At 43.4% G+C, this 288,358-nt stretch overlaps 1 protein-coding gene, 1 long non-coding RNA gene, 1 other non-coding gene and 1 pseudogene across 7 annotated transcripts; 1 reads left to right on the forward strand and 3 right to left on the reverse strand.

Annotated features, from left to right (window-relative positions):
- Positions 1-2,073: 2,073 nt before the first annotated feature.
- Positions 2,074-2,201, reverse strand: LOC131759029 (small nucleolar RNA SNORA3/SNORA45 family). The gene has a single exon (XR_009336363.1). It is a non-coding gene; the product is annotated as a small nucleolar RNA SNORA3/SNORA45 family (small nucleolar RNA).
- A 52,679-nt stretch (positions 2,202-54,880) lies between these two features.
- Positions 54,881-56,273, reverse strand: LOC131758640 (STE20-related kinase adapter protein beta pseudogene; annotated as a pseudogene).
- Positions 56,274-61,104: 4,831 nt separating this feature from the next.
- Positions 61,105-234,814, forward strand: SHROOM3 (shroom family member 3). Of its 5 annotated transcripts, none has more exons than XM_067035863.1 (10): positions 61,105-61,476; positions 172,988-173,119; positions 189,420-189,551; positions 196,870-200,026; positions 206,937-207,010; positions 210,917-211,705; positions 212,755-213,261; positions 215,797-215,947; positions 229,193-229,465; positions 233,527-234,814. In XM_067035863.1, exons 3-10 carry the CDS (start codon positions 189,493-189,495, stop codon positions 233,893-233,895), a joined length of 5,379 nt encoding a protein of 1,792 aa, XP_066891964.1. In that variant the 5' UTR covers positions 61,105-61,476; positions 172,988-173,119; positions 189,420-189,492; the 3' UTR covers positions 233,896-234,814. The 5 variants fall into 5 exon arrangements, with proteins under 5 accessions (XP_066891964.1, XP_066891965.1, XP_066891966.1 ...); XM_067035864.1 differs by lacking the exon at positions 61,105-61,476 and adding an exon at positions 111,886-111,947 and having other exon boundaries at positions 212,752-213,261; XM_067035865.1 differs by lacking the exon at positions 61,105-61,476 and adding an exon at positions 111,886-111,947.
- LOC131758649 (uncharacterized) lies at positions 218,033-226,078 on the reverse strand. Its single transcript, XR_010841026.1, has 4 exons — positions 225,981-226,078; positions 223,341-223,407; positions 220,624-220,784; positions 218,033-220,091 (listed from the first exon to the last, which is right to left on the reverse strand). It is a non-coding gene; the product is annotated as an uncharacterized lncRNA (long non-coding RNA).
- Positions 234,815-288,358: the final 53,544 nt, after the last annotated feature.

Consider the following 288,358-nt stretch of genomic DNA (forward strand, 5'->3'; position numbering starts at 1 on the left):
AGTCTAGGTGTGGTGTGTGAGAGGGAAACCGGGTGAGTGAAATATAATAATCCTGTAGCCACCAGCCCTGATATTCCTGACAGATGGAACAATCAGTGTGCATTGTGTTCTCCTGCTTGCACCACCTGGTCATGAGTTGTTGGTGGAATTTGTGGAATGGATTGTTCTCTTGGAGTCACCCAATACACCCAAACAATGGGCGTACACATTCTTAGTTTTATGTAAGAGCTAATAAGGAATGTTCCATGCACCCGATCAGAAGCAGGAAGCTGGTGCCTGACTGCCTGCTGACCTGCCTTCTTCCTCTCTCTTCCTCCCCCTCCTCCTCCCCTCCTGTCTTTAAGGAAGACGAGGGAGGAAGGGAAAGAAAGATAGAGCCATTGCTCAGAGGTCACTGGGAGAATTATGCCACAGGTTGGAGGGAAGATAAGTATGGAAAATAAGGGATACCCTGGGGTTTTCACTTCATAGAATTTGCTTTTATTCCTTTGTTGTTTTTTCTCACTGAATACTCTTCTAGAAAAAAGGCATTATAGTATGAGGTAACTATTGTGAGGCCCTGCCTTACTCATACGTTCAGATTTAGGAGCTGAGAAAGTCCCCTCTCCAACTGCAGCATTTCAGGGTTTTTCGGTTACACGGAACACAAAGCCCAACTCAAACTGGGTTAAACAATAAAAGAGATAGTTTGACTCAGCGCTAGAAAGGTCAGAAACAGTGGTCTCAGAGTCAATTTGATTTAGAAACTTGTCAGACATCTTTTCTTTACCATCTATGGTGACAATTTCAAACTGAGACCGACTCCATGTTTCAGTGTCCATGCCCAGAGAGAGGAGGTCAGTCCTCAGGGCTGGCTGGTCGCCTATAACCAGCCCCTCTGACCTGGGAAAAGTCGTGTGTCAGCTGGCTGAGGCTTGGCTTTCCTGAACCAGTCCCTGCAGTGTGGAGGTGGGCTCACTCGGAGATGCAATCACCACGGCTGCTTCACAGTGAAGGAAGGATGGCTTGGATCCTGGGGTGACAACTGCAATGTCCACCACTACACCTTCTAAAAAGGTCCCTCTGATTCCTGCCCTGAGGGTGAAAACTCCTTTAAGAGGGCATCAAGGCTCTCATTATGAAATTTGAGATAAAATTGGATCAGTAACTGAATTTACATTAAAATATATTGAGAGAGTAAGTTTTTATTAACACAGATGTCAATGAGCTGAGGAGTGATTTTATTCTCTATAATTGAATTAAATCAACTCAGGAGCCCTAATTTCTACTTGGTAAGAGACAACTAAATTTTTCTAATTCAAGATAAATTCAATTACTTCTGGTTTAAATCCTAGCCTTTAAAAAAAAAATAAATAAACACAGGTTAGCTTTTTTAAAAAAAATTATTTATTTACTTTTGGCTGCATTGGGTCTTCGTTGCTGCGCACAGGCTTTCTCTAGTTGTGGCGAGCAGGGGCTGCTGTTCGTTGAGGCGCGTGGGCTTCTCATTGCGGTGGCTTGTCTTGTTGTGGAGCACGGGCTCTAGAGCGCAAGCTCAGTAGTTGTGGCTCACGGGCTCAGTAGTTGTGGCTCGGGCTCAGTAGTTGTGGCTCATGGGCTCTAGAGTGCAGGCTCAGTAGTTGTGGCTCACAGGCTTACTAGTTGTGGTTCATGGGCTCAGTAGTTGTGGTTCACAGGCTGTAGAGCGCAGGCACAGTAGTTGTGGCTCACGGGCTTAGTTGCTCTGTGGCATGTGGGCTCTTCCCGGACCAGGGCTCGAACCCGTGTCCCCTGCATTGGCAGGAGGACTCCCAACCACTGCGCCACCAGAGAAGTGCCACAGGTTAGCATGTAAACAAACCTCCCTCCACGTGGCTTCAAGCCCCCATACATACCCTTAATCTTCTCAGCTCTTCTGCTGGAGAATTTGCCCCTTGCCATGACAGTCCGCTTTGGGAGTGTTTCCTTCCCCAGAACTTTGTAGTAGCCATAGAAGAAAGAGAATAGGGTCCTTAATACACCATGGCAGGTACCAACCTCCTGAGGGGTTTGAGGAAAGGTGCCTGACAACCCACTCCATCTAGAAGCCAGCAAGGGCGTTTCTGATCTGGGCACTGCCGGGGGCACTGATTGCCCTCGCCAGTGAATCAAGACCAGCAGATGCTCTCCGAGTCTCCAGCACACCATGACGAGAGCCATCAGGATGTGACTCTAGACACAGGAAACCCAGTCCTTGAGTAAATTCTTAGTCAAAATTTTTCTTCTCTTCCCACTTTTTTCTTTTTTTAAAATTTTCTCCCTAAGAATGATCTTGGTTCCTGTCATGCTTATGCATGACCTTAACATTTAGGGGATGAGCAACTGAGAGGTCCTTCTTGGGAAGAGCCTCTTCTGAGCTGGCTTTGGCTTTGGGCATCTGTCCTCACTGCCACCCACTGCTGATGTCTATAGTCTACCCCTCCCTGTGGCTTCCAGGTCTATCCACTATAAGGCTGTTCTCAGTCCATTGCTTTTTCTCAGCCAAACTCTTGCTCCATCTCAGGGAGAAGGGGAGGAGGGAAGCCATGGGAAGACGTTTGCTGCTCTTCTGAGCTGCTCTGATGCTGAAGGAAATGTGGGAGGTGGCCATCCATCTCAGAGGATCCCTCAGGCTGGACTTGCCCTGTGGCCATTGCTATTGTGGGATGGCCCTGCATGTTGCCACATTCTCTGTGAGAATGTTTCCTTGCAGGACTCTCCATTGGTATGGAGGCAGAAGTCTTCCTGCTCCCAGAACCTCAGACCCTTTGGAGGGTTTCTCTCCCTCCTACCCCTGGGGTTGGACTTTCCATCAGCCATCCTGACCAATGATTTACTCTCTTGTTCTTTTTCTTGTTTTTCTTTCAGCCCAGCAAAAGCAAAGTTTCTTTGTTTTATTTTTTTAAAATCACCTCTCTGTCAAGTTTGGAGGGAGGGGCAGATTTACATAATTTTCATTCTTTTAAATCTCTTGGTTATGGAGTAAACCCTACTGTTTAGTAGTTTTGCTCTAGGTCTGGACATTGACTATAGTCGGGTGATTTGGAACCATTTTCTCAGCTTTAACAATGCAATGGAACTTTCTCACAAACTGAACAGAATGGTATACTCAGTTTTATTTCTTACTGATTTTGTTCTTGGAAACACATTCGGCACAATTTCCCCTTTGCTGGGTGGGGCTCCTGGTCCAATTCTCTTGAGGTGAGTAGTGATATATAGAGATCGGATATTCACTTTTTTCTTCAGAGATTCTCTTTGTGTGTGTGTGTGTGTGTGTGTGTGTGTGTGTGTGTGTGTGTGTGGAACGCGGGCCTCTCACTGTTGTGGCCTCTCCCGTTGCAGAGCACAGGCTCCGGACGCGCAGGCTCAGCGGCCATGGCTCACGGGCCCAGCCGCTCCGCGGCACGTGGGATCTTCCCAGACCGCGGCACGAACCCGTGTTCCCTGCATTGGCAGGCGGATTCTCAACCACTGCGCCACCAGGGAAGCCCAGAGATTCTCATTTTTAACATTGAAAAAAATGGCCTTGTCTGAAAAAGCCCCTGCTTTCAAGACAAACCAGAAGGCATTTAGTAGTAAACAAGAACCGTTTCTGCTTCCAGTAATGGGCCGGTTTTCCAAGGCACAGGTTAAGGAGTTGTTGGGTAAACATTGGGTAAAGTCTGGCTAAATACTTTTAGTGTGGGGGTGTTGCAACGTTGTGTCCATGTCCCTTTTTCTGCTGGGGAATCGGCTTCATGAAGAGGCACCTCCAAGTTCTAGGCTCCTTGAACAAGGCCTAGGTCAGCTGCTGTGATGGGCAGCTCACAGCCACAGCTTGACTCTCCATCTTTCATGGTCTTGTTAATAGGTACACACCTCTTGCTTCCTTCAATGCTTAACTGAGAGTAAACACCACTGAAATGGGAGGAGTTTCCTTAGGATTAAAACTTGTGTATAGTCCTGTTATCCTTAACAAATTTATTTGATTTTCCTCTTTTCTCTGTTGACATTGAATCTGACATTCTAGGTGAGTAAGCAGTAAACACTCACAAGATGAAAAATATAACTTGGAGGAAGAAAACCCAGGGAAAGATTTTGTCTCCAGGTAGAGGGACAAAGCACATGAGATCTTTAACTTTCACACCCATACAAGCTTCTAGTCAACTGAACACAGAGCAGGGAGGACCAGACTAACAAGTAACACACAGATGAGAGGCCCTGCTCACACTTTGCATCTGTATCCTGTGGACGGGGATGGTCACACGTGGGAGGCTAGATACTGACTAGCTGGTCTTTGGAGGAATATCCTCCTTATCCTCCTACCAGCTTCTCAGTGGACTCAGATGTATAAAAAGGAAAAATTGCCAGGGAATGTACTTACTTTCCCAGATTACCCTGGGGTACATTAAATTCGCCTAAAGGAGTGATTCCCCATCTTTTTAGTGTAGTAGAGGCTGTGCTGTTTGCTTGGCTTTGCTTCCACCTCCAATACCCTCCCACTCAGAATGACCATACAGTGGAATCTTTCTGCATGGTAGCCAATGAGATTTCCATTAAAACATTAGTCAAATGGTAACCCTAAAAGCACTGAACACTGAAAATATAATCTAATAGGATAACCCAATAAAGTGAGGGTTTGGCCAATGTCCCAACACAGGCATCATAGAGGGACTCAGCTGTGTTCACTCTTAAGATAAAGACAAGTAAAATCCATCCTTTGGGGATGTTTGTGAGAATTTTACAACACCATACATATAATCTGATGGTACCCTCTAGTACAGGGTAGTGATTAGGAGCCCAGTTTTTATAGTCACAGCCTTGGGTTTAAAACTCAGCTCAGGGTGGTGGTGGTGTGATGAATTGGGAGATTGGGATTGACATGTATACACTAATATATAGAAAATAGATAACTAATAAGAATCTGCTGTATTAAGAAAAATAAAATAAGATTAAAAAAATTAAACTCAGCTCAACCTCATTCTTACCTCAGGCAAGATACTTAACCCTGTCCAAACTCGAGCTCCCCCTCCAGTGCACCATGAGAGGTGTACACGTGAGCCAAGAGGCTGGTCCTTTCAGCCCTCAAGGAGGGAAAAAGGATTGGAAACACTGCCATAATCTGAGCTTCCACATCTATCAGTCATAACTGTTTTATCCTCATGGGGTTGGTTTAAGTATTAAATGCAGATCCCCTTGCAATGTGTTCAGTACAGCACTTAGTAAGTGGTTAACAAATGACAGCGTGCCCTATCCACACAGTCCTTGCCCAGCCATCCCATTTAGCCAGCATTCGAAAAATGTCTAAAAGGTAGTTACCTCCCGCTCCATTGCACAAAAAGAACCCTAGGGCTTCCCTGGTGGCGCAGTGGTTGAGAGTCCGCCTGCCGATGCAGGGGATACAGGTTTGTGCCCTGGTCCGGGAAGATCCCACATGCCGCAGAGCGGCTGGGCCCATGAGCTGGCCGCTGAGCCTGCGCATCCGGAGCCTGTGCTCCGCAACGGGAGAGGCCACAACAGTGAGAGGCCCGCGTACCACAAAAAAAAAAAAAAACAACCCTGAAAGCCATGAGCAAGACCATCAAAGAAATAATTCCTTTCCAGGAAGGTCAATGTTGATGGCCAACCCCCACTCTCTCTGTCAACTTGCTCTTGCAGGCTTCCTTCTTTTACAGTAAGTAACTGGAAAGTATAAACACTTCAACCTCCTGTTCCACTGGGAATAAAATAATTTCCTCAAATATGAGAGTCTGCTGCAGTTGATTTTTAATACACTGGAAGAATTAGAGCCAGGCTTTATCTTTCCTCATATAGCAGGTCTTGATGAGCTATCGTTTTGTTTTGTTTTACTTATGGACAACTTATAATAATTTACTTCACTATTCTGTCCTAACTGCAGGGGTATTATTAGGGTCAGAGAGGTGGCAAGTCTATCTATAAAAGGCAGAAGTATAGTTAACTTGAAACGGACACTTTAAAAACCTAAGGGAGGTTTAGTGATTTCCCAGAGAAACCTAAAGCAGATGTCACTGGAGTCAGAAACCCTTGTTCCCGTGACTCTAAAGCCCGTTTTCAGGCTGCTCCCATTGGCTCCAAGAGGCTGGCTTCTCCAGTAGCTCAGCAGATGGGTGACTGTGGGCAAAAAACAGTGGCGAAGAGTCTCTGGGCATCACCTTAAAGAACACTGTTGTGGAAAAACCAAGAGTGAGCTCACAACTGGGGCAGGATGTTTAAAAGTAACACACCCTGCACAGGTTTTGTATGTAAAAAACAAAGTGATAAGCATATAAAACCACCACCTCTCTCCTTGACCCAATTGGCTGCTTGAATGTAAAAAATAATAACCAAATATACGCACTTAATTGTTTTAGAAGCAGTTTGCACACAATCTGGGAAGCTGTCAGTTAAGTGGCAGTTAAGCTAGTCTTACTTTAGCCAAGTTTTATTTTTGCAGCTGCAGACCGCGCTCCTGTGTCTGGGTAGTTAGTGTCTTACAGCAGAGATGGGAATCAGGAGATTGCTTTTCTAATGCCTACTCTGCAACTATTTAGCTCTACGACCCTGGGGAAAATGAAGAAGATCTTGCATCATTAACTACCTGTAAAATTATTATTTATAAGGTTCAAGTGTCCATGGAGTGAAATTCAGAGACCTGGGGATCCAGTAAAGGAGATTAGGCATAGAAAGACCTGGCCCGGTGTGTGGTATGCAGTAGGTGCACCATAATACAGTCTTCTGGTGTGAGCATAGAGCACAGAATCCCAGGATTTCAGAGCTGGGTGGTGCCTTAGAGGTTATTCCATCTCCTTCATTAGTCTTTGCTTGTCTACTCTGACCCATTGTGCATTGATTTTATAGATTGAACGCTCATGAACTAATCTATTTCTTGCATTTCCAAGCTATTGGGGGTAAGGCATGACTCTCATTGGAGCTCCCAAGTTCAAATATGTGTGCTTACTGTGATCACAGCACATAGCACATGGCAGAAGAATTGTCTTTTTAGTTGTCTCTTTCCCCTTGGCTGAGAATTCCTTGCCATATGGGGCGTCTCACTATTGGAGCCTCTATCTCCCTAGCAAAACTTCTGACGCAAAGCAGACGCTCAATAACTGTTTATTGTTGTCATTGTTGGTTGAAACGTAAAGAAAGATGTAGCCCAAGCCAATTGAATTTAGACTTACCTGGAGAGACAGTAAGTTGGTAGAAGAGTGGTTTCTTCATGGAGCCTAGACAATGATGGGACACCCAAGGGCAACTCGTCACTGTTACCTGGCAGGGAACATCCCTGCTGGGATGGTCAGCATTGTTAGGCAGTAGTTTCTCATGATGGTCGCAAGAGAAGTGCAATCTCTGATGGGAGCTCTGCCCATTGTCCTGGGTCTTCGTGCCCTAAAGCCAGTCCTGGTTGACCCCTGCAGGCTTCACTTCTCAGTCTTCCTAGTCAGCTGGCTCCTGGCAGGGTGTAGCCAATGGGAGATGGATACTTGGATTGGATGATGGGAGGAAGGCAGAGTCAGGGTATTTCTCCTGTCTCTTGATCTGAGACAGTGTCTGTGACAATGTTTTGTCTTTTCCATTAGATCCTGCCTGCCTTGGTTCCACTGGGTAGACCCCCTGCCCCCTGGGACTGGGGGTGTGGTGTAGTGGCTTCCTGACGTGCCTGGGGAGCTCATCCTTTACCTACACGACCAATTCCCTGTGTTTCGTTCCCTCTGTTTTAAATACTTAGAGTGATTTCCGTTTTCCTAGATTGACTCTAACTGATACGTGAGCCATTCTAGCTTCCCACAACTGGCAAGAAATCCATAAAATTGAACACTTATTTTATGCCACAAACTGTGCTAGGCACTCAGGACACAAAAATGAATAAGGTGTCATTCCTGCCCTGGAGGAGCTTACAGTCTGATCGAGGAGACGGACATATAAGCTAAGAATCTATGAGGCAGTGAAACAGATTTATTAATGACATTTACGAAGTTCACAGTGGTACATGAGCATGGAGGGAGACATGACTAACTTGTAGAAAGGCAAAGTCAAGAGGAGAGGGTTTTAAAGAGAAAGTAGTTTCATACAGTGTTAAGACCTTATACAGGTTCTGGAAACTGCTAGATTCAAATCCTGCCTCTAACAATTTATTAACTATTGGACTGGAAACAAATGGGGTTTTTTTAAACCTCATTATGTCTCGATGTCTTTATTGGTTAAACGTGAGTAATAATAATAAATACACCATAGTGCTCTGTGAAGATTAAACGTCTTAATAGATATAAAACATTTAGTCCAGTGCCTAACTCATGGCAAGTCCTAAAAAGTATTAGCTATCACCACGATTATTTTTGCTTGAACAGCGAGGGAAGTGTGCGTGTTCAGCTGCCAGTACAGTACCTGGCACACTGTAGGTGCTCAACCAATAGTGACCAACTCAACGAATGAATGGACTAAATAAAAAATGGATGAATGAGTTTACTAAGCAAATGCTGAGGGATGGGAAGAAGGGCATTCCAGGCATTGGGCAAAAGCTTGGTGGCTTGGAACATCACAAGTCTGATTGGTTTGAATATATGTGTCAGTCTTTTATGAATTTGATTCATGTGAGGTTTTTCTCCCCTGAACTCACCTCTGGCTGCAATGACCAAATCAAGGTCCTGGCCTGCAAAGTTGAACCATCTCCTTCCCCTTTCCAAAGGTTCTTCTCTTCAGAGTCAATAAAAACATTCAAGGAAGGCAGTCCTGAACGGGATGTGGTGGTGAGAATAGGGCTGCCAGATTTAGGAAGCAAATATACTGGACATGGAGCTAAATTTGAATTTCAGATAAACAACAAATAATGTCTACACATTAAGACAGTTGTTTTGAAGTCTGTGCCATGCACACACAGTCCATGACCCATCAGCCTGTTTCTAAAAGGAAAAATTGGCCCTTAATATGACACATGCTCCATTGTCCTTGTTTCAATTTCCTCCCTGGGGACCATGGAAAAGATTTACTCTCTGGCCCAAGTTTTATATAATTCAAGAACCCTATAGCAAGTGGCCTTAGGAGGTTTCCAGGTACAGGTCAATATCCTCTCCCCACAAAAGATCATCCTAGTCATGCCTGGCCTCAGTGATTTCTCTCTGGTCTGAACACACACACTGCATTGCCTGTTTCTAATTCATGTTTGTTTGTTTGTTTTAAATTTTATTTATTTATTTATTGGCTGTGTTGGGTCTTCATTGCTGCACGCGGGCTTTCTCTAGTTGTGGCTAGCGGGGGCTGCTCTTTGTTGCGATGCGTGGGCTTCTCATTGCGGTGGCTTCTCTTGTTGCAGAGCACAGGCTCTAGGTGCGCGGGCTTCAGTAGTTGCGGCACACAGGCTCGGTAGTTGTGGCTTGCGGGCTCTAGAGCGCAGGCTCGGTAGTTGTGGCACACGTGCTTAGTTGCTCCGCAGCATGTGGGATCTTCCCAGACCAGGGCTGGAACCCGTGTCCCCTGCATTGGCAGGTGAATTCTTAACCACTGTGCCACCAGGGAAGCCCTCTAATTCATGTTTGACACTTGGATATACTACCCACCTTGCAATGCTAGTTATCTTTCTTTTTATAGGCCTTTCATTTTCAACTAGATCACAGGGGAGTGAAAGTCAAATGTTTTTGTAAGTTCTGAGCACAGGACAGAGCAGTTTCTCTCTCTCTCTCTCTCTCTCTCTCTCTCTCTCTCTCTCTCTCTCTCTCCCTCTCCCTCTCTCCATATATATAGAGAGACCAGTACGTGTAGAAAGAAATTAATATTTTCATTGGATGTTTCCAGCCTGCCAGCCATTGGAAGGTGTGTTGCCTAATGGATTTGGAGTTAAACTGAGTCTGAATCCCCCATATTTAATACTGGACTTTGGGGCAAATTATTTCACATTCCTCCTTTGTAAAATGGGTACAATACTAACTGACCTCTCAAGATTGCTCTTTGCATTAAATTTATTAACTTTAGATTAATTAGTACCTGGGAAACATTTCCAACTGGAAGTTATTGTTATATTGATGGCAATTTTTTTTTTTTTTTTTTTGGCCGCACCTCGTGGCGTGCAGTATCTTAGTTCCCCAAGCAGGGATTGCACCCATGTCCCCTGCCGTGGAAGCACAGAGTCCTAACTACTAGACCACCAGAGAAGTCCCTATTGATGGCAATTAATAAAACTTAGGGGACTGCTCCATAATATCCTGACCACCATTTAATTCCCAAACTTCAACTGTCAGAGATAACCAGAATGGATAAGACATTTTAAATCAGCTATTTTATTGAGCTGATTTACTGGTTATAGAAAACTGGCCTACAGTAGAAACCGGCCTCTCACTAATGGGTCATGGTCATTTAATGAATAACCCATCGTCATTAAATCACCAGGGAGAGGTTGACCAGGAGGCACAGTGCAAACAATTCCGTATAAGTCTCTTGGTTGTCGCTGCTCCCCCGGCATTCACCTCCATCCTCACAGCACAGTTTTTGAGTGATTGAAGTCAGTTTGAGCAAGGATTCCAAACGGGGAAAAGCAAATACGTAAGTCAGAGGTCAGGGGAGAAGAACAGGCCAGGGTGAGGAAGAAATGCCGAGCTGATAACTGCAAGATAATGAATGTGGGGATGGCTTAGGCAGCATAGTAACAGGGGGAGCCGGACACACCCCAAGCTTCCTTAGGCATCTGTGCGAGGCCCAGGCTTACAACTCATCGTTAAAGGTCTATGGAGCTTGGATTTCTAAATATTTGGGCCACCCAGCATGGACTTTTGGAAATGGCACTGTTGAGTAAAGTCATTAACAAATTACTTTCCTTCCATTTCCTTCACTGACAGGACCTTCTGTTTAAGCCTCCTTAGCAACTGGAAGGAGTAAATTTGCTGACAAGCATCTGGGTGCAGTGGGCCACTCGATGGAATTTTTATCATGCAAAAGTGATCCCAGATGATTACTTGAGAGATTGCCAGGAATCTCTGGAATCTAATTAACCCACAGTTGAGTACACAAAAGAGGTTTCATTTTAGGGTAGAGTCAAGGTGAAGAATTTGTAAAATAAGCCATATTGATTTCCTTACTATTGCAAATATTAGAATTTTGTAATGGGCATCCATTCCCAGCTTGTTCTCAACTAAATTGGAAGCTGGATATCTGTGATGTCGTGGGCCAAGGATAGGTTTTGAGGTTCGATTTTTGATTGGATACCAAGCTCTACCATTTACTAGAGATTTCTTAGGGTTATGACTGAATGCCCCTGTACCTCTGTTATCTCATCTGTAAAATGGATATATAATTGTCCTCATCCTGTAGGGTGAGGATTAAGCCAACTAATAAGCAACTAGACCCTGGCCTTTAGGAGAACCTCAAAATTTAAATATCCTTTTTCTTTTCTCTTCTTTCTCTTATTCCAACCTCCCCTAACCCTGCCCCAGCAATTTTTTTGATTTGGAAAATCAGAATCAATTTAGGCTTTGCTAAACTTCTGAAAAATGCAGGAGACCTGAAGGAGGGGAAGGAGCAAACCGTGTGGCTGCCTGGTCTCTGCATCGAGACTTTGAATCAAGTGCAAAGACCATGCAGTAGATGTGTTCTTGGACAGTTCAGGGAATCTCAGCAAAGCCAGGGTGGCTGAACTAGACTAACCCCAAAGGAGAGTGATAAAAGAAAGGTCGAGGAGATACAGAGGGGCAGGTTGTAGGATTGGGAAAGGCCTGGGAGGCCATTAAGAGGACTTGAGCTTTTACTCTAAGTGTGTTGGGAAGCCATTAGATGGTGCTACGCTGAAGAGTGACATGTTTGACTTAATTTAAAAATGATCACTCTGGCTGCTGTGCTGCAGATGCATTATGGGACATACATTAAATCACCGCATTGTACACGTTAAACTTATGTGTATGTTGTATGTCAGTAATATCTCGATAAAGCTGGGAAAAATTAAAAAGAAAGGAAGAAAGAAAATACATTATGGAGTAGGGATGTGGAATGAGTAGATGGGGCACAAGGGCAAAAGCAGGAGCACCAGTTAGGATCCCACTAAATATCCAGGTGAGAGATGGTGGCAGGTCAGAGCAGGTCAGTAGCAGTGTAGGTGGCGAGAAGGGGTCAGATTGTGAACATTTTTTTTTGTTGTTTGTTTGTTTGCGATACGCGGGCCTCTCCCTGTTGTGGCGTCTCCCGTTGCGGAGCACAGGCTCCGGATGCGCAGGCTCAGCGGCCACGACTCATGGGCCCAGCCGCTCCGCGGCATGTGGGATCTTCCCGGACCGGGGCACGAACCCGTGTCCCTTGCATCGGCAGGCGGACTCTCAACCACTGTGCCACCAGGGAAGCCCTGTGAACATATTTTTGAGGTAGTAATTTAGGCTTTGTTGATAGATTCTGTGTCTAATGTGAAAGAGACTTCTTAAGGTGTTTGATCTAATAAATTGGAAGATAGTGATGCTATTTGCCATAAAAGAGGTTCAGGGGGAACACCAGGAGTTTAGTTTTAGCCTTGTGAAATTTGAGATACCAAATAAATATCCAACAGCAGGCAATTAAATATATGAGCCCGCAAAACAGAAATAGAGTCACAGATGTAGAGAACAAACGTATGGCTACCAAGGGGGGAAAGGGGTGCTGGTGGGAGGAATTGGGAGATTGGGACTGACATATGTACACTATTGATACTATGTATAAAATAGGTAACTAATGAGAGCCTACTGTATAGCTCAGGGAACTCTACTCAGTGCTCTGTGGTGACCTAAAGGGAAGGAAATCCAAAAAAAGAGGAGATATATGTATACAGAGAGCTGATTCACTTTGCTGTACAGCAGAAACTAACACAACATTGTAAAGCAACTATTTAATTATTAATTAAAATTAAAATAATTATTAATTATTTAATAATTAATTAATTATTAAAAAATATGAGCCTGAAGTTCAGATGAGATGCAGGCTATAGAGAGAAAAAGGAATATAGTTGGAGGAAGATGTAGGATTGGAAGTTTGCTTTTTTTAACATGGGAGAAATAATAGAATGTTTTTCAGTAATGAGAATAATCCAATAGAGTGGGAAAATGTGTTAACACCTGAGAGGGGACAATGGTTGGAATAGAGCTTATGAGTAGGTGATAAAGGAGGAGATCTTGGGCACAAAAGGGACCATCGCTATAGCTGGTCCAGCCCTAGCAACAGAAAAGATGATAAAGTAAATAGAGAAGTCCATGTGGTGGTATGAGTTTGGGGCATTGTCTTCTCATTGCATCCCTTTTCTTGGCAAAATAGGAAGCAAAGTCAGTGTCAGGTTGGTGGTGAAGGACTGAAGCTGACAAAGCTATGAAATTGACCAGGGGAGTGGAAGAAAGAATGGTTTTGGGGATTGTCCAGTGAATGAATTTAGAATTGCCAGGTAGCATTAAGGGCTGACTTGAGGTTGAAGGTCATGGGTTTAAACTGAGACCAGCTTCTTTCAACTGTGAGGATAAAAGTGTGGCGTAGATGGGGAGCTTGATTCAACCAAGTCTGGGGTTTTGCCAGGTGAGTATGAGGAAGAAAGAGAAGAGCAAAAGAGTTGATGGTTTATGAAAATAACTGATTATAATGATAGTCCATGGACATTAAGATGGATAAGGAAGGAAGTGAGCACTTCCTTGAAATGGGTGAGAAACAGTGAAAGAGCCATAGGAACAATGAATGGAATAAAAAAAAACTGTTGGAGTCAGAGTATTAGAACAAATGAACTGAAAAGAGAGGAGAGGGAATGCAAATCGAAACCACATGAGATATCATTTCATACCCACCAGGATGTCTGTAATAACAGAGACAAACAATAAGTGTTGAGGAGGATGTAGAAAAATTGGAACCCTCATTCACAGATGATGGGATTATAAAATAGTGCAGTGACTTTGGAAAACAGTCTGGCAGTTCCTCAAAATGTTGAATGTAGGTTACCATATGACCCAGCAATTCCACTCCTAGGCACAGACCCAAGAGAAACGAATGCATACATCACATAAAAAGTTTTACACAAATGTTTATTGCAGCATTATTCATAAGAGCCCTAAAGTGGAAATAACCCAAATGTCTATCAACTGGTGAATAGATAAATAAAACAGAGTATTATTTGGCAATAAAAAGGAATGAAGCTCTGATACTTCATTCTGCTACAATTTGGATAAACCCTGAAAACATGCTAAGTGAAAGGAACTAGGCACAAAAGACCATGTATTGTATGATATGAAATATTCAAAATACACAAATAAATAGAGACACGAAGTAGATTAGTGGTGGCCTAGACTGGGAGCAATGGGAGATTGGGAAATTAAGGGTGGTGGTGGTGAAGGCTAATAGGTATGGTGTTTTTGGGAGGAGGTGATTAAAATATTCTAAAGTTGATTGCGGTAATGGTTGTACAACTCTTTGAATACACTACATTGAGTTGATCACTTTAAAAGACTAAATTTTACAGTATAAGAATTACATGTCAATAAAGCTGTTACAAAAAAAAAAAAAAGAGGAGGTGGTCAGAGAGTGGCATGCTTGTAATTGGGATTATGGAGGGTTTGCACATGGGTAATGACACAGCTAGGGTCTGACCGAGTAGCCACGATGGCTTGGAGGAGGGAGTTAAGGAGGACAGAGGATCGTCTGAGGTTATGGGCATCGTGTGTTCTGGTAGGAGTAATGTTGGTCAGAGGCTGACAGTGAGTCAGGGCTAAAGATCTTCAGGGAATGAGGAGGAGGGACCTGAGGGTTTGCAGATGCCGGCAACAAGGAAGCATCATAGCAGGTGGGAATCTGGTGGCGGGCAGTTCAAATCTGGGGTTGGCTGAGGTGGGGTTAGAAAGACTGTACTGGAATTTGGATATTTGTGAAGGACAAAATATCCTTAAGTGTTAAGGGACAATTGTACTTTTCCTTCATTCATTTATTCATTCACGTAACACATATTTATACTTTTTCTGGCACCTTTATCTATTCATTTGGCCATCTCTGTGGATGCAGCCAAGCACGGCAGAGCTAACTCTTAGGAGGGCTGCAGTGTTCCAGCTGCTGTATGATGGGGTCCTTTCAAGGAGTTTCCCCAGAATCTGTTGCTCACTAGTCAAGTGGAGAGCTATAGTGATCAGTATGTAACTTTCCTTGATCACTGATATCACATTGGTCTTCTTTGTTGTTTAGTTACACGAACACAACGACAGCTTTATTTTTTTGAAAGGGTAGGGTGCTACTTGTTTTATAGTTAGGTGGGCGAATGTGTGATGGGTTTTGGTTTTGGACAGATCTGGGTTTGGATTTTGGCTCTGCTATTTATAACTTTGTGACCCTGGGCAGCTTATTTAATCTTCTGGGTCTTGGTTTTGTTGTCAACAAAATACCTACCTCATAAGTGTTGGTGAGAATTAAATGATATTATACATGTCAAGCTCCTAACAGATAGTAGGCAGACCAAAGATGTTCTTTTCCTTCTTTGGCCTTTCTGCTGATGTTGCTTCTCCTGTTTTATTTCCAGCTTTTAGCAGTTCTAGTGTCTGGCTTCTAATCAGAAGCCTTCTTCTAGGGATGGTGGAAATTATCGAGCCAACTTCCAGATTTGTGTAGAAGCACTCTAATAATTTACCTTATGTGTCTCAAAGTGTTTTACAAAACTTTTCTAATCCTAACCTTTAAAATAACCTGTGAGGTATGTGAAAGAGATATCAGTATTCCTAATTTTCAGAAGAGAATATAAAGTACTGAGAGAAACTAACAATTACTGGGTATTTACTGAATGGCATTATTCTAAACACTTTACATGCATTAACTTAATCCTCACAACCATCCTATGAAGGGTATTATTAACCTTATCTCACAGACAGGGAGACAGGCACAGAGAGGTCAAATAACTTGTTGAAGGTCACATAGCTTCCAAGCATGGGGGCAGAATTTGAACCCGAGCAGTATGGTTCCAGAGCTTAATCACTATATGGCTCTGGTAGAAGATAAGTAAATAAATCATTGTTCAGAACTCCTGAGTGAAGAAATCCTTTGGCCAGTTCCTTTTCAGGTATCATTCTGACCTCGGAGTGTCATGCAGCTTGAAAATGTTGGTAGTTCACAACGGTGACTAATAGAATACTATTATTATCTTGTATAGGAGGTGAGCTTGTGTGAGTTTTGTTACCCGGTGTCCTTCTAGCTCAGCCACCCCTGAGAATTCTTTTGCAGAGACAAGATAATAGTAAAAAGAATAGCCACCGTTGTCACCCTACCATTCTGCTTGTTGCAAGCTAAAGCTTTCTTTCTTTTTTATTTTTTTAACTTTGTATTTATTTATTTATTTTTGCTAAAGCTTTCTTAATATCATAAATCTAAAAACCTAGAGGAATCTCTGGGAAACAAAGTTCATGAGGTTAAAATGAATGTCATACTGTTTTCTCTGGCTCAGGTAGACTTTTCCTTAGGAAGCAGAGGGATATCTGGCCTAAGACTGAACCATTAGGCACCCATGAAACTCATCCTAGAACAGCAGAACTAAGGCATCTTTACTAAGTGCCAGAGATCTGACAGCCAAGGCATTTTTTTTTAGGAGTGGATGCTCAAACATTCCAAACATCTAGTCATCTGTCATTTTTCTTCTTGCTGCCCCTGATTTTAGTTTTTGACTACTAAAATTTCTTCCAGACCCAAGAGTAGAAAAAAAAGAGAAGATGAAACTAAAGCCTGATCATTTGAGTATGTCAGAAAGTTCAATATAAATTTGATAAAGGAAGAGTTGGAAATTGTTATCTAAAATGAGATACAGTATGTATTTTTCATATGTGTGTCCATGTATATATGCTTATTGGCTTGTGATTCCCATTCCTATTTTATTGATAACAAGAAGTGAACTTCCTCTGAATACTTATGAAATACATGAAACACACATGTGATTTGTAGATTTTATTTATTTTCCAAAGATCCTAGCTTTCCATTGATGTAGCTAATGAAAAGAAGTTCTCCTTTCATTTTTGAAAAGTGGTTTATATGTATATTCTCTATATGTGCACTTTAATAGATGTTCTATACATATATGTATATTATACATAATATGGTATATTTCCATGAATAAATACAGCAGAATCAGTCTAATGAATGGAAACACTATAACTTGAATGTAAGCAAATGAGACAATTGAAAGGATCTTTCTTAGGAACATGGAATAACCATGCTAACTAAGATGCCTGAAATTATTTGAGGAATGGAATAAAATATAAATGAACGCCTGTAGATTTAAAGAAAGTACTTGCCCAAGTCTTTGATCTGAATGGAGCAGTAACAGGGGATTGAGGCCTAGCTGGGGTCCGGTTAGCCTTGGCCTCTTGTTCTCTCTACAGGCCTGGCCCCTCCACTTTTTGAAACTCGGTGGAGTTCACTGGGATGTGGTACAGAATGGCTGAAGGGGCTCAGGGACTCCACTGAGAGAGAAAACAATAGGAGCATACTTTCTGAGAGGGCAGGAATTTGCACGGTGGGCACACACAGGCACATGACACCCCCACCCCAGGAACGGGAGAGTTTTGCTCATATTACAGCCTAGGGGTTCCCAGCACTCCTCCACGTACTCGGGGGACTCTGCGAAAGTGGTGTGGGACTAGAACAATCTCACATGTCTCTTTCTAAGACATGAGAGCTGACTTAGAGAGTTCAGACACCAGGAGCTCAAGGGCTCAACTTGGAGTGCAGTGGTCCCTTGTCTGTCAATCGTGTTTGCTGGGCTTTCCCCTACTTCAGTGGCCCAACAGGGGTGGGCAAAGGAAGGATGGGGGAAAGGCAGGGGTCCAGGCCTCTATGGCGATGCTCACTCTGCTGAGTGCGATAAGGGGTGGAGGACTGAGTGTGTATAACCTCGTTACCTACTTCCCCCTGTAAATGATGATGATGATGATAAAGGCTGACATTTATTGATCGCTTACTCCGTGTCAGGTATTGTGCTAAGCTTTTCATTCGTTATCATAATTTACTTTCATTCTCTCAGTAATCCCTAGGGGTAGGTGCTACGATCATCACCTTCTCTGTGTTTCCAGAAAGTAAACTGAGGTTTAGAGGAAAGGAATAACTTTGCCTACCGTCATCACACAGCTAGTTAGTAGTTATGATAGGTAGAATAATGCCCCCAACCCAAAGTTGTCTACATCTTAAACCAAGGAATATATTTCATGGCAAAGGGAATTAAGATTGCAAGTGGAATTCAGGTTACTAATTCAGCTGACCCTGAGATTGGGGAGATTCTCCTAGATTATCTGGGTGGGCCCAACGTAATCACAAGGGTCCTCATAAAGGAAAGAGGGAGGTAGGAGAGTCAGTGTCAGAGCAAGGTAGCATGGGACTGGCCATCTCTGGCTTTGGAAGATAGAGGAAAGAGGCCACGAGCCACCAGACAGCCTTTAAAAGCTAGAAAAGGCAAGAGAATGGCTTCGTCCCTTGAGCTCCCGAAAGAACACAGCTACGATAACACCTTGGTGTTAGCCCAGTGAGACATGATTTAGACTTCTGACCTCCACAACTGCAAGATAATGATTTGTTGAGTGGCTGAGGTGAAGCTTGACTTTTATCCCACCTTTGAGATCAGATCCTTCTTCCTAGTGAGCAGTAAATCAAGAATTGTGGGCATGTCTAGGTTTTCAGGGGCTGCAGCTCATTTGGATGGTCCATAAGGTGTCACTGGGTAACTTCCTGCCCTGGGACCACTCTCTGAAATAAAAGCTTCCCTCCAAAGGAAAGACTATCTCGTGTTTCACTTATAAATCAAGTTAACTCCTGTTCTTTGACTTTAAGTAAATCCTGTTTTCCCCCTCCAAGCAAATTTCTTCCCCTCGGTCTCTGCAGTTGCCTCCACATTCTTGTGGTGGAAACAGTCAGAAAAGTATTAAACTTATTAAATAAAACCACAAAACCCCATAATTCAGGAGACACTTTTATGGAGCCCTTGCTATGTGTAAGGAAACATCAATGTGTTAGTTCATGTAATCCTCACACTAACTCTGTGTGGTTAGTCTTCTTGTTCCCATATTGAGGCTAAAGAGATGGATGCTCAGACATGATGCATATTTTGCCCAAGAACGCTCAGTATTGGAAGTGAGATTCTTACCCACGTGGTCTGGCTCTCGAGCCCCCAGTTTTTACACACCACACTGCTTCCACCTCTGTTCTTGGGCTTTCCATCCAGGTTATGAGCCTCGGAAAAGAAATAATAGTCCCTCCTGGGGCTTCCCTGGTGGCGCAGTGGTTAAGAATCCGCCTGCCGATGCAGGGGACACGGGTTCGAGCCCTGGTCCGGGAAGATCCCAAGTGTCGCGGAGCAACTAAGCTCATGCACCACAACTACTGAGCCTGCGCTCTAGGGCCCGCAAGCCACAACTACTGAAGCCCACATGCCTAGAACCCGTGCTCCACAACAAGAGAAGCCACTGCAATGAGAAGCCCGTGCACCACAACGAAGAGTAGCTCCCGCTCGCCACAACTAGAGAAAGCCCACAAGCATCAATGAAGACCCAACATAGCCAAAAATAAATAAATAAAATAAATAAATTTATTTTTTAAAAAGAAGAAATAATACACCTCCTATTTAGAAAATAACAAAAGAAAGTGACTATATAATTTTAAATAGTAACTGTTATATATGTATTCCAATTTAAAATAAAACTGGAATTTTCCTTGCTGGTCATCTTAAGTGGGAATAGATGACCAACAGGTCATGTTATGGATGAGAAACTCATCCGGGACCCTACAGATAAAAAGGGCCAGAGTCTGGATTAGGACACAGGATTCCTGACTCTTAACCCAGTGTTCTTTCTTCCACTACAATACACATCATTTTATGACCTGAAAAAGGAGTCTTCAACAGTATAAACCTAACAATTTGGGGTTAGACAAGAAGCAGGTGATGAGAAAGGGAGGCATCATACCTGTATCCTCATGTCACTCAGTGCAACTCGTAGGGATGTCTCTCTGTTCTGTTTAAAGTCCAGCGACTAGTTCCGGGGTCCAAGAAATGCTTGTTCATTTCATAGGACCCGAGAGCCAGATATAGTTCCTTGGAGGAACTTTTATTAATTTCACTTTACTTCATTGTCCCTACTTGATGTACAGCTTAAAACCAAGAATGCCCACCAGGTTGTAACGATAATTCCAAGTGAATAAAAAGCAGCAGCTCTCCAACAGCTTTGTTTGAAAGATTTTTAATAGATTTCTTTGTTGTTGTTGTTATTTTCAGGCCACATTGCGCAGCATGTGGGATCTTAGTTCCCCAGCCAGGGATTGAACCCATGCTCCCTGCACTGGGAGCATGGAGTCTTAACCACTGGACTGCCAGGGAAGTCCCATAGATTCTTTATCTACTTATTTTTTTATTCCTTCTGTATTTTCTTATTCCTTTAATATAATTTTTGCAGTTATGGAGAGTGTATCTCTCCTCAAACCACCAATCGCACAAAACAGCAAACAAATTGTATGTTTCATTGGACTGACTGTGAGTTATTGAATTACCCTTTCCTCCCCATACTCCTCCCTTGGGATCATCCAGGAATGAAAGTAGTCAGCAAAGGAAAACCAATCACTCAAGAATTCAGACATTAGAATGCAGGTGAAATTCAACTGTGGTAGATGTCTACAGGATGAGTTCGATTTTAATTAAAACTCCAGATAGAATTATAAGTGGAAACCATTCCATGTTCAGTTTTACTCGGCCAGGTCTTCTCCTCGTCCCAGTGGCACTGAAATGCCAACCCTTTCTCATGTGTAAGCTGTGAATTCTGTTGAACCTGTGAGCTCATGTAATAGCTCTGGAGTTCTTAGGATGCCTGAAAGAGGAGGGTCAGAAGGCAGGTGTGTTGGGTGTTAGGTTTCCTGGGCATGTGAAGGATCAGGCCTACAAGTGAAGAAGTGTTCGTGTGAGGACAAAGACCTGGGAGATTCTCAAGGCAGCAGGCTGGCGAGCGTGGCCTTTGACTTGCAGCCTCAGCTCTGCTGTTTTACTGACTTTGCAACCCTCAGCAGGTCATTTGACCCCTCTGAGCCTTACTGTTTAGAAAAAGGAGATTATAATATCTTACAGAGGCTTTGTGACTTTTAAGATGATGCAGTAAAGTTACTGAAACACAGAAGGCACTCAACAACTGATAGCAATGATGATGAGGACTCATTCGCTCATACAATAAATATTGAGCAAGCTCTGTGCCCCATGCTGTCCGCTGTCCTGAGCACTGAGGACACAGCAGTGAACAAAACAGACCCAAGTCCCTGCCCCCATGGGGCTGACATTCCAGCGGGGGGACAGGTGATAAACAAGACACGTAAGTAAAAGGTATAGTGAGTTAGATCATGATTGAAGTGCTAAAGAAAAAAAGGAAAGATGGGAACAAAGAGAAGAAGTTGTAATTCTAGAGGGGTGGTCAGGAAAGGCCTCCTCCAGAAGCTGAGTTTGTGTAAAGACCTGGAGAAGGTGAGGGAGAAGGGCGAGCGATTACCTGAGGGGAAAGCATCCCAGGCTGAGGGAACAGCAGGTGCAAGAGCCTGCTTGAGGCGGGAGGGCGCCTGACAAAACTCTACATGCCGCCAGGAGACCGAGGGCTGGTGTTGATTAAGCGAGGAGGAGAATAGAAGAAAGTGGAAAGGTGAGGGGGCCAAATCCAGCAGGGTCTGTGGTGCACAGGGAGGACTTTGGTTTATGTTCCGAGTGTGGAGATAAGGGTCATGCGGAGGAGCGTGACCTGATCTACTCAAAGTTGCAACACGGTCGCTAGGTTGCTGCCCATGACGTGCTTCTGATTGCGGTGATGCCGCAGATGATGCTGTTGTGCTAACGTAAGATGAAGGACAGGACTGGGGGGCAGAGAGTCGAGGCATTTGGTTTCGGAGGGCACAAGCCTGGAGAAGCAGAACACAGGACCCGTCCCAATGGCAGCTGTGTGCTTCCGCATGTAGATTGGGCTACCAGGGTTAAGAGAGAAGGGAGGAGATGGGCCTGACTTCTTGCCCCTTCCCATGCCTCATCCAGCTGCTGACACGGACAGACAATTCTCCCCTTTACCTATTTTTTGCCTATACCTATATTTTGAATATATTTCTATCATGGCATGTATCACCCAGTACTGTATTTCTTTAAAGTCAGCTTCCCCAGTTTTGCTCAACACGTTTATCAATCACTAATTATGTGCAGGCACTATGTTAGGTGGTAAATGTCCTGCAATGTGAAAGACTATAAAAACCAACCCCTCACATGGTCGTAAGAGCAAAATCAATTTAATCCTACATGTATGGATGCATTTATGATTTGAGAAGAAAAGAAGTGTGCTATTTTCCAGGTGTATAATCGTCTTCTCTCTAGTTTGTTAGCTTAGGGATTTCCCACCCAGCTGTACATGGTGCATTATCTGAAGTCACTTAACCTGTGGACAATCACATTCTTGGAATGAGTAAATTCTCCGCAGGTGAAATTGGACAAACAACGCCAGTGACCTCTTTAGCTGCTCAAGTATTGGTCCAAAGGTTTAAAATAATAAGCTTCATTTTTCACTGAGTCTTGTTGATGGACAGTATCAGCAGAGCTTGAGGTTAGAGGTATAACCCTCTTTGATGACTCGTTCAAGAGAATTATTTTTAAACCTTTTGTAAATATGAGTTGTTTAAAAAGTTATAATAATGATTTTAGATAAACAGTGTGCATAATCGACATAAACTTAAGATTTAAGCAGGGCTTCCCTCGTGGTGCAGTGGTTAAGAATCCACCTGCCAACGCAGGGGACATGGGTTCGAGTCCTGGTCTGGGAAGATCCCACATGCCTCAGAGCAACTAAGCCCGTGTACCACAACTACTGAGCCTGCACTCTAGAGCCCATGAGCCACAACTCTTGAGCCTGTGTGCCACAACTACTGAAGCCTGCATGCCTAGAGCTTACGCTCCACAACAAGAGAAGCCACCACAATGAGAAGCCCACACATTGCAACAAAGAGTAGCCCCTGCATGCTGCAACTAGAGAAAGCCTGCGTGCAGCAACGAAGACCCAATGCAGCCAAAATAATAATAATAATAATAATAAAGAAATTCATGAATCTTGATTGGTTTATAGATTTAAAAAACAAAAGATTTATGCATTTAGTTAGCCTCAATAGATTGAAATCAATTATGTTACCACTGCATCAACAAATGCATCTCAATATCTCAATTTCTCATTTGTGATAATAAATGGAGACAACAAATAGGTTATGGTAATTCACAGCCCTGTTTTAGCCAATAGCTTCAACTTTCTTGGCAACCAGGGGTACTGAGTTACCAACAGGTAGAATACCCACTGACACTGATGCTGCCAAATACGAAGGCAGCAGAAGGGCCAGCGGCAGAGGAGGATGAGGGGAACATCGGGGTCCCAGGTAATCCACAGACTAACATGGCAGCCCTTAATGTGGTTAGCTGAAAGGAGTTCGAAGAGGGGTCTACACTTTGTGCCCAACTGGCTCAATTCAAGGCTCACTTGGGCCTATTGGGTAGAAACCCTGGGTAAATCCTAGCACCAAGCAGACCTCCTAGGACTCCTATGATTCACTAGAAATCACCTGGCCTCCCAGGGAGAGTTGTGTTTATGGATGAATTGAAACACCCAAAGAACAGAAAGAACCCAGCCTTGTTTGGATCACTGTATGTTCTCTGAACTGCCTCTGTGAATGTGCAAGTATTTTAATACAAAGGTATGAAATATACTAAGAACATACTAGAATGTAAACTCCAAGAAAGGAGAACATAAAGTTTCTTCCCTTCCTTGACATTTCACCAGTCCTAGAACAGCACCTGACACATGGTAGATGCTCAAAAGATATTTGGGATGAAAGAGTTTCTGACCTCTAGGAGTTTAAAACCTAGAAGAGGGGATAGAACATGGTCAGAAATACCCATGACAAAGGTAGTGCTGTGGCTTGTCTCCAGACAGGTAGAAATGGTTTAGAGGAGAAAGAGAGAGATTCAATCTGGGTTGATAAAGAGAAGTTTCATGATGGAGGAGGGGTCTTTGGAGGAAAAAGGAGGAAGAGGAAAAAAGAAACTGAAAATATAGGGTAAGGGCTTAGTGTTAGAGGAAAGGTCTAAAAGTCATCTCTGGTAGGAATTAAAACCTGAAGACAGCATGAGTCAATCAGAGAGAGTTTGGAGAGATCTGAGAATCAATTCGTAGAGCAGGTGCCCAACTGATGGTTGGTAAATAAATACCATACAAGAAAATCACCCCAGCCCCCACTTTTTTCAGTTTTATTTATAAATAGTTGTTTTTATTTTTCAGCTGCACTGCGTGGCTTGTGGAATCTTAGTTCCCCGACCAGGGATCAAAGCTGGGGCCCTGTAAGTGAAAGAGCTGGGTCCTAACCACTGGACTGCCAGGGAATTTCCCGACTTGAAAGTAAACACTTTAAGCCTCAAAGTTCTGTACAAAGTGAAGAGATTATGAGAAACCCTGAAAATACAAAGTGTTATGGAAATAGTTTATCAGAACAGTGAACAACGAAACTCTTTATGCTGTTCTTCCTCATCAACATTTGCTTTAGCATTAAATCAGTCATGAGAAGAACATGATATAAACTATACAAACGAGCTTTTCTTGACTTCCTTTTTTATGCAAGACATTGGTCATTTCCTAGGTCTCATTTCGTTCTCATCTTATTGAAAACGTTGGCAGACAACACAGAGGGGATTCAGTTCTACAAACTGGAATTTAAACAGGACTGTTGTATCTGTGGCGTTCGTCATTGTCCCCTCAGCTTTTAGCTCCATACCTGACACACAGTAGACGCTCACTGACTCTTTGTTGCATGAGTGAACCAATACGAGGAGGTCCTGTGCACAAAGCTCTGGGGAGGCATTCTGGGGTAAGTAAAGATGGAGTCTAGGTTCCTATCTTCAGAGCTCACACCCAAGCTGGGGGTGGGGTGGGACTATGGACAGGGAATAGGCACAGACATAAATATCTCCGCTGAAAGACAAAGTGTGATAACCGCAAGCAGTATGTTAAAGTAGCATAAAAATAGTAGGTTATTTAGATGTCACTACAGTTTGTTGTTTTATTTATTTGGTTCTCTGACAATGGGGGGAAAAGGGGATACTTTTTTTTTTAAACATCTTTATTGGAGTATAGTTGCTTTACAATGATGTATAAGGGGATACTTATTCTTTTTTTTTTTTTGTGGTACGCGGGCCTCTCACTGCTGTGGCCTCTCCCGTTGCGGAGCACAGGCTCCGGATGTGCAGGCTCAGCGGCCATGGCTCACGGGCCCAGCCGCTCCGCGGCATGTGGGATCTTCCTGGACCGGGGCACGAACCCGTGTCCCCTGCATCGGCAGGCGGATTCTCAACCACTGCGCCACCAGGGAAGCCCTAACTCCTCAAACTCTTAACCACCTCAGTTTAATGTCTCTCTGTTAAATACCAAAAGATGGTTGAGGATGTGTGTACAGTGTGGTATTTCTGTAAAAAGAAAAAAATATATATACAGGTCTTCTTTGACTTTCAATGGGGTTACATCAAAATAAATTCATTGTAAGTTGACAATATTGTTAAGTCGAAAATGCATTTAATACACCTAACTTGCTGAACTTAGCTTAGCCCACCTTAAACACGCTCAGAACACTTACATTAGCCTACAGTTGGTCAAATCATCTAAAACGAAGTCTGTTTAGTAATAGTGTTGACTATTTCATGTAATTTATCGACTACTATACTGGAGTGGAAACAGGATGGTTGTAAGGTTACAGAATGGTCATCAGTGTGTCAGTCATCCACCTTGGTGATCCCATGGCTGACTGGGAGCTGTGGCTGCTGCCTTGCCCGGCATCATGACGACACGTGGCTAGTCCAGCAGAAGTTCAAAATTCAAAGTACAGTTTCTACTGAATGAGTATCACTTGCACATCACTGTAAAGTAGGAAAATCGTAAATTGAATCATAGTAAGTCAGGGACCATGTGTATATGAAATTCATAAGCTACACTTTAAACAGTGGTTACCTTTAGAGAGTAACATGGAGGGAGCCAGGGTAAGATTCACTTTTCCCTTTCCCTTTACACACTTTCTGAATTATTTTCATCCTTTATAATAAATGAATGAATATATAGTCATTTAATAATAAATTAGTGAACATTATCTTAAAAATAAAGTGTTACTTTTAGCTAAAATAAAAGCTGGTGAGGACCAAACTCACAAAATTATTATAGGTATTTGGTTTATTTTATATATATTGAGACCTACTGAAGGTTTTTGAACATGGGGGCAATTCTGGAGAGTAATTATTGAAAAAAGAAAAAAAATATGGGTCAGGTTTGTTTACTTGTTTTGTGGGGTTTTTTTTTTCCCTTTTTATTCCCTTTCATCATCACTGACACGCCACAGGATCAAGCATTACTTTGCTCTGTTGGTTTCCAAAGCACTTCACCAACTTCTAACATAGCACATCAGTTACTTGATAATTATGTTTAGTGCTTGCTTCCTGCCTCTGCCCTAAGCACCAGAAGAGCAAGGGTTTCTGTCTGTTTTGTCCACTGTTACAGCCTTAGCTCCTGGAACAATTTCTGGCATACAGCGAGTGTTGAATCACTTTGTTGAATGAAGTTCACTTTTCAGTAGACTTTGTTTTTTATAGCAGTTTTAGGTTCACAGCAAAACTGGGCAGAAAGTAGAGAGCATTTCCATATACACCCTGCCCCCCACTGCTTTGCACAGCCTCTCCCGTTATCAATATCCCCATCACAGCAGTGTATTTGTTACAACTGATGAACCTACAATGACACATCATTATCACCCAAAGTCAATAGCTTATGTTAGGGCTCACTCTTGGTGTTGTACGTTCTATGGTGTGATGTCATGTATCCAACCTTATAGTATCACACAGAATAGTTTCACTGTCCTAAACATCCTATGTGCTCTGCCTATTCTTCCTATCTATCTAACCACTTATCTTTCTAGTGTTGTCATAATTTTGCCTTTTCCAGAATGGCATAGAATTGGAATCGTTTCATATGTAGCCTTTTGAGACTGGCTTCTTTCACTTAATAACATGCATTTAAAGTTCTTCCATGCCTTTACATGGACTGGTAGTTCATTTCTTTTTAGTGCTGAATAATATTCCATTGTCCGGAGGTACCACGGTTTATTTACCCCATGAGTTAGCATTTTAGACAATAAAAAATAAATGAGGTAAGAAGAGCGCAACTTCTAAAGGAATATAACAGTTGCTTGGAGGGACTTTGGATGGAGGTCGTGAGTGGTTTCGGATGGAAACCGAGTTCTTTCATCCCTTCAGCCTAGGTTTCCGAGCGCCCTTTGTGGGCAGGCTGGGGGCTGGAAGGTGTGGAGACAGGAGGCCATCCATCCCTGCCTTCTAGAAGCTGGCCATGGGAGTAGGGCGTGGCTGCAGCCGGTGGAGCGGGCTCTGCGGGAGTCCAGGCTAGGGCCCCCGGGCAACTCACCTGTGGATCCTCATCTTTCCGAGCAGATCGAAGAAGGGGGCAAAGCGGACCTGGTGAGCTCCAGACTGCGGGCCGGGGACGAGGTGGTGCGCATCAACGCAGTGGCGCTGAGCAGCTCGCGGAGAGAGGCCGTTTCCCTGGTGAAAGGATCCTACAAGACCCTGCGGCTGCTGGTGCGCAGGTAGGCTGGGCGCGCGCCAGGTCCCTCCTCCGCCTCCCCCACCGGCCCTAAAGAGTTTGTTCTTTAAACCTCGCCACGTGGATCCTTATGGCGCCCCCCGCCCCTAGCCCGCGCGCAATTTTCCTTTTTTCTTGCCCATCTTGTAGCTTGTGAAGACATTTCAGACGCTACTGTCTTGTGAAACCCTGGCTTTCCCAGCAGGGGCTGGCTTGGCAGGGTTCACTGTACTTTATACATTTCCGGGCTTGATGAGACGTGACCCTGATCCCGGATGTGGTCAGACTCTATGAGGTGTCGTCTCCCTGTGGGACAGGAGAAAGCCATGGGCTTGGTGCCTTAAGAGCATTCCATTAGTAGGTCATCAAAACAAGTGAATTCCCGCTTTTGTTTGGTTTGTTTTGTTTTTCTGGTTGTGATAGTGGTGGTTCCTCTGCTGGAAAAGGTTTGGCTTGTGATTGGTTATGATGCTTTAGAGTAAGAAGCTTCTTAGTTCCAGGAAAACAACTCGTGGTGAAGGAATTACGTATGGAAAAGGGAAGGAAGTTAAAAATGTTTTTTCAATCATTATTACAAGCCAAGCATTGCTGGAGATGTTTTATATTAACATAGGTAAATATGTTCATTGAACCTGCGCAGGAACCTGGTGAGATAGCTATCATTATCCTCATTTTGTACGCAAGAGGTTAAGTAAGTTACTGAAGGTGGCAGGGCTGGTAAGTGCAAGAGCGACCAAGGAGTCTAGATGCTCCTGGTTCCTCTTCACCAGGCCACTTGAGTGTTATTACTTTGACCTACTAAGTCCTGGGCTTACATAGTTTGATTGTTTGGATATTTCTTCATTAATCAGGTTTTGGCTGCATCACATGACAACGAAATGTTATAATACTCGAGAATGTTTGAGTTGGTGGAACTTCAGGAGTCATTAACCAAACCATGCCGTTTTTAAGATGTGAACAGTAAGCCGGTCTTCTCATCATGTCTCATATAGTCTCTCAGGGGACCACTTGCTCCTGCATTCATTCACTCCTCAAGGGTGTGAGCCCTTGCTCAGGGGAACAGGAGCTCCTCCCAACCATAAAAACACAGCCGTGGGTGTGGTCCCACCACGTCCCCAGGCTCTAGAGACTGTCTGCAGTGTGCTGGGCTGTGTCTGGCTTCTCTTCGGGGCTTGCTTCTCTGGTGGCCGGTGACGCAGACTGGCTCAAAGCATAGGCACCAGAGTCAGAGCAGGCCTGGGTTCAAATTCTAGGGCTGTCATCTTCCAGCTATGTGATCTTGGGCAAATTACTTAAACTTATTGAAGATTCAGTGTCCTTATTTTTAATTGGTGATTGAAATACCTACTTTACAAGGTGATTAGAATGCTTTAATGAAATACTCTACATGGTAACTCATGGTAACAACAGGTGCTGCTGCTATTATTTTTATTATTATTGTCCAGCTCTAGGCATAGGTCCATTATTTGTGGGTCGAGATTTGAGTAAAGCAAGCAGTCATGCCAAACACGGTGGCCGATTTCTCAAATAGATGGGTTGGAAGGCTCAGAACCATTAGGTCTGTTCCATGTGTCCAGAAGAGTGTTAAAGGTTTTGAACTCACATCGGCACTGGAACCCAAAGTCCAACTTGAGAACACTGGCATTTATCTGTTGAGGATTGACAGCGCAATCCACACTCTCGGTATGTTTTGATGGGACCCTGGTGATAGGTTAACCTCTGGAGAGAGCTGCCCTGTTCCCTACTATGCAAAGGAGTCATGCTGGCTTCCAGTTATGCCTTCTAGTTGATGGCGACATGAGATTTGAATTACTTCTTCCAGCAGAACCGGCAACAGACAATCCTGGGGTTGAAATCTGTCCTTGTCGTTCACAAATTGTGTGACTTTGGGCCTCTTTATAAGCCCCAATTTTCTCACTTATAAAATAATAATAGGAAATAATAATTCCTGCCTCAAAAGGGCATTTTGAAGATTTAATGTATAAAGTATAAGTACACAGTAGATGTGCAATATTTGCTCATTATTATCCTGAATTGGGTTGGAGAGACATGTGGCGATATGGACTATTGCCATATTACCAAATATGCTGGATGCCTGGTTATCAAGAAGCTCCCACCCTCACCCTTTTATTCCCTTCGTGAATTTACCACCATTAAGGGGCTGGTCCCCAGCCTTACAGAACTGGTCATGACAAGTACAGAACTGGTCATGACAGTGCCCAGGATCTCACAGAATTTAGGAATGTTAATTCACATCACCCAAACTCATAGGAAATTGAAGGATATACACCAGAATGTCAACGCATTAACTCATTTTGAAGAAGACAGCTCTGAGTGTTATAAGTATCCCAAGGGGGCCAAGAATCAGTAAACTTTATCCCCACAGGAGAAAGGAAGGACCATAGGAAGTCTGACCATAATTAGGTCAGGAGGTTGCGTGCTGATCTCAGACTCAAGAGTAAAGAGTGGGTCTGAGGCGCCAGAATGTGCTGGCATCCGCGCTGATGGCCGGATGGCCCACCTTTCCATTAGAGACACGTCTGCCAGGCGGGCCAGACGTTCACGCTGCTGAATCAGAGCCCTTTCCTCTCTGGACCGCAGGGAATCCTTCTGCCTAAGTACTCCTCTCCAGTCTCATTTCTTCTCTGCCCTCCACATCAAATCCCCTTTCTGACTGACACATTCTTTCTTTAGATATGCTAATGGGATCGATAAGGTTACTGAAGAGTCCTTGCACTCTCTGCTTCTGCTGTGGGAAACATTTTGTCTCTAAGATGCCTTTTGAATATGTCTTATCTCATCTATTATGTGTTGATTTTTATAGTTGAACTCTCCGAGTTTGAGGAGAAGGAGGCAGTCTTTATTTCTCACACATATTTAGTGATGGGGACTTATGAACATGCTTTGGTGAACATGGATAGACATTCCTCCCCTACATTACAGAGAACTGGGTAGAAGCCCCATGCTCTGCTCTGCATTAATCTGGCTCTATACTTAGTAGAGCTGTCACTTTCCTGAGAAGTCTTACCTTTATATCTTGGCCCATGTCATGTCCAGAGATTTCATTTCCTTACACTTGATTCTAACAGGGTGACTTGTTATTTCATTTACGAGCTTTCCTTTTTTTCCTAAGTGATCTCTATACTTTTAAAAAACATTGAGGTGGCTTCCAGGAAACGTGACTGGGGGGTCTGTTTCCTGGAGAAATCATTTGCCTAGTGAAAATGTGTATAGATATCAGCAGTTCCATCTGTACCTGCTTCCTTTTTTCTTATAAGTTAGTTTTGGGTGGGTGAGGGTAGCACCTCAGGTGGGCGGGTTTCCTCATCCATCATAAATATGCCAAGAATGCAGAGCAGGGTAGTGGTGTTTATATAAGTTTTGAGGGTGTCTTACCCAGTGACCAAAAACAATCAAAAGTAAAAACACCTTCTTAAAAGGCTACAGTGACAAGAGAAATGCAAAGTCTCAAGTGAGTTGTGGGTCAGTGACCTTAGAAGATCTGCTGACCCATAAAGAAGGCAGTGTTTAGTCCTCTGGGAGGAGGGAGGGAAGGGGGTGATGTGGATGCTTACGAGGACAGAGAATGTGTCTGCTGCTGAGTACACAGAGGTCTGCAGCTAGTGGTGGATAAATGGAGAAGAAATGATAAAATGAGAAGTGAGCCAAAGAAAAGACCTTCGAAGAGGAAAACAAACATCTCTCAGTTGAAGGGAAACTGAAGAAGGAAAACCTTCATGGAATGCAAGGACCGTACAAAGGATGTAAATTAAGAAAGCAGACATGTACACAAATAAGAGTCAATACTCCAAACCCTCTCTAAAATCAACAGACTTTATTTGGCAGTTAGGTATAAAATGCATGTCTTAGAGCCAGTAACATTTAGAATGAATGGAAACTAAAGACAAAGGAAAAGGTCTTCGGGTTTAATTTAAATCCCTGAGGGTGATTGCAAGGTGCTTTTAGTACAGGGAGTACTCACTGCTGTTTGCAGAAAACCTGAATTTTAAATTTAAAAAATCAAAGGCTACATTTCCCTTTCAGAACAGACTGTTGGGGTTAATTGCTGGATATGCATCTAACCTCATGTTTTTACCCTGAGCTGGGACTCTAATTCCTGTCTTGACTCAGATCACCAGAAAGGCACTGTAACCAATGGGACATTGTAACCCCAATAAGAATGCCCCCAACCACCCATTTTTTCTCGGTAAATCCAACCTCTCAACCTTCTACATCAAGTTGCTACTTTTGCCAAATACTATCCTACTCCTAAGTTTGGTATCAATGGTTGGTTTGGCAAAGAAAAATTGGGGGGTATATTTCATGTTAAATGTTTTGTACTCTTTTTGCAAGGCTCATGTAAAGCACTTGAAAGTCAGATTCTTTCTTTCTAGGAGAAAGGATGCATGAGATGGTGATAAAAGTTCGACGCTGCCTGGAAAACAGTCATTTAATTTGATTCTTGCCTCAAAGGATTGTTGTGAGAATTAAGTGAAAATATGTATGTTCAGTATATAGTGTAGGTGGTTAAAGGATAAACTCTCCTGAAAATAAATTGCATATTTGTGAAATAAATTACCTCTTGAAAGAAGCCCATTTTAATCTCTAAAACACAGCACACGATTGGAGGTCCCAGTGAATGGGAAGGCTGTGTGGGGAAATGGTCTTTCTGGGCATAGGGGGCAGCATGTCTGATTCAGAACAGTACACAGAGGGTGGGGAAACGTGAGCCCCTTTTTAAAATGAAATCTTACTCCTGAACTTTCCCACCATCCCTGCAAATTTGATACTGCTTCTCCCCTTCTCATTCATTTAGTCTATGAGTTGATGTGTTGGAAGGGAACGTTTATTTTTTATTTGACTGAATATATGTGTTCGTGTGTGAGGAGAAGAAGCGGGTAAAAGTAGATCACATTTTACTGGGAAAAGTGAAATTGAGGAGAAAGGAGGGTTGAATTCGTAAAAACAAACAAACAAACAATAAGCATTTGCCTAAAATATGTGTACTCCCAGGCTTCGTGACTTGCCCTGTGTTCAGACTCAGATTTCTGTCCTGAATAGGATCATCAGAATTAGAAGGGGCCAGAGTGAGAATCTAGGTTTTGTCCCTTTCACCCCAGGGCTCTGCCTAGAGGTAGAAATGAGGGAACTGAACCCAAAGTTGTGTAGGGACTCACCCGAGGCCACATGCGAAGAGCCAAAATGAGGATGGAGGTCTCTGAGAAGCAGGTCTTGGAGCGTCTTGGCATCTCGAGCAGTGAGCTAGTGCTTTCCACCCATCAGCCTCCTTCATTTAGAAATATTTGTGTTGCTTAAAAAACAGGCAAAAAGGGCATCCCTGCTGGCTCACTGGTTAAGAATCCACCTGCCAATGCAGGGGACGTGGGTTCGAGCCCTGGTCCGGGAAGATCCCACGTGCCGGGAAGTAACTAAGCCCGTGCACCACAGCTACTGAGCCTGCACTCTAGAGTCTGCGAGCCACAATTACTGAGCCCACGTGCCGCAACTACTGAAGCCTGCGCACCTAGAGCCTGGGCTCCGCAACAATAGAAGCCACCGCTCTCCACAACTAGAGAAAGCCCGTGTGCAGCAACGAAGACCCAACTCAGACAAAAATAAATTAATTAATTAAAAAGAAAAACAGGCAAAAAACAACCAAGAAAAGCCCAAATAAACTGATTTTTAATTCATCTAGGAAAAACTGAAAGGAGAGGCGATTCCCCACTGACCTTGAACGTCCTGGGGAGTTCAGAGGAAATGCGTCTCACTGCTTTGTGCACCCCGCTGACTTGCTGACTCAAGGCCCTCCATCAGCCTCTGGAAATAAAACTACTTGTAGCCTTACAGCTGCTTTCTCCCTCGTAACAAAAATGGTGATGAAATTAAGTTCACCACCGCCCTCAGCCCACCCTGCCCCTGAGGAGACCATCCCACATCTCTGAGGGTTAGCAGGGTGACATGACACTATCAGAATGGAATGAGGTGGGTGGCTCACACACTTGCTACCTCCGCGTTAGGTTTCTGTGACCTTTTTATGTCTAGATTGAGTTGTAGCTCACCCAGGATCTGCAAGTCAGTGATCTTATAAGACGTATCTGGTAATGAACGGAATGCTTTAAAGGCCTTCTTAAAGAATACAGAATGAACTATTCATAAAAAAAGGATTTTGCAAACCAGTTCCTTTTCTAACTCATGGTTACATTTTATAAAACACACACATACACAGACACACACACACACCTGCCTGTTTCCTTAAAAAAGCAGCTGTATTTTTTTTTTTTTTTTTTTTTTTTTTGCGGTATGCGGGCCTCTCACTGTTGTGGCCTCTCCCGTTGCGGAGCACAGGCTCCGGACGTGCAGGCTCAGTGGCCCAGGCTCACAAGCCCAGCTGCTCCACGGCATGTGGGATCTTCCCGGACCAGGGCACGAACCCGTGTCCGCTGCATCGGCAGGCGGGTTCTCAACCACTGCGCCACCAGGGAAGCCCAGCAGCTGTATTCTTAAATCATCTTAATCTTACTCTGCTTAACCACCTAATGTCTCTTTTTAACTGTTTTAAAGCAATTTAAAGAAATAGTTCATTAAGAGCTTTAAAAAGTAAATTGAACAGAACTCCCTATTTTTAAAGCAGCAAAGTTTGAAGGGAGGGTGGAAACTTTTCTAGAGCATAAAAAGCATCTGTTGTGTTTTTTTTTTTTTTCCCTTATAAATTGGCAATCTCTAAACCAGCCTGCGCAGCACCAAGTTGCCAGTTCTCAGATGTGAGATGGCAAACAGCATGGGAAGAGAAGTCCATAGCATGGGGATTCCAGTGGGAGCTCGGCTGTGTGCTGGCCGTGGTACCATGAGGATAGCTCAATCCCTCTGAGACATTAAGTTTCTTCTTAAAGTAGAGAACAGTAATAATATCTTCCCTACTGAGTTGCTGTTAAGGGGAAAATAAGATAGTGTATATGAAAACGGCTCATTGGAATAAAATATTGAGTCATTATTCCATGAGAAGCTTCTGTTGTAGTCTCAGCTCAAGAAAATTTACCCAACTGCATACTCTTATAATTGTTCTATTTAACGCACTAATTTGACTTGTTTGTGCAGATGAGAACATAGGGCTTTAAAGTTTCTGATTATAACCTTTTCGCTAAGAGGAAGTGTAGTTTTAAAGATAGTACAAATGAGGCCCAAGTTCAGAATGAGGATTTAAAGAAAAAGACCATGTTCTCTGGAGAACTTGAGTAGGCAGCGTTCTGATTCTGAAACAAGTCAAAGCTCCTTGGCAGGAGACTGCATACAGAATAGGACCCTCTGACTGCAGAAGGGGGTTCTCAGGCAAGTGTCTTTCATCTCCCGGTACATTGAATTAAATGGTCAGGTTCTATGGGCACATGTGTGTAGCACAGGCTGAGCAATTGGAAAAGGTGGTGTTCTTTAGCACAATAGGTGGTGTTTGGGGAAATTATGATGTCAGAAAACAATTCTCAGGTGGACAGGCAGGAGCCGAGGACAAATAGAAAAGGAACAATAATCTGTGTGTGTGTGTGTTGGGGGGGGGTGGGGGGGGGTACACGGGCCTCTCACTGCTGTGGCCTCTCCTGTTGCGGAGCACGGGCTCCAGACGCTCAGGCTCAGCGGCCATGGCTCACGGGCCCAGCCACTCCGCGGCATGTGGGATCTTCTCGGACCGGGGCTCGAACCCGCGTCCCCTGAGTCGGCAGGCAGACTCTCAACCACTGCGCCACCAGGGAAGCCCAGGAACAATAATCTTTTGATAGACAGTTGCAAAACTGTTCTTGAAGCTCCAAGTACTCACTAGGTGCACAACAAATGTGGCTTCTTCTACCTCGCCTGGACACAGAAGCCACATGAGAAAGATTTTTGTCCCCTGTAAGTTCCAAGAATTGTCTCTCAAGATATAAAAGAGGGCCCCATGCTGTGCTTATGGCTGAGTCCTCTGTGGAGGTGCAGGTAGGGGGTGTGCGAGTCCCAGTGCTCTCTGACGAGATCCCTGAGCTGTGGTGGCCCCCAGTGTGGCAGCAGCATGTCTCTGAGCATCTCGTATGGTACCTCCCACCTCCATGCCTCCCTAACGCTTGTGATGACCCTCTCAGCCCCGCTGCCCACACCGGTACTTCACTTGTCCTTTTGCTCTTCAGCTCTCTTCAGTTTCTCACTGGTGCAAAGGCTGCAAATATCTGGGACGTGAATACAGATCCCAAGCTGCAGTACGGTTTGCATCCCATCTGAAGACCCAGGATTAGACTTCCCCAGAGGGGAAATCAGGATAACTGAGAACTGTGGTAACTTACCCCTTAAACATTTTTTCCGCTTGAGCAAGTGATTGAGAGGAGGGGAAGGAGGCAGCTGCAGTGGCCTTCGACCCCCAGAAACTTTTCCAGGAGGCCTGGCCTCATGGGAATTTGCTCAGTATGCTTTGAGGAGGTATTTCAATCCTGCTGGGACCAGACTCAGAGCAGTTTTTGGCTTCCCTGGAGTCTTAGGTTTGAATGTCACTGTCTAGAAGTATAGTATTCGATTTCTTAACCAGTTGTTCCTTCCCGTGGAAAATTCATGTGACACATTATTAGGTTTCCTAAGAGGTATGCAATAAGACTCCCTTACTGTAATGAGAAAAGGGACATTTTTCCTGTAGCACATAATGATAACTGCTATTTTTATTCATTGGGTTACATATGCTCACTGGCTACGCACTGAACACTAGCCACATACAAAGGAATGCCGTATTGTTCCCCACGAAGGAGGTTTGATGATAAAAGAACTGGTTTCATTCCTGGGATAACATGTAACATGGTTTTACTTCAGACAAATGTATTCCAAGCAGGAGTCACCCCTCCATGCCCAGCCGTTAAGGGCTCTGTTTGAGCCTTCGTAGAGGATATGAAGTCTCAGTCCTGAGATCACACAAAAGTTATGGTGGAATCCTTTTCCTCAGTTCTAAATCAGGGTGCATTAGCTAGAAAAAAATTAGTTTGGATGATTCTGATTTAGAATACGAGCCAACTTATAATTCTGTATCCTTGCATCAAAACAGCTTAAAGCTGGTCTGTCTTGGGCTTCCCTGGTGGCACAGTGGTTGAGAATCCGCCTGCCGATGCAGGGGACACGGGTTCGTGCCCTGGTCCGGGAAGATCCCACATGCCGCGGAGCTGCTGGGCCCGTGAGCCATGGCCGCTGAGCCTACGCGTCCGGAGCCTGTGCTCCGCAACGGGAGAGGCCACGACAGTGAGAGGCCTGCGTACCACAAAAAAAAAAAAAAAAAAAAAAAAAAAAAAAAAAAAAAGCTGGTCTGTCTCAAACTTGGCTACACATTGGAATTACCTGAGGAGTTAAACAAACTGATGCCTGGCTCCCATCCCCAAAGACTCTAATTTAATTGTTATAGGGTGTAGCCTGGCTTTGGACATTTTTATAGCTGCCCTGGTGATTCTAATGGGCAGTGAAGTTTGAGAACCGCTGGTTTAAGCTGTAAGTTGAAGTGGAAAAGAGAAACAATGAGTTGGTTGAAACTGAGAGGGAGAAAAAAGAGTGGAAGGGGTCATAAGGATAGTAGCAGGAGGAGAATCAAGAAGGCAAGTCAAGAGAGGCAGTGAGTAGAGCAGAGCCTTGAGAGTGGGGGCAACTAAGGTGCAAAAACAGAGCCCCTGCTGAGGTCTCTGAACCATTCGGGACCCAGAGAGGCCTGCAGGGAAGGGCTGCTCCAGCAGTGGCTCCTGCTCTTTGAGATCTGTTTCTCTATTACTGCTATATGGAGGTATCGCTTCTTTTCTTTTCTTTTTTTTTTTTTTTTTAGCACTTTATTGGAGTATAATTGCTTTACAGTGGTGTGTTAGTTTCTGCTGTATAACAAAGTGAATCAGCTATATGCATATGTATATCCCCATATCCCCTCCCTTTTGCGTCTCCCTCCCACCCTCCTTATCCCCCCCTCTAGGTGGTCGCAAAGCACCAAGCTATTCTCCCTGTGCTATGCAGTTGGTTCCCACTAGCTAAAGCTCATCAAGTGATGTTACTACTGACAAATGGGCATGGGCAGGGGAGCACTTGTCTGGCCTTCCCTGGGAACACCTGTGACCTGAGCCGTTACCACATGCCGTTGCTCCAGGAGTTCATTTTTACCAGCAGGTGTTGGGGCCGCCATTTAGAGTAGGTAGACCCATACCCATGACACTGCAGTTGCCGTGTTCACTCTACATGCCATCTCTAGATGGTGCCCCCATGAAACAAACCATGAAAGAAAGATGGCTTGATGCCATTGAACTTATTCAATCTAATGGGATGTACTACGTGAAGATGTCAAGAGGTCCCAAGTGAAAGAAGCATATGAGCCTGTTTCAGTTACTTCATCCGTCCCCGCTTTTTAAAAATCACACTTTGGGTAGCCTTAGCACCAGTCCCCCATTTCTTGAGACCCAGGGGTAGAGAAATGGTTTCTGGAAAGGATTGCTAAAAACCACCCACTACATATGTCCTTAATGGTACATCAGAGCTTTGAAGGTCCTGGCAGTTTTGTCCTGTACTGGATAATTCCACTGTTTTGCTGACCCCTTTCCTTTTGGATTATATATTTTTATGTCTTATTTAATTATAACTGCTCCAAGATCACAGGTATCCTAGTGAGGTCCTGGCAAGAGGCTTAAAGTATATTGGGAACTCTAAGAACCTCAGGTGCTTAGCCTTCCAAAGGCTGGGAACCCCCTGGGTCTGTCTGACTGGACATGACCCCTAAGGCTCTTTCTCCTTTGACCGTTGCTAATTAAAGTGGCAACCTCAAATATGTGTTCATTGCTACCTGTCTTCTCACAGTTCTGTTACCTCTGGCATCCTAGCGTGTAGAGCCTAGTGTGTCCTTGGTAAAATTATACCTCTAAGACCAGCCGTATTATACCTCTGCCTCTGTCACTAACATGTGTGTTCCACTGCCCACTGGTCTAGAACCCCACGTCACTGTCTCCACTCGCTGCCAGATCATGTGTACAGTTTGTCCGTGCATTTGAAAAATGCAGCTTCTCCACTCACCCCTCATTCTGTTGTCAAACTCCTGTCTGATGCTGCGTTGGCTTGGTGGGTGGGAGGTGTGAAATCATCCTCCAGTCGGTCGCTTGATTAGAGTGTTTATTGTTTGTGTGGGAGGGTTGCTCTGTCGTTTTCATGAAGACTGTGAGTCTAAGGAACATTTTGAAAGGATTCTTTGGAATCAGCCACTGGTATTGATTGATTGTAAATAAGCGGAGCCTGCGAGCCCTGCACACCTGAAACAGTCTTTCACGGAGTTCTCACGTGAGTGAGATGTGTTTCCTAACCTTCCGGCCTTCACCCTCATAACTTAAAGGAGCAAAAGATGAAAGAGAATCTTTGTTTTTCTCTAGTGGCTGCATATTACTTAAGTTTTTCCAAAAGGTAAGTTAACATTTTTTAAATCAGTTATACCCTTTTGACTTCCTCCCTTGCTTCCTTCAAGTATTTGCTCAAATATTAGCCTTCCTTGTACAGCCAGTTGAAAATTGCCACCCCCTTCCTACTGTGTCCCAAACACTCCTTATATTTTATTTTCACCTGTGAGACATACACTCATAAAGTTTTTCATTCCATTTCCTCTCATTAGATTATAAACTCCTTAATGGCAGAGATTTTGTTCTGTGTGGTGTCCCCAGTGCCTGGAATGGTTCCTAGCACATGATATGTACTCACTGAATATCTGTGAAGGAAAACATAGCCAGTGAAAACAAAAGCATACCCAATAGCAGCTGTGTGGTGCAGTGGACGGGAGCCCAGGCCCGGAGCCTGGTTGCCTGACTTTAAATCCCAACTTTAGCATTTGCTCGTCAACTGCTTTAACCTCTAACATGGTTTCATCATCTGTAAAATGGGTGTAATATCTCCCTCACTGGTGTTGTAAGTTGCTGTATAAACATCAGCTGTTATGAATTATGTCACTGGACGCGGTTAGTCTTTGTGCTTGTGTTAAGAGTTCGTTGGGGGCACTGTCTCTCAGCTGAGGTTTTTTTTTTTTTTTAATGTCTAGCTTTATTTTTAAAATTTTTTAAAACATCTTTATTGGAGTATAATTGCTTTACAATGGTGTGTTAGTTTCTGCTGTATAACAAAGTGAATCAGTTATACATATACATATATCCCCATATCTCTTCCCTCTTGTGTCTCCCTGTCTCGCACCCTCCCTATCCCACCCCTCTAGGTGGTCACAAAGCACCGAGATGATCTCCCTGTGCTATGCAGCTGCTTCCCACTATCAGCTGAGGGTTTTTTGTTTGTTTGTTTGTTTTTGCGGTACGCAGGCCTCTCACTGTCGTGGCCTCTCCCGTTGCGGAGCACAGGCTCCGGACGTGCAGGCTCAGCGGCCATGGCTCACGGGCCCAGCCGCTCCGCGGCATGTGGGATCTTCCCGGACCGGGGCACGAACCCGTGTCCCCCGCATCAGCAGGTGGACTCTCAACCACTGCGCCACCAGGGAAGCCCAAGCTGAGGTTTTAAAGCTGGTCGGATGCAAGCTTGCTGGCCGTGAGCCACCTTTACCATCACATGGTGACCCCTATCTGGGAGTCAAGGCAACCTAGAAGGATGCCAAAACAAGGATGCAGATGGATTCCTGATGACATTGTTTGAGACCCTGGACCCAGTCAGATTCAGTCAGACCCTGGTCTTTTTGGTTGTGTGAGCCAGTAAACCTCCTCTATGCTTTAAAAAAAAAAGAGAGAGAGAGAGTTCGTGCCTTGGGATGGGCGCAGGCTGAGCTCCTCCTAATGCCGTCTCTGTTCCCTTATGGTCAAGAGTCTCATCACCAAACTGACCACGCTTTTCACCAAAGAAGGATCCTGTTTGAAGGCATTCTCCCCTCTGTGAAATGAGATCGACCGGACTCCTCCTCCCTTTGCAGCCCCGAGCCTCGGTGCAGTAGCCATCTCCAGCCCTCCCTTGGGGCTTAGGTCCTGGGAGCCTGGCTTTCGGGATGCTGCCAGTGGCAGGGCCCGCCCTTCACTGAGCCCCCAGCTTCTGCGAGCCTCGCTGGAGCCAGGGCCTCTGCAGTCACCTGTCACGTGGAGGCTGGGATCCTTTTCCAAGCCCTGCTCCAGCGGCAGTGCTGTGCACTGGTTGCGGGCACTGACTTCCAGTAGGGCAGGACTTGGTCTGCAGCCCTGCCCCTTACTGGGAGGGCTGGGCCAACTGCTTTCACCTCCCGCCTTCCTTTCTTTTCCTCTGGGAAGTGAAGACACTCATCCCTACTTTGTATGAAGGTTGTGACAATAAAGATGACACGTGTGAAGAAGAAACCTGGACTCTGGGTTTGCTGCCCCTCCCTTCAGTCAGTGACTAGCTGTCCAGCAAATGCTTGTGATGGAGGTGTTTCCATCTTTCATTAAGAGAAGTGGTTTCTTCCCTACGTCTCGCCCAGTTTTACTGCCCCAAAGCTCAAAAGATGTGGTGAGAGAACACGATTCAAGGAGGATGGGGATTATGTTTCCTGCCAGTGAAAGTCAAATTCAAACTGGACAGAAATCAAATTTGTCAGAAGAAGAAAGCAGTGGGAAAAGGTGACCTGCTGATGACTGTAGATGTAAGAGAACTTTAGTATGGAGGTGGGGGTCAGAGGTCACTGGCAAAGCCCCTCTCTTGACCCCCCCTGAGAGGCAATTCTGGAGAAACTGCTGCCTGCTTTATGGAAGTCAAAGCACCCAGAAATGGAAGGTCTAGCCATAGGTCCCAGGACCAGGAACACAGAATTAGGAAAAGAAGCCAAGTTTGCTAACATGAGTCAGCTGTGTCAGGGCACACAACTCCAAGGCCAGGCTCTTCTTTCCTTTCATCTTACGGCTTTTCCTTTCTTGTTGGTGGCAGGAACTGTAATTTGGTTTGTTTATGTTTTATTTGATGATTCTCCCTTCTCACTCTTCAGCATCTTTCATGTTTCATGTTATCTTCCTATAACAGTTCTTGCTCAACGTATGAAACACGTTGAAACACATTTAAACAACTTGCATCAAAATCAGCTGTCGTGGGCTTCCCTGGTGGCGCAGTGGTTGAGAGTCCACCTGCCGATGCAGGGGACGAGGGTTTGTGCCCCGGTCCTGGAAGATCCCACATGCCGCGGAGCGGCTGGGCCCGTGAGCCATGGCCGCTGAGCCTGCGCGTCCGGAGCCTGCGCTCCACAACGGGAGAGGCCACAGCAGTGAGAGGCCCGCATACCGCAAAAAAAAAAAAAAAAAAAAAAAAAATCAGCTGTCGTCCCTGTTTAACATGCAAATCCCTGTACTCCCCTAAATCAGACTCTCTGCTGCGGGAGCCTGCTCTTTATTTTTAGCAAACTTGCCAAGGGATTCTAATGCCCACTGAGGCACACAGCCTGCAGCACTGGGAGGTGCGCCTCAGCCTTCCTCTGTCTGAGAGGTCATTCCTATGGATCTTTCCTCGTCTCTTTGGCCCACATTGGCTCAAAGGATGGGATCAGTGTCGATCTGAGCAACTCCATGGTTATTCCTTGAAATGAAAGACTAGCTCCACACATCTTCTTGGCCATGATATATGAGTAAAATTCAAAATTCAGATATTCAACTTTAAATAGAGATCGGGTATGGTTCTTGTCTTCTCAGAGCTCCTTCACAAACATTTTAGAAGAAAACCCCAATGCACAGAAGTGTTCAAAAACAGCAGTAGTGTGTGGCCTGCCTTCTTTCCAAGGGCATGATAGCTTGCAGCAGTTTCTAAAAATAGACCTTTGTGATCCAGGTCACTAAGCAGGAATGGCCTCTGTGTCACTCTGTTTACACAGTTTTACATTTGACACCTTCATAACAAGAATACTGACTTGATGAGGCCTGAGGGCCCTCACTGGTCTGTGGGAATTCTTAGTGAGGGCAGCATCCCCACGAGGCCAGTGGTGTTTGGATTCAGGGCCCTTTCAACCTTTGCTTCATGATTCCTCATCCTCTTTCCATCACTGTCTCAAAGTCAGGGGCAGAGGTCAGAAACTCCAAGTCATTCCACGAGATCCTAACGAACAGAAAAACAAGCTCACGTTCAGGAATGTAAGACCCACAGTGTTTTGTTTCGTTTAATCTGTCTTGCATTTTTCCTCTTTGCACACCTGTGAGTTTACAAAGCATCATATAGTTGCAAATGTAACTTCGAGACCTTTCAGTAGAATGTTCAGAAAAAGCTTGTCTTTGATTTTTTTTGGAACAGCTCTGCGGTAGTGAGAGGTCTTCTCTTTTTGTACGATAATTCATGGCACCCCTAACCTGTCCCATAAATGCAGATGACATGACTGGTATTATCAATAGAATGAAAATTTATTGGGATTAACATTCTAAAATTAAGTACATGGGATAAAAGAATGGGGGTACTTGACACTGAATATATGTGATGTGATTGAACTGGCCCACGGGGCCTTCATAAGATTCATAGTATTAGGTTCTGAAGAAGTGGATTAATTTGGATCAAATGCAGAATGTTATCTCTAGGAATCAATTTTTGATTTACGAGTTAGCTTGCCACCTCTAAAGAAATAATTCTTGTAAGCTCTCACCTCTTAGCTTTGGGTGTTCTAAGCATTTCATTATTTCATTTAATTCTTGCAACAACTCCATGAAATAGATATTATTACTACTCTATTTTACAGATGAGGAAACGGACTTTTTAATAGGGTAGCCTGGCCAAGGGGACACATCTATTAAGTGGGGATTTGAACTCCGATCTATCTTAGACAAAAGCCCAGGCTTTTGAGTCAGATGACCTGGTGTGGTTGCTCAAACCCCAAACCAGTGTGGGTTCTTCAGCCCCTGGGCAACCACAGTTGGGTTCCATCAGTGCTTTTATTTGTTTTGCTTTAAAGGTAGTACTCACTGGTGCCTTTTGTTTTTCCAGCAGTGTTGATCCACATTCCCTTAAATAAATTAACCCTCTCATCTTGCCTATCTCATTTGATGGGAGCAAGTCTACATGCCAATAAAAATAGAAGTAGGAGAAACAGCGCAGCAAGAAGGGAGAAGTGACAGAGGGTTTTATGGTTATTAAGATACGAATACAGGCTCATCATTTTCTATTCTCCCCCAAACAAGACAAAAGAGCCCCACAACTTGATTCCAATCACAGTTTGTTCTATAACTTTTAAATGGTTGAAATACGTGATTAATATTGAGATGCTGGAATATCCACTGTTTTATAAGAGAATGTTTGAGATTTTATCACTTCTCTCCCAAATAGTAGATGCTTGATAAATGATGATGAATTTAAGTGCTAGACTTATGAGTACTTACCCAAAGCCCTAGAAGACTCTTTGTCCATGGCAGGATGGACTAATCCAACTTCTGAAGAAGATGCAGTTTGTGGTCTGTTCTGGCCAGCACCCGAATGAAGCCCCCTGGCTTCTCCGCATCTCAGTACCTCTTAGCGCTCTCTGCACACCCTACCCCATCTCTCTCAAATCTCTCCTTTCCTAGGAACTGTTCCTCTACACCTGCCTCTTTCCTGGCTCCTCATTCAAACTCACCTTTCCATTTCCTGTTCCCTCAGAACCTTGCTGGGGGATGACTTGCAAAGCTCCAAAGACATGGGCAACAATAGTTGAAGTCCTTTGAGAACAATACAATCTTACACTAATATAAAATGGCAGTAATAACGCTATTATTCATTTTTTTAAAGTGAGTTTTGTAGGTTATCAGTATCTTACCATTAAGGAATGTGTTCCCAGTGGTGCTATCTCTGTGACAAATTGGTTGGAGCTATCTGTGGATAGGGAGGTCTTGTCATTAGAAGCCTTCAAGTCATGGACAGAAGGTGACCTCAGCCTCAAAAGACTGACTTTGGTCATTCAGCCAGTGTGGCTGGCACAGACGCCCGGAGGACTCCTCCCGGTGCAGTCAGCAGGGAGCCTTAATGGCCAGGGACGGGGGACCCCGGGGATGAGGGTTAGAAGGTACATCAGCTATCTTGACAGTATAATTAAAATGCTCATTTCACAATTTTGGAAATCATCCAAAAGGTGTATTGTGATAATTTGAATGTGAATATCCACTTTTGAATGTAGTGTGAAGAAAGTGATCGGTATGTTTCAGGTATGGATTTGCCCCTTTGTAACATTGTCTGCAAGGCAGGTTTTATCCTGAACTAACTTTTCTCTGCTACTGGATTGTTTCTGAAATATTAACACATGCTTGAAACCCAGCATGTGCAAATTGGGGTTGAGCTCTGTCAGTTGCCCTCAGTTGGCACAGTAATGAGACTGTTAGTGACTGAGATTGGTGGGCTGAAGTAGGCAGTGCAATACAGGGACACTAATAACTTTATCGCCATGTATACCCATGCAATATTAGGTCCCGTGTAGGGTTACCAGATTTAGCACATCAAAAAACAGGATGCTCAGTTATATTTGAATTTGGCAAATAATTTATTAGTGAAAGTATGTCCCAGATTTTATCTAACAACCCTAGTCACATGACAGCTTAGATACAGCAAAAAAAAAAAAAAAAATGCAGGTTCTTTATCTAAACTTTTTTTTTAATTGAAGTATAGTTGATTTACAATATTGTGCTAGTTTCAGGTATACAGTGTAGTGATTCAGTATTTTTGCAGATTATATTCCATTAGAGGTTATTACAAGATGATGGGTATAATTCCCTGTGCTGTACAGTGAATCTTGATTACTTACCTATTTTGTATATAGTAGTTTGTATCTGTTGATCCCATACTCCTAATTTGTCCCTCCTCCCTCCTTCTCCCCTTTGGTAACCACAGATTTGTTTTCTATGTCTTAGAGTCTGTTTCTGTTTTGTATTTGCATTCATTTGTACTATTTTTTAGATTCCACATATAAGTGATATCATATGGTATTTGTCTTTCTCTGACTTACTTCTCTAAGCATGATATTCTCTAGGTCCATCCACATTGCTGCAAATGGCAGAATTTCATTCTTTTTTTGTTGCTGAGTAAATATATATATGTCACATCATCTTAATCCAGTCATCTGTTGATGGGCACTTGGGTTGCTTCCATGTTTCCATGTCTTGGCTATTGTAAATAGTGCTGTTATGAACATTGGGGTACGTGTATCTTTTTGAATTAGTGTTTTCATTTTTTCCGGACATATACCCAGGAGTGGGATTGCTGGATCATATGGTAGTTCTGGTTTTAGTCTTTTAAGGAACCACCATACTGTTTTTCATAGTGACTGCACCAAATTACATTCCCACCAACTGTGTACAAGTGTTCCCTTTTAGTCTGCTAAGACTTAATCTGGTTTTCCTCACAAACTCACACTTGCTGGTTAGCAAGGAAACAAAACCATAAATTTTAGTCCTAGCTAAGTAAAAAGCTAGCCTGGTCTAATCGTTTGAATAGTCAGTCCATTGAGGTAATACTCAGTCTCTAACATAAAATGCACCCTCTCTCAGATGTCATCTTCTGTCTTTACTGTCCAACTGCTTTGCCAAAATACTGTCTGGGGGGTTGGGCAGTGGTGAGTACAGGTCTTTGGACACACTATCCCCTGGTCCCTAGGCTCTGTCTCGGTCTTCCTTGTCACTGCTGGCCTCTACCACTGAATTCTGAAGCCAGTGCATCCATGGCCAGCGTTGGCCTGGGCAGTGCCCCCGGGGATCCCTGGCACCCACCCACTGGCAGACTCCGCCCTTGCTCAGCTCCCATTAGCTTCAGACACCTTAGCGTCTACCAAGTTCTCCATCCCAACAACCCCTGATCCGGGGGGTCCACCCCAGGATCATCTCACCCATCATAGCTGCCTCATTCCACGTGTACTTGTTGGCATCCGATGTCTATCTAAATGGAGCTGAGCCAGGCCCTCCTCACAGCGACCTTCTCCTGGAGTCTCCAGCAGAGCAATGGAGCCAAGATTCTCTGACACCCTGGACATTCCCCTCACTTTCCTTGCATGCTTGCCCTGTTCTCCCTGAGGCCAGAGAGGTGAAACCAGAACTTGGTTCTGACAGTGTGACCTGCCACCCATCTCTCCATCATTCCTACAATACCCTGGAATGGCAAGGACTGGACTTTCTCGCTATTTCTTACTCTGCTCTATGCTTCCCTTCTTCTATAACTGCAAGTCTCCTGTCTTAGGTGGGAAAACACTAATTCTAAAAGAGACACACACCCCAGGGTTTATAATGGTACTGTTTACGATAGCCAAGACGTGGAAGCAACTCTGGTGCCCATCAACAGACGACTGGATTAAGGTGATGTGACATGTATATATATTATTACTCAACTACTTTGTACTATAGGAAATCTGTGGTAATTGGAATCCTCCAGCCTTAACCCTGAGTGGATCACAGTGGTTCTCAAAAGTGTGTGCACTGACCAGGCCCTCCTATGAAATGCAGATTCTGGGGCCTTCCTCTAGACCTACTGTATCAGAAACCCTAGGGTTTTGACTGAGTAATTGACGGTTTATCCAGCTTTCCAGGTGGTTCCGATGCACCCTAAAGAACCACAGCTTTAAAGACTTCAGCAGGGCTTCCCTGGTGGCACAGTGGTTGAGAGCCCGCCTGCCGATGCAGGGGACACAGGTTCGTGCCCCGGTCCGGGAAGATCCCTCATGCCGCGGAGCAGCTGGGCCCGTGAGCCGTGGCCACTGGGCCTGCGCATCTGGAGCCTGTGCTCCGCAACGGGAGAGGCCACAGCAGTAAGAGGCCCACGTACCGCAAAAAAAAAAAAAAAAAAAAAAAAAAAAAAAGATTTCAGCAGGTTATCTCATTCCCTGTCTTATGGTTTCCAAGCCCTAAAGCCTTATTAAACAGACCAAATACTCCCCCTCAATCTAGTTGATTGATTAACGTGCTATATAAACTTGAAACATTTTATGGTTAAGAAAAGGAATTTGCAAAAGGAAGGAAGTTCTGACACATGCTGCAACACTGAGGAGTCTTGAGGATGTTATGCTAGGTGAAATACGCCAGTTACAAAAAGACAGATACTGGGCTTCCCTGGTGGCACAGCGGGTAAGAATCCGCCTGCCAATGCAGGGGATACAGGTTCGAGCCCTGGTCTGGGAGGATCCCACATGCCGCGGGGCAACTAAGCCCGTGCGCCACAACTACTGAGCCTGTGCTCTAGACCCCACGAGCCACAACCACTGAAGCCCGCGCACCTAGACTAGAGCCCGTGCTTCGCAACAGGAGAAGCCCATGCACTGCAACGGAGAGTGGACCCCACTCGCTGCAACTAGAGAAATCCCGCGCACAGCAATGAAGACCCAACACGGCCATTAATTAATTAATTAATTATTTTTTTTAAAAGACAATTACTGTGTGATTCCATTTCGATGAGTTACCTAGAGTAGTCAAACTCAGAGATAAGAAAAGTAGAATGGTGGTTGCCAGGGCCTGGGGGAGGGGGGCGGGGAGTTACTGTTTTACAGGTGCAGAGTTTCAGTTTTGTAAGGTGAAAGGAGTTCTGGACATGGTTGGTGGTGACGGTTGCACAACAACGTGATTTCACTTAAAACCACTGAAGGGTACATTAAAAATGGTTAAGATGGTTAAATTTTATGTTATGTGTATTTTACCACAATTTAAAAAATTTTTAAATAAAATTAGAAAAAAATTTTGGTGACTAAAGCAAAGATTAAAGTTGTGAGTTAAAAATGGCTTAGGTTCTTAAGCAACAGGTGTTGATTTGAGGAAAGATCGCACACCTAACTCGGCTGGTTATCCATGGACCGCGATCCTGGACATTAGAGTTCAGATCTAAATTTTGAAACAGGTGCTTCTCATAAATTTGGGTATTTCACCAGATGTTAGTTGAGTTTCTGAGCTACCTAAAGCAGAAGAAGCTGGTTCAATAGCTCTGACTCTAGAGTTCAAATAGGCTAGGTGGTCTCACTGTGGCCATTGAGGTAAAAGGTAATATATGTACTTGGGATTTTTGCATATATCAGACTAAAAAGCCTTGGGCGCAAATGAACTCCTAGTGGCTTATATCATTCTACATGAGAAGTATTGGTAAGCTTCTCCCTATTTGTTGAAAGGATGAGCCACCGGGAGAGCTCTGTCTCTTGGTTTGAATCGTCGACCATCTAGCTCCCTTTATTGTTATTGTCGTTTGGCATCAGGTGAATGAGCCCATCTTCCCTAGAGGCAGCAACACGGGGGTGGTATTGGCAGACAGTGGCGCTTTTAATTCCTCTCTCCACCTCCCAATAATATGCATTAGTTGCCCACCCAATAAAATAATATTCTTTGCTGTAAGCAATTGATGTTTTCTCAATCTTGTTAAAGAATGAATGAAGGCATCTTTAGAAAATGGCTCTGGTCTAAGTGAAAACAGTGAACTTACTATGCGGAGCACAGCTTCAAGACAAGTGCCCTGTAACTCCTGCACTATCCGCTTGCCACCAGGGAGCCCCTCTGAGAGCAAATTTCGTAGCCACCATTGTTCTAATCCCATTTTCGTGCTACACACATTTCCTGGGAGAGAGAAAAGTCTTTAAATATCCAAATCTACCTCCTATCTCAGAACCATATTCATACAATGTTCTCATAAGCCCCAGGAAATTAGTTTAGGTAAATATAGATAAGACCTATGCTAAATATATATATTTATTTATATATTTATAAATTTATATATTACCATTGTGTTCATTAAGTTATTTTATTTTGACAGAGGAAGATTTGTTTATCAAATTTGTGAGTAATACAACAGCACAGAGGAAGGACCGATTATGAAATTATAATGTCATTTTTTTTTCTTAAATGAGATATTAGCATGACTTGCTCTCAGCAAACCCAAGTTGGCTTCTAGTGAGCACAGATGACTTTCTGGGTGTTCATGAACCATCAAATTAATCTACTGCAGATTTTTTTTTTCTTCTAGAAGTCTATACGAAATCCACCTGTCCACTGTTTCTAGAATCTATTGCCATCTACTCCTCCACTTTAAAAAAAATCATTTTTTTTCAGACTCTCATATTTTCCACTGTTTCTTGACTATTGTTCACCCAGAATGGTTCCAGCGTCATATCTTCAAATTGTTTCAATATCCTGGGAAGTTAATTTGTTGGGCCTCGTAATCAGGTTTGTTTTAAACATCTCATCATCATCATCATGATAACTAACATTTATTGACTTTTTTTATGTGTCAGACAATTGAGTGTCTTTTTTTAAATATAGTTGAATTACAATGTTATGTTAGTTTCAGGTGTACAGCAAAGTGATTCAGATATATTTATATATATATGTGTATAAATTTATATATATATACATATATATATATATTCTCATTAAGTTGTTTAAAAAATAAAAGTACCTAGATAATAAAGGTCAGCTTTCAAACCACCACCAATCCTTATAAAGTGAAGCATGAACTCCTAGTCAGATGCTAAATTCAATAAGGTTCATTATGTTCCTGGTTAAGAACTGAAATTTGTCATATTCTTGTGGAAGAGTTAAGAAAACACACCATTTGGTAATTTTATGGGTAGGCCATGTGGTCCAGTGGAAAAGTACCTGGGCTTTGTAATAGCTCTTTCTTTGAACCTAAACGTTGTACAAGTTGGCTGTGTGGATCCAGCTGCATATCTACCACAGTCAGGTTTTCTTTAGCTGTACGGTTGGGATACATTTTATCTAAATTTGTATCTAAGAGGGGTTTTGTGATGCTTGAATGAGATACTCTATGCAGAGTGACAAGTACATAGTTGGCCTATGTTATTCGCACAGGAAATGATAGTTTTCGGAAAGCAAAGGTGCATGTCAGTCAGAAGCATCAGAACTTGAAAAGCACTGGGCTAAGTGTGTGGCTCCATTGTGGTGTTGGATTTACTGGGACTCTTTTTTGGTTGTACCTTTATATGTTTAAACCCAGTTTTATTTCTTTCAGACCTGAAGCAACTACATCTGGTATCAATTTCTTGTGATTAAGATTTGAACTAGGCAATAACAGGCAAAGCTAATTGATGATGGAGGTCAAAAGTGAGGGCAGGGAGTCTGGAATAGGCTGGAAAAGTCTGGAAGAAGCCTCACGAGGATGCTGGAAATATTCTATATCATTTTTGCTGTTTACATAAGATAAGTGCACCTGATACACTCTGTGTATGTTATGTCAATAAAAAATTTCAAATGATCTAGGGCTTCCCTGATGGCGCAGTGGTTGAGAGTCCGCCTGCCGATGCAGGGGACGCGGGTTCGTGCCCCGGTCCGGGAAGATCCCACATGCCGCGGAGCAGCTGGGCCCGTGAGCCATGGCCGCTGAGCCTGCGCGTCCAGAGCCTGTGCTCCGCAACGGGAGAGGCCACAACAGTGAGAGGCCCGCGTACGGCAAAAAAAAAAAAAAAAAAAAAAAAAAAAAAAAAAAAAAAAGATCTAAACTAGGTGTACGTAAGGATCTGAAGGTCAACATACACCAAATCCACTATTAAAGCTAGTCGACTCAGTGAATTTAATAAAGTTCTTCGACTGAAGTTTAAAACAGATTTTGAAAACTACAACTCACAAGTATTTAGCCTGCAGACATTTGTTTGATCTAGAAGTATTTGGCCTGCAAACATTTGTTTAATCCTCACTAAAAATGTGGGAGTTTGACGCAAGAATCTGGCTTCTGGAAAAATCAGACGATATGACAGCAGCGGTCTGGAGCCGGGTATACCCACATCAGGTGAGGTGTACCCCCTCCAGTTTACTTTGGGGTGCCGGTGCTTCCTATGATCTGACACCTGCCACTCTGCCCATTGACGCTGCCTGCCTGGCCCAGTTGGCATGTGTGTTTCCCAGCCCGGTAGCTCAAACACTGGTTGCCCAGTTCTCTTTCTTCATCTCCAGCCAGTTGTCCACACTGAGTCTTTTCCAGTAGAGGGGTGGTTGGCTATTTCCAACACTAAAATGGGGCGGGGAATCGCTGTCTTACCCCCTTTGATCTCTCCAGTGCCCACCATAGCAAAAGCACTCATGAAATGTTTGCTGACTGGGTGAAAATTCCACATAATAGGCTGACTGACTGCCTGTGTGGGTCTCCCGTCACATTTCTTTTCAAGGAACGTGTGTTTGCTAGCCCCACCACTATGACTCAAACTGCCTTTTTCAACTGTAGACAAGATGGAGGGTTAGGAAAGCGAAAGGAAGAATGTTCTCCACACTGTCCGTTTAAATTATGATTTGAAGCAGGTTTTATTATACCATATTATCATCGGGCTAATTGCTTGACAGCCTCTCTCGTTACTGCTGGCTGGCGCCATTCAACTGATCTACTCAGCTGATATGTGGCTGGGGGCTGTGTGGCATATTCTCCCTAAGGAAAAGCCTGCCAGCTGGAAAAATACCTCAACATTGTACATGCCATACACAACCCATTTCTAAGTCACAGCTCTGATCTGGCATGGACAGTAGTGTTTAAGGGCATGTTCTTTGAGGAACTTCCCTGGTGGTCCAGTGGGCTCCCTGGTCAGGGAACTAAGATCCTACATGCCTCGAGGCAACTAAACCCGCAAACTGCAACTACTGAGCCTGCACACTACTGGAGAGAAGCCCTCACCTGCAACTAAAACCCGACGCAGCCAAAAATAAATAAATTTTTTAAAAAAACAAGAGCGTATTCTTTGAAATCGGACTGCCCAGGTTCAAACCCTGTTACCACCACTTGCTAGTTTTGTGATCTCAGGCAAGTTTTTAATCTCCCAGTGCCTGAGATTCTTCACCTGTGAAGTAGGTGTAATAATAGTACCTCCCTAGCTGAGCTGTTGGGAGAGTTAAAATATGTAAAGTACTTGGTATCCTCCCTGATACAGAGTAAGCACCCTGCTAGGAAACTAAATACAAATATAAGTCTATAAATGTAACTGGTATTTGTTGTTACCGTCACACCTTACTCATTTTTTATATTAACTGTGTAGTTTTCCTAGAGATTGAAATGAGGCATTAAGGATACTGTAATTTGTGTTCCGCAATGCTCCTTCTCCAGAGTTTGGTTTTTTTTTTCATCCCTGAGGGTAAAAGGTGAACCCAAACGTAATTCCTCTGCCTGTTATTCTTAGCACTAAATGGTAACTTGGGGTTCCCCATTGGGGATGTTGGGACTTCGAAGGGATGACTGAACCCCATGCCTTTATTTGCTACCTTCTGGCCACTAACATTCTTCTGAAGAAATTCCTTGGTTTCCCCAAAGAATTAGAGAATGTAAAGAGAGAAAAAGAACAAGACCTGTTGGTCTCTGTGGTCAGAGACAGCATAATACGAGCAGAATTAAACTGAAGAACTGTGACTGTCATCAGCAATGTTAGCAATGAGAAAATATCATGCTTTCTGATGTATCATAAATGCTTTATGTCCTGCAATTATTATACAGGAAAGGTATTGTGTAATAATACTTTGGACTTAACTGACATCTTTTATGACACTCAGAGGACTATAGGCATTACTTATCAACCTTGATGTCAGCGTGTGCTCAGACTGGGATTAAAAAAATGTTCCCTTGAATACAAAGTGAGCATGGCTCAACTGCTCTGTCTCCACTTTCCTTGGAGTGTCCTCAAGGATCTGACTCCTTTAGACACACTTGGAGTTCTCTACCAAATACAATTTCCCATGAAACTGAAGGAAAATGGACTAGAAAAGAGATCCTGAGCTTATTGTTTTTCTCTAGGCTCACTGCCCAGTTTTCTTTCAGCCTGGAACCTCTATGTGGGAATTTGCAGAGTTGAGCTAAACTACTGAACCCACATGTTTGTTTATCATCACCTCGGTCATTATCACTATCCTTGCCGGTGTGATCTTTTGTACAATACCTCTTATTTTTGACGACACAGTATGATTTCTAAAAGTGAGATGTGTAGGGTACGATTCTACCTGAATCGTTTACATGATTTTATAAAGTTTAATTTATTTATTGAGCATCTAATATATGGCCAGTCATCGCTCCAGGTGCTTGGGACTCAGCCATGGTCTGACACATCTCTGTCCTCATGGAGTCGACGTCCTTGTGAGGAGAGGAAATGAATAATGAATGTAATACATATGTAAATTATCCAGTATGTTAGAAGGTGGTAAGTGCTCTATGGAAAGAAAGTAGATCAGAGGCCAAGAGACTGTTTCCATCTCCTCCATTCATAAAATTCTTTTAATTCCCCCTGGGAGTATTGAGGACAAAGTTTTTTGTGGGGGGTATAAGGGAAGTGCCTATATTATTTATTTATTTATTTATTTTTATTGAAGTGTAGTTGATTTACAATATTGTGTTAATTTCTGCTGTACAACAGTGATTCAGTTATATGTATGTATACAGTCTCTTCTTTTTTTAATATAAATTTATTTATCTATTTATTCTTGGCTGCATTGAGTCTTCATTGCTGCGTGCGGGCTTTCTCTAGTTGTGGCGAGCAGGGGCTACTCTTCATTGCAGTGCACAGGCATCTCATTGCGGTGGCTTCTTTTGTTGCAGAGCATGGGCTCCAGGCACGCAGGCTTCAGTAGTTGTTGCACTTGGGCTCAGTAGTTGTGGCTCGTGGGCTCTAGAGCAGAGGCTCAGTAGTTGTGGCGCACAGGCTTAGTTGCTCTGCTGCATGTGGGATCTTCCCGGACCAGGGCTCGAACCCGTGTCCCCTGCATTGCAGGTGGATTCTTAACCACTGTGCCACCAGGGAAGTCCGTATACATTCTTTTTTTTTTTTTTTTTTCAAATGAATCATTTAATGTGAGTGAGGCTCAGTTTGATATTACCATAAGTATTAACACATGAAAATGGGAAAGTATAAACTTTCCCTTCTATCAAAAACAGGTTTGATGCCAGGATAATCTAGTCTGTTGGTTTAACAATAGCTGATTAAAAAGGCTAGAGAATCTGGAAGTAAAAAATGTACTTGGAAGCAATGTCCTCTGAGGGCTCATTCCCCTGAGGGCAGTAAAATGCTGAAAATTTTAACTGGCTCAAATATTATACTAAGAGGGCTTCCCTGGTGGCGCAGTGGTTGAGGGTCCACCTGCCCCTGCAGGGGACACGGGTTCGTGCCCCAGTCTGGGAAGATCCCACATGCCGTGGAGCAGCTGGGCCCGTGAGCCATGGCCGCTGAGCCTGCGCGTCCGGAGCCTGTGCTCCGCAACGGGAGAGGCCACAGTGGTGAGAGGCCCGCTTATCGCAAAAAAAAAAAAAAAAAAAAAAAAACAAACCTTATACTGAGAGATCAAAAAGAAGAGTTAGTCACAGCTTGGGAAAAAATTTTGAGAACAGATGACGCTAAATGTAGTTAGATTAATAATTCCAAAGTTTCCCTGGAGTTATAATAGCACTCTGAGCTAACCAAACAGGCTATAACCTCATGCTCCTTTGAACAGAGTGGTTTTAAATGACAGATTCTCCAGTGCACCAACTGTATTTTCAAGTATAATTCTAGTATTTGTACCTAGCAATACAGAAGAAAAAGCAGCAGGGAGAAAGTGTCAAGTATATAGGACATAAAAGGGTTTGGCAGCCCTAGAATTCCCAGTTTGAATATTTTTCATCAGGAAAATCCCATTCTGGCTCATTCCAAGGTGACACTGGAGGTGGTGCTGTTGATGGCCTGTGACAAGCAGGAGGCAACAGTGAAAGTATTGAACTCTGGCTTTCTTCCTTCGTCTGTCTGAAGAAAACATGGGATAATAAACTGCTTGCTGATGGCCTTTTCCCAGGATCTTGCTGAACAGAGCTGTACCAAGCTAAGGAAGGCAGGAGAGAATGTTTTTGAGGGCGGTGTTTGCAATCTGTCACTGTTTACTGTGCGAGTTCCACTGGAGACATGTACACTTTCTTCAATCCCAGAGTCTACACCTGATCGGGAATTTTTCATTCTGGGTTCTGACTGAGGGAAAATACTGATATCCAATGGGCTATAAGGAGGACCTTTCAGTTTCTGTAACAACATCTGAGTCCTGTGCATGTCCTGGAAAGGTACCTGCCCACTGGCCACTTCACATGCTGTAATCCCAACGCTGTAAATATCTGACTTTACATTATATCTATGTAAATCCTGTCTCAGTAGTTCTGGACTCAGCCACAGCTGCACTGATATGCTGAACTGTGGGAAATCATACCCAGCCCTATGCATCTGTCCGTGCTTAACCAAACTATGCAGATGGGACAGGCCAGAGAGGGTCACTAGGCCATCACCAGGAATGAGGATATGGCTGGCTTTAATACTCCTGTGAATACAGCCATTTTGATGCAGACAGTTCAACCCTCTCACTGCTCCAAAGAGAATGTTTCTTATTAAAGTTTCACTCATTCCTTCAGGAAAGTAAGTCCTCAAGAGTTGACTTGCTGAACCATAGGCCATAAAAGGAGAAATAACCCAAAGTAAGCTGCCAACAGTGAAAACAGTCCAGCAAGTTGTAATATTGGGATGCCGGAAAAATGGGATAGAATCACTGCTTTCTGTAAAGCTTTCAGGCATTCTTCAGTGCAGTTTTCTAGATTTGTAATTTTTACAGTGACCAGTGTTCCTGTAGGAGTATGCCGTGCAAGATGGACAGACATCAAGTTGTCAAATCCTCTTTCTATTTCCACTTGGAGTTCATAGTGAGAAACGTTGGTGGAACAGATCACTTCACTGGCTCTAGTGGATGGAGGCAACAAGGAAAGGGTTGGCTCATCAACCGAGTTTTGATGGGTGCTGGTTTCAGACTGTTTTTCAGGTCGGAGTGATTCAACTTGTGTTCGTGAAGTGCAGAAACAATCCAAGAGAGACATTGAGGGCTTCCCTGGTGGCGCAGTGGTTAAGAATCTGCCTGCCAATGCAAGGGACACGGGTTTGAGCCCTAGCCCGGGAAGATCCCACATGCCGCGGAGCGACTAAGTCCGTGTGCCACAACTACTGAGCCTGCGCTCAAGAGCCCGCAAGCCACAACTACTGAGCCTACATGCCACAACTACTGAAGCCTGCGTGCCTAGAGCCCGTGCTCTGCAACAAGAGAAGCCACAAAGAGAAGCCCACGCACTGCAACGAAGAGTAGCCCCCTCTCGCCACAACTAGAAAAAGCCCGTGCGCAGCAACAAAGACCCAACGCAGCCAAAAATTAAAACAAATAAATAAAATTTTTTTAAAAAAGAGACGTTGAGTCGCTTTAGTTCACAGAAAGTGAGAAAAATCCATCTACTCCAAAGAAGATTTCTGCTTTACCTTCAAGATACAGAAATATCCCAGTATCTCTTTCACCTAAATTGTGGTTCATTATTTCATTTTAATGAAGTGCCCAAGTTTGATCAAGGCATCTGCAAACATCCTGGCGGCGACTGCGGCCAGCGGCTCTCCTCAGGCGGCCAACGGTGCGGGGCCCGGGCGCCAGGCCCGCCCAGCGGCAAAGCGAGCGCGCAAGGCCCGCTCGCGGCACAAGCCGCGGAGCCAGGAGGGCGGCGCGACCCCTCTCCGTATACATTCTTTTTTTAATATTCTTTTCCATTATGGATTATCAGAGGATATTGAGGACAAACTTTTAATTTTTTTTTTTTTTTTTTTTTTGCGGGCCTCTCACTGTTGTGGCCTCTCCCGTTGCGGAGCACAGGCTCCGGACGCGCAGGCCTAGCGGCCATGGCTCACGGGCTTAGTTGCTCCGCGGCATGTGGGATCTTCCCGGGCCAGGGCACGAACCCGTGTTTCCTGCATCGGCAGGCGGATTCTCAACCACTGCGCCACCAGGAAAGCCCCAAACTTTTAATTTAAAAAAAACATACTCTGTGAAAGTACTTCGAGCTTCTGGAGTGTGCCATAAAAATACAGGCAAGTAAGTGCCCTACAGCAGTGGTCCCCAACCTTTTTGGCACCAGGGACCGGTTTTGTGGAAGACAATTTTCCCACGGACCAGGTGGTGGTAGTGGGCAGGATGGTTCAGGCACTAATGCAGGTTATGGGGAGCACCAGACTTCGCTGCTCACCCTCCACTCACCTCCTGCTGTGCGGCCCGATTAGGAACCGGGCTGGGGGTTGGGGACCCCTGCTCCACAGGCATCCAGATCTACCTTACACAGTGGATGTCTAACTTACAACTGCTGGAGAACAGTGTAACTGTTATGCACAGGCACAGACACAAAGACATTGAAAGTAAGTAAGGGAACCACATTTTCTTCATTATTTAGTGAGGCTTTCTCTCCGTAGACCCCCATCTCTAACCACAAACAAGCACCCTACAAGGACATGTGCAAATCATTAAGGACAAATACCGTGGAAGTCTGGTGTTCTGAAATCAAGGCCATCTATCTTGGTCTGCAGTTTATCAACAGAGTAAAATAAATCTCTCCTGCCTGTGGGTGTTTAAAAGGTAATCAGAAGGAAACAGGATGTCCCTGAGTAGATGCGCTACTAGCTTTTAGAGAAAAGGAAAAAGAAAAACTCCATATTTCTTCAAAAGCTCATCTAGTATATTCTTTTTTTTTTTCTCTTCACCACAGATATTAGTACTGGGAAGAAACTTAGTGATGTTCTAGATTAGTGAGGACTTGAGCCCAGAGACTAGAAGTGGCTCGTTCACAGTCACTTAGCAGGTCGGTGGCAGACCCAGGAGGAAGCCTGGCCCACCACCTCCTGGTCCAGTGCTGTGGGTTCCACAGCTCTGCTTCCAGATTAGATCATCAGTGCTTCCTCAAACATGGATTGCCTAACCGTCTACAGCTGATGGGCAAAGAAGCTAGGAGGCAATAAACGAGAAATCTAAGGTGTCGGTGAAAGTGTTCCAGATTCTTAGTAGAATTCTGAAGTAGAGCCAGCAGGAAATAGAAGATGGGGCTGAGGGCAGGGTTTTGGGGGCAGCATGGCGAGGAGAGTCTCTCTTCTACATGAAGGGGTTTCGGGGTGCTGCACATTCCAGCGTGAAGAACTTTCTATGCGCCAAAATAACCATTGCTGACTCTGAAGGGCAGTGCTTCCAGACTTGAGGACCCAGGCGTCACTGTCCTTCCACCCATGCGTGGCCACTGCACTACCTAAGGGTGATGGGGACACGCCGTGGGATGTCACTTCAGGTCCTGGTGAAGGTGGCAGAGTGACTGTGCAGATACCACCGCTATGAGGTAACAACTGAGGTCTTCCCTGGGGCCAGGTACTGTGCTAAGTGCTTTGCTTACATCATCATGCTCTGTCCTCACATCAGATAGGTTCTATTATCAGTCCCATTTCAGAGGAGAGAAAACTGAGGCTTGGAGAAATTTAATTATCAGCTCAGGGTCACAAAGCTAGTGAATGCCAAAGTCAGAATTCAAATTCTCCTTTGTAGAGGGCAGTGGTTCAAAGAATGGGCTCTGGGGTCAGATTGCCAGCGTGGGAATCCCCCCCTCCGAGGCTTGCTAGCTGTGAGGTGTTCAAAACATTCCTCAGCCTCGCCAAGCCTCCCTTTCCTCATCTGTAAAGTTGTAACAATAATTATAGTATTTACCTTTTAGAATTGTGGTGATTAGAGAATGTAACATAGTAACTGCATATTAACTGCGTTAATTAGTGTTTGTGTAGTAGATAACTAGTTCCGCTACACGTTGAATCACATGAAATTGCTATTGTAGTCGACCAAAAATTGTCAAATATTGACAATTTCATGTGGTTCAATCTAATACTACATAGGCATTCACTCTTTGTGAACACAACAATGACTTTCTTATTCATCTCATAATTTGTGAAAGGACAGGTGATTTGATTGCTTCAGTACAATTTTTTTTCTATACTTGCCTGCTCATTTTAGTTTCTCTGAAGACCCACATAAAGATATCTTTTCTTCTAATGTAACATAGCACCCATGAGAACATACACAGTGACATAGTTCCTGGAGCCACTAATCCCTTGAGGATATTGTCATAGGGAGCTCGGACGGGAGTAGATATGAAGCGAGCTTAGATTGCACAGAGCTGGACTAGGAAATGACTGGTGAAATGAAGAGGGGGTAGACGCCTGGCTCCTTTAAACTGCTGGCCATGTCCCGCTGGTTGAAGGAGTGGCATTCCCATACTAGATGGCTGGTTGTGATAACCAGATGTCAAGCAGAACCATTTGTCACTGTGCACTGTGGAAACCAGCTTCTGGTCAGCGGCAGGAGGTTGTTAAATCTGACACATTCAAAATGAATTTTGTGGCCCGGCTGCCCTTGAACTCTGCTTTGGTGGGAGTAGCCTGTGATGGAAGGACACACAGCTCAGTTGTGGGCTGTGGGAAGGTGATAGGGTGGGAGAGGAAAACATAAAACTGGGATAAGAATTTTGCCTTCCTCAAGGAAAGAAGGCTACTTCTGATAGAATGCATCCAGGGTGCAAGATCCAGTGGAGGTTCCTCTTTTGAAAGAGGGTTCTCTGCCCCCCGGACCACCACTGTTCCTATCCCACACTTGCCTCAATCGTGTTTCCTTAGATCTCATATTATAGGGCATAGAGATAGCTCTGGAATTCAAGGGGAGCACTCTGGAGAGACAGCGTTGCTAGTCAACACAGGAACAATCTCTAAATACAATTCGTTTCACCTTTGAAATGTACTAACATCCTCAAGGATGCTTCAGACTTTCTTGGTGTCTGGAGTGGAAATTCCTGCTGTGTTTAGAGTATAATGCCACCTGTGATGTCAGAATTTTGCAGTATGTGTGTGTGTGTGTGTGTGTGTGTGTGTGTGTGTGTGTGTACATGCTCCCTTTTCTTTCCACATCTTAAAAAATTAATCTGGAAGTCTTTTAAAGCTTCTATAGCAGGGAGGTTTACAGATTATGTGTGGATCCCGTGATGTGTTTTTTCCCAGTCTGGCAGCCATAAACTAATGAAAATGCATTCTCATACCCACGAATTGAGACACACTTGGAATTGTTTTCTTTCTGTGTGCCCTATTGCTTTTCTCTGTGTGTGTGTCTGTGGTTACCGTTAAGCTGACCCCTACAGTCTGGGGCAAATACCAAAACTTGAAGAAAGCACTGCTTCTCCATACAGCTGCAAAGGCCTGCCGTTTCAGAGGCTCAGATGATAGCTGTAAGTGAAATTCCTTTAACACAGTTGCAGTTCAGAAAACCTGTCAGGATTCCATGCACAAAGGTGAGCTGCGTGGCGCTCCACTGGGCTGAATTTTCCAATGCAGTGTCTTGTTGTTGTTTTGTTTTTTACAAGCACTACTTTTATAAATTTTTGTGTCTGCGGGGGTGGTTATAATATTGAACGTGATCGCTGGACACAATGACTGTAGAAAGATTGTCCTTTTTGAGTCTCCCTCCCCTCCTCCTAGTTTCTGTGAGAAACTGTTGCTTGCAAAAACCATAGCTAATTAAAAATTGAACTTATTCAGATGCACAGAAGCCCTAGTGGGGGCCAACAAGGGGAGGGAGGAAGAGCAAGCAGGGGAGCCCTATGAGCGAAGCCGCCCGCGCCATTCACGCTGTTGTCCTTCGCTTCGATTTAACCGTCATCACGGTGCATCGAGTTTTTGTGAGTCAAAGGACCCTAGAGCGACCTTTGTCAGGAGAGGGCTTACCCGTTGCCACGGGCTCTGCTTGCAACAGGCTGACAGGCAGCTTCTGCAGAGCGCGGGCCAGAGCGCACGGGGCTGCGTGCCCACGGCCACTGTAGAAACTGGTTCTCGGGTTCTGGCCGCGTGTACTTCCCTTTCCATCAGGGGGCCCGCTGCTGTCAGGCCGGCCGGCCGGCGATTGGTTGGGAGGAGGGCAGTAATCTGAACTGCCTTTTGTACTTGGCTAATCAGGGCAGCCGTCTGACTGCAGGCTCGGAGCGGAGGTGCCTGGGTGGTGTCTGACACCTGTGTCTTAGCTCTCGCCTTCCCGGGGCTGCTTCCCGGGGATTCTTTCCGGGCCGGAATCGTGCCTCTATGCCACCTGCCTCAAGCCACTGAGGCCCCTCGGCGGCCGGCTTGGCCCGGTGTCATGCTGGACAGAGATGTCCAACAGATACTGAGGTCAGTGGAAACGCCGGCTTAGACTTCCTTAAGGTAAGTCCTTTTTAAACCAGGTATTTCTCAGCATGATTTCTATGTATACCTCGACAGAAATGCCAGTATCAGGAAGGTAAACTAAAGAGAGGCAAGGAAGTTATTTTACTTTAAGCCTTCATGATGAAATTCCTAAGTGATTCGGCTGTCAGATGTGCCGGCAAAATGACACCAAGGCAGAAATAAAGATGTAAATGGAGAGAGGGGTACTTGACAAATCACTGTTCACTCCTTCCTAGTTGACGAGAAGCTCGAGTGATGAAAAGAAACTTTTCATCAAGGCCAACAAATATATGTGCTTGTGCCATAGGCGCCTTCCAACCATGGATTTACTGTCTAATTTTAATTACCGCTTATTTTTAAAGCTATCTTTAACTTTTTCCTCTTGTGATGGGAAAGCGGTTTTTCTTTTTAAGGTTTGCTCGGCTAGGGGGAGTCAGCAGCAGGGGTTTGACTGTACTGCTTGGCTCACTTTTCTCCACCCTTTTATGTCCCAGAGAAAGTCAGATTCTAGATGGAAGCACCTGAATATGAACAACAGTGAGACGCTTAGAATATTAAGCCATGATTCCGATTAAGCTTAAGCTGTACTCTCATTTCATTTTATGTACTTTTAAGTTGATTGACAAATAGTTTGGGGACCATTCTGTCTTCCTTTGGGGACCTCCTGTTGGATTGCTGTGAGCATACTTTCATTCTAGGGTTCAGTAATCCAAGGTTGGTAGAAAGACTAGTGGTTGAGACTAATGCTTACACTCTTGCCTGTTTGTGATGACAGGGAGGAAACGATTTTTATTTTTTTAATGAAAACTTTCTCTAAATGGGTTAAGGTCCATTTCTAAATCCAAAGAGGTTCTGAGACTACTTTTCCCACCATATTCCAAAGATAGTAGGAAGGTGTTCCCCAATTCCGAATGATGCTATTTAAGTGGTAAACAGTAATAGAACAGACAGAGATGGTGAAAAACAGGGATAAGCATTCGGAAACCACATGCTCGCCATCTATGTTAAGCATCCTGAAATATGTTTTTTTCTTCCATTATTTATAGCCAGTTGGAAATCTCCATCTTTCTCAGCTGTTAACTAACTCTTGTTTATAAAGACATTTTCCTGTAATAAGATCAACACATTAATAATACTAAATATAGGGCTTCCCTGGTGGCGCAGTGGTTGAGAATCCGCCTGCCAATGCAGGAGACACGGGTTCGTGCCCTGGTCTGGGAAGATCCCACATGCTGCGGAGCAACTAAGCCCGTGAGCCATGGCCGCTGAGCCTGCGCGTCCGGAGCCTGTGCTCCGCAACGGGAGAGGCCACAACAGTGAGAGGCCCGCATACCGCAAAAAAAAAAAAAAAAAAAAAAAAAAAAAAATACTAAATATAAATTGTAAAAATGACCGTCCTGATGAATAGAAGCATCAGAAATGACATTTTGCCCGTGGGGTGAAATGTGATCATCACACAAGTCTACAGGAATCATTTAAAATATAATGTGTGCGCAAATAGTACAGATGGTTGGTGATCATTGAAAAATTAGACCCGTTGGTAGGTAGATACTAAGTGCATTTATAAATGTTGAGGGAGTTAAAGGAGAAATGAATGTTGGAAAGCTAAATAAATATTGACTATGTAGCACTGATTTAAATTTCAGAATTCTACCTTTGCTTATGAATTACAACCTAGAGCGTGTATAAATCAAAGATGATTTCCTGGGTTAAGGATAAGTCATTGTTGTCTATGGAGGGATAAATTCCATCTCAGCCCTAATCACTATCTTAAAAAAAAAAAAATCACAATCCATAAAAACCTCCGTGTCCTAAAAAGGTACAGAAAGGAAGAGAGAGCTAGTTGAAAAACCTCTATCTCTAGTTAAAAAGGAAATAAAATCACGACAACCGCACATTTCATATTGAGTGTAGAAGACCCTGTACCTATCTGCAGAGTACAAGAGGACCCACAAATGTGTAATTTAACACAATTGTTAATAACTAATACACGCGTGCTCACACACACACATTTCCTCCCGAGAACAGTATCATTAGAGTTAGATTGAGACAGGGGGTTAAGTATCTTATATTTATATAAGTGTCTTCTTTCTGGAGCTGTGGAATGCCCGCCAGGCTCCCTCGTCTGCGGCAGGCGTGGTGGCGGTTCCCCTGGTGTCGTGGGTAGCACACAATGGGACACAATAGAGCGCACTCAGCCTTGCCCCCCCCAGACGCACAGTGTGTGCCCCATTGGCTCTGCTTGAAAGGGTCAGCTATGCAAATGAAGCCGTGCACATCAGACACTGCCTTCCCCTTACCTCTCCATCACTTCTTCTCCTCCCTCAAAACAGATTCCAGCCTTTGCCCCAGACTTTTCTGACAGGCGGATGGAGGGTAGAGGTGCTGTGAGCTCAGAAGCTGAACAACTGGGCAAAACTTCCCTTTGCTGGATGTGCTTCCGTAGCCCTAGACAAATGGAAAAAGAACCTCATCTCCACACTATAGATGGCTTCATTAAAATGTCCCCGGTTAACAGGAAAAAGTGGGCACTCCTTGTTAGGTCACACCTCTAAAAGGCATGTTTTGTTTTGGTTTGGTTTTTAATTGCTTCCAGCAACCCTAATGTTCGTATTTTGGAGAAGGGAGGGAAGTTTTACGTCAGAACAAATGGGTGATTTTGGAAGGCAGGAACCTAAGCAGTCTCAAGTCATTTTGCTTCTAGTTGCACAGATTGGATTATAAAACAAACGTCAAATGATGGTGGCAGTGACCTATCATCTGATATCATGGGGAGAAAAGCACAGACGCACGTCTGTGAACTGAAACTGGTAGAATTGCTCTGATGTCCTGTCAAGTGATCCAGTGAGCCCTGGCATCAGACACTTAAGTAGGACTTTGCTTGTGCACTCTGGGCCTGGTTTTGCAGAGACAACTCAGGGGATGGAATTTAAATGAGCCCCACCTTGAAAAGCTATGGCTGTTTAGAATCACTTGTTTTTTTCCAAGTCCCGAAGCGCCTTAGTGACCGATAAAGCTACCGGTAGACCTTTTCCACCAAAACCCCGTGTTCAGCAATCCAGACCAGCCCTCCAGGGGTGGTGGTCCCTGCAGTTAGGCCCCAAGGTGCCCATCTCCAAGCTCCTCCCTTATCTTTTCCCTGGCAGCACTGGAGGCTGGTCCTGTGAACCTGATATTTATGCAGTGATCTCACAGTTTTTTCTTACTCATGGCTCATCAATTCCTCTATCTGTTGCATGTAGGTCAGTCTCATTATCCCAGTCTGGAAGAGGGAGAGAAGTGATGATGTGGAATGATTTGTCCAACAGCATCAATAAGTTAGTGAGAAAGTAGAATCTGACATGCCTTGCTTTTCTCCTTTCCTTTCCGTCTTTCTGTCAAAAGAGAAATCAGGAATTCTTAAACCTCTTCCTCAGCAACTCTGGGCACTAAAAAGGCTTCAGTCCAAAACTCTGCTGCTCGCAACTGGATCACTGTAACAGGAAGGGCTCGGAGGCTTACAGACAATGAAATGAATTGGGTATGGATTGCGTGTGCATGCGTGTGTGTGTGTGTGTGTGTGTGTGTGTGTGTATGTGTGTGCGTGCACGTGTTTGTATGTCTGCACACACACGTGCGCCCCCACCCCACTCCACTCACCATAAGGACTCAAAACCCCAGGGGTGTGTTGGTAAAGTTTGTCCAAAGGCTCATCTGAGGAGGAGGCAACATCTGTGCTATGGCCTTTTCCTAGAGAGGCCTGATCATTCACTTATAACAAATCTCAACCCAGGCCCCATGGCCAGGGAGGCCAGGCCAGGAGCTGCGGGTGAGCTAGTCTGAAGGCGGCTGGCCCGCATTTGCCTCCGAAAGTATTTCAGGAATGTTAATGGTATGCCTGAGTGGAGGGCTTCAGAGCCGAGAGCTGGGGCTGAGAACTGCTCTGTGGCCATCTGTTGAGGCCTAGGAAGTCTCATAGCAACAGCTTCTCAAGAATGGTGCCTTTTTTTTTTTTTTTTTTTTTAATTAAAATTAACTAACACAAAACCAAAAACTGCTCCACTGCTCAGAAAGAATCAGGACAGGGTTCGGATTCTTTCTACAGAGTGATGAGCTTTTAAGGAAGAAAAGCCCCCCACATCCTTAATTCCTGTTCTTTAAATGAGCAATTTGTAACTTGGTTTGAGGTCTTAATTTTTTTCCCCCTGGGGTAGAATTCTCTTTTGGAAAAGGGTAGAGGTGAAAACAAGTTTCCAAAGCTGTGGAGAAATCACTGGCAAAATTCTGGTTAAGAAAAAAGTGGTCAGAGTTTTGAGATTTTCCTGGTATTTGTTGCTCCCAGTGATCCTGTCAGCAGCTGCCTTCTTTTTCCCTCTGTAATAATGTGAGCTTTATAAACCTGGATGTTTAGTTAGTGAAATGAACTTCAGACAAAGACGTTGCTTTCACTGTGATGATGTATGGGCTCCACTGTGGGTCGCTCAAATCTGTGTAAGAGCAGACCTTGGAAAAAGAGAGAGGCCAAGTATTAATAATATTTGTACCTTTTACTTTTTCAGTTGATGGGGCACTAAGTTAGCCATTTATAGTAACTGAGTTCCTTCCTCAGGATAGAAGATCCTGTAAAATGATAAACACCTGAAGCCTGACCAGCAGCTGAGAGTACAGGGGTGGGCACTCTAGACAAAAGAATTATATTCTGTGCTAAATTCTACCCCATACTGAGCTATTTTAGGAAGGCGCACAACCTGTTAAAGCGTAGTTCCTCATGTGCAAATTGGATTTCTGCGTTATTAGGAAGGTTAAATATAATCACATAAAAGGAACTCGGGAAATGACCCTCGAATCTGAGTGACATCTATAAACGAGGAGTATAAACTGTCATCTTTGCTGTTCTTGGGAAACATCTCCCCATCTTCCTGGGGAATGTTTTCATGAGAATATATATGTATATACACACACACACACTGTTATATATTTAAATATTTATATTTTCATTTAAAAAAACTGAAGAGGATAAAAATATATATCCTCAAATCTTATCAAATAAAATTTCCCTGTAGAGTCAAAAAATATTCTGACAAGTGGTTGTTCCAACACGTATATAATTCTTGAACATAGTACACATGTGGAATATATCTTTACATTTTTGATTGCTAGTATTTCTTGGAAATATTATTCAGAATGAATGTATTGCCCCCAATGGTTAAAAATAATGTCACCAACTCTTGGGAAAAGTATGTATACTCCGAGTTTGGTTTCTGGAACGTGGGATCCTAATGAAGTCTTTCTATGAAAAGCATGACCACTTACCCTCTCGGTCCCTATTTCTATGTGTAAAATTTAACCAGTAAGTATTTATGGAGTGCCTACCGCATGCCAGCTGTGTTTCTACGTGCTGGGTTTAGGGTTGTGAACAAAAGTAGACAAAAATCCTTGCATACATTCTGATCAAGGGAGACAGATAACAACCCCCCAAATAAGTCAATTGCGCTGCAGGTTATAAAATGATAACTGCTATGGAAAAACCTAAAGCAGGGGGTATAAGCAGAGGGGATATTGCAGTTTTCTAAAGGGTCGTGAGAGAAGGCCCCACGAGGAAGGTGATGGAGGAAGACTAAGTAAGATTTGAAGGAGGTGGGAGACTGAGCCTTGGGGTAAGCTGGGGAAGAGGCTATAAGCAGAGAGAACAGCAAGTGCAGAGGCCCTGGGGACAGTGTAGGTGGCACGTGTGAGGAAGAGCCAGGTGAGTGCAGCGGGGGCAAAGGTCAGGGCCCTCTGGGCCATTGGAAGGCATTTGACTTTTACTCTGAATGAACCCTATGAGAACTTACTTCACAGAGCTGTTGCAAGGTTTAACTGAAATAATTTGTTTGAAGCCTTTAGCATAGTGCCTTCCACATAAAAAATCTTCTATGACTGTTAGCCATTGTTTATTTCTTTATTATTGCCACTACCTAGGATTTAAAGATGGGACAATGTGAGCATACAGAAGAAGGTTTTGTGGTTTTTTTTTTGCGGTACGCGGGCCTCTCAATGTTCCGGCCTCTCCCGCTGCGGAGCGCAGGCTCAGCGGCCATGGCTCACGGGCCCAGCCGCTCCGCAGCATGTGGGATCCTCCCGGATCGGGCACGAACCCGCGTCCCCTGCATCGGCAGGCGGGCTCTCAACCACTGCGCCACCAGGGAAGCCCCAGAAGAAGGTTTTGTTGTGATTAAAGCTGATTGTTCTTATGAGAATTAAACTCCCAACCTTGGCCCCTTAGCTATTCAATTCTATCACCTAAGAAGGTCCCAATTCTATATCTTCAAACATAAGAGGGAAAAGCTTACTTTTTTAAAAACTGGCCTTGTTTAAGCTACACCATTGTCTCTATTAGGAAAGTATGAAGTCCATACTCTCTAGGGACAGGTGTATTTTGATACTTTTGGTTTAAGTTTCAGCTATAAAAGTCCTGTTGAATTCCACTGAATTCACATGCTATCGCAATGTACTCATGTTTGAGTTTTGATATGGATCCCCTTCTCCAGGCCACAGGATCCCAGGTGGGGAGGAATCTATTGCAGATATAATGAAAACAAGGAATCCATGTCTTTTCCTTCTCTCCTGAGCTCAGAAGCAAGATTGGTTTTCCTGGGTATTTCGAGAGCCCTCTTTCAAAATGATCTTCTTGGACACCCCTCTGAGTCTCCTCCTTTGAACTTGAAGGATTTTGGTAAGAACTCATGTCAAATAGTGACTAGCTCAGAAACTAGAAGAGAGATTAAAGCATCCTTTAATGCTTGCTCTTCTCCAAGCATTTGAAGACATCATTTACAATCAGGATTATCTTATCCCTGCTCCAGAACCAGGAAAAGTGGTCTGGGGACAACAAAAGGAAGTGCTTGATAATAAGTAGAGATGATCAATAAAGGAAAAGGCTAACTAAAAGTGTGCACCCTCATCAATGGAAATCTTCCAGTAGAGGTTGGGTAACCAGCGGGCAGAGGGGTTATCAAACATTTGGATGACAGCTTGGCTTCTAAGATCTCTTCCAAATTTGTGGTTCTACTTTCTTCCAAGATATGCTTATGGAAAACTAAATTCGTGAGGGAAAGCCCGCCTTAAATTTTCTTTAACCGACATCTTAAATTGGGGATTCTGAGAGCAAGAAATAACTGATTGTAGAAGCTCTGTTTCATTTAATGGGGTGGTCAGATGGGTCATCCTCCTGCAATGGTGACCCTGGTCCTGGTGCCTGGAGCCCCAATTCTCCCAACACTGACTGTGCTGTGCTCCGTGTTGGCAGATTCCAAGATCAGCATGTTGTCATTTGCCACTACTTGCTGTGAAGTTGCTTAGTCATGATCAGTGGGTGGAATAGACTGTAGCTTGCTTTTCCTTTTGAACAAATACTTGAATGTATTTATGTTCTAAGTGATTAATAACAATGCTCTCCTAAAAGCCTACTGACAAGGCTACAATTTTAATCCCAATTTATCAGGTTATTAAACAATTGAGATACCAGTTGAGTAACTAATCCAAGGTCATATGGTAAGAGAGCTGGAATTTGAACCCAGGCAGTCGGCCAGCAGGATGTTCCCGTAAACTGCTGTGTCTAGTCCTATGAACCTTTTTCATTTGTGGTAGCTCTCCTGTTGATCTAGAGAGAAAATGATCTGGCATATCATTACACTTTATTGCCCTCTGTGAGGGCAAAGAATGAAAACTGTTGATACCCCGTGCCTAGCATAGTGCCTGGGGCAGGGCAGATACTCAAATATTTGTTGAATAAATGAGGAAGTAAGGGTGTGACATGAATAAACAGTAGTAAAGCCATAGAAATGCCTTCTTAATCTCACAGAGCCACAGAGATACATATGAATGCAGGATGTCACAATGCTAAACCTTTGAAAAGTTAAAAACCAGGTAAAATCACAGGTGAGGATATAATGGGGCAGTGTCAACATCTTCCTCTCTTATTAAGTGGTCATTAATATTCTATATAATTAACAAGTTCTATCACACTAGAAATAGTACCCCTAAAAGATCCCAAACTAACACTGGCCACGTGACAATTGGGGAAGGAGCGAAGCAGGGAACCATGAATCCCACCAAATCAGGATTTTAAAATGGGATTTGGACTCAGTGCATTTAACAAATGGACACTGAGATTCACAGATTTATTAAGGAAGTGAGAAAGGAAGCCTGAGTTTGGCCAATGCCAGGGCCTGAGGGAACATTTGGGTGCAGTAAAAGTAAACCCACTCAGACCAGCTCAAATTAAAAAAAGGGTTCTTTGAAAGAGTAGGAGGGAAGCTTGAGGAATCCAACTGCAGCAAACCAGGAACACTTCCAAGTTTAACCTAATGATTAAGTCAGAAGGAGTCAGAAGTGTGAGTGAATTCCCACCTTGGCATTGCTGTGTTTGTGACCTTGGATAAATTCCTCCATGTTTCTGGACTTGTTTTACCCATCTGAAAAGTAGGGAATAAGGAAAGTATCTACTTTGTTGGGTTGTTGTGTGCATTAAATGAGGTAATACGTATATAAAGCACTTGGAACACTGTCTGACACATCGTAAGAGGTCTGGAACCACCAGCCTTAGCAAGTAGACAGCTATTCACTTTCTCCTTGGACTACATAGTCCCTCATTTCAGTTGACTTTGAGCATTGGTTCCATTACTCTCCCTGTAGACTGGCTTCCTGAAGGATGTGGTTCCAGGGTTAAGTGAATGGCATAGTGATGTCATCAAGGCTCCAGGTTTATCTATTTCCATCCTACCATCCTTTTTTTTTTTTTGGTGGTACGTGGGCCTCTCACTGCCGTGGCCTCTCCCTTTTGCGGAGCACAGGCTCCGGACGCGCAGGCCCAGCGGCCATGGCTCACGGGCTCAGCTGCTCCACAGCATGTGGGATCTTCCCGGACCGGGGCACGAACCCGTGTCCCCTGCATCGGCAGGCGGACTCTCAACCACTGTGCCACCAGGGAAGCCCCATCCTACCATCCTTTGCATGATGATTTTAATCTTCAGATTTGTCCCTCATGATTACAAGATGGCTGCTGCAACTCCAGGCATCATGTCTTCAAACAAGTTTATCCAAAGGCAGGAAGGAGTCCCACTTTGGTGTATTTTAGTAAGAATGAGCAACACTTTCCAAAAACTCTCCTACAAACTTTCCTTTGGGTCAGAGCCCATTAGCTAGAGTTGTCCTGTACCCATGCCTGGACTAGTAAACAGCAGGGGAGTCAGAGTACCATTAGATGAAGGATGATTTATCTCTTGGGTCTGTGCAAGGATCCACCTTCCTGGGTATATAGTCATCTGATGCCATAGAGGGATCAGAATGCTGTTTGTGAGGAAGAAGAGGACAGTAACCATTGAATAAATAATCATAAGCATGTGTCCAAGTCAGGCAAATCAGAGTTCTTCCCTGAGATTTTATACACAATCTAAGAGAAGGCAGAGTTTTCTTTTTTTTGAAGTGGCTAATATGGGATGAAATAAAACTGAAGTTCTCTGCTCCGTGGTTGTTTTCTACATCCCCATCCACCATCCTACCCCCCCAACACACACACATACACACACACACTCATTGAAGAAGAGTCCTGTTTACTGCAGAAAAAAGTATGTATATGAAAAAGAGAGAGAAAGAGAGACATACAAACTGACATAGGCAGACACACACACACACACACACACACACACACATCCAAAGAGATAAGGAAGCGGGAGAACCTGAAAATATTTTCAATCCCTAAGGCTATCTCCATTCTTGGCCTTCCCAAGAAATTCCCATTTTTGCTTAAATTTCTCTGTAGGTTCAGTGTCACTTGTATCATTTGCAATAACAAACACAAAATCGTGTCTGATGCATTTCCCCCAACTTCTGGGTTTCTGTCCTCCCACGTCCACTTGTGTGAGGCACTGGTTCACCACGCAGCCATGGGTCCTACACCACGTGTCCTCCTGGCTCTCAAGTTTTCATCACCTTCTTAACTCAGGTCCTGGCCCCCAGTTCCACGTTCCGTGGGCAACAACCTGAATGACTCTGCTTGTAGCCAAGGAAGAGCTGGTCCAGCCTCACCTCTGCAGCTGGGTCTTGGTCAGGGCCGTGCTCCCTTAGAAGAGTTGTGAGCAGGGAGACAACAACATCTCTGACTAAAACTGTGTGATAGCTGTCCACTCCTTCCTAAGATGGCTCATACCCAATTGAAAAGTACATTTTTCACAAGTAAAATAGCCAGATTTCAGATATACAAGTGCTTTTGACAGGGACTTAAAGTCTGGAGGCTCTGCTTCCTGTGTCCTGACTTGAATAGAGAAGAGAATTCTGTATTTGTATCCAGAGGGAATTAGTGAGGAGTTTGAGGAAGGAGTGAGTAGGACAGCTGAGCAAAGTCGTAAATGAAGTCAGTGTGGACATCAGGGACGGGCTGACTGGGAGAACCATAATGGAAGACCCCAAGAAAGGCAGAAATACAAAAAGTTGAGCCTGTGGTTCAGTAAGTGTGGCTCTTTATTTTTTTTAATATTTATTTTCACTTTGAAAAAAAATTATGGAAACATCCAAACATTAGTGAAAGCAGAGAGTACCACAGATTCTACCCCATGCACCCCGGCACACCCACCCACCATCCAGCTGGATGGCTCTTGTTAAGTTAAAGAAGTCTGGGAGGGGGAGATGAAAAAAGAAGGGAGAGAATCCGGTGTAAGACAAAATAGTCAATGACAGATGTATTAGCAAACTTCACAGGAGGGGACAGGAAGTTGAAATCTAAGATGTTTGTTCTTCTTAATCATAGGTTAATGAAATGATTGCTAAATGAGATCTGGTTTTTTGAGTAGGGATTACGTAATCTGAGGAAGCAGACCCCCCTGTGGCCTAATCTCCAAACTGCTGGGGTCTTACATGGTGACAAGACAAAGAAAGCAAGAGGCATCGTTCATTTGACATTCAGCAACTATTGGTCTGCAATCTTCCAGGCACTGTGCTAGGCTTTATAGGCAGGCAGATCTGAAAGACAGAGTCCTTGCTTTCACGGAATGTAACGTCTAGTGGGGGGAAATGGACAGGCACATTATGACGAAGTTTTTCTGGTAGCATAGGATAGGTGAACGCTTCTTGGAGGAGGAGGATTGTCTTGATTTTCAGAAGGATGAATAGGAGTTGGGTAGAGAGATTAGTAGGTAAAAGTGTTCTAGACAGAGTAAACAAAGAGGTGCTTGAAGAGAACCTTAAGTCAAGGCTGCAGGGCTGATTGTGCACATGTGACCCAGGTAAAGGATGCGCAGAGATGGGGTGGGAGCAGGGCTGAAATCCGACCCAGGCTTTGCTCCCTGGAGCACCTTTACCCACCTGGATTAGGCGGTGCCTTTGTCTAATTTGCACAAGGTACCGAGTGGGCTGGGGGTAGCTCTGTCTGAATATATTTGGTATTTTTTGATTGGAGGACATATGTGAGGATGCTTATAAGTTTGAACAGGACCCGGAAGGTGATGGGGAGCTAATGAAGAATTTAAAAGGCAGATCAGGGGTAGATGAAATAATGTTATTTGCAGCAACATGGATGGACCTAGAGATTATCATACTGAGTGAAGTAAGTAGAAAGATAAATATCATATGATATCACTTATGTGTGGAATCTAAAATGATACAAATGAACTTATTTACAAAATGGAAACAGACTCACAGACATAGAAAACAAACTTATGGTTACCGAAGGGGAAAGGCTGGGGGAGGGTTAAATTGGGAATTGGGGATTAGTGGATACAAACCACTATATATAAAATAGATACACAACAAGGACCTACTATATAGTACAGGGAACTATATTCAATATCTTATAATAACCTATATTGGAAAAGAATCTGAAAAAGAATACACACACACACACACACACACACCTGAATCACTTTGCTATGTACCTGAAGTATTGTAAGTCAACTATACTTCAATTTAAAAAAAAAAAAGGTAGATCAGGGGCAAAATCAGATTTATGTTTGGGAGACACCATTCTGGCTACATTTTGGAGGGTGGTTTTGAAGATGGCAGGTCTAGAGGAGCAGAAACTAGTGAGCAACAACTGGTCCAGGTGAGAAATAGTGAAGGCCTGCACTGAGGCTATGGCAGGTGAAATGGGGGAAGTGGTGGATTGGACATCTAGAAGGTAGAACAGGTAGACTTGATGACAGGCTGGCTCTCTGGGTGAGGGAGGAAGAGGTGTTTCGGATCACTCCCCGGTTTTTAACTTCAGCAGCTCAGCGGAAAGTTCTGGCTTCCCAGCAAAGACTGATAAACCGGAGAACTTTGACACAGTATGTACTAAGGTGTTAACTGTTGAGTAACAGTAAAAAGTTCCTTATATAAGCCTGTAGTTAAAGATTAAAAGGAAGGTTTTAATAGTTGCTTTTGAGATAGAGGGAAAACACCCTGGTCTTGAGCTGTGTCCGTTCAGAGAATGGCCAGCTGATATTAAAGAAAATGGTTACTTCCCCTTTCAAGTACAGCAAAACCTCCTGCTGTGGATAACCAGTCTTTACAAGATAGTAATGCCCAGCTGCAGACAGCTAGTTCTTCACCCTTATTCTTTCAAGAGTAAAATGATATAAACCCTTTCCCCATTCCTTTGGAGAAAGGGGGGTTTTTTTTTGTTCGGTTCCTGACAGTGGACATGCGAGCAGGGTTCTTTCTATCTCCCTGTGCTTATTCTGATGGGATAATAGCTCAGGCTTTGGAGTTGAATGGTCCTGGGTTGGAATGCCAAGTCATTATTTTCCATCACTTTGGGCAGGATACTTACCTTTATGAACCTCATCTGTAAAATGGGAGAAATATGACTCAGCTCACAGAGCTGTTGTGCTTGGCATCGGGCCTGACAGGTAGCATGCTGGTCACAAGTGGTGGTATCAATGGCTGTTGTTGTTGTTCTTGTTATTAATGCCAGTGTTCAGACATTAAGAAGAGATACAATTCACTTTTGCAGACTTTGATTACTCCTTGGGCTGCCATCTGTTAGATGGTGCATATATGTCATGTTGCCTTCTTGATGGATTGGCTCAAGGAGAAAAATGTGCGTGCTACGTGAATCAGAGGGAAGGTTCCATAGACTTCCTGCTCCTTTCTGAGGTGCCTTTGGAGGTTAAGCTGACTATGCTGAGGATAGAGAAGCGTACCATTAGACTATAGAAACCACTGGAAAGAAGGCAGAGAACTATGGTACTCTTGATTTTCCAGTGACTGAGATGTTTTTCTAGGATACAATCAACCACTGAAGCTACACTTGATATATTACATTTAATAATGCAGTGAAGAATATTTCTTGTTAACTGCTAGCATGTGAGTTTCATTAGCCAGTTGCACCCAAAGTGTGCTTAACTTTCCTTATCAAGAAACGGTCTTGATAAGATACTCAGTGACAGTCATTGCTCTGGAATGTCACCAATAGCCATGCCAGTTTTCATTGCCCATAGGTGTGATATTATTGTAAATGCACCCATTTTATGCTTTCACAAATTAAAAATGTTTTATGCTGCCCTGTAACTGAAACCAAACAACTAGTGTGCTTCTATCTCACCTGTAAAAGGGGGTGTGGTGAGAAATCACATTGTTAAAGTGCCTGGGATAAGAAACACACATTTAAGCATGAACTATTATTGTTCTTGATTGTCACTGAATCCTTGTGAAGCAACCATGAGAATTAGAGTCAGAGGCCAGGAAGAGCGTAAAGTCTGTCCTCTATACTATGCTGAACTCTATCATGCCTTTGAGAAAGAAAGAGAAAAGCTTTTAAAATGTTTACAATGAACCATCCATAATTTGTTTGCTATGACAGAGAAGGGAGAAAATTCCGTCACAGTTAAATATCTAAATTAGTGGTTCTCAACTGGAGGTGGTTTGCCCCCAGGGGACCTTTAACGAGGTCTGGAGACGGTTTTGGTTGTCACAGCTGGGGAGGTTTTGCTACTGGCTGGCTCTAGTGGAGAGAGCTCAGGTTCTGCAGTGCCCAGAAAGCCCGCCCAAAAAACAATTATCTGGCCCATGTGGTGCAAGGTTGAGAAATCCCGAGTTAAATAATGGCTGTTGGGAGAATCAGGTGATTATTATCCAATACTGGACTGCCTCTTTCAGTGAGAAATTAACCTTCCAGTTGCCTTCTGAGAACTGAAATTATTTCCTGTCTGTATAGGGAAACAACTACTAATTGCTCTTGCAGGTTTAGTCTGGGTTGGCTTCTTTCTACATAACTCTCAAATTGTCAGACACTTCAGTCCAAAAGAAATCATCAGGCCAGTTGCTTGGGAGATTGTGGGTGGGAAAAAAAACAACCACCAGATTGACTAAGTGTTCACTTTTCAACTAGAGACGTTTAGCCCTCTGTGGACACACAGCTGTTCTGTGGTGATAGAGGAAGGAGCCGAAGGGAGAGCCTGGGTGAGCAAATGCCTCAGGTTTCAACACTCTTCTTCAGGGAGAGGGAAGGTGGGCCTTTCCAATACTTGCCAAGTGTGAAGCCATCCGGGAGTAATCATAGAATTTTCCTTTTGTTCTTTCTTCTCTGTTCTCCTTGATTATCTTTATTTCACAAACTATTGATGGAGTACTTTCCAACACAACCCCCATGATAAGTGCTGCTTGTGATAGAAAAAAACCTCAATGAGACTTAGAATAGCTAAAAGAAAATTACAAAGTCCTATAGGTAGTCGCATCATCTCAAAAAGAAAAAGTTGGACAAAGGGCTTTTCCCCCAGATTTTATGCATTTCTATCCTGCAAGGTATAAAGTTAGTCCACACTTTGCTGTGCATGTATTTGTCTTTATTGAAAGCTGTCAAATTATATAAATTCATGATTAAATGACTGCTGCAGCCCTATGTCAATTTTCCTGCTTTGTCCTCTGTCAAAAGTTTTTGCTTTGTCTTTGAAAGATCACCCACTAGTACCCAGGCTTACTAGTGGAGGTGGATTGGTAAATAGTTGGGAAAAGTAAATTTAATTACAATAATAAACTCAGTCAGTGATAGGAAATGGTTTTTAAGGTGAATCCCTCTTGGTCGGCCTGCAGGAAAACAAACTACTTTTCACTGTGATGAATGTTAGTGCATCTTCAGATTCTTCAGGGGAACTCACTGTGCAAGTGTGACATGAGTTTGGAGAGGAGCCTCTTGAGCCACACTGCTTGGATTCAGATCCTGGATCTGTCACTGACTCTATGACTCTGGAACCTTGGACAGATCACTTCTCTCCCAGTGTCTCAGTTTCCTTATCTTCAAAATGAGGGGCTTCCCTGGTGGCGCAGTGGTTGGGGGTCCTCCTGCCGATGCAGGGGACACGGGTTCGTGCTCCGGTCCAGGAGGATCCCACATGCCGCGGAGCGGTTGGGCCCTTGAGCCATGGCCGCTGAGCCTGCGCGTCCAGGGCCTGTGCTCCTCAGCGGGAGAGGCCACAACAGTGAGAGGCCTGCGTACCACAAAAAAAAAAAAATGAGGATGATAGTATTTTCCTCAGAGAAGGCTTAAATGGGCCAATGCATGTAACTAGCACAAAGTAAGTGCTCAATAAGTGTTAGTTATTTTTGTTGTACTCATTATTGTTGTTGCATTGTATTTTATTACTCTGCATTTGTACTAATTGGGAGACCAATGGATGGAGGCATTGCAGCTTGCCTAAATCTAATGTGGTGTAAATGTACCTAATCTTGATCACCTCGTGGTCCTTGAGACAGTCATTTTTAAAAAAACACATACTTTTGGAACTAACAGGATGGAGATTTATTGGTTTATCACCAAATCCTCTGGCTTTCTATGCATTCTGACCATGTGAAACATTGTAATAAGATCAGAACGTTGGATTCCCAAGCCTCAAATGTATCCTAGTCTTCAGGCAACAGGGGACACATGTTAGAATTTGAGCTTCTGGTTGCCTTCAAAGAGGATGCTATCAACTCTTTTAGCCTGTGTAATACTTGGGGGTTTGGAAGATTGTGCTGTAAGGGATGTTGATATCAAATATATTCTGGCTCTATTTATGCCAAGTTGCTGACATGTTAATTTATTGTCCCTAAAGCAGGATAGGATCAAAATGCTGTGCATAAATAGGTAAAGACAGTGTCATAGCTTTGATTTTTCAATTCATTTCCTAGAAACATATCTTGTTTGCTCTCCTTAGTAAAGACACGTGATTGCTTTTGAGCTTAACTACATCATTTAGGTATGTACCTCCCTTTTAGCGTGTTATCTAAATTGCCTGTGTGTTATTCCAGCAAACAAAGGCACTTAACAAAATGATCTCTTGGAAGTCTAAATTTTCTTTTTAAAATGTTAAACTAAGAACCATCCATCTAAGGAATGCCCTGAAAATATTAGAAATCATTATTTTTCAAGGATTAATGTTAGTAATTGTTGGACAGTGTCTGAAACTTTTGAAGTCATAACCACCTAAAAGCAGTAGTGGGAAGGGAGAAGAGTAAGGATGTAGAAACCCTAAAATTGTAAGTTTTATAAGACAGAAGTGATATTGCCTTCAAAATAAGAGATCTAAGAATTATATTCTATTTATTCTATAGATTGAATTTCAAAGAAATGATGAATTACTTGAATATGTAAAGCTAAGGATTTACTCATCTATAAATTAAAAATATGAACTAGTTGATGTCTCAGGTACATTTTGTCTCTAAAATGTCAAAATCAATGTAATGTGGCTTTTGGGTTGAATTCCTCAAGGGGCAAAGTAGATGCACATTTGATTCAGTGCTAAAAAGGCCTTGCCAGTAACGTTTGTTAAACTGATTTGGATTTAAATACCCTCTTCTACAACGTAAACGTGGGCTGTAAAAGTAATGTCCCCGTGGTGCTAAAAGCATCAGTATGAGGGTATGTGCGGAGAGATCGCTGTACGAAGGTAACTTGGGTCTATTTCATGCTGACTTCCGCAGCGTGGGTGCTGCCGTGGAGGTGATGGCCTGGATGACATCGCCAGAGTAAACCTTAATTACAAACATGAGTGGAGAGATGGAGAGCTGAGATTTACCCAGGAAACAACAATGTGTCAGTGACATTCAGCTCAGAAGAGGTTTTTGAAGCCCCATTTTACTGCCTGTTAGTGGGAGAGAATATTTCTCATTATAGAAATTCTAAGAAGAGTTGGAAAAATAACACCATAAATTAGATTTGAATTTGACCGGCCTTGTAGCCTCAAATTCTGTATCTCATTAGCTATTGTGTATCCCATTAAACTATTAGTATGCTGTCAAGAGAGCAAGTAAGTGTAACCCATCTCTCTAACTTGGGTAAGCAGAAATTATAACAATCTGATTTAAGATATCAATAGCAAAAGGAAGAAATAATAAGGAAATGGTCAAATAGAACTGCCCATGTGGTTGAGGTGCTGTGCAACTCAGCTAAGTGACACCAGTGGGAAAGCCTAATAGAATTGCTGAAGAAGGGAAAATTGTATTTTTAGTGGCACAAGTCCCAGAGCACAGAAAAAAAATAAAGAAAACGTGTAGCCTTTAAATAGATGGAAAATCCTTGTTTTCTTAAATTCATCTTTAAAGACATTTGGTGGAAATTCTGAAAGCTACAGTTAAATTTCTTTCTAATAATAAAAATTTAGATACAGACTCGTTCTTTTTTATTTTTTTGTGCTAGGCGGGCCTCTCACTGTTGTGGCCTCTCCCGTTGCGGAGCACAGGCTCCAGACACGCAGGCTCAGCGGCCATGGCTCACGGGCCCAGCCGCTCCGCGGCACGTGGGATCCTCCCCGGACCAGGGCACGAACTGGTGTCCCCTGCATCGGCAGGCGGATTCTCAACCACTGCACCACCAGGGAAGCCCCAGACTTGTTCTTTATCATTTCACATTTCCAAGAATTTGTCAAAAGCACGACACAATATATTTTAAATAAGCAAATATTTTTAAGTGTCATGCTTTCTACTGAGTTTGCTGCTTACCAGTGTGATGCAAGATAACTGCTCTGAATCTCAGTTTTCATATCTATATCTGTCCTCTATAAAATTGGGGTAAATATCTTTGCCTGCAGCGTTACCACCATCATTAATTACATACATATACATTAAATTAAATACGTAGTATTGGACTGGGTAGCTGGCAAGAGTCCAATAAATGCTGGCGGGGCATGCAGGGAGTGGTTTCGGAATGTTAAACTCTACCCAGACTCTGACACAATGTGCATGTATTTTACCAAATCAGTTTATTGAGTCTCAGTTTCAGAATCTGCAAAAATGGGGGGTGGGTGAGAACTCTGTGTGTGTGTGTGTGCGTGTTTGTATGAAACATTTGAGATTTGAAATCTGCTCATAAATATAAAATGTCTTGGAAAAATAAAGATGCCACTCAGATATAAATGATTACTCATCATTTCCTCCGGTTTTGTTGACTAAAAAACACCAATTGCAACATCTCTTTATAATCTTATCCATTTCTGTCTTACCGAATTAAAACTTGATTCAAGACATGTTTTGTGGTCTTTCTGGGTCTAGAAGATGAACAGGCTGAACTGGAAATAAACAAAGCCGGGAATCTTGAGCAACTGTGTAGAGACCTATTCACTCCTACTGCCTGAGGAATTTATGCCCTGCAAGTTGTCCTCTAATGAGCACAGAATGAGAGCATTGCATCTTCTCTTAATTAGTTTGACAGATATTCATTTAAATTTGAAAAGATTTCCAGGCTTGGGATAGCAAAGGAAGGTTCTGAATTCCTTTTGCATCTTAATTCTGTTTTTGTTGCGGTGGATCTGGGGAATGTCAACATCTGAAGATGAATAAAGCCCCCGTCTCCATCCTGGTTTCCCCACATTTTCTGTTTAGAAGTGCCTACGAACCACCACGCTTTTGCTTTGCAGCTGTGAAGTCCAACACAAAGCACCAGGTTCTGCAAGAATACTGTAGGGCTTGGTGTCCTATGAGGGGGGGATTTACAATTTTTTTTTCCTCATGCTTAAGAAGGGATAGAATTTCAAGGCTGGCCTTAAGTAGCCAGCTTTACATCAGAATAGGGCACTGATTTGGGCGTAAGGACATGAAGTACACACCAAAGTTGACGAATTCACTAAACTATGAATTGTTTTTACTCTCACTACTTAAAACCATCATGGATATTAGGTTACCACCAGCCTTTGGTTATCCATGGAAGTGAGTAATCAGGAGGCCATATATCCCCTCTCTGTCTATCTATGTATCTATATACACCCCCTTTTAACCAATAGTAACACTAACCTTTATCAGGATTGTCTCTCTCCACCTTATCACACTTTACCTCTGGCTGCTCGCTGGGCAGTGTCCAGTTCAACAGGACACAGGGGCCAAAACCCACCACCATGGTGGGCCTGGCCAGGCACTGTGTGTCTGGAGGGGGTGGCTTTTCTCCATGCACACAAAGGAGGGCCCCTCTGGGCTACCTGTGGTCCCGACTGAAGGCTGCTATCACGGAAATGTCTAAACACAGACAGCTTTGGGAGGAAGGCACAACGCTTGCCTAATCTACCAAAGCCAAACATTTGGCTCTTGAGCAAGTTCATTCATCAGGTCAGTCTGGTCTGGCTGTACTTTGGTGGCGTGTCTCATCCCCACCTCGTGCCACCATTTTCCTCCATGCCATAGAGCACGATTCCTTTGGTTTTCTCAATTCATCTTAATGAAGCCAGAATAGAACAACCAAGGAAAGGGGTCCAGAATTTTAGTCCTGACTTAACAAAGAGAGACAGAGCTTGCAAAGCATCACCTGTTCTCTCAAGTCCATTGCCTTGGTCATTAGAGTATATTCTCTATGAACCTTATTTGACTTATCGTGGCAGAGATGGTGCAGTGCGATGTCAGCTTGGGAGGGCTGGGTGACAGTCCCTGCTTTTTACCATTTGTTAGAATAAGCTTGAGCAAGTTTTACTCCTTTGAGTATCCATTTCATCTTCTGTAAAACAAAAATGATAATGTGAGTTTTAGGTGAGGTAAAATATGTGAAGTGCTTAACAATATTGCCTTGGGGCAGTGCCTCTCAAAGTGTGGGCCCCTGGATTAGTGTCACCTAGGAACTTGTTAGAAATGCAGATTCTCAGACCTCAAATAAAAAACTCAGGGAGGAGGGAGACAATAGTTGCAAATCATGTATCTGTTAAGGGGTTAATATCCAGAATATATATATAAAACTCCCAGAACTCAAAAACAAAACAATCTGATTTTTTAAAAAGACAAAGGACTTGAATAGACATTTCTCCAAAGATGAAATCCAAATGGTCAGTAAACACATGGAAAGATGCTCAATATCACTAATCGTTAGGGAAATGCAAATCAAAACCACCATCTCACACCCACTAGGATGGCTGCTATCAAAAAAAACAAAATAAGAGGATGTAGGATTGGAACGCTTGTGCACTGTTGGTGAGATTGTAAAATGGTACAGCTGCTATGGAAAACAGTATGGTAGTTCCTCAAAAAATTGAACGTAGGATTACCATATGATCTAGCAATTCCACTTCTTGGTGTATAGCCAAAAGTAATTGAAAGCAGGGTCTTAAAGAGACGTTTGTACACCTGTGTTCTTAGCAGCATTATTGACAATAGCCGAAAGATAGAAGCAACTGTAATGTTCATCCATGGGTAAGTGGATAAACAAAATGTGGTCTATATATGCAGGGGAATATCAGTCAGCCTTTAAAAGGAAGGAGAGGGCTTCCCTGGTGGCGCAGTGGTTGAGAGTCCGCCTGCCGATGCAGGGGACGAGGGTTCGTGCCCCGGTCCGGGAAGATCCCACGTGCCACGGAGCGGCTGGGCCCGTGAGCCATGGCCGCTGAGCCTGCGCGGCTGGAGCCTGCGCTCCACAACGGGAGAGGCCGCGACAGCGAGAGGCCCGCGTACCGCAAAAAAAAAAATAATAATAAATAAATAAATAAATAAATAAAAGGAAGGAGATTCTGACACGTGCTAGAACACAAATGAACCTTGACGACATTATGTTAAGTGAAATAAGCTAGACACCAAAAGACACATACTATATGATTCCACTTATGTGAGGTACCTAGAGCAGTCTAACTTATAGACAGGAAGTAGTAGGTGGTTGCCAGGGGCTGAAGGGAAAAATGCAGAGCTATTGTTTCATGGGTATAGAGTTTCAGTTTTGCAAGATTTTAACAAGGCCTCCAGGGAGTTCTGATGCTTGCATAAGTCTGAGAAACACTGATGTTGAGCATACATTTAATAAATGGTGGCTGCTCTAATAATACTAATAGTTTTTGTTGTTATCATCATTATAAATTCATCAGTAAAATATAAATGATGTTCAATGGAGTTTGATTTAAAATATACTTCCTGATATTCTAATTTTTGAAAATTAGTTGTGTCTGGAAAATCTTACTCAGTAAATCAGGGTATGCGATTATGGAGAACACTCCTCTTCCCTAACCATTTTACATCTAGGAAAGCTTTATGTGTTGTTAGTTTTCTGAGAGCTGAATGGAGAAGGGCAGTCATTTCATTTCTGGAGGACATGTTCAGCCTTGTGAAGCTACGGAATCATTTGTCCAGGCTCTCAGGACCCCATCGGTCCATATACAACATTTCTAGAATCTGGTTCTGGCCATTATTGTCCTTAGGATCACAGTCCTACCTTTTTTTTTTTTTTTAATATGTGTAAAGCCAAAGAGTGTTGGAAACGCTTCCTTTCCTTTCAAATGGCCCCATCAGGATGGGAATAGATGGTAGGATCAGTGTTAGCAGGCAAGTGAGGCTCTGCACGCATCTGTGACTTTCTAACGTTTAACTAAACAGACTGAGTGTAGAATTATCTTATACCCACATCATTCAAGAGTCTGACTGAAGATAACAACAGAAGAGACAGCATTGCTTTACTTTTTCAGTACATTCCACTGAGCTGTAAGCATCTTACTAGCCTTGAGTTTAGATTCTCAAGCTTGTTTCAGGCAGCTTTTGCCACCTGGTACTCATTTTGCTTTATTTTTATTTATCTTTTGGAGGGCAGAGGGCAAAGGGCTTTGAAGAATCCCCCAGACAAGCAAGGAGAAGCATTTTCTGCAAGGAAAGTTGACGGTGCGTTGTTTTCCTTTACAAAGGGCACAGAGGATATAATCTCAATGCTACACTTGACCGTCATCTGTCAAACCAAAGCAAATAAGCCAGTGCAGTCTTTCGTTATTGTAAAATGAGGACAGAAAACAACCACCATATGGTAGTTGTCTAGTCAAATAAAACCACCCTCATTTGAGAAAATGTTTATTTTTCTGTCCTCATTGAGTGATGTGCCATCAAGGTATGAATTAAGTTACAGCATTCTGTGGAAAGGTTTTATTTGTGTAGCAATCTCACGGGTGTTCACTTTTGGTAATTTTGGCTTCCTGAGGTGGCAGTGAGTTCTGAGGATTTTTCTGCTTTGAAGATGAGGAAATTGAAGCATCAGAAAAAGAGCAGAGTGGTTAGTGTTATATGTATTAATGTGAAATTTGGAGATTAAACATCCTCATTTGCAGAAATAACTGCACCCCCTTGTTTCATGTCATCCACTTTTAGGTGTTTTTCAAATAACCATGTATCTCAATACACTCTTGCGGTGATTCTTGCTTTGTTTGTATGTGTACTTTTTCCGGTGGGATCCACCCGCACTCCAACCCATCCCTAACTTTCCCATGTTATCCTTTGTAATCTGGGGTTTTATTTTTAAATGCTCTTGGTGTCCCTACAGAGGGATCCTGGTGTTACTCCTCTCCGAGCCAAATGGCAAGATTATCTCCCTCTTTGTTGACTGAGATCCAGGTTGTAAGGTGGGTCAGGGATGCTGCGAGCAACTTCTCACTAGTGAATGCATCTCCTCCAGACCCAGAAAAGATGGGGCTAAGATTCTGCTGATCAGTGGTGTGAGGTGTTGCTCCCACCTTAGTTCAGTAGCCCTTGTTCAAATGAAAAACTGTTAAGAGGTTTCACCATCTCAACCAGTTTGTCCAACACTGTGGGTGGGGATGGGAGAAGGACTTTCCTGGCGGTGATTTTTTTCCCCATTAAAAAAAATCATGGTAAAGTATACTGACATATACTGAATATGTGTCCCCCCGACCCCAAATCCGTATTTTGAAATCTAATCCCCAATGCAATGGTATTAAGTGGGGCCTTTGGAGATGATTATGTCATGAGAGAGGAGCCCTCATGAATGGGATTAGTGCCCTTATAAAAGAGACCCCAGAGGGCTCTTTCGTCCCTTCTGCCATGTGACATTATAGGGAGAAGATAGCGATCTGTGATCCAGGACGTGAGCTCTCATCAGACACAGAATCTGCTGGTGCCTTCATCTTGGACTTCCTGGCCTCCAGACTGTGAGAAATAAATTTCTCTTGTTTATGAACCATCTAATGTATAGTATTTTTTTATAGCAGTCCAAATAGGCTAAGATATATGCGTAACATAAAGTCAGCCGTTTTAATCATTTTTAAGTGTACAATGCATTGTTATTAAGCATGCTTACGTTGCTATGCAACCACCACTGCTATCTGTCTCTAAAACTTCGAGATGATCTTTAAAGTCCTTTCTGGCCTCAGGTCCCTAATTCCAATTAACTGCACCACACTCTCTCTCTCAAAGTCTGTGTTCCTGTCCTGATTATTTTACTTGGAGAGTGGGAAGGATTTCTTTTTTAACACTACACGATGAATTGGTTTCAGCAGAATTCAAACGATCTTGTTGTTTGGGTTATGTCTCATCGGGAATGCTGAATTTGTTCCTGAGAATGATGGCCGAGGTGAAGGGACAAAAGGGAGACACATCTTCTGTGAGTCAATTTAACAAAAAAGAGGAAATGGTGAGGTGATATTAAGTCATTCCTGGAAATATCAATATATTCTGAGTCCTCAAGGGGCATGTTGGCATTCTCAAAGAACTGAGACTCCCAGCTTTTACCTAAGAAGCTTTCTGGCTGTTCCTTAGGGCAACCTCCTTAGTGTTTTTCTATTTGCTCTCCATTGATAAGCACTGCTTAAGGTCATGTTGCCCTTGGGTTCCCATTAAACTGGGTGGAGGGAAGTTCTTTAGTATTTACTTAGCGTGCACAGCATACCAGGAACTCTACAGCAGATACACGAACGTGCCCGGCCTCTAGCTCCACCTGACGAGGGAAGGTTTCCTTATAGGTGCCCCTCTGCTGCTTCCAACTTCTGGAGTTTCAAGGGGATACCTGAAGGAATGATTATCTTCTTCACCCAGTGTCTAAATTATCGGCCATGGAAGTGTGTTTGTACAATACAGGGTGAATCAGTCACACGTTGAATAAGATACACTTTGCTTCCTGGAATATTCTTGGAACAATTTAATTGCATTTTGCCCAAGAGAAACTTGCTCAGACACATTTCTTTTTGATCCAAACATCTTTGGATCAAAGGTGATTTTGCCTCCCCCTTCATTATTGTTCACCTCACACGTTTCTATTCCTCTGCTCTAAACCCTCTCTGGGGGAATTCTGCATTTTGTTTTGCAAGTATTTTTTCTTCCAGGCGTGGCTGTGTCTAGGAATATTACATCAGAAGCAAGAAGCAGGATTCTAATCTCTGTGTGGCTGCTCACACAGCTTGTGTCCCAAGGCAGGATTTTCAAGTTAAATCTCTGGCTAATTAAGACAATAATCTTAGGTATGGAACTAGTTTGTTTAGTTCCATATGAAAAATGGAAAATATGAGTGGAAAATGAAAAATATGAGTGGAAACAGTACTCACGTTATAGGAACACTTCAAGCTTTGTGGAGACAAACTGAAAACCTAATGGTGTGTTAGCCAGTGAGTTTTTTTTTTTTTTTTTAACATCTTTATTGGAGTATAACTGTTTTACAATAGTGTGTTAGTTTCTCCTTTACAACAAAATGAATCAGTTATACATACACATATGTTCCCATATCTCTTCCCTCTTGTGTCACCCTCCCTCCCACCCTCCCTATCCCACCCCTCTAGGTGGTCACAAAGCACAGAGGTGATCTCCCTGTGCTAGTAGTGTATATATGTCCCTGTTACTCTCTCACAGTGAGTTTTAATTTTCTTTATAATTGCTGATCAGTCCCAGTGCTCAACTTGTGAGATGTTAAGTAGCCTCTAAAGGGGTTATAGTCAGGCTTTAAAATGTTTTCTTTTTGCTAGAGCTTTAGTGGGCTTCATGTTTTATACCAGTTGCTGTTATTATTAAATTTTCTACACTGAAAAATAATTCAGTGTAGTAATGCCATTTATTTCAGGCAAGATTTAGTCACATGTCACATACTCTGAAAAGTACAAAGTTACAAATTTCAGTTCTTCTTAAAGGAAACACTCTTGGGCTTCCCTGGTGGCGCAGTGGTTGAGAGTCCGCCTGCCGATGCAGGGGACACGGGTTCGTGCCCCGGTCTGGGAAGATCCCACATGCTGCGGAGCGGCTGGGCCCGTGAGCCATGGCCGCTGAGCCTGCGCGTCCGGAGCCTGTTCTCCGCAACGGGAGAGGCCACAACAGTGAGAGGCCCACGTACTGCAAAAAAAAAAAAAAAAAAAGCAAACACTCTTGGATAACCAACTAAGTTCGAACCTAATCCATGTAATATCGGTCATCCTAGCATCTTGTGAGGTGGGTAAACACTAAAATCAGTGGGCTTCTAAGTTATAGAAAAGAAAAAAGCAAAAACACACCCACCCACAGGGAGAATTCCCAGCATATGTAGTCAGAGGAGACTCCCCACACTTCGCCAGCCTCCTCCACACCACTGTGTCCAATGTAGGAAACTCCTATAGTATCTAGGACAGAGCTCATCCAGCCTCTCCTTGCATAGTTTCAGGGTCAGGGAAGTCAGTACCTGACAAGTCAGCTCATTCCTCCTTGCGTGGCTCTCACTGTTAGCAAGTTGAATCTACGAGTTCTCGACTCTCTACCTTAAGTAACCACTGACTATCCTCCTTGCCAAGGTAGGTGTTATTTAATGCTGTTTTATGTTTTATGAACACATGTGCATAACTCACATAAAACATTTACCACAGACTGTTATTTCAGCACGTTGTGACCTTAAAGGACTCATTCAGCAGCATTGCATGAGAAATGTCTTATCCATTTCACTAATGTCTCCTTCCTTGGCTTTGCTAAAACACCCTCCGGTGGTCCTGGGAACATACTACAGATGGGTGAGTTGGCATGGAAGTCTGAAAAATCAGATACGACTTTTTTTTTTAATTTATTTTTGGCTGCATTGGGTCTTCGTTGCTGCACGTGGGCTCTCTCTAGTTGTGGTGAGCGGGGGCTACTCTTCGTTGCAGTGTGTGGGCTTCTCATTGCGGTGGCTTCTCTTGTTGCGGAGCACAGGCTCTAGGCACGCAGTCTTCAGTAGCTGTGGCACGCGGGCTCAGTAGTTGTGGCTCGCGGACTCAGTAGTTGTGGCACACGGGCTTAGTTGCTCCGTGGCATGTGGGATCTTCCCGGACCAGGGCTCAAACCCGTGTCCCCTGCATTGGCAGGCAGATTCTTAACCACTGTGCCACCAGGGAAGCCCCCAGGTACGACTTTGATAGAAGTCACCATTCAAACCTGAACTTCATCTTCAGCTTCCATTTGGTTCTTCTTGTTATGATGTTGACGGTCAGGAAGAGAGGGCCATACCTGAGAGGAGGGCTGGGGGAGTACATGCTCACTCGGTCACAGCTGTCATTGGTCATGCTGTGTCCTCCTCCTTACTACTGAGGAAATGGGATCAAGAACAACATGATATCACTTTTGCTCAGCAAGCCACTGAATTATATAACCTTGGAGGTGGAAGGCCAACCCCAGTATTTTACAGACAGGAAGACAGATTTAATAGTCTTTGACAGAATATCTACCAGGTTTGCAAACTTAAATGGCTATAGAACCAAGGAAGAAACACAAATGAATCAAGTGGGCAAGGTACAAAATGTAAAGAGCCCTTTCTCTCAGAACACAATGGAGAATGGTGAGGAATGGGACAAAATGGTGAGCACTGGGGTAAATATGCCCTATCGAAAGGGAGCAGTGGATTCTCAAGTCTAATGGGTTATTATTATGAAGGAATGCAGACCCAGTGTTGCCAGAAATCTGGATTTTTATGTGAAAGATCTCAAATGATTAAATGTTCAAACTGAAAGCACTGTGTGCACTAGCACAGGGCAGGCCAACCAAAACAAGCCATGAGCTAAATTCTCTTTGCAGATACAGGTCTAGGGTTTGGGAAGCTCATGGATGGCTTGTGTCCTGAGTTGGGGCCATTAAGGACTGGGGCTGTGAATGGATCCAGATGGTTTTCTGCAGTTGACCTTTGCCAGTGCCTCCCCTTCTCCATCAAAGATTGAGTTAATCTCTGTGTCACCCCTGGAGAAATGCCTAGTTGCCCTCTGGGATCAGTTGACCTTATCAGGGTGCAAAGGAGGAAACTGGCTGAGAAGGGAAACAGCGTGGGCAGTGAATACTCAATAAGGGAGAAAACAGCAGGAGCATATGAGAGACCACAGAAGGGTCAAGCACATTTGAAGACACGTCTAAACTTTTCTCTTTCCTAAAAAAAGTCCCTTTATTTAGTGCATATTGCAAGTACCACTTTCAACCGAAAGCATAGTTAATGGATTTGAAATCTGTGCTGTCTAGTCTTCTGGGACACAGTGACTGGCCAGTTGCCTGTAATTTCGACTGACATGTGCTCTTCAGGGGCTCAGATGAGAAAGGCGCCTGACAGGTACGCTGGCAGAGTTCAGCCCTGATTTGAAATGAATGATTTATGCCAACTAATGCTGAAGTGCAGTGTGTTTCCATTTAAGAGGACCTGCTAGAGGAATGCAGCTTTGGGGCCTCTCCTCATTTATCACAGTGTTTACAAATCCCGTTTGAAGTTGAAAATAAATCATCATCCTGCTCCTCTGCGGCTGTTTTACAGCTAAGAATTTTAGAGGTGATTGAGCACCAACCCATTGGTGGTGCATGTGAAGGGGCAGAGGGAGGGGGCCAAGGGGAGGCACTCTGGCATGTAGGATCCTTAACCAAGGATAGGTGCCCATAGCCAAGTCCTGAAAGAGGGGAAGCCTTCTTCCAATAATTATGGAGCCAACTGAAAGGCATTGGGTATATAAAATGAATTGAGTTGAATCTATAAAATGCAGGATTAGCTGAGATTTGGAGTTTTGATCAGGCGACAGAATCAAAGAACAATCTGGTCTCTCAGTCTCAAATACGTATATAAAATGTGAGTGGTGCGAATTCCCTGGTGGTCCAGGGACTCAGCGCCTGTGGTTAGGACTCAGCGCCTTCACTGCTGGGGCCCGTGTTCCATCCTTGGTTGGGGAACTAAAATCCCACAAGGCATGTGGCATGGCCAAAAATAAAATAAAATGTGAGTGGTGCATCAAGTGAGGAAGATAAAGCTTTCACTTGGTGAACCTCACACTAATCTAAGTCTCCAGCTTCATGGTCGTCACAGCTGGTCATATTTATCTTAGCGTAGAGAAGACTCACAGGGGTTGTGTCTCCCTTTCAGTACATCAAGGATTATTATGCAAAAGCAGGATTAGACTCCAGAGGGCCGCTAAAGGGAGGCAGATATCAAGTTTGACATTAAGAAGACTTTTCTAACAATTAGAATTGTTGGAAAATAGAAGGGCCTTGAGTCAGGGTCAAACTATAGAGATTCAGGCATCCTATGGGGCCGTGAGAGTCTGTGATTCTAATAATCTGGTTTGGAATCCTGAAAGGATCAACCCTCTTGCATTTCCTGCTTCCTGGATCCTAAATCATGTTTTAAAAAACAATAATCCAGTTTCTTTGCCTACCAGTTGGGTTTCCCTAATGCAGAAATTAACATACAACTGATAGCAAAGTTAAATAGGTAATATAAGCAATATGAACTGGGAGGAAATCTCAGGAAGTAAAAGCTAGGTGAATGCGTATTTAAAAATCGCCTTCACAGTTGAAAGCTGAATCCGAGCAGCTTGTGTTTCATCTAAATAAATACAACTAGTGGTTAAGAGCACAGACTCTGGAGCCAGATTGCTGGTGTTCAAGACCTAGTTCTGCTTTAGACTAGACCTTGAGCAAATCTCTTAACCTTTCAGTGCCTCAATTTCATCATCTGTGAAATGGAGTTAATGATAGTACTTACCTCGGAGAATTTACGTGAAGAGTAAGAGGGTTGAGGGCATATAAAACATTGAGACTTGAACAGGGCACATAGTGTGAGATCCATAATGCCAGCTGCTGCTGTTGTTATTATACAGCAGAATGATAGGCTGTGTCTACAGAGCTGACCTAATGGACGAAATTTTATTCCTTTCCCAAAGGGTTTATTTGCTTTAAATAATAGCCCATGTTGGTGTTTGAATAGCATTTAAATATTTTAACTGAATGTTTTCCTGTCCAGGATGGTGACATTATGAGGACTCTGTTAGAATAATGATCCGTTGATAAAAGGACTAAAGAAAGATTTTGTTACCTAAGGAAATTTACCTTTGACCACAGTCAGATATTTTTCAGACTTCAACCTTATAGACCTGTACTAATATGTTTGTAATATGTACTAATATGTTTGACTACCTCACTGCATTACAGAAATGGAATTTAACCTATTTGGGGTCTTTTTCTGTTAATTATCAAAGAATTTAGTCCTCTAAGGTGTTCTGAGTTATAGGAATTGGCCCACATTTATTCTATTTGTTTAACCAGCAATTAACACATAGAATCTTAATTTTAAATGGTAGCTTATATATATATATATAAAACTAACTCAGTTTCCTGTATACCTGAAACTAACACAACATTGTAAATTAAGTATAATTCAATTAAAAAATGTTTTAAAAGATTAAAATGATGGCTAAGTTTACAATACTTGGATAGTCCTGTAGAACGCTGATTTTTTAGTGCTAAAATATGAAATGTTAGAATGACAACTTGACATAATAAACACATATGTGTTTGTATACATATATTGTATTTTGCTTATAGTATCTATATATATTTGTATACATATATATTGTATTATGCAATCCACCAATTTGTCTTCACATCAGTGTAATTTGAGCTAAATTTAGGAACAGGATGTTGGAAAGCATGGAAAGGTGAATGTCATGAACATAAATAAAGAAGGTTTTTGTACTGGACATTCATTCCTCAAATATTTTTGATTCTCTGGAATGTGCAGGGCTCCCCTGCTTATGAATAATACATATATTAAGGACTTAATTCTTTAAAATCTTCTAACTTTTTTTTTTGAAAATAATTTCAAAATTATAGAAAATTTGCAAGAATAAGAATAGCTCACAGAACACTCAGGTATCTTTAACCCAGATTCACATATTACCGATCTTTTACCCCACTTGCTGTATCGTATGTGCCATCTATCTCTGATATTTTTTGAACCACTTGAGGGTAAGTTACAGATGGCCCTTTTACTTCTAAATACTTCAGTGTATATTTCCTAAGAATAGGGATATTCTCTGTACTGTAACTACAGTACAATTATCAACTCTAGTCATTGGAACAAGGATACAGTACTTTAATCTACTATTTGTATTTCAGTTTTATCAACTGGCACAATAATGTACTTTACAGCTTATTTTTTCTTCCAGTGCTGGATCTAGTCCTGGTCCAGGGAAGACAGTTAGCGTGTCTTTTTATACAGATCATGTGCAGTGCACAGCCTTTCTTTGTCGTTAATGAAATTGTCATTTTGAAGAATATAATCTTTCTTTCTTTCTTCCTTCCTTCCTTTCTTTATTTTTTTGCGGTACACGGGCCTCTCACCGTTGTGGCCTCTCCCGTTGCGGAGCACAGGCTCCGGATGCGCGGGCTCAGCGGCCATGGCTCACGGGCCCAGCCGCTCCGCGGCATGTGGGATCTTCCCGAACCGGGGCACGAACCCGTGTCCCCTGCATCGGCAGGCGGACTCTCAACCACTGCACCACCAGGGAAGCCCCCTTTCTTTATTTTTAAAAAACATTTATTTATTTACTTTGTTGCACTGAGTCTTGGTTGTGGCAGGTGGGCTCCTTAGTTTTGATATGCATGTGGGATCTAGTTCCCTGACCAGGGATCGAACCCGGGCCCCCTGCATTGGGAGCACAGAGTATTAACAACCACGCCACCAGGGAAATCCAAATCCTCCTTTTTAAAAATAGAATACTGGGGGCCCTTCATTTGAACTTGGGACCTACATTGTATTTGAAGGAAGAATGATTTACTTTGATGAGTTCTCAGGCCAAGCCCTGTGATCACGGGGTGAACCCCTGTGTCGTGGTGCTTGGACCTGGTATATGACTTTTCTGTACATACCAATCCAGTCTTGGGGGAGCAGCTTGCCCTTAAAGAGGTTTAATGAAGCCACTGACCAAATGTCCTCACAGTTTAGTGAAATTTGTAAACATAAAAGCATTCTCCTTTTTTTTGCGGTACACGGGCCTCTCACTGCTGTGGCCTCTCCCGCTGCGGAGCACAGGCTCCGGACGCGCAGGCTCAGCGGCCATGGCTCACGGGCCCAGCTGCTCCGCGGCACGTGGGATCCTCCCGGACCGGGGCACGAACCCGTGTCTCCCGCATCGGCAGGCGGACTCTCAACCACTGTGACACCAGGGAAGCCCCATTCTCCTATTTTAAAATTTTCCAAAATACTAAATAATCCTTTGTTATTGGTCTCTTGCCCACTTACTTTAGCAGAGGTATGAGAGCAAGTGGTGAAAGACCTGAAGTGTGTAGAAAGAAATTTATTGGAAGCTTGGGGATTCACGCCGTTGAAGAATGGCAGTGAGAGGGCAAGCTAGTATTTTTATTGTAAGAGAAAAGACGTGTAGTTTAGGGGAAAAGGGCACAAAGACCTGAATTAGTGTGGTGATACTAAGAATGGAAGGCACAGGATGGTCAGAATGGGCCCTGGATTTGATCCCTAATTGGCAGGGATGTTGGAACCCATTGACTTCTGGAATTGTGAGGTCGTTAGTAGCAATAAGCTATTCAGGATGGGGATCTGGGACTTTTTGGTTTTGAAAAAGGTGATGATTTTGCTCTTGAACTGGTCTTAGGCTCTGCTTGTGAAGGTGTCCAATAGGCAGTTGGAAATGTAGGACAAAGAGGCGGGGGGAAAGCATCTGAAGCGGTGCTATAGATTTGGAAATTATCTACATAAAGGTTATCATTACAGATGAGAATGATGAGATGCTGAGGAAGGGGCCAGAAGCAGTGGAGAGAGGAAGAGAGAGGAGGGCTGTGTACCTTGGTACTTAGAGGAAGAACCAGTACAGCAAAAGCGCCACAGGGAGGTATAATGAGGGCAGGTTGTTCTGGAAGGGCCAGGGAGAAAGTCTGAAGGGGAGGGGGTGGTTAGCAATGCTGACACTGAAGTGGGATGCTGGGGGACACTGAGGAGAGGCAGCGGATTTGGCAATTGAGGCAGAACAGTCTGGACAAGTGTGAGCTCCAAAGCCTGCCTGCAGGGGCTAATAAATGCAAGTGGAGAAAGAGGCAGGGGATGAAAGGGCAGCAGAAAACTCTTTGGGGACATCCAGCGTCAGAGGCAGTGAGAAGGGGGGAGCTCAGGTCACCAGGATGAGGGACCGCACAACTACATAACTCTCAGTCCTTCATCATGGCCTAGAGGCATTTCCCCATCCTTAATGAATCTTTGAAATCATTCAAAAGTGACTTCTATCCCACAAGCAGATGAGAGAATAAAGGGGCCCTCTTCCCTGGGTCAGTCCTCTGGCCTCATAGCTGAGGTTCTGCCAGCAAACAGCACCTTACCTGCACCATTGTGTGATCTGAAGGGATGACCCAAAGGAAAATCCTCAGACATTCAGCCCTCAAAAGGGAATGCAAAACACAAAGCGGCCCCTTATGATGGAAAAAGTCCAGAAAAGTGAAGCTGACTTCAGTGGGATTTTTGTAGTTTTCTCCTTTGTTTTTCCAGCTCCAAGAGCCTCTTACTGCCAAGTTTGAGGTTTATTTAAAAAGCCTCCTATCAATCAAGGGCAGAGTCTTAGCACCATGGAAAGCCTCACACTTGGCCTACACCTGTCACCAGGAAGTTAGGAACCCCCAGCTCATGTGATCTGTTACAGGCAAAGTTACCTGAGGACGTCCGACTGACACTCCCAAAAGCTCACTTCAGAGAAGTTGAACTGACTGACACTGAAAGAGACAAAACACCAACAGTACAAAGGATTTCTAATAAGAGTTATTTTATTCAGTTTCCTAATTCCCAAACCACCACCTTTGCACCAAAGCCAACTTGGGACATCGAGCCTTGGAGGTTGTTTATTTATTTATACAGTGGTTTCAGTGATGCTTTATTTTCTCTCCCCCATTATTTCTTTTTCCTGCCACCTTAGGTGGGATACAGGTCCCAGTTGTCTATAGAATATGGTTCTAGATTTTTGTTTTAGTTTGATATAATTTAGATCTTGTTACATTCTTTGTATCCTATTTAGTTTTGAACATGTGGGTAAGTAGACTGGTGAGTTTTCATGGGCGCACTCCTGTACTTGATGTCAAAATAATCCTTTGCTTTCCCTAGACATTTCGTCTTTGTGAATTTGCCATTTAAAGGGTAGCTATGTCACAATGAACTCATCTAGTATTGTACAGTACCGGTTTGCAGAACTGTAGTTCCTGCTCTCATTGCTACCCTCTTTTCCTGGAGTCAGTTCTTACTTGAATGTCAATAAAATGGCAGGCTCTCAGCAAGGGAACATTCTTGATTCCTGAGGCAGGGAAGGAAGCCAGGCGCTTGTACATTTGTTTTCAAATCAACTGGTTCTTATGTTGTAAATATTTAACTATTCACCATGGTACTCCTACCGAAGTTTCCATTAGGTTTTCAGCTAATTCCATTTCCCACAGGCAGATAAAGATTCTCTAGTTTTCCAGAGCCCTCTTTAAGCAAATAGAGATTATATTCCAGGGAGTTTGGTTTGAGAAGGAACAAAAAAATGGGACCTGGAAGGCATATTTTTCCCGTGGTGGAGGCAAGGAGGCCTTGGAGAACTAAGTCTGCCAGCAAAGCACGGATGTAATGGTGAATCTTATTGATGACTGAGTATTTTTGTCATTCCCTGTGTTGTCTTTGCTTAAATTGTGGGTAGCGATGGCTAAAAGCAGAGGAGTATCTCCTTCTCAGTTTATGGTTTTGAGAATCAGAGTCAGATGGAGGGCCATTAGCTATTAAAGCTACTGAAGAGGGCCAGGTGATCTTATCTCTCTAATGAAAATGACTCGACTCATCTGCCCTAACCTCTGCCCTGTCTGGGTTCCTGAACACCCATTTCTCACTGGCATTTGTGCTCAGGAAGAAACTCCAGGAATGCATTAGGCAGAAGATTTTGATTTACAGTTCACCTTTGTTTACTCTCTTAGTGCTATATTTGTTTATTTTAGGGGAAAGAGCTCCCTATAAGATATATTTTATGCTTTTGACTTCTTTTATGACTCAAGTTTGGGATATTTCGCCTTCAAGAAATGTATTTCGGTTTGTTTCTCTTCTTACCCTTTCCTCTTCTTTCCTTCCTTTTCTACAACATGTATTTCCTGCTTTCCCAAGTCTGAGGACAGCAGGGCAAGAAGTCTGAACCCAAGTCTGAAAGTCTAACCTTATCACTCAGTGCACCACCCTTCAGAATGTCTGTTGGCACTTGGACTGCAAATGACTGCTAAGGTCAAAGACCATAAGCATGAATCAAATTGGAAACATTACCTTGCAGAGCCAGTCTGTCTGTCTGGTCACTTAGCAGTTTATAAAACTTAACTCCTAGCTAGAGAGCTTATTGCTGGCGGGGGCGGGGGTGACGGGGGCGCGGTGGAGTGGGCCCAAGGAAAGCACTGGGCCCCGTCTCCGAACTCCTCACGTATAATGAAGTCCACACGACGACCTGGACCTTTCCAAGGACTTAGCAAGAACATTCTACATTTTCCCATCCAACTGACACAAATATTTCCTTTTCTTTTTTTAATATTTATTTATTTTATTTTTGGCTGCATGGGGTCTTCATTGCAGCCTGCCGGCTCAGTTGCCCTGCAGCATGTGGGATCTTAGTCCCCGGACCAGGGATCAGAACCTGTGTCCCCTGCATTGGAAGGCAGATTCTTAACCACTGGACCACCAGGGAAGTCCCCACAGATATTTCTTTTAAGAAAGATGGTATTTTAAAAATTCTTATTCAGTTGAACATTTCTTAAATAAAGGCCTTTTCTCCTGATAACTGACAATCAGGATACCGAACTATGGTCTTCAAACTTATGCTTCAAAAATCTTTTTCTGCGTCTTTCCTGTTTAGCTTCAGATTTGCACGAAACACAAAGTGCTTTTCAGCAGTGTTAGCTGGGAGTGTGAAACCGAAAGAACACTCTTGGAATTTGAAATAAGAGACCTTGGTGGAGGGGAAGGGAGCAAATAAGTTCCCTGCACCTCAGATGTACCTTAACTGAGGATTCTGCATGTTCTTTCTAAAGTAGAGAGAGTTTAGGTCCAGTTCTGAGAGAAACTCTCGTTTAGTTTTGTTCTGCTTTTAATTCCCAGTTGTTTATATTTGTAATTCATGTACATGGATTTAAAATTTATCTTATGTCCGTTTTCCTAATCAAATATTTTAAAAATATCCATTTATGTAGGAGAGAAATGGACATTCTAAAAGAGTTATTTGGTAGTCTTAACACATAAATAAAATTACTATAAAACCTTCACAGCTCCCTTTTATTTCTCCTGAAAATGCCAGAGTGCTAAACACTTGCAGGAGATGCTCTGCATTCAGACATCTCAGCGGGCTGTACTCCTGCCCTCTCGTCCAGGCCCACCTATCTGTGATCAGTTTTGCACGTCCAGATAGAGGCTTTCTTCTGGCTGCTGCGCCTGCCCTTGGTCTTGTGGCTTTGACACTGAAGCACCGTTGTGTGCCGAAGACAGTATATTACAGCTCCAAGGTTCACTCGGCTGCCCGCTTTGCTGCTGTAACCTCATTCTTGGGAAGTTTCTGGGTTTCCTGGGAGATGAAGCATGAGCCACGTTTGCTTCAGCCTAACTCACTTCAGAAGCCTTGTTATTCCGGTTTGCAAGAGAGGAAGTGGGGCATGAGAATTCCCAGCGAGGGCCATTTTCACTACATGTTAAAATTTGGTGCCCTGTGTCCCTCCTCCGTTACATTTTTACAAAAGGTGGTTACATGGTGTTTCTTAAGTTCGGCTGTGCTTGAAGAAGCCAGACAGAAATGAGAACAAAGTGTCTGACACCGAATCAGTGTATTAAAAGCACATCTGGACTAATATGGAGTAAACATATATGTTACATCTTTCAGACATGCCTCAAATCCTTCCTGGATTTAATAATAATATTGAACATTGGAAAGTTTGTTTGAATTAAAGCCAGGTGAGAGTTGGCATATTTGTAAAAAAGGTTGAGGTAGTCTGTAATGGATTTTAATAGTTTTCTGAGTTAAAAGGAATACTAGTATATGAATTATAATTTTTCCCCTATGACCTCTTGTCCCCTCCCTAACCTCAGTACAATGATACTGCATATTACGTTATTGTCGGGAGTGAAAAGGTCCTCATGTGCAAAGCTGATCTGTAAGCCTTGCTCAGTAATTCAGGCATCCTTGAATTGTATAAGGAGAACAGAAATAGTTTAATGGGGCTTCCCTGGTGGCACAGTGGTTGAGAATCCGCCTGCCAATGCAGGGGACACGGGTTCGTGCCCTGGTCCGGGAGGATCCCACATGCCGTGGAGCGCCTGGGCCCGCGCACCACCACTAGTGAGGCCTGTGCTCCTAGAGCCCATGCTCTGCAACAGGAGAAGCCACCACAATGAGAAGCCCGCTCGCCGCAACTAGAGAAAGCCTGTGTGCAGCAATGAAGACCCAATGCAGCCAAAAATAAAATAAATTAATTTTTTTTAAAAAAGAAATAGTTTAGGGCTTCCCTGGTGGCGCAGTGGTTGAGAATCCGCCTGCCGATGCAGGAGACACAGGTTCGTGCCCTGGTCCGGGAAGATCCCACATGCCGCGGAGCGACTAAGCCCGTGAGCCATGGCCGCTAGGCCTGCGTGTCCGGAGCCTGTGCTCCGCAACGGGAGAGGCCACAACAGTGAGAGGCCCGCATAACGCAAAAAAAAAAAAAAAAAAAAAAAAAAAAAAAAAAAAAATAGTTTAATGTCACACTCCTAGTTTATTCATTGCCTTTGGGATGCAGTTCCTGTATTAAATGAGATGATCAGCCAAATCCTTGCCTCCCCAGGAGACCAAAATATTTCCAAACTACAGTGGCAGTATGGTTACAGTTTCAGCTTCATGCACCCCAAAGGAAGTTCTAATAGGTGCTATCAAACATATGGTTTAAAATTTCCTGATGAAAAACTATAGGCCTTAAATTTTTTGTTTTCAAAAAAACAAAACCCAAATAACCTGAAATAGCTAGCTACTTGTTTATGCAGCTATGCCAAGATGAAATACAAGAGGACATTCTTCTTCGGGGGACCTGAGACAAATCTTTCCATTTTCAACAGTGATGACCTCTCTCTCCCCCTCCTCCCTTTCTTTCTCCCCTCCTCCCTTTCCTTCTGTCTATCCCAGCAGTCTCCAACCTTTTTGGCACAGGGACGGTTCAGGCAATAACAAGCGATGGGGAAGCAGCAGATGAAGCTTCGCTCTCTCACCCGCCACTCACCTCCCCCTGTGCAGCCCGGTTCCTAACCGGTCAGTAGCCCAGGGCGTTGGGGACCCCTGGTCTGTCCTCTCTTGAATAACTTAAAGTCCTAATTGTTCCACATTGCCTTCAGGATAAAAGTCAAGATTTATACACAGTATGCAAGGTTTTCTTCTCCAGCCTCGTACCTGACCAGGGCCCAGGCCCTGCTTACTTTCCTGCTTCACACTCCAGTCCACTTCCAGTGCCTAAGCATACCATGCTTTCTCTCTCCCCCTACCTTGGCGCACGTTACTTTTGTAGAACGCTCGTCCTTCCCTCCCTAAAGCTGCTGAGTATTCTCATAATATCATATCTTTGTCTACCCCATAACCAACTACATGGTATCGTACACTTATTTATCTTTAGACTTTAAGCAACTTGGGAGCAAGGGCTGTGTCCATCTGGTTTACCATTGCACCTCTCGGAGCCTAGCACAGTGCCTGGCATAGGGTAGGTGGTCACTAAATCTTTGTTGAAGGCTCAGTTGAGTCTGGGTGTCACTCAGCTTGCTTTACCGTTGACCTCTCATTTTACTAATGAAGGAAGTGGAACAGAGGGGCAGACTGTACCTGGGAATGTTTCATAACTGTGTAGGAGGGATGGCGTTATATAAACTTCAGACTGGGACTTCCCTGGTGGTCCAGTGGTTAAGACTCTACGCTCCCAATGCAGGGGGCCTGGGTTTGATCCCTGGTCAAGGAACTATATCCCACGTGACACGTGCCGCAACTAAAGACTCTGTATGCCACACTGAAGGTCCCGCATGCCACAACTAAGACCCAGCGCAGCCAAATAAATAAATATTTTTTAAAAAAAACAACTTCAGACTAAAGCATTGGAGAGCTGTAATGAGGAAGCAGGTAGGGCCATTTCATCAGGCTAACCCTCAATCATGTAACCTGCAATGCTAGGAAATCCAAAGAAAGAAAAATCACTCCCTCCAAGTGAACAGTGATTCTAATGATAAAAATGATCATGGGATTTTCCATCTCTAGGTTGAGACTATTTTAAAATTTTCCTCATCTTTAGTGAGAAAGGATCATCCACTACCTTAAAAGTAAACCTACTTGTCTGAACATTAATTGTTGGTATTTAAATAAGTTGAGTTTCACAAATGCTGCTTGTTGCTGCATTTCCACTAAAAAAGGTGACTTAAAACTGTTCTTTCTTAAACTGATCCTTCTTAAATATGCATACCCACTGTCTGTCTCAGATACTGCTTACCATTCATCTCCAAGATGCACTAACAATAAAAATGTCTGGGGCTTCCCTGGTGGCGCAGTGGTTGAGAGCCCACCTGCCGACGCAGGGGACGCGGGTTCGTGCCCCGGTCCGGGAAGATCCCACATGCCGCGGAGCGGCTGGGCCCGTGCGCCATGGCCGCTGAGCCTGCGCGTCCGGAGCCTGTGCTCCGCAACGGGAGAGGCCACAGCGGTGAGAGGCCCGCGTACCGCGCGCGCGCGAACACACACACACACACACACACACACACACACACACACACACACACACACACACACACAATGTCTGATAACAGGGTTTGCAGTTAAGGAATGGCAATTAAGAAATTGTTGGAATTTAGAAATATAATCTTAATTTAACCTGGGTAGAATTACATAAAGTAGCTTCCATTTATGTCAGGCATTTTATCTGCAACAGTCCTTATAGGTAGATGGTACTGTCCCTCTTTACAGATGAAGCAATTAAAGCTCAGAAAGGTGAAATGCCTTGATTTCAAGATCACATGGTACATGACAGATCTGGGATTTGAAATTTGATTGGTCTGCCCCAAATCCCCTGTTCTCATTATATATTTTTGCTTTATAATAAGAGCACCATTGTTTTCCCAGGCATTGGATGTTTGCCCATATCACTGTAAAATACTGTCTTTTGTATGTACCATGATGACACAGTGGCTGACAGTGGCCACCAAGAGCAGCATTGTCTCATCATTCTTGAATTTGTAATCACAGACAGTGTTTGTAGAACTTTGGGGTTTTAATTCAGACTCTTGGGAGTCTGTCCAAAAAGCTCAAATGATTAGTCATTGCCAGGCTGATGAGTCTATGATTGTGTTTCCTAGAACTCTATAGACATGTCACAGTATATAAGCCCTGTTTGTCCATGTTATACTGTTTATTATTATTTGTTAGGTTCACACCACTTTGGGGGATGCTGGCATGGACTTTTTCTCTAACATTTTTCTCAGACTTTCTCCCAACTTCCTGACTAGTCCCAGGAGGTAAATCAAGGAGCTTCTGGAGAGAAGCCTGCAGTGGGGAGAGGCTCAGGTGCATGTAAATCTTAAGAACAGTCTGAAACCTGGGGCCTGAGTCAGACCCTCCAGAATAAGATACAACCCAATAGCCATGTCTTCAGGGACTTGTGGCTGAATTAGTTCTAATGTGTTAAAAAACAAAACAAAACAAAAAAACCTTAAGTTTCAGGTTTTACAGTTATGCCAGTGAGACCTCCACCAGTCAGAGATTCCCTCCAGTGTAGCGTTCTCCCTTGTTTGCATGCTGTACCTGATGATGGCCATACAAGGATTTAGGGAGAATACTTGTTTCAAGCTCTCTGAAGGTCAACTGCCAAGGAAATCAGCAATTCCTAAGATTATCATAGCCTGTGATTATCATAAATTTAAGGGAGTATACATTCCTCTGCTTTGCAAAAGTCTTACTGTTTCTTTTCATTAACAAAGGTAATTCAGAAGATGGGGTATTGATTCCAACCTATAGAAGCTGTAAATATTAGAACCAAGTGAGTTACTATAATTTGACACTGGCAACTCTCCTTTGATAGGAATCTCCTTTCAAATGGTTTCACTTCCTTTCTCTGTATTGGACTACCAGACGGGCCTTTTGGAATTACGAATCCTGCTTTATGATAGTTGGGCAGACAAACAGGTCTATACAAAAAGGCATTGAAAATATAGGTATGATTTACCCAAAGAAATGTATAGATGGCTTTAAAAAATTTTAGAAGGTGAGATATAAAAAAACTGTAGAGTTAAAGTTGATGTGAGGAGGAAAGGAAAGGAGAAAGGAAGCCTAGATCTTACGTTAGCACGATATTTTGCTTCTTTTTCAGTATTAGCAAATTAATTGATTATGGATCACTGTTTTTTTTTTTTTTTTTCCTGTTTCTGAAATCCACAGCTCAATGGAGGAAATAGGCTTAAAATCCAAGAAAGCGAGGATTGTCCTTATGTGCCATTGTGGTTCAGTGAACAGGCTGGATCTTATGAGAGTCTTGATAATAGGATGGGCTCAACCGAGAGGGGATCTGGACCGTGCTAAGTAAACTTTAGACAAGCTTTTCTAGGAAGTGGGTGCAGTGAGGGCACAGACATTGGGATACTCCTAACCCGTGGTGATACTCATTCTTCATTTCACTCAACATGTATTTAACTGAGTGTCTATTTGTGGCAGGCACAAAACATACCAGAAACCTTGCCTTTATTGAGATTATACTTAGGGCGGGAGTATAGGCAATAAAGATTAAACATAATGCTTAACTACATTATAAAGAATATTAAATGATTAGTGCATGGGGAGAAAATGGATCAGAACCTCTAGGGTAGGGAGGAGGGAAGCGGGTTGTAACTTTAAAGGGGGAGATCAGGGTTGGTCTCAATACAGAAGTGACATTTGAAGGCGGAGTGGGAGGTAGTCCTGGGGATGCTGAGCAAAGGGAATTTTCTGTGCAAAGGCCCTTAGAAAGCAGCATGCTTGGTGTGTTTGAGAAATAACAAGGTGGCCACTGTGGCTGGAGCAGAGTTGGGGGTGAGGGAGAGCAGTAATGGATCAGGTGAAGAAGTGATGGGTGGGTGGGGAGGAGGAGAGCACATGAGGACTTGCAGACCATCGTAAGAACTTGAGGGAAATGAGGAAACCTTGCAGGGTTTTGAGCGGAGAATTGACATGACTTGAGTCGTGTTTCAAAAGAATCACTCTGGTTGTGAAAAGACTGGGGAGGAGAGGCAGGGACAGAAGGAATGCCAGTGAGGAGGCCTGGCAATAATCTAGGGACAAGATGATACTGGGGCCTGGATGACGGCAGGGGAAATGGTGAGATGCTCTTGGATTCTGGATTTGTTTTGCAGGTTGACATGACAGGATCTTCTGGAAGATTAGATGTGGAGGGAGAGACAGAAAGGAGTAAAGGTTTCAGGCTTGAGCACCCAATGGATGGTATTGCCGTCAACCGAGATGGAGAAGATGACAAGTTGAACAGGCTTTGGGGAGAGATTGGAAACATTTTAAATTAAATATACCTATTGACATCAGATGAAGATGTTGACTAGGTGGTTGGGTATATGAATGTGGTGTCTAGAATTGGGAGCTGGGCTGAAGATAGAAATTTTGGGGTCTTTGGTGAACGTATGGGTCTTTTTTTTTTTTTAAGGTTTATTTTATTATTTATTTTTTTAATTTATTTCTGGCTGCGTCGGGTCTTAGTTGCGGCACGTGGGATCTTTGTTGAGGCATGCGGGATCTTTCGTTGTGGTGCGCAGGCTTCTCTCTAGTTGTGGCATGCGGGTTTTCTCCCTCTAGTTGTGGCACGCAGGCTCCAGAGCGCGTGGGCTCTGTAGTTTGCGGCACACAGGCTCTCTAGTTGAGGCACACGAGCTCAGTAGTTGTGGTGCATGGACTTAGTTGCTCCATGGCATGTGGGATCTTAGTTCCCTAACCAGGGATCGAGCCCGCATCCCCTGCATTGTGAGGCGGATTCTTTACCACTGGACCACCAGGGAAGTCCCTCATGTATGGGTCTTAAAAACTATAAAATATACAATGGAAAGTCACTAATTCCTGGAAATTCCGTCTGTAGAAGCTGCAGCCATGACATAGGACTCATTCCAATCCTCTGGGCCAAGTTAACCCCACCTTCTGTTGTCTTTTGACTATAGTAGGACAATGTCACTCATAACCAGGTACACCAATTAATTTGTGTTGTACATACTGGAAGCAAAACATTTCCACACCATGGACAGTTAGAGCTATTGGTCATCAACTAAAGTTTCTCATTTTATGAATAACAAAGGTATGCCCAGAGAAAGTAAATGATTTGCCCAAAATTATAGTAAATGGTTCCAAAAGAGTCAGGAGTAAGCTTGCCTCTAGCCCAGTACTCTTCTTTATGATTTCATTAGATGGAACAGGAAAGACGATAACAGTGAGGTAAATAAAGTCAGAGATCATTTCTGTCACCGAGTGTCCCCTTCCGAGTGCAAGCCCGGAGTGGAGCTGTCCTGTGCAGGAGCTCCAGCAGCACCTGCGTCTCTAGGTGTAAAAAGCCACAGAGGGAAGTTCAGCTGACTGCTCTCGAAGGGAGAGCTGGAAAGTGCCTTCTGAGTTGCTCAGGCCAGGTTTCAAATAAAACAGGGCATGATTTTTGGGTTATAGGGAGCTGGGGTGCAGAAGGAATAATTTTTTTTCATCTAATCAGTCACAGTATTCTTTTCCTGTTAGGAACTAGAGGAGGAAGGAGAAGAAAGAGAATGTGGGTAACTGCCATCAGCTTTTGATGCTTCTTGATGGTGAATTGGAGGAAAAGCCTAGAAAGGACCAAAAGAACATAGAATTGAACATAATTTTTATTTGATTGTGGGCTGTAGTCAGACATATACTGCACTTCAATTTACTCCTGGTTCCAGCCCTTTCTTATGTATTGGTGAATTATTTGGATTGGGTGTTGAGTTCTAGCTGGACATTATATATAATTTGCAAACTGCTATTACACTTAAGAGATAATTCATTCATTCAACAGATATTTATAGAGTACCCACCAAACGGCAGGCATTTCCCTCTATATAGGAAATGAAGTGGTAAATAAGATAGGTGAGGTATTTGTTTTCATAGACCTTACTTCTCATGGGGTCACATAGATAATAAACAAGTAAACAAATAAGTAAAGAAGGTAATTCCAGACAGTAATGTGTGCTATGAAGAAAATAGAACAGGGTCATAAGGTAGAGATTGGGGGGGGTGACTTTTAGGTAGGAGTGTCAGAGAAGGTCAGGTGACTTTTGAACTAAAACCTAAATAATAAGAAGGAGCCTGCCACATGGAGGTGTAGGGCATCCGAGGCAGGGGGAGAATTCAAGAGCAAGGTCCTTGAGGTGGGAACAATCTTGGGATGTTGAAGGAAATGAAAGGCCAGTATGGCTGAAGCATAGTGAACAAGGTAGGCTGGAGACACATGCTGTAGGGCCTCATGGGCCATAGTAAGGAACTGAATTGTAGTCTAAATGTAGCATGAGGCCTGTAGAGGATTTTAGCAAGGTAACAGTATTATCAAGTTTACTTCTTCAAAATAACACTGAGATTCCTTTTTAAGGACTAGCGCATATAAGGGCAAGAATAGGAGAAGGGAGACCAGTGAGGAAGCTATTACATTCATCTAAGGATGTGCTAGTAGCTTGTTCTACGATGGTGGCAGTGGAGATGGCTGAAGTGATGAGATTTGAGACAGATTTCTGAGACAGCATCAGCTAACGTACTGATGGATTGAATAAAAGATTAAGGGAAAGAAAAATGACGGTGACGGCTGGGTTTTGGGCTGTACAATTGGGATAATGGGGCCATTAATTAAGGTGGAGAAAACTGGAAAACGGCAGGTTTGGAGGGTAGGGGTAGGGGTGTAGGATGCCAGGGAATAGCAAGAGTTTTATTTCAAACATATCATTGTTGATAAGCCAATCAGATATCTAGGTAGGTAGTTGTATATAAGAGTTTGGAGTCCAGGCGAGGGATGAGAGCTGGGGAGAGTAAATTGAGAGTCATCCACATATAAGCAGTATTTAAAGTTACAGGGCCTGATTTACTCACCGGAGAGAGTGTAACCAGAGAAAAGATGTGAAGACCAATCCCTGGGGTGTAGTGACCTTGAGAGGAGGAAGACCCAGCAAAGGCAACTGAGAAGCAACTGTCAGTGAGTTGGGGGAGGGAGGCAAAACCCAGGAGGGTGTGGTGTCGTGGAAGAAAAGAAAAGAAAGTGTTTGTTGAGGAGGGAACAGTCACCTGTGTTGAATGCTGCTGCTGAGGGATCCCCTGAGATGGTCACAAACCACTGACCTTGGCAAGTACAGAATGATGTGACTTTGACAGGAGCAGTTGCAAAGGAGTGATAGGATGAAAGCTGGAATGCAGCGGGTTGAAGAGAGAACAGGCGATGATAAAATGACGACAAGGGCAGACAGTGTGTTAACATGGAGGGTTTCTATCACCATTTTAGCTAGGGATTTGGTAATGAGGAAGGACCATTACCAAGATTGCTAGAAAGTCTCCTAATCTTAGGTTTTAGAATGGTGAATTGAAACTAATATACGTTCCTAGGAAATTTGATCTACTGTGTCTACTTGGGGGGATTAAGCTTTCACGGAGTCACTCTGATGTTTATCCACGCTGCTCTTGCTAATCATCCATTGACACTAGCTTCTTGGGTCTGTTTCCTGTAACGGGACCCAAGTAGAACATAGGCCATAAGAATTAAAACCCAGCGTATATGGAGCACTTAGTGTGCTGGTTAGAGCTGTAATAACTCGTTTAATCCTGACCTCACGTGGTAGGGACTGTCATAATCCCTTTATATAAGGTCACACTACATTCTACAAAATCTAGGTAATTAACTTATCACTGAAATCTTGCAACACAGTTTGTACTTAGTTGGGAAACGCTTGTATTTCAGCAAAATTTTTAATGTTGTCTCTCTCCTTCTCACCCAAATACCAAAAAGCATGCTTACATGGCAGTTTGGGTTTGGAACTCAGGCAGTCTGGGAGCTCCAGGAAACTCATCTTCAACCAACGTCCTTTATCTCAAGGCATATGGAAAGGAGTTTCCAGAAAGTAAAAGCAGGTGACATTTGATTAAACCAGTGTTGGGGGCTTCCCTGGTGGCGCAGTGGTTGAGAGTCCGCCTGCCGATGCAGGGGACGCGGGTTCGTGCCCCGGTCCGGGAAGATCCCACATGCCGCGGAGCGGCTGGGCCCGTGAGCCATGGCCGCTGAGCCTGTGCTCCGCAACGGGAGAGGCCGCAGCAGTGACAGGCCCGCGCACCGCAAAAAACAAAAAACAACAACAAAAAAAAAACAGTGTTGGTATAAAACCACATAAAAATTATAATGCAAAAAAGTTGGGCTAGAAATGAAAGAGGATGCTATTGCTAGAATTAATGAATAGTGAAGGGTTTGGAATCATCACAAAAAGAGTCTAAAAGGAAACATGGACTGTCAACTCTACTTTTGTTTTAGCATGTGCATGTGTGTGTGTGTGTTAACATAGTTTAATACATCTCTATCAAAGTCACATCAACATTTTTTCCTGCTTATATAATAATACACAGATGTTTCTTTTTTATTTTTTTTCCCGGTATGCGGGCCTCTCACTGTTGTGGCCTCTCCCGTTGCAGAGCACAGGCTCCGGATGCGCAGGCTCAGCGGCCATGGGCCCAGCCACTCCGCGGCATGTGGGATCCTCCCAGACCGGGGCACGAACCCGTGTCCCCTACATCGGCAGGCGGATTCTCAATCACTGTGCCACCAGGGAAGCCCATACACAGATGTTTCTTAGAAACTCAGAAAATGGGACCTCCCTGGTGGTGCAGTGGTTAAGAAACCACCTGCCAATGCAGGGAACAGGGGTTCAAGCCCTGATCCGGGAAGATCCCACATGCTATGGAACAACTAAGCCCATGCACCACAACTACTGAGCCTGTGCTCTAGAGCCCACAAGCCACAACTACTGAGCCCGTGTGCCACAACTACTGAAGACTGTGCGCCTAGAGCCTGTGCTCTGCAACAGGAGAAGCCACCGCAATGAGAATCCCGCACACCGCAACGAAGAGTAGACCCCGCTCACCGCAGCTAGAGAAAGCCTGCGTGCAGCAATAAAGACCCAATGCAGCCAAAAAAATAAAACAATAAAAATAAAGAACATAAAGATTTAAAAAAAAACTCGGAAAATAACAAGTCAGCCTTTGAAGAACAAGTGAACACACACATATGAAATATGGTTGGAGATTGTCTTTAATCATTTTGGAATTTGAGAATGCTTTCTCTTTTTGCCACACTGCAGATGAAGAGCTTAGAATTTGATAAATTATAAACCTAATGAGGCTTCTAACTCCTCTAGCCAGTCCTTAGCTGCCAGGAAATGATCATTGTTACTTAATTATAAGATGAAACTAAACATTGAGAAATGTTGAAAGTGATCTGATTGGCCAATATTCCAAGGACTAATTCCACAGGCATGCCTTATACATACCAATTAAAGCTGCATCACCCATAATAACATGCTGCATGACACTGACTGTATTCTATGTTGTCATTTCCAGATTCGAACAACAAAAACAATTCCAGTCTAGGGCACCTCCAATGACTGCTAGTTTGTTCTAATTTAGAGGATAAGCACTCCTGCTATGGGCTGATTACTCCTCATATTTTCACTTTGACCACAACCAAGAGTCTGTCGTTTTTTTTTTTTTTTTCCTTAAATGAAAGCTTCTTTATTTATTTATTTTTGGCTGTGTTGGGTCTTCGTTTCTGTGTGACGGCTTTCTCCAGTTGCAGCGAGTGGGGTCCACTCTTCACTGCGGTGCGCGGGCCTCTCACCGTCGCGGCCTCTCTTGTTGCGGAGCACAGGCTCCAGACGCGCAGGCTCAGTAGTTGTGGCTCACGGACCTAGTTGCTCTGTGGCATGTGGGATCTTCCTGGACCAGGGCTTGAACCTGTGTCCCCTGCATTGGCAGACAGATTCTCAACCACTGCGCCACCAGGGAAGCCCAAGAGTCTGTCTTAAAGATAATAAAAGCAACCGATCAATCAATCATCCAATTTAGCTGTCAGGTAGAAAAATACCAAAGAGCTTTCCAAAGGAAAGTTTAGATGTGCGACATTTCATTTTGATTTTGAGGGGCAATTCATTACTGTCTACCTGTTTAACAAAGACCCCAACCATTAGGAACCCAAGGGGAAACAATTTGGTAATTATTTAATGGACATCCTGTGTAGCTTTTTTCACAGAAAGTATGTGCAGAGACTCAGAAGCAGGCTTTTACTTCACCCCTGAAATTACTACTAATTTAAAGTCACTTTTCCTAATGTGCCTAGCCATCCCATTTGCCTATAATTTCCCAAGAACTATAGTCTTTGAATTCAGTCCTGGATGGGAGGAAAGATAGTTCTGTATAATATACAATTTTATTTAAGTAACCAGTAGTTTTCAAAAGAAAGAAGATATTATAGTGCTTTTCTGAACGGGCATCCTATGTCATGGAAAGATGGGTCTGGAAGGGTTGAACCCAAACACTTACACATGCACTAGATAGATAAAGTCTCTCTGTCTTGCACTGTTTTTCTAGGTCTAACGAAAACATAAGGATTGAGGGCTTGGCCTCAGCCTGGTAATGTAGTCAGGAATGGAACCTTGGTAGCAAAAAATGAGGACAACAGAAGAAACATTATGTTTAGGGGAAGGAAAGATCTCAAAAAAAAGAGAGACTATTCTGAATAACTCAGGCTCCTTTTCTCTTTTTCTTGTGTGAAATTCAATGTTTCCTTTCTCCTTATAGCCTCTGCAGAGGGTGATGTCATTCTGAGAAGAAGCATATGCTCAGGGGCTTTAGAAGCTGATGCAGCCTTACAGTCACTGGCTCCCCTGACCAATGAGAGACTCGCTAAAGGAGAAACAAACTATGAAGGTAGAAAATTCTGCCCTGAATGACGAATCTATGTATTCTAAGGGTGATTCCGAGCTTTCGAGGTTGTGGGAGTGTCCTTAGTCAGAAGTGAGACAAAACCCTTTCAGTTGTTTGCACTGGGGAAGCACCCTCATCATGAGGCCTAGGGATCATTAGTCAAAGCCAAGGACTGGACCTTGCTAAGTCTGTGTGTTCTGTTGAGCCTTGAAAGGAGTATACAAGGTTCCCGGTTCAGCGCCTCTTCTATAATGCCTTTCCCCTCCCAGGTCTCCAGGTCAGGTCTGGCAGGATTTAATGACTCCGATCTCTGCAATGAGTGGCATCCAGATAGCGCAGGGGAACTAGGCAACACCACCCAACCTGCACTGGGATTGGAGGTTGGGTGGAGTGACTGGGAGCTGGACATCTAAGAGGCTGTCTTCTTGGGAACGTCAGAGAAAGCTTTTGCCAAGCCTGTTAGGTGAGTCAACAAGAGACTTCAAGCTCTATTTTTGTCTAGCCTAATTTTTTTTAAATTTTTATTTAATTTTATTTAGTTTTGGTTGCATTGAGTCTTTGTTGCTGCATGCGGACTTTCTCTAGTTGCATCGTGCGGGGGCTACTCATTCGTTGTGGTGTGCGGGCTTCTCATTGCGGTGGCTTCTGTTGTGGAGCATGGGTTCTAGGCGCACGGGCTCCGTAGTTATGGCTTGCAGACTCTAGGGCGCAGGCTCAGTAGTTGTGGCACATGGGCTTAGTTGCTCTGTGGCATGTGGGATCTTCCTGGACTAGGGCTCGAACCCATGTCCCCTGCATTGGCAGGCTGATTCTTAACCACTGTGCCACCAGGGAAGTCCCTAGCCTAATTTTTTAAAATAGCACTGAATGTGTAGAAACTTCAGAAATGAATTGTCTGATATTGCATGTTTATATTTACCCCTAAAAAGAGAGGTTGGTCGGTTGATGGCTTGCTAGTTATTTTCCGTGCTTGGGTTGCCTTTATACTCTTTGCAAAAGTGTTAAAGAAATCAAAAATACTTTTAGTCAAAATCTTCTTTCAAGGGTCGTAGTGAAAGCTTAGCTGTCTAACATACAATGTGACCAGGCCAAGTGGGTTTGACACTTTAAATACCATGAGTCATCCATGAAGACCCTTCTCATTTTCCTGAGTCATCATCTACAAAACTTTAAAGTGACCTTGAGGAATAAGGTGGCATGGCTGAATCTTGTTTTCAAACAAGTTTAAAAAGATAGACATGAAATGATCCCTTCAAATCTGTGCTTCCCTTGCAGTCTGATCATAGGAATGGGTCCCCACGGGTCAGATCAAGAGAGATGGTATATTTACTACTTCTGAAGACTCTACAGCTTTTGCCCACCCAAAAAGTTACCTAACCTCTTGAGGAAGGGGGGCATTAGGTCATGAGTGACATAGACCCACCCAGAACTCCCATGGACTTAGGAGCCCTTGCCTCTGTAGAAACTGGAATGGGCTCTAGGGGAAGAGGGGGAGGGCAAGAGAATAACCGACCCCCACATATTTATAAGGCAGTACCCTTGCAGCAGCCAGAGCCAGATCTTTGAGGGGGGTTTCAGAAACTACCTTAACTTGGGTCTCGAAGAATTGCTCACACCTTTGACAGAAGGTTCTGGTTATAGGGAGGGAGACATTCTAAACAGAAGCCCATAACCCTGCACTGAGTACCTAATACATCCATGTGTAATTCCATGGTCCCTACTCTTGAGGGGTGTGCATTTTGTTGAAGAGTCCCTGGAATCACCAAGCCCCCGGGGAAATGAATGTTTCTCTGAGGAGTACTTGCGGGTCTCCGGTTTGTTTCCCACCTGCTGGCCATTTCTCCTGGTCCAGCTCGCTTCCTTTTCACGCCCGCGCAGAGCCTATTACTGCAAACTGGTGTTGAGGCAGGGTGGCGGAGAGGTGCTCCTGCACGGGGGAGTGCTGTAGTTTTACAACCAGTGCCAGCTCTGAGTGGATGGTGAGTAAGAGCCTCTTCCTCTTCCCTCTGGTGTGTCCTCCCCTCCCGTACCAGTCTTGCTGCTGGCCTGTTTCGGATATGGTGCTAGGCAAGGACAGCTGCCTGGCTCTGATGTTACCAGGCTTGAGACCCCAAAGTTGAGAAGGCAGCAAAATCCGTAAGTGAGGGCGGCACTGGCCTATGTTTCCTATTAGCCAGTGCTCCTACATGAGGGCTTCTGGGGAGAGGTGGCGGATGCGAAGGCAGTAATACAGCAGAAGTTACTCTTCCTTCCTCCATTAGGTAAATCAAGTGTTGCGTGGCACACAGAGCAACGTGGATGTTGAATGCGTCTTCCAGTGGCCTGGGGGATGATTTTACGTTAGAGGCTCATTTCTCTAAGAGAATCCTATTTCTGGCAAATTTCTTTTTTTAAATAGAAATAACAGCTGCTTGTTTGTTCCTATGTATGAACATTAAAATATAAGAACAATTATGGTTATCCATACTTTACTGGACATTTATTTTGCCATTTTCTATTCAGCTTATGAGAGTAGTATTTGTTTTAGACTTTAGCTGCTCTTTTGTGTACATTGCTAACATATTTGTCAGCTGCCAGATGATTATAATCAGATATAAAGAGGAGTTTTCTTCTAGAGGGACTTCCACAGTTCATGCTCAAAGAATTAGTTTTGTGTACTCTGCAGGGGAAAAAAATGATTCATTGGTGTCTTTGTGTGTATGTGTGGTTTCTTTCTTTCTTTTTCGGTAGCTGTAATCTACAAAGTTTCTGCATCTTTAGGCATAACGACGGATTTCTCATTTTGTAACATGAGTTCTTTTCAAACTTGTAGTTTAATTGAATCCTGCTTTGAGTGACACTTTAGAAAATGCTCTCCCGCATCAGAAGTGCTTCTCCAAACCAGGTGTTCTTCGTGCTCACCTGCTGGCAGTGTTTGATTAGCAGCCAGCTACACCCGGGTGTTCTGATTTGTGCCAAGTCCATTCTATATACGGGAGTCTGTGCCTGAGAAGACAAGTCATGATCATTATCCAGACCTCTTCCTTAGAAGTAATGCTCCAAAATCACAGAAGCAGAAAAGCCAGAAACGGTATGAGGCTTGATATTGATGGACCATAAAATCAGAATTTCACCTCATAATATTGCTTTGTTCTTGGATACATCATCCCTTCCAGCTATGAGCTCACCAACCTTTGTTCTATCCCTGGGCCAGTTGGCATCCCTGCCATTCTACAGACAGAGAATGGGAGATACAGCTGGACAAGCCAAATTGCCCCCAAGCCAGGAGATCTCGCTAGAACAGGGAACCAATCCCCTTGACTCCCCCCCAGCCCCTTGCTCTCTGAGACAGCAGAACTTGGAAGAGAAGGCTAGAGGCGAAGCGGAAACCGCCAGTGTAGCCTGAAAGCAATCAGTATTTGAATTATCATTCAGAAGCCAGGAGAAACCAAACAGTGGGGCAAACAGTGGAATCTTAAAGGGAGATTGGGAGAAGAAAGCAGGGAAGAAGGTTAAAAATAAGGCATTTGGGGATCTAAGTTCAAGAATGTAGGGAATATGTTGGAAGATCCTTTTTATGCAGGCCAAGATGCCTCCGTTAACTGTGGGCTGAAATATGCTAGGTAACATCTGGCATACAGAAGGCAAAGAATGTTCTCCAGTAGGAAATGGTAATCAAGGTAAAGCTAATGCATAAAAGCTTGAGTCATTAATTCCGTAAATATTTCTTGAATGTCACCCTTGAGCCAGGTCCTGTGATATTCATCGTTGTAACCTCACCTTCTATCCCGTGGTAGATAGATAAGATGAATGAACGGATTGATGGATAAATGGACACACATTGTCCAGGGAATTTTATTTTAAGGATTTCCTGTCTTTTCCCTGCTCTTCCTCCCTTGGGACGCCCGTATCATCCAACAGGGATCTCCTGCCTCACCCCTGCTATAACCACCCACTCACAGGAAGGAGAATTTCTTTAATGAAGGCAAGTAAACATGGGCCTGTGTGCTCACAGTGGGGAAGCCCTTATGTACTTTTACCCAGGCTGAATCTGGGAAAATCATGTCAGGAAGAAGTTCACACAGTGACCGACTCATTGGTGTACTATTTGCGTGTGTAGGCTTCACTGCAGCAAGTCCCGCAGGTGTATGATATCTGGGTCAGGCAATCAGAGCAAATGTGCCTTTGTGGTCTCCAGAGCTCTACCACCCTTCACCCACTATCTCTCGGGCTTGCCTCCTAGGATCTCAGCTTCGTCTCAGACCTATGCAGCCAGGATCTAGGAAAGGCACACCGGGCACCATTATTTATTGAGTGCCCTCAATGCATTGGCCTCAAACCAAATGCAGAATTAGATTACTGTACCTGACCAGTTGGTTCACGTTTTAAACAAATAAATAGGCGGATAGAGGTGAACTAAGTAGCAGGGAAGGTGGAACTATACTCCAGGGAGAGGCTGGTGCAAGAGAGGGGAAACCATTCAGAGCCTGTCATTTTGAACCCTTAAGTAGGACGGGGTCTTAGAATATTTAAGATCCAGCTCCATGTTTTTGATCAACCAGAGGAAGGGCAAATTTGGTTGGGAGAAAGAAAGATAAACCCTTCAACAGCACTTCAAGCCCTTAATGTTGATTTATTCTTTTGTGGTTGTCCCTGTCTTTGGGCCACCACTGTACCTTGTGTATGCCTCTGACAAAGCACGTGGGCAGCCATAGCCAAGCTATCATTTGCTTACTTTCTGTCTTCTCTAATAGAACATGCGCTCGATAAGGATAGGGACTTTGTATTCTCCATATCTGAACTCCCAAAGCCTGATCAATAAATGCTTGTTGAATTTACATATGATACCCGACTCAGTGACTGTAATTGAACCTCCAATGAGAGCTTGGGCCAGGATGTCAGATGCTCTAGGATTTCAAAATAGAGGTAACTGGATTTGAGTGGTCAGACAGCTTTTCTTGAGTCTTGTATTACTGACTGGGATCTTGCACTGAGGGAATTAGGAATGGGGGTGTGGGCAGTAGCCTGAGGCAAAGGCTCAGAATCAGGGGTGCTCTGGGGTTCTCGGGGAACAGTGCAGCTGAAGCCACTGTGGTCTGTGTTTGATATACCTTGTCCCATATGATAAAGGTGGCATGGGGAGGTCAAGAGATAAATTAGGAATGTGGGATTAACAGATACACACTACTATATATAAAATAGGTAAACAACAAGGGCCTACTGTATAGCCCAGAGAACTATATTCAATATCTTGTAATAAGGTGTAATGAAAAGAATCTGAAAAAGAATATATATATATATCTATATATAACTGAATCACTTTGCCGTACACTTGAAACTAACACAACATTGTAATTAACTCTACTTCAGTTAAAGAAAAAAAAAATGTAGGATGAAGCCAACGTATGAAGGGACAGGTGAAGGTGTTTGACATTTAACCTTTCAACAGTGGGAAACTACTGAAGCCATTTAAGCCAAACTGTAAGAGATAAAAGGAAAGCTCAAAAGAGCTGAATCCAGCAGTGCCAGGAAAGATAAGTTGGAGCGAGAAGCCTGTGTAGGAAGATATAGCAACCATCTATGAATTAAGTGGTAAAATTCTGGTCTTAGAGAGGTGGCAATGGGAATGAATTTCAAGATTCTGGGGCGTTTGTTGTTTTGAGATAAAGGTATCATTCGGATCCACAGTTTTCTCTAAATGAAAAATAAAATAATGACGGCCAAACTCTTTATTTAGTGCTTACTCTATGTCAGTCAGTGTTCTAAGCATTTTACGTACAGTATCTCAGTTCATACTCACAACAACCCTTTGAGGTACAACTATTAGTCCCATTTGACAGGTCAAGTAACTGAGGCACAGTGATTAAGAAACTTGCACAAGGTCATACAGTTAGTAAGACATAGAGCCAGGATTCAAACCACGACGTAAGGCCACACAGCACAAAGTGTTAACCACAAATACCTACTTCAATAGGCTCATGGGCAGATTTATGAAAGAGGTTCTAAAATGTGATGTGTATTATCATTATGAAAGGAGAATAGAGAAGCATTTCCTGCATCTGCTTATCTCTTGTCATTATTAATTGCCTACTCCAGTTTAAGGTGAGCAGTATTCAGTACAATGTAAACGCTGTGATAGGATAAGGTGTTTTTTTCTTTTTAAACATTGGTTTTCCTAATTTAAAAATGAATAATATTCTTTATAAACATCCAAATATTACAGAAATAACAAATATAGAGTGAATGTCCCATACAATCCTAAATTGCTCCCTAAATCATTATCCATTGGTGGGTGGAAATTCCTTCAGCTCTTCTCTCTTATAGATGCTAACATGTTTCCATCATGTATGTTAATAGTAATCCTTTTTCCCATAGGTGATCACACTGTGGTTGTTGTTGTTTTTTAATATTTATTTATTTATTTAGGCTGTGTCAGGTCTTAGTTGTGGCACACGGGATCGTTAGTCACGGGAGGGCGGCATGGGGTATCTGTTTTTAGTTGCAGCAATGAGAACTCTTAGTTGCGGCATGCATGTGGGCTCTAGTTCCCCAACAAGGGATCAAACCCGGACCCCCTGCATTGGGGGCATGGAATCTTACCCACTGGACCACCAGGGAAGTCCCAATCACACTGTTTTCTTTTTTTTTTTTAATATTTATTTATTGATTTATTTAATTTTTGGCTGCATCAGGTCTTAGGCATTTGAGATCCTCCACTGTGGTGTACAAGCTTCTCTCTAGTTGAGGCGCGTGAGCTCAGTAGTTGAGGCGCGTGGGTTTAGTTGTCCCGTGGCATGTGGGATCTTAGTTCCCCGACCAGGGATCGAACCCGCATCCCCTGCATTGGAAGGCAGATTCTTAACCACTGGACCACCAGGGAAGTCCTGATCACACTGTTTTCTAACATGTGTTTTCTTTTAATAATTTTGGACATGTCTCCATGTCAGAAAATACCCTTTCATTTTATTTTCTTTAAAAGTTGTGTAGGATTCACTTTCACTTTCAGCTGCCCCAGTCTGGGTTCATGTTCTTTTCCAATCAGCAGAGCCACAGGTCTGATGTGACCTAGATTCTTACCTCAATGCAGCTTTTGTTCCTTTTGTGTCTTAGACAGGACTCAAGGAGAAGCAAGCTCAAGAGGGACTCGGTTTTCTGTTTCTGTGAACATAAAAGAAGCTAGCATTTCTCTAGTACTCAGGATGAGCCAGCCACTATTCCTAGCCCCACTTTACAGATGAGGAAACTGAGGCCTAAAGAGGTTAAGTAACCTACTTGCTCAAAGTCATACAGTTAGAAACTAGAAAGTCAGAACTTGAACCCTGGCTCTTTTAACTCAAAGCCTGTGTATTTAGCACCATGCCATCTCTTTATCCCTTTTTCAAGTCTTTTACCTAAATGGATTAATATGAAATGGTCTCCATAGCATCATGTGGAGTTCAACTGTTGAGTAAGAGTTAGTCGGTAAAGATGAGCTCTGCTCCTTCTCTTTATGACACACTTTACAAATACCAGCATGAAAAAGGAGTTGTTGGAAGAAACACTTTCCTTTCGGCTGTTTCTCTCTCCATCCCCTCCCTGTAGGTCACTAGTTAGTCTGGGTTTGACCCACTGCCTCTCAACAGTCCCAGACGATGCCTTCCAGGGCTCAAACCTCATTTAGTCTCTCCCTTGCTGATGGGGGCCATGAGGGGAGAGCTGCTGAAGGTTCCTCGGGGGGAGTGGAGGAACCTTCTCCACATCCCAGCTGGGTGACATGATGGCTGCGGAAAGCCTGCATCCATCCTCCCAGCACAACCCACACAGAAATTTCAGAAGAGTCAATTTAAGTAGATGAGTGTAGATAAACAATCTCGTGGAGCACCCTTAATAGGACTATGTTGTTTTGTTTTGTCTTTTGTCTAAGTGAACTAGACTAGTTTAACATACAGTCTCTTTTAATGGAATAAAATAACTCCTTCCTTCTCTTTGGGCTAGGAAAGCCTACACAAAGACAATACAAGATAAGTCCTACATCGTGGATCCCTGAAACCATTAATATTTGAATTATTTGGTTGTACCTAATTTTGTTGCATCAGTGATTTCTCACCAGGGCAGGCGTTTTCATAGAACTTGAGGGTTAGAAGGGAACTGAAAATCCAAGTGGTTCAGTTTCTTTTCTCATGCATTTTACAACAGTTCCCTAGAGTGGTCTGCCAGTGTCCACTTGAACACCATCGGGGAAAGTGAACTCCTAAGTACCAAAGCAGACTATTTCATTTTCAGAGCACTTCAAATTACAATGATGTTCTCCTTTATACTAATTCTATCATAACTTCAGTGCTTTCATCCTTCTTGGACCAAATAGAAAATACTGAATGGTTTTTTCCACCTTACCACCTTCCAGTCTTTTGAGGACAGTTAACATTTTTCTGCCAAATCTCTTCCAGGTTAGTTAATCTTTAATTCTTTCACCTCTTATTTCCATGTTGGATCTAGAGACCTGGGCTGTTAAGGTCCCTCTTCCTTGATTGTGTTCTAAATTGTCCACATCACTCTCTTTTGTGGATGACATGTAACACAGAACACCATGTTTCAGGGAAAACTAGATGAGGACAATTGCTTACCTTGGTCTTGGTGGTCTACTTCCATTAGGTGCACTAAACTTAGGATTTCACCCAATTCTTCAAGAGAAGGAGAAACCAAAGAACTTTATTCTGGAAATTTTGTTGGAAAAAAAAAAATCCCTTCATCAATTTATTTTTCTTCAAGCAATAATATAGAAAAAAGAAACCTGTGGACCTAGATTTTTAATTTTTTGTGTATTGTAGCATCTTTCTAATATGCCATTTTTTTTCATAATATTTATCCACAGTCCATCCATAAGATAGGAATTGTGTGGAAATAATTGTGTAATAATGCTTAACTTCTCATAAGTGCCTGAGTGATGACTCCTGAGGTACCAAACATTGAGGCTTCTTAAAAGTGTCTTGGTAATTAAAGAGATGAAATATTGTAGAGTATTTCTTTATATCAGTGATTCTTTGAAGTGGAAGGCTGACCCCTTAAAGACTAGAATTTTTTAGCAGCTCTCCCCCTCCCCTCTTTACTGCTGCCCTGATGGAGTCAAGTTTCTGTGAATTCTTTCAGATCCTTGAAAGGTTTACGGCTTCCCTCCTCCACTTCAGGATTTAGGTACCCATTCCAGATCCAGATTAGTGTTTGTAACACTAGAAGAAAGTAAAGTAATAGGGTAGGTTTCCCTCAGAAAGGTTTTTTTGATTGTAAACTGTGTCTATGTATACGTAAGATTTTATTACACTTTAGATTTCTCTGGAGAAACTACCGCTAGAATATACAAGACAATGTGTGGTGGAAGGGTACCTGAAGGTGGGAGAATACATTAGATGCCCTTGTATCATTTTCTAAAACACACATGATTGAGGTGTTTATATAGGAGAGTGTCACCAAAAGTTATTACATATAACACTGTCAAAATTAACACTGCCTCTCAGCCATTGGTTAAATTTTAAAAGGAGGACAAAATCTTAAAGACAAATGAATTTTAAATTTTAAATCAAGGCCAACTAATTATAGCAGGGAATGTGTTGGGTAAGAGTGGGTATATGTAATTACGTGGATCATTATATTGAAAATATTTAGGAGGTAATCACATGCCACCTAAACATTTGCTGGGGGCTGAATCCACCCCCTGCAACCATCCCTTTCTGATCTCAAAGACCCACATTGACCCTGTAAAATGTATGATATGGCTTCCTCTTCTTAAAACGGTGACCTTTTCCAGGCCAATTAAAAGGTGCTGCTTTGAGGACATTGGAACCCAGGCTCAAAGGGATAAAAGGAAATTGAAACTTCTATTAAGAGGAGCTAATGATGCCTGGAGCAGTTGGGATTAAAAAAGAACAAAGTCAATTTTAAAAAGATCCTCAAATCAAAGAGCTGCTTCTCTCATCAAATACCAAGAGAAAGCAAAATGATTTTTAATGAAAACTGGGGCAATGGAATCAGCCCTTTGCCTAGATCCTGGGGCTTCAATCAAAACCAGTGAGTAGTTTTGAGTAAAATCCTTTGAACTTCTTGGGAAAAATGTGCTACATAAATTTAAGATAATGTCATGAATGATAAGCTAGCTTTTCTCCTAAATTAGATAAAATGATCCAGGAAGATATTAAAATGATAACAATAAAAAGTAGTGTACATATAGGATTAATTTATAATTGATTCCTCATCTGACATAAAATAAATCTAGGGTTAAAATTTTACATTTTTAAAAATTTAGATATAATAGACAGATAACATTGTATTAGTTTTAGGTGTACAACATAATGATTTGATATATGTATATTTTGTGAAATGATTACCACAATAAGTTTAGTTGACATTCATCACCACATATTGTTACAATTTTCTTCTTGTGGTGAGAACTTTTAAGATTTATTCTCTTAGCAACTTTCAAATATACAATATTGTTATCTAAGTCACTGTGCTGTGCGTCACATCTCCAGCACTTATTTATCTGATATCTGGACATTTGTACCTTTTAACCACCTTCACCCATTTCACCACCCCTCATCCCCCATTCCCTGTGTCTAGCAGTCACCAATTTGTTCTCTGTATCTATGAGGGTTTTTTGGTTTTGTTTTTGTTCTTTAAAGATTCACACATAAATGAGATTATACAGTATTTGTTTATCTCTGTCTGACTTATTTCACTTGGCATAATTTCCTCAAGGTCCATCCATGTTGTCACAAATGGCAGGTTTTCCTTCTTTTTTCTGGCTGAATAATAATATTCCACTGTATGTATACACCACAACTTCTTTATCCATTCATCCATTGGTGTACACTTAGATTGTTTTCATCCTTTGGCTATTGTAAATAATGCTACAATGAACATGGTAGTGCAGGTAGTTCTATTTAAAAATTTTAAGGGGGGCTTTCCTGGTGGTCCAGTTGTTGGGACTCTGTGCTTCCAATGCAGGGGGCACAGGTTCAATCCCTGGTCAGGGAACTGAGATCCCGCATGCTGTGTGGCATGGACTAGATAGATAGCTAGATTAGTAAATGTTGCTTAAAGTAAATAAATAAATGAATAATAAACATTTTAAGGATCCTCCACACTGTTTTCCGTAGTGGCTGCATCAATTTACATTCACACCAACACTGCTTGAGGGTTCCCTTTTCTCCACATTCTTGCCAGCACTTGTTTTTTCTTGTCTTTTTGAGAATAGCTATTCTAACAGGTGTGAAGTGATATGTCACTGTGGTTCTGATTTGCAGTTCCCTGACGATTAGTGATGTTGAGCACGTTTTCATGTACCTATTGACCATCTGTATGTCTTCTTTAGAAAAATGTCTATTCAGTTCCTTTGCCCATTTGTTAGTTGGATTGTTTGGGATTTTTACTATTGAGTTGTATGAGTTCTTTACATATTTTGGATATTAACGACTCATTGGATATATGATTTGCAAATATTTTCTCGCATTCCATAGGTTGCCATTTAATTTTGTTGATGGCTTCCTCTGCTGTACAGAAGCTTTTAGTTTGATGTAGTTCTATTTATTTATTTCTGCTTTTGGTGTCAAATCCAAAAATCCCTGCCAAGATTGATGTAAAGGAGCTTACCCCCTGTCTTCTTCTTGGAATTTTATGATTTCAGGTCTTATGTTCAAGTCTTTAATCCAGCGGTCCTCAACCTTTTAGGCACCAGGGACAGACAGGTTTTTTTTGTGTGTGTGTGTGGTACGCGGGCCTCTCACTGCTGTGGCCTTTCCCACTGTGGAGCACAGGCTCCGGACGTGCACGCTCAGCGGCCATGGCTCACGGGCCCAGCCAGTCCGCGGCATGTGGGATCTTCCCGGACCGGGGCACGAACCCGTGTCCCCTGCATCGGCAGGCGGACTCTCAACCACTGCGCCAGCAGGGAAGCCCAGGGACAGGTTTTATGAAAGACAATTCTTCCACGGATGGCAGGGGGAGTGGGGGTAGGGTTCAGGCGGTAATGTGAGCCACGGGGAGCGATGGGGAGCGGCAGGTGAAGCTTTGCTCACTTGCCCACCACTCACCTCCTGCTGTGCGGCCTGGTTCCTAACAGGTCATGGACCTGTAGCAGTCCGTGGCCCAGGGGTTGGGGACCCCTGCTTTAATCCATTTTGAGTTGATTTTGTGTACGGTGTAAGATACTGGTCCAGTTTTATTTATTTATTTATTTATTTATTTATTTATTTATTTATTTGCATGTGTCTGTCCAGTTTTCCCAACACCTCTTTTTGTTTGTTTTTTGGCCGTGCCACACGGCATACGGGATCTTAGTTCCCTGACCAGGGATCACGATGCCCATGCCCCCTGCAGTGGAAGTGCAGTCTTAACCACTGGACCGCCAGGGAAGTCCCTCCTAACACCATTTATTAAAGAGATTTTCCTCTCCCGTTGTATATTCATGGCTCTTTTTCATAAATCAATTGACCATATATGTGTGGGTTTATTTTGGGGCTCTCTATTCTGTTCCTTCAATTTATGTGTCTGTTTTTATGCCAATACCATACTGCTTTGATTATAGTATAGTATATGCTATAGTAATAGCCTTGTAATATAGTTTGAAATCAGGTCGTACAATGCCTCCAGCTTTGTTCTTCTCAAGATTGCTTTGTCTATTTGGGGTCTTTTGTGGTTCCATACAAATTTTGTTCTATTTCTATGAAAAATGCTAATTGAATTTTGATAGGGATTGCATTGAATCTGTAGATTGCTTTGGGTAATATGGACATTTTAGCAATATTAATTTTTCCAGTCCATGAGTACAGACTATCTCACCATTTATTTGCAACTTCTACAACTTCTTTCATCAGTGACTATATAGTTTTCAGTGTACAGGTCTTTCACCTCCTTGGTTAAATTTATTGCTAGATAATTTACTCTTTTTGATGCAATTGTAAATGGGATTATTTTCTTAATTTCTAAAATCTAGTATTTTGATGACCTGTGATGTACACAATAAGTCATTAGGTGGTTGCTGTGGATGGTAATTATTATAACCTTGATAGGTTGTTCACTTCTTCATACAGTTTATAATAACCCCATCTGTATTAGTCTGCTCAGTCTGCCATAACAGCATACCACAGCCTGCATGGCTTGAACAATAGAAATTTATTTTCTCACAGTTCTGGAAGCTGGAAAGTCCAAGATCAAGATCAAGTTTCCAGCGCAGCTTGGCTTCTTGTGAGAGCTGTCTTCCTGGCTTGCAGATGGCCACCTTCTGTATCCTCACATGGCCTTTCCTGGGTGCATGCAGAAGTGTAGGAGGAAGAGAAGGGGAAGATGAGCTCTTTGGTGTCTCTTATAAGGACACTAATCTTCTTGAATTAGGGCCTCACCCATATGACCTTGTTTAACCTTACTTTCTTAGTGGTCCCTATCTCTAAATACAGCCATATTGCGGGGTGGAGTTTCAACATATGAATTTGGTGAGGGACACAGGCATTCAGTCTATAGCACCGCGTAGCAATAACTAAGAGGTCAGGGAACTCTGGAGCTTGAAAAGGGGCTAGGCTTCATACTGCACATGCACATCAGTGGGTAATGCCTTTGCCACTTAGAGGATAGTTGGGTGGGTAGCTGGCAAGCCATCAGGAAATGTTAAGAGCAGACTAGTGCTGCATTTGCTGTTTGTTTAAATTCTAAATGAACTAACTGCCCAAGACAAGGAACACCACACCCTTGGCATGACCAGCAGAAGCCTCTTCGTAGCACATTTACTTGAACTCCCTTAAGATTTATTTAATGGTACTGTAGCCAACGGGAAGTTTTCTATCATAACCCATCATTTTGGGATGTTGGTTATCTATCTAGTAAATCAGGGCATTGGCAAAGGAAGCTTCTCAGAGTCCAACTTCACTGCCCCTGAACTTCTACCTGGATGTGGTTTTAATGGTGGATAAAACCATTATTTTAGAATTAAAAAGTTTTCTAGACTAAAGCAGGTCACTCCTACTTATATTAGGACTCACAAAGCTACTTTATTGGGGGTTAGGGTTTCAACATATGAATTTGTGTGTGTGTGTGTGTGTGTGTGTGTGTGTAGGGGGAAACACCTCATCTCAGCTTGGAAATTCTAGGCTGAATTAAGTGTTAGATTTAATTACAAAAAAGAAGGACACTTCGCTGTACACCTGGAACTAAAACAGCATTGTTAATCACCTATACTCCAATATAAAATTAAAAGTTTTAAAAGAAAAAAAAAGAAGAAAAAGGACACAGCCACTTCTGTGCCAGTGTGTATTAAGCAGAGGCAAACATATCCAGTGTTGGCAATCGGTTTAGCAGTTTAATAATTTGAATAGATAAAGAAAAAGGGAGGTGCTGAGACAAGAAAGATGGCTCTTCTCAAAAGCAAAAAGACGTCTGGACTGATAAGAGGGCAACTGAAAGAGGAGCTGAAGATAACCAGGAGAAACTGATCATAAATTTGCCTCAGCGTTCAGACAGGGGGTCATGCAGCTGAAGTATAGGCAGGGGTCACTCTGGTGAATTTAGAACTTACATCCTGGTTTTGATTCCTCTAGGCAGCCTCCTTCACCATGCACCTCATCTCCAAACATTAGGTGGTGGAATATGCATGGTTGAAAAGAACTACCCAGTATGAATAGGTATTCTGTAATTGATGGGGCCACAAGTTCCCTGAGAAGTGGGTCAGCCTGTGTCCCATGTCACAGGCTACTGCCTCAACTGTGCTGTGTCAATGGCTAATAAAAAATCTCACCTGACAGCTTAAAAGTTTTAATCATTACATTTCCCTTATGATCCCAGGGAGGCCAGGCCTTCCTGGAGAGGGTGTTCAAGTTATGAGTTCATGCAAGGTGTGAAATACATTTGAGAAAGAGAGAGAGAGAGAGAGAGAGTGTGTGTGTGTGTGTGTGTGTTTCAACAACACCACAGCTGGTGAACTAACAGATTTACCCATATGATTCAGGCATTCTAGCTGGTTGTTCAGGGACGCAGACCTGGAGCAGGTAGATCGTGTGTGTGTTAGGAGAGAAGTGGGAGGAGAGGGCCACCCGTCATACTCTGTTGGTCCTGGGTAGGACCTTTGCTTTATGTAAAGTATGAGTATAAAAGTAGAACTGAACTCCCTCAGGTCTAATGCCATGAAATGAGTGAATATCATGCAGAACTGCTCAATAAACTGAAAACAGTATACTGTACAATTATGTGATGTTTTATCAAGCATGATTATCATTTCTGTCACTAAGGCCATTTCTGTCACTAAGCTGCCAGCATCAGGAATCCTGCCCGTATTGAGGTGTTCCATGTGCCAGACCCTGTTCTAGATCAGAATTTTTCAACTGTGGCTCTTATTAACCTTTGGGGCTGGATAATTCTCTGTTGTGAGATGCGAGGTGGGGCTGTCCTGGGCACTGTAGGCCGCATCCCTGGCCTCTGCCCACTAGATGCTAGAAGCACACTCCCTCCACCCCCAATGGTGACAACCTGAATGCTTCCAGACATTGCGAAGTGTCCCTTGGGAGCAAAATTGCCCCTGGTTGAGAACCAGTGTTCCAGACACATGACATGTTTGAGATGGGGTGTGGCATATGCAAAGAGCATGAGCTGGGAGAATTCCCTGGCAGTCCAGTGGTTGGGACTCCATGTTCTCATTGCCAAGGGCCTGGGTTCAATCCCTGGTCAGGGAACTAAGATCCCACATCCCACAGGCCATGCAGCACAGCCCCCTACTCCAAAAAAAGAAAAAAAGAGCGTGAGCTGGGCATCACGCTGCTATCTTCATTCCTTCATTCACTATTTCCTGAGCCCTTGCTGTGTGCCAGGGACGGTGCCAGGTGATGGAGATAGAAGCATGAAGATGACATGGTTTTTTCCTTAAGGAAACGAGTCTAGTAAGGGAGAAACACTCATAAATTGCCCATCAATGGGGTAAATGCAGTGAAATACACACGCATAGGAGCTGGAAGCACGTAACGGTGGGGGGACAGAGCTCCTGACTCAGTTTGGGAGGCATCCTAAGAAAGCTGGAGGTATCAAGGAAGGCTCTCCTGAGTTGTCTAGTCTGAGCTGAGTCTTAAAAGATGAGTCAATGGAGGAGGTGAGAACACTGAACAGAGGCATAATTCAGTGTTGCAACCCTGAAGCGTAAGACAAGATGCAGACGTGAAAAGAAGCCCAGAGAGTGTGTGTATTGGTCATGTGCTAAAATCAAGATGCTAAATCCTGGGTAGCTAGGCAGGATGACCTTGTTTGCCAATCTAAGAGCCTGTGCTTTGTTCTAGGAGGTGGGGAGCCATTGACGGGTTTTAAGTGAGGGAGTGGCATGCTTTTGTTTAAACCCATTGCTTTGGCTGCTCTGCAGAGAACGGAGTTAAGGGGCACAGGAGTGAAAGCAGAGAGACCAACTTAGGAGGCCAAGAGATAATGAGGGTCTGAACTAGGGCCATGGAAGGAGGGGAGAGATTTGAGAAATCTTTCAGAGATAAGATGGCACGACTTGACTCTCTGGATATGAGAGATGAGGTAGGGGGAGCAAGCCAGGATGACAGCCTGCCACACTTTTTCTAAGGTGCCACGCTAAGGGTTTAGCGTTTAGGAAATACTCAGCGAGGGTAACCATTGCATTATGCTATCATATCAACAACTTCTTATCCCCATATTGCAGATGAGAAGATTGAAGCTTGGAGGGAAAAAGTGGTTAGCCCAAAGTCACACAGCTAGTAACCTGAGCTCTGCTTGATTGTCTAACTTCTACCCTATCCTACTGTGTGGCTTTAGCCTAAGTGTGGATTACACTGGTGAAAATGACTTCACTCAGAAAGAAGTGGACTTGGCTTTTATGCTTGGGAGGTGCTCAGTGTTTACTGAATATATATATGTATATGTATATATATTTGGCATCACCATTAAGTTCTGGGCCAATGAGAGGACTCTAGTCCTATTGTCATTTCTATCTGCAAATATTAAATGTGACCAAGACCAGACTGTTGGGCAGGAAAGGGGAATGATTGTTACCGGACTACATGTTGAATCTTATGGATGTTGTTAAGATAAACACAAAGAAATTCCTGTGTTACTTCTCTCTAGGATTGCTCCCTTAACCTTGCCTTCTCCAAATCTAGACTTCAAGGCTCCTAGAAGAACCAACACACAGAAGTATAGGATTAGTTGCCCAATTTACTTATATTTTAAGAAAGTGTCCCAAAAGACCAGTTAAGCCTGTCTGACAGCAGTGACAGGTCTCATCGTCAGAAAATCCAAGGATGATTATAACCTGTGACAGCTCTAAAGGCGTTAAGAATTGCCAGGGAATACCACTGCGATTTGACTCTCGGGCCATTGGAAAGCATGGGGGCTTTGCTGGCCAGTGGAAGTGGATTTGCGTCCATGGTGTCCCTTGTCAGCTATAAACTGGAAACGTCACTTACCTTGCTCAGCCCCAATTTCCCCATATGAAAAAATGGAAATAATATTTACCTTAAAGAGTTGTGAAAAGTCTAACACAGTTCCTGGTTAATAAATTTATTGATGCCTTTGATCATTATACAGGTTGGGGATTAGAAGTTCCTTCCAAAACGTTTATGCCAGGCCATTGGTGTGGCAAGAGGTCTCACTCTAAGTATCAGTATATGTATTTTTTAGATAATTTTGCACATTAATCGTGAAAGGCAGTCATCTGGAGTGGAAGAAACACAATATTTGAAGTGGTTTGATTCATTTTGTCAGCTTTTCCCCTGATAGGTGACAGACACATTTATCTATAGCTTCCCACTCTATTCAAAGCTATTTGCCTTAACTTAACCTGAATGTACTGGCTCATGACTAGCTCTAAAAATTAAAAATGGAATATTAATTTCTATCTCTTTTGACATTCTGACCCCAATTCCAATGTTTGGGGGGCGGAGATTCCAACAAGCAATTCTCTGTCACCAGGGTGTCTGAGAATTCAACTCATTTCTGACACTATGTAGAGACGGCATCAGATTCCGTAGGTTAGGGGAAGATTCCATATGTTCATTCCTGCAAGACTGAACACACACTTCAGAACTAGACACAGCCCAGAGAGCTACCTGTGCTTCTCACCTACACGCTACAAACTGGAGGTTCCGATGACCCCTCTCCCACTCTGGATGCCAATCACAAGTCCAGGTTGTTACCTGTACTGCTGACCAACTGGCTAGAAATCAGAGGTTCCCACGACCTCCCCCTTGGGTTCAATTAATTTGCTAGAGTGGCTCACAGCACTTAGAGAAACATTTTACTTATTAGATCACTGGTTTATTGTGAAAGAATATAACTCAGGACAGCCCGATGGAAGAGATGCACACGGCAAAGTACAGGGAAAGGGCATGGTGCTTCCATGCCCTCTCCAGGTGCTCCACCTTCCCCAAGCTCCATGTGTTCACCAGCCCAGAAGCTCTCTGAACCCTGGCCCCCATCCTTTTGGGTTTTTATGGAGGCTTTATTGCATAGGCCAGATTGATTAAATCATTGGCCATTGGTGATTGAAGGTTGCATAGGCCCGAATGATTAAATCATTGGCCTCTGGTGATTGAAGTCAACCTCCAGGCCCCGTGGGTCTGGGGGTGGGACTGAAAGTTCCATCCATCTCATCACAAGGTTGTCTCCACTGGCAACCAGCCCCCACTCTTAGGTGATTTCCAAAAGTCACCTCATCAACCAAAAAAGAGACTACTTTAAGCTCCCATCACTTAGGAAATTTCCAAGAGTTTGGGAGCTGTGAGCCAGGAACTGCGGTCGAAGATCTGAGTGGTAGAATACATATATAAATCACAATATTGTACCATCCACTTAAAATAGTTTCCCTTTGGTTCAAGGTACGCTCTGCTCTGTTAAAGTAACCAAGTAGTGTGTTACTGTTCAAAGTCCCCTTGGGGTTGAGGTTCTGTTTCTGTGGTGCAACAGTGACATCCATTGGCCTGTTGCGCTAATTATAGAGGAAACCTGTTTCTCAGCTCTGTGACTATTGGGTTTCCAGTTACAGACAGACATACGAAGAGAACAGACTGTCTCCGGGCCCAACAGGTAAGTCAAGCACCTGGCCTCCTGGAGACTGGGCTGGTTTCAGGATCCTTTCCAAGGACACGCGTTCTCAGATCACTGCTACCTGGGTCTTCTCTTGTGGTCGTGTGGGGCAGCTCTGGAATCAGTCCTATGTTTGTAGAGTTCAGTACATTCATGGGGCTCTGGGGAAACCATTGGTTTGGGATTCAGATATGCTTCTGAATGCATAAGCCAGGGCAACTCCCTTCAACTCTGAACCTTTTCCACACAGATGAAGTGAAGCTGATAACTCTACCTGTCTGGGAGTTACCAAGGGCTTTTCCACACATTTGATAATAAATCCCCGCAATCACACAACAGTTGCGAAAATTAGGAAAGTACAAATCGCATCTGCTTAACACGCAGCAGACTGTGGGGATGGGAAGCTGGCCACCCAAATGACAGGTTCTCAGACCTCCAGCCTTGGTGACTTGTGTTCCTTGCCCTAGTTAGAATTCACCAGATTGTTCAGAAACTCTTGCCTCATTTCTGAAAGAACCTTGGGGGGGAGGTTCTAAAGCTAGAAAAGCAAAGGAAAGGTTATGTGGCTGGATTTGAGATTGAGCAATGAGCGCATGCCTTCATGTAGAAAAAGAAAAAACAGGGCTGTTTTTCATCTCCACAGAGAACGTAACAGGAAATAGCAAGACTAGAAATCTTTATTTCTACCAACTATGTGTCAGATACTCTGTTAGGCATTAAGAATTAAGGATAAATAAGACAAACCATGGTGTGCCCCCAAAGACTTTGTTTTCAAGTGAGGGACGCAAACTAGGAACAGTGAATTCCAATAACGTGGTAGGAGTTATGTTAAGCATGCCGGCAGGAACCCCTTCTAAGCCACCCACCGCCCTCCCCCGTGTGTGTGTGACTGGTAGGATCCAAGTCATGGCTAACGTAGGCACCTTTGGATGGAAAAATGGGTGAATAGTCTCAGTTCCACTCAAAGCCAAGATATCAAATACTTCTCAGTATCAAAATCAAGCAGGTTGCAAAACTGACACGTCAGATAACGTTATCACTTACATAAAAGAACAAAATCTATGGATTCAGCGGCGCTTTGTATCATTTCCAAGTAAAACTTTTTTTTAGAAGTAATTAGGGGGTTTGTAACTAATTTCTGATATATGTAGCCAAACCTACTACTGCCTCACTGGTAAAGCTTTTTCAAATCATTGTTATGATTAAACAAACCAAAAAAAAACACCTCACCTAAGGAAGAATCTCATTGAGATTCCATTCCTCCCTCTCCAGTTAACTACCTAACAGGAAGGTTCGATTTCAGTGCCCGCTCTTATTAAATCATATCATTTTAACTCTCACTGTAAATACTCCAGGCTCCTTCAGACCACCTCTCCTCCCGATAACCACAGCCTCCCCATGTGACCTTGCTGACTTTTCCCCTCTGGAGAGGGCCAAGTACCTATCACTTCCTGTTTACCAGTGGAACTTTCTAAGGACAGAGGCCAACAGACCCAAGACACCTTGCCAAACAGGTGGCCCCACTACTTCACATGCCCCTGCCTCCCCCCTATACAATTGTCTAGCCATTAGAGCGCCTTAGAAACAGTGCAGCCCATATCTTAAAGCACAGCTTCTCGTGTTCGTCATTTGGGTTTAGACTCACATCAGTCAAACTGAGAAAATTTTAGCCTACAATTGTTGGCTCTGTTTAGAGTCTTTTTCCAAGTACCAAAGTATAAGTCTGCAGAATCCGGTGAAATTTCTATGGGCTTTGAGAAGCCCTTTCCACCAAGTAAGAAAAGATGAGTTTACACGGATATAGAGAACAAACTAGTGATTACCGGTGGGGAGAGGAAAGGGGGAAGGGGCAATATAGGGGGATTAAGAGGTACAAACTATTAGGTATAAAATAAGCTACAAGGATATATTGTACAACACGGGGACTATAGCCCATAGTTTATAATAACTATAAAAGGAATATAACCTTTAATACTTGTGAATCACTATATTGTACACTTGTAACTTATGACATTATACAACTATATTTCAATAAAAAGAAGTGTTTATTTTAACTGTAGCAACCCCTCCCCAGTGTACTATGTATCCCCCAGTGTGTTAATGTGGCTGCATGTGTCACATGGAGGCCACCCCTGTGGGTTGCTGCCCCTTGGCCATCAGATCTGAGAGCTTGAAGCTCCTGCCCCACCTCCCTCACATGGGAGGCTCAGGGCGCTGCCTCTTGCTCCTGAGCACCCAGCTCCCTTCCAGAGCCCTTCTTGCTTGGGTCACTGCAGCCTCATCGCATCTTTGACATTCACCTTTTAGCCTTTTGGACCTGGGCGTAAAATAAACTCGTAGTTTTTTGCGGGACGATTTGAGTAAGTATGTGGAGTGATTTGAGGTCCTCTAGATAGTCTTCACTGTCCAACCATTTTTCATCCAGCTGCTCTGGGGCTCACATGCCCCAGTCTCTGGGTTAATTCTCACCCAGTGTACTTTTAAATGGATACCCCTAAGAGAGAGTCATTAACACCTTAGTGATAACTAGTCTGTAACATACAGGCTTGAATTTTTTAAAATTTGTGTTTCCATATATTTTTATTGAGAGATCATTTACAAACTGAAATATATGCTTAAGTATTACAGTTCCATTATCAGAGTCCTGATAGATGTATACACCTGTGTAATCTACACCTCTAGCAAGATATAGACCATTTTCATCACCTGCAAAAGCTCCATGCCCCTTCCCAGTCCATCCCCCACCCCCAGGCATCCAGTGTTCTGATTTATTTCACCACAGATTCGTTTTGCCTGTTCCAGATCTTCTTATAAATGAAATAACATAGTATGTACTCTTCTGTGTGGTATTTTTTACTCAACATAATGTTTTTAAACTTTATCCATGTTGTTGCTTATATTTATTGTTTATCCATCCTCCCGTTGATGGACATTGGGGCTGTGTCCAGTATGGGGCTATTATGAATAGAGCTACTATGGATATTAGTGTCCAAGACTTTTTGTAGACCTATATGTTTTCATTCTCATGGGTGAATACCTAGGAGTAAGATGCTGGCTCATAGGGCAGATGTATGTTTGCCTAATGAGAAACTTCCATACCATTTTCCAGAGTGGTTGTACCACCTTACAGTCCAGTTCCAGTTGCTTCACAACCTTCTCAATACTTGTTGCTGGCAGCTGTGTCAGTTTTATCTTGCTGTGTAATAAATTATTACACACATAGCATCTTACAAATGTATTAGCTCATACTTCTCCAGGTCAGGAGTCGGTTGTGTGACTCTGTTGAGTTCTGTACTTAAGGTCACAAGGATGAAATGAAGTATCGGCTAGGCTGGGCTCTTCTCTGGAGGCTCTTGGGAAGAATCCACTTTCAAACGTGTTCAGATTGTTGGTTCAATTCACTTCCTGTGGTTTCCTTACTGGCTGTCACTTAGAGCAGCTCTCTGATCCTAGAGGCAGGCAGCCTGAATCTTATTCTCACATGGCCCCCTCTATCTTCAAGCCTGCAAAACACATTGATCCCTCACCGTCCCCACACCCACCTCCATGCCCGTGGCTGAAGTCTCTCTGTCTTCCTTACTGCTTTTAAGAAGACTCACCTGGTTGGGTCAGACTTACCTGGATAATCTCTGTATCTTAAGGTCATTCGACTTGGAACTGTAATTGCATCTGCAGGCTTCCTTCCCAGTAGTACCTAAATTAATGTTTGATTGAGTAACTAGGGGACAGAAATCTTGGGGCCATCTTTAGAATTCTGCCTACAACAGTCTATGGTGAAACTTTAAAACCAGCATCACTTTTCATTATCCAGTTGCTTTCAAAGCTTGAGATTTCAAAAATATTTTCCTCCTAAAGAATCATACTGGGCTTCCCTGGTGGTGCAGTGGTTGAGAGTCCGCCTAACGATGGAGGGGACTCGGGTTCGAGCCCCGGTCCGGGAGGATCCCACATGCCGCGCAGCCGTGGCCGCTGAGCCTGCGCTTCCGGAGCCTGTGCCCCGCAACGGGAGAGGCTGCAACGGTGACAGGCCCGCGTAACGCAAAAAAAATAATAATAATAAAAAAATAAAAATAAAAAAATAAAGAATCATACTTACTGTGGTTTCAATAATTATCCCTTACCACTTGTGTTCTATGCATTTATAAAACTCCCTGCATTTGAAAACATCTAAGCGCTTCCCCAACATTGGGTTTGACACCCATCCAACGTGATCAAATTCACTAGCTGACAATATTAAGACTGAAACACTTGGCCACCGGTTAAAGTGATTTGACCAAGTTGATTTTTGTCATTTCCTGGTGCCTCTTATAACTGGTTGCAAAATTAAGAACTAATATTTTAATTTTGGTAACTAGAATAATTGAACTTAGGGATGAAAAGGCCCAAGAACTTTATAGGCCAACTGAAGATCAGAGAAATTGATTCACAGAGTTGGTTACTCAGAGATGAGCTCAGAGCCATGTCCCTAGATTCCTGGGTGGAGCACTGTTGACTACCTTCCAGTGCCTTCTTGCTTCTTGAGAGGTATCTGATCCTGCAAGGGGACTTTGGGATTTGTTGATTTAAGTCACCATATAAATCTCTGGCAATCTAGAAAACATTTATTGAAAATAATTGCATAGATTACAGTGTTTTCATTAGTTCCAAATAAAAATTTTTAAGCTAGCTAAATCCATCCAAGAAAAGTTATTTTCTCTCAGCTTGAAACTAGCTGAGGGGGCTTCCCTGGTGGCGCAGTGGTTGAGAATCCGCCTGCCGATGCGGGAGACACGGGTTCGTGCCCTGGTCCGGGAAGATCCCACATGCCGCGGAGCAACTGAGCCCGTGAGCCATGGCCGCTAGGCCTGCGCGTCCGGAGCCTGTGCTCCGCAACGGGAGAGGCCACAACAGTGAGGCCCGCATACCGCAAAAAAAAAAAAAAAAAAAGAAAAAAAAAGAAACTAGCTGAGGGAGGGAAGGAGCCAGTGGAATTGACCTGCTCCTGTTTAGATGCTAGGGTCTTAGTCCTTGAGTCTGTGCTTGAAATCTCATTGAACTTGGGGACTCTGCATTTCCTCCAGTAGAGAAGAAAAGAATTGTGTACCTGACTTTCATGAAACTCTCATAAAGCCCCCATATTTTTCAAGGTGAATTCCAGACAAGCTGGTGGCAAAGTCACACAACTTGCCAAGTCAAGACTAGAACCTGGGTCACCCTGTGGCTTTATGCCAGAGGTAATGACTGGCAGCAAACCAACCCAGTCTCTCCTGAAGCTATGTTTTATTTGGCCTACAAAATGGTGGGGGGGGTGTGTTAATTTGAATTAATTTCCAACATGTAAAAACTGGAAATTTTCACATGAAAACCCAGATGTCCAGCGTTTTTCTTAGAAATTGGCAGCACAAGGAACAGTGGATTCACTTTCTACAAGGCCCTTGAGACAGGGCATGCACACTCCAGGTACCCCAATCCCCCTGGTTCACTTCCTGCATTTACCTTCTTGGTTTCTATAGGAATCTAGGTCATGACACCTGTCTCACCCAAGCTGCCATTTTGAGACACCTTGTCTGACTGTTCAAACTAATTCTTATCTGGGCTCTACATACCAAATATGTCTGGCACTTGTTTCTGAGCAGTTGAAGATAATGAGCCAGATTTTCGAAATAGGTGAGCTACTTCCTGGCATTAATTCTGGCCATTTAAAAGAGCATTTTCTCTGTAGGTCCTTAGTCAGTTACCATGTGGGATGCTCAGCCTTCACGTAATTTCAAAATATACTCATTTTCTGGTGGGCTTGCTTAGTCATCAGGAAATTACAACTTTATGTAAATGAGGCAGTTGGTATTTGTGAAGTCAAAGAGTTTATTTAGGAAAGCCACCTTGTCATCTAAAAAACTTATGGACTGAATTGTGACCCACCCCCCAGGCCCCCCAGATTCATATGTTGAAGCCCTAAGCCCCAATATCTCAGAATGTGACCGTATTTGGAGATAGGGCCTTTAAATAAATGCTTACGTTAAAACAAGACCCTTAGGGTGGGCCCCAATCCAATCTGACTCCTGTCCTTATAAGAAGAAATTTGGACACACTAGGAGGCACTAGGGATATACACAGAGGAAAGACAACGTGAGGACGCAATGAAAAGACTGCCATCTGCAAGCTAAGGAGAGAGGCCTCGGGAGGAAACAAACCTGTTGACATCTTGATCTTGAACTTCAGCCTCCAGAACTGTGAGGAAATTCATTTCTGTTGTTTAAGCCAGGTATTTTGTTATGGCCCTAACTAACTAATAGAGCTTCCTAAATTGTATTTCTTTGGAGAAACCTCTGTGTCACCTTATGAAATGTATGCATTAAGTTGTTAATTGATAATTCTTCTCGAGTTTATGCAGCTAGAATCCCGAGTTGACTGACAGCTGTGATTCTTTAGCTGCACATGAAAAACATCTGTGGAGCTTTTAAAGCTAACAATGGGATCGTTCCCCAAAAGTCTGACTCATTGGTTTGGGGTTGGTCCTGGGCCTCTGGTTTTAAAAGCCTCCCAAGTGGTTTGCAGGTGCAGCCTAGAGTGAGAATTACTGACTTAAGGGGAAGGATCTGCCTCCCTAAAGAGGGGCCTAGGCTTCTGCAGTTCTCACCTGGGATTCCACAGCTGCCCATGCTGTCCAGAAATAGGTGGGATAAGTTTACTGCCTATATAACAGGACCTCTTAAGGCCTTGAGTAAAAATGAGCCTCTGCCCTTGGGCCTCAGATTAGAGGGACCCCTCAAGTCTGCAAGTGGTGCAGCTCTGCCTATGAGGCACTTAACTCATGCATGTGGCCTGGCTGGGATCCAGGGGTTTTTATTTTGTTTTGTTTTGTTTTTTAATCCCTTATCTCCCTGCCATTGATATCGTGTTTAATTTCTTGTTCCACCTTCCATACCAGTTGAGGGTGGGGCATCTGGGAAGGTGTTCCAGGAAGCTGTGGCTTTCCCTCTGCAGCCTGGATGTAGAGCTTGGAGTCCCATAGAAGAAACAGCCACTTAGAGGAGCATATTCCCAAGGCCCAGACCCATGTGGCTTTCCTTTTCCAGCAGTGGCAACATTCAGGGCCTTCCCTGGAGTGCTGGACTGTTCTATGGATTTGGCATCTTTCTGCCACATCTCTTACAATTAAAATGGTGTTTTCTGATGTTTATGGCCATTTAAGATTGCTGATTTTATTAACTTAATTCCTGGCAATTCTCAGCAGTCTCTCATGAGCCTGCTAGAATGCAAATATTGCCCTGTTCTGGTATTTTCTGTGAGCTGCGTGCTCTGCTTGTGTTGGAGAGCAGTGGTGTTTTTGAGAGACAGATACGAGTTAATGGAGCTAGGACAATGTTTACCCCTTCCTTCAAAAGCCCTCCCTGCCGTTGGCTGGTGTGTGTCTAATCTTTCTCTCTGCCATCAGGTATGACATCCTGACCCCATGTCATAACTTCATTCCCTGATAAGTGCTGTCTTGGTAAATTCGACTGTAGCTGAGCAGACCTGCCTGACCTGACGAACCACAGAAACCTTTAAGTGCATTACGAAGCTCCCACTGAACACTTTTATCACAAAAGCAAGGAGAACTGGGTCACTTTCAGGACCCCATGGATGAGTGGGAAAAGAAAGAATTTTATAAGGGACTTGGATCTCAAGTTTTGGTTGATTCAAAGTGGTATCACCAAAATCATTAAAAAGGAGGAAAAAGCAATTTGCTGCACTGTAGGTCTAGAGTTTAAGAAAAGTCCAGGGCTTCCCTGGTGGCGCAGTGGTTGAGAGTCCGCCTGCCAATGCAGAGGACACGGGTTCGTGCCCCTGTCCGGGAAGATCCCACATGCTGCGGAGCGGCTGGGCCTGTGAGCCATGGCCGCTGAGCCTGCACGTCCGGAGCCTGTGCTCTGCAACGGGAGAGGCCACAACAGTGAGAGGTCCGCGTACCGCAAAAAAAAAGAAAAGTCCAGTGATACCCAGTGTCTCTTAAAGCTGGAGAAAGTTCTGGTGGCCTCACTCAATGCAGGTGGATATTTGTAATTATGATCTTAAACTGATCATGTGAGCACCTGCTCACATGTGTGTGAGCACAGCTTTCCTGAGTTAAAGTCTAGCAAAGATCTTCCAACTCTTTTTTTTTTTTTTGGCGGTACACGGGCCTCTCACGGTTGTGGCCTCTCCCGTTGCAGAGCACAGGCTCCAGACGTGCAGGCTCAGCAGCTATGGCTCATGGGCCCAGCCGCTCTGCAGCATGTGGGATCTTCCCGGACCAGGGCACGAACCCGTGTCCCCTGCATCGGCAGGCAGACTCTCAACCACTGCATCACCAGGGAAGCCCTTTCCAACTCTTATATCTTGAAATTTCTTGAAAGTAAATGCTGAGCAAGCAAGGACTGGAAAAGATATGTGAACACCCACGTTCATAGGGGTATTATTTATAGTAACCAGAGGTATAAGTGACTCAAGCAAGTGTCCATTGGCAGATGAATAGATAAGCAAAATGTAACAGAATATGGTGCAGCCTTTAAAAGGAAAGAAATCCTGTCACATGCTACAACATGGATGAAACTTGACATTATGCTAAGTGAAGTAAGCCAGGCACAGAAGAACAACTACTGTATGATTCCACTTATATGAGGTACCTAGGGTCGTCAAATTCATATAGAGACAGAGTAGGATGGTGGTTGCCAGGGGCTGCAAGGCAGCGGGATGAGGAGTTAGTGTTTAATGGGTACAGAGTTTCAGTTTGGAAAGATGAAAGAGTTCTGGAGATGGATAGTGGTGATGGCAGCACAATAATGTGAATGTACTTAATGCCACTGAACTATACACTTAAAAATGGTTAAGATAGGACTCCCCTGTGGCGCAGTAGTTGAGAGTCCGCCTGCCTATGCAAGGGACACGGGTTCGTGCCCCGGTGCGGGAAGATCCCACACGCCACAGAGCGGCTGGGCCCGTGAGCCATGGCCACTGAGCCTGCGCGTCCAGAGCCTGTGCTCCTCAACGGGAGAGGCCACAACGGTGAGAGACCCGCATACTGCCAAAAAAAAAAAAAAAAGAAAAAGAAAAAAAATGGTTAAGGTAGTAAATTTTATGTGTATTTTACCACATTTTTAAAAAATGCTGAACAAATAGAAGATATTATTATAATTATTATGCAAAGTGAGTATTTGATGCGATGTTTTCTGAATTTCTTCTTTGGTCAGATTTATATAGAGAAGAGCCAAAGTTACAGAGAATTGCTTTTATTATGCCTGAGACATAAGTCTTAAACATGAAACAGGCTGCTCAAAATTAAAGGGCCTTTGATAGACATTTTGAGGAAGCTAACCTTCCAGACCCATGTGTCTGCCTGCCTACCAGGCATACCCACTTCTCTCTCCCAGGCATTTGCCCAAAACTGAGGTCATCTTTCCCATTAGAGCTGCTCCTCATCTGTTCTTCCCCATTTCAGTGAATTGTGTCATTGTCCATCCAGTTGCCCAAGCCTGAAGTCTGGGCACCTTCCTTGAGTCCTTCATTTTTCTCACCACCTCCTACATGTAATCCAAATTAACAGGGCCTCTGTCTGTCCACTCAAAGATGTGTATACAGATGTTCATAGCAGAACCTCAAAAACGTTACGTTAAGTGAAAGAAGCCAGGCATAAAAGATTAGATATTGTATGAGTCCATTTATTTGAAATATCTAGAAAAGGCAAATCTATAGAGACAAACAGCAGATCATGAGTTGCCTGAGGTTCGGTGTAAGAGCAGGGATTAGGCATAAGGGAACTATCTGAGGTGATGAAAATGTCCTAAAACTGGATTATGGCAATGGTTTTAGTAAATTCACAACTCTGTGAATTTACTAAAAATCACTGACTTACACACTTTAAAAGTTAGCATTTTAGTTGGGAAATAACTTAGATATTTTGTATTGAATCAAATAGATTTACTATGGAAAAGATGCAAAGAAGCATGACTTTATATCAGGAAAGAGATTTTAAAGGTTTCACAAAAGATTAATAACGCCGGGCTTCCCTGGTGGCGCAGCGGTTGAGAGTCCGCCTGCCGATGCAGGGGACGCGGGTTCGTGCCCCGGTCCGGGAAGATCCCACATGCCGTGGAGCGGCTGGGCTTGTGAGCCGTGGCCGCTGAGCCTGTGCGTCCGGAGCCTGTGCTCCGCAACGGGAGAGGCCATAACGGTGAGAGGCCCGCTTACGGCTTAAAAAAAAAAAAAAGATTAATAAGGCCTATTCACTCTGCTTCCTAGTTGTTCTCCCTATCGACCCCTCTCTTGAATCCTCTATGCATGATCCTACTTCAGCCTATTTATTTGTTTGTTCAACAAATATTTGAGCACTTATTACGTGCCACACTCTTCTAGGTGCTTGAGGTATAGTAGGTAAACCAAGCAAAAAGCCCTGCCCTCGTGGAGCTTACATTCTGGGGTGGAAGGACTATCACCTTCAGGCTATACTCCTGTGGCCATGTCCTAACTGGTCACTGGCCTTGCTCCCCTCCCATTGGTGGCCACTGCAGGCAAAGGAATCCTTCTGAAGTGCAAATCTGATCTCATCCCTCTACTTAAAAACTTCCAATGCCTTCCCATTACTGCTTGGATAAACTTCAAACTCCTGCCCAAGCCTTTGTGTCCAGCCCCCTTTGCCACTTCCTTTTTTGTGCTCTACCCCAGCCATACTGATTTCTTTCCATTCCTTGGTCTTGCTGGGTTCTCTTCCCTCCATTCTCTTTGCCCAGCTAACTCCCATTCATTCACTAGACCTCAGTTTAGAATCCTGTCATAATCCCTCAGTTCCAGTTTAGGATGCCTCCCTGTGGTCCTCCAGCCCGCCACAGATTCCATCACACAGTGCCCATGGTATACTAGTTGCTCAATAAAGCATGCATTTTAGATGCATGAACACCTAGAAAGGAACATCAGGGAAAGACAGGTTTAGCTGGTGTTGACTTTTCTTATTTGTGTGATGCTATGCCCTCCACACTTAAGGGAAAGAGTGTTTTCCAGAGTCCTGATCTGGGAAACATAAGCTTTATATACTATTTCCATTAAGGATACCATGAGAATGTCAAGATGATTTGTCCCTCTTAAAAAAATAAAACATAGCAAAATTTTTGGGTCTCATTATATACATGGGACTAATATTAATGAAGTTCTGAGCTCATTTATCTAAAATAAACTAAGGTAATATATTTTCAGAGAGAAATAAAACAAAAAATTCTATCCCTGCTTCTGGCATTTAAGATTATTGCTTTAGCAGGTATACATCTTAAATGTTTTGATCAGACTCTTCTTACTGTAAATTATTCTGTCACTTCAAGTTAGGGACAAAAAAGAAAAAAAGGAAATATCCTGTTTACTCCCTTCCCCAGCCTGTATTGATAGGACCAGTAAGCCCAAACTGTGTGGGAAGTTTCCTACTTTAAAATTTATTTACTCTCTGAAGAAAAGCTACTTTTATTTAAACCCATTATTTTTTTTAAGCATACATGGGTTTTAATTTGGTGAGAAAAATATCCTTGCCATTAGAGGATTCTGCCTCATTACCTCTTATTAAAAAAAACACTCCTCCCCAAATTTGCAGAACTAAAGGAAGCATAAATTAAAACAAGATTGTTTTTTGTGGCTTTGATCAACAAACACCCATCTCCAAAAGAAAAACTACAAGCCAGGCCATATTCAAAAACAGTCCCTTTCCTAAATTAAATCAGTCAATATAAACAGCTTAGCCTCCCAACTGGATAAGAAAGGAAAAAACAGGATGGGCTTGTGGGATAGGAAGAAGAATTAGGAAGGAAATTGAGTTGTGTTCCTTATTTTGCCTGTTGGCTTGAGTGTCCTCAGTTGTTAGCTCTATGAGTATCAGACTTTTGATTTGGAATTGAGTAGTAAGGGCTTAATGTTGTCTGTTCTTTGGACTTTAAAAGCTTCTTTGCCATTACCCATTATACACATGTAATTTTTTTTTTTTTTTTTTTTTTTGCGGGCTTCTCACTGTTGTGGCCTCTCCCGTTTCGGGCCACAGGCTCCAGACGCGCAGGCTCAGCAGCCATGGCTCACGGGCCCAGCCGTTCCGCGGCATGTGGGATCTTCCCGGACCAGGGCACGAACCCGTGTCCCCTGCATCAGCAGGTGGATTCTCAACCACTGCACCACCAGGGAAGACCCACATGTAATTTTTTAAATATCCTATTGGCCAGTGGTTCAAAAAGATATATTCCTGCAAAGAAAGAGGAAGATCCACAGTCTTCCCCTCTGCTTCAGCAAATGCTTACATATTTCTCTTTTTTCCGCTTTTGTCCACATAAAGAGAAAGAATATCTATGTATAACTATGAAGCAGCTTGCTAAGAGAAAAAAAGGGAGAGAGGGCAGCCCAAGGAGCAGTAATATATTTTTCACTTTGGAATATATTTGGTTATTTTCTTTTTTGTTCTTTAATTTTTTTTTAAGTTTTCAAAGTTTTAATTGTGGTTAAAAAAAAGACACATGACATCATATTTACCATCTTAATCATTATAAAGTATACAGTTCAATGTGTTAAGTATAGTCACATTGTTGTGCAACACATCTTTAGAATGTCTTCATCTTACAAAACGGGAACTCTGTACCCATGAAATGACAACTCTTCATTTTCCCCCTTTACTGTTGTTTTTAAATTGGAATCAAAATGATGGAGTCTTCTGATTCTGTATGATGTCCTCATTACCTCACATGTCAGGAAGTCAAAACTTTTAAGTGTTTCTTATGTAATGTAAGAGATACCTGTTTTTCATTAACAGTGATTACTTGTTTACATTTCTCTAGGTTACTCATCTTTTCCTCTCTCCTACACATTCTAAGATAGGTGAAGGAGGAAACAAATCCTATCCTTGAACCCTCAGCAGACTGGTCTCTCTGACTCTCCCCTAACGTGGGGATCAAGGGTGAGTTCGTCTCTAATCACATAGAACCACCCTCCTTGCCAGGAGCATGCGTAAATTTCCAGAAGCCATTTCTTCCCTCCAACCTACATCCTCCCCCTTTCCCCCACTCTCTAGCAACTGGTCTCATGCTTCACACCAGCTGCCAGGGTCCCCACTTGGGTTGGCTCCAGTTTTCTGAAGCCTGGCAGTTAGTTAATAAGAAAACCAGGATGTAAATCTCTGGCTCAGACAGTTTCCTGTGGGGGAACATTTTTTCCCATCAGATCTTTTCATTCCAGCTCATGAAGAGGAGACCAATACTCTCTTCAGACACAAATGCAAATATAGACCAGAGATAAACAAGGTGGGGTGCAGACAGGGAGCATGAGGGAAGCTTGAAGTCAGGACACTTAGAACAGGCTTTCATTCTTTTGCCTAAAACTCATCCATTTAATGAAGAGTTGGGATCTCACGTTGGATTTTTTTTTTTCATAGCAGAATTCTTAATCTGGTAGCTCCAGCACTGATAGGGAAAAATTCTCACTTGATAATTAGTAATATGAAATTTCCACTGGTATTTCTAAAAACAAGTTTTAAAGCACTCTTTGTTTTGTGAAGTCAGTGTAGTTCTAAAACTCTATGGAACATGTATTGGGGATCTATTCTCTACCATGCACTGCAATAGACATGAGTAAGAAAGATGTGGTCCCTGCCTTCTGGAGTCTTACTGTCGGTCTGGTTGTCAAAACCCTGCAGTATATTACAGTAGAGAAGGCTGAGGGCTGATACAGGCTAAGGAGCAAAGTCAGGGGACCCTTTTGAAAGTTCTGTAAGGGATATGAGAAGATATAGGAAGCGCTCAGCAGAGCGCCTGAGACATAGTGTTCATTAAATGAAAATTGTTATTAATATCAATAATAGCATAGATAGACATTAGCCCCAGGAGTACATATAATATAGGGCATACACATAATAAAACAAATAATGCTTCAAAGACATATATAGGCACCAAAAATTTAGTTCATAAATTCATAAAGCTAGACAGGTTGGGGAAAGGTTTTAAAAGACTAGGACTGGGCTTCCCTGGTGGCGCAGTGGTTGAGAATCCGCCTGCCGATGCAGGGGACACGGGTTCGTGCCCCGGTCCGGGAAGATCCCACATGCCGCGGAGCGGCTGGGCCCGTGAACCGTGGCCGCTGAGCCTGCGCGTCCGGAGCCTGTGCTCCGCAACGGGAGAGGCCACAACAGTGAGAGGCCCGCGTATCGCAAAAAATAAATAAATAAATAAATAAATAAAAGACTAGGACTTACATAAACAAAGAGGGACAAAAACAACCTGGAATCATAAAAATGAGATGACAGGCATGGGTATAATGGCCTGGAAACATTAATTCACCAATATCAACATGTGCTGTGCACCCTGGGCATCAGAGATGAAGGAGGCATAATCCCTTTCCTGACACACCTAGTCTAGGAGGGGAGATTTTTGTTTAATGACACCAATAGCTCTATTCAAGGTAAAAGGTGATCAGGGCTATAGAAGATGACTGAATGATGTATTTTTGAACATTCAGAGGGGGGAGAAGTTGCTTTTGGTTAAGGATCAGAGAAGTTTCATTGAGAAAGGAATACATTTTGCAGGTTCTGGGAGGTTGGCTAGAATTTCCTTAGTAGAGATTGGGGTTGAGGAAGGAATCTCCACCCAGACAACAGAAAATGTAAAGTAAAGTGCCAAAGAGGGAAACCAAGGAGTGCTTGCAAAATGGTAATTATTGGACTCATTGACAGCCGAGTAAATGTGGATGGAATCAGGCAAAGTTAAGTGCCCTTCGTTTGGGAAAAAACAATTTTTAAGGGAAAAATAGAGTAACTTTCCATTTACCCAGGAAAGAGAAGCTCATTCTGGAGAGATCTGGGGCTTTGCTCATCCTCCATTAGACATATAGGCAAAAAGCTTTTTTTTTTTTTTTTTTGGTTTTTTTTGTGGTACACGGACCTCTCACTGTTGTGGCCTCTCCCGTTGCGGAGCACAGGCTCAGCACCCATGGCTCACGGGCCCAGCCGCTCCGCGGCATGTGGGATCTTCCCGGACCGGGGCACGAACCCGTGTCCCCTGCATCGGCAGGCGGATTCTCAACCACTGCGCCACCAGGGAAGCCCCCAAAAAGCATTTTTAAGTAGCTTTCTTTTTCTTGGTGCCCTGAATGGCAATAAAGTCTTTGCCTGCAGAGAATAAATGTGCCCACTTTTCTTCATCCTCTAGGAGACAGCAAAACCTCGTCCTCTGATTAAAGGGGTTTAGCCTGCATTCTCTTGGTCATGCAGGATGGTGAGAACAAGGCCTGGGCTTTGGAGTCAGGCAACTGCTTTGATTCTTCATTCTGACCCTTCTACACTGTTGACTTCGGCAAGTTACATAAAACTGAGCTTCGTTTTCTCTTCTATAAAAGAAGACTAGTTAATAGCTACCTTGAGGTATTATTGTAAAAATTAGAAATAAATTATGTGAATCCTGAGGCACGTGTAAAACTAATACTAGGCACAAAATAAATGGTGACTGTTGCTATTACCGATAGGCTACACTCAGCTCTTTCTGGTCTACCACTGAGAAATGGCAGCCAACAGCCTGCGAGAACCTCCCAGGACCCTGCTATCTTATTGCCTTTGGCCAATAAAACCACACTTTGGACACCTCCCAAAGGTGCTGATTACAAGAACTTTAAAAATAAATTTTCTCTCCCATCTTATCTTCTGGTTCCTAGGCAGGAGCACTAACGCCTGCGGAATAGAAATACGCTGACATCTGGCTTGGAGAACAGTTTCATGAATACCTACTGGGAGAAAGTTGTCCTTAAAAGCAAATAAGCTGCAAAGTAGAGAAAAATTTTCCTCTTGCTGGAATCCACATATGAAAGTATAAAATAAAACTGTGTGACTTGAGGCAAATGAAAAAGATCCTAGAAAATGAACTATTATGGTGTTTGGAGGCTGGAATCTTTTCTTAAACACATTGTTGTAGGTTTTTAAAAAAATAAGAGGAGACGAATTGGCTTAAGTCAGTAGTTAAAGTGAGACGGCCAAAAAAGTCAACAGCAGCTACATTTAATTTCTCTGTTTTTATTTTGAGAGCCAGAGATGCTAATACTTCAAGACCAATGAAGCTGCCAATTAGCTAGTGGAAAATTTTACTTTCGAAAGTAAGTTTACAAACTATGGTCTTTGGGTGAATATGATGTGTCAATGTGTGCTCCTCAACTGTAACAAATGTACCACTCTGATGGGAGATCTTTTAACAGGGGTTGGGGGTGCTATACATGTATGGGGCAGGGAGTATATGGGAAATCTCTGTACCTTCTTAATTTTGCTGTGAACCTAAAACTACTCTAAAAATATGAAGTATTTTCTAAAAACACACAAAAAATCATCATTCCTGATCTCAAGGAATTTTTGAGATATACACACAAATATCTGCAGACAAATAAAAATATAGTAATTTAAAGATGGCTAAAATAACACGTAACATTTAGGATGCTTTTGACTTCAGCAAACAGAAGACCTGACTTAAATAGCTTAAACAAAGAGAATCTCATGTAACCAGAAGTCTGGAGATAAGGCACCTCCAGAGCTTGTTGGTTCAGTGGCCCAAGGACATCATCAAGGAAGGACGCGGGCTCCTCCCATCTTTGTGCTCTGCCATCTTCAAGGTATTGACTTTGGTCCTGAGGCTTCTTCCCTCATAGATGTCAGATGGCTATTCCTCCTCCAAGTATCAAACCTCACATAACAGTCTGAAGACTGACAGAGAATGTTCCTGAGTCCTGTTCCAAGGGAAATTTTCCCAGAGACCTACCAGCTGACTTCCCTTCACATTTATTGCCATTTTTTATACCAGTCACTGGCAGGGGAAATGGAATTACCTTTATTGGTTTAGCCTAATCAAGAGTCCCACCTGATTATACTGTATTACAATAATTGAAATTTGCCAGGCAAAATGTTCTTTCTTTTTCCCCTCCCTCCCTCTCCTTCTCTCTCTCTCTCTCTCTCTCTCTCTCTCTCTCTCACACACACACACACACAAGATAAATATATAAGATGACGGATGTGTTAATTAACTAGATGGGAATCCTTTCATAATGTATACATATATCAAATCATCACAATATACACGTTAAGTATCTTACAATTTTATTTGTCAATTACACCTCAATAAAGCTGAAAAAAAGAAAAAGAAAGAAAAGAAATTTACAAATGAGGATAAGGTGATTTTTTTTTAAACCTTAAGCACAAAATAGGATTGAACTCCTTTTGAAAAATATGTAGACATTAAATACCATGTTGTCTACATTTCAGTAGCAGTAAATCATCAAAGCAAGTCATTTACATTTCAAAAATTCCAATTGGTTTTACCTTAGCAACTTTTCTTGTTTTTATCTCTTGAAGTTACACTTCTGTAGCACCTTGGGTTGTTCTTAAAGCAGTGTATGGCAATGTTGATGTCATTTAAATATTTAAAATATTTATGTGTATTCAAGATTCATATAACACAATCTTAGGAAGAAAACCTAGTTAGTAGAATAGATGTCTTGATGCTATGAATAAGATTCATGAGATGTCCTTTTTGAAAGCCCTAAAATTCTGATATAATTGAAAGACCAGAAATGCCAAATCAATGAGCAATTAAAAAAAGAAGTAATTTTGGTTTTGTTGATTTTTGTATTGTTACGAAGACATCACTGTTGGTTTCTTTAATGAATTCTCTTGGTCAGAGAAGCGGCTCTTTACGATAAATAAGTCAGAGGTTTGTAAGCAGTGGAATAACATGATGCTTTTAGACATTAAGACAGATTTCTGTAAACCATTTGTTCAATTTGTATGCCAGTGTATGACAGTATCACCTGTCTCTGTTTCCAGTTCTGCTTTCTCCTTATGTATTACATATGATCAGATTCAGATACCTCAACTCAGCCTTAAAACCCTCCACCTACGGCCCCCTAGGCATGGAGCTGTTTTCATAAGTCTACTCTGCCCGGTCTTCCTTCCTTTTTATCTCTCATCTCCTGCACTATCTCAGTGGCTCTTTCTCCCCACTTGGTCACCGTGCAGGCTCTCAGACGAGGAAGCAGTTCTTCTTAAAATAAAGCTGCAAACCAATGACAGAAATTGCACTGAGTTCCGTCCCTAAATTGGTGATGCTTACCCTTCCTCACACCTCCCCCCACTCCTTATTTATCTTCATCTATATCTTCAGACACTTAGGCATATTATTTCTGGAGAGAAAAAAAAAAAGTTTATAGCTTCCATCAGAACATTTTGGATTATGTCCCAGAAAAGATTACAATCCTCAGTTCTTATGCTTCTTGGCCATTATCAATTCAGACACTCAGTTCCCTTGACGGAAAATAATGTTCACACCTCTGCGCAGGCCCAGGTTAGGCTGAGAATGCTGGCTGGCTCTGCCCTGAACGCCCTTGCCCATGCCATCTCTCCACTTTCCCGGTGACAAGGACATACCGGTATTTGAATGCACTCCAGTTCAACCCATGCTCTCAAGGACCTGTCACTTCTGGAGTTCTACCTTTCAGGGTTCTGGGCCGTCAATCCTCATTGTCACCTAGATCACATGTCTTTTTCCCAGAGTCAAATGCCCTTCACATACCAAGCACACTTCACCTTCTTCCGGAAGGTTGCTGCTGCTGATGGGAGGCAGCAGCTGTTTGCAGTTCACATCATCCCTGTTCAGAGCTTCGGGGTTGAAAAGGGAAAACCCTTTCGCCAGCACAAACAACTACAATCACTTTTAAGCCAGTGAGACTTCATTGTTTGAATTGTGCTTGACCTGTACTTTTTACAAGTGAATTTACAAAGTGGATTTTCTCCCCTGAAATTTTGCTTGGTGACCAAAATTGAAATGAATACCCAGAGTTGAAGATTTCACCATAATTCTCTGACGTAATCATCATTCTCCTCTATACAAAGTTAATCGTGATTATAAGAGCAGCCTAATTAATAGGAGTTAACATTGAATAAGCACTTACTTTATGCCAGGCATTGTCCTAAGTGCGTCCTTGAGCCATAGACACAATTATGGGAGAAAATGTCTTTCATTTTTTAAAGACTGACTATAATTTCTGTTTTGAGACCTCATTCAGCAAGGAGACAGAAACAATATCAGCCAGTCAGTCTCCTCCAGCTCCTAGGGTTGCTGCTGAGTTGTAAGGTGCTTAGGCAGGGTCCAGGTGTGTGTGTGTGTGTGTGTGTGTGTGTGTGTGTGTGTGTGTGTGTCTGTGTGTGTCTGTGTCTGTGTCTGTGTGTTTGTGTCTGTGTGTCTGTGTGTGTCTGTGTGTGTCTGTGCATGCACCCATGCGTGTGTTGCAGGGAAGTCGAGTAAAGTTGCACCTTTGGTCTCCATGTCACCATCTACCCATGCTGGTATCTGACATGTCTGATCACATCCAAGCTGGGATGGTGGTGTCTGCAGCCTCCTCAGATCCATCTAGCATCTATGCCCTCTTGGCTTTACCAGAAACATTCTGCCTCTCCTGGATCACTCTGGATTGGGAGGATTGCTGAAAACGTGAGCCTGTCTCCCACCTAGGTGCACCACATAGATGTTTCTTTGACTCCTACTCTGTGATGAGGTTTTCACTTAATGATCTGGATCTCTCTCCACATCCTTACCTATAGGTCCACCTCTTTTCTTTTAAATGCTGCATGATATGCTTCACAATTAATTTAACCATTTTCTATATGAATATTTAGGCTGCTCCCAATCTCCAGGATGCACTTCTACTCTTTCAACCAAGACCTTCCAAAGAGAATGCTGTCAATCCTTGTCTCCTGGATGACTTGAAGCTGCTGACCTAAGTGACTGTTACTTAATCAGTAACCCCCCTCACCCCATAACACTGAAAATGGCCTTTGTCGCCTATGCTTCCATGAGAACAAATACTTGCTGACTACCTTCACTGTTGAAAGCTATCCCTTCAAGTCTTATTCTGCTAGTTCTGTTGTTCTGTTCTTCCTTTTTGCTTCTGTTTAGACCTATACAGTTTTGACGCTGGATCCCAAATCTGACCCACAAAGCCATGCACGCTGCTGTTGAGTGCTGTACTAACATGCATTTGCAGTGACGCAAATAGTGACTGAACATTTGCCTAACTAGTCCTCCTCTCTCTTTTCCTTGGGTTCTGACCTTTGCAAGATTCTAAGTAACTTTATGGGTAATAACCAGTTGCATAAAGGCCTTTACTTGGGACCCTGGTCCTGGGGCTAAAAGAACAGCAGGAAACACAGAAGTGCCCTTGTCAATATGAATCAGCTGCTAGCAGCAGAAGATGCCTTAAATAAGGAGAGAAAGGAAGGTGTCAGCACAGAGGACTTGCAGGCTCAGTGGGCTATTTACGAGAAAGGTCTGTGATGGAGGGGTAACTAACTCTGAGAAGCTGAAAGAAATTTTAGGGTTTTCCCCTTTCATGTTACAATCATCACTTCACGAAATAAATTATTTCCCAGGTTTGAAGCAGTCTTAAATTCATTTCTTTACTTTCAATGTCCATTTTAACATTTTATTCAGTAGGATGGTTATTCACTTGTTTTTCACATTTTTCTGTGAGCAGTTCAAAAAAATCAAAATATTTATCAAAGTGAATACTACATTAGAAGTTATAAAAACTTCACACTAAACCCAAATACCCACTTGAGAAGGAAGCACACCGTATGTTCTTCCAAATATTTTCTCTCTGAAGCAAATAATCTGTGTTTCAAGTGTATTCTCTCTCTCTCTCTCTCTCTATTTATTTATTTATTTGGCTGTGCCGGGTCTTAGTTGTGGAATGCAGGATCTTCAGTTGCGGCATGGAGGCTCTTAGTTGTGGTGCATGGGATCTAGTTCCCTGACCAGGGATTGAACCCAGGCCCCCTGCATTGGGAGCGCAGAGTCTTAACCGCTGAACCACCAGGGAAGTACTTCAAGTGTATTTTTTCTTGATTATGTTTACATTGGCCATTAAATAGTCCCTAGAACTGACTTTCAATATTCAACAGATGTTGACATTGTTTTTCTAAGGTGTCAACATCCAAAAGAAGAGCACAGATGAACTAGGGAATTTATTGTATAGCTGTGGCAAGAGCTTGTTGTTGTTGCTGTTATTTAGCAGACTCATGTTTCAAATAGTTATATTTTTCACAATAAAACATTATTTATTTGGAATAATAGAAAGAAGGCCAAATGATTGGTAACAAGTAATGGTAGACTATTTCTAAGTGAAATTTAATAAAATACAACATATATTATAAAACTTACTACCGTAATATAGAAAAGAAGCTAAATTTGTGAAAAAAAATTCAAAATCTGAATCATGTATATGATTTCTATATGTAGTTTCTTTAAAGGCATAATTAATTAAATGTGTTAGAGTAATTGAAATTAAATAATTCAAAGAATAACTGCTGAAGCTGGAATTTAGAGAATACAGAAGTCATCCTAAATTTCTTAAGCTTTTTTTTTTTTTTTTTTTTTTTCCGGTACGCGGGCCTCTTACTGTTGTGGCCTCTCCCATTGAGGGGCACAGGCTCCGGACGCGCAGGCTCAGCGGCCATGGCTCACGGGCCCAGCCGCTCCGCGGCATGTGGAATCTTCCCGGCCCGGGGCACGAACCTGTGTCGTCTGCATCGGCAGGCGGACTCGCAACCACTGCGCCACCAGGGAAGCCCTCTTAAGCTTTTTATTTGAAAAAGATACTCATTCTCACAGTTTCCCCTTAGTAATAAGACCTGACAATTATAGTGGAAAAACAAACTTCTAAATGTGTATACAATATGAATCAGATCATTCTGAATTATGCCAGGTCCTCAATTAGAATAGTCTAATATGATTTTAAATATTTTTAGGTTATCATATTTAACTCAAACTTAAATTTGGGTTTGTAGGTTGAAATATTTAAGTGAGATGGGGGGGAAAATGATTGGGCCCATGAGTGCATACAGTGCCTGTGCTGGCTGTCTAAGGGGCCAGTCCTGTCTCCAGCCTTTTTATTTTTTTAGGCTGCACTGGGTCTTCGTTGCTGCGCGCGGGCTTTCTCTAGTTGCGGCGAGCGGGGGCTACTCTTCGTTGTGGCGCGTGGGCTTCTCATTGCGGTGGCTTCTCTTGTGGAGCACGGGCTCTACAGCGCAGGCTCAGCAGTTGTGGCGCACGGGCTTAGTTGCTCCGCGTCATGTGGGATCTTCCCGGACCAGGGCTCGAACCCGTGTCCCCTTCATTGGCAGTCGGATTCTTAACCACTGTGCCACCAGGGAAGCCCTTCAGCCCTTCCTTTCGACTCATGACCCCTCTCGCATCACCACCTGGTTTCACCTTCCACGCACCCGTCTCTGTGTAGGTGAGCGCTGTGGTCCCCACGCTGCCAGGGACTTGTTCCCGTGTCTCTGGTCTTTTCCTCCCACTACCTGCTCCAGCATCAGAAAAGACTTGGGGAGGGGAAGGGCAAAAATGTGCCTCTTTCCAAGTGTAAATCTTATGGTATGTAAATTATATCACAATAAAGATGTTTAAAAACAGAATCATGGGGCTTCCCCAGTGGTGCAGTGGTTAAGAATCCGCCTGCCAATGCAGGGGACACGGGTTCAAGCCCTGGTCCGGGAAGATCCCACATGCTGCAGAGCAACTAAGCCTGTGCACCACAACTACTGAGCCTACGCTCTAGAGCCCACGAGCCACAACTACTGAAGCTCGCGCGCCTAGAGTCCATGCTCTGCAACAAGAGAAGCCACCACAATGAGAAGCCTGCGCACCGCAATGAAGAGTAGCCCCTCTCCGCAACTAGAGGAAGCCCGCGCGTAGCAACGGAGACCCAACGCAGCCAAAAATAAATAAAAACAAATTTTTTTTAAATCATGACTTTAAACAAAAGACAAAGTATGCAAACAGCAGGTTACTGACTAGCCATGCACACCCTTTCTCTAAGATCAGGTTGTGTACTTTTCCTATTTGTTACCTCCTCATAAAATATTTTAGCAATTTTTAAAGCTTTATTTTTTGATCAATAGATCTGTTTTTATTGGAAAAATAAAACATTTTCGATTCTAGTGTGATGCACCATTTCTGAGAGTAGTCTTGATGCAGGAACTAAAGGGCAGCGTGACTTGACAGAAACCATCTTGGCATTCATCCATACATGCACCTGATATGTGTAACTATTTCATGGTCATTTATCATTTATGGTTTGTAAGGAAGGGATGCTGAGGTACCAGCTGAGGGAACTTGCCCCTAGCTCATGCAGAGAAGTTCGTATAATTTTGTATTGCTGTGGAGATTTTTTCATTTCCAGTCTTACCTTTGATCCCACAAGACAGTTTGTTTTCCTTTCATCTACAAGTATCTGATGATGCCTCTAAATTACAGATACAAGTAAAAAGTATTTTTCCAGAATCTGCGGTACAATGGAAGCCCAGGGACTTCCCATGATAGTGATGGATTTCACTGGTATAATACAGGCTATGCAGGAGCTAAAAGTTGGATCCAAAGTACTTTTAAAACATTTTTTAAATTAAAGTATAGTTGATTTACAATGTTGTGTTAGTTTTTGGTGTACAACAAAGTGATTGTTTTGCATAGGTTATACATTACGACAAGATATTGAATGTAGTTCCCTGTGCTATAGTGTAGGACCTTCTTGTTTATTTTATATACAGTAGTTTGTATCTGCTAATCCCAAGCTCCTAATTTATCCCTCCCCACCCTCCCCTTCGGTAACCATAAGTTTATTTTCTATGGCCAAAGTGTGTTTTGAATCACCAGTTTAAAGTGATGTTTCACGCAGGAGTGGAGGGATCTGGTCCACCCTTATGAGATTTCACCTGACCCTGAGCACTTAGAAAACAAGATAAAGCAGCAGCAGGAGAGGAGGTCTTATCTATTCTGCCTACCGAGCTCCTGGTTGTGTCCTCAGCTGATACTTCTTACTTCCTCAACATGGTGGCAGCGGCAATATGCTTGCTAACCTGTAAGGACTGACCATGTTGTTTAAAGCTTAAGTTCTGACCATCACCTGCTTCCACCTAAAACTAGATTCCTACAGGACATTAGGACACAGGACAGGCAACATTAGCCTCCCTGCTTCTTACATCTAGCAACAATGTGTGTGGGTACCTCTCTGGTTGTGTGGCAGGTACATGCCTGTGATACCATGGTGAAAACAAAATACAATTTTAAGGGAGATAATACCTTGGGGAGGGGGAGCCTGTCCATGAAGATATCTGTAAAGAGGCCTATTTAGTTGTTGCTGTAGCCCCTAATGGCCTCTGCATTCTGCCGGGATATTACAAAGAGCACAGCCAAGTAAAGGCAAATAATATTAACTCTATGGGAACTGAGGCTTCTACTTCCTACCTATTTAGGCATTTACTTTTCTGTGTCTATATGTATATCGCCTTAAATATAGAACCTGAAATTTTAACAGGCATTCTGCTTGAGTGAGAAGAAATAAAGCCAATCTCAAACCTTACTGTTATTTTAAATCTCTGGAGATGACATGTGAAAGCAATTAAGAAAGGTACTCTCTAGGAAAACAAAAAATCTTACCTCCCTTGAAAGAGGCTGGAAGAGCCTTTGAAGAAAGATGAAGCTGAAAATAGCACCAGAGCTTCCTTAAGAATATTAAATGGGCACCTGTATCTTATCCGAATGAAAAATAAATGCAAATGTACATATTGCCTAAGACCCCAAAGTTTGCAAAGCTGAATCCAAAATCTCCTGAAAGATCACAGTCATAACCACTGAACAATCACCTGTCTCTCATCTAGAGAAGATGCTCCTGGAAACAAAAGAACTGGGAAGGGAGGTTTCAACAGCATTAGCGTTCAGAAACAACCTGACATTCTCTGGTTGATTTATACTGAAAAAGGACACACTCTCCGTGGATGGTTATTTTCCTTGTAATGTGAGGTGCTTTAAAAAAAAAAAAAAAAAGATGTGAACTTTTTACCTTGCTTCTTCATTCCTGCTTCATTTGCTCAATTACTAACTATATAGCCCCTGAAAAGCGAGCGCGGGCTTCTTGAAGTGGCTCTTTTTCTTTTGGCTCTCCCTCTTCATTTCAAAATGGGCGGGGAGGTGGAGTTAAGACACCTTTCTGACTGTGAACCGATAAAGCAGGGCCTGAGAGTGTGTGCGTCGGTCCCCTTAATACCACGAGGACCCGAGGACGCTGACTGCGGAGGGGCTAGCGGAGCCCGACTCTCGCAGCCCAGAATCCGTTTTCAAACCTTAGGGAGCCAGCGCTGCCATTGAAATGCAAATCCTGCCCTGAGCGTCCGGGCCAATCCGGGAGGCTTCCTGTGGGATTACCTGGTAGCGAGCGCCGAGCGAGCGCGGATCCTCCAGCGCGGCCCCCGCGGCCGGGGAGGCCTAGTGGTCGGGTGCCCCCCGCACCCTCCGGGCCCTTCGCCCGGGTTCACCCCCAGCAGCCGCGCGCCCCGGGCCCGCAGCACCGCAGCCGCTGTAGCCGGGGCGCAGCGCGCTGGGCGCGGCCGAGCCGCCCATTGTTGAGCGCGGCCGAGCCCAGCCGACGATGCCCCGCGCCGCCTCCTCGCAGCGGCGGCGAGGTTTGAACTTGGCGTCGGCCCGGAGCCCCGCGCGGCCCCGGGGGGAGGCGGCGGCGGCCGGGCCAGCGGCGATGGTGAGTGCGGGGCTCGGGTCCAATCCCCCTGGCCCTGGGGGGAGGGAGGGCGGGGGCCCGGCCGTCTGTTTTCTAAAGGGTGTCTATTTCGGTCCCTGCGGCGACTCTGGAAAATCCTGCCTGTGAGGATGGGTCCCCGGGCGGGCTTTCTCTGCCGGCTGCCGGCCTGATGGGGGCGGGGGTAGGTGGCGCGCTCCGAGGGTCTCCTGACACTCGTGGGCCTTGGCCTTTTTTTTCTTTTTTAAAATTTTGTTAGGAAGGCAGAAAATGCCACTCCAAGAGGAAAAGAATTGCAGATTATTGACAGCGTGAAAACTTTTCAGAAGAAATGATCTGTGAAATATTTTAATTTTGATAAATTGCTTCCCACGAGGGCTCCTACTGAGTTTAGAACGACTTGCCTTTCTTAATGTTACTGGATTTGTTTCCGAAGGAAAGATCCCAAGTGTGCTTTTGAGGGGCATGCCTGCCCCTCCCCCCTTCCACTTGTTCCAGATCTTAAGGCGATTTCTTTTTAAAGTTGTGTTCCACTGTCATGCAGCAAAACTTAAATCATGAAAATGAAATTATACCTGACACATGCTTTACCCTGAGTTCCCAGAGAGATTAAACGTGCTTTGCTGAGGAGTGGGAGAGAGGTTATAAAATTTCAATACATCCAGCATCCAGTGAGAGTTAGGGTGGGGTGTGACCATCTCTTTCTCTCCGATTTATTTTGGCGTTACTTATTTATTTATTTGTTTATTTTAATCGAAGTATTGTGGTGCACTTTTGTTCATGGAGGCTTTTGAGAGGAAGGGAATGGGAGCCCACATGCATATAATCTCCATGGAGAGATTGCTGTGAGACATCAGCGTGCAGCAGGAAATCTTAGCACAGGGGCTTCTAAAGATAGTTCTATGCGTCTCCTGTTTCTAACTAGTTAATATTTAAAGGCTAAATTGTCGTTTCTAATTAAAAGCACATTGGTCAGACATATGGCTAAATCTTCCCTCAAATAATCTCACCAGAAGGTGGTTTACATTTTAATTAATTTTGATGGTTAATTTTTGTCTTTTAAAATCTTTTTTTCATTATAAAAGTATTACATGATTGCTGCAGAAAAGGTGGAATATACAGAACTAAGAAGGAAGTAAACTGTTTATAACAATAACATTTACATTCTATTTGCTAAGCCTAGTTTTTCATGGAAGCCTAGTCATTTGAAAACTTTGCATCTGTGAACTTTTTAAAATTGCTAACAAACCTGGTTTAGGAGCTTAAATTAGGAATAGACAAGGAAATAAATTTGTACTTTAGAAAATGTTATAACCAACAATAACTTATTCACATGGTTCATGGTTCAAATAAACAAAATTTATTGTGGCAATTTCTCTTGAATCAACTTCCCACATCTGCTCCAGACAAATGGTTTCTGTTTGTATAGCCTGTTTTGTAAATACATCTCTACCATGAAGGCAAAGTGCCCAGACACATACCCCTTTCCAGTGCTTGTAGCTAGGCTCATAGAGTTAATATTTTTATTGGTTTCTGCATCAGAACTTCCTCACCATACGCTTGATAAAACCCTGGAGAAGGTTACCAAGGGACGTTGTAGAGAATTTACTTCCCTGGAGATTTTAAGAATAGGAAGAATAGGATAAACATCCATCTGCCTAGGATGGTTTCAGTGCAGTTCTGTTTGGATAAAGGAAGACTAGGTCACCTCTCAGAACCCCCAGATTGAGGAATTCTAAGCAAATTTCAGTCCTTGATAACCTGGGACCAATGGAAATAAAGATTGCCTCTAAAACACCTGAGCCCAGGATGTGGTGAAGCCCTGTTTTGATTTATGTAAAACAAAGATTCTCCTTTGGTAAGAAAGATTTTAAATTATCTTCAGGACTTCCCAGTCTTTTTCTGTTGATGGATAGAAAATCAACAATAATTTATTTACTTTCTAAGAAGTTCTAGGTTGAGGATAATGTAAGTTCTGTAACTTAAAGTAAATGAATGAATTGATTCATGGGAATTAAAAGTTCTGCCTCCCAAGGCCGGAAGAGGGGTGTGTATGTGTGTGTGTGTAAGTGTGTGTAAGTGTGTGTAATAATAATAAACCCTGGAGTTAAGGTTGGTGTGCCTGACCAACCTTCTTTTCAGGCTCCCATCTTGTGTGTTAAATCTGGTTACATTTTTACATCAACATTTTTCTTTCTCCTCAAAATTTATTCTTGACTTTCCATTTCCAATGGAGAAACTATGTAGTACTTTCACCAAAACCAAGTATTCTTGTAACTTCTATTGGAGGCTGTCCCCCTGAGCTCCAGCTGTGCTGCTGTTTTGCTGGTGGTTTTCAGAAGGTCAGGATTTCATGGGTTGCTGCTTCCTCCACTCTCCTGTTTGACAGAAGTATACTGTAATTCTAACCACGGTGTGACCTCAATTGCAGTGACACCTTCCTCCCTTTCCATAGTCACTTGATCAGGAGCAGCCCCTTGCCCTCCCTGCAGGATCACTGGGAGGGCTTCACTTTCTAGGAAAGGTCATGTCAGAAAGAAAATGGGAAGTCAAGAGTCTCCTGGCTGGGCAGTTTTTTACTCTACCTCAAACTCTTCAGCTTGTCCTATTTCTCCATGCATGCCAAGCATGTTTTCTTATGCTATGGTAACGCCCAAGAAGGAATAGGAGTAGGGACAGTGGTCTTCATTTGTTCAACAAATGTGGGAAGTAGCCCAGCAACTGGAGATGGGTCCTCTGCCCTCAGGGAACTTGTCGTATTAAAGGAGAAATCAAACAGGTTAATAAGCTAGTGCCATTCGGAGGGACTAGAGTACAGGGGTTAAGAACTTGTGTTTGTTGTAAAGTTAAACATACATCGACCCTGTGACTCAACATATCCACGCCTAGCTGTTTACCCAAGTTGGTGAAAACAAATGTCCACTAAGAGACTTGGACAGAATGGCCATAGCAACCTGATTCATAATTGCCAACAACTGGGAACAGCCCTATGTCCATCAACAAGAAAATGGATAAACTGTGGTATAGCCATACTAATGGAATACTACTTGACAATCAAAAGGAATGAACTTGTGATACATATAACAGCCAAGGACGAATCTCAACCATTATGTTAAACTGAAAGGAGCCAGACACAAAAAGGATACACAAACAGTTCTATTTGTGAAGTACTAGAATAGGCACAACTCATCTGTGACCGCAGAAGTTAGTGGTTGCTTGGGGTAGGTGGCGGGGTGGGGGAGAGTTTGACTAGAAAGAGGTAAGAAGAGACTTTTTGGAGCCATAGAAATGTTCTTTGTCTTGATTTGCATGATGGTTACACAGTATCTAACTCCATGGAACTGAACACTTAAGACATGTATTTTATTGTATGAGAAGCATTAGCTCAATTAGAAGAAGAACTTAAGTCCTAGAGATAGACAAGGGTATACATCCCATCTCTGCTTGTAGGTTTATGTTACCCTGGGCAAGTTATGAAATGCCTCTGAACCCGGAAATGTTGGAAAGGAATAAAACATCTCCTTCATAGGGTGGTTGTAAGGATTGAGTTAGATAATGAAAGTATTTAGCTTAGTTAAGGACTCAATAAATGTCAGCTAAGAATTCCATGTACTGTGACAAATATGTGATTTTGGTGTAATGATAAAGTTATTTGCACTTTTTGCGAAAGCCATCTCATTTATTTAAGATTATGTAACATATTAACCGATATCCTTAGCATTGTGTGTGTCTTCATTTTAATGGTTCCTTTTTCGAGGTTGTAGGGAATTTAAATTTAAAGTTCTTGCCTATCTGATCAAAATACCAGTGGGGCTTTGCTTTGCCAACAGAGGTAAACCTCAAAGAGAGTAAATACCCACTAGGCAACCCCCTCTTTATTTATTTATTTTGGCTGCGTTGGGTCTTCGTTGCTGCGCGTGGGCTTTCTCTAGGTGCGGGCAGCGCGGGCTACTGTTCGTTGCAGTGTGCACGGGCTTCTCTTGTCGCGGAGCACGGGCTCTAGGCACACGGGCTTCAATAGTTGTGGCTCGCTGGCACAGGCTTAGTCGCTCCCCGGCATGTGGGATCTTCCTGGACCAGGGATCGAACCCGTGTCCCCTTCATTGGCAGGTGGATTCTTAACCACTGTGCCACTAGCAAAGTCCCACAAAGCCCTCTTTTTCTGAGGACTGATTTAGTGGTAGTAGTTGAAGCTGAGCTCCCAGATTAGGCTCACAGCATTCACAGAAAACAGGTGAAAGGTTTACATATTATAAACTCTTTCCAAAGATGTAGGGGGAAAAGAAAAAACGATCTCTGTGTAATGTGCTTTTTTTTTTTAAAGGGACACATTATATAACTGGAATTTTCAGTAAAATGCCTTGCACAGAGTGGTAAATATAATAGTAGTTTACTTTATTAAGCTTCAATTATTTAGGTTCAACAGAGTGTTTGGGAAAGATGATATAAACTTTGCCTACTCCAACAGGCATTTTGTTTTTAGTTGTTTTAATTCATTCACTAAGCATTTATCAAACGTTTACTGAGAACGTATTAGCCGCTGGGAATTCAATGATAAATAATAAGTCATTTTATACTCAAGTGTTCATAGCTGCCCTGATTGTGAATGTGTGTCCATTTCTCTTGGACCTTTTTTCAGAGCAGAGGACTCTCTTAGGCTAGTTTTATTGGGTTTTTTTTAAAAAGCCTCTTGCTTAAGGTGGAGGTTTAAAATCCTGTTTTTTTTTCCTCCCGCATTGGTACTATTTTCTTAAACACTAGAATTTTTTTCTTCTTATCCTTACTAAAAATAACAACAAAATGGTCTTCTATAAAGGCAGTGTAGTGTCGTGGAAAGGTCTTAGACTGGCAACAGAACCACCTGGCTTTGAATCTGAGCTCTACTATGTACTAGTGATTTAGGGTAAGTTCTTAAATTCTTTAAGCCTGAGTTTCCTCATCGGCAAAATGGTGATAAAAGAAGTATTAATATAGATCAGATTAGGCTGTTATAAGGATTAAATGACAAAATACATGTAAAAATAACTAGCCTGGCACCTGGTGGGTATTAATACCTAAGATCTATCGAGTACTTGCTGAGAGTCAAGCACTGTCTGAAACTCTTCTTGTATCTTCCTCACACTCCCATGAGGTAGGCACTATTATTGCCCCCTTTAGAGGTGAAGAAACCCCCAAACACAGAAGAGATTAAATAGCTTGCTGAGGGCATGGAGGTGCCAGGGTTGGAACCCCACAAGATCTTGCCTCTCAACTGAGGAGGCTCATAATAGATGTCAGTTACTTTTCCCTTTTAGGTAAAATTATTTTAAGATTTCGTTACTGCAGGGAGAAAGTTACACCAATAAGTGGTGCTAGGGCGACCATTATGGGCTGTATGCAGGTGAACGCTGGTGATGGAGAATCGGTATGTTCTTAAATGGTCGATGGATCTACTTTCAACCTTGTGGAGCGGGGCTTACAGCAGAGGTGCTCATAAACATGTCAGGGTCTTTCCCCAGCCCCTCAGCAGTCTTCCTGAGAATGGCCCTCTCTGGCCTGTGAACAGAAAATGTGGATTTGGCCTAGACTTTGTGGAGCCCGTGTAGGGATTGGCATAGGTGTGATATTATCTTGGTCTCCACTGGAAGGCAGGGTGAGAAGTGTGCTTCAGAGCCCTGAAAGTAAGAGGAACAGTAGGTCCTTGTTGCTTATTTTATTTTATGTATAGTAGTGTGTACCTGTTAGAATATATATGCGCATATATATATATATACACACTCACACACACACACACATATATACACATAACTGAATCACTTTGCTGTACACCTGAAACTAACACAGCACTGTAAATCAATATACTTCAAAAAAATAAGAGGAACAGTAAACTGTTGCCCCGGGATATTTTGTGTTCCCCATTTTCGTGGCTTTTCCTCAACTGCCGGATTCTGGAGAACCCTGAGTTAGAACTTTAAATAAGAAGAAATCCCAAGTGGTAGATGGAGAACCCTACTGATTTAATGCAGACTTACAAAGTCACATTGGCCAATTAGGGGGAAACGTAGTTAAATATCTCTACAGACACGATTCCCTATTTAGATATGAGCCTTTTCACTTAATCCCCACCCCACCCCACCAGAGTACAGATTTTTGTGCAAGATGCTCTGTATTAATGTTCTCAACACCCATGCCTCTCCTCTGCAGTGTAGCTTGACAGCCGGCATCTCAGGACCATTTCCTCAATCACCCAGGTCTGTTTAAGACACGCCAGAAAGCCCCCCAGCAAGCAGACTGTGTGCCACTGGGGGCAGTGGGCTGAGGCCAGGGGACATGAGGAGGAGCCCCTTTGCAAAGTGCTGCTTGTATTAGAAGGAATGTCACCATGTACCAGTTTTGTCCACCCAAGGGAGCCACGTTATCTCAGGGCAAAGTTCCTGGCAGACGAGACTTCTGGGGCTCCGCTCTCTGAAGGGGAGAAAAGAAATCTGGAGGAAGAGCCAGCCTACAGGGATCTTGGCTCTCTGGTTGTCGCTGACCCCTCGAGGCTGCTTGGCTCTGTGCAAGCTCCACCTGTCTCCAGGCTGATCCACAGTAACTGTGCTCGGCTAAAGTTAGGAGAATCGCAGGACTGTCACTTGAAGTCCCACTCTGCCTGTTCACCATTGCCTCCAGCCTCTTTCCCTCAACTTTAAGCCCTTTGTATCAGTTCCCATGGTTACCTCTTCACCACTAGCAGCTGGAATTCCACAGTGAGAGGAGGCCGCCTCCCCACTGAGCCAGGTCTGTCTGGGGCGGAGGCCCCCGATCCGCCGCTGGTTCATGACATGGGGTCACAGTCCAGTACCTTCTCTTTGTCGTGGATTCTGTACCTTTCCCAGGCTTGGCATGCTGGCGTTCTAGTGGGAGGGGAGACCAGGGGTGGTGCACGACTCACAAGGTATTTCCTGCCCTCGGCTGGCCTGGCCTGGCTGCCCCATGACCTGCCAAGCTCCTGCCCGCTGCCGCCTCCTGTGTGTTGGTGCCCAGGGGAGGGGGTAGGACGTGCTCTGCCCAATCAGATAAAGATGACCACTCACTTTCCCACCTGCATTCGCTTCGGCTTTTGTGCCCAGTGCCATCTGTTTATGCGTAGTTGACATTCACAAGACCAGGCTCTGGTCTGGAAGGAATTGGTATCCAAGGCCAGTTTTCCTCCAGCCTGGAGGACCAGGCGGGCACGGGAAACTGGGGGATCATGTGGGGACCTGAGGTTTAAGAGGAAAACATGACTAGCTCAGAGTTTGTCTTGAAGGTGTCACTTTAGATACCGGTTGAGGCCCAAATTCCTTCTCATTTAGGGTTCCATTGGCCCCAGACCTGAAACAGGAATTGTAACTACAAGTGGAAATTAACCAGCCCTGGTGGTGAAGGTGAGGAGAGGTGGCTACCAGTAGAAGCCACCACCGATCATCGCTCCTGAGGAAGCCAATAGTGGAAGAATTGTTGTGCTTTTCCTGGGATCAGGCAGCTCTGTTTTCTAGAATTTGTTCTGTCTACAGATATCTGAGACCCTAGGTGATGTGGCTGTTATAGATCGTGGTTAGGGGCATGCTTTGGAGCCTTACAGTGTGTTGGGTCTGTGTTTTACCACTCTATTTGTGATCTTGAGCAATGTATTTAAATTTCCTGTGCCTCGGTTTTGTTTTCTGTGAAAGAGGGAGAACACTCCATAGGATTATTATGAGGATTGAATTTGTTATGTAAAAATATTTTGTAAATTGTAAAGTCCGACATGGGTGTCAGTTGGTAATATTTTTTAATGATGTTTTGAGAGTGCCATGCTAAGCTGAAGACAGATTTATGTCAGTCCCACTTTTGTGTTATGTATGTCATTGGGTCCAGAATTCCCTGGAGAGGATAGGGTAGTGTTGGGGTGAGTGGGGACACACAGCATTTAAAAAAAGAAAAGAAAAGAAAAAGAACTCTGGACTGTATTACACTAACCCTATAGTAATCAAAGGAAAGGAAAAATGGTGGGGATAAGTAGAAACTTAGCCAGTGGAACCATAGTTACAAACACCTTGAAAAGGTGTATTGTAAACCACAAACAATTACTTTTCCACAAATTGACTGCAATTTGGTACCTTGCCTTCCATTTAAAATGTGATTCCAAAGAATATAAAGCAAGAGCCAGGGGAAAGCTTGGGAGACAGAGTCCCACTTTGGGTAATAGCAAAGGTTGGAAACATTTAGGTTTGAGATTTGGAGGCATTTAAATAGCATGGAATGTCTATTATCTACCCTAAAAAGCAGAAAGAATCTTGGATATTGTGGACACAAATGCAGTTGGCACGAGCTTAAAAAAAGTGCATGTGAGCTTCTTTCTAAGACCCAGTAATCCTCTTGGGCAAAGTAAGGATTAGGCCTCCCTCACAAACAAGGGGGTGAGTTCATTTTTGCTAAGATTCCTCAGCTGTTGCCAAATTTAGCCAGGGACCTATTTTCTCCCAATGAATGACCATGTCCATTTACATTTTTAACGTCTACCCCCTCTTCTCCAGGCAGGTCCAGGACAGGAGCAACTTATTTGCAAGTAGATGGGAGAGAGACCCTGTCTCCCACAGACCACATTGCCATCCCAGGGACCTTCCAGAGCCAGTCCCTCAACCCACTTCTGCCTGCAGGAGGGCAGGGGTCTCTCTCCCCAGAGCCTGAGGTGGGAGGACTCCAGGGGCCAAAAAAAACTGGGCCCAAGCTCATCATGTTTTTAAAACAGCCATGCAGACACTTTCGCTGAGTGCCATCCCTACCCACTGCCTGAGGCTCCCTCTGGTGAGAGGAGGCCTCCAGAAGAATTCCTCAGGCCAATTCTGTCAGCCTTGATGTTCCAGGAACCATTTCTTCCACACTGGTTGCTGGGTCCTCTATGCCAGTCTGTTCCTAAGGGGCCCAGGTAATGCCCCATATTTCCTGTTCCTATGTGCAAAAAACCCCCACTGTGGCGTTAAATATTTATTTCCCTCGCCAAAGGCTTTGGACATTTGCTGTTGCCCTTTTTAAGGAATTAAAGAGCCAATCGTTATACCAGCATCCTGTCACACCCCTTGGGTGACTTCCCATATTCACCTCTCTCATGGAGGTCACTTAGATCAAATGGTAATAGCTCCTGTCTTGTAGTGGTTATCACATGCCAGGCTTACTAGTCCCATAGCAGTGTCACCAGACAGATCATACTCTGTCCCCTTTTTACAGAGGAGGCCCTGAGGCTCAGACAGAATAGTGGCAGAGCTCAGATTGGAACCCAAGTTGATCTGGCTCCAAATTCTTTGTGTGTCTCTCCAGCAAGGCTGGAAGTCAGAAATTGTCTTTTATTCTGCATAGATTCCATCTTGGAATCTGCGTGTAGAAAGTGCTCATTACTTGTGGACGGAGATACTGGAGAAATCGTTTTCTCACTCAGGGTTTGTCATTTATGCCCTTTCCCCCCCTTGGTTTGTAGACTTTTAAAGGTAAAAGGAACCCTAAAGTACATCTGTACCAACCCAGTGCAGGCCTCCTGGCTGCGGCTCCAGTACTATTTCCCTCTATAATAGTACATGCATATATGGCCATTTTTGGTGTCTACTTGGCTATCCAAACTCCTTTGTCCTAATGTTTTGTGGAAATAAGGGAGGAAGTATTACCAGATCTATTTTCCTGTGTTACTTCCACTATGTCGATTCATTTTTTCTTTTCAAAATTGAGATTTTATTGGTTGTTTTGAGGATGAGTACACAGACATTTCAATTTACACACAATTCTTAATGTATGTACCAAAAATCTAAAAAATTGTGTAGCTGTGATTCTGTTCTGAACAGTTATTCCGGTGACTTTCCAACTTAAAATTCAGAGGCAAATTTTCCTTAACAGGATATCAAGTACCAATATGTTTAAATTTTGATATGCTGTTATATCGTAAGTCGCACTAATTCATGATTTAATACCATATACACCACATACTTAAATTTTCAATTGTTCATAGCACATTTGCAAAGTTACTAGGAAAACTGGATGGCCGAAGATGTTAACAGAGTGCACAAAATTCTGACAAGGAGAGCCAAGATCAAGGAGTAGTTTGCTTTAGGAAACAATTCTACCAAAAACAACATGGGAAGAGACGTAATTTAAAGTGTTCAAAACATATTAAATGCACTACTGACTCCAAATTAGTATGCTTTGTATTATAGGATATAAAAATTACCCCCGTCTATGGAATGTTAAGTTGACACCCAAGATAATCAAAGCCTCCCATGTTCAATATTCCCCTATCTTCTGGCTGTACCGAAAAATAAACAGTCAGCAACTGATTTCACCTCTTTAAAAATAGGATGAGGTGGGATTCCCTCCTTCTTAAAAATGTTTCTAGAGCTACTAAAAAACTTGCATTTACAAAATAGTTGATAAAAACATTCCTCTGGAGTATACAGGAAGGGAGACAGGGACCACTGATGAGACTGGGTGTATGATATTAATCAGACTCGGCTTCTTTCTCTGCTGCTTCGTCGGGGAGGCTGGACTCTCCTTGTTTGTAGTTTCTCTGTTTTCTGCAGGTCCATCTTCTTTAGTCTCTTGTTTAGCCACTTTGGCCTGTTTTCTCTTTGCTCCCCTTTCCCCTTTCGTTTACACTTTTTGGTCTGAAGGTTTATCCTTTCCTGCCACCTTTTTTAGCTCGTTTCCACTTTCTCAGGAGCTGGTCTCCTCTTGGGCTCCCCCTTCGCTGACCCCCGGGTGGATCTGACCTTCCTCTGGGTCATCGTGGAGGCAGGGTGGGCGTGTGCCAGGTGCGCCGAGAACCTTCACAAAGCTGGGCTGCCTGGCCACTGGCCAGGCTGCTGGGACCCCCACCATGTTGCTTCTTGTTCTCTTTCTTGCTCTTCTCATCTCTCGTAGATCCTCTCCAACATGCTGTCCTAGAGGTCGTAACTGGTACTACACCGTGCTGTGTGGTCTGGGAGATTTTCTTATCTAAATAGGCTTGCCACCATTGCAAGCCTAATGCCTAATCCATTGTGTGGTCCCTGGTTGACCCTTAGCGATTGTTGATTGAGTGAATGGATGATTGGGCTGGGTGTAGAAGTGTGCTCTGAGTCTCAGCATGAAGCGTGTCCTGTATCAACATCAGCAGTCTGAGGAAGTTCCGGGTCAAGGTGCGGTCTGGGTGGCAAGGGTGAGGGTGAGGAACCCTCCAAAATCTGGTCTCATCATTTCTCTAGATCTAGGGACATTTGGGGTAGGGACAGAGAGGGGACCCATCTGAGCAGTAGCCGTCAGTAACTTTTGACTTTCTTCTGAAGAAGCTTTCCCTTTAAAGAAGCTTTGGTATTGTTTGTCACCTGTGTCAGAGGATTTTTAGGATTATAGTCTCTCTAAAGGCAATATGAAATGGAAGAGAGCATGAAAGTTAGAGTTAGGGGCCCTGACTTCATGTAGCTTACAAGTCCTGAGCTCAAGCAAGTAGCTATCCCTGTCTGAGGCTGTCTCTACATCTGTTAAGTGGGGATAAATAACACCTGCTGTACTTGCCCTTGAGCATTATTATGAGGGCCAAATGGACTAATGCATGAAAGGTACTTTCAAGCTATAATGGATAATATTAAAGTACGGAACTGTTATGTTTCTTTGGACACTAGGGAGGGGAGAGGGTGGGAGGGAAGAAAGAGGCCTCACTTTCTTAAGATGATTTCATCACGTTCTATTGATACTGGTTTCCCAGAAATCTTGCTTCCTCCTCCAGGTATTTTTCCACGGTTGTTAGGGATCCCAAAGTAAACCCTGCCACCAGCATGAAGTCTTTTCACTGCCCAGATTTACTCCCAGAGTAGATAGCTCCCCTGCCATTTCCCGACAAAGATTTTCCTTTCAAAATATGGAGAAATTAGGGCTTCCCTGGTGGCGCAGTGGTTGAAAGTCCACCTGCCGATGCAGGGGACACGGGTTCGTGCCCCGGTCTGGGAAGATCCCACATGCCGCGGAGCGGCTGGGCCCATGAGCCATGGCCGCTGAGCCTACGTGACCGGAGCCTGTGCTCCGCAACAGGAGAGACCACAACAGTGAGAGGCCCGCATACCGCAAAAAAAAAAAAAAAAAATATGGAGAAATTAGACTGAGACCCATTCTAGTAAGAAAAAAAAAAAAAAATAAGGCTAGTTGTACTTTTTCTGATAGTTAAAATAATAAATGTTAATTGTAAGCAATTTGCAAGATATAGAGAAAGAGAAGAAAAATATCACCCATAATCCTATCACCCAGTAGTAACATTTTGGTACTTTTGCTGGTCTTTTGTCTTCATTAGTATCTTTTTGTCTCATATGAATGGAAAAAAGGGTCATGTGGCAGAAATGCCAGGCAAGTGTGGATTGGCATGTGACTGGTGCCTAAGCAAAAAGTAAGCAAAGTCCCGGGACCCTCAGAGGCATTTCATGAGGGGTGGCATGGTCTCTGGCCAAACTTCTTTCTACTTGTTTTCTTTCTTTTTGCTTTCTTTATCTATAAAATGAGGATCATTGCTGTCTCAAATAATAAGATTAATGAATAACCTTTTAAAGCACAGTATCTGATACTTACTCTGTGCCCAAGAAATGTAAGTTTCCTTTCTGTTGGTAAGAAGTGAACACTGCCAGGCACTGTTCTAAGTGCGTTACACATATTAATTCATTCAAGCCTCACGACTGTCCTTTGGTGCAGGTGTTAAGATTATCCTTACTTTATAGAGGAGGAAACTGAGACACAAGAGGTTGAGTGACCTGCCCAAAGTCAAACACCTACTAGGCGACAGAGCCAGAATAGAAACCTAAGCATCTGGGTGCGGAATCTACATTGTTCATTCAAATTATAGCCTGCTACTCACTAGAGTTAATTTAAGATCAGACTCGGTGTTTACGGCTAGGGCCAGATGTTCCAGTGGTAAAGGTATCACCGGTTTAATATAAGCCCTTGCATGAGGGCCCTTGGTTTTCTTATGCACTTGCCCTGGACTAGCTATGTCATAGGGCCCAGTGGGTGGAGGGACTGAAGTCAAAAGTAAATCCAGAGCAGATTAAATATTTAATAGGTAGGTTAAAAGATCTGGCTAATCATTTGGCTTTTTCCCCTACCCACCCTTTTCCAGTCTCCGTACAAGGCTGGCACAGAGGTCACGGGCTTAAGATCTGGAGATAGTTAGGCTTGTGGTTTCAGAAAGTGTCAGAAATATGCTGACTGTCAATGGTATAAATTGTACCCTTGATCCATTTGGGAGGTTTCAGGGGAAATCAAGTGAGAAAAAGCATCAGCAAGAGGAGCAGGAGGTACAAACAGACACAGGGCCGAGACATACAAAGCACATCTATGCATGGCTGAAGGGTTATGTATGGCCCCCTGTAATAACCACGCTGCCAAACCAAGGTGGGTGAGCAGAAAGAAGAGGTTTTTGAAGACAAGTAAAAGGCATGCCTATGATGGAACGCACTGGATAGGATACAGGCCTGAGAGAGTGCAGCGTGAACAGCTTCCTAGATGGTAAATAATGATTTAAAAAACAAGAAAGGAGAGTAATGAAGGGACAGTGACCCGAAAGATTAAGTCTAAATACATAGGTACCAAAAGGCCAGCAATAGAAACAAGGGGCTTTTAAAGAAAGGGCAATTCATTGAGAATGTCTGTGAAACCTTTCATAAATGCCCAGTCACCAGCAAATGAAGAACAGCTACGTTAGGCTAAGAACACAGATCTGAACCTAATGGCATCAGTTCTTAAAATCTTCCTCTGCACACTGAAGAAGCCGAGAATCCAGGCCCTCTCCACCTCCCAGAGACTGAAAGGAGGAGTGCTGGGGAGCCTGCCAACAGGATGCAGAGATGATGGTGGGACCAGTTTCCTGCGTGATGGCCCCAGAGTGGCGCAAAGAGAAAATAGAAACCTAGGAAACCATGAACACGACTTTCCATGCAGCAAATTCTGAAAACGAATACACGCAAGCACCCAGCCTAAATCCGAAGGAATTTCTCCAGAGGGCTCTGGGGACAATTTAGCCCCGTATAAATGCACTCTGTCTGCTTAATCTCAGAAGGCATTCTGGCTGCTTCGAAACATAAGGCAGCAAAACTGTGCTGAGCTGCACCAACCATTTGTCAAAGGGCTTGGTCAGTGGTCCCCCAACACTGCTCTCTACTCCACGAAAGCAGCTGTTGATGACAGGGAAAAAGAGTTAGAGCCGAATTCTACTTTCACAAAGAAATCAACTCACAACCTATGTAGAAAGTGACTACAAGAAAAGAGATCCCTACCTTCCCCAAAACATGTATTGTAAACAATTTAATACCTTTAAGAGTTGAAGGGCATAGAGCTCCACCTTGGATGCATTACACAATTATTTCCTTTATAGTCAACTATGATTCATTCTATAAATCTGTGTTGTGTGCCTCCCATGACCCACCCACTGTCTCAGGCCCTGGGTATGTAGTGGTTTAAAAGCACAAAACTGAAGAAAAGTCAGCCATGGGCCCTGACCTTGTTGCACTTATTGTCCAGTACATACCGTGTGCAAGTGAACATTTCCACACGGCTCCAAGTGCAACCAAGGGAAAGACCAGGTGCCAGGAAGAGACTATTTGAGGTAGATGAAGCCACCTCTGAGGAGGTGATGTTCCACCCGGGACCAGAAGGCTGAGGAGGAGCCAGCCAAGCGGAGAATCGGGAGGAAGACTGTTCCAGGTGGAGGAAACCTCCTGTGTGAAGCTTGGCAGGCTTGGGGAGCACAGGCGAGGCCAGTGAGGACAGAGGGCGAATGAGAGGGGAGATGTTAAAGGGTGGGCAGGGGCCAGGTCCCTCGAGACCTCACAGCCAAGTTAAGGAACTTGGATTTCCTCCAGAGTGCATGGGGAAGCTACACAAGTTTTATTACTAGAGATGACATAATCCACTTACTTATTTTAAAGGTAGTGCCGGCTGCTGGGTAGGTGCTGGGTTGGTGGGGACAGGAATGGATGTGGCTGTCAAGGAAGCTGTTCCTGGATAAAACACAACCAGAAGGACGAAACTGCTGATTCTGAGAACCAAGCCCTTCCTAAGGTTGTAACGGTCCATGCTAAGGAGATAGGAGCCCCATCCCTGCCCATCCCCATTTAAACGCAGGAGCGCAAGGGATCTGGAGAGACCACGATATCGCGCCCGGCCCAGCTCTGTATGTCTTTCTCTCCAGCTTCCCTGGACCCTCCCCAGTGTTCATGGTGCTCAAGAGAGCTACAGGAACAGGACGATCCAGAACTTTTTCTTCAGTATTGGCTGAAACTCAATTCAGAGAGCAGTAAAGCAGTCTGTATATATTCATGAATTATGAATAGTGAGGGCTGGGAATACGAATGTACTCATAGAAAGTAGAAATAACGTAGGTGGTTGGCGTGGATCTTTTGTTTCTTAACTATCTGGCAAAGAAAGATGATACTGGGATAGTGGATCACAGTCTTTATTTTTTAAATTTTATTTATTTATTTATTTCTGGCTGTGTTGGGTCTTCGTTTCTGTGCAAGGGCTTTCTCTAGTTGCGGCGAGCAGGGGCCACTCTTCATCGCGGTGCGCGGGCCTCTCACTGTCGTGTCTTTATTGTTACGGAGCACGGGCTCTAGGTGTGCAGGCTTTAGTAGTTGTGGCTCACGGACTCCAGAGCACAGGCTCAGTAGTTGTGGCGCATGGGCTTAGTTGCTCCGCGGCATGTGGGATCTTAGACCAGGGCTCGAACCCGTGTCCCCTGCACTGGCAGGCAGATTCTCAACCACTGCGCCACCAGGGAAGCCCCACAGTCTTTTTTTTAGCCCCTGTTAAATCTTCTCAAGTCAGCTCGGATTCCTGTTTCCTCACTCATAGTTTGTGATACTGAGACTGGAGAACAGCAAGAAAGAATATTAAAAAGAGCCTTCAAAAACATCTCATTAGTTTTGCCAACAAGATTCACTATGGAATTTCTTTTCATTAGAACATGTGAGTTTAAAAATGTGTATTTGTTGTCCAGGTTATTCCAGAAAGAGGTGATTCCAGAAAAGGAGTGCTCTGGGTGCTGGTGATTTTTCCTGCACTCCTTCCAACCTGTTTCCTCCTTGGTGTTATGCATCCAGACAGCTCACTCAGGAGCCAGCCCATCCAGGGTGGGGGGAGGTGAAGATTAGCAGGGAGGCTGTGCTGTGACTTAGCCTGGGGGCCGCCATCAGCAACAGTCAACCCCAACCCTGGTTTTACAAACCCTCGCACCCAGTTGTTAATGTCAGCTGGTCCCCCGGAGGGCATTGCTGGGGTGCTCATCTCTGCTAGGGTTGAAAAGGATCGTGCACTGAAAATCCTTAAAAAGATAAGACAGTCTCATGTCCTTGCTTCCATCTCCTTCCCATTTGCCTGCTCTTCCTGCCAGCCCTTCACTCCAACAGCTTTCACCCTGGACTTTCCGTCCCTTGGTGCCTCCCAGAGAGGGGGGAGGGAGTAAGGAAAGAGAAAAGGGCTCAGCCATTGTGCAGAAAGCACAGAGCCAGCAATTGTGGTTTAGGCAAAAAATATTTTTTAAATGAGGAAGTTATTAAATGCCACAATGTTTTTTTGAAAGCTCAGGCCTAGTCTTTATTGTTTTTCCCCAGCAGACAACGTCAGGGTCTATCTAGAGGAGAGCTGGAAAGGCAAGCTTGCTGTCGGAATGGATTCTACCAGTGGGTGATCTTGGATGTGCTGTGTATGTTTGTGTCATCTTTATGTTCATGTGATGATGAGATACCTTTGAGTATACTTTCCGCCTCAGCTTAAGCCAGATGGCCATTGGGGTTGGTGCCGCTGAGGGTTGTAGAAATCCTAATTGGAGACCACGTGATGAATTCTGCAAAAGGCTCTGACATGCTAACTCTGGACAAAACTCTTTTTGTTGTTATTTCCAGCATAAATTAGGTCTTTTTAATTGTGTCTATTTTACATGACATCTTAGCTGAAAGGAGCTCTAAAATGAAGGTACTGTTGAAGACAGTAGAAAATGATTCGTTAGATAAGCACATACCCCATGTGTAGGCACTGTGCTAGACTGTTAATAGACATTATCTAGAAACTTTATAGCAACTCTGCAGGATACATATAATAACAGGAGCTGATTTGCTGAGGGCCAAATATGTTCCAGACTCTATCCTAAGCGCTTTATCTGAATTCGTTTATTTAAGTTTCTCAACAACCCTATGAAAGCCATTGGTCCTTTGCACCCATTTCAGAAACGAGAGAACAGGCACAGAGAGGACAAGGTACCGAGCTGGTCAGAGGGTAAGGCCAGGACTCTGACTCAGCAGCAGACTCCAGGGCCAGACTCCTACATTGTGTGCTTGGCCTCTTATTCTCACATTCCCAAAAAGGAGCCTGAGGCTCAGTGTTTACATTCCCAATGTCATTCAGCTCACAAGTGACAGACCCTCACCTCAACCAGGTCTTCAGACTTCAAGTCTAGGGGAATATTGAATATATTCAAAGCCAGGAATCTTAAATTTGGTGAGAATAGTAATGTCACAAAGGAGGTAATGATGCTTAGATAAAACTAAAGATGAAAACTTTAGCTTAGAAGTAGAAACTCCCGGCTGAATGCCTGGTCATCTCCCTCCCTGTCCTGAAATACAAAGAGATCAACACCATTCATAATCCCACCCCGTCTCAGCCAAGGCCTATGCAGAGGAGAAACAGGAGGCATTTGCGCCTTCTCCAGATGCCTGCTTATAGGACGTGGTGCAGGGGCTACCAGTTGGCTCTCAAAGACAGACATGAAAACACACCACTGGTACCCAGTGTGGGAAACCCTCCTCAGAACCTGATGCAGGGGACAGACAGTCTGATGAAGAGGAGGCCTTGAAGGTGCAGTCAGGGCATTTGGAAATTCAGGAGCCAAGACTCTCTTCCGGAGAAGAAATACATCTGTTCCCATGGTGGGACGCCTTGGGCACTCGGGGCTTAACATTTTTCTCTGCCTGCCTGGGAGTATGGAGGGAAAGAGCTATGGGAATGGTGTTAGGGACTGGGCGTGGCTGGGAGGGGGGCGTTAAATGGACACACAGAAGGCTTGCCTGCAGCACAGTGGAATCTAAACAATCTGAAATAGCTCGGCCTCAAGAGTTGGCATGTGCCCCTGAGCTGCCACCCACTGAACAGAGCGAGGGCTGCTGCACTGGAGGGTCGCTCTCCTTCTAGCAAAACCGAGACAGGAGGCCACGGGGACTTGTCTCAGGGAACCACCTTCTTGGACAGTTTGCTTCAGTGAGGCCAATTTTTCACTTACTTACCAATGGCTACTGAGTTATAGGAGGGTTCATCTTCATAACAGTCATATATTTCTTTCCCCCTTGGCTGGAAAAAGCTGGTATTCTAAGATTGGGAAGTGCACGTTATTGCTTCACAGAAACACAGATAGGAGAGGATGAAGACCCCCAGGAGCGCATTTGCCTGCCTTTGGGCAGAGCGCCTAGGTGGGTGCAGGCTTAGACCTCTACGCTCAGCTGTGCTGCTCTCCTCTAACCTCAGGGTTAATCCTCATGCATTTTCCAGGTCGGATTCATTCGTGCCCCCTGCCCATGAACACCATCATGCTCAACTTCCTGTTTTCCTATTTTTGCCAGAGATGCGTGTGCAGACCCGGACCCTGCAGATACAGGCACCCTTGAGTCCTTCGGCCCAGAGCACCTGACCTCTGACCCCCAGCACAGGAAAGCAGCATGGTCAGGAGGGGTTAAACTTCGGCTGAAGCACAGGTAAGAGGCACGGAGGGATGCGCTGAGCGGTTCGGAAGAGAGAACTGGGGGCAAGGCTGGTCGAGAACACAGACGAGTGAGAGAGCTTAGGAGGGCCCGGACGAGGGGGTCAGATGGAATCTCGGGGTTCAGAAGAATAACCACATAATGACAGTTTTCAAACTAGGTTCTGAAGAAGCATCAAGTTCCTGGGAGGTAATCTGGGGGTCCCTCAAATCATTTGATGCAAATATCCTTAAAAATACATTGACAACTGTATTTAAAGCTATAATTAAAACCATTAAAAGAGATACACCAACATCTTACACTTTGGAAATGACTAATGCGTTACATTGTACAACAAGATTGATCCATCTCCGAACTGATGTTCACTGAACACGTGAGGAATGTCCTGAGATTACAAAGTTGGTCTAATAAAAATCTGCAGCTACTTATCTGTGCTTTCTACGTGCTAGGGCTTTGCATACCTCATCGAATTCTCACACCAGTGCTGTGAGGGTTGCACTAGTGTAAAGGCATCTTGTTAGGAGGCCATGGATTCAAATCCAGACAGTTTGAGCTCAGAGCCACTCCACTCTATTGCCTCAGCAATCAGCATAACAGAACCTACTTCCTAGGACAACTGTGGGAATTCAATGAGGTAAGGTATTCAGCACTTAGCACAGAGCCCGCTGGTGGGGAACAAGAAATAAATGTCAGGTGAAGTAAACATTAGGTGGTGGTATAATGATGTCCTGGTATCATTCTCATCATGCCTTTCATCACCGTCACATAAGTCTGTGTGCCAGCATGAAAGGCAGTATAATATAGTGAGTAAGATGGCGGGGGGCGGGGTCTGTGGAATCAGCCTACCCAGAATTCAAATCTTGATTCTGCCACTTAATAGATAACTGCAGGCAAGTTATTTAAACTTTGTTTCCAATCTATAAAATGAGTTTAATAACTAATCTACCCCCAAGGAGCTGCTGAAAGGATTGAAAATGCTAATATACATAAAACACTTAGAGTGGCACCTAGCCCGTCATAAGCGCTCAGTAGATGTTGGCTATCATCGTTGTCAATTATCCTGATTTCAGTTTGGGGGGCGTGGCTCTTTCATGGAGACACGTGGGCTTGGATTAGAAATAAATAAACATTATAAACTTAGATTTATGCGATTACCCATGCTTATGGATATGCAAATATACATTAAAGTATTTGTTATATTTCCTGTAATCCAACAACACTTGTATATGGTGTCTACATTAAGATTCTTTGTAAGGTTTTCTTTGAAAAAAGGATTCAAAAGAAGTTTGAACATACCAGTTGAAGACAGGCTGAGATTTGCAGAAGGCTCCATCTATAAGAGAAGCAGGGAATCCCTGGAGGCGCGGTGGTTAAGAATCCGCCTGCCGATGCAGGGGACGCGGGTTCGTGCCCCGGTCCGGGAAGATCCCACATGCCGCGGAGCAGCTGGGCCCGTGAGCCATGGCCGCTGAGCCTGCGCGTCCGGAGCCTGTGCTCCGCAACGGGAGGGGCCGCAACAGTGAGAGGCCCGCGTACCGCAAAAAAAAAAAAAAAAAGCAGCAGCTGGCAAAAGGTTGCTCCAGGAACAGCCTGAAGAAGAAGGATCCCCAAGGTTACTGCTCTTCCTTTCAACCTCCTAGGATCTTCAAAATGTAGAGGATCAGAGCCTTTTATTTAACAAGACTCCACTGAGGTGTATAGGTTAATGTAGCATCAGTGCCAAAGTACTTTAAGCCAGAAAGTCGTAGTTAGGAAGTTATTGCCCTGGCCTGGGTGGACAATGATCGAGACTTGAACTTAGCAAGTGGTGATGGGACAAGAGATGAGACAGATTTGGTTTGAATTTAGGAGACAGGTCAAGAGCAGGTGAGGGTGGGAGAAGAGAGATTAAAGAGTGTGACTGCTAAGTTTCAGCCATGGGGCACTGGGGTAATTGTGGGACCATTCTCCAGAAGGCAGGGAGAGCTGAGACTAGGTGGGGCTAAGAGCGTGAAGAGTGGAATCACACAGACCTGGGTTTGAGCTTGAAACAACTGAAATATTTCATAAAACAATCCTTAACAGTTGGATGAAACAAATGAACCTCAACCTATGTCCATTTGGCATCCTAACCATGCAGAGATTGTTGTTATAACCAGGACGCGATTATCTTTAAAACAAGTTGGGGTCGCCCTCATCAGTGTGGTCAAAACTGGCTAATGATGCTGTGTCTGTATGAAGGGAGACTGTAAGGGAGCAGATAGGCAAGCAGTTTCCTTTTGAAAAAGTCATGACCTGGATGTTGCATACGTCATGCCTGCTCATGTCCTATTGGCTGGAATTTTTACTCTACTCATACTCTAAGAATTTTACTTGTGTGTGTCTTGTCTCCAAAAGTATATCATAAGCCCCTACAATAGTCCACCTCATAACTCTTCCCTATCCTCTGAGGTCTCTGCAACCCAAGTTTTACTGATGTTGGACTAAACTTGGAAATTGGCGTGGTTCTCATCCAATTGATTCAGTTCCCAAATCCTGCCCGTTTTGTTTTTTACTTTTTATTTTGAAATAATTTTAGACTCACAGGAAAGCTGTGAAAATAGTACAGAGATTTCCCATCCACCCATCACCCACCTTTCTCTAATGTTAACATCTTTGAAAACCATAGTGTAAATATTAAAACTAAGAAATTAACATTGGTGCGATACTATCAACTGCAGACTATAAGGCTTTATAGACTTTATTCAGATTTCACCTCCCCCCCCCGCCGCTAATGTCCTTTTTCCATTCCAGAATCCTACGTTGTATTTAATTGTCATGTTTCCTTAGTCTCGTCTAATCAGTGATACTTCCTCAGTCTTTCCTTGTCTTGTATGACCTTGACACTTTTGAAGAGTATGGGCCAGTTATTCTGTTGAATGCCTTCTATTTCGGTTTGTCTGATACTATATCATGATTGGATTGAGGTTGAGCATTTTTGGCAAGAATACCACAGAAGTGGTGATGTGTCCTCCTTAGTGTGTCGTCTCCCGGGTTACATGGTGTCAATGTTTTACTACTGGTGACGTTAACCTTGATTACCTGTATAAGGTGAAGTTGCCAGGTTTCCTCACTGTAAAGTTATTGTTTGTCTCCTTGTAAATGAATACATATCTTGGGGGGGAGATAGCTTTGAGGCTATACAAATATTCTGGTTTTCCTCAAACTTTCTTCCACTGATTTTAGCATCTATCAATGGATATTGTCTGTGACAATTATTACTGTAATGTTCTAAAGGTGAGTCTGTATTTCCTTCATTCCTTGCACATTTATTAATTGGAAGTCTTCTGTAAGGAAGAGCTGTCTCTTTCCTCCACTTATTTATTTATCCAACTATTTATATCAGTAAGGACTCCTTCCTTTTATTTTATTCTGTGGGTTATAATCCAATACTATTATTTATTTTATTGCTCAAATTGTTCCAGCTTTGGCCACTGAGAATTCTTTCAAGCTGGCTGTGGTCTAAGTCCTGTTTTGAAACATGGGAAGGGGTGAGGTGCTGATGTCTTTAGACAGAGCAGACATGATGTGCTTATCATCTTAGGAGTCTCACAGGTGTTGAGGTGGAAGGTTAGTAGTTGGCACTAAGCAAGTCTAATTCATGACAGGTCACAGAAGCCTACACCGATTTTGAAATTGAAAAGGGCTGAGATCACCTCATGAGCTCATTCCAAGTCTAATGGGTCATGGGTATGTGTAGCTCCTTTTTCATGGAGAAAATAGCCAGAAAGGATTTTCTCACTCATTTATAAGAAAAAGGAAAGAGCAAAAGGAATAAACTCCCCTCCACCCTCACTCCAGGTATATACAGAGACCAGCCAAACCACCAAGGTAAAGAGAGATGCTCTTAGTGGTCCAGGGCTTAATATTTGCACACATCCAATCCCACCTTTCCTTTTTTGCTTGGATCCCTGAGTTCTCTCTTGTCTGACTTGTCAATAGGAGTCCTATGATCTAACTTATCTCAGCAGAACTTCTCCCTAAAATCTGTCAAGCCTCAGGCTAGGGTAGTTCAATGAGTTAGTTCAAGAGACAAAATGTTCCAGCTTAAAACTCAAGATTTTCCAAGCCAGGGCTTTCCTCCATGAACTTCCTGTCCCTTCCTCATCCTCTACCACCAGTCACCACCATCACCATAATGACCATCTCATCTAATCAGTAAGCACTTACCATACATGGTGATATGTGCTCTGTAAAGTAAATTGAGATGAATGGGTCATAGAAGCTCAGGCTTTGACTCTTCATTCATCCTTATTTGGGCAGCAAGGTTAGCAGCTGGCACTTGCACTTCCATTGGCAGTGAGTTCTGTCCCCGTCCTCCTGACTTAGTGAGCTCAGGACAGTGTGTCTCAGGAAGCCACAGTGGATGTTGGTGTAGGACCTCTTTCAGTAGCCTCCCGAGGGTGGGAAGCTTAAAGCAATCAACACGCATTTTTTGCAGACAGCGGCATTTTTGCACATGGAGGAGGGTGCAGGTTTAGCAGAGAAGATCAATTAAAAAGGAAACTTCCTGATTGCAGTTTGATGCATTTTATCAGCAGATGATTTTCCTTCCTTCCCTCCTCCTCCTGCCCACTGGGTAGAATTCTGGCATTCCCAAGCTGTGTGCTATTGTCTAAGATGCTGGTTCTTCTCAGGGCAAGTTACTAAGGGTCACTTTCTCTTCTTCCCTCTTAGAGAGCAGGAATTGAATTTTAATTGGCAATCTACAGAGGTGGCTGGGAATGAGTCCCTCCCACTTGCACGGAGCTTAGTGAGTTCCAGGCAGTTCAGGCTGTCTGATGGGAGTCGCGTGGAATCATTGAGAAGCCTTTGCAGCCCAGGGAGGAGCAGAAAGAACAGTTAACAGGGTGAAATGGCTTTTTATCCCACTCCTGAATATGACATGCAGTTGGCCAGAGGGTTGCTATCTAGGATGCTTCTCTTTGCCGCAAGGTAAGCCCACTATTATGTTAGAATGAGATTTCGAATCTTGCATTGCAGGATTCTCAACTGATAAGCCTTTCACAGGTATCTTTCTGATGTTGTGCTATGTCTATTTATAAAGAAAAATTAATAACCAACCACATATTAAACTTAAGCCCATTTCTCTAAATTGTCATGAAATTTCTCATTATTTGAGAACCTTGGGTAATTCAGTGTACTATTAATATTTCTGTGTGGGAATTTTCAATCATTTTCTCTCCTATATATACGGTCACCATATTTCTTATGATGTACGTATTTAGGGTGGCTTTTTATCTCATTCACATCAGCAGTTGCTTTTTGTTGTGTACTTCATGGTTTTGCTTCCCCATTTCCCCAGGGAATTTCAAATAAACAATTTCTTTTTCTCACAAGGAATGGCTACTTATCTATGTACTCATAGCCAAGTTCTCTATTCTCATTGCCAACGTTTGTATAAAGAAAAGGAACCTGCAAATGTAGTCTCAATATTAAAGAAAAGGTGTGGTCTTCTCATTTAACTTTGAGTTTGCATGAAAAGAAGTGTGTATTGTGATTGCTGGGTGTACAGTATTTACCTCCATCACAATCGAAGGTTTAAATACTTTATTATCTTTTCCCTTACTCACAATAATTTGAATTCAGCTTTTATCCTTATACAATCTTTGATTTGAAATTTTTGTTCAGAGCTATGCTGAACGCCAGTGTTTGCATCCCTAGATGCTTTTACTAAAAGGAAATATGATATGGCAAAGAACAGGTGGCTGCACCAGTAGTGGTAATGTTCTGGATCTCCAGGTGACTTGAATATCTATTTTATTATTACGGGCATTCATTTTGTTATTATATCATGTAAAAGGTAAAAAAGAAAATATGAACTGCTTAGATTATAAAACACATATATAAAGAGAGGCATCCAGGGCTGGTTTTTCAAGTTTAATTTGGCATCCTTTCACCTGAAGGCGAATAAGAGAGAACATTCTTCTGAGTTTTATTATTTTCTCCCCAACAGTGTCAGGTTATGTGTGAATGGTGGTGGTGGTTAAACTCCTCCTTGTTGTGAAATTTATTATGGAAATGCTGGCAGGTAGGAACTGAGGGGCTGGAGCAAGTGTTCATAAAGTTTTCATCCACTTTGCCTTAAAACCTTCACTATTCTTTTCATTCGGGTCTTTTCTGGCATGATTTTAAAATATGGATTCTTCTTTTGACCATTGTTTAAGGTCCCTATCTAAAATTAATGCTTTCTGTCCTTTCTTTTTTTTTTTTTTTTTTGTTGTTGTTGTTGTTGTTGCCTTTAATTTCTCATTTGCAGCCTATTCCTCTAAATGAGGAGAAAGTGAAATAGAGAAGAGAAAAACAGGATACAACAATGCATGACTTACTGCAAAAGAGAATTCAGTGTCTTTAGTGTTAGAAGTTTGGGGAGCATTTATTTGTTTTTGTTGAATGGGATGGTGTTTAGAAAAAAAGCACTACCAAAAGGTAAGGCTTCAGCCTCACACACAAAAACTTTTCATTACTGTTTTGGCAAATGAAATTTAACTTATACTTTAGCATTGCATAAAAGTTAATTAGCTTGATTTTGAAATATCTTGGTTGGTATGTGGTGTAAAGGGTATCCTTTAAACCCTCAAAGGACAATCTTCTGTGGGATTACACACGGAGGAGGAGGGTGTCCAGCTGTAGTGGTGGATACCCTGCCCCTCCTGCCCTCAGCCCTGCAGCCCCCTGGGTGGAGGGGAAGAGCCCTAAGCACCTTCATCGTGTCCTGCTGAGCTGTTCCCCATTTGCCCAACAGGGGTCCTCTGGGAGAGCCTCCAAACAATTCTGGGGCACACACAGTGTTTCTTGTTCTCTGTAACTATCTCATCCTCTCTGAGATCCATGAGCGTATATTTGTGGATGTCTGCATGTATCTCTGTGTGGAAGATAAAAACAAACAGCATGAAAGTGATTTCTCTTTCAGCCCTGGCAACATATTCTATGACACAGAGAAGTAATAGAGGAGAAAAATTTTAAATCATAATACCTGATATCTCAAGAAATCAGTAAAGCCAGTCCCTCCTTCCTTCCTCCAACAAATAAAATGCCCAGTTGCAAACTGAGAGTTGACAAGAAGAAATTGTGGATAATTAGCGTTCATGCTAGTCTATGTATGCTATGCGATTCTATTGTAATTGAATTTGAAAGTCAAAGAAAAACAAACATGCATGCTGTTACAGAGCAAAGGTGTTATAGTGTTCGTGTCAATTTCTGCCATGACATATAGGCAAACTTTGAAGTGTGGGGAGGAGAGCTGACTATTCTGATTACTCTGTAGATGTCAGAGTTGAGGGGAGGAGTAAAGAAAGGGGGGCATATTAAGAAAAAAGACATTTCAACATCATCACCCATTGGTGGCTAAGTGAAACACACCCACCCCCATGGCTATGCCCTCTTTTTTATGGTAATAGTTCTGTGTGGTCATCAATAAAATTTAATCTTTAAAGAATGTTTCAAAATAGAAGGTGGGGAGGAGATAAACTAGTAGTGAAATGATGTTGGAGCAGGTGTGGGGGAATGGGGTAAAGTATCTTACAAGAAAAGGTTTTTTGGGTTGTTTTTTTTTTTTACCTTTTATGCAAATTTTAGATGTTAGAGTCTTACATCATCTGTCTGTTAGCCATCCTCTGTCTGTTAGCCCGACTTCACTCTTAACTTGTGATTCAGTTGCCAAAGCCCAAAGTCCCCAGGGCATATTATCAGGATGTGACCTTTGAAAAGAACTTCTCTTTCCTGGCGGGACTGTGTGTTGCCATGGGGTTATATTACTTAATGCATACCTTTCTACCCACTGAACCACTTTTTAAAAACACAGATGTTAGGCAATTATGAAAGCCTCAGAAATGTTTGCTTGTTAGATTTTTCTGTGAATCCAAAAAGTCCAAGTATAGCCTTGAGTAGCCCAGTAGTCATAGAAACTAGAGGTTAGGGATGCTGAAAAGGGCCAAAGGATATCTCAAAAGCAATGCCTTTGCCAACTGTGTGCTAAGGGACAATTACACCCTTTTTTTACATTTTGGAAGATAACGGGTGTTTTCAACCCTGAAAGTTCTTGAGAGCTTGTCTGTCTCCTGTGAACATGTAGAAAACATATCTCAACATAGGGTGATTTTTTGTTTATTCCAGAGAGGGTTTCATCTGGATCTATGAATGAAACAGTGCTATGAGTACAGCCCAGTGCATCTTAACTTGGTCTTAGTTTTCTGTGGCTGTATATTTTTATCATCAGTGTTTGGGGCACATAATTTTCCTATAAACAGGAAATGCCTAAAAAGGCATTGTTGTTCAAATATGAATCATCTATTCTTCTATACTAAAGAAGGTGTAATTATCCCCCCCTAAGAATCACTTGCACAATGACATTTATTCATGTTAAGTTTGTTTCCCCTTTAAAGCATGAAAGGGGCAACTTAGCACTAACTTAGCAATAACTACCAAAATTGCAAGTGCATTTTAGTTTGAGCCAGCAATTCCACTTCTAGGAATTTCTGCAGATATGTGGGCATAGACAGAAAACAGTGTGTAGACATGGTTATTCATTGAAGTATTATTTGTAATAACAAAAGACTGGAAATCAAAAAGTGTCTACAAAAAAGGGTCTGGTTGAAGAAATATGTTATATGCACATGATGGAATACCAGGCAGTTAAAAGGGGGGGGGGGAAGCTATGAGGAAGCTCTGTAAGTACTGATATAGAATGATCTCCAGTAGATGTTAAGTTCAAAAAAGCAAGGGGTAGAACACCACATAGCTTTCCTTTTGTGAAGCAGTGAAAAGAGATTTGTTCATATTTGCCTATACTTGCATAACAAAGCACTGGAAAACATACATAAGGAATTAACCTCCGAGGTTTGCTGTAGGGGGAAGAGAAATGGGTGGAGAGGGCTGGGAAGGAGAGTAAGACTTCTTAATGGCTTTGATCTTTTTAAAACTATGTGAATTAATTACCTATTCAAAACAACACCTGAAGTAAATATGGGGAAAATATTAAGATTTGATCAATTTTGGTAATGAGTACACATGAGTGTTTTTTATATTCACTTGAGTGCATTTATGTATGTTTGAAGTATTTCAAAAGTTTTTAAAAGATGAGGAAAAATAGGAAAAAAAATAACAGTGATACACAAAAGAACCTTAAGAAACATGTTTTATCCCCTGCTAAGGACAAAGGGTTCAGTAATTATATCATGAAGACTCTCAACCCAAATCCATGATATGTTAATTCTGATAAACCTAATTTACAGAATACATTGATATTAGTGTTTTGTTTTTTCTTTCTTTTTGGGGGGGGAGTGGGTAAGACTAGAATCTTGTTATGCTGGACTTCGTTGTCTATTATAGCATTGCGTACTAAACAAATGATGGCAGGTGGGGGTTAGTAAGTGAATCAAGAAACATGATGTTTTATTTGGTAGTGCTGGTATTGAGTGTATTTGGTATTTTTACATGTTCAACTCATGTCCAGTTGTTAACTAGCATGGTTTATAAAGTTAGTGCACCCAGAAGAGCCCAAGCAAAGTCTCAGTCATAACAGCTCATCAAAGAACAGCATCAACAAAAAAATTAACTCCAACTCTTAGATTTCTTATTATCCAAAGTGTGGTTGTCACCTTCTCCATTTATCCATCCAAAGCATACCAATGCTTCATGGTCATCCAAAGTCCCACTCTACTACCAGGCCTTTTAGCCAACTTCAGACCCCATTCTTGATCACTGGCAGCAAGGGAGCTTTTTGGTGCTTAAACCGAGGTCCTCAGGAGCTAGCATGGCCCAGTATGATCTCATGACCTTCCTACCGTCTGCTCTTCATTCCCAAGGTTCTGGCTACAGTCTGTTCTGCTTCTTGAAATCCGCCAATTTCTTCCTGCCTCAAGGCCTTTGTGTTTCTTTTCGGCTTGTGTGCTAAATACTCTGCCCCCAGCTCTTTGCAAGGTTGATTCCTTCTTATCATTTAGATCTGGTTCGGATGTTACTCTCTCAAAGAGGCTGTCCTTGATCCAAAGCAGGATCCTTGGTCACACTCTCACATTACCCAGTTCTATTTCCTTCAGAGCCCTTATAACTACATGAAAATTCCCTGTTTATTTGCTTACTTGTTAATTGTCTGTCTCTCTACTCTGCCCACCTCACCTCTTTTATATACTGCTCATTGCTCAGAAGTTAAGAACACAGACTCCGGGGACAGATGCCTGAGTTTAAATATCAGCTCTGCTCCTCACAACCCCTGTGACTGTGGATGGGTTGCTTAGTCTCTCTTGATTACCTCATTTTGTCCTATATCATAAAGATACGGTATAAAGGTTAAGTGAGAAACTGTGTGTCAAGTGCCTGGAATGATACTTGGCTCTCAGTAGGCACTCAAATATTTTTCGAGTGAATGAGTAATACTCTGATGCTCTTTAATACTTTTTCTTGCATCTGAGGCTCCCCAACAAGATTATAAACTCCTTGAGGGCATCTGTGACCTCCCAGAGCTCCAGTTGTACTTCAGCAGGGTAGAAGGCACATAGTAGGTGATCAGTGAATACTGCTCGAGAGACGTGAACTGCTTTATTGTAGATTTCTCCAAAATATGCTTTCATTCCTGAATCTCTCTGTGTGTTAGGGCAAAATCATCTAAGAAGGACATGAGTCACTTGCTAGTTCCAGTTTCATCAGCCTACCCATCCCACGCAATTAAGCTTCCTTGTTTGTGGTTAGGAACGCAACAAAAGGGCTTTGTTTGAATTACATGCACACACAAAACTTAGTTGGCTCAATTTTAAAATTAAATCGTCCGTCTTCTGACTCTTATTGATATGCTCATGATGTAATATGCTTTAGGAAAATATTTCCGTATCTTCTTTAAGATCAGAGTGATCCTAAAATATAAAAGCATGCTGTGCTCTTTAGGAATGCTTATTAAATTATTTGCATCATTGAAAAAGTCAGTAAACAGCTGTTTGACTTTTTTGGTTATCTCCAGGTACAGTGAATTATATTTTCAAGATGAGAGGCTATTTTTAAAATACTTGGCTTTTTAATAGGTAACACATGTACATAGTACATAATTCGAAAGTTAGAAAAGGAAATACGGTGAAAAATAAGATTTCCTCTCCAGAGGCAGTCATTGGTTCTAGTTTCTCAAGTATTCTTCCAGAAATACTCTTTACATTAATAAACGTAAGTGATTATGTATGTTTTTCCTCACATACAGTATACTGTACGCACAGCTCTGTATCTTACAATTGTCCTTTAACCATATATTTTGGAGATGTGTCCATATCCATATGTATAGAACTACTCAGTTCTTTTAACGGCCACATACATATTCCATTGTGTGGAGGTACCACACTGACTTAACTGGTCTGCTACTGATAAGTATTTAGGTTGTGTTTCAGTCTTTTTTTTTTTTTTTTTTTTTTTTTTTTGCGGTATGCGGGCCTCTCACTGTTGTGGCCTCTCCCGTTGCGGAGCACAGGCTCCGGACGCACAGGCTCAGCGGCCATGGCTCACGGGCTTAGTTGCTCCGCGGCATGTGGGATCTTCCCGGACCAGGGCACGAACCCGTGTCTCCTGCATCGGCAGGCGGATTCTCAACCACTGCGCCACCAGGGAAGCCCTGTGTTTCAGTCTTTTGATGGATATGTTATTTTTAAATTATTTTTGCTGTGTGTTGCCAAACTGCTCTTTATTCAGGCTGCACTGATTTACACACCCACCCTGCTCCAGCAAGGTCTGAGAGTTGGTGGGCTATATTTTGGTCATCTTTCTCATTGTTATTTTTCCTCATTTCATCACTTAATTGTACATATTGGAAGAATCTTATGAAACAAAGATTCATCTCTGAAACCTCCCAACATATGTTCTGCATCCAAAAGAAAGGGGTATGTTTTTCAGAGCCTACTGATTTGCTTGTTTCACACGCACCCTGTTCTTAATGTGTCGCTATTACACCTGGGATGAAATCTACCCCCTACCCCAGGACAAAGAGTTCACCTCTGCACTCTCCTCCGGAGAAGCGGCTCCCCAAGTTGGGTGTCCTGTCTTGGCATTGCAAGTCTTGGGCACTTACTTTGTCTTTACTGTAAGAATTATTTCTTTATGATTTATTATTTATTAGAGGAATACTTCATTTGGTCTCCCCACCAGAATGTAAGCTCCTTAAGGGCAGAGACCATATCTTAGTTATTAAATCTTTTAAGTATCTCTAATCAGTTTCAGCTCTTCAGTCCTCATCTGTCATGCCCCTTGAGCCCCATGCACCACATCCAGCCCCTCACTTTTCCCTCTTTGGGCTTCCTAATGAAGATAGGGGCCAATAGGTGTGAAGTTCCTCCAGCTGCCCTCCTACCCACTCCCTTTCATATGAGAATCAACATCTTACCTCGTCCTTTCTTCTCATTTACTTCAGTGGACCTGCCTTTACTCCTACATAAGGTCGTGCCCTCCACGTGTGCTCTAGAATGCCATCCTTGCCTACTTCCTCTTGAGTCTTAAGGAGCGTCAGCCTCTCCTCATCCTGTGTCTTGGGCTGTGCGTGTATGCACTCCCTGTCTCATACAGATTTGCTCTTACTTCTCATTATTTAAAAGAAAACAGCAAGAACAAATCCTTTTCACTCCCTGGCCCCCTCTAGCCTCCTAGCTACCACCTTCTTTCCCCCCTTTAGAGCCAAGGTCTTGAAAGAATGATCTGCCCTTGCTGTCTCCATTTTATCTCTCATTCACCTCTTACCTCATCCTAATCAGGCCTCTGCCCCTGTCATTCCATTGCAAAGACTCATCAGTCATCAAATCCAGTGGACGTGCATCTACCCACATCACACTAACCTCTCGGTAGCAGTTGGAATGATTGACAGTTCCTCCTCCTTGTTCTTCCTGCTAGGATGCTGTGAAACTCCCATACTCTCCTAGTTTTCCTCCTACTTCTCTGAAAGCCTCTTGGACTCTCCCCAACCCCATTCCACCCCCAAACTGACAGTTCTCCGAGGCTCATCCTTAAAGTACTTCCTTTCTGTCGCCTATGCAGTCTCCCCGAGCAGCTTATCTTTTCTCAGAGGCCATGTGTTTTGTGACTCCTCAATGTGTATGTGCAGCCCAGACTCCAGTCCTGTGGGCCCCACTGCTTCCTGTCCAGCACTGCAGTCCCAAAGGTCCCTCACATGGCACGTCCCAAGCGAGCCATCCACCTCCCCGCTCTGTTTGCCTCCTCCCTCCCTCCGCTCCCACCCCTCCATCTCATAGCTCTTACCATTCTAGTTCAAGCTACAAACATGAAGACCGCCCTTCCTCCTTGACTATACACTCTTCTACACCAGCCACACCCAAGTGCTCACTAGGCTGGGAATTTCTCCTCCTCAGTGGTTCTTAGACCTGTCACCCCTTTAAGTTCACTGCCCCTGCCTCGGTGCCGGGTCCTTATTATCTCTTACCCTGGCCAATACCATAGCCTCCGATCTTGTCTCTCTCAAATTTATTTGCATTATTGGCAGTATCTTCCTGAAACTCACATTTGAACATGGCCCTCCTTGGCTAAGGTTCTTCGGTGGCCTCCAAACCCATAGGACACTATTCACACCCTTCAGTGAGATATGGACCCTCCTAGCTCTTCACCTTCATCTGCTGCCTTCCTCTCTCACTCGTCATCTCCTCTCCACCTACTTAAATTGCTTGTACCGTGTCCTTCTGCATTTCCATGCATTTGTCATGCTGTTTCTTCTACCTGAATGTCCTTCCCTTCCGTTTCCCGCCCCCTGCCATCTGGAGGAATCTTTCATGGTTCCATGTTTTCGGTTACTGCCTCTTCTGAGTTCACTAAGCACCTTGTACAGGTCTCGATTACGGAACCCATCTCAGTGTCTTATAGCGGTTTACTTGGCTGTCTCTTCTACTGTACTGTGAATTATTTGGGTCTAGTGATACTTTGTTCTTCTTTGGATCCCCAGTGCCAGCATAGTGGCTGCCATGTAGAAAGTCTCTATGGATGCCCTTGAATGAATGGGAAGGAAATTGAAGAAAGGTCTGGATAGCTTACATTTAAAAGGGAGCCTTGCTATTGTTTTTAAAGCACAAAGGGAAATTTTTTTTCACTTAACCTAGATGAAACAGCGTATCTCCATTGTCCCCTGCACAAACCCCTCCCCCCCCCTTTTTTTTTTTTTTGCAATACGCGGGCCTCTCACTGTTGTGGCCTCTCCCGTAGCGGAGCACAGGCTCCGGACGCGCAGGCTCAGCGGCCATGGCTCACGGGCCCAGCCGCTCTGCGGCATGTGGGATCTTCCCGGACGGGGGCACGAACCCGTCTCCCCTGCATCGGCAGGCGGGCTCTCAACCACTGCGCCACCAGGGAAGCCCCCCACAGCACCCTTTTATACTTCAGAGTCTGATTCAGAACTTTCAGCAAGGTGTCTGATCCTTCATGAAGGAGGTGTACCAACTGATATTAAGCCTAGGTAGCTACATTCTGTCAATACTTCAGGGCACCTCCTCTCTTCTCTCCATTGAGATTTCAGTCTAGAAATCCCTGAAGTTGTTGGTAAACATTATCTCACTTTTCTGCCAAAAATAAAGTTCAGCCACTCTCTCTTGACTCTGACCTTCTATAGTAGTGTAATTCTCCTTACCAAATTCATCCATCCTTCAGTATTGCAGTCTGAAGAACACCCACTTTTCCCCTTTGGCTTTGTCTGTTCTTTGTGTTATAAGGGCAGGATGTTTAAAGGTGAAGTCATTGACTTGCAAAATGAGAAACTGTTTTGGAGAGCATCTTGTTTATACTCCGCAGATCAGAGTGTGTTAACACCAAGGTAGCTGGTAGTTTTTATGTAGTTCTTACCAAGATATTAAAATAATAGCATTTATCCAGCATCAGGATATCACAGAGAACTTCAAAATCCCCAGAAAGTCCCTTGGGAGGTGGGCAGGAATTATTGCTCCCATATTTATATATGGAAAAGTAGTGCAAAGAAAGACCAAGGCAACTCCATGTGCCTTAAATTAATAAAGCATAAAATGTTAACATGTAGGAAAGCTAGGTGAAGGTTATGTGGGATTTTTTCCAGCTTTATTGAGATACAATTGATACATAACACTGCAAGTTTAAGGTATAGAACATCTTGATTTGATACATTTATAAATTGCAAAATGATTACCGCCACTGTATTGGATGCCGGATCCATCCAGTCACATAGTTACCATTTCTGTCTTAGTTGGTGAGAACATTTAAAATCTGTTCCTTTAGGGCTTCCCTGGTGGCGCAGTGGTTGAGAATCCGCCTGCCGATGCAGGGGTCACGGGTTCGTGCCCTGGTCCGGGAAGATCCCACATGCCGCGGAGCAACTAAGCCCGTGAGCCATGGCCGCTAGGCCTGCGCGTCCGGAGCCTGTGCTCCGCAACGGGAGAGGCCACAGCAGTGAGAGGCCCGCATACCGCAAAAAAAAAAAAAAAAAAAATCTGTTCCTTTAGCAACATTCAAATATGTATATGATACGGAATTAGCTATAATCACCATGCTGTACAGATCCCCGGAACTTGTTAATCTTTATAACTTGAAGTTTGTACCCTTTGACTAAAATCTCCCCATTTCCTCCACCCCCTCAACCCCTGATAACCACCACTCTACTCTGTTTTTCTGAGTTTGTCCGTTTTAGTGAAATCATTCAGTATTTGTCTTTCTCTGTCTGGCTTATTTCACTTAGCATAATGCATCCAAGTTGTTCCAAATGGCACGCTTTCCTTCTTTCCCATGGTTGAATAATATTCCATTGTATGTATATATGGCATCTTCTTTATCCATTCATCCACTGACACTTAGGTTGTTTCTGTATCTTGGCTATTGTGAGTAATGCTGCAGTGAACATGGGAGTGCAGATATATCTTTAAGATCCTGATTTCAGTTTCTTTGGATATATGCCCAGAAGTAGGATTGCTGGATCATACTGTTAGTTCTATTTTTAATTTTTTTAAGGAAACTCCATACTGTTTTCCATAGTGGCTGTACCAGTTTGCACTCTCACCAACAGTGCACTAGGATTTATGCAGAAATTCTTTAAACTAAGTTTGCAATATTTTTAGTAACTGAAATCATGACAAAAAGAAAAGGAAAATAAACATATTAATAAAGCAGAAAAAAAACCAATGGTTACTAAGAGAAGTGAGCAGTAAGATCCGTTTTCCAGTATTTACTTGATTGTTTTCCATCTCTGAGGATACAGCCATCTCTGCTTCCAAGTACATAAATCTCATTGGTGAAGAGATCAGCTGAGATTGCTCCTAACGCCGGGGGTCCCTCTCCTGTGTCTCCCCAGGCGCAGTGAACCTGCGGGCCGACCTCATTCTTGGCATTCAACCAAATTTGGGGAGAACCAACCCGATGCCAGCATGATGCAGATATCTCAGGGCACAATTGGCACTCCTTGGCCCCAGAGCTACCATTCCAGGTAAGTGGCCACAGCTGAGACCCAGGGGCTTCTTACTTTCAAATGTCCTGTTCCCAGAAAAGATTGTTTTCTTATACTTACCTTGAGTATTAAGTCTCTCTATCCACTATCCTCATCCTCTTAAAACCCCTAACATGTGTACGAGTCACCTTCATATCCTGGGCTAGACTGGCATGAAGGGAGGACAGGATTAGTTTGAACACTGACTGACTGCTCATTTGAGATATTTATGGGGCCTATTGATTCTCAGTCAGACATTTCTCAAGTACATGATATATATAGCACTATACTAGAAGAACTGACAACTCCCTCCCTCAGTGCTTAATGTCCTTTCTTCAAATATGTATCTGTTTTTTTAAATTAATTTGTATTGGAGTATATAGTTGCTTTACAGTGTTGTGTTAGTTTCTACTGTACAGCAAAGTGAATCAGCTCTACGTATATACATATCCCCTTTTTTTTGGATTTCCTTCCCATTTAGGTCACCACAGAGCATTGAGTAGAGTTCCCTGTACTCTTAAGTAGGTTCTCATTAGTAATCTATTTTATACATAGTATCAATAGTGTATATATGTCAATACCCATCTCCCAATTCCTCCCTCCCTACCCCCTTCCTACTTGGTATGCATATGTTTGTTCTCTATGTCTATGTCTATTTCTTTTTTGCAGAATAAGACAAATAAGATCATCTGTACCATTTTTTAAGATTCCACATATATGCATTAGTATACGGTATTTGTTTTTCTCTTTCTGACTTACTTCACTCTGTATGACAGTCTCTAAGTCCATCCACGTCTCTACAAATGACCCAATTTCATTCCTTTTTATGGCTGAGTAATATTCTGCTGTGTATATGTACCACATCTTCTTTATCCATTCCTCTGTATCTGATTTTTATCTGAATGATTTTATTCAGTAGTTGAACTCCCCAATTGGTTTTTCTCCTTCTGTTAAAGCCAGTTATCCAGCTTAGCTCCAATCGAAGCAGTTAACACACCGAGGACTGCTCAGTGTGTACATCATCTCGTGTGGTCCTTCATATACACCCTTGAAACAGATACAGTGTTCTTAACTCCATTTCTCAGGACAGGACATTGAATCTGGAAAGATGGCTTTGTCCAAGGTCAAACATATGATCAGTACCCAAGTCAAGACTCAAATCCAAGTTAGGTTTCAAAGCCGTTGCATGTAATCTCCTATACTTCCTCTACACTAGTTATACTAGTTATTCTTCCTCTGCTTTTCTAGTCACTCTATCAGTCAAGGTCCAGTCAGGGAAAAGCAGAGCTGTCACGGGTGTTACAGGAGAAGGGATTTATTATAGTAATCAGACCTTACACAATTGAAGGGGGCTGGGGAGAAGGGAGCCAAGCCTGACCACCCACTCAGTTCTTTTTTTTTTTTTAATGAAAGCTTCTTTAGCTATTTATTTATTTCTGGCTGTGTTGGGTCTTCGTTTCTGTGCGAGGGCTTTCTCCAGTTGCGGCGAGCGGGGGCCACTCTTCATCGCGGACCCACTTAGTTCTTTATATTAAAGTTCTTTATATTAAAGAACTAAGTCAGGACGCCCCAACATTTACTATAGACTTGGAGCCGTGCAAACTGGAATCCATCTTCTGATCCCAGGGAGGCAGGCTCTGTCACTTACCACCACTTTTTTGGAAGTACTTGGATATAGGTTACGGTAGGAAGATAGGAAAGTCAAGGTAATATGGGGCCCACATACAAATGAGATGCAAGTGCTTGTCTGTATCAGGGAGTGGAGGATGTTTCTGGAAGGATTACTTAACTACCAGGCGGTGGGTACGCATTTGGCGAGGACTCAGAACCCCTAACACTCATGTCTGGTCAAATCAAGGGTCAAATCCTAGAGCTCTGACTGGTGGGCATGGCTCCCAGCACATTAGGATACCTTCCTGGTTACCCTCCTTGTTACAGACACTCCTCTCCCTTGCCCATGTCCCTCCCAATAACCCTGAAAGAATTTGTTCTCACCATCTGAGCCATGGGTGCTCTGGGAACAGAGCTGCTAGCAGTGCCCACGCCCCATGCAGGCACAGTGCTTTCGCTCTGTGGGCACAGCGGTGCTGAAGGCCTTTAGAAGGTTAGATGCAGGGGCCTAACAGTGTGAAGGCAGGACAGCACGATGGTGAGCTACTTGGGCTTTTAAGTGAGACCTCGGTTTAAATCTCCACTTCATCGCCTACTGCATGAGCTTGAGCAAATCACTTCACCTCTTTGATCTTGGTTTCCTTGTCAGTAAAATGAAATTCATAATACAGATCTCACTGGCTCATAGTGAGGATTAAGCAAAATAACACAGGCAAAACATTTAGTGTAGTTCCTGAAACACAGTGAGCACTCGGTAACTGTGAAAACTAATTGTAATAATTAGGCTGAAGACTTGTCAGAGGTACAGTGAAACCTAGTAATGGACTAGGTTAATGGCATAAACCGGCACACACTTATAAAATGCAGGAGTGTATTAACAGGGTAGCCCTAAACAGTGGGGCCCTTCAGAGCCTCCTAACCGCTAGCCTTAGGAGGCCCTAAATCTGAAGTCATACTGTGACCTAAAATATAAGCTTGTCCAAAGGCAGAAATAAGACGACTGCAATCAGCACTTAGAACAACTGCTCACAGTAACTATGGTGAGCTCCAAGAGGCCTCAGGAGAATGATGGCATTGGCATCAGAAGTGAAGTATTCTGAAGGTTCTGCTTCTTTACCTGCTGTTTCCCAACCTCCAGAGGCAGGTGGATCTTGTACTGTACCTACCAGTCTGCCCTCTAATTCAAGCTTCAGAACAGCCTCCCGCTGCGCAAAAGCTCTGTGGAGGAAGAGAGAGGGAGAAAGGGAAGCTCGGGTTACCCACCTCCTACTGCAGCCCAAAGCATCCTGTGGTCTGTTCATTCCACGCCTCAGGCTTGCAGCTCTGAGTTCTGCTCAGAGGGTCAGCCCTTGGCAGCTGCAGACGGAGAAGCTCTCCTGGCACGTTTCTGAGGAACACGGTGGCATCTAGTGGTCTGGTGGTTGGCATACCTCTGACAGCCTTCTGACAGTTCCAGAAACCAGGAATATTACTTAGTCTCAGTCCTAAATGTGTGGATCTGCTTCTCGTTAAGAAGCAGGAGAAGGAGGGAGCTCTAGGGATGGGGAAGGGCAGGAGTGAGGAGACAGGGAGAGAGAAGTTCAGAGAGACTGGAGACATGTAATTTTCACTGCCTGCAAGCTGGCTTGGATCTGATATTCCACTGAAATTGTATTTCAGCCTCTTTCTGTCAGATCCTTGTCACTGCCTTTTTGCTGTCATACAGAAATCTCACAATGGTCCTAAATTATTAGGACTTCTAAAGTCCTACGTACTTTAGAAGAAACCTTGAAAAGTTGTTTAGTCTGGTCCCCTCCTAAGAGGCTGAAATAACAGTATCAAAATACTAAAGAACCGGGGCTTCCCTGGTGGCGCAGTGGTTGAGAGTCTGCCTGCCGATGCAGTGGACGCGAGTTCGTGCCCCGGTTTGGGAGGATCCCGCGTGCCGCGGAGCGGCTGGGCCCGTGAGCCATGGCCGCTGAGCCTGCGCGTCCGGAGCCTGTGCTCCGCAACGGGAGAGACCACAGCAGTGAGAGGCCCGCGTACCGCAAAAAAAAAAAAAAAAAAAAAAAAAAAAAATACTAAAGAACCAGTATGTGTTCATTGATTCACTCCTTCAGCAAATATGTGTGGAATACCCACTACATCTCAGATGATTTCTGATTATTGAGGGTACAAGACTGAACAAGACATAAAAAGCCCCCAACCTGCTGTATTTGTTTCCCCAGGTGTGTTCCATGGAATAATAATCCATTAGATACTCCTTGGGAAAAAGTTTCTAGGGTCACATAAGTTTAGAAAACATTGCTTAGTATATTTTCCTTTAAGAACATCACATGGGCAAGTTTATTAAGGACTCAGGAGTCTTGAATAATTACAATTATTTAAGTCATCTAGCCCAGTATTTTCCAAACATATTTGGTCACCTAAGCAATTAATATTCTGGGAGTATACTTTAGGAAATGTTTGCATACACTGTGCTTTTTGCTGTGGTTTAAGTATTTAGAAAATATTAATACTTTCAAACAGAGGTGATGTGATGTCAAGTAGTGGTAAGTGCCATGAAGAAAGTAAAGCAGAGTAACAGGGAGTAAGGACAGAAGAGGTACTTTTTAGTGAGTAGCAGAAAGTCTTCTCTGATGGGGAGACTTGAATAAGGGGAAGGGACTGCGCCAGGTGAAGAGCATTCCTTTTTTGTGGAAACAGCAAGTACAAAGGCCCTGAGACCCTGACGTGGGAATGTATTCCATGGGTTATTTATTTATTTATCTATCTATCTATCTATTTATTTATTTATTTATGGCTGCGTTGGGTCTTTGTTGCTGCATTCCGGCTTTCCCTAGTTGCGGCGAGCGGGAGCTACTCTTCGTTGCAGTGCGCGGGCTTCTCATTGCAATGGCTTCTCTTATTGCAGAGCATGGGCTCTAGGCACGCGGGCTTCAGTAGTTGTGGCTCGTGGGCTGTAGAGCGCAGGCTCAGTAGTCGTGGCACGTGGGCTTAGTTGCTCCACAGCATGTGGGATCTTCCCGGACCAGGGCTCGACCCCGTGTCCCCTGCATTGGCAGGCAGATTCTCAACCACTGCACCACCAGGGAAGTCCTATTTCATGGGTTTGAGGTGCTGTAAGTTGGCCATTATGCCAGAGTGTGGTGAGCAAGAAGGAGGGCAGTGGAAAATGAGGTAGGAGAAGTTGTCAGACCACAGTAAGAACTCTGACACACTTGATGCACTCATCTTAAGAGTAAGTCTGTCTCTGTGTGGGCTGCAACTCTTGCAGGGCTTGAAGACCTTCATGCCACGTTCTTCTCAACCATCATTAAGAGTACCCCATCTTGGAAGCAGGAGTGGCAAGGGTAGTCAGAATGACTGCTTCCGGAACATGGTAGAAAAACTTGTTCCTAGAGGGTGATGTCAGGGCACTCCATGGCATGGCATGGCATAGGTCACTTGGTCTTAGTTCCCAGTCAGCTTGGGAATGGGAATTCGGCAGGGACACAGCCCTCCCTGAGTAGCAGGGAAGAGCACTCCTGGTCCTCATGTGATGCATTCCATCTGAGGAATGGTGGGTTAAGTTTCCCTTGGCTGCAGGATGGAACCCACTCTACCCTTGCCCTGCCTGGCTAGAGATTTACCAGTGAGTTCATATTTCTAGATACCATCTGTATTTTGAGATATGTTGGTGGTGGCATTTCCTCCCACTCAACAGTGTTTCAGTTAACCCATCAGTTTATTCACTTTGATTTTTTTTTGCATGCTCCTAAATTAGAATTGAATTACCCTTTTAGTGAAAGACTGCTAAAATTCTTAGCAGTTGGGAGGAGGATTAAGTAGTATCTACCACCTGCATGGAATTGATGAGCAAAACAGCCCTGTGGGGTCTACTGCTTCCATGTGCCCTCAAAGTATTAGCTCTGAATCTTCTGTTAGAGGAGATAAAGGGAAGCATAAGCGGGTCACATGGGATTATCCTCAACTGAGCCATGTCATGTGCATTTTCAACACAGCCTCTTCATTTAGAGGGGAGTGGGAGTAAAAATGGGCAGTGACACATGCCATGCCACTGGGTGCCAGGACTGACTTCCCTAATCTGGTTGGCTCAGGAGCTGTTCCCTTCCTTTCTCCCTTGAATTTATACCTGTCCCTCCCAAAGCAGGATGCTCCATTCAGTAAGTTCACTTCCCTTGATAGAGAAAATTATTCTTAGGGTGAGTTGCTGAAAATGTAGTCTTCTTTTCCTTGAATTCCAGCACCAGTTTTGACTCAGCAGGTGATCCTTCTAGTCTCTTCCCATATACTCTGGAGACAGTCCAGCCACAAAGCATTATCACATACTCGGCCATTAAGACACCATATTTACTTACATGAGATCTAGAAATATAATAATAGCTCCACGAATTTTAATAGTGTTTAAATGCCTATTCATTTAAAAATGGAAAACCTCAGGCAAGAACTCTTAGTTCCTCTTTCCTCTTCTTTAGAGAATAGAGAGTCACAAATGTTTGAACTATTGAGACTGCTGTTTGATTTTTGAGCTACTTACTCCTTCCTGTGTCCATGTCCTCTCTCCCCCAACATGCTGGGGTGAAGTATATTTTGATTTTATAATTAAAGCTAATTATAGGGCTTCCCTGGTGGCGCAGTGGTTGAGAGTCCGCCTGCTGATGCAGGGGACACGGGTTCATGCCCCGGTGCGGGAAGATCCCACATGCCGCGGAGCGGCTGGGCCCATGAGCCATGGCTGCCGAGCCTGCGCGTCCAGAGCCTGTGCCCTGCAACGGGAGAGGCCACAGCAGTGAGAGGCCCACGTACCACAAAAAAAAAAAAAAAAAAAAAGCTAATTATAAGTAATTCTGTCTCATGGCAACTTTCTGGGGTGTATGATGCCAGGAGTGAGAGTCACTCCCCTTCCCCCAGGCAGGCTCTGAAAATCACCTGGATGAGCTTGTGAAGTAGGTCTTACCCTCCAGTGTATGAGGCTTTGCCCAGACTCTGGGAAGTTGTCCGTGGGTGGTTGGCTCCCAGCACCCAAGAGCCTCCTATGATTAAGGCTTCTTATTCAGCCTGCCTCTCCTTCTCTCTCATCCGCTTTTTCTAACTCTATAATATTCTCTCAGTATTTGTCTCTTTCAGTTTTGTGTTTGGCTCTCTCCCCACAAACAAACTGTCTCTTGTACAGTTGAGATTCCAGGAAGATTGCCAGGGAATAGCCCTTCAATTCCATAAAAAGGAAAGATATTAATAACTAAAACCATGGACACGTGCAGAGTCTCCCTCACCCATTCACGTGCCTGGTCTCTTACTGAGCTTTCCCCCTCTCCCCACAGATGCCCCAAGAGACATAAAATGTCAGTCTCCATCACCCTTCCTCCTCTTTCCTTGCCCACCTCTCTCATTTCTTGGCATGTGCAGAATGTCACTTCCGGCATGGAGCACATCACATCAGTGTGCCGCCCGTGTCCAAAGGCCGCGTGGCTTCCTCGTTCTCTCTGCTTCTCCCTTGGCAAGCCTGGGTGATTAATTAGCGGCACAAGGGTTGTGACGTTGGGCAGTTACTCCTAGTGACGACACGCAGGGAGGCTGAGCAAGGCCCAAATATGGCCCTTTCCCCCCACCCTTCCAGAAACCAAACATCTTTCCCAAGAGTACGTTTATAGGCTGTGTCCCGTGCCTGTAAGCCTGCTGAATGATACGGACTCCCTGCTGACTGCTCTGCCTCCCTTTCTTCCAGCTCCTCTACCAGGGACCTCTCCGGCTATGACCATGCTTATCTGAGGCGGAGCCCTGACCGGTGCAGCTCCCAGGGGAGCACGGACAGCCTGGAGCCCAGCGGGGGATGCCCGCCCTGCCACCCTCTCTCTCCAGCCAAGTCTACCAGCAGCATTGAGCAGCTTGGCCACCTCCATAACAAGAGAGACTCGGCTTACAGCTCCTTCTCCACCAGTTCTAGCATCCTCGAATATCCGGGCCCCGGCATCTCTGGCCGGGAGCGTTCAGGCTCCGTGGACACCACTTCTGCTCGAGGTGGCCTCCTAGAAGGGATGAGGCAGGCAGACATTCGCTATGTTAAGACAGTCTATGATCCCCGGAGGGGGGTCTCAGCAGAGTATGTGGTGAACTCTTCAGGCCTGCTCCTGCAGGGTAAGGAGGCCCGAGCATTGGCAGATGGTCAGGGCTATGAGAAATGGCATAGTGTTCCTCGGGGCAAAGAAGCGCCACCCCCCTCCTGGAGCCAGCACTGCCCCAGCTCCTTGGAGACCAGCGCGGACAACTTGCCTCCTAAAGTGGGTGCGCCCCTGCCCCCAGCTCGGAGTGACAGTTATGCGGCCTTTCGGCAGCGAGAGCGGCCTGGCTCCTGGTCTAGCCTTGATCAGAAACGGTTCTGCCGGCCTCAGGCAAACTCTGCAGGCACCCTGAAATCTCCCTTCATAGAGGAACAGCTGCATACTGTGCTGGAGAAGAGTCCAGAAAACAGCCCCCCAGTGAAGCCCAAGCATAATTACACCCAGAAGGCCCAACCTGGCCAACCTCTGCTGCCGACTGGCATCTACCCGGTACCGTCTCTGGAGCCACACTTTGCCCAGGTGCCCCGGCCTTCCGTGAGTGGTAATGGCACCCTCTACCCTGCGCTGGCCAAGGAGGGCGGGTATCCAGCTCCGCAGGGAGCTTGCGACAAGACGGCCACCCTTGATGAGAATGGGAACCAAAGTGGATCTAGCAGGCCTGGCTTTGCCTTCTGCCAGCCCCTAGAACATGACTCAGTGTCCCCAGGAGAGAGGAAACCTGAAGTTTCAGCCAAATGTGTCCCCTACAAAGTCCACTTCCCCTCAGTGCCTGAAAACGAGGAGGAGACCTCCCTGAAGAGACTTCTCACACCTCTCCAAGGCAACAGCCCACATCCCAGTGAGAGAAAGAGCACCCAGGGCAACAGATATTCTAATTACCACAGCCTCCAATCCCCTCAGGCTCAGGCCTGGCAAGTGGGTGAAGACAAGAGATCTTTCCTGCCCTCAGAGCCTTGGGAGGGTGATTTCCATGAAGACCACAATGCCAACCTCCGGCAGAGGCTTGACAGAGGCAGCCTGGGCCAGAGCATGCCAAGCAACTTTGGCAAGACCACATCTGCCTTCTCCTCCCTCCAAAACATTCCTGAGAGTCTAAGAAGGCAAAGCAGCCTGGATCTAGGAGGGGGAGCCCAGGAAATCTACCTGGAAGGCACGTCCACCTGTGCAGTCAGCACCAAGGCAGAGGACTCTGGAAGGACTGTTGTTCCTGATCACAGGAGCCAGCTGGACAGGTCAGTTTCCTATCCCAGGCCTGAGGGGAGAACCAGTGCCTTGGCTTCGTTCCACAGTTCAGACCCAAGGTATGAAGAGCTGCCCTCCCCGCCCCCGCAGGAGACATCCAGTCTGGGCCGAAGGAGGCTCAGCTCCAGCAGCGCCTCGGCTCTGCAGGGCTTTCAGTATGGGAAGCCGCACTGCTCGGTGCTGGAGAAGGTTTCCAAGATCGAGCAGCGAGAGCAAGGGAGCCAGAGACCGCCGAGTGCGGGCAGCTCTAGTTACGGTTATAACCACAGGCCCAACAGGACACTCCCAACTTCTAATACTTTGGGGAATGACCTGGAGGAGACAAAGGCCCATATCCGTTTTTCCGAATCCACTGAACCCCTAGGCAATGGGGAGCCGCACTGCAAAAACGGGGAGCCGAAGTCGGAAGAGATTTCCTGGCAGCCGTGTGGTCAGCAGCCGAGGCGGGACGCTCGCCTGCTCCGCAGCCAGAGCACCTTCCAGCTCTTCAGCGAGGTCGAGAAGGAGGCCGTGTGGCCCGATGACCGGCCGCGCACGCCAGAGTCTCCCGTGCAGGATGCCCCCTTCAGCCGCGCCTACCGGAACAGCATCAAGGATGCACAGTCCCGCGTCCTGGGCGCCACCTCCTTTCGACGCCGGGACCTCGAGCCGGGGACGCCCACAGCTGCCAGACCCTGGCGCCTGCGACCCTCCTCGGCCCACGTGGGGCTGCGGAGCCCGGAGGCGCCGGCTTCTGCCTCCCCGCACACCCCGCGCGAGCGGCACAGCGTGACCCCGGCCGAGAGCGACCCTGTGCGGCCCGCGCCTCCCGCCGCCCGGAGGGGGCCGCGCCGGCACCTGACCCCCGAGCAGAAGAAGCGCTCGTACTCGGAGCCCGAGAAGATGCACGAGGTGGGGGTCTCGGAGGAGGCGGAGCCGGCGCCCCCGGGCCCGCCCAGGAAGGGGCCGCAGTTCGCAGAGAGCTCGGTGGCTGACCGGCGCCGCATCTTCGAGCGAGACGGCAGGGCCTGCTCCACCCTCAGCCTGTCGGGGCCCGAGCTGAAGCAGTTCCAGCAGAGCGCGCTGGCCGACTACATTCAGCGCAAGACCGGCAAGCGGCCCGCTGCCACCGGCTGCGGCCTCCAGGAGCCTGGGCCGCTGCGGGAGCGCGCCCAGAGCGCCTACCTCCAGGCCGCGCCCGAGGGCCCCGGCCTCGCTGCGGCCTCCAGTCTGTCCTCTCTGCGGGAGTTCAGCCTGCCGCCCCGCAGAGAGGCCGCCCTCCAGCCGGCCACCGTGGAAGGGGGTGGCGGGGAGCCGCCACGGGCCCCCCGAGATCGCAGCAGCTCCTTTGCTGGCGGCCGCCACCTCGGGGAACGGCGCCGCGGAGACCAAGCCCCGAGAGAACTGCTCGGTGGAGCAAACGGCGGTCCCAAGGGCCCTCAGAGGCTGGACAGGACCCCTGGGGAGCCCTCCCCGTGGGGGTCCACGGCCGGGAGGTCCGGGAAGTCCATGTCGGCCGAGGACCTGCTGGAGCGCTCAGACGTCCAGGCCGTCCCTGTCCACATGAGGTCACGGTCATCTCCTACCGCAGACAAGCGCCAGGTGTGTGCAGCCAGCGGGTCCTAGCACTGCTCCTTGCATCCTGGAAGCCTTAGTGCGGTTCTCTAACCCCTCCTCTCCCCTTCGTTTTCCTTTTACACGCAAGAGAGTAGCATTTGTTTTCATAAGGGGATGTCTTTCTCAGTGCCCCTGTCTGATGAGATCATTACAGAGATGCAGATATATAATACATAGATATTGATACAGTTGTGTAGATATCTTATGTAGATACATGTATCGTATATCGATATAGATATCTATACATATATATGTGTGTGTATCAGTGGATATAGATGTATATGTGTGTACACACACACAGTAGACCTCGTATTCCTGGTTCTGCACTGGAATGGAAAATATTGGGAAAATATTTTTCAAATATTCCAAAAATCAAAATTTGAATTTGCCAGCACACCAGCAACTATTTACATAGTATTTAGATTGTAAGTAGAGATGATTTAAAGTATACAGGAGGATGTGTGTAGGTTATATGCAAATACTATGCCATTTTATCAGTATAAAGCATCAGGTGGATTTTGGTACCCGTCCCTGGGGGGGTCCTGGAGCCAATTCCCTGGGGATACTGGGAGACAAGTGTATATAATATATATATACACACACATACATATATAGTATGTATGTATTATATAGTATGTACATATGTATATATAATAACTTCGTTTTAGTGTCACCCACTTCTCAGTGTAAGAATTAGATTAAGAAAATATAGGGGTTGTCTTTTTTCTTTGTTTCGGGGTTTTTTTTGTGTTTTGTTTTTTTGTTTGTTTGTTTTGCTTTTCTCTTTTTTTAAGTTCATGCAATAGAGGCTGTGTCTCAGTATTTTAAGGATGTTAGCTTCATACCTTCTTTGTTTCTATTGGACTTTTGCATTTACAAAATAAGTATAGTTATTGACTTTGATAATTGTTGGTTATTGAGCTCCAGGCCCTCCAGTATGGAGGCCCTCCAGGCCCTTAGTATGCTTTTGCATTTATTATCTCATTAATCCTCAAAATAATCCTATGTGGTAGAGTATATTATCCATATAAAATCCATGTCTCTCTGTCTCTTTCTGTGTACTATCGTGGCGAGATAGGAGAATGTCAGACTTGCAAATTCTCTCATAAAGTCTCCAAACTATGCAAAGATCATGAGGGGCTTTCCATGGGAAATTTTAGGCAGAGCTAGGAATAAAATCCGAGCACTCTGACTCCCAGGAGTCTATTAATTCCCCTAATTCTTAGCCCATCCTCGAGCTCTACGTGCACTGCAGGTCGATGTCCCGCCTCATGGTTCCCTTCCCAGGTAAGAAGATATGAGAAATTCACATATATGTTACCACAGGGAAGAATACCCCTCCATTGTCGCTTCTCAGATTCTGTTGTCCCCAGCAGAGAATGTAACCATTCAGCAAGCATTTGTAGAGCGCATGTTTTACGAAAAGGACTGCTTATAGGTTTAAAGGATACGTAAAGGAAAATAAGGGTCACGCCTTTCTGGGGTTCACAATTGAGCAAGGACTCTGAACTTACATATAAATAACTAACACAAATAGTGAATGCTTTGGGAGTGGTCATAAATAAGATGCTATGGGAGGGATAGTAATTCTGAGAGGATCTAAGAGAGCATCTCTTGAAGGAGAAGGGATATGAACCAAGCTATAGACGATGGGCAGGATGTTGACAAAGAGTTGGAGGTTGTGGGGGGGAGGCATTGAGTTGGAGGAAACAGCTTCGGACAAAGAAGAGTTAGCCATTACTGCCTGAGACGTCTGTATGCTGCACTGCTTCTGCAACACACATACGCACAGCATTGTGAGAAAATACTGCTCCCTCCCAGATATTTTCCCTTCAGAAATATTTTCTCCCCAATATAACCCACACCACACACACACACACACACACACACACACGCACACAATCTATAGAGGCAATCCTCCATAAGCCTCCAGTAGCTGTTTTTCACCCCTTAGCGTGAAGAACAGAGCTAATTTCCAGTCCTTAGCCTACCCCTAAGACGCTTTTAAAATCCATATGTGTAACATGCCATTTCAGCTAGTTTAATGGGCTTCAGAAGCTCACCGCGTAGCAGAACAAACATTTTCTTCATTTCTCTCCCCATGTTCTAAAGAAAATAGAAATGTTTAAGTGAAAACTAAATCATCTTCTGATCGATGTCATTATTCTCTCTTGGGGAATTTGTTAGATGGTTATGAATGTTATTTTGCCTTCCCTTCCAGATATTTCTCAAGCCTGGTAAACTGGGAAATAGAGCTAAAACATAGGCAGTATAAATGATCCCAATTAAATCCCAATTATTTGGTATTATTTGAAAAACTTTCTAGAAAGACAGCTAAATACAGAACATTATTTATGTTCTCTTTAATAAAGCGAGTACCATATTTAGAAATTATTTAACGTGGGGAATATGATGCCGGGGGGGGAATATTTCAACGTGAAATACTTTATCTGCGCTGCTTTGCTCCTACAAATTCTGAAAGTAGGTTATGATCCCCCAGATTGCAGCTGCATCAAGACTGTGTTCTTGCTTCCTCCTTCATTCCCTGGCTCAGCAGCTGCACCGTGCCTGCCCTGAGACTGGTCCATGGCAAGGTCTGCCCCTCGCATCTTCTTCATACACCCATTATCTACCTTAGCTGTAGAACTAGTGAAAAACAAAATAAAACTAGTCTCCACATAATTATTGTGGTTAATATTATATATATATATATATATATATATTTTTTTTTTTATTTTTTTTTTTTTTTTTTTTTTTTTTTTTTGCGGTACGCGGGCCTCTCACTGTTGTGGCCTCTCCCGTTGCGGAGCACAGGCTCCGGACGCACAGGCCCAGCGGCCATGGCTCATGGACCCAGCCGCTCCGCGGCATGTGGGATCTTCCCGGACCAGGGCACGAACCTATGTCCCCTGCATCAGCAGGCGGACTCCCAACCACTGCGCCACCAGGGAAGCCCTGTGGTTAATATTTTAAGATATTATTATTTATTTGAATAAATTCCAGGAACTTTTACCATTATCATTAAGCTTTGGTGAAGGTGTTAAATAACAATTTTTCTCATCCCAGCTTTAGAGGACTCTGAGAAATTAAGTGACCCTGTAGCGACTAAATCATCTGGCTGAGTTAAACCCAAAATATGGAGTCTGTTTCTGGTGCTGGCTCAGTCCGAGGCATCCCGAACAAATGCTGCTTGCTCCTGCCAGGCAGATGCTAATAGAGCAGGATTTTACAAGCTTTGGGCAAGGATTCAGCTCCTTTTCAAAAGTCCATTAGTGAGGATAGTTTTTGCTTCCAAAACAAGGTCAGCGTGGAAATCCGTTTCTCTGTTTATAAAACTTGATCATTCTTGGCCCTGAAATGATGACTGTAGAAGGCTGCCACCTTTTGTAGCCTGAGACGTGCTCAGACGCTCAGCAGCCCTGGGCCTCTCCTTAGCCAGCTGTGGTCGTCTCTGAACAAGCAGCCTCCCATTCCCTCTCCTTTAATTCCTCTTAATTTTAAAGGTGTAAATTGCAGAACCAATGGATATTAGTGATGGAGCTGAAGGGCACATCAAATTCTTGGCTATTTCCTACTTTCTGTGAGACTTTAGAAAACTTAACTGTTTTAAACTAGGTAGGCCCTGCAAAGCTGCAGGAAAAATTCCAAACATTTCTGTCTTGGAGATGGAAATTTACACCTGTTCATTGGCATACATCTAAAATATAGCAGAGGCTATAAAAAGAAACCTTTTGGAGAAATAAGATTCCTGGTGGGGTATTTTTTTTTTTTTTCCAGATGCTGAGTTAGAGTCTTCTCTGGTTCTCACTGTATTTTCAGAGATCTTCATTTCTTAAATGTAGCACATTCACCATGTGATGATGTGACAAACATTTGATTGCTGAGGAAATTGCTCAATGCATGGAACCCCACAATGTTGGATGTAGTCTTGATTCTGTAGGATGCAACTTGTATATCATTTTTAGTACCTCTCAACAAGCTTGGGGATAAATAACAGAATCAACTTTCCACAAAATGTAAAGTTACAAATAGCTACTAATAATCAGATGTTTACTATGTGCCAGTCACTGTACTGTGTTTTATAAGCTTAAAATTAATCCTACATCTATGCAAAGGAGGCGATACCATTGTTATCGCCATATTACAGATGAGGGAACTGAGGCACAGGAAGGCTGAGAAATTTGCCCAACATAGTGGGAGCAAGGTTTTGACCCCATACTGTCTGACTCCAGAGGTTTTAAGTCACTATACCACACTGCCTCCGGTATCAAAAAAGACTGGGTGACTGGAGGGAGGTGAGAGTTAAACATCTTATATCTGAAAACTCCAGCCAGTGAATTGATTTCATTTTAACATTTATCAATTACTGTTATACATTTAAACAACATTTAAAATTTTTTTAAATGAATTGGATTCATTTTAGCAGATACTTGAAGCTGATATTACAAAGTAGATGAATATTGTCTTCCTATTTCATTGGTCATAGAGATATTAGGATATTTATTTCAGAATCCAAAGGAAGAGTGAGAATCGGAATTGGATGGGATTCAGGTTTATAGTTCTAACTGTACTGCACCTAATGAAGAATAAGAACTGGTGTACTTTTAAGTCGGTCAAAAGAAGTTAGAGACGATTAACAAAAACAGACACTTAACAAGTATCTGTTGGCATAACTCTATACCTGGTATTTCTCCCATTGCCACTGCTTTTTCCTAAATTGTCATAATAGTTTATACTTCTTACCAGTTTATAGAAAATCAAGTCTTCTTTGAAAGTGCATACGTGCCCAATCTAAGCAAATAAATGCAACAGGAATGTATCCTCCTTGGGCTTTCTGCTAGGTTGGGAAGGCATTTTCCTTCTGTCCAAATGGTATTTCCATTGACAGGAGATGTAGAGAGTTCTCTCAGTGGCCTATTACTGGGTCTGAGTTCTTTTATTTTATATACACCCACAGAAATATCAAGCTCATACTTTAATTCAAAGGAAATAATAGAGTAGAAATATATATTTGAACGTTACTAGGTTAGGAGTTTTAAGGGGACCTAGATAGGCTTTTCCAGTTAATTATTGGCGAAGGTGAACATTCATGTCAACAGAGGGGGTGGAGTGGGGAAAGACTTTTTTTTTAACTTTTTATTTATTTTATTTATTTATTTATTTATTTATTTATTTTTGGCGGTACGCGGGCCTCTCACTGCTGCGGCCTTTCCCGTTGCGGAGCACAGGCTCCGGAAGCGCAGGCTCAGCAGCCATGGCTCACGGGCCCAGCTGCTCCGCGGCATGTGGGATCTTCCCAGACCGGGCCACGAACCCGTGTCCCCTGCATCGGCAGGCGGGCTCTCAACCACTGCGCCACCAGGGAAGCCCAACTTTTTATTTTATATTGGAGTATAGTTGATTAACAATGTTGTGTTAATTTCAGGTATACAGCAAAGTGATTCAGTTATACATGTATCTGTTCTTTTTCAAGTTCTTTTCCCATTTAGGTTATTACAGAATATGGAGCAGAGGTCCTTGTGCTATATATACAGTAGGTCCTTGTTGGTTATAAAGGGACCATAGGGTTTGCGGAGAGTAGGAATTCTCATTCCCTCTAGTGATATTTGAGCAAATCAGAGACACATGGAATCCCTTTTTCTCAAAGCACTGACATCTGATTGTATCCAGCTCAGCCACCATTCAACTTAAGATTCCAAAGATCTACCTTAGGCTTTGAGGAAATCATGGTTTGAATCCTAGCTGCTTACTTAATTGTGGATAAGATACTTATCCTCTCTGAACTACAATTACCTCCCCTCTCCCCATTGTTATAGATTAAATTACAGAAGAAATGTCAGGTGCCTAACACAGCTCCAGGCACATCATTTGAGGATTATAAGGAGCTTGGCTGAGTGTCCAGCACACAGTAAATGCCGAATAAGGGGAAGCTGCAGTTATTAATAATATTCAGGGTCGTTTCTTCTTTGGACCTTCTCCCACCCACCTTTGGCTCTTTTCATTGCTTCTTAGTACCTCTACCAATGATTGGGCGAGGGGAGGAAAAGAGAGAGAGAGTGGGGTGGGGTGATGAAAAGCAATCGGCCCTTTGGACAGAATAAATGGTGAAATAAATTGTTGAAATTAAGTTTAGGGATTACATGTGGATTTAATTTTCCTGTTTGCTACCTGTCTCCTATTATCGTAAATAATTGAGAGTTTTATCAATAGCAACATCATTGTCTTCATCAGGGACCTGTACATATGAACTGATTTTACACTAACAAAAACTGACCTACAACGCTTTCAGGAAACTAATATATACCCTTATTTAAAACAAAAACAAATAATGACTACCCTTGAAGTGTCCCCAGAGTTAGTGACATTACATGTGGGTGAGATGTTTTTCCCAGAGAGAATGTATTTCAACCTGATTACAAGCCAGATTCATATCTAATTCTTGAGATTTTGCTGAATTCAATAAACTCTCCTTTTCCTGTCATCTCCCATATTTCCCTATTGCTGTTTTGAAAGCTTGGCCCTTTGATTTAATTTTCATCATTATATTTCAAGTATAGGAGTCGTTTGAAGTCCGGAGATAATTGTTATCAGACTTCTCTTGTTTAGAAAATGTCTTTGTTAGGAGAAGTGCCCAGTGAGGTAGACTGAGGTTCTGTCGCTTGTGACCTTGGGAAAGTTAACCTCTTGGGGCCCGTGTCCTCGTCAATGCAGTGGGATTAACAGTACTTCCTGGGCTTTGAGGATGAAATGGGTTAGTATGTAAGAGTGCCACCATGATGCCTGATAATAAATAGTGGACCTCCAATAAATGTTCCTTCTCCTTTATACCTCCACCCCCTTGGTAAATTTAAATACCCGTTTGTTGGTAATAACACTGTGCCTCTTGTGTTTTAAGGATTTGCTTTTGGGGGAAAACAATGGCTTTGGTCTTGGGAAGGATCCATGTTATTTGGCTGGCCCAGGATCCAGGTATGTATCTGTATTTATGATGCCCTCTACCTTATGAATGCTGCTGGAGTTAAATGCTTCTGTTCCTCTCTACCATAAATCGAAATGTGATATTATGATGTTTCATAGTGTCATGTGCCACCTCTTCAGTTTGTCTAGGCCATGGGGAGCTTTATTTTTTATTTATAGATGGCTTTCTCTAAGAATGATACTATTCAAAATCGGTTTTGAATGAGTGCTGTTGTGGCAATGGTTGACTTCCAGTAAGTTTGGCATCAGAATAGTTGATGGATATGCTCTTCTCAAGTATATCCTCTGGCTGTCACACGTGGGGCCTCTCTTAAACATGGCTGATCTCTTCTGGCTCTGTCCCAGAGGGTCAGGTCTGCTGAATAAAGCACTAGGGGAAGAATGAGCATCATGAACAGCCTTCACAGAACAAGACAAACTTGCAGGAATCACCTGAAGTAAAAAAATAAAGCTCTAAAATCATTATTTTAGACATTTAGAGATAGAAAGTAGCAGGAAATTCATGTTTTAAAAATTGCCATCAAAATCATTTCTCCTTGGTAGAAAAAACATAATGGACAATTTTTCAGAATTAGAATCTTTAAACTATTCACTTGGAGCTTAAGAAGTAGAAATTTCTAAAGAGAGTTACCTCTGAACTGCATGCCTGTATGTAGTTTTTTTTTTTTTTTTTTTTGTATGTAGTTTTAATGCAGCATTATAGGACTATCTACTGTCATCTGTTATTACTAATGGTAATACATTTAAACCCTCCCTACTACCGTCCATGTTTTTTCAAGCCAGTTCCTTAACTTTTACTATGTTTCATTCAATCATTGTTCCTCTCTTTTTCTGGCATTCACCTTCTCGATAGCTCAACCTAATATTGCCAGCATGGTCAGGAAGTGGGTATTAGGTTACCTCCTTCACTGCCAAGAGCAGCCTTCTGTAGTTGGTCTTGCTCCTGGAGCTGTGCCTAAAGTGAAGCAGTCAAGGTGAGGCTGAGGACTTCAGTTTGGCTGCATTAATTCAAAGCTAGAGACAAGGGAAAACTAACAGTGAACTAGAGCTCTGCCAAAAGAGAGCTGGTCTGAAGTCTAAGGCGCAACTAAAGTCAACCACAAAAAATCAAATTGCTGGATTCCAAACAGGACTTGAATAGACATTTCTCCAAATGGCCAACAGGCCCATGAAAAGATACTGCACATCACTAATCATCAGAGAAATGCAAATCAAAACCACACTCATTAGAATGGCTACAATAGAAAAAACATAAAAGAACCAGTGTTGGTGAGGATGTGGAGAAATTGGAACCCCTGTGCACTGTTGGTGGGATTACAAAAGGGTATAAGTGCTACGGAAACAGTATGGAGGTTCCTCAAGAAATTAAACATCTATCATATGACCCAGCAATCCCACTTCTGAGTATAAATCCAAAGAATTGAAAGCAGTGTCTTGAAGAGAGATTTTCGTACCCATGTTCGAGGCAGCACTATTCACAATAGCAAAGAGGTGGAAGCAACCCAAATGTCCACAGATGGATGAGTGGATAAACAAAATGTGGTGTATGCATACAGTGGAATATTATTCAGCCTTTAAAAGGAAGGAAATGCTGTCACATGCTACAACCTGAATGAACCTCAAGGACATTATGCTAAGTGAAATAAGCCAGTCATAAATACTTTATGATTCCCCTTGTATGAGGTATCTAAAGTAGTTGAATTTATAGAAAAGTAGAATGGTGGTTACAAGGGCCAGGGGAGTGGCAAAAGAAGAGTTGTTGCTTAATAGGTATATAGTTTCAGATTGGCAAGATGAAAGTGTTCTGGAGATGTATTTTGCAACAATATTGGTGTACTTAACACTACTGAACTGAACATTTTTAAATGAATTTAAAATTAAAATGAATTTAAAGTAGTAAATTTTATGTTATGTGGGGGGTTTTTTTAAGCACGTTAAAAAATGCTATGAAGGAAAATAATGAGACTAATCCAGCTTAATTCCTGAATATTAAGATTCCTGGATACATGTCAATAGATGCTTGTCTCTCACACTCTATTATAAAAGAGACTGAAATAAAATCTTTATGATACTAGTCTTTATTCTTGGAAAACAATCACCAGGAAGAAGTATTCTCAACCAAACTAAGCATTTAACTCAACTATTACCTTCAAAAATACAGTTTTTTACAGTATGGTTCCTATAAACTAAGAAGATTAAACATAAACTAAAAATATTATATCAAAGCTTATTTGGGTGACATCTTTAAAAGATAAATATTATTTTATTGTTTGTTTTAGTGATGTCTCCTCTTTTTAAAAAGCAAAATGAAGGTACCTGAGTTGGTCCTTAAAACATCAGATTCCAGTTACTCCATGTCCTATTAGAGGATGCTAAGTTTAAAAAATAGTTCATGGCCTGCAGTCTAAACAGCAGTTGGGCAGAAGAGACGTCATTTGTTCAACAGACATTTACTGAGAGGGTACTTTTTGCCAGGGATAGCAAAATGAATAAGACATGGGGGTAAAGAGCACCCCCAGTGAATCTCCTGCCCCTGGGTTTCTGGTGTATCCATTCGGGAACCCACCAAGAAGGACAAAATAGCCACTCTTGAATATTGACAGGTTTCTGGTAAAGAAACTGCTTCTAGATGAAAAGGATCTGTTTTGGGAGGGGAGGGTATGCATCTGAGCGGAAGATGGGCCTCTTACTCAACCATCTGCATTTATAGTAAAGAAAAAACAATGGCAGGAGAAGAGCTAATTTGGTTCTCTGTGGTCTTTTCCTTCTTTATGCTGCTTTGCCCTCACCTGGCACTTAGATGATTTCGTGGCAGGCCTGTGCTGGGGCTCTGACTTGGGACTGAGCCACAGCTCTCAGGACGCAGGTCTGTAAAATGAAAAATGCCATCTGCTCTCCAGATTCACTTGCACACTAGTCGAGGAGCTACAAATGTGGGATTTACAGATTATGGTTGTTTGCTGGAGATATTTTTATCCTCACATTAACTCTTGCATGGCAGGCAGGCAGTGCTGCAGACGTGTTTTCTTTGTTTTTGTTCTCCTTTTTTTCCTTTCAAACACGTTAACAAACATACTGGAAACGGTTGGGTTTTTTCCTTAGAGCCTAGAGGACAGCTGTTTAAACGACCATGCACCCTATTTGCTCGCTATGGTCAGTCTCTTTCTCCAGAGGTAACTGCTTATTAGCTCCTTAAGTGAGTCTCTCCCTTTCCTTCTTACTTTCCATTTTAAGCAATGAAAACACTGGGAGACTAAGAGAAAGTTGTAAATAAACCCTTCAGATTCTGCAGCCCACGCAAATACTTTCCAAACAGACCTCCCCTGTGGGGCTCACACCTGTGGAGAATGAGGCAGCATTCTTTTCCCCAGAGTCAGGAGCTGGTTCCCAATCTCTCACTGCTGTGGCCTTTCCAGTTGCGGAGCACAGGCTCCGGCCGTGCAGGCTCAGCAGCCATGGCTCACGGGCCCAGCCCCTCCGCAGCAGGTGGGATCCTCCCGGACCGGGGCACAAACCCGTGTCCCCTGCATCGGCAGGCGGACTCTCAACCACTGCGCCACCAGGGAAGCCCTGCTCCTGCCTTTTATATCCTGAAGCCTGTCCTCAAAAGCTGCCTTGCATGGAGGGAGGTAGATGGGGTGATGAGAGAAGGTTAATAAAAAGAAATGCCTTGTGACCCCAGGCTTGCCCTGTGACATTTTCCTGCAGGAGTTTATGCCTACCTGGCATCTCATTTAAACTTGGTTCTTTGTATGAGCAGCCAAGGGAAGACAGTGTGCAGCTTCTCCGGGCTTCCTTCTCCCCATCAAATGCTTTTCCCGTCCATGAAATGCACCTTGGGCTCAGTGTTTTCCCCTTTTCTTCAGAGCTAACCTATGTGTCTGTATCCCACTCCAGGCCATTCAGCTGTTCCAGCCGTGAAGAGATGTTGTTGCTCCAACACCATCCCAGCCCTCGTTGCGGGGTTTCGGGCTGCAAAGCAGGTGGTGGTGCCTCCATTCCCGGCAGAGGTCCGGGACCGCTGGACCCTCCAAGACAGGCCAGCAGAACGCCTTGCCCCCGGCCCCTGCCCTCAGGAGCACAAGAGCATCTCCCGGACACCAGGGCTGCACCATCGAGCTCAGCCCTGCCTGCCCCTGGCCCCTCGAGCTACTGCTCACAGGCCGCCACCGCCCAGCCCTGCACCCCAGCCGGGACCCCCAGAAATGGCGGCCACCGGCCGGCCCAGCCTCCCAGCCCCGAGTGCAGGAAGGAGGAGGGAGTAGGGACGCGGCCCTCCCCGCCCTGGGTGAAGCGGGCCCACGCGGTCCGAGAGGACAGCCTCCCCGAGGATGCCGCATCACCTGTGTGCGCGAGCCCCAAGCACTACGCCAAGCCGCAGGCCCTCCCCAGCCCGAGCAGCACTTCCGACCCGGACACGCCCCTCGGGGCCCCAGGCACTCTGGGCAGGGTCTCCCTGCGGATCTCTGGGTCGGCCCCATCGGCCTCCCTGCCGCCTTGGGAGGACACCGACGACGAGGTGTTCGTGAGGGACCTGCGCTCCACCACCACTTCTGGCCCCGCCTGCGAAGCGCCGCCACTGCCCAGCCGGGAAGCCCAGAACCTGGACCGCTTCCCTCCTCCTCCCCCTGAAGCTGTGTGCGCGGAGCAGCGGGCCAGCGAGGGCTACCGGGAGCCCCACGCCAGGTGAGAGCCCTCCGCCAAGGTTAAGGGTGTCCCTCCCCAATAAGAGATTTCCACGTTCCACGCTTCCCAGAGCCGCCTCTGCTGGCCACTGGAGAGCCCTGTGGAGGTTTTTTAACAGGAGCCAAGCTCACGAAACTGGCTCGACTGTTCCATTTGTTGACCTTGGTGGTCGTCATTTTAGTAGTCCTAGGGCGCCGAGGTGAGGTTCATTTCCGTGGACGTGGCAGGTTCAACGGGTCCAAACAAACAGCGTCCCTCTTCCCTGCCCTGTGTTCTGAACCCGTTAAGAAATAAGGCAAAAGAAAAAGGCATTCAGAAGACAAAAAAAAAATCACTTTTATTACTAAGAGAGCTGATCCTGGAAAATATGGCTCCCATCTGAGTATAAGTGGGCTTCCTGATACTGAGCCCCAAATTAAACAGGGGTGCCCGCCTAGTCACAGGCTGTGCTAGACACACACACAGCAAGCACACGTGTGAGCATGCAAGAGCAAGCCTGGAGGTAACCTTACTCTCTAAAGAAAGAGGCTGGACTAGGAATGGGCTATGGTCAGCTTCTCTTTGCAGACTCACTCTCTGTCCATAGGAAGGAATAAAGAGTAAGGCTGAAGGTCATTAACGTTTAGGGAAGACCTCTGCTTGGAAGCCAGGAGAATGAGGAAGAGGCATTTCCCAACACATACCCCCTAGGACAGCACTAAAATACATTGTCTGATAGCACCTTTGTCGTAACTTCCTCTAAACACCACCTGTTCCCTTTCACTACCCTCTGTTCACTTTCATAAAGCTCTGGAATCTGAGAGCAACATTCACCAAAACTGAATTCCTGCTAGATCTGTCCCCCATAAGAAGTCACACAACCTCCCTGTGACCAACTAGTGGACTTAGTTGAAGGCTCTTTTGAACCCTCCAGTTTGTGGGGAATAACAACCCCAGAAACTCCTGATGTGTATGGGAAGCTACAGCCCTCGTGTGCAAACGTCTCCCTGCCTTCCTTCACCCTCCTGCTGACTCTCCCCTTAATCACGCTCTTTTAATATCCCTAGCAGCTCCAGCAAACTTGCCAAGGTGACAATTGCCAAGGAAAGGCCCATCCCTGGTGCAGCCCATTTGGTTGATAGTCAGACACTGGCTTCCAGATCCGAGACTTCTATCAAGAGTTCAGAGGCCAATGAGACCAACCCACCCTCCACCACCGGTGCTCTGCCCCAGGCTGCCGGGTCTTTTAGCAAGCAGCCAAGCCCAGGGCAGCCACCTTCCATCCAGACCCAAAGCCTCAGCCACGACCCAGTCAGTGGGACTCAAAGTTTAGAAAAGAATGTCAGTTCTGGTCCTCAGAAGACCTCAGAAGACATGAGAACAGAGGCTCTGGCCAAGGAAATTGTCCACCAAGACAAATCTCTGGCAGACATTTTGGATCCAGACTCCAGAATGAAGACAACTATGGACCTGATGGAAGGTTTGTTTCCACGAGATGCTAATCTGCTGAAGGAAAACAGCATAAAGAGGAAGGCCATGCAGAGAACTGTCAGCTTCCCAGGATGTGAAGCTAAGAGGTGAGTCCCTGGTCATGTCCCCAAAGAGACTTAAAATTGAACTCCTTCCATGGGGGTGATGATAAGTCTAGAACTGCTCATCTGAGATTTTCCTGCTTCCAAAGATCCTGACCCCAGACTGACATTCCATCTCAGCCTTAGGGGAATGGCTCTGACCTCCCTTGAGTTGTTTGCCCAGCAATAAGTAGTAATAGTAATAATAATTACTGTTTATACCTATCACGTTCTCTGCATCAAGCATTATATTCTTTATGTAAACATTATCTCATTTAATCTTCGCAAGAACCTTCTGAGATAGCTACCGATTTTATCTCCATTTTACAAATGAGGAAACTGAAGCAGAGAGGAATGAGAACCGTGCCCAACTGAAGTCATAGAACATGTGAGTGATGGCATCTGCGTGCTCTCAGTGCTTATACAGTGCCCCTAAAAACTCAGCACACGTGCAGCTGCCCGTCCTGCCAGAGTTGCCCTTACAGAGCCCCACATGGGTCAGTGCTGAGGGAGGGGCAGGTGGAAGTGGTGAGCACACGGGGGCCTCCCCTTGCCCGAGGTGAACATGGTCTTGTAAAAAGCATGACAGCCTAGAGAAACAGATCGACTTACTCCGCGGACATTCACCTTTGAAGAGGTAGGGTGGGCGTCTGCTCACATCCTGAACATCAGGAAGGGGCTGAACAGGAGTGCACCCCTGGTCTTCTTCAGCCGTGGGCCTGCACCTGAAGCTCCCTGAGCAGCGCGTTACCCGTCCTGTAACGTGTATCCCAGCGCCTGCCCACAGCCGCTGAGAGGAATGTGAGCAGTCTGTATTTTTCCTCCTTTTGATTTCTCCCGGGTTATTGCAATATTTTCTTGCATGTTTGATTTCCTTAAGGGACTACTATGGGAGAGATTTAGAATGGTTTTTATTTTCTTTTAAATTTTCAATGAAAACTATACGGATCAACAGTCCGGAGCTCCAGTTAGTGGCTTCCAGACTAAATAAAAGCAGAGAGCATGCCATCTAAATTAGGGCTTGCATTTTAGGAATTTCCAACTGATCCTAACTGAATTACTATCAGGAACACTGTGTTTTGAGTTGCAGGCGAGGGGAGAAAGGAAAGAACTGTGTGGTACTTACAGGCTATCTGATAGGTTATTGGAGGCTCTCCTGATACAAGCCCTCAGCAGTCACCTTGTCCAGCCCCTCCTTTTTCAGATGTGGCAAACAGAGACTAATTGAGGAGAAGTGACTTATCCAGGGTCATGTGTTTAGCAAACACTTCTTAAGCACCTACAATGTGCAAGGCAATCCGCTGGGTACACGAGGGACCCACAGATGAGTTTCTGTGGATGTGCCAGTCGGTTCACCACGGGTGGTTGTCCTCCAATCACTCGCTGTAGGAAGACCAAAGTAATTTAGAAGTACATGCTTAGAAAAGCATTTCCTGGCATTATCCATGAGAACATAAGTTTAGAAGTGAAAGGGCCATGTAGCTTTTGCAGCACTGAGCTTCCTAAGGAATTGCAAAAGGATGGCATCGCCATCTTCTGGTCAAAATGAGCATTGTCCTTGTACATGAGACTGTGCAAAGAGCCACTGTGAGGTTTAATCAGATAGATGTCCAAGAAGCCTATTTGTAAGGCAGTGAATATATGTTGGGGTGGGAGGGGACTATATCAGAAGACCTTTTCCCCATCTTTTCAATTAACTGGATTAATATGACTGTATTGTTTAGAGGAATAACCCCAGCAAGTAGGAAACTAGTAAAAACACCTTTTTGGTGGTTCTTTATTCCGTAGTAAAATAATGGTCTAGATGTTAAACGATGTCACAAGATTACCTCTCCTAGAAAACCTAATTATGTCCATAGAGGCATTTATTCAGTGAGTAGGGCTTTACCTATAGAGTATGAAAGGCAGCTTGATTATAGTAAAACAAAGAACGTAGTTATCAGGTTCCCAACTTCTAGTTTGTTCTCCAGCCTTGAAATCCCCCTGCTGTGCAATCAGTGAGTAGATTTTACATCTCGTGTTCGTTCACTGTTGACCAGCAAGCTCCAGATTCCAGGCTTACATAGAGCCTCAGGCTTACATGAAAAGGGAAATTGGTAGGTGTCCAAGCAGCAATTACAGTAGACATCAGAAACATATGGGTAACATGGAGGAGTAGGAAATAATTAACCTAAAACCTGAGATTTGTGCAGCACCTTGAAAATACTTTCACAGTGACTAAGTCGTGGCTCCCTGTCGTCCTTCTGTGAAACAGGGAGTCAGTGTCATTCTATGTATCACAAAAGGAGAGACACGCAGAGAGGTTAAATGTCCGTAGTCCTGACTCGCACTCCCCTTCCCAATATTCCTTGGTGGTTTTCCATCTCGAGTATGCTGGCTTCAAGAGCCCCACACGTTAGTAGGCAGTCACTAGTTAAATACCTATTAGTTCATCCTAACTTCTGGGAAGATAATTGAACATAATTTTTTTACACATTTCCGAATGGACAAACATATGGTGAAATTCAGCAGCGTGTGGCTGTACTTTTCTTTCTGACCCAGGAGTGAAGACAAGGAAGCAGTGGGCATGTTGGTCAACTGTCCTGTCTACTACAGCGTGTCTGCTCCCAAGGCCGAGCTTCTGAACAAAATCAAAGCTATGCCAGAGGAAGTGAATGAGGAAGAGGAGCCGGCAGACATCAACGAAAAGAAGGTAAGCAAAGAAATGGGGGCCTTTGTTCTGCTCCCCCCGGAAAGATAGTCGAGGTTCTAGCAGGGTTATTGGCCCCTTACAGCAGGAGGGGAAACGGCCTGTCACATCACCAACCTCGCCAAGCCATCCCGAGATTCTCGACTTACAGGGCACTTGGAGCAGTTGCCTCACAGCTCCCCTCTTATTTTTGTTTTTACAAATGACAAATGTGAAGTTAAGAGGGATTAAGGTATTTCCTGCGAGTCACATAGCTGCTTCCTGGTCTAACACAGGGACCCCAGCCCTGTTCTCAGCAGCTGACCAGCCAATGCCAGTGGTCTGCATAATTCTCATTTCATGTTTCATGGTCAAAAGGAAAACTAGAAAACCTAGAAACTTTAAGGAAAGAAAGACCGATTGTCAAAAGACACCTCCAAGAAAAGGAAATGTTTGGGCCCGGCTGTGCCCAAAGGGGAGAAAGTTCTTGCCGGGCTGCTTTCCCTACAGCCCCAGATGGGCTGCCTGCCACTGTGCTCACAGCTCTTCTTCATACAACTCAGGCCTGCATGCTGAAAAGGAAAGGACTCTGTTAAAGCATCATCTTGCCTGATGCTGAGCGGGGAATGTAAGGGCTTCTCAGTGGTGCCAATTCCAGGAGAAACTTTCTTATGTGATTCTGCTTCGGTTATTCTATAATATGTGTCCTAAGCTCTCTTGTTTATGTGTTGGAATGAGACCACAGGAGCAGGAAGCAATGGGGCAGGAGGATCTAAGGATTTTAGAAGCACCTCCGTCAGCGGTATTCTTCTCCCTTCTACACTCCCAGCCTCGTTGGGCTCACAGTGCATGGCTGACATGCTGATACGATGGAGCTGCTGTTCGTAACGCACGCTCTCCCAGCCCAATTTCCCCATGTACACGCCTGCTTCATAGCATGCCTCCTGGCTCCCACTTAATGGGATTGGGGGGAAAAACCACATTGCTTTAGTCTGTCTATATCCCAAAGAGGGAGCTATATAAACACCATTGTAAGTACCAGGTTGCCAGGACATCTTTAACTGAACATTTTACAGTTTTTTGTTGTTTTGGTTTTTGCATGTAGACATACCCTGCTCTACAGTAGCAGTGTGGCAAACTACTTGTTGCTTTTTTCCTCCCCATCTTAATTTTATTTTTTAACTGCTTTTTCATCACTGTATTATCACCCTCTCACTCTGAGGATTATGTGGCAAGAAGTATTTTTAGCCTGAGAACATGAAGGAATAAGAAGATTAGTCCTCACAGGAAATGACAGTAGGTACCATTTGTCAAGCATTTCTTAATCCCGGATATGGGCTGTGGTTTTTTTTACTTAGTACCTTATTACCTTCTTTACACAAAACTGCTCTGATGCCAATATTGTCACATTTTACGCTGAAGTAATGAGAGTGAGCCAGGACAAGAAGAGAAGGAGGGGACATTCAAGACAAAGGGAACAGCGTGGGAGAAGAGGTAGTTGTGTGAAAAAACATGGGGAGCACGTATGTATTGAAGAAAGATAACTTCCAGGAGGTCTGATATTTGGGGATGAATTATAAAATAGTCTCATGATTAAATTAGAAATTACCAAATTTAGAGAATAACAAAGAAAGGCCATGAATGGGAGGAGACAAGGCTGGAAGCATCCACAGGGACAGGTCATGGAGGTCACATGGGGCTTTGTCTGAAATGCCAAAGAGTTTGGATTTTACGGTGTGGCAGTGGAGAACCCTATGAGATTTTTTTGTTTTAATGAACTACAGGTTTATTAACGTGTAATAGAATTTGTGTGTCACTTGCGTTTACATATCTGATCTGGAAACAGAAAACATGCAGGCTTTAATTGATGTTGTTGAAGGCATCTATTAATATATTCAGTGTGAAGTTGAAAATACAGTTCTCTCCCCAATATATAACAAGCTTTTTTTTCCCTAAGGATGGTTTTAAAACATGATGCTTGGTCAAGATGGTTCTAAGGCAGAGTGTAGCCTTCCACCAACTTCTGCAAAGTAATAATTTGTTGCCTAATGCTTAAAGTTAGTAAACCTAAGATGTATTTCTACACGTGAAACTCACTAAGAGTCAATGGAAACTAGAATCCTGATTTATTAATATTTTGAAACTAGCATTTCCAATCAGTTCTACTTTAATATACTTTTTATTTATATATCCTAGATGATGAATTGTAATATTCCAAGTAAATATAAGTATTACTTAAAATATAAAACAAGCACTGTCTGAACTTTTGACATACGTAAAATCTAAAGACAGTTTAATACTTAGGGCTTTCAGTTCTTTGGCTAAACCCTACCATATCTATTGAGCAAAAATCTGCTTAACCAGATCTCATGATTCTCTATTCTGAAGGCCAAAGGCTTTGGCTTAGAGACTTAGTGGAATATGTCAAAAGGCAAAAAATATCTGTTATTCCTCACAACTGGCTTTCCCCAAGAGATGATTAGTGACCCAGATGGTTCTCAGCTTCCTATTTCTGTTGCTCTTGCTTCATTCTTAAAGTTTCAAGTTTTCCTCTGGTCTGTCTTCTTTTCAGCCTGAAAAACTTCCTTTAGCATTTCTTTTTTGAAGCATTTGTCTGCTGGTGACAAATTCTTTTAGTTTTCCTTCATCTAAGAATGTCTATATTCTGTTGTCATTTCTAAAGAATTTTTACTAGATATGGAATTCTGGGTTGACTATTCTTTTTCTTTTAGCACTTTAAAAATGTCCCATTTCTTCTTACTTCCATGGTTTCTGATAAGAAACGCACAGCTGTTGAATACTTGTTCCTCCTATATGCAATGTGTTGCTTTTCTCTGGCTGCTTTCAAATTTTTTATCTTTGATTTTCAGCAGTTTGGTTATGATATATATGGGCCTAACTTTCTTTGATTTATCCTGTTGGGGTTTACTAAGCTTCTTGATTCTGTAAACTTATGTCTTTCACTAAATTCAGGATGTTTTTAGCCAGTATGTCTTCAAATACTTTTTTATGTGCTAATCTCTTTCTCTTCTTTTGGGACTCCAGTGACACAAATGTTAGACCTTTTGATATTGTCCTGCAAATCTCTGAAACTTTGTTCATTTTTTTTTTAAGGCTTTTTAATTTTTGATTATTTATTTTGGCTGCTATGGGTCTTTGTTGTCGCATGCAGGCTTTCTCTAGCTGCAGCGAGCAGGGGCTACTCTTCATTGCAGTGCGTGGGCTCCTCACTGCGGTGGCTCCTCTTGTTGCGGAGCACGGGCTCTAGGCATGTGGGCTTCAGCAGTTGTGGCTCACAGGCCCCAGAGTGCGCCGTCTTCAGTAGTTGTGGCACGTGGGCTCTAGGGCGCTTGGGCTCAGTAGTTGTGGCGCACGGGCTTAGTTGCTCTGCGGCGTGTGGGATCTTCCCGGACCAGGGCTCGAACCCGTGTCCCCTGCATTGGCAGGTGTATTCTTAACCACTGCATCACCAGGGAAGTCCTGTTCATGTTTTTTAATGTTTTCTGTCAGTTCATTCAGATTGGATAATTTCTATTGATCTATCTCCAGTTTCACTGACTTTCCTGCCTCTATTCTGATTTTAAAATTTTAAAAATTTTAAATTTGAAAAAATTTAAATTTGAAAAATTTTTATAGTTTCCAGTTCTCAAATTTCCATTCAGTTCATTTTTTGTAGTGTCTATTCATTTCAAGAGTGTTTACTTCTACCATGGAGCATAGCTACAAAAGCTATTTTAAAGGCTGTGATTGTCCCGTTTGGGTTATCTCAGGGTTAGCTCCTGTTGGTTATCTTCCCCTGAGAGTTGCTCACATTTTACTGGTTCTTTTCATGCTGGGTAATACTGTACCTGAACATTGTGAGTGTTATGGTGTAAGTCCTGGGTTCTGTGAAAATCCTCTGAAGAATGTTGATTTTTTTGTTTTGTTTCAGCAGGCAGCCTAGTTAGGTTCAGGCTACAAGTTCTGTCCCACCTCTGGCTGTTGGTTCCAGCGTCAATTCAGTTTTCAGAGCCTCTGCTGTCTTATATGTGTCTGTCCTACACACGCACCTTTCAGGGCTGAGCCTGGGACTTGGGTGAGTTGTTCTGTCACAGTTCAGTTCTCAAAGCCTTTGCCGTGCTGCTTTGGGTCTGTCCCACACACGTGCAGCTTGAGGGTGAGCCAGGACCTAAGGCAGTTCAGACACCGAATTAGGGGGTCTCCTTTTCCTGCTCTCTCCTGTCCAGTATTCCCACCTGACCCCCACCCCCACCCCCAGCTCCCAGAGGCCCCTTTACCTGGGCCTCTGGCTAGAAATAGGACAGCTAGTTCTTGTGGTATCACGGCAGCCTGCACGGCCATGCCATTCTGCATGGCTGGGACTATCCTCAATAAGAGAAAAATAGTGGGGATTCCCCTCACGCTTTTTGGTCCATGGGGTCACTGTCCCAGTTCCTCTGGACAGAAAGAAGGGTTTTCCCTTGGGGTTTTAAGTGCCTGTGCCACCACTGCACTGTGCACTCTGCAAGGAGAGTCACTTCAGGGGGCAGGGCTGCGAGGGGGACGGGGAGAGAGAGGGAAGAGGAAGAAACAGGATTCCCCCACCTGCTTTATCTCACAGAAAGCAGCATTTTTGCTGCCACACCTTCTGTGCAGTTCAGCATCGAGGCTATTTCCAGGGCAGAACCAGAACATAAAAAGGGGAGAAGCAGGAAACCCACCCCTGTTGTGGGTCGTACTTCAGGCGTGGCTCCCCTCCCCGGCGCACTGCCACAGCTAACCTTGCAGAGAGAGCCCTCTTCAGGGTCCAGGGGTGTTCGCTGTAGGAAGGAGGGGTGAGAGGCTGGCGTGGGCTCCTGCCATCTGGCCACCATCAGTCCCTCTGCCGGGGGTTTATCAGCGGGGAGGGAGATGCGGTGGATTTACATTTAGGGAAGCTGTGCATGATGATGAGGCGGGCCTAAGGGAGGTGTGGTAGGAGCAGTGAGAAACAGATGGATTTAATTTTTTTTAAAAGGAAGCAAAAGGGACAGAATCCGGTAGCAGATTGGACACGGAGCACGGAAGAGAGGAAGGAGGAGGGCTGGCTCCTGAGTTCCTGGCCTAGGTGACTGTGGTAACAGACATAGGAAAAACAAGGAGGTCATTCGGGGAGGGAGGAGGATGTTTTGTTGAATTTAAAGAAATTTAATAACGTTTCTTGTATGTCAGAGATTCCTGTCACCCAGAACCAAGAGGCTGAACAACTTTCTGGTCACAGGCCTTCCCGAGAGGCAATGAGAACCACTCCTGACAGAGAATGTGCTAGAGAATATCTGAAGTGGCAGCCAGGGCCCCGCAACCTTTCTGCTTTGATAGGTCACACAACGTGGGATGCAGGTTTTCTCAGGACAGAAACTGCCCCTGACTTCTCTATGGGGTGAAACGCAGCTAAAGAAAACAGTCACAGGCTGCTGCCTGGATCCTCACCTTGAATGTCTTTATCTAGTCCCAGTTTTTACCAGCTGGAGCCTGAACTCCACTCTGTCCCCAGACCCCAGCCATGCGGCTAAGGGTCCTGAATTACTCTGTTTAGATCAAGACAGGCCATCCGTCGAGGCCAGCTGTGTGTGTAGTGATGTTATTGGCAACCCTGTCAGCACAAGTCCTCCAAATGACTGCTGTGTGTTCTTCCAGGTGTTGCCTAATCTTTTTTTTTTGCGGTACGCGGGCCTCTCATCGCCGCGGCCTCTCCCGTTGTGGAGCACAGACTCCGGACGCGCAGGCTCAGCGGCCATGGCTCACGGGCCCAGCTGCTCCGCGGCATGTGGGATCTTCCCGGACCGGGGCACGAACCCGCGTCCCCTGCATCGGCAGGCGGACTCTCGATCACTGCGCCACCAGGGAAGCCCATGTTGCCTAATCTTAACGATAGTGCAACACAGTAACAACTTGAATGTGTATAATACTTTTATATTTTCCAGAGTGCTTGCACACGCTTTATCTTAGCTAAGCCTCACAACATTCCTCTGAGCTGTTTTAATGTAGCGATCAGAAGCCTGAACCCTGCAGCCAGAGGACCTGGATTTAAAGCCTGGTGCTGCCGCTTTCTAGCTGCCTGGGCTCCGGCAAGTGACAGAACCTCTATCCACTTCCCTTTCCTCATCCGTAAAAGGGGGATGATAACGGTACCCGTCTCATCGGGTTGTTGTGAGTAGTAACTGAATAGGAAAACACCTAAATAGTGCCTGGCACAGAGAGCTCTGTAACTAAACATTATTGTTAGTTTTAGGCAGGCATTAGGATGTCCTTGCAGTGGATGAGAAAACAGACACAAAAAGTCAGATGACTGGCCTGTGAGTTTTCTGTCAGAGCTGGGTCTCCTGACTCCTGGTCCAGTGTACAGTTTCTTCCAGATAAGACGTGGATACATGTCAATGATTTTGCAAATTAATTAGCTCCTGAGAGACTAATAAGTTATTTTTTTTTAATCGAAACACCTCTTCTCTCTCCCCATTGAATTCTATGGGTGTAAGTTGGTAGTTTTTTCATGTGTGTATTTTTTTTTTTGAAGAGATCTGCCTGGCATAGAAATGGCTATTTAATACAGCAAACTTTCCCTTGCTGCCTTCAGTTACTCAAATCCCTCTTAACTACATTTTAAAATCCAAATCTCCATATTTTAAGGGCTTGGTAAATTTGAAAAATTCAAATACCATCCAAATATACAACCTTTGAGCCAGGAGTGACTGGTGTGACTGACTGCTCAGTAATACTAGTATCAGCAGATATGCCGAGCTGTGATGTATGACATTTACAGCCCAGCCAACAGCTTTCGGAAATCAGAATGCCACAAAATGTATATTGGTTCTTGCCACAGAAGCCTCCCTGTATCACCCCTAGACATTTTCATCTTATTCTGTCCTTCCTTGTCCCCTGAAGCCCAGAGTACACATCAGCTCCTGTACAGACAGGCTTCTGGTTCTTCTGCCACTGTTGATGTCTTTGAAAACCAAAACAGACCGTCTTCCCTGGTGGCGCAGTGGTTGAGAATCCGCCTGCCTATGCAGGGGACATGGGTTCGTGCCCCGGTCCGGGAAGATCCCACATGCCGCGGAGCAGCTGGGCCCATGAGCCATGCTGGGCCCGTGAGCCATGGCCACTGAGCCTGCGCGTCCGGAGCCTGTGCTCCGCGCAACGGGAGAGGCCACAACAGTGAGAGGCCCGCGTACCACCAAAAAAAAAAAAAAAAAGAAAAGAAAAGAAAAGAAAACCAAAACAGAGCAGGTGCCAAGCGCTGACCCCACTGTCCTGGGAGCGCACAGGGACCACTGCACCTGCACACCTCGTATCAAGGGGATAACGGCCAGCACATGCTGAGGAAAGAGACATTAAGCATCCAAACTAAAAGCAGCTCCTCATTTCTGAAAAAGATGGCAGAGTACAAGGATGAGCTCACCTTCTTTCACGAAAACACCAAAATCACAACTAACAGCTGAACAGCCATCGACGAAGAAGACTGGCACCTACAAAAAAAGATATTTTACGTTCAAAGACAAAGAAGAAGCCACAACAAGATGGTAGGAGGGGCGCTTTCGCGACATAATCAAATCCTATACCCACTGGGTGGGGGACCCACAAACTGGAAAATAATTATATCGCAGAGGTTCTCCCATAAGAGTGAGAGTCCTGAGCCCCATGTCAGGCTCCCCAGCCTGAGGGTCTGGCATCAGGAGGAGGAACCCCCAGAGCATTTGGCTTTGAAGGCCAGCAGGGCTCATGTGCAGGACCTCCACAAGACTGGGGGAAACAGAGACTCCACACTTGGAGGGTACACATAAGGTTTCACATACACTGGGACACAAAACAAAGCAGTAACTCCATAGGAGCCTGGGCTGGACCTACCTATGAATCTTAGAGGGTCTCCTGGGTGGCAGGGGTCACTTGTGGCTCAGTGGAGGCAGCAAGGACACTGGTGGCAGAGGTCCCAGAGAGCTCAGGCTGATCATTATTCTCTGGGAGGTTGCCATTTTGGCATCAAGACCTGGTGCTACCCAACAGTCTACAGCCTCCAGTGCTGGAACGCCTCAGGCCAAACAAGCAGCAGGATAGGAACACAGCCCCATCCACCAGCAGACAGGCTGCCTAAAGGTGTACTGAGCTCACAGCCACCTCTAAACACCCCTTGACATGGCCCTGACCACCAGGGGAACAAGACCCAGCTCCACCCACCAGTGGACAGGCACCAGTCCCTCCCCCCAGGAAGCCTGCACAAGCCCCAGGACCAAACTCACCCACCAGAGGACAGACACCAGAAGCAAGAGGAGTTATGATCCTCCAGCCAGCAGGAAGGAGACCACAAATACAGAAAATTAGACAAAATGAGATGGCAGAGAAATATGTTCCAGACAAGGGAACTAGATTAAAAACCCACAAGAACAACTAAATGAAGTGGAAATACTCAACCTACCTGAAAACGAATTTAGAGTAATGATAGCAAATATGATTCAAGATTTCAGAAAAAGAATGGAGGCACAGATCAAGACAAAACAAGAGATGTTTAACAAAGTTAGAAGATTTACAGAACAAGGAAACAGAGATGAACAATACAATAACTGGAATGAAGAATACACCAAATGGAATCAATAGCAGAATAACTGAGTCAGAAGAATGAATAAGTGTGCTGAAAAACAGAATGGTGGAAATCACTGTGGCTGAAGAGAATAAAGAAGAAATGAGGACAGCCTCAGAGACATCTGGGACAACATTAAACAAACCAACATTTGTATTATTTGGGTCCCAGAAGGAGAAGAGAGGAAAGGGCCTGAGAAAATATTTGAAGAGATTATAGCTGAAAACTTCCCTAACATGAGAAAGGAAACACTCAAGTCCAGGAAGAGCAGAGAGTCCCATACAAGATAAATGCAAAGAGGAACATGCTGAGACACATATTAATCAAACAGACAAAGGAAAAAATATTAAAAGCAACAAATAACATACAGGGGAAGCCCCATAACATTATCTGCTGATTTTTCACCAGAAACTGCAGGCCAGAAGGGAGTGGCATGATATATTTAAAGTGATGAAAGGGAATAACCTACAACCAAAAATACTCTACCCAGCAAGGCTTTCACTCAGGTTTGATGGAGAAATCAAAAGCTTTGCAGACAAGCAAAAGCTAAGAGAATTCAATACCACCAAACCAGCTTTACAACAAATTCTAAAGTAACTTCTCTAGGCAGTAAAGAAAAGGCCACAACTAGAATCAAGAATATTATGGGGCTTCCCTGGTGGCGCAGTGGTTGAGAATCCGCCTGCCGATGCAGGGGACACGGGTTCGTGCCCCGGTCCGGGAAGATCCCACATGCCGCAGAGCGGCTGGGCCCGTGAGCCATGGCCGCTGAGCCTGTGCGTCCGGAGCCTGCGCTCCGCAATGGGAGAGGCCACAACAGTGAGAGGCCCACGTACCACAAAAAAAAAAAAAAAAAAAAAAAAGAATATTATGAATGGGAAAGCTCACTGTATGTAAAGGCAAGCATAAAGGTAGGAAATCATCCACACACAAATATCATATCAAAACCAGCAATCATGAGGAGAGTACAAATGCAGGATATCGGAAATGCATTTCACATTAAAAGACCAGCAACTTGGGGCTTCCCTGGTGGCACAGTGGTTGAGAGTCCACCTGCCGATGCAGGGGACGCGGGTTCGTGCCCCACCCAGTCCGGGAAGATCCCACATGCCGCAGAGCGGCTGGGCCCATGAGCCATGGCCGCTGAGCCTGTGTGTCTGGAGCCTGTGCTCCGCAGCGGGAGAGGCCACAGCAGTGAGAGGCCCATGAAACGCAAAAAAAAAAAAAAAAAAAGACCAGCCACTTAAAACCATCTTGCACATATATAGACTGTTATATCAAAACCTCATGGGAACCACAAACCAAAAATCTACAGTAGATACACACACAGAAAAGAAAAGCAATCCAAACACAACACTAAAGATAGATATCAAATCACAAGAGAACAAGGAAGGGAAGAAAAATCTTCAAAAACAAATCCAAAACAATTAACAAAATGGCAGTAAGAACATACATGTTGATAATTACCTTAAATGTAAATGGATTAGATGCTCCAACCAAAAGACATAGACTGGAAGGAAATAATGCCATTTGCAGCAACATGGATGGACCTAGGGATTGTCATACTAAGTGAAGTAAGACAGAGAAAGACAAATATCATATGATATCACTCATATGTGGAATCTAATTTTTTAAAAATGAGACAAATGAGCTTATTTACAGAACAGAAACAGACTGACAGATATTGAAAACAAACTTATGGTGACCAAAGGGGAAAAGTTGGGGGAGGGATAAATCGGGAACTTGGGATTAACATATACACAGTACTATATATAAAATAGATAAGCAACAAGGACATACTGGTATAGCACAGGGAAATCTACTCAATATTCTGTGATAAACTATATGAGAAAGGAATCTAAAAAAGAATGAATATATGTATAACTGAAATACTTTGCCGTATACATGAAACTAACACACCACTGTAAATCCACTCTACTCCAATAAAATTAAAACGAAAAAACAAAAAAAAACCCAACAGGGTCTGCAGAGGAAAGACTGAATGGGCTAGACTCTGAACCTGATGATGGCTGTTCAGCTGTGTCAAATTCTTTGACCCGTCCTGACCCATCAAACCCTGCTCGCTTGGTGGCTGCCCTTCCAGCACTGCTGACCCATAACCTTTAATTAAAGCCAGGACTTGGACATTTCAAGGATATTATGAACCCTACTTAGATTGAAGGAGCCTGAGAAAATTAGTGCACCGAGTTCAGTGGAAACTCAGAGGAAGAGTTCTCCCCTCTCTTCACCACTCACCCCATTTGAGGACGGACTTATCCTTACTGGTTTATGCTCATTTGCAAATTAAAAATCATCACATCTATTTCTTAAAATGCCAGCTACTGAGAGCCATAATGAGGATTTTTAGAATGGAGTTCCTTCCAGAAATGACACAATAGTAGTTTCAAAAGAAGTCATATTTATAGGAATAATGGAAAACATGAAGCTGTTCCCTTTTCTTTCTACTCTTTGGTTTTTTTAAAAGCCTTTTGTAGAAAGTATACTTCTCAAGATGTGAGGTTGAAATGGATCCCAAAACGTTGGAATAAGCAGAAGGCCTTTTCCTGAGCTTGAAGTGATAAGAATGTTGTTGCTTAGTTAACTAGCTCTTAGATTTGGCATAACCTGATTTTCTATAAGAAAGTACCCTCTGGTAACAGAGTGGCAAGCCTAGGAAATGCAAGCTATGAGGCTTAAAAACTCCTGGGCTGACTTTATGTAGATGTCAGTCTCTCTCATCCTCTACCTGAAGGACAGGAATGGTGACATTTGACTTGTGGAACCCTGTCCAGGATATTGGGAGATGTAACAGCAGGTAGTATTTATTTTCCCTCCTTCTCTCCATTCCAGTATCCCCACCATTCTCTTAATAGGAACAGAGAGCACAGTGCAAGATCGTCACCCCCGCTGGGCATTTTCCTAGAGGTATCTAGCAGGTTATTTTGCAGGCACATACCACAGCTGCCAGCCAGAATTGTTTTTTAGAAAATGATGCATTTTCCAGGGGAATATAAGGAAAATTAAACAATATTCTCTCCCACCTGCATTTTTCTGAGCTCAGACTCTTCAGTTTAAGGAGTAATATATACTGTACATTTTTTTTCACTTCTAAAATTGTCTTTTGTATCCACTTTGTCTTAACTGCTTGTAGAAAGCCAAAGATTATAACCCATAATGAGTCGGGGCAGCAGATGGGAATGTTTTAAGCCTCCTTCAGTCTCTGGGATTAGGTGAGTTGAGAAGACAGTCAGATGTCACCATTAAAGCCAGAACTTGAACATTTCAAGGACTTTGGGAACCTTACTTAGTTGAAGTACCTCTGGTAGTCCAGCTCCAAGATGGGGGCAGATGGTGGAGAAATAAATATTTTCCGTATCATTGTGATTATTGTATTCTTTGGTGCTCATGTTGAAGAAACAGTACACAAAGTTGTCGGTACCCTTCAATTTGGTTATTCAAAAATATTTTCCCTTTTTTTCTCCCTTCCTTTAAAATGAAGATTTTTTTACTCTAACGTAGAAATTGTGACCCTTTGTTTTCTTCCCCCTGAATTCACAGAGCTTGGGTTTATGTATACACACACATACACACACACACACACATATACATACATATCAATTTTGAGCTGGAACATTGTTAGTGGTAAAGAAGTAGGTTTTAACCAAAAAAAGATGATGTTCTTTTTCCATATGGCTACCTCAGGCGAAGAGAAAAATGACTAAAGAGCCATGGAGTCTAATTTCTCTTGCATCAAAGTAAGAGTAGACACTTCATATAAATGAAGTCAAAGTTGAAACCACTAAGACCTTTACTTCATTCCTTCAGTTAAGCATACTGGGTATTTGTGTAATCTTGTTTCATAGTATGGAAATTTGTAAGTAAGGTGGCAGATTACATAGCCCCGCTCACTGGAGACAGTGGGTGCAGGACAGAACAAGGGACTTAATTCTGAATTAGGGTCTCATGAATATTTACAATGGTTGTACAAGGGTGGCCCCGACATCAGGCTGCGTTGAGTTCACGGCAGCCCCACCCACCAGTGTAGGTGTCTTAGCCTCACTTCACCTCCCTAAGTCAAAGTTTCCTCAGCTAGCGCACTATACAGCTAAAGTAGTATCTACTACGAGACAGTTGGGAAGGCCGGGTGAGATAATCCATGGACTTCCTCGCAGTGTTTGGCTCATGGTAATTCCTCCACGAATGGTATCTGTGATTAATACTCAACTCAGCTGTGATCTGAGGCAATTCCCTAATTCCTTTGACTCTCTGGCTGCTCCACTTGTTAAACAAGAATATTTACCCTGCCTGCCTATGGTATTGTTGTGAGGATCAAACGAGAACACGTATTGAAAAGACTTTTAGAAGTGAGTAGTTAACAAACCAGTTGGGAAGAGAGCGCTGTACACGGCACAACACAACTGGAAAACATTCCGAAGCAATGTGTAATCACGCGTTGGCCTGTGAGGACTGAACAGGTTCAGAGAAGGCAGTTGTAGACATTCAGGGAAAGGAAGGAAGATTGTGGCCTTATGTTGGGGGCAGTCCATGCAGAGTGGAGGGGGGCCTCCAGCTGAGCCTCGAAGACAAGACAGGAAGGAGGCAGCTGGGAGAAGTGGATCCTGCCCCCACTGACCACTCAGCTGGCTAAGTTTTGCTGTGCCTCTCCTCTCTCGTTCCAGGCGGAGTTGATTGGAAGCCTCACCCACAAGCTCGAGACCCTCCAGGAAGCCAAGGGGAGCCTGCTCATGGACATCAAGCTCAACAATGCCCTGGGAGAAGAGGTAGAGGCCTGGATCAGTGAGCTCTGCAAGCCCAATGAGATTGACAAGTACAAGATGTTCATCGGGGACTTGGACAAGGTGGTGAACCTGCTGCTCTCCCTCTCGGGACGCCTGGCCCGCGTGGAGAACGTCCTCAGCGGCCTTGGTGAAGACGCCAGTAACGAGGAAAGGGTAGGCTGCCTAACAATTCCGCTCAACAATTTTCCTGCCTGAGCCCATGTACCCAGAGAAGTATGATTAGACAGGAGCCTTCCTAGAGACGATCACCATCTCTCCGGGGCAGGGAGAGACTCCGACGTACGGGGAACAGAGGAGAAGGATCTTCCACGCCAAGATGTCATGCTGACCCCTCAGCCTCAGGGATACTTAGGAAAGTTAAAAATGTGGGTGCCAGAGTTTCTTTCCTTCCTTTTTATCCCAGAAAAAGGAAAGGTAAAAGCAGCATGGGGGTTGACATTAAAAGAAGGGAGGGGGACGACAAAACTGTTCGGGATGAGGAGAGGGCACAGGACCGTGAGCTCAGGCTCCTGGGAATTATGCAGGTGAGGGGCCACGGACACTTGGCAAAGATGCACCCGCTGTGTCCACGGCAGCCCTTACTGGAATAACTGGTAGTGACAGCGGTGACGATACCAGATAGAATCTAAGTCCTCCCTCTGGGTCAGACGCCGTGGGCTTAGACACACGGTAGGTGCAGTCTCAGAATCCTCACAGCAGGCCAGAAGGCAACAGAGCCAGGACAGGAGGAGTCCTGCTGCAGCCCCCAAGTGTCATTCACCTCGCTGAACTTAATTCCAGAGCTACAGAGCATTCTTCATCTGCTCATCTGTACAGCAAATATTTACTGAGTATCCAGTACATGCCACTTTCTGATCTAGGCACTTAGGATACTCTGCGAACAAAGCAGTCAGATCCCCACCCTCATGGAACAAACTTACCAAGGGAGGTCAGGTGATAAGCGTAGCTATTTTTCATATATATGCCGAGGTGATGAGCACTCCAGCCATCAGGTGGTTCCTTTACTTTCTGGCTCCTTCTAGCTACAGCTCTCTCTTTCAGTGCTGTCAGGGATTTCCCAATTATTTCTCCGAATGTACTGCATTAAAAGGAAAGATGTCTCTTGTCAAATAGATTTTTAAAGGACTGAAAGAAGTCTAGGCGGTAAGCATTTAGGAATGTGACTCAGCATCCAGGAACTTTCTGCAGCCCCTCTCCCGGCGAGTGCCCTCCTCGTGTAAACGTTCTGGGCCTTCACTTCCTCACCTAGAAACTGTCTGGCTGTGTTTGCCTCAAAGGTGTTGTCCTTTCCACCTTCCTTTCATCCAGCAAGCAGCTAACAAGAACCTGTCAAATGCCAGGGGCCCTGCGTGCTAGGGCTGAACACTGCCTAAAAACAGGCCCGCCTTCAAGGAACTCAGCAGTTAGAGAGGAAAACCACTGTAATCAGTGTAAAAGCGGCAACTGTATTTAGTATGCTGCAGCACAGCGATAAACTCAGAGCCATATGAGAGCACTTCTCACGCGGTGTGGTGTGGTCAGGAAGGACTTCACACAAGTGCCGCTTGAATGGAGTCTAGGGGACTTTCTAAATTCCAGGTGGACTAAGAGAGAAAGGGCTTTACCATTTAGAAGGAATGTCATGGACAAAGTCCAGAGAGACCATGGCGTGTTTAAGAACTGATTTACATGTGGTTGGTATGTCTAGAGCAAATTGCTTCCTTGATTTACTTGCTTTTAAGGGAGACCAACAAGGGATACTGAAGCCACTGTCCCCCCAGGGCTAGCCTCAGTGGGGAAGCCATCACTACCTCTGGGCCTGGAGCAGCAGGAGGAAGGGACCCTTATCAGAACTCTAGCTGTAGCTGGCCTGTGGCACTGAGGCCTGGGTGAAAGGTTGTAGCCACCACCCCCTGTCAAAGAGGGAGCCAGGGATAAAGGCCTCCATTTCTTCTCCCTCCCAGCTTCCAGTCTCCTGCCCATGACTGCCACTGGCCAAAACCAGCAGCCAGCAGGGTACAGCTTCCCTGGACACAGAGCAGGGCAGAGGAGAGTGGATCCGAAGGGGTAAACAGTCTACAGTCCAGAAAATAATCACAAAGACCTACGTGTCGTACTTTAGACTTCAGCCTGTAGGCCCGGAGAGCCATGAACTAATTTCATGACATAATCAGCCTGGGGAGGGGTGAGAATGATGTTACAGTTGTGGGAGGCTTACTGTAATGGTCTAGCAAGATGGGTTTAGGCCGTTAATCTGGGCCATTGTCATGGAGATAGAGAATAGGGAGTGACTTAGAGAATGAGTTTGACTTAGCAGGGCGTGTTAGATGAGGGAAGGATAGAACAGAAGGTAATTCCAAGTTTCCTGTTCGGTCGCTTGGGTGGATGCCACTGGTATCTGAGATAAGCAATATTGGAGCAGTTCTTATGGGAAGATAAGTTGAATTCAATTCTGGAACAACTCAACATTTAAATGCACGTACACACTCTCAAGTACAGATAAGTGCTTGCTCACTTGCAAGATACATCTGTATTAGTTTTTATAATTATTAGTCTTTGTTAAACAAAAGTGTAAATAGGAATAAGGAAAGGAAGAATAAATGCTTCAATAAATGCCAGATTCAGGATTATAGTTACCAGTGAGGGGAGGAGGGGGAAGGAAGTATATATAACGCTTCAACTAAATATTTTGTTTTTAAACTGAAGCAAATATGAAAAATATTCAAGCTAAGATTTGGCACTGTTAATGATGGGTACACAGATATTATACCATTCTCTATACAATACTGATGTTTAAAATATTTCATAATTTTTTAAAGGTGAGGAAGAGGTTCTCACTTTTGAACTTATTTCCCTACAGTATTTTTGAAACATGTCTTCATTGCAAATTCAGTCCCTAAGGGTTTCTTTTTTTAGGTGTGTTTTTCTGATTAGGAGAAGGAAGCCTAGGAGAAGGAAGCCTATGAAAATGGAGATATTTGTAAGATTAACCTATTAACTTTGCACTTTTGCTCTAGGCGTTATTAGGTAAGATCTGACAGGCCAGTTCAAGGGGCGTTTAGGGCAGAGGCACATGAGCCTTTCATAACCCTACATAAGCTAATCTGTGTTGAGATATATATTTAAATATTCTTATTTCTTGATTAATTTCCACTTTAAAGTTTCTCAGTCACTTTAGCCTGAAGAGTCTGGTTAAATGTAAAATTTTAAAAATTTTAATGACATATGTCAGCATGTTGAGTAAAAGGCCACATTAAAGACTTCTATAAAGTCTAAAGATAATACACTGTCTTACCATTGGGTCTGTATAAGAAACTCTCAGAATATGAAATTGCCATCATTGTCAAATAGAATTTCTCTCATGTTAGATTCAGAGGCCTGAAAAATGGAAACTGATTTTTTCGGAGATGGTAAATATGATGTTCCCATTGTTGATTATGGATTGGGGCAGAGGTTCTCCAACTTTGACTGCAAAGAATCGCCCGAAAGGCTCCTTCAACCACAGACCCCTGAGCCCCACACCTCCAGAGCTTTTGATTCAGTAGGTGGAAGGGGGCCTGAAATTTTGCATTTCTAACAAACTCCCAGGAGATGCTGCTGGTGCCCACTTTGAGAACCCCTATAAAATGGAAATACTTGTAAACACTCAAGGTATCTTGATGACTGGCTTTTTTTCCCTTCAATTTTTTAACTGTGGTAAACTACATATAAAATTTGCCATCGTAACCATTTTTAGCTGTACAGTCCAGTAGTATTAACTATATTAACATTGTTGTGCAACAGATCTCCAGAACTTTTTCTTCTTGCGAAACTGAAACTCTATACCCACTGAAACAACAACTCCCCCTCCTTTCTCCCCTCCCCCAGGGCCTAGCAACCACCATTCTACTTCGTGTCTCTATGACTGTAGACTATTCTAAGGACCTCATAGAAATGGAATCCTGATTGTTCTTCTAAGTCTAGAAGCCTTAAAGTAAAGCCATTACCCCAGGCAATTTTAACATAATCTCTCAAATTAAAGCTGCCACATGACTTTATAGGTTAGAGAACCATATATCTGCAACATAAGGGTAATAAACTGATTTTCGAACAACTGAGTCTCCTTACTTTAGAGCGACAATCAAAATAGAAACTTACGACACTGCACCGTCCTGAAAAAGGTCTCTCTGCAGGCAGTTCGGTGCTTTTCCCCATCCCGCTGGCCCTTTGCTGATCTGCTTGTTTCGCCCTGGCAGAGCTCTCTCAACGAGAAGAGGAAGGTCCTGGCTGCGCAGCACGAGGACGCCCGGGAGCTCAAGGAGAATGTGGACCGGAGGCAGCGCGTGGTGCTGGACATCCTGGCCCATTACCTTTCCAAGGAGCAACTCCAGGATTACCAGCATTTTGTGAAAATGAAGTCGACACTCCTCATCGAGCAGCGGAAGCTGGACGACAAGATCAAGCTGGGCCAGGAGCAGGTCAAGTGTCTGCTGGAGAGCCTTCCCTCGGGTTTCGTGCCCAAGGCAGGGGCCCTGGCTCTGCCCCCAGGCCTCGCCGGTGACATGACTGCTGTGGGAGGGTGGACTGTCAGTAGTATTTTTCCAACAGTAACCTCTCCACTTTAACCTCTTCTCCAGGACCCAACGAAAAGACCACCCCTTCTCTCCACACTATTTAATCTGAAAAATGTTTCAGCACAAGCCAGCCTTTAAACTCTATGGGTTATGGGGGTTTCTCTGGATAAAAGGAAAAAATTCCATCCAGGGTAAAGCCTGTCTTTTCCTTCTCACCCTTCATGATTGATCTTCTGAGAGCTTGAATGCTGCTGGGAACTTACCCCTTTCTATTGTTACTTCGTAGTAGAAAGAAAATTAATGAAACTGTGCGAACTGATCGGAGGGTGTCTGACGGTTTAGTTTTCCACAGGCTGAGGCAACATGGATAAGTGCGTGTCACCCTAGGAACGTACCCACGCTGGCCTTCCCTGCTTGTGGGCAGTGTATCCTGACGACAGGTACGCGTACTTAAGTGTCTGCAACATAAAGCCTTAAAGAGAAACACACACACACACAGGAGAAAACTGTCAAACCTTGAACGTTGTTATTTATATTTTTTAAAATGAAAAAGATCATTGTTTGTGTGCTAACCACTTACTTGATTCTGTTTTGTGGTGGATGTAGACGGTTACATTTGAGCTTTGTATTTTGTGAGAACCTTAATGAAACGAAGAATTCCAAAGACAGTCACATTGAGTGTGGAGACTTTTTTCTTAAACTCTCAACAGTGAGTAGACCTTCAGTGCTTGTTTTACACTGAATATATGGGGGAGCCCCAGCTGCCGGCGCTCATTACTGCACTCCTGCCACAGTCGGGAGCACACACGCCTTCCCAGGAAGAAGGCTTTATGCAACATGGCGATCATACCCTTTCGCCATGCTTCCTGCCGTTATCACTGGGGTGGAGAGAAAGCTAAATTTTACTAACAAGGACAACTCTCCAACCTGTTGACAAGGAGGCCAGAACCCAAGTCAATTCAAAACTGAATTCATGGGCTTCCCTGGTGGCGCAGTGGTTGAGAGTCCGCCTGCCGATGCAGGGGTCACGGGTTCGTGCCCCGGTCCGGGAAGGTCCCACGTGCCGCGGAGCGGCTGGGCCCGTGGGCCGTGGCCGCTGGGCCTGCGCGTCCGGAGCCTGTGCTCCGCGGCGGGAGAGGCCACGGCAGTGAGAGGCCCGCATACCGAAAAAAAAAAAAAAACAAACACTGAATTCATGCTGTCCTCCTATACGAGATTTGAGCTAAATACAACTTATTTGGTGAGATACATTAGCAGGCTGTTTTAATGATGCTTTTCAAAAAAGTTTCTTTTCCTAAAATGTCAAACTTATCAACTACATTTTCACTGAAAACTCCCTCCTTAACCTCTGAAGACTGATTTTGCACTATTCTGCTTCAATAATCACATCTGAGAGGGTACTCGAGAGCCCAAGCTGTAAGTTTATTAAAATATATAGACTGGAAGACGGAAGGAGGTGATGGGCCAGCGGCCAGGCTATGTTGTCAGCTGCCGGAGACGGCAGCAACCCAATACTTTAAGCAGGTGGTGCATCCCAGGCTGTGCTTTAGTTCTGTTGTTTTTACATGTGTTGAATCCTCGGGGCGGGGGGGGGGGGGGTGGCCACCTGTGCTGATTTGGGCTACAAGTACTATAGCAGCCAGTCCTAGAGAACTGGGAGAGTAAAATTCTTAGGAGGGTATCAAATGCTCGTTTCTCTTAGTACATTTTAATTAATGAAAATTTTCTGGTTAAGAACTTCAAAAACGTAGTTTTGATTCCCAATACAGATGTATTTTGATGAACTGCGAATCAGTAGGCCACCCCCAGATTTCTCCTGAGCCATCAGCAAAAGCCATTGCTTCATTCCTTGGAGGTTTTACACTGTCAGACTGCATTATAAGACTGCACCTTGGTTTCCCAGGAATGTTTTCAAAAGCTTATCTCTTACATCTAGAGGTTCCATCTCCCAGGGAATGAGCAGAACCAGGGACAGCATTCAGTAGCCACTCTGCATGCTCATGTTGAAGTAAAGAAAAACAGTACCTCCAACTGACTTTTCATCAGACTTAGGCCAACACAGGAGCCTGAGATCAACTCCGATCGGTGTGTCTTGCTGATACTGAGTGGTTCCCTGAGGTCAGAGCAGGTTGAAGCTAGCCGGCAAATGTCTGCAGCAGTTCTTAGTGAAGTTCCTCAGGGGATTCTGGGGCTCCCAATTCCCAACACTGTTCTAAATTATCCTTAAGGATTTGTCTGGGAACGTTTTACACATTCAGTCTTTTTCATCACTTTTCTAATTTATACATGTCAAAGTAAGTGACCCCCCAGAGAAGAGCAGGTGATACTGCGAGGCACCACAGGCACCTGAAAGCTATGATGCTCTGCGGATAGTTGTCTCTTCTTTTGCTCCATTGAAATGTTGTTCTGTTATGTGAGATGAGTGACGTACCGAGTATGACTGTGAAATCTAATTCTCAGGTGGATGTGATATTTATAACAGGACTTGACCTCTGTGCTCTGATGAGAAGAAATCACTAACCTAATTTTCATTGTTAACTTTAACTAGATAATAAACCTATTCTTTATCCCTTTCCTATTTTGCATTCTTTCCCTACTATTAAAAAAATTGTTAAAAAAATCATCCGCAGTAGAAGCCACCTTTTCCCTCCGAATAGCATCCTCAGCCAAAATCATGGGGACAGCAACCATGAGCAAGTTGTTGGTCAGGATTTCAGGACACACATTACATCATCAGGAATGTTTGTTCAGTCAGTAATTGTCCCTGTGGATATGATCCTTTCAGAGATACCATGTCCTGTGAGAAGTCAGGTGGGAGTGGGATGGCCTTGCTGCTGACACTCGAGAAACCTTCAAAGTTCCAAGAAAGGACAACGTCCTATGACATAACTGGGAGGCTTCCAACTTCCTGGGCCCCTGGAGAAGTTCCTGGGCTTGTTGCTACATGTTGTCTGACTCAGCCTTTTCTCATGCTGTTTTGCTTCTTGTGGTGGCTGCTTGACCCCAAAGAATGCAGGGAGGGTCCATAGTCAAAGTGTCTTGAGTTTCTCCCAGAGGCACTGTCAAAACCAAAGTTGTTTTCCTTTGCTCCAGGGGATCATTTTATGATGATGAAAACGATCAACTGGTGTTTGAGACTTGAAGATGAGCATGTTTGGGTCAGCTCCCAAGAGTCTGTTGAAATGAGGAGTGAGGGCTTAACTGAGGTTCTTTGGGGCGTGTAAAGCAGAAACCAGGGACTTCCCTGGCGGTCCAGTGGTTAAGGCTCCGTGCTTCCACTGCAGGGGGCACGCGTTCGATCCCTGGTCAGGGAACTAAGATCCCACATGCTGCAGGGCATGGCAAAAAAAAAAAAAAAAAAGATATTAAAGCAGAAACCAGCCTGGGAAATCCCAGTTTTCCTATTACTCCATTGTTACTATCTGATCCAAAGTCACTTCTGAGTTTGACAGATCAGTCATTCCTGAGTTCTACCGTGAAGTTTGTATTTTATTCAAGCATCTTTTACTAAGATATTGGGCTTGTTTTCTGGATAACTTGAAAAATGTTGGCTTTTTATTCTTATATGATTCCAAATTTTTCTCTTTAGTATAATTTTCTATGATATTATTGGCTTTATTCTGTTACGTTGGAATTATTTTTCCTTTCTTAGAACAAAATGAGTTTTATTCACCTTACTGCTGGGAGGAAAAGGAAGAACTTCAGCGAGAAATAACTTCTCCATCTCCAGCAAGACATGGCCAGGCGAATGTGAGGGGGCCTTTCTACACAGAAATAGATTATTAGGGCCAAGGTATTCATTGCTGCCTGAACTCTCTGGGACGAAAGAAGCATGGAATAAAATGATAAAGGCCACTTTGGTATCAGGGACACGTGAACAGTGTTCTAGTTTATTCTTATTTCTAAATGAAACCTTACTTTTCTTAAGGGAGCTCATTCAGACACTAACTCAATCATGGTTTCTCAAAGTACAGTCAAGGTAGCATCTGCATCAGAGTAACGGGTACTTGTTATAAAAAGGCCAGTTGCTGGGACACAAACAAGTAGGCTGGGAATCTGCATCTTAACAAGTTCCCCAGTTTATTCTGATGTACTCTAACATCCAAGAGCATCTTACCCCTGTTGTTTGTACAGTTTTTATTGTTAGGATCACAGTTAGACTGGCATGAATGTATATCATAATAATCCCCGAAATTCAAAGCCCTGTCACATTTACTCTCATTAACTACATTTTTATGAGTTAATACTGTCCCCACGATTAAATCACCCCCAAGGTTGTGATATGGGCTCCCCCCCACCCCCACCCTGCTCACGCTCTCCTAGATCTGTTTTAAATTTAAACAAACTAAGTACTTATTCAGGCTAAGTGCACTAATTATTTCTCCCCCAAAGGAATCCGCTTATCATACAATGTCAGTAATCTGAAGTGCTGCCGTGATATCTGTACTCACCTGAAATCATGACTGACCTTTTCAGTGGGGACCGTACTCAGATTTCTGTGGCTTCATCACTAGTCTCATGCTACCTATGGGTTAGAATTTCTCTTGGCTTGGATCTGACAGTCTAGGTAATGAAACAAAAATGTGTTCCTTTCCTTTGAGAAGTGAAAGGAGCCATCACCCGATTTAAAAAGCCTAAAATCAAAATTAGGCAGGAAAAAAGTTGTGGAGGGCTTCCCTGGTGGCGCAGTGGTTGAGAGTTCGCCTGACGATGCAGGGGACGCGGGTTCGTGTCCCGGTCCGGGAAGATCCCACGTGCCGCGAAGCGGCTGGGCCCGTGAGCCATGGCCGCTGAGCCTGCGCGTCCGGAGCCTGTGCTCCGCAACGGGAGAGGCCACAGCAGTGAGAGGCCCGCGTACCACAAAAAGAAAAAAAAAAAAAAGTTGTGGAGAAACTGGTTCCCTTAGTCCTGCTTCATTCTATAAATTCCTCTCAAATCTTCTGTAAGTGGAAAAGCAGCTGCATTTCTTGCTAAGATATCAGTATTGCTATTGCTTTACACAGTGGAAGTTCAGTATGAGAAATTATTGTATTCTGATAAACAAGTATCTATAGAATATAAGGAAATTCTGTATGATAGCCTTGAGCTAAGGAAGAGTGCCCAAGAAAAGATAAACTTGGAAAGGTCCCCCCTCACAAAGGCTAAGGTTCAGAGCTTCTTGGAGAACTCAGTCCACTGACAGCAGAGAAGTTTGTTCTTTGCCCAGGCCAGAAGCCCGTCTGCAGTCCCTGGGCAAGAAGGAGGCAACCCACAGCATAGACGTGCACAGGTAGTGGAGGCCTGTAGAGGGGCTGGCCGCTCAGGGAAAACCCTCTGAGTCAGGTTATCTGCTAGGGGCCTGAGGGAAGAGGGTATTGGCAGAATGCCTTTGGGGCACGGATGCAAGCAGGAATCCTTCAAGGTGTGTGGTTTCAAGTCCACAGAGCTGGGAGACGGTTATCCTTGCCGAGGCTGCAAGGTCACTGAGGTGACCCATGGTTGGGGCAGAACTCCATCAGATATCCTCACACCATGCCACTCCTGCACCAGGCTGCAGCCCAAACAGCTGGGTAGTCCTTTCCTTCCCTCCTGCCCTCCAGCGCCCTCTACTGGGAAAGCTGAATGTCATGCTCACTGTGAAGGAGATTAAAGTGTCTGTCCACTGTCACAGAGCATATACTGAAGGGTGAATGTGGAGCTAAGAGGCAGTAAATTGGTAACTGGCACAGATTTATTCTTCTAGATCATTACCCTAGCATTATCTTCTGGTATCATATAGAATTTTGTAGTTGTTGATTCTGTAAGAACTGTTTCTCTGATAATAAAGAAAAAAACATATCAAATGGACAATTTCTATCTCTTGAAAGAGAAGGTGTCAAAAGGAAAGCAGTTTCTCATTTGTTTTCTTTAAATGTGCTTCACACACTCATATTCCTCCAAGTACCTAAAGCAATAGATTTAGAATGAGGCCTATTTAAGAGCACCTGTAAGTTCCGTACCTGTCGATCTGCGTCTGGCTCTGCCTCTGTACACCTCTGTAAGTCTCTCTGTCTCTTGATGTGTCTCCACACGCATATCTTTCTGTCTCTGTGTGTTTTTGTCTACCTCACTCTAGGGTTGTCATCTTTCTGTTCCTTCATTTCCCAAATAATTCCAGTTATATTTTTTCTTTTTTTTTGGAGGGGGGGCGGGTAGGGGTGACTTAGAAAGGATAATGGGAATAAGTAAAGAGCTAGAAGGGAAGATGACCTGAGTGTAAAGTCAAGAATGCGCTTTTTTTTTTTCTTCCAATTTAGGAGAATGTTTTCACCTCATTCAAGCTCATTCAAAAAAGAGAGAGATGGGTAAAGGAAGACTTTGCACACTTTGCAATGTGTATAAATGTGTATAAGAGTGAATGAGAGCTATTTCCCTTCTCTAATTAGAACAGTATAGGAATTGGCTTTATTTTTCAGTAATAGGAATTGAGGGGATAAGAAGGAACAAGCCAACAAAGAGGACTCATAGGCACTGGACTGAGAACTTAAGTAGTGTTCCTTCCTGACAATTAAAAGAAAATAAAAATAGAATATAGATCTACCTGGTATGAAATGATTTGGAAGCAGATTTGTTAAAATGCAGGAAGATAGTCTGACATCCCTTTCAGGGCTAGGGTTCTGTGCAGGTAGGTGGGCAGAAAGTGAATTGCAGCTTAGGATATAAACAGACATTTTTCCAAGTTTACTCAGAAACTTTAACAATAAACTCAGTTTAAGAACACATCACTAGATGTGTTTTGATATTAGTATTTAATACTCTGAGGAAACTTCCCCCAAATCAAGGAATAATTACTTTAATCCATGTTTGAAACCCTGAATAGACATGTATTCTTTACAGTGAGAATGCAAATCCTTTTCCTCCTCCATTTTTCCCAGACCTTTTCTACAAATCTTACCAAAGCCTTCTTGGTTTTGAACAATAAATTTTGAAGGTGATATAACAGGGTTGAAGAACAAATTGTAATAAGGCCTTCTTGCAAATGTCAGTTAAAAGCTAATGAAGGGGGCTTCCCTGGTGGCACAGTGGTTGAGAGTCCGCCTGCCGATGCAGGGGGCACGGGTTCGTGCCCCGGTCTGGGAAGATCCCACGTGCCGCGGAGCGGCTGGGCCCGTGAGCCATGGCCGCTGAGCCTGCGCGTCCGGAGCCTGTGCTCCACAACGGGAGAGGCCACAACAGTGAGAGGCCCGCGTACCACAAAAAAAAAAAAAAAAAAAAAAAAAAAAAGCTAATGAAGGAATAATGTGCTTAGGAATAAGTAACTAAGGAAATAATTTCAAGTTGTGGTTAAATAATGTGCCTCCACAGGTAGATAAGAGAAAAGCATCTTCGGGAAGTACAGCAGGAAATGTGCATAGTCATAGTTACTCTGGGAACTTCAGTATGTGCATTGGCGTGGCTAATTGAGAAGGTATATCACAGGCCTGCTAACAAAAGTAGAACCACAGCTCTTCAGATCGAATTGATCAGGAATCAGTGGGAGGTGGCCAACAAAAGGACTTCTGTCCATCATGCACAAGTACAAATATACGTAATACATGAATACAAATCAGCAATAAAAAGACAACCCAATTTTAAAAGCTTGGCAAAAGAATCAATGAGACATTTCACAAAGGAAGATCTATGAATGGCCGATAAGCACATAGAAAGGTGATGGACATCTTAAAATTCTCAGAGAAATAGAAATTTAAACCACAATGAGATTCTGTTAACCCACTCACTAGAATGACTAAACTCAAGTGTTGGTGAGTCTGCGGGGCCAGTGGAGTACCTACGCATTCTGCTAAACGAGTAACCCACTTCAGAGAACTGTTTGGTAGTTCTTTACAAAACAAAATATATATATTTACCCTATGATCTAGCACTTCCACTTTTAGGTAGTTACTCTAAAGAAATTAAAATATGTCTCCACAAAAAAGACTTGTACAAGATGGTTATAGCAGCTTGAATCACAATAGTCAAAAAAACTGAAAACAACTCAAATCTCCATCAACAGGCAAACAGATAACCAAACTGCAGTACATTAGTACAATGGAATACTATCAATGCATCTTTTTAAAAAAGAATGAACTACTGCTACATGTAACCACATGGATGAAAAACACTGTTAAGCAAAAGAAATTACACACAAAAAAAGTATATATTGTATGATTCCATTCATATCAAGTTCTAGAACAGCCAAAACTAACCTGTGATGGTAGAAATGATAAAGTGGTTGCCTGGGGATGCAGGGGAGCTGATTGATTCAAACCGAACAAAAGAGAACTTTCTAAGATGACGGATATATTCTATATCTTGCTTTGAGTTGTGGTTACACAGCTGTATGAAATCATCAAAATTCATCCAACTTAACATTTAAGATCTGTGCATAATACTGGTTGTTAATTATACCCCAGTTTAAAAAACAGTGATGAAGAAAAGTGAGAAACTAGGGCAAATTAGATATTTGATACTGACTAAATAGGTAACTGGTTTTTATCCTTCATACAGTTATTGGAGATCATGATGATAGAAACTCCCGGGGATTTTTTTTTTATCATGGTTAGGGTGTAGCCCAAGTTGCTGTAACAACTAGATGTTTAAAAAAACAGAGTCCAGTTCAAAATAGCAACATAGGAGGATCCTGGACTTACCTCCTCCCACTGAATCTACAGCTACACATTAGAACAATTCCCTCTGAGAAAAAAATCCAGAAACTAGCCAAGCAACCCCTATACATTGGATGAACAAGAAAAAAACAGGCTGGAGAGGCTGAAACACAATCTCACCAAACCCCACCCTGGGTGTAGTTGACAACAACTGGGGGAGGAAGTCATAACTCCCAGCTTCTCCCTGAGGAGTAAAGGGTTTGGATTACACATCTGGTGCCCCAACTTTTCAGACTTCCACCTGAGAGATGGCCCCTCAAAACATCTACCTCTGAAAGCCAACAGGGCTTCTGTCCCTCCAAGGCACCATGCAGAAGCAGCAGACAGAAGAGCCCAGTCTTTCTGTGAAAGAGGCCTATTTTCAGATCTTAAAAGCTGTGGCCTGAGGGTCAGGCTTCTAATTTACCACACATGTGGGGGGCTACTGCAATCCTCTCCAGAGACCAGGGAGGCCAGTGGGTACCATTTTCATGCTCTGCTCCATGTTGCCCGTATCTCCATAAAAAGGATCTTGTACACACACCTGGCATCCTGGCTTTCATGGCTGTTGTCCAGAGGACACATCCTATGATATAGCCTGGCTCTGGTGGCCAGCAGGGCTTCTGTTCATGGGTTCAACAGGATGGTAGCAAACAAGAAACAGTTCTTAACAGCTATTACCCTGTGGCGAGCATTGCCCTCTGAGGAAGGCGCCATTAAGACCCTCATAACCCTCAGGGCCCGATTGTACTCTCCTTGGTATGCATCCTGGACTTTATGGTATGAACGTAAAAAAGGAGATGGCCTTTGGCCAAATCGCTCCAGGGACCTGCTCAGTTACTGGGAGTCCCTGGTTGTTCCCTAAAGCTAGGAAAAGCAACCCTGGAGAGGAAATTGGTGCCTTTGAGGGAGAAGCCGAGAAGCCAATCAACCAGCTGATGCCGATAAGCCGTGACTAAGCAAATTCCCTGCTTTAGGGGTATATATATGGCTACGCTTTGTTATTAAACTTGCCTTGCAACCATCAGCTGTCTGTGCCCTTCTGATCCCATACCTTGGTGCATTCAGTTCCCTACCCCCTCTCGTCGATTGTTGCTGCACTTTGAGGACCCGCCGTGGCTGGCGGCATTACCCCAGGGCTCAGTGCAGAGGGAAAGAGACAGACAGTCCGTCTCCTAGTCTTCCCCTGAAAGAGGTACTTCTGCATATTTTAAAAGCTACTGCCTGAGGGTCTGGCTCCAGTCAGCCTGCATCTAGGTGCTGACTGAGATCCTCCCTTTGGGTCACTGATGGGGCTTGGCACACCGTCAACTACTGGTGGCTACTAAGCGCAAAGAAAGCAGCTTGAACAATCACAAACATGTGAGAGACAACCAAGAACTAGGGCATGGTTGAATGATATACAAGGCCAACTCTTTAAAACTGAGAGAGGAGGCTGTTTTTTCTAATGCACAGAAACCAACACAGTCGAGGAAAATTAAGAAAGGGAGGAACATGTTTTAAACAAAAGATAAGACTCCAGAAGAAGACCTTCATGAGGTTCATGAGGTGGAGATAAATGATTTACTTGATAAAGAGTTTAAAATAATGGCCATAAAGGTCCTCACCAAGGTCAAGAGAACAATGTGTGAACAAAGTGAGAATTTGTAAAAGGAGAGAGATATACAAGAAAATATCAAACAGAAATCACATAGCTAAGGATGACATGATACTATATATAGAAAACCCTAAAAACTCCACACAAAAACTACTAGAACTGATAAATGATTTCAGCAAGATAGCAGGATACAAAATTAGCATACAGAAATCAGTTGCATTTCTTAATGCTAACAATGGAATAGCAGAAAGGGAACGAAAAAAAAAAAAAAAAACCTTTTAAAATCACACCAAATAAATAAATAAATGGGAATAAATCTGACCAAGGAGGTGAAAGACTTATATGCTGAGAATTATAAAACATTAATAAAGGAAATTAAACATGATTCAAAGAAATGGAAAGATATCCCATGCTCTTGCATCGGAAGAATTAATACTGTTAAAATGACAATACTACCCAAAGCAATCTACAGATTTAATGTGATCCCTATCAAATTACCCATGACATTTTTTCACAGAACTAGAACAAATAATCCTGAAACTTATATGGAACCATAAAAGACCTGGAATTGCCAAAGTTATCCTAAGGAAAAAAAAAAAGTGGGACTTTGTCCCAGACTTTAGACAATACTACAAAGCCACAGTAATCAAAACAGTATGGTATTGGCACAAAAACAGACATACATATCAATGGAACAGAATAGAGAGCCCAGAAATAAACCCACACACCTATGGTCAATTAATCTTCAACAAAGGAGACAAGAATGTAAAATGGGAAAAAGACAGTCTCTTCAGCAAGTGGTGCTGAGAAAGTTGGACAGCTGAATATAAATCAATGAAGTTAGAACACACCTCACACCATGCACAAAAACTAAACTGAAAATGGCGTAAAGACAAATATAAGACAAGACACCATAAAACTCCTAGAAGAGACCATAGGTAAAACATTCTCTGACATAAACTGTACCAATGTTTGCTTAAGTCAGTCTCCCAAGACAATAGAAATTTTAAAAAATAAACAAATGGGACCTAATCAAACTTACAAGCTTTTGCACAGAAAAGGAAACCATAGGGCTTCCCTGGTGGTGCAGTGGTTGAGAGTCCGCCTGCCGATGCAGGGGACATGGGTTCGTGCCCCAGTCTCGGAAGATCCCACATGCCGCATGGTGGCTAGGCCCATGAGCCATGGCCGCTGAGCCTGTGTGTCCGGAGCCTGTGCTCCGCAACGGGAGAGGCCACAACAGTGAGAGGCCCACCTACCGCAAAAAAAAAAACGAAGAAAGAAAAGGAAACCATAAAGACAACCTATGGAATGGGAGAAAATATTTGCAAATTATGTGACTGACAAGGGCTTAATTTCCAAACTATACAAAGAGCTCAGACAACTTGACAACAAAAAAACAAACAACCCAATCAAAAAACGGGCAGAAGACCCAAATAGACACTTCTCCAAAGAAGACATACAGATGGCCAAGAGGCACATGAAAAGATGTTCAACATCACTAATTATTAGAGAAATGCAAATCAATACAATGAGGTACCACCTCACACTGGTCAGAATGGCTATCATCAAAAAATCCACAAACAATAAATGCTAGAGAGGATATGGAGAGAAGGGAACCCTCCTACACTGTTGAGAATGTAAATTGATGCAGCCACTATGGAGAACAGTATAGAGGTTCCTTAAGAAACTAAAAATAGGGGCTTCCCTGGTAGCGCAGTGGTTGAGAGTCCGCCTGCTGATGCAGGGGACGCGGGTTCGTGCCCCGGTCCGGGAAGATCCCACATGCCGCAGAGCGGCTGGGCCCATGAGCCATGGCTGCCAAGCCTGTGTGTCCGGAGCCTGTGCTCCGCAATGGGAGAGGCCACAACAGTGAGAGGTCTGCGTACCGCAAAAAAAAAAAAAAAAAAAGAGAAACTAAAAATAGAGCTACCATATGATCCTGCAATCCGACTCCTGGGCATATACCTGGAGAAAAACATTGTCCGAAAGGATACATGCACCCCAATGTTCACTGCAGCACTGTTTACAATAGCCAAGACATGGAAGCAATGTAAATGCCCATCGACAGAAGAATGGATAAAGAAGATGTGGTACATATATACAATAGAATATTACTCAGCCATTAAAAAGAATGAAAAAATGTCATTTGCAGCAACATGGATGGACCTAGAGATTGTCATACTGAGTGAAATAAGTCAGACAAAGAGTATCATATGATATAGCCTATATGCAGAATCTGAAAGAAGTGATACAAATGAACTTATTTACAAAACTGAAACAGACTCACAGACTTAGAGAATGAACTTATGGTTACCAGGGAGGAAGGGTGGGGGGTTGGGATAGTTAGGGAGTTTGGGATTGACATGTACACACTGCTATATTTGAAATGGATAACCAACAAGGACCTACTGTATAGCACAGGGAACTCTGCTCAATATTCTGTAACAACCTAATTGGGAAAATAATTTTTAAAAGAATAGATACATGTATATGAAAAAAAAATTCTAATGTCATTTTTCACAGAAATAGAATAAACAACCCTAAAATTTATATGGAACCACAAAGACCCCAAATACCTAAAGCAATTTTGAGAAATAAGAACACAGCTGGAAGCATCAGACTTCTTGATTTCAAAATATATTACAAAGTGATAGTAATCAAGACAATATGCTACTGGAATAAAAACACACACATAGATCAGTGGAACAGAACAGAGAGCTCAGAAATCAACCCATGAGGGCTTCCCTGGTGGCACAGTGGTTAAGAATCTGCCTGCCTATGTCGGGGACAGGGGTTTGAGCCTTGGTCTGGGAAGATCCCACATGCCACAGAGCAACTAAGCCCATGCACCACAACTACTGAGCCTGTGCTCTAGAGCCCACATGCCACAACTATTGAGCCCATGCACCACAGCTACTGAAGCCCACACACCTAGAGCCCATGCTCTGCGACAAGAGAAGCCACTGCAATGGGAAGCCCACATGCAGCAACGAAGACCCAACACAGCCAAAAATAAATAAATAAAATTTTTTAAAAAAAGAAATCAACCCATGCATATATGGTGAATTAATTTATGACAAAGGAGCCAAGAATATACAATGGGGAAAAGACAGTCTCTTCAATAAATGGTACTGGGAAAACTTGACAACGACATGAAAAAGAATGAAACTGGACCACTATCTCACACCACACAGAAAAATCAACTCAAAAGGGATTAAAGACTTGAAGGTAAGACCTGAAACCATACAACTCCTGGAAGAAAACATAGAGGTAAGTTCCTTGACATTGATCGTGACAATGACTTTTGGGGTTTGACACCAAAAAGCAGAAATAAACAAGTGGAACTACATCAAACTAAAAATCTTCTGTACATCAAAGGAATCATCAACAAAATGAAAAGGCAACCTACAGAATGAGAGAGAATATTTGCAAACCACTTACCTGATAAGGGGTTAACACCCAAAATATACAAAGAACTCATACAACTCAACATCAAAAAAAATAAGCAACCTAATTTAAAAATGGGCAGAGGACCTAAACAGACATTTTTCCAACAAAGACATAGTGATACCTAACAGACAAATGAAAAGGTGTTCAACATCGCTATCATCAGAGAAATGTAAATCAAAACCACAAGCTATCACCTCACAACTGTTAGAATGACTATTACCAAAAAGATAAGAAATAACAGGTGCTGTCAAAAATGTAGAGAAATGGGAACACTTATGTACTGTTGGTGGGAATGTAAATTGGTACAGCCACTACGGAAAATAGTATAAAGTTTCCTCAAAAAATTAAAAATAGAACCACCATGTGATCTAGCAATCCCACTTCTGGGTATTTAACTGAAGGCAATGAAATCAGAATCTTAAATATCAGCACGCCCATGTTCACTGCAACATGATTTACAATACTCAAGACATGGAAACAACTTAAGGGTCCATCAATAGACCAATGGATGAATGGGATGAGCAAAATGTGTGAAGGTGGTCAAAAGGTACAAACTTGCAGTTATAAAATAAATAAATCCTGGGGATGGAACATACACAGTGACTATAGTTAATACAACTATATTATAAGGACGTCCCTGGTGGCACTGTGGTGAAGAATCCGCCTGCCAATGCAGGGGACACAGGTTCAAGCCCTGGCCCAGGAAGACCCTACATGCTGTGGAGCAACTAAGCCTGTGCACCACAACTACTGAGCCTGCACTCTACAGCCAGTGAGCCACAACTACTTAGTCCACATGCCGCAACTACTGAAACCCACGCTCTCTGGGGCCCACGTGCCACAACTACTGAGCCCGTGTGCTGCAACTACTGAAGCCTGTGCGCCTAGAGCCCGTGCTCCACAATAAGAGAAGCCACCGCAATGAGAAGCCCATGCACTGCAATGAAGAGTAGCCCCCACTCACCACAACTAGAGAAAGCCCATGCGCAGCAACAAAGACCCAAAGCAGCCAAAAATAAATAAATAAAAATAAGTAATATGATTCCAACCACATTAGTTGCTTATCAAAAAAAAATATCAACACTCTTTGGAGGAATCTATAACATAATGCAGAGTTTTCAGGATATAATATTCACATCATCCAAGTTATAATCTAAAATTGCTTGACACAGGAAGAAGCAGGAATTTGTGACCCAATCTCGAGAGAAGAGACAATCAGCAAAGACCAGTCCTGAAATGATCCAGAAGCTGGAATCAGCACACATAAAAATATTATGCCAGCTACTATAACTATTCTCAGTGAGATAAAGGAAATGTTCATTAATGAAAGCTCATAATGAACAAAAAGACAGGAAATCTCATCAGATAAATAAAAACTATAAAAAGGAAACAAATGGAAATGATAAAACTAAAATATACAGTACCTGAAATTTAAAAATACACTGAAAGAATTTAAAAGCAAAATAGAGATGATAGAGTCACTAAACTTGAAAATAGATCAGCAGAAATGATCCAATTTGAATGACAGGAAAAAAAAGGATTTTAATAAATTACTGAGCATCAGGATCTGTAATTGTAATCCCTAGACTATCAATTTTTTAAAAAGCTATAACTATATAGCCAGTTCATAAGTTAAAGTGGAATTTTTAATATATTCAAACAACCCAAAAGAAGTCAGGAAAGAACAAAGAAACAAAAAATAGAAGAGACAAAGAGAAAACAAATAACATGGTAGTCCTGTATGTTATTTAGGAATAATTATATTACATTTTAGTGGCCTAAACACTACAATTTAAAGGCAGAAATTGTCCCAATAAAATATAAAAATCAAGATCCAACTTTATGTTTTCTGCAAAACACATTTAAGTATATAAAGTTTGAAAGTAATAGATGAAAAGAGAAAAAACATGTAAAGACTAATCATAAAACCAGAGTGGCTATATTAATATCAGATAAAATAGACTTCAAGATTAAAAGTATTACCACAGTAAAGAGGGACATTTCATAATAATAAAAGTGTCAATTCATCAGAAAGATATAATAATCATAAATACATATGCACCTATTAGAATATCAAAATACACAAACCAGACATAATTAATGAGAATACAAATTCATAATCATAACATCCCTCCCTCATCAACTGACAGAAAAACTAGACAAAAAACTCAGTAAGTAGGGAGGGTGGGAGGGAGGGTGACACAAGAGGGAAGAGTTATGGGAACATATGTATATGTATAACTGATTCACTTTGTTGTAAAGGAGAAACTAACACACTATTGTAAAACAGTTATACTCAAATAAAGATGTTTAAAAAAAAAAAAACTCAGTAAGAACATAGATAATTTGAGTACTACCAACCACCTTGACCTAACCGCTATTTATAGAACATTACACCTAACAATAGAGGAATACAATTCTTTTCAATTACATGTAGTATATACACCAAGACAGACTATGTATATATGGCCACAAAGCAAGTTTCAATTAAATTAGAAGGCTTAAAACAGATTATGTTCTTTGACAATGGAATTAAATTAGAAATTAATAAGATACTTATGAAAACCCCAAGTATTTGTAAATTAAACAACATACTTCTATATCACAGCTGGGTCAAAAAAGAAATCATAAGAAAAATTTTGATATATTTTAAACTATATTATAATGAAATATATTTTTAAAATCATGTGACATATTGAAAGAAGTGAACAGGGGAAATGCAGCTTTAAATGCTTATGTTAGAAAAGAAGAATGGTCTAAAAAACCTAAGTTTCCACTTTAAGAAGCTAAAGAAAGAGCAACTGTATAATAAAAGTAAGGAGAAGGAAATAAAAAGGCAAAAGTAGAAATCAACAAAAAAAGAAAACAGACAATTGAGAAAACTAACAAAGGAAAAGGCAACAAAATTGGTAACCTCCCAGTAATCCAATACAGGAAAAAAAAGTGAGAATACAAATTACGTATATCAAGAAAGATCTACAGATCCTATAAATATTAAAAGAATAATAAGAGAATATTATGAACAACTTTATGCCAAAATATTAGATATAGATGAAATGAACATTTCCTTGAAAAATGCAACTCACGCAAACATCTTATAATTAACATTATACGTAACGGTAAAATATTGAATGTTCCCTCCTAAAACTGGAATTGAGGCAAGGATATCCACTGTAATCACCTCTATTTTAGATTGTACTGGAGGTCCTAGTCTTTGCCACAAAGCAAAAGTAATAAAAGCCAAAAGTTTGCAAAGAAATAAGATTATCTCTATTTGCATTTAACAAAATTGTTTACACAAAAAATCCCAATCAATCAACAAACAACTGTTAGAACTAATAAGTGAATTTAACAATGTTTCAGGATACATGGTAAATATACAAAAATAATTGTATTCTTATAAACTAGCAGCAAACAATTGAAAATTGAACTAGAACTAGTGGATAAATGTCCTGGAGATCTAATGCACAGTCTAGTGATTATAAACAACAATACTGTATTATAAACATCAAAACTTGTTGATCTTAATTGTCTCCTCCACAGTAAAGATATGGTAATTATGTGATATGATAGAGATTTTAGCTAATGTTACAACAGCAATCATAATACAGTCTATAAATGTATCAAATCAACATGTTGTACACCTTAAATTTACACAATGTTACATGCCAATTATATCTCAAAGAAAAAAAGAAAATTGAACTAGAAAATTTAATTTTGCAATTATGTAAAAAAAAAAACTAGGAATAAATTTAGCCAAAGACATGCAGCACCTCTATACTTATAAATATAAAACTTTGCTGAGAGAAATTAGAGAAGTTTAAATAAATGGAAAGATGTCAACTCTCCCCAAACTGATCATAAATACAATACAATACAATCATAATCCCAGTAAACATTTTTTTAACTGACAAACTTGCTCTAAATTTTATATGGAAATTCAAAGCACCTAGGATACCTAAAGCATTTTGGAAAATAACAAATTTGAAGTATTTCCATTACTTAACTCCAAGATTTGCTATAAAACTAGATGAATCAAGAAAGTGTGGTCCTGGCTTAAGGATCAACAAACAGATCTATAGAACAAAATAGAGCCCAGAAATAGGCTGGCACTTATATGGTCATTTGGAGGGGAAAAAAAAGTCACCAAAACAATTAAATAAGGGGAAAAGTCCTTTCAACAAATAATGCTATAATAACCAGAGGTACATATGGGAAATAAATGAATCCAGCCCCTCTTCACCATACACAAAAGTTAATTTTAAATGAGTTGTTCTAAATGCAAAGGCTAAAATCGTAAGTTTTTAGAGGAAACCTAAGAAAATATTTTTGTGAGTTGGGGGTAGGCAAAGTTTTGGTCACAAAAAGCAATAAACATATTTTTTTAATGCAGATAGTGGGGTTTGTTTTTTGTCTTTTGGTTTTTTTTTTTTGGCCATGCAGCATGTGGGATCTTAGCTCCAGACCAGGGATTGAACCCACGCCCTCTGCAGTGGAAGTGAAGAGCCTTAACCACTGGACCCCAGGAAAGTCCCAACATAAATTTAACTTCATCAAAATTTAAAAGTTCTGTTCATTACATACAATCATGAAGATAATGAATATTGAAGCCACAGATTGGAAGAAAATATTCACAAATTGTATATCTAACAAAAGACTAAATATATATAATATTAAGAATATTCAGGGACTTCCCTGGTGGCACAGTGGTTAAGAATCTGCCTGCCAACATGTTTTGCTTGAACATGGGTTCAAGCCCTGGTCCGGGAATGTCCCACATGCCACGGAACAACTAAGCCCATGTGCCACAACTACTGAGCCTGCGCTCTGGAGCCCATGAGCCAAAGCTACTGAGCCCACATGCCACAATTACTGCAGCCCACATGTCTAGAGCCTGTGCTCCACAACAAACAGAAGCCACCGCAATGAGAAGCCCACACACCACAACAAAGAGTAGCCTCCACTTGCCACAACTAGAGAAAGCCCATGCACAGCAACGAAGACCCAAAGCAGCCAATAAATAAATTAATTAAATTAGTAAATAAATAAATGTATTTATTTATTTTAAAAATGTTTAAAAAACGAATATTCAGAATACATAAAGAACTTTTACAACATAAGAAAACAAACCACCAATTTTTTAAACGGGCAAAAGATTTGAACAAATGCTTCACAAAAGAACACAAATGGCCAATCATCATATGAAAAAGTGCTCATCATCACTAATCATCAGAGAATGCAAATTTAAAACATCTTGAGTTATCATTACACATCCATCAGAATGGCTAAACTTAGAAAAACTGACAATTCCAAATGTTGATATGTGGAGCAACCGGAACTCAAATACACTGTTGATGGGAGTGGGAAATAGTACAATCACTTTAGGAAAAATACCTGGCAGTTTCTTTTAAAACTAAATATGTACCTACCCTTACGACTCAGCAATTCCAATATTAGATGTTTACCCAGGAGAAATGAAAACATATGTCCACAAAAAGACTTGTAGAAGAACGTTCATAGCATCTTTACTTCATTAATCCCTCAAACTGGAAACAGCCCAGGTATCCACCAATAAGAGAACACACAAACAATTTGGTGTATTCATACAATGGAATTCTACTCAGTAATACATAGACATTAAAAACTGATACAAGCAACAACAAGAAGGATCTCAAAAATATTACACCGTGTGACACAAGCCTTTCACAAAATAGTGTATACTGCAAATCACAGTCTATGGTGGAAAAAATTAAAACTGTGACTGTTTCTGGGGCAACTGACAACAAGGGTTGGTTGGGAAGGAGCATGTGGAAACTTTCTGGGGTCATAGTAATGTTCTATACCTGACAGGGGTTTGAGATACACAGGCATATGTGTTCATTAAAATTTAGCAAATGTACATTTAAGTTTATGCATTTTGCTACACATAAATTTTTCATCAAAAGAAAGAAAACTGTAAACATATATCAGTCTCTGATTTATGATATACATGCTGAAGTACTGGAGAGAAAGAATTTTTGACATGCCTCAAAAATGAAGTGGACTGGCTTTTTAACATGTCCTGGGTTGGAGACAAGATGGCGGAATAGAAGGGCTTGAGCTCATCTCCTCTCACGAAAATAACAAAATCACAACTAACTGCTGAATGACCATTGACAAAAAAGACTGGAACCTACCAGAAAAGATATTTTACATCCAAAGACAAAGAAGAAGCCACAACAAGTCAGTAGGACAGGTGCATTTGTGATACAATCAAATCCCATACCTGCCAGGTTGGCAACCCACAAACTGGAAAATAATTATATCTCAGAGGTTCTCCCACAGGAGTGAGAGTTCTGGGCCCAGCATTACGCTCCCTAGTCTGGGGGTCTGGCATCGGGAAGAGGAGCCCCCAGAGCATTTGGCTTTGGAGGCCAGAATGGCTTGATAACAGGAACTCCACAGGACTGGGGGGAACAGAAACTCCACTCTTGGAGGGTGCACACAGGCCTTGTGCACACTGGGACCCAGGGCAAAAGCAATGACTTCAAAGGAGCCTGGGCCAGACCTACATGCTGGTCTTGGGGAGTCTCCTGGAGAGGCAGGGGTGGCTTTGGCTCACTGTGGGGACAAGGACACTGGTGGAAGAGGTACCAGAGTGTACTCATTGGAGTGAGCACTCCTGGAGGCTGCCATTTTGAAACCAAGGCCTGGCCCCACCCAACAGCCTGTAGGCTCCAGTGCTGAGACACCTCAGGCCAAACAACCAGCAGGGCAGGAACACAGTCCCACCCATCAGCAGACAGCCTGCCTAAAGTCAGCCTGAGCCCATGGAGGCCTCCAAACACACCCCTTGACACATCCCTGCTCGCAAGAGAGACAAGACACAGCTCCATCCACCAGTGTGCAGGCATTAGTCCCTCCCACCAGGAAGCCTGCACAAGCCTCTTAGGCCAGCTTCACCCAACAGGGGGCAGACACCAGAAGCAAGAGGAACTACAATCCTGCAGCCTACAGAACAAAGATCGCAAACACAGAAAGTTAGACAAAATGAGATGGCAGAGGAATATGTTCCAGATGAAGGAACAAGATAAAACCCCAAGAGAAAACTAAGTGAAGTAGAGATAAGTAATCTATCCGAAAAAAAGAATTCAGAGTAATGATAGTAAAGACGATCCAAGATCTTGGAAAAGGAATGGAGGCACAGACCAAGAAGATACAAGAAATGTTTAACAAAGAGCTAGAAGATTTAAAGAACAAACAGAGTTGAACAACACAATAACTGAAATGAGAAATACACTAGAAGAAATCAAGAGCAGAATAAATGAGGCAGAAGAATGGGTAAGTGATCTGGAAGTCAGAATGGTCAAAATCACTGCCACAGAGCAGAATAAAGAAAAAAGAATGAAAGGACTTCCCTGGTGGTCCAGTGGTTAAGAATCCATCTTGCAATGCAGGGGACATTGGTTTGATCCCTGGTGGGGGAAATAAGATCCTATGTGCCATGGGGCAACTAAGCCCATGCGCCACAACTAGTGAGCCCACGCACCACAACTAGAGAGATGGCATGCTCTGGAGCCCGTGTGCCACAACTAGAGAGAAGCATGCACACATGAAGAGCTTGTGGCACCTCAAACGAAAGATCCTGCATGCCGCAACTAAAACCTGACACAGCCAAAATAAAAACCATAAAATATTTAAATAAAAAACATACTTTAAGAAAAAAGAATGAAAAGACAGTCTAAGAGACCTCTGGGACAACATTAAATGCACCAACAATCTCATTACAGAGGTCCCAGAAGGGGAAGAGAGAGAGAAAGGGCCTGAGAAAATATTTGAAGAGGTAATACCTGAAAACTTCCCTAACATGGGAAAGGAAAGAGTCACCCAAGTCCAGGAAGTGCAGAGTCCCATACAGGATAAACCCAAGGAGGAGCACACCAGACACATATTAATCAAACTAACAAAAATGAAAGAAAACAAGAAATATTAAAAGCAACAAATAACATACAAGGGAATACCCATAAGGTTATCAATTGATTTTTCAGCAAAAACTCTGCATGCCAGAAGGGAGTGGTACAATATATTTAAAGTGATAGAAGAGAAAAACCTACAACCAAGAATACTCTACCTAACAAGGTTCTCATTCAAATTTGACAGAGAAATTAAAGCTTTAGAGACAAACAAAAGCTAAGAGAATTCAGCACCACCAAATCAGCTTTACAACACGTGCTAAAGGAACTTCTCTAGGCAGAAAAGAAAAGGCCACTATTAGAAACAAGAAAATTACGAATTGAAAAGCTCACCAATAAAGGCAAACATACAGTAAAGGTAGGAAGTCAGCCACACACAAATATGATATCAAAGCCAGCAATCATGAGAAGAGGAGAATACTAATGCAGGATATTGGAAATGAGTTTGAAATTAAAAGACCAGCAGCTTAAAACAATCTTGTTTATATATAGACAGCTATATCAAAACCTCATGGTAATTGCAAACCAAAAATCAATAATAGATACACATACAAAAGAGAAAAAGGAATTCAGACACAACACTAAAGATAGTCATCAAATCACAAGAGAAGAGAACAAAAGAGGAAGGGAGGAAAAATGACTTACAAAAACAAATCCAAAACAATTAAGAAAATGTCAATAAGAATGTACATATCAGTAATTACCTTAAATATAAATGGATTAAATGCTCCAACCAAAAGACATAGACTGGCTGAATGGATATAAAAATAAGACCCGTATATACGCTGTCTACAAGAGACCCACTTCAGACATAGGGACACATACAGACTGAAAGTGAGGGGATGGGAAAAGGTATTCCATGCAAATGGAAATCAAAAGAAAGCTGCAGCTTCCCTGGTGGCGCGGTGGTTGGGAGTTCGCCTGCCAATGCAGCAGACACGGGTTCGTGCCCCGGTCCAGGAAGATCCCACATGCCACAGAGCGGCAGGGCCCGTGAGCCATGGCCGCTGAGCCTGTGCATCTGGAGCCTGTGCTCCACAATGGGAGAGGCCACAACAGTGAGAGGCCCGCGTACCACACACACACACAAAAAATCCCAACAAACAAAACTCCAGGACCAAATGGCTTCACAGGCAAATTCTTTCAAACATTTAGAGAAGAGTTAACACAATCCTCCTTTAATTATTTCAAAAAATTGCAAAGGAAGAACACTCCCAAACTCATTCTATGAGGTTAACATCACCCTGATACCAAAACAGACAAAGATACCACACACAAAAAAAAGAAAATTACAGGCCAATATCACTGATGAACATTAGACTCAAAAATCCTCAACAAAATACTAGCAATTGAATCCAACAATACATTAAAAGGATCATACACCATGATCAAGTGGGATCCCAGTGATGCCACAAGTCAATCAGTGTGATACGCCACATTAACAAATTGAAGATTAAAAATCATATGATCATCTCAGAGATGCAGAAAAAGCTTCTGACAAAATTCAACACCCATTTATAATAAAAACTCTCCAGAAAGTGGGCATGGAGGGAACCTACCTCAACATAACAAAGGCCATATATGACAAACCCACAGCTAACATCATATTCAACAGTGAAAAGCTGAAAGCATTTCCTCTAAGATCAGGAACAAGACAAGAATGTCCACTCTCGCCACTTTTATTCAACACAGTTTTGGAAGTCCTAGCCATGGCAATCAGAGAAGAAAAGAAATAAAAGGAATTCAAGTTGGAAAAGAAGAAGTAAAACTGTCTGTTTGCAGATGACTTGACACTATACATAGAAAATCCTAAAGATGCTACCAGAAAACTACTAGAGCTCATCAATGAATTCAGTACAGTTACAAGATACAAAATTAATACACAGAAATCTCTTGCATTTCTATACACTAACAATGAAAGATCAGAAAGAGAAATTAAGGAAACAACCCCATTTACCATCGCATCAAAAAGAATAAAATATCTAGGAACAAACCTACCTAAAGAGGCAAAAGACTGTACTCCAAGATCTATAAGATGCTGATGAAAGAATTCAAAGATGACACAAACAGACAGAAAGATATACCATGCTCTTGGACTGGAAGAATCAACATAGTCAAAATGACTATACTACCCAAGGCAATCTACAGATTCAATGCAACCCCTATCAAATTACCAAGGGCATTTTTCCAAAACTAGAACAAAAAAATCTATTTTTGTATACCTTTTTCTAAAATTAGTTTTTAGTGGGGTATAGTTGCTTTACAATGTTGTGTTAGTTTCTACTGTACAGCAAAGTGAATCAGCTATATGTATACATATATCCCCTCTTTTTTGGATTTCCTTCCCATTTAGGTCACCACAGAGCACTGAGTTCCCTGAGCTATACAGCAGGTATAGCTCATTAGTAATCTACTCATTAGTTATCTACTTTATACATAGTATCAATAGTGGATATATGTCAATCCCCATCTCCCAGTTTCTCCCACCCCCCTCTTTCCTCCCTTGGTGTCCACATGTTTGTTCTCTATGTCTGTGTCTCTTTCTGCTTTGCAAATAAGATCTACACCTTAGATGATTTTTTAAGAACAAAAAAATCTTAAAATACGTCTGAAAACACAAAAGACCCCAAATAGCCAAAGCAATCTTGAGAAAGAAAAACAGAGCTGGAGGAATCAGACTCCCTGACTTCAGACTATATTATAAAGTTACAGTCATCAAACAGTATGGTACTGGCACAAAGACTTATAGATCAATGGAACAGGTTAGAAAGCCCAGAAATAAACCCACAGACCTATGGTCAATTAATCTACAACAAAGGAGACAAAAATATACAATGGAGAAAAGACACTCTCTTCAGTGAGTGATGCTGGGAAAACTCGACAGCCACATGTAAATAAAAGAATGAAATTAGAACATTCTCTAACACCATACACAAAAATAAACTTAAAATGGATTAAAGATCTAAATGTAAGACCGGATACTATAAAACTCTTAGAGGAAAACATAGACAGAACACCCTTTGACATAAATTGCAGCAATATGTTTTTGGATCCACCTCCTAGAGTAATGAAAATAAAAAATAAACAAATGGGACCTAATTAAACTTAAAAGCTTTTGCACACAAAGGAAACCATAAACAAAACTAAAAGACAACCCACAGAGTGGGAAAAAATATCTACAAACAATGTGACTGAATAGGGATTAATCTCCAAAATATACAAGCAGCTCATGCAGCTCAGTATCAAAAAACAAACAACCCAGGGCTTCCCTTCTGGTGCAGTGGTTGGGAGTCTGCCTGCTGATGCAGGGAACGTGGGTTCGTGCCCCGGTCCAGGAAGATCCCACATGCCGTGGAGCGGCTAGGCCTGTGAGCCATGGCCACTGAGCCTGCATGTCTGGAGCCTGTGCTCCGCAATGGGAGAGGCCACAACAGTGAGAGGCCTGCATACCAAAAAAAAAAACCCAATCAAAAATTGGGCAGAAGATCTATATCGACATTTCTCCAAAGAAGATATACAGATGGCCAAAAAGCACATGAAAAGATGTTCAACATCACTAGTTATGAGAGAAATGCAAATCAAATCTACAATGAGGTATCACCTCACATCAATCAGAATGGACATCATCAAAAAGTTTACAAACAATAAATGCTAGGGCTTCCCTGGTGGCACAGTGATTGGGAGTCCGCCTGCCGATTCAGGGGACACGGGTTCGTGCCCCAGTCCGGGAAGATCCCACATGCCGCAGAGCGGCTGGGCCCCTGAGCCATGGCCACTGAGCCTGTGTGTCCAGAGCCTGTGCTCCACAACGGGAGAGGCCACAGCAGTGAGAGGCCCGCGTACCACAAAAAAAAATAATAAAATAAAAAAAAATTTTTTTAAATAAATGCTAGACAGGGTGTGGAGAAAAAGGAACCCTCCTACACTGTTGGTGGTAATGTAAATTGGTACAGCCACTATGGAGAACAGTATGGAGGTTCCTTATGAAACTAAAAATAGAGCTACCATATGATCCAGCAATCCCACTCTTGGGCATATTTCTGAAGAAAACCATAATTTGAAAAGATACATGCACCCCAATGTTCACAGCAGCACTATTTACAATAGCCAAGACACGGAAGTAACCTAAATGTCCATCAACAGATGAACGGATAAAGAAGATATGGCTCATATACACAATGGAATATTACTCAGCCATAAAAAGGAACAAATTTGGGTCATCTGTAGAGAAATGGATGAATCTAGAGACTGTCATACAGAGTGAAGTAAGTCAGAAAGAGAAAAACAAATATCGTATATTAACGCATATATGAGGAACCTAGAAAAATGGTACAGATGAACTGGTTTGCAGGGCAGAAATTGAGACACAGATGTAGAGAACAAACGTATGGACACCAAGGGGGGAAAGTGGTGGGGGGGTGGGTGGTGGTGTGATGAATTGGGAGATTGGGATTGACATGTATACACTGATGTATATAAAATGGATAACTAATAAGAACCTGCTGTATAAAAAATAAATAAAATAAAAAGAATAGATACATGTATTGACATAATTAAATCACTTTACTGAACACCTGAAATCAATACAACATTGTAAATCAACTGTACTCCAATATAAAATTTTTTTAAAAATTTAATTAGGGGATATCTGCCCTTTTCTTTGAATTATCAAAAATTAGACTGACAGATGGGTAAGAGATAGATGGCATGGATAGATTAGCAATAAAACAAGAGTAAAATGTTAGTAGTAGAATCTAAGTAGTGGGTCTATGTGTTTTCATTGTAAAATCTTTTTGTTGTATGTTTGAAATTTTTTGAAATAAACTGTTGCAAGGAAAAACTCAGTGAGGGCAAAGGTCCTCTGTTACTAAAAAAAGAAATTAAAAATGGATATTGGAGACATTTAACAGCATGCCTCAGTGGCTAATGTTTATTTGCTCACTGAGGTGGCCTTATTCCCTTCCATCCCACCTTCAAGTTAAAGGAGTGACTCTCTAAGGATGAAGTTTAACTCCCATGCTTAGAGAGTCACTCCTTTAACTTAAATTTGACCCTTGTTGAGATTCAAATAGCTTGACTGTTCCTTTTTGTCTCCTTTGGCTTTGTTTACTGCATGCCCCCTACCCCTAAAGCTCAGTGTTATTCTGTTCTCTCCTAAGTGATGGAATTCATTCCATGACACTCATTATCAACATGCAGTTGGCTCCCAAACCCAGCACTGACCTCTGTCTTAAAGCTCCATCCACACATAGGCAGCTGATTTACACCTAGGTACTGGGATTATACTGCTGCCACCTCAAATCAAGATTTTTCAAAACCAAAACTATCTTCCCTCCTAAACCCATTTCACTTCCTGTCTCTATATCTGTTATTAGCATTACCATTATTCCCAGGACACAGACTTACCTCATTCACTCATTCATTCATTTATTCAGCAAACAGTTTTTAAGGTTGACTTTGAAATGCTTTTGGTAGGTGTTGAACAAGACAGACATGATCACTGCTTTTATGAGGCTTGTAGTGTATTACCATCTAGTTGATTGTTTCTTCTCTCTTCTTCCCCTTTTTAATGAATAGATGAGTAATACTCATTTTATCTTGATGACTTCTATGCTGACTCCCCTCCCCCAGCATCACCCTAAACTGTGCCAGGGTTCCAGAGGGCTTAGGCAGTGCAAAGGCCATAGAGGGAGGGGAGGACACCATCAATTAACTGTCACCCAAGTTACCACTGGAACTGCATGCATCACTCCTATTTGCCGGGCCCCTTCAGACCCAGTGGCTTGATGCTTCCCTGCCCTGCTTAGTGCACTCCCTTCTTTTCTTTATTTTATTTTATTTTATTTTTTAACATCTTTATTGGAGTATAATTGCTTTACACTGGTGTGTTACTTTCTGCTTTATAACTAAGTGAATCAGTTATACATATACACATGTTCCCATATCTCTTCCCTCTTGCGTCTCCCTCCCTCCCACCCTCCCTATACGCTCAATTCTTTTCTGAGGCAGCCTCTGTTCCGAAGGTGATACAGCCCAGTTTACTTGGGCCAGTTCTGGTTTATGCTTATTGCCCCAATGTCATTATCAATAGTGCCCCCTTCACTGTCAAATGTCCTAATTGGATCAATAAACTAGAAGAGGGTAGTTACTCTCTCCTAACAGACACAGCAATTTCTAATCTGAGCACTTATCACTAATCTACCCACTCCATCTATCCATCTACCTATCTTTCAGGGTAGGCTCATTAAATGCTCGCTGAAGATTAAATGCTATTAGCTATTTGCACCTTAGTATGAATGAGTTGCAGTTCTTTTTCCAAGTACAGATCTAGACAGCGGGGAAGAAAGCAGTTAGGTACGGAAGAGATTAGAAAGATCTAGCGGGGAAATGTAGACGACTCAGGGGGGCAAAAACAAACTCCACTCGGTTCTCACTTGTGCAGCTGAATGTGGCCTCACCTCTTCTTTTCACCCAGAATATCATTCTGCACAAACATACTAGAACTTAGTTTTCCCGTTTTTATTCACCTGCTGCCTCTCTGCACCATAAGCCACCTGCTCCAGAATTCAGGCAGGCAGGCAACTGGCCCAACTCCCGCTAAACCGCGAATCCAAAACATGAAGGCGATTTGTAGGGTGCCCTACTCTCAACTGCCTGAAGAGCAGAAATGTGAAAATAAACGCAAAGATCCTTCATCCTAAGAAAAACTCTCCTGGGTCCTGAATCAAATGCCCCCCAATCCCTGAGGGGTCGACTCTCCCCGGTAAATCAATTCCTCATTTCACAGTACCTCAATTCAAAATATTTCTCGTCTATTTACAGCAGTATGACTTAAAGCATAGGTTTTGTAGCCAGACAGCCTATATTCAAACCCAGATTCACTATGTGACCTTGTGCAAGCTACTCCATTACCCGATGCCTTAGTTTGATTATTTGTAAAATGGGGCCAATACTTCATACGATTATGCTGAGGATCAGACGACTTCATATATATAAAGTATATATACACACACTTTACATATATATCATACATACGTACATTATATATCTCATAGGTACTTAGTCAATGAACGCTCTCATTCTATTAATATTTCCCAGCAATTATTCTAGGTGGGAGTGATAGAGCAGTGAGCAAAACAGACAGAGTGGGCCCCTGCCCTCCTCCAGGTGCTTACAGCCTTCCAAAATCATCATCATCATTAAATAAACAATTGTAGCAACAGTGACTTAAACTCCTCTGCGCTCTGACTGCCCTCTGTAAGTAGGTCTAGAACGTCTCCATTAGCACCCACCGCTCCTGGTGCGATTCTCTTCCCAGGCCCGCGGGCCCCTGGGCACCGAGACCCCGCGTTCCCTACCTTGGCGTCCCCGCCCCTAGAGCAGTGCCAGCACTGGGCTGCCCGCAGGCCCTCGGGACTGCCCCCCTGTGACCGCAGGAGGGACGCTGGGGCGGCGGCACCGACACGGGAAGGAGGCTGCCCTGCCCTCCCCTCCCCTCCGCAGGCTTCAGTTTCCCCGCAGCGTCCCCTCCACCGTCAGTAGCCAATCGTCCGCTCCCGCCCTGACCCCTTACCCTCTCCCCTCGGCCTGCTCTCAGGCATCCGAAAGATGAAAAGCCGCTAACCAACGTCTCCAGCCTCGTTTTCCTCTTTAACTCGCCCGCATTTCCTCCCGGCCGCTGTGGCCAGCGTCGCCAGCGCCGTCACCGTCTAACCCCCTCTGTGACTCCCCCAGCCACGTTGGGCACCTCCCCCCGGGCGTGGGCATTATCTCAAAGGGGAAACAGCCGTGGTTAATCACGTTTGATTTTAACAAGGAAAGTCTGCTGTGATGCTCTCCTTGGAGTAGGAGGGAGCAAAGGGTGGAAAGCGCACGCCGGCGTGAGTGGACGCTGGGCGGATGCAGCCTCGGTGAGGCTAAGGGCGGAAAAAGCTGCGCGACTTTCTGCGTCTGCGCCACCTGCGCACCGAACCCACAGACTCCGCTGGCAGCCCCGGAGAAAGCTGTGAAAACAGGCCAAAAAAAAAAAAAAAAAAAAAAAAATCTTCCTGGAGACCAAGGGTGCCCCTACGATGTAGACTCTGTCATCTTCCCCTTGGCTTCTAAGTGGGGCGACCACATCAGGCGGAGAATTTTTACCCTCCATTTCATCAAGGATGGTGCTGTAGGCAGGAAAGGTTACTTTCTGCTTGTGTGCGTTTGGTAACAGTGCACTCAAGTCTTCTCAGAGGGGGAAAGAGGCCTTTGTTACTTCAGTTGAACATATTTTTGAAATGAAAACATGCCAGAACAGTTACAAAAATTTTAATTGTGGTGTATTTGAAAGATCCTTTAACAAATCGATGCTCTTGACATGCATGCACTAATATAATGACTGCATGTGTAAGGTCATCTGGAGATAATGCCAAAAGGCCATATGTGAGGCCCTTGATGACCACAAGGCCAGAAGCAAGTGGCCCTTCTGCTCCTTGCCCGCCCTGAGATGGGCTCCGTGCCTGCAAATGCCCAGGAATGGGAGAGGAAGTAGCCTGCGGGGGTTGGGGCGGCGGGATGTGAATTAAACCTGTGCCAGATGTAGTCAGGGCTTAACAAATTCTCCTTCAAACCAGGTTCATATTGGGACCCAGTCTGAATACTTCACCTTCTTCATGCCTCATCACCCATCTGTAAGCTGAAAAATGTTGAAAGAAGCTATAAAGAGAACAAAGATAAAAATAGAGTTCTAAGGAAGAAAGTCGCCTGCCCGTGGGCGTGGAAAGCAGGAATGCATTACAAACATGCCCGCTAAAAAGGTTTCCTTCCTGCCTCTCTCTCTCTCTCCCTCCCTTCCTTCCCTCCTTCCTGAGCTGGAATCAAAATGCTTTAACAGGCAGTCGGCAAAGAACATCATTCATCCCAAACAAGTAGTTTAGTTTTTCATGTTTGGTATTTATTAAAATCTTGGAATGCCATGCCTCGTCCACATATCCATGTGGCTTCTCTTAATGCATAAACATAAAAAAGGATGCAGCTTGTTGTATATACTTGTTAGCCTGCAAATCCTAGCATTCTGTTTTCTCCCTATATTGGGGGGATGGGGGGAGACCCCCCAAGAACATATGTTCATTCACTACCAAGAGCCCTGCCCAGTTTATAATCAATCAAATTAATTAGGCGGTGCAAGTCAAAAATAGTTTTGAAATATTAAGAATAAAATCTGTGACACTTTATTTTTAGATTTCCGAGAAATGCATTTCTGATTTGTCACTGCTTATGTTCTCCACACTTGCTATTTGAAAAGAAAGGAAACAAAAACAAAAAAGGCGTTCTCTCTCTTTTAGTCTATCCTCCCGCCCTCCCCTGCACACCCTCCACTGTGAATCACGTGCAGAGGAAGCCATCACGGTTGCGTGTTGTTTGGCTCTCTAACCTTCAGCTGTGAGAACTGCTTCTCGGGCGACCCAGTTGCCGGTCATTTAACCTGCCTGGATGGATGAGCTCATTAGCGAGCCGCCCCAGGGGGCGGGTCTCCCAGACGCTAGTTCTTTTTCTCCGCCCAACAGCCTTCACTGCCGAGGTCAGTAGGCTCTCCCTGTCTGGTGGAGCGAATCCTCCCATTGTACATCCCCTTTCCTGGAGGAGAACCTAGAAAGGGCGGTGGAAGCAGTATTCCGAGTATCCAGCTATCCTTGCACTTTTCACAAAGGCCACCCTATCTCCAGGACACCACCAACTCACCAGAGCCTTCCTCCGTTCCTAGGGAGGGAGGGTCAACCTACCAGCAATGCTTACAACTCGCTTTGCCAAAGGGCTGCTTCCCCTCGCGGCTCAGCGCACCTACCAGGAAACCCTGAATTCCTCTCCTTGTTCCCCTGACCCTGAAGCTGGGCAGCGCTCCCAGGGATCTGAGAGGGCTCTGTTCAGGGTTGAGGGGCGGAGGGGGAGACGGAAGCCTCAGGGCGTTCCTTTTCTCCTAAGACAAGGGAATTAAGGCTCTCCCTCAGCATCGGTCTAGGGCAGGCGTCCTGGGATTTGCTTTAAAGTTAAAAAACAATTTCGTAAGACTGCGGCTTTTTCGTGCCCTGGTTTCTCCTTTCTAAGAAAAGCAAAAACATTTGGATTAAAGAAAAATCCAGATTTCCTGTCGTGGACCCGGAGACCATGGTACGCCTCCTCTTTCTCACAAGTCTGGTCTTAGAATGTCCACCCCATCTCTCTCCTCTTATTTTTTCCTTGCTGTCTCTCCAACCAAATGTCTTGTGCCTCCTCACTCAATGGTTTCTTGGTCTTTTTTCTTTTTTTGCCACTCTTGGACCCAATTCTAAATTTGGCACTATTTCCATCAGCTCCAGACAGGAGCCACTTGTGAAGAAAACCTGGGGCAGCACTGAAGAGAGCAACGTTTTCTGGATCCTTCTAACCACCAGAGTCTTGCAGAGGTCAAGAGCATCCCAGGTCTCTTCCTTTTGTTGAAGCTTCCAGAATATTTTTAAAAAATTGATAGATGCCAAGAAAGCCACAAATTGTACAATATTTTAAATGTTTACATTAAACAAATGAATCCTTAACACACACAAAATATATATAATTGGACTATTTTCAAAAGACATCATCTGGAGTCTAAATGTAAGACTCATTGTGAATTTGTCAAAACCCAGTCAAAACCTTTGATATTCATTTCCCTTCAGAAAAACTTCGGACCCAATTATCATCTCTCTTCTCATCTAGCTTTCAACCAGCAACTAATGATTTTGAGTAGAAAAGCAAAGAGTATTTTATTCCCCCCGCTGTCAGCCCAGCCCCCGGGCCAGGGCAGCCTGAGACCCCCTCTTCACTCCTCCCCAGCAGATGCTTAGAGTAGGAAACTGTTGATTCCTGAGTTTAGGTGTTCACCACTGATGACTAGATGATAGCTGTTAATGTCATTCTTTTCAAACCATGGCTGGTTTTGCAACATCACACATGGGTAATTTTTAATTAACCTAACTGCTTTTAGCTCTCTCTTTCTGAATTAATAAAAGTGTTTTAGAATAGGTATCATCTGAAAGAACAGCAGAATGTTGGTAACTGTTGGAGCTGGGTGATAGGTACTCAATCAGTGTGCTGGTCTCTAGTTTTGTGTATATTTCAATTTTCTATAATTAAAATAAAAACAAGTAAATATTCTTGAATCTATATTTACTCTAAATACTAGCATTTAGAATAAATTATTCTGAATTTCCCTTTATAAGTTGAGAAAACAACTTTTTACCCCATCCTATTTCCTGTCTTTTTTTTTTTTTTTTTTTTTTTTTTGTGGTACGCGGGCCTCTCACTGCTGTGGCCTCTCCCATTGAGGAGCACAGGCTCCGGACGTGCAGGCTCAGCGGCCATGGCTCACGGGCCCAGCTGCTGCGCTGCATGTGGGATCTTCCCGGACCGGGGCATGAACCCATGTCCCCTGCATCGGCAGGCGGATTTTCAACCACTGCGCCACCAGGGAAGCCCTTCCTGTCTTTTTTTAAAGTGTCTTTGTGTTTTGTTGTTTTTTTTTTTTTTTAGTATAATCTGAGATATAAGACCTAGTGTCTTACTAAGTTATGATTTTTACATTAGAACCATTATTGTTTTAAAGCATTTGACTTTATTGAAAAACATTTATTAAGCTTACTAAGGTACAAACTTGGTTATAAAATAAATAAGTTATGGGATGCAATGTACAGGATGGTGACTATAATTAATAATACTGTATTGCATATTTGAAAGTTGCTAACAGAGTATATCTTAAAAGTACTTATCACAAGAAAAAAATATATTTTTTTGTAACTGTGTGGAGAAGATGTTAACTAGACTTATTGTGGTGATCTTTTCACAATGAATACAAATATCAAATCATTATGTTGTACATCTGAAACTAATGTGTTATATATCAATTATATCTAAAAGAAAAAATAAAAACGTATTAAATGCCCCACTGAGGTCTCAGCAAGTGAGACGTGAGAAAAGTGATAATAATAAAGATGTGAGAAAAAATTAACAGACTTATTGGTAAGTGTGGTGTAGAGCTAACTGAAATACCAAGAAAAGCTCAGAAGAAGCATCATCCATTTGGTGGAAGAGACAATGGGAAAGGTATCTCAGAGAAGCTGCCTTTTAAACTGAGCCTCAAAGGATAAAAGGAATTTCAGCAGACTGCGTAAGTGGGAAGAAATGGAAGTGATTCCAAGAAGGAATTGTGTAAGTGCAGGTTCCAAGGTGAGAAACCAGCATATTGAACTATGTTGAGTACTTCTGTGTGTATCTGCAGTGTGTGCATACATGCGCAGCCACTGGGGGGCAGTGGAGAGGACCAAGCCAAGATGAAAATTGACAGGAAGGCAAAGGCCAAATTATGAAGAACCTATTAAACCATGCAAACAAGTTCAAGCTTTAAAAGCTTTTGCATAGCAAAGGAAACCATAAACAAAATGAAAAGACAACCTATGGAATGGGAGAAAATATTTGCAAACGATGCCACCAAAAAGGGATTAAGTTCCAAAATATACCAACAGCTCACACAGCTCAATATCAAAAAAACAAACAACCCAATAAAAAATTGGGCAGAAGATCTAAATAGACATTTCTCCAAAGAAGACATACAGATGGCCAACAGGCACATGTAAAGATGCTAAACATAGCTAATTATTAGATAAATGCAAATCAAAACTACTATGAGGTATCACCTTACACCAGTCAGAATGGCCACCATCAAAAAGTCTACAAACCGGGGCTTCCCTGGTGGCACAGTGGTTGAGAGTCCGCCTGCCAATGCAGGGGACACGGGTTCGTGCCCCGGTCCGGGAAGATCCCACATGCTGCAGAGCAGCTAGGCCCGTGACCCATGGCCACTGAGCCTGCGCGTCCGGAGCCGGTGCTCTGCAACGGGAGAGGCCACAACAGGGAGAGGCCCGTGTATTGCAAAAAAAAAAAAAAAAAAGTCTACAAACCATAAATGCTAGAGAGGGTGTGGAGAAAAAGGAACCCTCCTACACTGTTGGTGGGAATGTAAATTGTACAGCCACTATGGAGAACAGTCTGGAGTTTCCTTAAGAAACTAAAAATAGAGCTACCATATGATCCAGCAATCCCACTCTTGGACATATATCCAGAGAAAACTATAATTCGAAAGGACACATGCACCCCAGTGTTCACAGCAGCACTATTAACAATAGCCAAGACATGGAAGTAACCTAAATGTCCATCAACAGATGAATGGATAAAGAAGATGTGGTACATATATACAATGGAATATTACTCAGACATAAATAAAGAATGAAATAATGTCATTTGCAGCACGATGGATGAACCTAGAGATTATCATACTAAGTGAAGTAAGTCAGACAGAGAAAGACAAATATCATGTGATATTGCTTATATGTGGAATCCAAAAAAATGGTACAAATGAACTTATTTACAAAACAGAAATAGACTCACAGACATAGAAAACAAACTTATGGTTACTAAAGGAGAAAGGAGGGAGGGATAAATTAGGAGTTTGGGATTAACATATACACACTACTATATATAAAATAGATAACCAACAAGGACCTCCTGTATAGCACAGGGAACTATACTCAATATCTTGTAATAACCTATAATGGAAAAGAATCTAAAAAAGAATATTATATATATGTATATATACATATATATGTATAACTGAATCACTTTGCTGTACACCTGAAACTAACACAGCATTGTAAATCAACTACCTTTCAATAAAATATTTTTCATTAAATTTTTTTATTTAAAAAAAGTTCAAGCTTTAGTAAGTCTGGCACGGGGCCCAGGACTCTGCATTTTAACAAGTGGATGATTTTGATGAAGGTGGTCCAGAGAGCATACTGTGAGAAATACTACTCAGAGGATGCCCAACATGTATTTTGGAGGCAAACAGAACTGAGTTCCAGTTTTACTTTGTCATGTACTAGCTGTGTGATTTGTGGCAGGTTACATAATATGTCTAAATCTTCTCACCTCTAAAATGGGACTAATAAAGATGCTCGTTTCCTGAAGTTATTATGAGTATTAAATGAGATACTTAGCACAGTACCTGGAACATTAGAAGGGCTCAAAATATATTAGTTGCTATTGTTATTTTGCTTAACAAGTTAACCCTGGCAGCTCAGTGGTAGGCAAATGGAATTTGGAGAAAGTGACAGAAGACATGTATTCATAAAATGTCAGACATGGTATTAGGTTTGAAGCACCAAAGACACATAAAGCTTGACCCCAACCCTCACACACAATCAAAGTGGGCTGATAAGACTTATTAGGGCCATTAGGTATGGTTGTGCAGGTTGTGCACTGCACCATGATGCCACATCTAAAACGGTACCATTCACATTTTAGACATCACAAATTTGCACATTTACTACAATAATTGTTTTAAGCAGATGAAAGTCAAGTGTCTTGTTCTAATAAAATGAGTATACTATAACAATTTTCCAACAAATGGAAATAAAATGTCTTGAGGAAGGGAATGGCAGATTGTTATATTAATGGCTCCAATGAATCATGTTTCCTAGTATCCACACTCTTGTGTAGTTCTCTGCCATATTGACTCTGAACTTGGCTTTAGCCACTGGGACATCAGCAAATGTAACATGAGTAGAGCTTGCAGAACTCCCAGTTATCAGAGCCAGTATCTCTGATTTTCTAGGACTTTCCCTCACCATCAAAATATGGCTGCTGCTGATCCAAAACAGCTATAGGCATCACATCTTCATTCAAAGCAGGAAGGAGAGGTATAGGCAATGCCAACTAGAGCTTCACTTATTAGAAAAGCAAAAAAACCTTCCAGCAATATTTGAACAGACTTTCATTTATATCTCATTGACCAGATCTATGTCACGTGACCATCCTTAGCTGCAAGGGAGTCTGGAGAGTAGAATACTTAGCTTTTCCAGGCTCTGTAGTAAAATGTGGCAAGCAAATAAGAGTCTGGGAAAGGTTGTTGGGTTGGCTAAACAGCAACATCTGCTGTAGAACTTTTAATCATGGATCCCACATGCAGCCATTCTCCCATTAATACCACAAAGGCATGCAACATGGAGATGGTAAGACACTAACCAATTTCCAAGTATACATGAAAACTTTTTAAGGTTGGAAGGTTGGTTATTCATCTTTGAGCCAGGCTCAATTCATTCCTATTGAACCTTCATAATAGTGCCTCTACAAAGAGATCAGAAAGCTTCTTGTAAATCAAAGGTACCTGCTGTTAGCAAAATAAAAAGCCTGAGTTATGCATCACCAATCCTAAGCCAGGGACTGTCAAAGTTTATGGACTGAGACTCATTAGTAAGAATTTTATTTTATATCATAATCTAGAATACATGTACGCACATACATATTTCATAAAACAATACCTGTCCTTATTATATGGTATATTTTCTATTATATTTAATATATCAAATACATTTTCTACTATATTTAAATTTTTTTAAGTTGGTTATGACCCACTAAATTAATTTCACCACCCACTAATGGGTCATGACCTGTAGTTTGAAAAGTACTATCATAAGCAGAGGCCAGGAACAACATTTTTCTAGGCAAAGGGAATAGCAGATGCAAAGGCCCTGAATTTGGAGTTCTCAGAATCAAAGAAGGCCAGGAATGTTGGAGCCTGTTGGGTGGGAAATGAAGCGGGAAAGTTCAGCAGAGACCTGTCATGAAGTCTACAGGCCACAGCAGGAAGTTTGGGATTTACTTTTATTCTAATGGAAGCTCCCAGTGGCTTTAAGCAGGGAAATGACATGATATAATCTACTTTCTAAAATCGTTTCTCCTGACCTCATGCACAGACCAAGGATGATTCCAGACTGACCTAATTTCCTCTAAATTTAAACAAGCCTGGAATGACTTTAAGATCCTCCACAGAGGATTCTCTCACTCACCACACATTCATTCCATCAAACTCATTTCCTGGTTCCTTCCCTTGCATATGGGCTCCTACCTTCTGCTGGGCTCCTCTGGAGACCAGAGTCTTGAAGAAATACCGAAGTTTTAGAATTCTCCCTCCATCAAGATGAGGACCTTTATTGTCCTCCCATCACTAAATATCCATAAATTTGAGGGCCACACTGCCCTGCTGACTGGAGTCCTGCACACCCAGAGATTTTTTTTATTTGCTGATTTGCAACGTTGACACTTGGAAGCACATCTCTTCGCTTCGGCAGGAGGCTCCCTGCAGCTTGGAAGCACGTCTCCTCTACCAGTGAAGGTCTCCACGTCTGCCGGGACATCTGCAGCGCCTTCTGTTGGGAGATGCCACCAGAGGGCTAAGTCCTGGTGTCACACAGACTGCAGAGGAAACTGGTGGGGTGAGGGGTTGCATAACAGCAGACAAGCAGATTTCCCAGGGCCTGGGCCTCCTTCTTGGCCAGTCCCCAGGAGATGAGTTCCAGCTGCTTTTCTTTTCTTAATCTTCTTCCTCTCCCCATCCCCCTTTCCAGCTGGGCCCCCAAACCCTCCCTCCTCTGGCCAACCCCCAAGCCATACAAGATTTTGGGTGGAAAGCATGACTGTCAAAAGGGAGGAGTCCAGGGACTGGGCAGCTGAAAGGCAGACGGGGATCCTCTCCTCTTCTGGAGACCTGTTCCACGGCTCTAGCATCTTCTGTCTGGGTAAAGACCACGGGGTGCAGCAAACACAGCAAATGTGTTTTCCTTCGGCCAGTTAACCCCCTCACGTCCCTCTGGCCCTGAGCCTGTGGAGAACATCCAACCAGATTTCTTTTATTTACCTGTAGTTTCCAAAATAGGCATTTTCAAGGCCTGGAAGTAAAGATATTTTAGGAAAGAGATAGAGGCAGGCAGAGGAGGAAGAAGGAAAGAAGAGGTTGCTTTGAAAAGGGAGACCTAAGTGAGTCAGTAAATCGTAATGGTTAAGGGCAGAGGTCCAGAGTCACATCAAAACTGGTTTACAAGACTGTCTTTGCCACGTGTTCACCGTGTGAAATAAGGTTGGCTGTTTTCACCTTGCTGAGCCTCTGTTTCCTTACCTGTGAAATGGACATATTTATACCTGCTTTCAAGACTGAGAAGTAAATGGGGATTCTTAATGCAATTATTATCTACCCTGGTAGGAATTTGATAAATGGTAACTTTATTGTAGTTAATATTATTCACACAAAAAGAGCATTGGAAAAGGAGCTGCCAGGTACTTTTGATGGAAAGAAAACCAGGAGAGCAGCTGTTGAGGAGTTTCAGAAACATGAGCTGTAAGTTAAATATTGTGTATATTTTTAAATCAGGTTTGATAGCTTCCCACAAACTCTGTATATCTTATAAGTCATGATCTTTACAAGTGTTGTGATGAAAGTGATGTATGAAAGTGATGTATGAAAGATGAGTAGATATGTTTATCCCCATTTCACAGATGAAGAAATTGAGACCCAGGAGGTGATGATACGATAATGAACATAAACGCACCTGGTAGGGCTTCCCTGGTGGTGCAGTGGTTGAGAATCTGCCTGCCGATGCAGGGGACATGGGTTCGAGCCCTGGTCCGGGAGGATCTCACATGCCGTGGAGCAACTGGGCCTGTAAGCCACAACTACTGAGCCTGCACATCTGGAGCCTGTGCTCCGCAACAAGACAGGCCGCGATAGTGAGAGGCCCGCGCACCGCGATGAAGAATGACCCCTGCTCGCCACAACTAGAGAAAGCCCTCGCACAGAAACGAAGACCCAACACAGCCTGAATAAATAAATAAACTCCTACCCCCAACATCTTCTTAAAAAAAAAGTACCTGGTATATTGCAACATAGTACACAACAAGATTATTTCTTGTTTTTTGTTGTCACACAAACTGACAAAGCAGTGGGACAGTGTCCAAAACCCAAATGCCCTAAGTCTGTCTTCAGTGTTCTCCGCACTGTTTCTCAAAAGAGGAAGGAAAACTAGGCTTACGTGGGAAGAGAAACTGTCCCAAGTTTAGGCAGATGGAGGAAGGCCTCAGGTATGAGCTTGATGATTTATGGGGTTGTATCTTCAAGCCTCCGAGGGCTGAGAGAAAGCAGGACCAGGCAGGAAAGGCCAAGGTCAATCAGTGTTCCCAGAAGTAATGTCTGAAGTTTAAAGCCATAGTGATAATAGATGTAAAATGGGAGGTAAACATAATCTAAAAACAAAGCATATTAAATAGAAATATCTCCCCAGTGAAAATCCTTTTGAAGGCAAGTCAAGCTTAGAAACAAAGAAACCATTCCCAATGACATAAAATTAGGGGGTTGCATTTTATAATACCGAAAAACTAAAGGGTCTGATTCTTTCCTTTCAAGCCCTGGAAATCATGGCTTGGATTTCAACCAGGAAGACCACAGAACCGGTTCTGGATCCCAATCAGCGATTTCACTAATGAGAACCAAGAGAAGCAAACTGAGTGTGGGTTACTTGCTGAAAATAAACAGAAATCAGAAATCAGACTTGCACTGGCAGATGCCAAAATTATACGAGATGCACATCTGGTCCTGTATTGTCTTTGGAAGGTTTCTGAACACTACTTTTTTTCTTTACATATTTTTTCATCTCAATTTGCTCTCCTAATGGATCCTTCTGAGTCTTTGTATAAAATTAAAACTGATATTTCCTTTAGGGTAACTGGCTACCTGGATATCTTGCAAGCCCCTTAAACTCAGGATGTCCAAAAATAGGAAATAGACATCATTATTTCCCCCAACAAACATGTTTGTCCACCTGTATGCCACCTCTCAGGAGCAGCACACCCATTCACCGTGTCACTCAAACCAGAAACTTGCGCACCCTCCTTGAGTGATCTTTCTCCTCATGCTGCTTTTCCTATCAGCCACTAAGCTCTCCCAAACTTCCTCAAGTCTCTACACTTCCCTTCCTCTCTTCTCACCCACATCTGATACAGGCTCCCATCTTCACTTCTGTGGATTGTTAAGTGACAGCCATAAAGGCTTCAAGCCTCAGCCACTAGGCCCTGGACTCCCTGCGGTTTGCCCCCCATCCAGACCTCAGCAACCTGCACAGCAGCTGCAGGGTCCCTACAGCACCAAGCAGCAAGCAGCTACTCTACCAGGCTGCTTCCAACCCCTCTAACGGTCCCCACAGGCCAGCACTGAGGGCCAAGAGAAAGGAATGCTTTCAGACCAGCCAAGGAAAAGGAGCTGAGGAAATAGACAAAGGTATCAGGGACCCGACAGATGAGCAGACAGAGTTGCTCGGGTCATGTGCCGCTACTCTGTGGCCTCTAAGCAATTACAGCCATTTTTTTAAGTGTACAGTTCAGTGACCTTAGTGCATTCATATACCTGTGCCACCATCACCACCATCCATCTCCAGAACTTTTTGAGCTTCCCAAATTGAAACTACATGCCTGTTAAACACTAGCTCCCCGTTCTCCCTTCCCCCAGTCCCTGGCAACCACCATTCCACTCTGTCTCTATGAATCTGACTACTCTATGTACCTCATATAAGTGGAATCATATAATATTTGTGCTCTTCTTTTTGGCTTATTTCACTAAGAATAATGCCTTCAAGATTCAGCCATGTTGTAGCATGTATCAATATCACAATTTCCTCCCTTTTTAAGGTTGAATAGTATTTCATTGTATGTATATACCACATTTTGTTTATCCACTCACCCATCAATGGACACTTGGGTTGTTTACACACCTTCACTATTGTGAATAATGCTGCTATGAACATGTACTAATATCTGTTCAAGCCTGTGCTTTCAAGTCTTTGGGGTATATATTCAGAAGTCCAATTGCTGAATCATATGGTTTAATTGGCTTTTAATTTCTTACCTCCTCCAAAAGACTGTAAACTCTTAAGAGACAAAGACTGATTCTTTTTTTTTTTTTTTTTTTTTTTTTTTTTGCGGTACGCGGGCCTCTCACTGTTGTGGCCTCTCCCGTTGCAGAGCACAGGCTCCGGACGCGCAGGCTCAGCGGCCATGGCTCACGGGCCCAGCCGCTCCGCGGCATGTGGGATCTTCCCAGACCAGGTCACGAACCCGTGTCCCCTGCATCGGCAGGCGGTCTCTCAACCACTGCACCACCAGGGAAGCCCAAAGACTGATTCTTGACACAAATATTTGTTGAATAACTGATCATTAACCCAAGTAAAAAGGATTTTGTAAGAGACTGAAAGTGATGAAGATAAAGGATGGGAAGGGCAGGAGGGGTTTGGGGCCTTCAAAATGTTCAGATCTTGGTGAAATTTACAAATCTTTGATCAAGATCTTAAACAGAGGACAGGATGGGTGGGAGGTTCCCAGGGAGGCCTTATCACTCCTGGCTAAGCTCAAAGGCTTGGGAGCCAGGCCACCCGCCCCTTACTCTGCCACCCAGGGGGAAAAAAGAGCATAGACTCAATTTCCAAAAGTGCTTCTTGGCCTTGTGTATCTTTCATCATCTTCTTTTAGACATAGGTTAGTAGCCAAAGGACTAACAACTTTATTAGTCTGTCTACTTAGCAGAAAAAGAAAACATTGCTTCGCAGGTGCCTATTAGGAAAGACGCCAACAATATAAACCCAATCATTCTAGCGCTGTTGATTGAACAGTGATATAAATGAAATATTATTCCTAAAACTGAAAAAAAATGTTAATAAATGAGTACAACCCTTTTAGCTTTCATCTATACCTGATTTTCCCCTTGGAAAGTACATGTAATTTTTTTGAGAAGCATATTGTGATAGCCCACACTGTAACCATTTGTTTGTTAATGTATTCATTATTCATTCAAAGTATAGTGATTCATTCTTTCATTCAACAACTCTTGTTAGTATTTCAAAGTAAAATTTAAAAAAACAAACAAACAAAAAACACTTACATATAACTCCTTTGGCCATCATGCTAGACACTTGAGGAATAAAACAGCAGAAACCTCAGCCCCTGACAGTCCAGAGAAAGGTTTGTTGAGAAGAGAAAAAGAATACACAGGAAGGAAGCAGAGCTTATGATCCAGACAGGGCTGAGACTTTCCTGCTAAGAGCTGTTCAAATACAGGGCAGAGTTTACATATGTAAATGAGAAGGCGCCATTAAAATAAACTAAGTGGCTGCCCACAGGTAGAAAAAAAGGAGGAGCAGTGGGCTAGGCTAGAGGAATAGGCCTCCTGAAACTCACCTCCAAAGTACCCATCTTACCTGCTGAAAATTCTCTGCATTTTAATGTCTTTCATCCTTCCAATGTCTCCCCCGCTGGAAGCCTGCTCCTACCTCCTTCACCCAGATGGTAAGCCACTTGGTATTTTGATTATAAAGCATAAAGTTAGGTGTACAGGGGGAGGGTTGATTAAATAACTTCTAAAATCCCCAAAGGTTTAATGATCTAAAATTCTGGGACTCAAGAATTCAAGAGGAAATTCCCTGGTGGTCCAGTGGTTAGGACTCTGCACTTTCACTGCCAGAGCCCGGTTCAATCCCTGGTCGGGGAACTAAGATCCCACAAGCCATGCACCATGGCCAAAAATTAAAAAAAAAAAAAATTCGCAAGAATAACTATCATTTATTTGAGCACTTACTAATATGCCAGATATTTTACACTCATTGTCTCACTTGATTCTTACAACAACTGTAAGAGAGACATACTTTTTCTACGTCTATTGTACAGATGAAGAAATGCAGCCATGGAGAGTTCAATATCATGGCCAGGTTCACAGAGAAGTGGCAGAACCCAGGACTGTCAGACTGTAAAGCCCATCTTCTAAATGCTTAATGCTTAAGAGTTAAGTACATTATACTCAAATAAAGATGTTAAAAAAAAAAAAAGAGTTAAGTACAGATGTCACTCTCTAAATAACTTCTTCCACTGTCTTATAGCATCGGTAGCCCCTAAACCACACTTATCTATCCTCCCTGTTGTACATTTACATAAATGTCTTTCCAAAATATGAGTTCCTTAAGAGAGGGAACATGTAGTGACCATCTTTGTAACACTCTCTGCTCAGAACACAGGACCTGGCACACAGTAGGTGCTTAAATGTTTAGTTAATTAATGATATCAGTCACCAGAAACTTAATCATAAGCACACTGCATACTCACCAGGTGTGCTCTGCGTGTTATTATTAGAGACTATGTCTCTGAATATAACATTAGTTCTTTTTTCATATTTACTGAGCACTTCCTTTAAAAAAAAATTTGCTTATTTATGGCTGCACCAGGTCTTAGTTGCAGCACAGGGGATCTTCATTGCAGCATGCAGGCTCTAGTTCCCCAACCAGGGATTGAACCCAGGCCCCCTGCACTGGGAATGTGGAATCCTACCCACTGGACCACCAGGGAAGTCCCTACTAAGCACTTCCTGAAAGCCAAATACTGTGCTAGCTCCTTTAAAGGATACAAAGATAATTAAGACATAGCTGCTGTCCTCCTGAAGCCTACAGTTTATGAGACAAGATAGACACATAAACAAGTGAGTTGGCTGCAAAGCAGATTGTGACAGGCAGTAAGGCAGAGACAAAAATATAACATTGAGGGCTTCCCTGGTGGCGCAGTGGTTGAGAATCCGCCTGCTGATGCAGGGGACACGGGTTCGTGCCCCGGTCCGGGAAGATCCCACGTGCTGCGGAGCGGCTGGGCCCCTGAGCCATGGCCGCTGAGCCTGCGCATCCGGAGCCTGTGCTCTGCAATGGGAGAGGCCACAACAGTGAGGCCCGCATACCACAAAAAAAAAAAAAAAAAAAAAAAAAAATATATATATATATATATATATATTATATATAACATTGAATTTAATGCCCTTGATTGGAAGATGCATCCTTATTTTAGGTATTACTAAGAGAGAAAAGCTGCTGATAATTAACCCACACGCAACAGTGATTTGAAGATGCATCCTTATTTCAGAGATGTTAAAGTGTATTAAAAATGTGCCTCTTGGGCTTCCCTGGTGGCGCAGTGGTTGCGAATCCACCTGCCGATGCAGGAGACACGGGTTCGTGCCCTGGTCCGGGAAGATCCCACATACCGCGGAGCGGCTGGGCCCGTGAGCCATGGCTGCTAGGCCTGTGCGTCCGGAGCCTGTGCTCCGCAACAGGAGAGGCCACAACAGTGAGAGGCCCGCGTACCGCAAAAAAAAAAAAAAAAAAAAAAAAAAAAAATGTGCCTCTTAAATGAAGTACTGCTGATACAAGTAACAATGTGGATGCACCTTGAAAACACTATTCTAATTAAAAGAAGCCAGTCACAAAAGATCACATACAGTATGATCCCATTTATATGAAATGTCCTGAATAGGCAGCTCTATAGAGACAGAAAGTAGATTAGTGGTTGATTAGGGCTGGAGAAGATTTGGGAAGTGGGTAGGGGTGTGGATTGGTGAGTGATAACTAAAGAGTATGGAACGGGGGGTATGAAAATATTCTAGACTTGATTGTGAGGATGGTCACACAATTCTGTGACTATGCTAAAAGCCATTGAATTGTATACTTTAAATGGATGAATTGTATGGTGTGTGAATTATATCTCAATATAGCTACAGCTCAAAATAGCACAATAGGAGGGCAGGGGCTGGGGGGGAGAGATTAAGTCAGATGGGAAGGGATTGAGGGAAGTTTTTAGGCATGGGCATTGACGCTTAGAATATAGGTAGGAATCGTGCCATACAGAAATAGAAAATGGAGTCAGGGAAGGTGATCCAGGCAGAGGTAACAGCTTAAGCAAAGTCCAGGAAGCCAGGGTACTGGATAAATTGCAAGTATTAGCTGAATGAAAGGAGCCATGGGTGGAGGAAACGCTCGCAGACAGACTGGCCCTCCTGGGGGAAGGCATCAAACATTTGGCTACAGACTGTGGTTTTTTTTCAGCTTGTGAAAAGAAGCCTTCAAATTTTCCCCAAGTGCCAACCTTTAAAATTTTGGCAACCCCATACTCAAAGAGAACGTACTTGGGCTTTTCTTCTAGCCACAGGGCACAGTTACTGACCTGACAGGCAGTAAAATCCCCTTTGGAATTTGGAGCCAGATGACACAGAGGTTAGAAAGGCAAAGAGCATTGCCACTGGAAGAGCGGAACTTAAACAGATGCTGGGAAGAACCGGGGTTTGTGGCAGGGCACCGTGAAATTCCAAAGGTCACTTCAGCAGAGCCAGGAAGCTGAAAGCAAGAAGTTATCAGCGTGCTAGGACTCACAAGGGAAGAATAGAATCGCACTCTTCTTCCAAAGAGAGTGAAAACTGAGAAAATGAAATGGGGGGGAGGAAGTGTGCAGAGTTAAGGGAAAGAAAACAACTGACATCTCAGGCTGAAGAGAGCCAGCGAACTGAAGCAGGAGCTCCTGGGCTCAAATACTGTTGTCTGGGAGCCGAAGCCTGAATTTGCCGGCCCTGAGCTAAGCGACAAGAGCCTGGGGCCACGGAGGACACCAGGGTACAGAGGAGACACAGATCAGGGTTTGAAAGGCCCCCTCGCTGGGCGATTCCCCTGAGCCCTGCAGGTAGGAAGCAGTCCTGGGTGCCCCCTTACTGCCCCTGGTCCTGGGAAGGGGATTCCAGGCAGCTCTCCTAACTCAGTCCAGCTCCAAAGAGGGAGGTCCCAGGTAGGGGGGAGCATCGTACTAATAAACAGAGAAGAAAATCACGAGGCCCACCTGGGTCTGTCTGTCCTTTGGCTCATCTCTTCCATTTCCGGGAGAGCTTTTGTAAGTTTTAAGGGAGTCAATTACTCAATTTAAATAATATGAACAGCACAGTCCACTTTTTTTTTTTTTTTTCTGGCCACGCCGAGCAGCTTGCAGGACCTTTGTTCCCCGACCAGGTATCCAACCCGGCCCCGGCAGTGAAAACACCGAATCCGAACCACTGGAACCACCAGGGAATTCCCCACAGCCCACTCTTATTCTTCCCCCAAATGCTGACACAGTTCCCAACATGGACACAGGAGCAGGAACTCAGAAAAGCTGCTATAGCGGGACACAAGCATGCCCAGGCCTACTTCCTCAGAGGAAACAGCCTTTGATTTAGAATAATTGTACCCAGGCTACTCAGGCAGGGAAAAAATGTTAGCTCTTGGCAAATGTGTGCTAAATGGAGGTGTTTATTTATCTGGAGTGTAAACCCGCCCACTACTACAAAGGGTTGGAGGCCCCGGAATTGCAATTTGTGCCTGTCAGTACTCCCTGACCTCAGAGATTAACTGCTGACAGACGTCATGCAGTCTGGGTCTTTCCAAACAAAATCTGAAACCTTCTCTTCTTGGTCTATACCCATGTCCCCAGAAAGAGCAGTCACAGGAAGAACTGCTTGGCCAATTCTGTAGATCTGATAAGGCTCTGGCTTTCTTCCTTAAGGTCAAGAGAGGTCTGTACCCTGTCCCCTTTCTGGATCCAGCTCAGCTCTGCTCTTCAGCCCAGAGGCTGTGACACCTGAGCTCTGGTTCCAATCAAAGCCACAAAGGTAGGGCAGGGCAGGGCAGAGGAATTCTCGTCTGGATGGGCTATGGGTTTTAAAGCGTAACTGGAAGTGGGTATTCCTGTCAAAATGGTAAGTACGGCTGAATGTGGGCTTGGAGGAGGTCCTGAAACCCACTTGGGCTCAGCCCCAGGCAAAAAGCATAAGGATCTACTCCCTCAGAGACTCCGATTCCGTGAGGTCTGGGATGAGTGCAGAAATCGGCAACTTGAAAAAGCATCCTGGACCACACTTCCAGAAACATTGAAACAGAAGCTATGGGACACCTTCACAACTCCTGAAACTCACCCACCTGCAGAGGGCATTTCTCCTGGATGGGCTGCCCACACCTACCAGGTACCCACTGTTCAACCTGACAGAACACAGACCTTTCCTACACAATCTGGAGCAATTCTGGTAGACCCCAAAACAGGGACCCATTCTCTTCTTCCCAATTGCAGCGTGTTTGCTTGTGCAGTTCCCTTCCCCTGCAGCATCAGCCCCTCTATCAAAACCCTACATTTACTCAGGGTTCAAGTACCACCTCTTCCAAGAAGCCTTCCTTTATCTTGTCAAACCACAGTAATTCATCTTTCCTCTAAATGTACACAATTCCCATTCTCCTTCTGATACTTACCTTGTTTGTTTGCTTATCTTGGTCATTTGTGCACATGCCTATTCTCCCTGTTAGACTGAGTTCCTGGGTATTAGGCAGAGGCTATACATTATATCATCCATACTACCTGTTTCTTAGACATACATGGCACAAAGGAAAGTAACTTGGAGATAAGAGAAATCAGGTTGCCTCTTCAGTGGATATCTGTTGGTTTTGCCTTCCTGGAACTCATCCACCTTCTTTTGGTAACAGTATCCGTCATTTTACATTCACTCTCAATCCATGCAGAAACCATATCTCAAGAGTAGTCATGTCACCAAGGTCTAGACAATCCATTTAGTCTATCTCCAGATACAATGATTGGTTCAGTGATGGGCACATAACCCAAGCTAGGCCAATAAGATTTAACTCTAGGAGTTTTTATTGATCTACTGAGAAAAAGAGAAGCTCTTTTTCAACTGAACTTCAAACTGTGAGGATGGGGACTTCCCTGGTGGTCCAGTAGTTAAGACTCCACACTCCCAATGCAGGGGAGGAAACTAGATCCCTGGTCAGGGAACTAGATCCCGCATGCCTCAACTAAGAGCCCGCATGCCACAAGTAAAGATCCCGCACGCAGCAATGAAGATCCCAAGTGCCGCAACTAAGACCTGGTGGAGCCAAATAAATAAATAAATATTAAAAAAAAAAAAAAAAAAACTGGGAGGATGTGTGCCTGTGGCTGCTAGGGACCACTACCTGGCAAGAGCCTACTTGAAGGTGAAGCCAACAGTAGAATAGAGCAAATGGACTGGGTTGATGACATTGTTTGAATGCTTGGATCCAGATGTGCCAGAAACTTTGAAATTACATACACAAACAAATTCTGAATTGGGTTTTCCATTCCTTATAATTAAAAGAACACAGCCTAATGCACCATTTGAAATTTCAATCAGTATAGGCCACACACTCCAAGTGAATGTGATTAGACATTGCCTGTTGAAAGATGGTGGAAGAATTTGACTCTAATCCCGACTTCAATGAAAGAAACGTGCATATTTCTACAGAGCTGAGACTAGAGTATCATGGTAATTTAGTAAGAGGTAGAAACATAATGAATTATATATAGTGGCCTGAACTGTGCCCTATCATGTGAACAGAAGAAAGGCAGCAGCCTGGAGCATGGAGTTCAAAACTCAGAAATCGGCATTGCCCATCTAAGCTCAGATAAGGAGAAAATGTGCCCTGGCTTACAGACTCAAGTGCTTCTGGCTGACCTATACCTGTTGTGGATGAGCCAACCACAGCCTCTAGTTCAAATTGCAATATTCAACAAACAACTTTGTGATGATAACTTCCCCTTGAAACAGTGCCCAGTGAGAAAATACGTTTATCCCATCAATATCAAAGCTGCACATGGTTTGAGATCTCACTGTAAACAAATAAACTGACTTTCTGGTTTCATACACCAGGCTCCCTAAGCTTGGTTAATTTGAGCTTTCCTCTTGTGCTGTGAGGACAAAAATTTGTGGCCCAGGAAACTGTTGGTCAGATCTCAGATGATGTTGAGTTCATCCTGTGAGTTCTCTTTGTACACAGGTTCTAGCATCTGCAATTTATTTTAAAACATATAAGCATTTACAACGTGATATTACATGTGTGTTTCTTAGGTTAAGCCAAAACCCTGGGAGTAATCAAGAAAGCACAGTGAAGCAGAAGGCAGCTAGCATTTCATCAGAAAGTGCCATGTTCTAGAGCCAGTCTCTGCATTATCACACCTCAAGCAAAAACCGATAGGTTTCCAGTAAGTATATTCAATGTCAGAGATGGGTTTTTATTGGGAAGGTAGTGACATTTTCATGCATATGACTGATGTTAGAAATGGGCTTTCAGTTGTGAAATTGAAGGAATTCAAGGTAGGTAGAGTGGTTAGAAAATACTGTAAAGGTAATCCCTATCCTCACACAAATAAGGCGTAAAAATCTGGTGAGGCCTGAGCCCAAATCTTTAGTGATAGTGCCTGAGACTTGCCAGCTAACCAGTTCCATGACAAGCCATTGATTTACGAGAATTTCTGATTGTCTGATGTCCACTAGAAGCCATAGAAACCTTCCTGGAACAAACCTTTCGTGTGGAGCTGGTGGAAACACCTCAAAGGGCTGAGATCTCGGACTTAAGCTCCCAGAAGAGTTGTATGAACTATGTTGTGCCTGCTGACTAGTAAATATTTATCTAATAATGTCTGTATATGTGGCAGGACTTGGTCTGAAACTTGCTTTCATTATAACCTGGTAGTGAAGTATGGGGAAATAGCCCATTTTTACCTTCCTTAAAACTTCTTTGGGGGCTACCATTCTCTACCAACAAGAACCTAAAAGTTTTCTTGACCTAAGTGTCTAATTTCAGATATCACCACCAAGCTAAAATAATCACTCCGCACCATGATGACAATACCCCAGTCCTTGCATGTTGCAAGTTAATGGCTGGTACATAGAAAGGCCCTTAGCAAAAACTGACTAATACATTTGATGAGTAAATAAATGAATAGATGATGTAAGTGAACGAATGGATGGAATTGGAAAGCAGTAGAATGATCATGAAGGTTCTGAGGTCCTGCTGTCCAACTTCCTTTGTAAAACTTTCCCCTCCTAACTGGCTTCCCACCATTATAAACTAATGAATATTACCCTTTGAGTAAATTCTTTGAAGGCAGAAATTATGTATTTTTATATTCCATAAAAAATCCAATGTGCCATTTTTATATTCTATTATACAATATTTCTGAACATTTCTGTAATGTTATGCACAGTTTTCCCTTGATATTCATGGAGAATTTGTTCCAGGACAACCCCTCGGATCCAAATCTACAGATGCTTAAGTCTCTTATAAAAAACAGTGTAGTATTTGCATATAACGCACATCCTCTATACTTTCAATCATCCCTAGATTACTTATAATACGGAATACAATGTAAATGCTATGTAAATAGTTCTAAATACAATGTAAATATTATGTAAATAGTTGCCAACTCATGTAAATTTAAGTTTGCTTTTTGGAACTTCCTGGAATTTTTCTTCTAGTATTTTTTTTTAATCCTCTAGTATTTCTGATCTGCCATGAGTTTCACAGAGGGCTGACTCTATCAAAGAATATTTCTATAGTATTCTGTAAAACCCAATGTGCCAAACAGGATGTGTTTCATGAGGACTAACTGCTGATGATGTAAACCTAATAATGATAATAATAAAAATAGCTAGTAATATTAAGCATCTACTCAACGCCAGGCTATCCAAGTGCTTTGTAAGTGCTAGGTCAATGTTTCACACAATATCCCCATAAAGGTGGCATTATTATTTCCATTTGACCATTGAAAATTCCAAGAAGTTATATTACTTGCCCAAGGTCACATGGCTCATAAATTACAGAGCCTGTGTAACCACAAGCCCGTGCCCTGGTCATTACAATTGTGGAATGTCTGGTTATGGGATGTTCACCAGAACAGCTGGTCCAGACTCTAGTAGATCAACTGCTGTACTGTCTTAAGGAGTTAGTCAGTCCCTGCCCCAATTCTCTAAGGATTTAAAGTTCCTGGCTATTCCTCTCCCTTCCTTAGAGAGTTCGGATTTCTCATGAAGAGCAACATTCATAGACTCTGTCAGGACACCTGTCTGCATGATCTTTAAGTGTTGACAATTTGGGGATCCCTCAGGACCCCAAGGTTCAAAGAGAAGGTCTGTTGTCCTCTCATAAAAGAGCCAGCCTTACCTCAAAGACTAATGGCTTTTTTCTTCTCCTGGATGGCTGGGAACTGGTTTGGAGAGCAAACAATGCAATGCTTTCTGAAGACAGTTCCATAGGAAACAGATGTTCAAATTCAGTTTGGGTTCGTGTTCTTTTGTGGTGGATAATTTCTTGGCTCACTTCTCTGCCTGAGGCACTGCTACCCAGCTGATGGTTGGTGGGGACTGAGTCCCCACAAAGCAAAGGAGGACAACAGCCTTCTGAGCAGGGCATGTGAGGAAACCACCTCTGGCTTCCCCAGGCAACGGGCAGAGGTCCTCAGGAGAAGCCGGCCTCAACCATCAGGGTGTCACTGGCTGCCAGTCTTGCTGGTGGAGAGCCCCGAGCCTTGCACCAGGACTTTCAGCAGCAAGCTGGCAGGCCCACTGCACAGCCGTGACCTCAGACTGTGCACGACCTGGCTCAGACTCTGGGGCCTATAGGAAGAAGGAAATTAGATGGGCAAGACACTTCCAGTGTTTCAGAACTGGTATGAGAAGCTCTCTTCCTAATTGATTGGAAACTGTAGAAGATAAGCTGCATTTCCTCCCATCTGCCAGCTGACCCAGGAAGCCCTCCTGTTTCCAGCAGCCACTTTTAGCTGCACTTTGACTGCCGAACACACATCTCTCTCCCAACTTAAAAAGGTCAACCTTTTTAACTCTCGTTCAGAATTATGTGGAGAAGGGAATAATGTCAGGGGCTGGGAGGGTCATGGCAAAGGGGACTATGTTTCATCAGGGTTTGTTTCTTTGCTTTTTTTTCTTTTTTGAAGTTGATTGATTTCCTACGTTGCATTTAAACAAACGGCTAATAGACTTTTGAACCCCATATATGAACTTTCTAGCTATATCCATTAACAGTCCATCTTATTGACCAAAAAAACCTTTAGCACTACCCCCAAACCTCCAACTCTCATTTGAACTATCAGAACAAATTATAAGTCTCAATCCAGAAAAATCCTTAAAGACTTAAGAAATGATCAAAGCTTAACACTTATATAATGCTAGACACAGAAATTTACAAAATAACTCATTTAATCTGTACAAAAACTGTATTATCCTGATTTTACAGAAGAAACAGAGGCACAGAGAAGTTAAGGGATTTGCCCAAATTCACACAGCTGATAAGTGAAAGAGCAGAGTTTCATACCCTAGCAGCCAGGCTCCAGAATCCAGGCTCTAAAATATCAATACTATACTTCATTTCTTGTTATGTTTCAGTTATTTGTGTTTTAAAGAATCTCTCAGTTTTGTCTAAGTTGTCAAGTGAGTTGGCATAAATGCTCTAAGTTTGAAGTGATATCCCCTCTTTCATTTCTAATACTGGTCACTTGTGTTCTCTCCTCAGTCCAGCTAGAGGTTTATCAACTGTATTGATCTTTCAAATAAACCAGCATTTGTCTGGGCCTTCCCTGGTGGCGCAGTGGTTAAGAATCCACCTGCCAATGCAGGGGACACAGGTTCAAGCCCTGGTTCAGGAAGATCCCACATACTGCAGAACAACTAAGCCCGTGCTCCACAACTACTGAGCCTGCACTCCACAACTACTGAAGCCCACACGCCTAGAGCCTGTGCTCTGCAACAAGAGAAGCCACCAAAATGAGAAACCCATGCACCTCAACAAAGAGTAGCCCCTGCTCACTGTAACTAGAGGAAGCACATGAACAGCAACAAAGACCCAACACAGCCAAAAAAAAAAACAGCATTTGTCTTACTTGATTTTTCTATTTTTGCCCAATTTTTGTGTCATTGATTTCTGCTCTTTATTATTTCCTACCTTCTACTTAACTTTGAGTTTAATTTAATCTTCTTTTTTTATCTTAAGTGGAATTCTTAGATGTTGATTTTAGAATTTTTCTTTGTGTCTAATAATATCAGCATTATAAATTTCCCTCTAAGCACTGCTTTAACTGAATCCCACAAATTCTAATATTTTTTACTTTCATAATCATTCAACTAGAGAGATTTCCTAACTTCTCTTATAATTTCTTCTTTGTCCCATGGGTTGCTTAGAAATGTCTTCTTTAATTTCCAAATATTTGGAGATCTTACAGATATACTTCTCTCATTTAATTACATTATCATCAAAAAACATACTCATTTTTAACTTATTGAGACATTTTACAACCTAGTATATGGTTTCTCGGTGAATATTCTATGTGTACTTAAAAAGAATATGTATTCTGCCACTGTTGGGTATAGTGTTTCATCTATGCCAATTAGGTCATCTTGAGAGTGTTTTCAAATCTATATCCTTACCCATTGTTTATCTACTTATTTTATCAATTATTGAGAGAGGAGTATTAAAATCTCTAACTATAATTGTGTTTGTCTATTTCTCCTTTTAATCCTGTCAGTTTTTACTTCATATATTTTGAAGCTCTTGTTACTAAGTGCATAAACATTTAGGATTGTTATGTCTTCATAATGAATTTGCCTTTTATCATTATGAAATGTCCCTCTGTCTTTGATAATGGTCCTTGTCCTGAAGTTCACATATAGCCTTAATATAGCCTTATTTTGATTAATATTTGCATGGTATATTTTATTTCATTCTTTTATTTTTAAACTTTGTCCTTATATTTAGAGTGTATTTCTTTTAGACAACCTATATGAATCTTGTCCTCGTCCAGTATAACAATGTCTGCTTTTAGTTGATGTGTTTAGTCCATTTATATTTTTTTTTTTTTTTTTTTTTTTTTTTTTTTTTTTTTTTTTTTGCGATACGCGGGCCTCTCACTGTTGTGGCCTCTCCGGTTGCGGAGCACAGGCTCCGGACGCGCAGGCTCAGCGGCTATGGCTCACGGGCCCAGCCGCTCCGCGGCATGTGGGATCTTCCCGGACCGGGGCACGAACCCGTGTCTCCTGCATCGGCAGGCGGACTCTCAACCACTGCGCCACCAGGGAAGCCCAGTCCATTTATATTTAATGCAGTTGTTGATATTGTTGGATTATTTACATCAACCATCTTGCTATTTGTTTCCTATTAATCCCATCTCTTCTTTGTTCATTTTTTTCATGTTTCCTGCCTTCTTTTAAATTGAGTATTTTTAGCATGTCATTTAATCTTCTCTTTTAGTTTATACTCACTTTTAAAATAATGATTGCTATACAGTTTACAGTATGAATCTTTACTTTA

Source organism: Kogia breviceps, chromosome 6 (genome assembly GCF_026419965.1).
Source record: "Kogia breviceps isolate mKogBre1 chromosome 6, mKogBre1 haplotype 1, whole genome shotgun sequence".
NCBI lineage: Eukaryota > Metazoa > Chordata > Mammalia > Artiodactyla > Physeteridae > Kogia > Kogia breviceps.

What these genes read in the sequence shown, in the direction of transcription:
- SHROOM3 (XM_067035860.1), top strand. Translation starts at nt 177,999, where the DNA reads ATGGCTTTTTATCCCACTCCTGAATATGACATGCAGTTGGCCAGAGGG. An exon ending in CCAGGATGTGAAGCTAAGAG is followed by an intron (nt 213,262 to 215,796) that starts GTGAGTCCCTGG and finishes TTTCTGACCCAG; the next exon opens with GAGTGAAGACAAGGAAGCAG. An exon ending in ACGCCAGTAACGAGGAAAGG is followed by an intron (nt 229,466 to 233,526) that starts GTAGGCTGCCTA and finishes TCGCCCTGGCAG; the next exon opens with AGCTCTCTCAACGAGAAGAG.